We start from the raw sequence: 288,358 nt of genomic DNA, 5'->3' as shown, positions 1-288,358 counted from the left end.
TGGAACAGAGTCCCAATGTACATCAGACAGAACCCCTCGCTGACACTCTTCAATTGGAACCTTGATGAGTGGATAGGAAACAGACAGTTCATGCCAGGCATCACATCAGCAGCCCCACTAGAAAGGGGCTTAGGGTACTAACTATTAGAACTAGGCCTTGGGAGACTACCCAATGGTGTGGTGAAAGCTGCACAACTTGCGTAGGCTGATATATGCCTTCATGGAGATAGTCTACTACATACCTATGAACCTATGTGACAGGTACATGTCTACAGATAGTAGATGTGTACTTCATTGTACAGTCATGTTGTACAGCAGGCACATGGACCACATACACTGTAATGCTTACAGATACTGGTGGCTGTTATGTACAGTGGGAGAGATGTGCACCTCATGTCTTTTGTGCCATTGGGATGTGTGCTGGGTGGGACAGTCCTGGATGGCTCCCTGTCATGGTCACCCTCTTACACACATCTCTGCCCATCCATCTTTGGCTTATTATACTGTGTTCCACCTACATATATATATATATATATATATATATATATATATATATATATATATATAGGTACATAGGTAGGTAATAGGCTATCTGCCTGAAGGCATATATTAGTATGGCCAGAGTGTGCAGCTATCACCACCCATGGAGTTAGTTCCCTAGGCCTCTGTGTAGTAGAGCTGATGAAGTGATCCATGGTGTGACAGTTCAGTTTCACATACACTCATCAAGGCTCCTCTGGAAGAGTGTCAGTGAGGGACTCGGCTTAATGTCGGTTGGGAGCCTGTTCGAAAGCAAGGGAAGTCTGTGAGATAGTAATGTATCCCTCCAACATGTTCTATTTAATGTTGTGATGATGGTATCCCTAGAGCATGTGGTACAGTGAGCTTGGGTTTACTTCAGATAGCGCATGTACATCAATTCTGCATTGGACAAGGACCTGTCTGTTGGGCAGAGATCTCCTGAGTAGACAGTATGCAACAGAGTACAGATTGAGTTAAATTCAGTCTTGTTGCATGGGGCAACTGTTCGAGGTCAGTAATCCTCTTGTTGAGGTACTCCAGTGGTCTTTTCAGCTGTTGAAGGTGCCTAGTCAGATTCATCGCAAGTGTGTTGTGGTACTCTCTGATGGGTCTGATGACTGATGAGTAGAGGGAATCTCTTTTGACCTACATGCAAAGACCTTGACAGTTTGTGGGAACACATAGCATATTTTCTAACCACTTTGTGAATGTGTTTCTGGAAGTAGAGATGACTATCCACATGTGTCCATAGATCCCTTATTATCACCTCCATATTTAGGGTGTTGGCACCTATGTGGTATTTGTATGACTGTAGCTCGAGGCCATAATTTTGACACCACATCTGTCTGACTGAGACCCTTTTTAAGGATGTCTCTGTTGTCCCAAACATCGATTATGACAACTTTTTTTGCAATCATCCACAAACTTTGCTAAACATAGCCCTCGTGTGTTTGACTGTATTTCTGAAAAGTATACACCAGACAGGAGGGGTCCCAGAACTGAGCCATGGGGGACAGCAGTTGTTACTGTTAGATAATTTTGTGTACAATGTCATAAAATACATTGCATGCAATTATCCAAAGGTTAGACTGTACAGACAAAAATTGTAAAGGTAAAGAACCAAGAAAAGTTAATATGTTGACATTATATTCAAATGTTAGACAGTTATGTTCTGTCACCAGATGTAAAAGGTTTATTTCAAAGTTGCAACAACAGTCAAATCAGTTCCTGATAGAAACTCTAGTACATTTTGTTACAAAGAAATGTAATAAACTTCTAAAAGACAGACACGATGAGTTCAGGAAGCTTAGACAAGTTATACACACATCTTTTCAAAAGTGCGTAGGAGTTTCAAATTCAGCAGAACAGCTTACTAAAGAATGTCAGAAAGATCATGCAACACACAGGAAATTCAACTGCAGTTGCAGGATAAAGGAAATAAATTAGCTCAACTGACAAAGACTGGGAATTTCCTGCATACACAGTTAATCTGTGCAAAAGAAATATATTTTATAATATGTTTATGTTTTGAAAATGGTTAAGCATGCATGCTAGGATGGTAGGGACATGACATGCTTGTATAAAGATATACATATACATGACAGACATGCATGTGTGTTCTTTTCATCTAGAGTACATTTGTTTACAATGCACAAAAGCAAAAGGCAGACAACAGCAAATATAAATAAACATATGTTATAATTGTATAGTAACACCAAACAGTTAAAGTTCTGAATTTTAAAAATAAATAAAATCACAGATGGTATTAGTCAAACAGTTTTTTGTAAAATTAATGGCAGGACAGTTAAATAGATAAATAAATAAAAAATACTGAAATCCATGTAAGATAATTGTAAAATAATGTCTATTTATGTTGTATAAATGCATAGTTATTGTTACACAATCACATTAAAGGAAAAATGCCAAAAAAATTGACTATAGTTTACAGAGTATGAAATGTGAGCTCAGACTTTCCTAGAGTGAATGAATAGTTACAGGAAATGTTGAAAAGATAAGATAAACAAGACTGATTGCCAGGCAAGTAGCTTGAGTTAAAGCATCATTGTTATTAAAACATACTTGTTAAAATGTTTACAGGCAACACTATTTAGTAATTGTCATAAAATGCCACAATTGTGCATAGATGTCACTGATAATCTGTTTGCAAGTAAATGTTAAAAGAGAAGAAAAAATCTCACTTGCATCAAGTACAGCCAGCAAATGGGCTATAGTATATATACAGTTCAAATCAATTGTGCAGGAGGGTGTAAATGCCTACTAGAGGTAATATACAGTGAAAGCTTTATTTAGTAACCTAATAAAATAAATGTATAACCAAAGTGTTGGGCTGACATACATTCTATTCTCACAGCATAGGGCAGGTAAACAGTGCTGAAGTACTACAGGGGGAGGGGTACTTTCTCAGTTTTACACTGAGTGTATAAGGGGAGGGGCACTTTCTCAGTTTTACACTGACTGTATAAGCAGTACTGCACAAGGGTCTGAAATGAAGCTACAGAAAAAATAAACAACAAGGGTCTGAAATAAAGCTACAGAAAAAAATAAACAACAAAGGTCTGAAATAAAGCTACAGAAAAAATAAACAACAAGGGTCTGAAATAAAGCTACAGAAAAAATAAACAACAAGGGTCTGAAATAAAGCTACAGAAAAAATAAACAACAAGGGTCTAAAATAAAGCTACAGGAAAAAATATCTAATTCCTTCTTGACAATACTCTTTTATGGGGGGAAAAACAGGTATTAGTGTATTAGAAATACTGGTAAACTGGACTAAACCTGACAGGATAAGATATTTTACAAGTTGTTAATAGCTATCATAATGGCTATTATTGTATTGTTTAGAATTAAATTGTATTTATAACCTGTTAAATTGTAAAGCTATACAAGAGATGATTTAAAAAAAACAAGAGATGATTTAAAATTGCTTTATTAAAGCTATACAAGAGAGAATAAAGATATGCAAAATGCATAAATGTTTCTAATAGCAAGAATGGTCACTATTTTAATATGTTTTTGGCAAAACAATGTTGGTATAAAAAAGCATGAATATTTTTAATTGCTGAGTATGTAGTTTAAAATAACAGGACATATGAATTTGGTATCAATTCCACTAGATATTTCTAAAAAGACATAAACATTTTCCAAGATTTTGCTCAATATTAATGTTATTAAATTTGTAAGATTAGACTAAATGTACTTTATAGTCGTATATACAAATGCAGAGGAATTCAGTACAAATGATAGTCTTTGTATGTACAAATGCAGAAGAATTCAGTACAAATGAAATTAATGTCTAGTAATGAATATGTGTGAAAAAAACATATTTAAAGAAAACAATGGGTCCAGGATACCTACTAGATTGAAATGCATAAATAGCAAACAGTCTGTGTAAATACATACTGTACAGGATACATCGTAATAAGTTCAAAAGTAATTCGTCAAGTTGTAATATCACTGCTTTTACCCCAATTAGAGGAAAATTATATTAACTAAAATGTACATAACATTCTGTAGTGTATAAATCATGTTTTTTTTAATCCAGTATTATCTAAGCCCAGTTCAGTACTTTACCAAGATGTTAATGGGCAGTTCAAAGACATGACCACAATCTTATGGTTAAAATGACATTGAAACTGTATATTTTCAGTAGTGTATAAATGCTTGCAGTAGCACATAGTTATTGTCTCTTATAGTTAATTCAACAGTTGCAAAGAGTTAATGAAACAATTCTAAGTCATAAATTAAATTCTGTGATTGCAAAAGAATAAATTAATCAAGTAAAATTAAACAGACACAGCTCATAACTGATAAAATATTTTCACAGAATGGTCTGCAAAAGAAAAAGTTGTTAAATGCATTCAGGTTTGGTAGTAATACATGTTTTCATTGTATTAACTATGTAAAATTGCATTTTGACTTGTATCAAAAAAGACTAAAGGTTTTGTTTCTTAATGTGTTTTTTATATATAATGTTTTGAGTATGTTTAAAAACAGAGGGAATTGTTAGATATTATGAATATAAGGCTGAAATTAATTCTGTTGTAAATATGCTGAAAGAAAAAGTTTGCTTGAATATATGTATAGAGTTTACAATGTGCATTCATACTATATGTATAACAGACAGGCTTCTCTTCACAGCATCAGAAAATGCCTAACAAAGCATTACTGGAAAACAAGCATTGCATGATTTTCTCATGTTTGTAGAACAAATCTCTATTAACAGACATCCTTTTTTATAAATTCAGCAATACGTGATGTTTTTCCAGTAGGAACAGCTTATACAGATGTTTCCTTTCAGAATGGCATCCTCACATCAGCAAAAGTGCTTAAATCACAAAAGGACAATAGAAAAGTCTAAAAACAGACATTATGTGACTTCCCACATAAGGCCAGAAAGCATATCAAGAGGAAATGTGTGCGTGACTAGCTCTGTATATAGCAATTGTAGTAATTCAGTTATGTGAGAGAAGGACAGAGAGGTATTTTGTAGAAGTCATCATTCATATCTGTAATGAAGGAAAACTTTGTAAATATATGCTACAAATCTGACAGACTATGTGTGGTTTGTTATAAAATAAGTTATCTGTAACTGTGCTTATAGCTGCAAAATATATTTCTTTATCAGTGTGCAATTTGAAAGGCTTGGTGCTTTAAACAGACTACAGATGGAGTCATGATGTGTCTCTGATTCAGCAGTAAACAGCACAGCAAGACTGTGTGTCTTAAGAAGACTTCAAATCCCACAGCAAGCAAGCAGCAGTAAGCAGAGCAGCTCCATAAAATTTTTCAGTTACCAGCTTGAACAGGAGACCACAATTTTTAGGTTCATAGGTTCATAGGTTAGGGTTACTACATTTCATAAGCCTAGCCCTTAGTTTCTTAGCACATGCCTTTATATTTTAGTATGGGGAACTATTTTTGCTATTTTTCTGTTGAGCAGTGACACTGCACGATCCCTGAGAGTATACATCTCTTGATCTCCATCCATGAGTCAAGATTTCTCTTGAACAAGGCCAAGAGTGCTCTGCCTCAGCATTCCAGGGACATTTTTTATTCCACATTCCACTTCATTTTTGTCCCTTATTGACCCTTTGGGTGATGAATCTATCTTTCAATAGGGTTTGCTTTAAGTCTCCTGGTGGGTTCTTGATCTTCTCTTGCCTTTTGAGGTGAAGCATTTTCATCAAATCTGGGTTTGACATGGCCTTGTGGGTGACATGTGCTCCTCCCTCTGAGGCAAGGGTGTCTTCTTTGAAGCAGTAGAGACTTTCACAGAGGTTTGAGACCCTATCCTTGGCAGCATAGATTCTTTTTTTGTGAGGAACTTTTGTGCTTTTGGGAGCTGCTGCAGTGTGGTCCAATGCATTCGTCAATGGGGGGTCTTCATGGTGGGGCATGTCAATCATTGGATATGTGGGAGATGATGATGAGACTATGACTGACCTTGATCTGAGTAGATGAGAATCCTTCATGATAGGCTAAGGTCTTTAGCTACACTACTGTACTTTGATGACAGACTGTCATCAACCTGGGTCAGGTCCCTGTCCCTAACCCCTTGGTCCCTCTTCTTCTTCTTGCCACTCATTTGGTAGCTACCATTTTAGTTTTTTTGGAAGGGTTTGACTATGCATTTTTGGCATTTTTTTTAATTTTTGGCCATGGCTCTGGCACCAGTTATCCTCCGCTGTGAGACCCTTCTGAGATATCTGTGTGTCTGTGTGTGTTTTCTACTATGCCCAGTTGTTGCAGTCATCTGCAAAAACTTTCACTTTGTAACCCTCCCTGTGTTGCTTGTTGTTTGTAAAAAAAAGCCAAACAGAAGAAGAGTGGGCCCAGGACTGAGTGGTACACCACTTGTGACAGGCTTTGAGTCTGACGTACAGGCCAGCAACTCTGACCCTGTGGGTTCTGTCACTCAGCCAGTTTGCAACCCATCTTGTGATATATGATGGATCCTGCTCCAAAAAATTCCCTATGTTTTATTTTATGATTATGATTATGATCCTCTCCATGCCTTTGCTTATAAGATAAAGTCAAGTAATGGGCCGGTAATTTCCAGGGTCGGTGGAGGCACCCTTTGTGTGTGAGGACCACAGCAGCAGCAGTGCGCCACCCCTGCACGTATATCAGAGGTAAGACTATGATTAAACAGCTGTCCTAGCTGTGGCCTTTGGGGAGGGTGGGATCTATCTGTGCCCCAGTTGGCAATCCATCAGATGACATACATATTTATGCACAGGTTGTTGATTTTGTGGCTACGACATGTGTCTGGGATGTTGAAAAAGGGCTTTTCAAGGTCTTTGTGGGACATGTGTAGTTCATTTCATTGATGTATGTCCTCGGTGACTGCCTTGAAAACAGTCTAGCAGATTTAGGAGCCATGATCTGCCCCTGACCAAACCAAAATGGGTAGGGTTGGGTGTTTGTAAGCTCCCAATAGCTCTGTTTATAAGTTCCATCATTATGGACTCCATGGCCTTGCAGATCAGGCTTCATAGGCTTATAGGACAATAGTTCCCATGGTCTGTTGTGCACCAACACTTGTGGAGTGTGTTGTTTTCTGCCTGCCATTCACCTGCATGGCAGAATAAGCATTTTAGTGAAAATGCCCATTTTTGGCTATTTGTCAATTTTTTTCATTTTATTTAAAGCGCCGCACATTTGCGTGGCACTGCGCTATGCTTAAACATCGGAGATCGGGGAAAAATGGATTTTAAGGATTTACAACATTTTCAAATGCCAATGGCCTTATATTTGGCCATTGGCATGCTTCCTCAACTAGATGCATCCTTTATTTGGAGCTGTCATAGCTCCATTTAGCTATTTGCAGAACGGTACTCCGTTACCAACAGAGTACATTTCTGCAAATAATACTACTCTTACATGGACAGGTTAGTGTTTCCTGGATCGCAAATTTACCTCATTTGCATAGCTTTCAGCAGCAAATGAGGTAATTTACATACCATAACACTGTCCGTGCAAGAGTAGCTTTAGAAGCTCTCATGTACACCCCTGTCGGCTGTTGCTGGATTGCTCGGCAGACATATTGGTTATCTGCCGTCTTACACTAATCTTAGACTCTGTGCAAGCCTTCATAAATCCAGCCCAGTTTCTTTCCGCTCTCCGTTAGACTGTTGAACTCTTTGGAAAAACAAACCATGGTGTCTGTTACATAACTAGCCTATAAAGGGGCTTATTTTATGGATGTGCAATAACTAAGTGCAATACTAAGGTGGCTCACCTACACACTGAAAGACTGTAAAGTGCAATATACAAGCTGTGCAATAATTCAGTCTAATCATAGATATGCTGTTATTGTTTCAATTTTACTTTGACAATATTACCTTCATATTGTATAAACGAAATAAGTTTTATAACTTAAATAAAAATAAGAGACAAGCACTTGAAAATTTACAGAAATATAGTGACATTGTAATACGACCAGCCGATAAAAGCAATTCCTTTGTTGTGTTAGATAAAGAGCATTATGTTACTACTATGAATACCATGCTTAGAGATGATAATACATATACCAGCATAGAACTTTATTCTGTACAAAAGTTAATTGAAAGGTTCACTAAGTCTCTTGTTAACTGCTTTGAAGAAACTGTTATTTCTAAAGAACTGTCCCAGTATCTTATAGTTGAACACCTTGTTGTACCTACATTGAATGGTTTGCTGAAAATACATAAAAATCTTGTAACTCCAGCTTTTAGACCCATAGTAGCTAGAGGTGGATGGCTAACCAAACCTGCATCTTTATATGTAGAAAGACATTTAAGACCCATTTTAGACAAGTATGTTATTGTTTTGTGTGATACAGAACATTTCTTAAGTGATTTTTACTCTTTTCTTGAGTGTTATGCTGAAACTGGTCCAGAGATTTTGGTAACTTTAGATGTTACATCTCTGTTTATGGTTAAAGCTAACCAAACAGGTCTTTCCTATATAAAAAAAACTTTCTTAAAGAAGAAGGCTCTCTCACTGTTGAAAAAATAGAATTTATTTGCTGTCTTATAGAGCTGGTACTAGAATATAATTTTTTTCTATTTCAGAACCAATATTACTTGCAGACCTCTGGCATAGCTATGGGCACATCCTATGCCAATAGCTACACCAATATGATCATGGCATACTGGGAAAATGTAAATATCTTAAATATCAAACAATTTAATGTGCATGTAAAATTTTATCAGCGTTTTGTTGATGACGTATATATTTTTTGGAAAGGAGACCTTGAAAGTTTAAATAATTTTCTAAGTGCTATAAATTTAAGTACACCCTTCCTTAAGTTTACTATAAAACATTCTTGCACTTATATAGATTTCCTTGATGTTACCCTGTATGGGGTATAGATGAAAAGCTGCACACTAAGATATATAGAAAACCATGTTATACACATAGTTATCTTGAACGTAATAGTATGCATCGACCACATATTTTTGAAAATGTGGTAAGATGTCAACATTTAAGAGTTTCTAGGCTCCATGACCAGGAACAAGAATTTGAAACAACTATATGTTCCACTAGTATGGAATTTATAGAACGTGGTTATAAACCTTTTGAAGTTAGTAAAGCACATGAAAGGGTCAAGTTAGACAGACAAAGTAGTGGACGCCTGTTTTTTTCACATAAAGAAAACATAAGAAAGACTGCCCATAATAATAGTTAAAAATTGGCATATTTTATCTTCTTACCCTATTCTATGTGAATTTGTTAGTGCAGCCCCAAATTTTGTTTATAAAAATAAAAAATTGTTCAAAAGACAGCTTTGTTTCCCTAATACAAGTAAATTACAGCAACCTAGTATTAGAACAACTAGTTTTGGTACCTCTATCTGTGGTAAATGCACTTTTTGTAAATACATTGATGTATCCAATATAGTTATACAATCAGACAATGGTAATCATTATGTTTTTAAAGTTAAAGCTAACTGTGACACTAAAAACTTAGTTTATTTAGCACAGTGTGCGATTTGTTCAAAATTTTATACAGGAAAAACTAATAGGTGACTTAAGGAACGAATTGGAGACCATTATTATTGTGCCAATAAGAGCCATAGTTATAGTGCCTTAGCTAAACATATACTAGAGAAAGGCACTAACCGTTGGTTTAAGATTATGGCAGTAAAAGTCATTTATGAAAGTTTTAGGTTGGGTGATATAACTAATGTCACAGAAGGGAAAGAATTAAGATGGATTCTTAATCTATCAGCACATAGAGGTGCAGGTTTGAATGAATCAGTACCTCTTAAGCCAGTTCTGAAAGAAAGAACGCTTCCTAAATAAGTATACTGCTATGTGTGTTTTTATGGCAATAGCCTTTTATAGTTTTTGTCTTAAAAGAAAGCTGTGCCTTTAAATGTTTATGGCTATTGTACTTGAATGTTTTTTATTGGTCAATATTTAATTGACTACATTTTAAATATTTGAGATGCTGCTGATTTTTTGTTTGGTCTGAAGAAGCGATTTTAACATGAAAGCGCTCACCTGTGTTCAAATAAAAGTCTATTTGGATTTTACATTGCTTTTTGCCATCTGCTTTTTATTGGTTTGCTGTGGTGCTGTGTTCTACATTTTTGTTCATACTAATCATAGATATGCTGCTATTGTTTCAATTTTACTTTGACAGTATTGCCTTCATATTGTTCCTTGTCTTGCTTGTCTCCTCTGCTGGGATGAGTGTGAGTCACTGCTGTCCTACTTTACTTACAAATTTTTAAATTTCTACTGTGATATTTTATTAATTTTTCTCTATCTGTATGTGCAACTGTTTCCTGCATTGTGAATCAAGCAGTGTAATTTCTTTCAGCTACACTGCTGTATAGTTCTGAATGACAGTAAAGTTTTCTTTGACTTTGATAAATAAACTGCACACAGTACAAGAACCTTTCAAAATGGCTGTACTTTGCAAAATAACTCTGTACAGTGTAAGAAGCACTTTGAAATGGCGGCAGTCTGTGAATAAATGCACACAGCACAAGAAACTTTTCGAAATGGCTGTACTTTGACTGCACTTTGCAATATAACTGTACTTTGCACACCGCAAACTCTTTGAAATAATTGCACCGTAATAAAGCATACACTCTGCAAACACTTTACACACTCTGAGATATTTTGAACAACTCTAGTTATGCTTTGAATGGCTTCGGTCAATGCAAAATAGTAGTTTGTGCCCAAACACAGTATTTTACTAAAAAACATGCAGTCACCCTGCCTTTTAAGCCTAATTTGCCCTTTTATTGTTCTCGTAATGCCCTTTTAATCTGTTATCATGCCGTTATACATTTTTGTGCCCATTTTATTTCAAACATGCTCGATATGCAAACCAAAGATAATTCTGAGCCCCATATGGAGAGTTCTGCTAGTTTTATCAAATATCATAGTTTCAAACATTTCATTTAATTAATGCATTTTGTGCCTTTCATTTGATTACTTATACATTTTGTGCTACTTGTTTGATTAATAATGGGTTTCATTTTCTTTGCCAAATAAATAATTTGTGCAGTTTTCTTTGCCTTAAGTTTGTTTCTGGCCCTTTTTTGTTTTCCTGAGCTCCATTTCACTCATCCAGCTCAATCTGCATTCACCTTCAATTCTGCACCTTATGGCTTAAAAAAGTTGCTTTCTTAATCCCAGTTCTGACACCATGTCGCTCATCTGGTCAGGATGAAACAGATGAACATTCATAGGTTCAGTTCAAGCAGCTTTATTACACACAAACACATCAGAAATGAGGCTTTGTAACTTAAACTTAAATAAACTTATAAACAGACTGACTACCACACTCATTAATGTTAACACTGGTTGTTCTCTCAAAATGGCACTGCTGCCTGCATGTGCTCACTTTTTATATGCAAGTGCTACATCTGGAAATGGTTCTTGAAGGTACATACACATGCTCTGATCTACAATGTTCAAGCCAGTGTAATTGTTTCAGGTCAGTACAGTGGTGGATTCTATTTGTAGGCCGGCTGCAAAATGAGCGATTTTGTGGTAGCATATTTCAAGTTTTGATAGGTCAGTTTTTCTGAGATTAGAGAAGATGGGTGAGGCATATAATAGTGTGAAGAGGAGGTGTGTTCTGGCAATTGCTTGTCTAGTTGATGGGGTGAGGAATGTTCTAGACCTATACAGGCAACCAAATTTAATACCTACTTTTTTATGGTCAGAGCTATGTGTTTGTCATATTCGGGCTGCATTCTGTTGTGACGGCAAGTAACATTGTGTTATCTACTGGTTCAATTATAGTTCCATTGGATGATATATGCACTGATGAAGGGGAATTTGGGGGGGTTGTTATTTGAGAATATCATAAGCTTTGTCTTATTTGGGTTTAGTATGAGTTGTCTTTTTTTAGGAAAAGTTCTATGTCTGTGAAAGCAGACTGAGTCTTAAATGGGAGGCCTGGTAGGGAGGAGGCTGTGCAGATGATAGTGGAATCATCTGCTATATAATGTATAATTGTGGCATGGGGAGAGATGGAGCTGTGGTTGTTTATAAAGATGGAGAAGAGTAGTGGGCTGAGAATAGAGTCTTGTGGGACTCCTATAGTGATGGGTAGATGTGCAGAGATTTCATTGTTCCATATCACTGATTGCTGTCAGTTAGTTTAAATAGCTGTGGAACCAGGTAATGGAAGCTAGAGAGAGAGAGAGAGAGAGATGGAGAGATGCTAAGTCAAGTAATAGTTTTTGATGTGATACAGTGTTAAATGTGTTCAACATATCCAAGAAGATAGAAGAGATAAGTAGGTTACTATTTCTATGGTGGTTGATGGTGTTTGTGAAACTTGACAGGGCTGTGCTGGTACTGTGTTTAGATCTGAATCCATGTTTGGAGTTGGAGAGGAGGTTGTTTTGTATTAGGTAAGACAGTAGTTGAAAGTGTATGTATTTTTCTAATATTTTGCTAAGAGGGGTGAGTATGGCAATGGGTCTGTAGTTGAATAACTCAGTGGATTGACTACCTTTGTGTAGGGGTATTATATGGGAAATTTTCCTGATTTTTAGTATATACTGTTCAATGACTGAGCAATTAATTTGTATGGAGATAGGGTGGGCGATAGAGTCTGATGCTAGTAGAAGAAATTCACTTGGGAGTTGATCTACAGCTAGTCTAGGGGAGTTTAGTTGGAGGAGGAGTTTTCTAATGTAAGTAGTTGGGACAGGCTGAAATAAGAAGGCTGTGGGTTGGTGGTCAGCCATTGAGGGGAAGGTAGCAGAGTCTTTGTTGCTGTGGCTAACTAAGGCCAAAATAGAGTTGATGAAATATGTGTTGAACTGGGTTGCTGTGCTTATGTTGGGGTTTAAGTTGCTAGGGGAGGGGTAGTGGTTTGGCCAGGATTTAAGAGTTTGATGGATAGCCAAACTTTTTGTGGGTTGTTTTTATGTTTCTGTTGTATTGTGGTGTAGTATGATTATTTTGGCAAATTGAATCTGTTTTTTGGCCAGGTTGCACAATTGATGGTATTTGTGGAGGGATGCTTGGGTTTTACAGATTTGATATGAATGCAAAGCTGTATCTCTGTGTTTCATAGTGTTTATGCTGTCTCTTGTTAGCCAGGGCACTGGTGTGGATTTGCAGAATCTTCTATGGATAGGAGCGAGGGTGTCTAGGATGTTTAGGAGTTGTTAAGTATTTACTTTCTGAATTATTTACTTTCTGATGAACTGTAGTAGAATCTGTATTTCTGATGTAATGACAAATTAATACACAAATATTGTATACACACTGAGGAGAGTGAAGGAGGGGTGTTGGCTACAACTCTGAGCTGAGATATATACGTATCCTGTTTTTTTTTGGATTATTTATACTGATTATTGTTTCTAGCAATTTATATATAGCACTTTTTATTGCCTGCTGCATAGTTTTTAGTGTATTTTATTGCTATTAACTAATCTGCATGGGTAACTGATTTATTTGCAGCTAAAAGCATTCTGTAGAGTCTCTTTGCTCCTTTATCTGTTTAAAAACTTTCATTTTTGTGGCTTTCTACAGTGTTTACTGTCTGTAGGCTAATAGCTTCCCCACCCACCCTTCCTGTTCGTGTCTTGTTGTTATACTTGGTGGCTTTGCAGTTGCCCACCACTACTGTAAACCTGATCTGGGACACTCCTCCCAGTCTAGTGCCATTAGCTCATTCTACCTAATACAGAGAAAACATCTGAGAAGGCCTTCTGTTTCTCCTTTTTCCCATTCAAAAAAAAATTGCCTGAATCTCCTTGTGTTCTGACTGTGCTTCTCAAACATTTTGGAAATATACAGTATATTTTAGAGCATTTATTATAACTGTAATTGTCTTACTATTGCTACAACCCAAGTGCTCTAGTTTGCACTGCATCTGAACTGTTTGTGTGTTTTATCTGCTTTTCTGTATATAGACATCTCCGTATATGTAGACTAGCTACTTATTCTGCTGTATTACTGCCTCTTAAATCATTTTTCAGTTGTGCACTTACCTTGCTTCATTTAAAAAGTTTTAAATTGCTAATTTTGTAGAGTTTTAATGGCATTTACTGTTTAGGACTACACACCCAAGTGTGTTAGCCTTTTCTGTGTTTATTTACTGTATTATTGCATTGTTCAGCCTGTTTCAACAAAATAAAATACTATCTTGTTTGCTCATTTCCCATCTTTCCTAGCCAGTCCATATCCCAGGCTTTGCTTGTCTCACGACTTTATTTTCTGTGTTCAGAGCTATCCCAAACCTTGTTGTGGTAGAGGGAAGTCCTACTGGTTACCAGTGTGAGTGGTGAGCATTGTACTGCCTATCTAACGCTAGAGGAGTGGTTTCCAGCTCAGAAATTGTAATTTTATTAGCGTTTTTGGGCTGATTTCTATCCCTTTCAACTTTCTGGCTTAAAAACGCGTGTGTTTGCACATTTTTTACATCGTGCAGCACTGCATGGCTATAGTTAAACTATTCCAGGTGCAGAAAGTCTGCTCTTCAGATTTTCCCTTAAAACTAGCTGGTTTCTCAGTAGTAGCACTAAAATCTGAACCCCTGTGACTAGCACTTGCTCTAGAACCTGCTGGAAAGCATCAGGAAGCCTGAAATTGATACAAGCACTCAACTCTCCTTGTCAATAAGGAGAAATTAATCATAGGCACTAAACAGCCTATAATTGCAAAGTACCTTGCAAAGGTAAGGGAAAACAGCTCTTAAACTTTTCAAAAAAAGCACCTAAACAAGCATGCCCAAGGGTCAGCTTCCAGTGATTTCTCCTGTCCACCTGGTGAATCTGGGCATACTGGGGTAATGCGGCAACTGCCTCATGTACACAGACAATCCTCTCCTCCTACCACCCAACACTACAACCTGCGAGAGATGCACTTACATAGCCAAACTGGAAGCAAAGCTCTCTCTGGCCAAGATTGTGCTAGACAGTCAAGAGGAGAAGGTTAACACCTGCACTACACCTCAAGCAACTAATAGCCCTTCAAAACCCACACCATCAACACGCACACATAGCAACACTAAACCCACATATGTGGAGGCCCTTAACATTAACCTGCCCAAGCAACAAGGACCTCCAAAGCTGAAACGCAAACAAAACACCAGTCACAACCAAAGTGACACATAGCTCACAACACCAGTGTGCCACCCAACAACAGCCCCTAAGGCAAGACAATGTACCCTACATTTTAGTCAGAGGTGACTCTATAGTCAGGCACACTGATGTCCCACTTACCAGGGCTGAACAAGGAGAAAATTACAGTCAGCTGCCTGTTGGGTGCTAGGATCTGCCACATAACGCATGCACTCAAGTCACTCCACAACAACTACAAATACAACTCTGTCATTGCCCATGCTGGAGTGAATGACTTGAGATGTACCTCCCTGGACTACATGAAAAGAGACATGGAAGAGCTCTTGGATCATGTGGCCTAGGCAGGTATGACCCTACCCCTGAGTAGCATCCTGCCTTTGCCCAGAATTATACCACAGTATAAGGACAAAATGATTGACTTCAGCAATTGGCTAAGCTTCTGGTGTCATTCAAAGGGGATCCAGTATCTGTCTGCTTGGGAAGACATGATTGACAAACCACGATGCTTTGCCAGAGATGGTCTGCACCTGTCACCCCTGGGATTCAGATTTCTGGCTAAAGCTCTTGCCACCCCTATAGTGCCTTTTTTAGGCAAAGTTCAAAGGACAAAACCACCACCATAACAGGTACAAGCATGCAAAATCTGAAGGTAATGCTACTCAATGCTAGAAGTCTAAACCTCAAAATGCACTCTCTCGAGGCACTCCTAAAAATGGAGAACATCAATATCTGTGCAGTAACTGAGACCTGGTTCAAGGCTCCAGAGAGCACCCCTGCAATACCAGGCTGCAACTCTTACCACACTTTTCGGCCACAAAACCAAGACCGAAACACTAAAGGTGGAGGAGTGTCCATATTCACCATGGATATTCACACCTCCAGGCTAGTTGCCCAACACAATGCATCTGAAATTCTCCAGGTGCAACTAACACTAGGTAAGACTGCAATCCAAATTGTAGCTTGCTACAGATCCCCCACCATGCCCCAGGATTCTCATTACACCTTTCTAAACATACTGGAGAATATTAAGATACAACCAAACACCCTAATACTGGATGATTTCAACTACCCTGCCATTAACTGGGAAAACTACTCAGGTACCAACTCCTTTTCCCAACGGTTCTTGGAATTCATAAATTCCAATGCCCTGGATCAACTAATCCATTGTCCCGCCAGGGGCTCCAATATCCTAGACCTGGTCATTACCAACATGGGAGATAGATGCTCCACACCAGTGGTCACCCCCTCATTGGTCAGGTCTGCCCATAAGCAAATCACCCTTGACATCCACATCCCACCCCCACCGTCCAGTAAGGAAACCTCCTTAAAAAACTTCTCCCAAGCCAACTTCATGCTACTGAAGTCAGAAGTGACAAACTTCATGACACCCATGCAGATGGGATCTGAAAGTTCGACTGCAGAATCCTACACTAAGGCACTGTACGTGCACATCCACTTGTGCATGAATTGTACAATCCCAAATAGAACCAATATGCTCTTCTTCAAAAAAAGGAATCCAATCTGGTGGTCCCCTGCTATAAACAAACTATACAACAGAAGGAAGAAACTGTTCCAGAAAAGAGGAAAATCCCAGGATGCAAAAAACTCCCTCACCAGCCTCAGTAAGAAGTTGAGATCCCTCATAAAATCCACAAAAGCTAGTTACAAAAATAAAATTGCCAAAGATTCCAAAGACAAACACAAGGCATACTATAGTTATGTCAAGAATCTAAATGGCAATGCTCAGATCTGCTCTGAGCTACAACAGAATGGCATTAAATATACTGATCCCAAGGATATTGCCAATATCCTGGCAGATCGATTTAGTGCCAACTTTACCCCCCGCTCACCCCCTAAAGGGCCCATCTCAATACCAAAAGATTGCCAAATTCCAGTAATCACGGCCACACAGGTAGAAACCGCACTCTCCAAAGCTAAGAATGCAGCATCCACAGGACCAGATGACATCCCAGGCTGTGTACTACATGAACTACAAAATGAACTGGCACCTCACCTAAGTGTCATGTTTAATCACAGCCTCACCTCAGGCTTCGTGCCCACTGAGTGGTGCACAGCTACAGTTATCCCACTCCACAAGGGGGGATCTGCCTTGGATCCCGGGAACTACCGTCCCATCAGTCTGACAAGCCTGATCTGCAAGGGCATGGAACGCATTATCATGGAACTTATAAACAAAGACATTGGCAAGCTTCAAACACTGGACCCCACCCAGTTTGCTTTTGTGAAGGGCCAATCTTGTCTCCTGAATCTGATTGACTTCTTCAAATCAGTCTCCAGAGCTGTGGACTAGGGTAAGGTGGTCCACACAGCCTATCTGGACCTCGCCAAGACCTTCAACACCATCCCCCACTCTGGAATCATAGATAAACTTACTAAGCTGGGCATAAATCCCTATGTCACTCAATGGGTTGCCAACTGGCATACTGACAGAACCCAGACTGTAAAAGTAGCCATCTCCAAATCCAGCTCCAGACAAGTGACAAGTGGAGTACCTCAGGGTTCAGTCCTGGGACCACTCTTGTTTGGCATCTACTTCTCTGAAGTACAGGCCAACACTAAGGGACTCTGGCCAACAAAGTTCGCAGATGACTGCAAACTGGGAGCCATTATTGAATCCCCAAATGATGTGGATATTCTACAAAAGGGCCTTACAGAAACAGATGCCTGGTGCCAGAGCCATGGGCTCAAGCTTAATGCCAAGAAATGTATAGTTATCTCCTTTGGAAAAAAACATGTACCCATGAATTACCACATAGGTGGCAGGACAATAAACATTAAAACTGTGATGAGAGACTTAGGGACACAGGTGGACAGTGGTCTAATTTTTGATAACCACATTGCCACAACAGTCAGGAAATCCTTCTGTGTGGCACACCTCATCACTAAGGGCTTTTCATCCAGAAAAAAGGAGGTCATTGTCCCACTGTACTCATCCCTCATTAGACCCATTATAGAGTATAATGCTCTGTTTGGTATGTACCTCACAAGACATCTGCAACAGCTGGAAAGGCCACAGAAATACCTCACTAAAAGAATCACAGGCCTAAAACAGATGCCATATGCTGACTGTCTAAAAAAACTCCAGCTATACTCTGTTGCATATCATCTACTCAGAGGCGATCTCTGCTTAACATACAAGGCCATGTCAAACTCTGAGCTGTTGGACATGCTCCACTTAAAGAAATCCCAATCCCTCCGAGCCACACACTCCAAGGATCTAAACCTTCTCATCACAATGAACAAAACATGCTAGAGGGATAGGTTCCTGACCCAGACACTCCCTGTACTCTGGAATAGACTGCCCATACATGTCAAGCAGAACACCTCATTGGCCCTCTTCAAAAGGAACCTTGATGATTGGATGGGAGATAGGAAATTCACCCCGGGGATCATGTCAGTCACCCTGCTAGACAGGGGTCCAGAGAAGTAAATATTGTGGGAAGAAATATCCAGAGAATTGTTATGGCTAGGCTTGTATAGGCCCTAGAGCCGATAGCCTAGTACCAACCTATGAACCTATGTAACTATTAGGTTATCTGCCCTTCTTCATGTATCTTCTGTCTGTGAAGTAAACACCTTAACCATTATGCTAACTCCCAACCCCCTAGGTATTCTGCATATTGAGCAGATATCCAACATGGCATCTCCAACATATTCCTCTACAGATATACATATATTACCAGTTTTTCTGTCCAGCCATGAAACAGTGAATTGTATTTCATAGGTCATGCTATAAAGCTAAGAAATTTTCTATAATATTTCATATGGTTGCACGGATATGATCCTTTATTGTACTGCACCACCAACAGTCTTATATAACCATTTCTGTGCTGTGTTGTTTGCATTCTGTTTACAACGAAAACTGTAAATTTTGCATATGTTGTGGCAGGCAGACTCTTTAGTTATTTATTTATTTAACATTTGTCTATAAGGAAAGTCCAACTTGGAATGAGCCAATTTTCAGCGGAGACCTGGGAAGAAACTCTCAAGATGCATGTCTTTGTAACTCTATACTCTATATGTATCTGATTCATATCATATGTGTGCTTATGAAATGAGAGCCAAACAAAGTACTGTTTTATCACAACAAAGTACAGTTGTGCAAAATCTTCCAACAACAGTAGATGTCCTTCTTTTCACTGTTGCAGTATTCTTCTCTGAAGAGATCTCCTACCAAGGATAGTCTGATCAGTATACTAAAGCCTTTAGATCTCATAGATGCTGTATGTCACAAGAAGGCTTCCCACATAGGGCAGGAACACGATGTACAGACACAAGTACTCAGAACTGAGTTGCCCCATGAGGAACAAAATACCCCTCATGGATATAGGAGAACATGCACATTCAGGAGAAGGAACTGAGAACCCCCCAGGCCAGAGGGAAACAAAACACAAGGGCAAGATCTATAACAGAAGGGGAAGGAGGGTGGGATACTTAATACTACAACAATGAAGAGAAGGAGATCTACTGTTATGGCTAGATCTTACACAACTGTACAATGTCCTTCCATATCACTGTTGCACTACTCTTTATAGAAGGAAAAGAACAACAGCAAAGAAGAAGGTTAGGGGGAGGAGGAAGGCACAGAAGAGCACTCATCAAACCCATGCTGAATAGCCCTGGCAAAATCCACCCTGGCACTTAAAATAACATCCAATTTAGAATGTTTAGTAAAAGTATGAACAGTGGACCAAGTAGCAGGCTCAAGGATGGAATTGATATCCAAACCTCTAAAAAAGATACCAAATGAGGCAACTGCCCTAGTAGAATGTGCCTTTACAGACAAAAATGAGACATTTGCCATGAAAAGAATAACAAAACGAAATGGCCTTAGAAATCCAGGATTATATAGTTTGCTTGGAAACAGCCATATCTAAGGTCTTGGGATGAAAAGAAAAAAAGTTGCTCAAACTTGTGAATTGCCTTTGTTTATCTAAATAATACATGAGCTGCATATGCAGATCCAATGTGTGAAGAACCTCCTCACTGGCAGAGTATGGAGAAGGAAAAAAGGAAGGCAGGTGAGTAAACTGCAACTCATTAACAACCTTGGGCATAAAATAAGGGTTAGTTTGAAGAGAGAAACTAAAATAGGAGGAATAGCCTTAAGAGCTTGAAGTACGGGCACTCTCTTGGCTGAAGTAAGAGCCAACAGAAGAACAGTCTTCCTTTGACAATGCTGGAAGGAAGCTGAACTAGCACTTTCAAAAGGAACCTGAGTCAATTTTTCAAGTATAAAATTGAAGTCCCAAGGAAGCGGAAGACGCTTTCTGTGAGGCCTGGTATGAACCGGGAGGCCAAATGAGGATTCAAAGCCAGACAAGCAGAGATTGCTGACAGGTGAGCTTTAACTGAAGAATATACCAGCCCAGCATGGAGCAGATAACATATGCAATCCTGATGGCGATAGATGCACCAGACAGAAAATCTTTAACATTTGGACATATAAGTTTTTAAGGTAGTGGGTTTCCCTGCCTCCTGCAGAACCCAGAGCATGTCCTTAGAAAAGAGGTGCCTAAAAGGAATTAAAACCTTATCACCCTCAGTCTCATCTAAAGAGTGGGCAGGGGAGGATGGATAAGAGATCTCCTGTCTTGTGTGAGAAGATCCATCTGGTGAGATAACTTGTGATGATTGCCTCTAGCTAAGTGATAAAGAAGAGGGACCCAATGCTGTCTGGGTCAAAAGAGAGTTACCAGCAAGATTTTGGTTGAGGTCTGCCTGATTTTGTGTAGAACTCATGGCAAAAGAGGATGTGGGGGGACATACAGAAACATTCCCTTCCAAGGAAAAGATAGGATGCCCACCTTCCAAGCCAGAGGACTTGATACTGTTGAACAGAATTGAGAAAGTTGTCTGTTCAGAGGTGAGGTAAAAAGAACTACCTGAGGAATACCCTACCAATGGACTATGTCCAGAAAAACATCTCTGTGAAGTGTCCATTCATGAGTTTGTGTTCTAGACCTGCTCAGTGAGTCTCCCATTAGATTGTGATATGAAGGAATGTAAGCTGCCTCGAGTCATGTGACACCTGATAGCTAGATCCCATGCCTGAAGAGCTAATCTGCAAAGGAGTTAGGATCTCATACCCCCCTGCTTGTTGACGTACCACATCACAGTGGTGTTGCCTGTGAAGTCTTTGAGAGGGCTGGGGCGGAAAATGGAATGAGAAGCTTGTAGAGCCAGAAGTAAGTTAATATGATCTGATAACGAGGAGGCCAGGGACCCTAGACCTTTACAGGGCCAAAGGAATCTCCCAGACCCAAGTCTGGGGTGTCTGAAGCCTAAAAGAGGAGCCCTGGATTGAGAAACAGAGTTGTTGAATCCTCCGCTGAAGCTTAAGCTTGAGACAAGGAAGTAAATGAAGAGGGTAATTCCAGAGGGTGGCAGTGTTGAAGCCACAGTAATTTGAAGTACCATTTTAGCTTACTCATATGGAGCCTGGTGAGAGGAAGCATGGGAATAGTGCAGGCCATTAACCACAGAACCATGGGAAATTCTCTGGGCATGAAAGAAGAACGGAAGAGGAAGGACATACTGAAAAAAGCTTGTCAAAGATGAAACCTTGAGAACATGAAGAAAAATCAACAGGGGAATAGTTTAAAGCCTGTGTCTGAGAAAAACATGACCCTGGGAGGGTATCAGAACTGATTTCTTAAGATTTATGGTGAGCTCCAAACTTTGTAAAAGACAAGTGGTAAAGTGGAGATCCTGCAAAAGGCTGCTGGAAGAATGAGTCTGAAAGAGTAGGTCATCCATACAGGGGAAAATCTGTATCCCTTGAAGCCTGCAAAAAGCAATGACAGAAGCAAGGCTTTTGATGAAGACCCTTGGGGCAGTAGAAAGATCAAAAGGTAAGGCACAAAACTGAAAATGCAAGGAGAAAACAGAGAAACATAACATTTCCTGACCAGAAGGTGAATGGGCTGTGAAGGTATGTATCACTGAGTCTAGAGAAACCAAGAAGGCCTAGGGAAGAAGAAGAAGAGGAAACAAGGTATGAAGAGACAGCATTCAGAAGGAAAGGATCTCAAAGTAGGTGCTGAGCAGAGAAAGATCCAGACTTGGTCTCCACATACCCTCCTTTTCAGGAACCAAAAACACTTTGGAGTAAAGCCCCTTTCCCACTTGGATGGGTGGAATAGGTTAAATGATGCTGTCTTGCAAAGGGGATTGAAAAAGCTCTGGGAAAAGTGGAAGCTGTTCCTGAGGAGGTTGTAGATTCCCTGAAAAGTAGGAAGGGATTTCCAAACTATGAAATACCCCTAATGAATTATAGACAGAACCCAAGAGTCTGAGGTGATCTCATGCAAATTTGAAAAAGACAGAAAAAGTCCAACAGACAAGGGGACCTGGCTGAGGGGAAGAGGAGGCCAAATGTCAAATGGAGACAGGTTTGTCCTGAAAAGAAGGTTTCTGAGATGAAGGAGTCTGAGTGGATTAAGCAAAGTGAATATGCCTAGACCCATTCTTATCTTTGGGAAGTGGGCAAGTCTTCCTACAAACAAAAGCAGACTTAGAAGGGTAATTCCTCTGGAATTTGAGGATATGGAGGGACCAAAATATGTCTGAGTTCCTACAAAGCCTTACCTTTATCCTGGAGGGACATAAACAGGTTAGCATCAGTTGTCCTAAAAACATTTTATTATCCAGAGGAACATCCAAAAGCTTAATTTTAATATCATCAGGTAAAGCCTAAAGACACAGCCAAGAATAATGTCTCATCACAGAACCAAAAGCAGCAACCACAGAAGACACATCAGTTGCATCACAGCTGCAGTTTATGGAGTGATGGACAGACTGGGAAGTGTACCCAAGCAGGGAAAGAGCTGAAGCCTTCCCCTCCAGAATCAGGAAGGTCAGGCACTGCCTTAACTACCCGAAAAAGAAGAATCACAACATACGTGTTCGTGTGGGTTTGGTAATTAATAGCCCTAAAAGACAGGGTGGCACCAGTATATACTTTCTTAACAAACCTTTCCATAGCTTGACTGTCCTTATCTGAAGGAAGGAGGTTAGTAGATGGCAAAAGCTTAGAAGGCTTATCAGTGACATTGAAACCACTGAAGGATAAGCAAAAGGGCACTTAAACAAAAATGTGCAGTTCTCAAGGACCTTGTAGACCCTATCAGGTTTCTTAGAAGCTGAGAACCAGGAGCTACAGAGATATCATGAAAGGTGTCCAAAAGAGCTGCCAAAACAGAAGGAACAGCAGAAGGCTTAGGAGACACCATTTGTAAAAGCTCATAACTCTACTGAACGTCAAAGACCTGGGAGCAATCCCATTTAAAGTACTCCATCATAAAAGCAACAGTATCTCTAAAGGATAATTATTCCTCTGAGCCATAGTCTAGAGGAGAAGGAATTTGAGAGGAGTAAGCAAGGGATTCCTCTCCATAATCCAAGTCCTCATCTGAGGAATCCAATTCTCTAGATCTCTTAACAGGAGTGGAAGACCGGGGAGGAGCATGGACTGATGCCTCTTGAGGAAGCTTCAAGACAATCAAAGTATTCAACAAACCCTGAGTAAAATCCTGCCATTCATGTTGGGGATCTTTATCAATAGGGGTAGAATGCTTAGTTTTCTGCTTTTTCTTGAATGGGACTTTTGCCCTAAGGACTCTCTGTGGTTCAGATCCTTGGTGTTATTCAATAATTGTAGTGGAATTTCTTCCCTGAATAAACTCTGAGGTATCCTCATTGGTCTCTCAGACATAATCAGCCAAGGTTCCCCCTCAACATCCAGAACAGACACTGGAAAAGTCTCTGAGAATGTGCAAGAAATCAGATCAATGCCATCCTAAAAAGGGGTCACTGCAGAAGTTTCTGGGGTGAGCGCAAAATGGTCTTCAGGACTTTCACTAGCTTCTAGAGAGACACCTGGGGAGAGGACGAACAGCAATTGGATCAGACCTCGTCTTATTGGCCTTCCTCTTGGCATATGGCTGATGCTTGGGATGGAGGGATTCTGTCATAGCACCCTGAGTCAACAGTTTAAGTCATTAGTTCTCAAGATATATAGATAAGGAAGATAAATGACTATGTAGGATCTTAGTGACAAACACCTGACAGAGAGAGAACTGTTTATGTTTGTGGGAAACACCTAAGTAAAAAAGACACTCGTCATGACAGTTCTTATTGACAATCTGCCTCCCAGACTGACATTTTTCCTTGTTTAATGACATCAGCACAAGTACACTACAAAACTGAAAAAAGGTAGAGAAGAAACCCCAAAAGGATGCTTATTTGAAAACGGTTTGGTAACCAGCACAGCAGAAGGGTGTTCAAACCAACATTCGATAATGGCATCATACTGGAGGCAAAGAAGTACTGAGTGTTTGCATCTGTGCATCACTTTTATGCCCTACACCTTACGAGGGGAGCATATGTGTGATGTACAGTGCCTATAAGATCTAAACCGTTTAATATACTGGCCGGATGTTGGGCTATCCTTGGCAGGAGATCCCTTCTGTAAAGAATACTGCAACAGTAATATGGAATGACATCTTATATTTGCTGTTGTTTTGTTTGTCAAAGCACATCATGCATATTTAACCATTATTTCTTTGCTTTTGATAACTGCACATCACTGGTGATCACTAGATGTAGATATCTGTTGAGAAGGGGCAGTCTCTCTGGATGAATGTCAAAAACAACTGTTCTTAACAAAGGGCTTGCTTGCAGTGTGGGGACACTATATAGTGTTTTGCAGAAGCAACTGAGGTGCTTTCCTGTGGTCTTTTCATGCACAGAGTAAAATTTCATCATTTCAGGATTTTAAATTCCTTATTATACATTTCAGTATAGCACTGTTCAATAAGTTGCCATGTACCCGATCTACCCAGTTAAATTGATATGCAGTAGAAAATGTTATATAATAATACAGTTCTTCATACATATTTACTTCAATCATCACTTCAGCTGAGGTCATACATATTATTCTGACAATTTTGCTATATTTCTTAAGATTGTTATTTATCATGAATATACTTTCATAGCCATTTATTTGTGTCTGTTTGGGTAGCAGTCTGTTGACAATTACTCATCATGTAGGTGTATTTCATATGTGAGATCATGACATATTATTTTAATAATTTTGCTATGATATTTTTCATACTTTTTGAAATATGGTCCTACATTTCCATGTACAATGAAAGTCTTGTATAACTCTTTCGGTGACATGTTGTTGGCATTCAGTTCATGCAAACTTGTAAATTTCATATAATTTCAGGCAGGCCAGCTCTGTATGTATTTATGTGGGAAAGCCTATGGATGAAAGTGAAGGACAGCTGATCAAAGTACAGTAATGATCAATGCTGGGGTGGGGACAGTGTATGCTGTCTAAAAGTAACACACTGAAATTCATTACTGCATGCAAAACTGGGCAAAACATGAAAAATATGAAATATTTTCATATTCATTTAACGTAAAAAAAAGAAAGCATGATGCTGTTAAATAAGGCATAACAGGCATTGTATTCTTTTATCACTGCATCATGCTTATGAAAACTTACATTTTTTGTTGTATAATTTACATGTTTTAATATAAAATGTTTAGTCTTTTGTATTCATTTAGATTTTCACCCCATGACCCAGCAGAAAAGGTGTTATTACCAGTCAGAACTTACCAATAAACAATTGTAATAAACAAGTAAATATAAGGTAGACCCATGCATGCAATAAATGCTAAAAATATATATATATTCCACATTCGTTTTCACATCTGACAAGATGGCACACCTCCAAAAATTACTCAGGAAGCTTTAACAGCCACTGAAACATGGCTTTGTAACTCACAACTCATGCTCGGCCCTAAAAACATTAAACTACTACTTCTTCCCCCAAATCTCTCTCACATGAAAAAAACAAAATTTAAAGTCATTTCTCTTAATACTACAACCATTGAAATCATTTCTCATAGCAAATTATTAGGGATGATAGTGGATGTTAACCTTAAACTTGACCTACATATACAAAATTTCACAAGAAAAACCCATTAAAAACTAGGGAAGTTTTACAGAGCCAAAGACTTTCTCACCAATGCAACCAAAACTACACTTGCCACTATTTATCTCCTCCTCACCCTTCTTTATTGTGCTCCCATCCTTACTAACCTCCAGGTTTCACAAAAATCAAAACTTGAACAACGCTGTAACAGAGTTGCTAAAATGCAGCAAATACCACATTCAGAACCAACCACTGTATAGCACTAAAAAGCCCACCCATCAACTAACACATACACAGCTTCTTACCATCTATAAAATTATCCAGCATCCATCTGCGTGTCCAGCAATAAGCAACATTCTACACAACTATGCTTCCAGCTAGTCATTACAATCCAATGGCCAAAACTCCTGTCTGTCCCAAAAGCTTTCAAATTTGCAAGGCATTGTCTATATTAGTACCATGTTGCTAAGGCCTAGAATTCCTCACAGGTATTCATCAAGTCAGTATCCTCCCTCTCCCTCCCAACTTACAAAACCATTAAGAAATACTTACTAGACAAAAAATGCCTCTGTTCTTGCTCAACATCTCAATAAACTATATCCCTAAATGTGAACTAGTACCTATTCATACCTTACATCTTCTTACTCTCCCTTCTTTACTCACTTCCTTACTTTTATCAATTTCTCTCCCCTAACTTTCTCTCTAAAAATACCGTAAGCCACCTTTTCTCTCACTTCATATTGCAATTGTTTACATTATAATAACCTGCCTTTATTTTTTCTAGAAAATGGCTACAATTTCTGTAAATATTAAATCATTGTCATATAACTTGTATCTATTCTTAACCAATGTTTTGTTATTATGTCTAATTTGTTATAATTATTTAAACAGTAGATGATTTTTATATTATTTTTGAAGATTGTAAAGTTATTGTTCTTAAAATATTTTGTAATACTTTGGAGCTTTTTTCAGCCGGCCTCTACTGAAAATGGACTCCTACTCAGTCAGACTTTCCTAGTAATCAAATGTCAATACATAAATAAATAAATAAATAAACTAATTAATTGCATGCTCCTGAGTAAGAAAAAATAATATACTCCCACCCTCCAGGGACTTATGAATAATACTTAAAACTAAAACGTAAAACCATTCTTAGCTCCTCTCACTGCTTGATGCTTATAAAGTGCATTTTTGGGTATCTTCATTTTAATTTCAGATACATGGCTACTGATACACTTCATAAGTTTCCTGAGGTGGACGTATAATACATGGTACAGAAATGAGTGACTATCAGTGGATTTTACTTTTCAGAGCATACATTCCTTCTGGCTTGAATGGCTCCATATCTTTAAAACCCTATTTGAGAGAATTGCAGAAACAGCTTTAATTAATTGTTGTGTCATGTGATTTTAAACTATATAATAAGGACCAGTTTTACTATTGTAGTGTTATGCCTAAAGGAGCCATACTGGTGAAAGTTTTTACTTGTGTTTTTAAAGTGTTTTTGTGTTTTAAAGTGTCTCATTAAAGCTGAGTTATTGTATCCTGCACTGGTTCCAGTGTTTTGGCTATTTTACTCTTGGATTACTTGGAATTCCACCAGATTTATCATTACTGGCTACTGTTTTTACATTATTCTTTGCTGAGGCAAATGCAAAATTTAGAGGTATAACGGCAAGCAGTTCAGTGGAAAATAAAGTTTTGAATTGACTGGCAGTGAATAAGAGATAGCAGCTTCCTATGAACCCTAATATTTTAATGCATTTAATAGAACAGTGTAGAATTTACTTTTATTTAAAGACAGTGCCATTTTCTTAGGGCTAAAAGTTTATATTTTCTGAACCCATACAAACTGCTTTTCAGGGAGGGGAATATGGATATTAAAACAATAAATCCCAATCAGTGCGTAAGTGGGAGCACAGACTGTAACATGCACTTTAGCATGAATAACCTTAATTTTAGGTTAGGTAATGGCTGTGTGTGTGACTGCTGATTTTTGAGCATTTTTTCCTATTTGGAAGGATAGACTTCATTATTTTTGGAGATGTACATATTTTTGTGTGTTTGTTTTAAATTAGCAGCTTATGGTGGTGTTCTGGGATGTATTTAATTTTTGTTTGAGGGTCTTAATCAAAACAAAAAAGTCTTGAAAAATGTAACATAGGTTCAAATAGAGATGACAAGAAAGAACTGTATAAAAGATCATCTTCTCAAACATTACTGCATGCATGAAACACAAAAGTGTGAAATACACATTCAAAGAACCTGTAATGTATAATACGTGGGAACAAAAACATTGCATTATAATTCTACTCTATCCATATTATCTTGGAATGTAAATGGTCATACAGGTATAGACAAAAAGGAAAAATCAATGAATTATATTAAGACATGCAGAGTGCAAATAACAATGTTGCAGGGGACACATTTGGAAATAAATGAGCATGTGAATTTGATAAAGAGATGACTTTAGGATGGATATTCAACAGACTATCAAGGGCAAAGGAAAGGGAAGCAATTTTACTATTTGTTAGAGGAGCTCCAATAATGACAGAAGCAGGAAAAGATAATACTGCAAGATTTGTGATAGTAAAATTTTATTGGAAGGGAAGAAGATTGTGCTGGCACTTATTTATATTCCACCAAAAACTGCTGCTATGGAGCTTAAGAAAATTTGGGGAGAAATAATCAGCATTCAGTAGGGATAATGTGCAACAGTGAGGATGTATTTGGGGGGACTTGGAATGGAAATATAACAAAAGAGGGTAGATTTCTGAAGACTTTTATGAAAATACTTGGTATGGAAGATGTGACTTCAGTAGTAGACCTCAGAGAAAATTCACCTATTCTTCACAAAGGTACAATAAAAGGGATAAACTAGATATAATTTATATTTCACAGGAACATGAACATTTAATTGAAAGCTTTGCCACACATCCAATAATTATTTCTGAACATGCACTAATAAAAACTAAGATAAAAATGCAGGGTAATGAAGTAAAAATGAGACACTGGCACTTTCCCACCTACCTGTTGTAAAGATTTTATTAAAGGGATGGGTGGCGGAAATTATTCAAGAGTTATTGGGGAGGATAGAAACTTCTTTAGAAGTTATAGCTATGGAATGGGATAAAATGACAATGGAGTTTAAAAATAGGGTAGAAATAAAAGAGAAATAGAAATGGTTAAGAAGAGATATAAATTATTTAAAGGAGCTGACAAAGGTTAAAGTATTGCAGAATAAGGGGAATCTCACAGAATAAGAATAGGCACAACTGCAGCATGCTAAAGAGAAAATAAGGGAATATCTGGATAATATGCATAAGCAGCTATTTTTTTAAAGTAATGTCAGAGCACAAAAACATTTGGCACAATGACTTTGGCAACAGAAAGCGGAAAGGGTTGTCACCAATTTTAGGCAGTCTATAACAAGAAAAATAACCAGAAATCCTGTGGAGGTATTAGAGATATTTCAGATATTTTATGAACATTTGTGTAAATCAAGGAAATATGTAAATCAAGGAAAGCACAAATAGAAATATTTATGGAAGACTTAATTATGCCAAGGTACAAGTAGATGAGGCTCAAAAATTAACAGTCAAGATAGGAAGAAATTAGATAAAAACAGTGATATATAATCAATCTGAAGGAAAGTCTCTAGGAACTCATGGTATTTCTGTGGTAGTTTGGAAGTTAGGAGGGAAGAAAGTGATAAAGATCTGGAAGGTTTTGTTTAACAGTATTTTAAAAGGAGGAGAAGCACCAACATCCTGGAAGAAAGCAGTGGTAGCTGTAATACCTGAAGACAGTAAAGGCCAGTCATAGCCAGCTTCCTATAGACCCATATTAATTTTAAACCATGATTCTAAACTGTTTATGTCTAGATCAGCTAAAAAGAATGGTAAAGATGTTACCAAATCCAATAGGTATGGATAAATGTAGTTTTATGGAGGGGAGGCAAACACTTAACAACATTAGCATAACACTGATGATCCAGTGGGAAGAAGAATGTAAAAGAATACCACTGTTGTTGGTGGGTATTGATGCAGAGAAAGCATTCAATAGAGTAAGCTGGGATTTTAAGAGTAGGACAATGGAAATATTTGCATTCCGTGATACAATAATAAGGATAATTAGAAGGATATATGAAGAACTAGAGGCAGGAATTAAAGTGTGAGGGCACTTCTCTGATAATTTGTATCTGAACAAAAGAACCAGGCGGGGGGGGGGGTCCACTTTCCCCTTTGTTATTTGTTTTATATTTAGAGCCACTGGCAAAGAAAATAAGGGACTCCAAGCAGACTTCAAAGATTTTTTTCATGAGGTAGATGGCAAATGTTAAGAGGTATGATTAGGAGGAAAGAGGTAACTGAGAAGATATATTTCAGGAGTGTAATGAGTTGGCAGATTTTAAAAATTCAAACAGAGTACTTTGTCAAAAATATTCAGTGAGGAAGTAGGTGTAACTCAGAAAATGAATCTTTTGAGCTGGGTCAAAGGATTTGAATTGTCTACACATAATAAGGTCTTGTTGAGTTTAATTCTGGTGGCTGCCAAGAAAGCAATTACTAGGAAATGGAAATCTGAGTCTAAACCAAATGTATATGAAATACTGAACACTGACATTTGTAACAGACGTAAAAGAGTGGGATATGGGATCTTTAGAGAAGGGAAGTAGCAATTTATATAGAAATAAATAGAAATTGTGGAAACAATACGTACAGAATAATGTTCAGGAGGAGGATAGAAGTTTAAGGGAAGAATGGAATTCAGCAATTTATGTAATGGCCTGGTTATAGTTATGAAAAAGAATGTATGTGATGTATAATGTATGTAACTGGAAACATGTTAATATGGTTTGTTTTCTTTTACATTAATGCATGTTTACCTATGTCTTAAGTGATAATTTAATAAAAGTAATAAAAAACAATAACCTAACATTGAGGCTAGTATCTCAAGAACAGTAGGCCTTGCATTAGGAGCACAAGGTGCAATCTACATCCTGACAGAATTTACAAGGAATGCATGTTGAAAAGTCAACATGGGATACACATTCCATATTATCTTGGAGTTATGAAGGAGTATTCATAAAAATACATTAAGTAAAAACAGAGTAACATAATGTCATGTTGTAGGTGGAGATACTATGAAGTATTCATAAAACTATATTAATTAAGCAAAAATAGAGTAATGTACTGTTATGTTGTAGGTACCCGAGGTGGTGGTGCTGCGGTAGTGTTGTCACCTCACAGTAAGACGCTGTCCGGTTCGATTCTCAGCTAGAGCGTCTTCTGCTTGGAGACATGCGTGAATGTGCGTACCTTCGTTGAAGGTTGTACATCAGGCCTGGCAAGCCGGTACGTAAAAATCAACTGCCAATCATTAGCGGACCGGAGTTCTGCTGTGGTGACCCCTAACCGGGAAAAGCTGAAAGATACAAACCAACTGTTATATTGTAGGTGGCAGATGCAAGCAATGGGTATTAATAAAAGTTTGACATTAAAACCTGGCTGATATTGTGAAAACATCCAGAGATATAAATGTTTGTATGGGAAAACAGTTATGAATATTAGCAATATTTTCCTGCTTGCATTAATATTGTAAAAGTTGTGTGACCTATAAATAAATGCTATTATCTTAGATACAACACTAAGGCACACAATTCTGCCACTAATACTTGGTTTGTTTTGAAATATTGTGAAAATATACGCAAAATTTGCATTTACTATGCAGTATTACAAAAAGAAGCACGCTGCCTAATCTTGTCATATATTATGGGAAAGCTGTTGAATAGGTGATCAGTTCTCCCACTGATACCTTGATTTTGTCATACATGCCTACAGAAACATAATCTTTTGTTTGACTGTTTACTTCAAAACTGCAATCTTTCTCTGTGATCACAAACGACTTAATGACTGAACAGTTTCTATTCAAAAAAAAAAAAAAAAAAAAAATTTTTTTTTTAAATGACCCAAAGGGAGTGCAGTCTTTAAAAGAATTTATGCCTTTCTGAATACGTAGATAGCACCATATGTTTTCTATTACTTGATCTAGACTAATAAGTATGCATGGTGGCACATTGTCTATGTCACAAACATTGATTGTATATGTTCAATTTCTATAACCTTGTTTTAATCTGTGGAGCTTTTCTCCCCGGGCCTCCACTGAAAATGGAAATAATCCAGCTGGACTAGCCCAGTCAACAAATGTAAAATAAAATAAATAAATAAAATAAAAATAGTGATTTTTGGCAAATAAAATATACTTTTTCATTTATAAAATTGCAATATAAATTATGTTTTCCCAGAAACATATTTTTCACTTTTTTTCTGAATCACATAATTTATGGCATATTGCAAATTATATGAGGCATTCTATCATATGTAGAGTAAGAAGGAATATTGTAGGAAGCAAACAGTTTATTTGCATTAAAGACGCCAGAAAACAAGGAGACTAATTAACCTGATGCTGCTGCTCAGGACATAGTTAAAATAAATGGACTGTAAAAGGAAGCAGAAGAGAAGGGCACATACAACTAAATGCAGCAGGATGTAAATGGTGGAAAGGAAATGCTGGTCTGTATTATGCTGATGTCTGTAAAGGGGTCTATATTATAACATTGAAGTTTTAAAACTTCAAATGTTATAATATAGAACCCTTTAGAGCGAAAGCTGTCAATAGCAAAGCCTTGGAACATCGAAATTTTACCTAGGGTAAGATTTCGGTGGTCCATTTCGTGGCTTCACTATTTACAGCACTATGGTGCGATGGTTATGGACCAGGTTTAGGGAAGTGAGCAAACGGAGGTTACGGATTGGGTTCAGGTAAGTGTGGTGCGATGGTTACAGACCGGGTTAAGGTAAGTGAGTGAATGGGCTGGGGTAAGGTGAGTGTGTGTGGTAGCTAGGGACTTTAGGGTTAGGGCGTGGGTGAGGTGAGTGTGCGGTAGTGGCAGACTTTAGGGTTAGGGGAGGATTAAGTGAGTTAGGGTTAGGGTGCGGGTCAGGTAAATGTGCGATTGTGTGGATGTGAGGGTGGGGTAGGTGAGCTAGGGTTGGGGAGCAGGTAAGGTGAGTGTGCGATAGTTAGGGACATTAGGGTTAGGGTTGGGTTAAGGTAAGTGGGTAGCTAGTGGTGTATGTCTGGTTTAGTGTAGGGTTTCATGAAATGTATGTGTGTGGATTATTTATTTTGGTGTGTTTGAGTTGTGTGTATGTTTGTCGGAACAGCAAATTATTTCCCTGGGAAAAAATGTGCTATTCTGACTGTTCGTTTTTCTGGTGTTTCGATTGAATGGGTTCGACATTATAACATTCAAAGTTTTTAGACTTCGATGTTATTCATTCATTTATTTGTTTATTTATTTAACATTTGTTAACCGGGAAAGTCCGACTAGGTTCCACAGAGCCTGTTTTCAGTGGAGGCCCGGGGAGAAATACTCCAGATGCATGTCTTTAGAATGTGGAAGGACACCGGGGTACCCAGAGGAAACCCACGTGAACGCAGGGAGAACATGCAAACTCCACACAGAAGGCACCTCAGCCAAGAATCGAACTAGAGAACCTCTTGCTGTTAGGTGACAATGTTAACCGCTGCACCACTCCGCCGCCCGCCATTATGATATAGACCCCTGTCAAGACAGAGAAAAATGCATGCTCAGAAGCATGTGTAGACTTGTTATACATATGCTATCACTTCCCCATCAGATTCTCTTATGGTTAATTCCTGATCCCTATCTGGAATACGTTTGCATGCACAGAAGAAAAATATAACATATCTTACAGCCAATCATGTGGCGTAGTAAAATATGTGTTTGATCGGGTCCACTTTCAAATATCGAAATTCCAAAACTTCTACCCTCTAAATATCGAAGCCCAGAGGATCAAAGTTTTTAAATCTCAAAATGAAAAAAATATATATAAAAATGATAAAACTTCAGAAGTCATGTTTTTGCAGGGGGGTAAGCCCTCCTGCCCCCCACACCCCCTACTACTTAAATACACCAACTCTGAGATCACACTATGGTGAGGAGAATGGTAAAGTTCCCATTCAGCACTGTATGGCAATCTGCATTGACAAGTTTCAAGATTTCAAAACTTCGATCCTCTGGGCTTTGATATTTAGAGGCTCGAAGTTTTGGAATTTTGAAATTTGAAAGTGGGACCATTTGATCACTTGAAGGGAATTTGAAGTGTCTCAGTACCACTGATGGGTTACAACATTACAGGCCAGCTATGGTCAATAGCATGTTCTCCACCTGTGTAGTGCTAAATGATATAGTGATGCACAAGTGATATGCAACAATGCATATCATAACTCCATCACAAGCAATTTTACAAAAAGACTGTGGTACTAGTCAGGGTAATACAGTGAATGAGATTACACCACCTGGCAACATGTCACTCAGGACTTTCTTAACGGCTGGGCTCTAGCATGTAGATAATGACTGCAGAACATAATATAAACTTAGTATATTCAGGCATTTTACATGGTAGCTGAATTGATGAAATGCTATTTTAAACTGAATGTAGAATACAGTGATATACTTCAAGGAGATGCTTATAATACTCAGGGTCTATAGTGTACATGACACCATGTGTATTCTGTTTATATTCTACATCAGACATGTCAATCTCACATTACAGAGCTGTTTTCAGTCCTAATATACAGTATAGATGCATATCCAATAGTTTTGTCATTTAAGCAGGACACACACGCACACACACACACACACACACACACACACACACACACACACACACACACACACACACACACACACACACACACACACACACACACACACACACACTGGAAATGTTGGATTCATAAGAAGTTAACACTATGGAGTTCCATGTGGTTGCTGGGTCTGCACAGCTTCCACCTACAGCCTGCACAGTACAGGCCTGCACAAAACTCCTCCATGACATTCAGAATGGAACTAGTGTCAGACACAGCCTATTTCTAGGCAGCATTGTATCACAGCTGACAATATGCACATTCACAGTTTTATGGTATAACAGCTACAGTAAGGGCAGCATAAACAAATGCTTACCTCAGCAATATCTTTGGAACACATTATACATAGATGATGTGGCATAAAGGGTCTGACAGAGGCATGTACTGTCCTTTACAGACCAGTTGTCAAGGTATCCACATCTTCCATGGTGGTCAACCAGGCTGACTGTAAGACTAATGCCTCTGAGATAAGCATTCTATGCCAATATATTTAAATCACACTCTCCAAGACCGCTATGTACAGATACCACATGCAAGGCTAAAGTGACAGGTAACCCCTGCAATCTTGGCTTGATGCTCTCCCAACACCTAGCATGTACATAGATTCCAGTCAGTGAGACTTACCATGGATTGTGAAACATTTGTATATAACCCTGTCCCCACAAATGTGGTGACAGTGCACCCAAGCTTTACTGAAGGAAACATGGAAGCATCAAGGCTGGTAAAACCATATCACTCACCACCAGGCCTTGTGACATTACCATGATCTCTTTCACCACTAAAAAGCAAATCAGTGGCAGCACTAAATGTGATACTACCAGAATCCTCTTCAACCGTAACTCCTTCACAGACAGGCTGCACAATGGGTGGCTCCCCAAAATCATGTAATTACATGGTAACCATTTTCTAAGCACCCCCTTATGGTGAACTACATACAACAAAACAGATTTCCAGCTATTATCAGTGTTGTCAATGTTTTTATGTATAATGTAAATTTAGTGTGTGCAGTCCGTGGCTGCATGGATTAGCCTTGAGAGTTTTATGTGAGGGAACAAAGCCTGGGTTTTGTGCTGTATGAACAGCAGCTGCTGTTCACTTTCATTGTTTCCTGCAAAGCAATCCTGTAGACAGAGACCAAGAGCAATTTTTATTGCTGTTGGTTTCTACCTTTCCCAACCGTATGACCGTCAAGTCAGTATATTTATACAAGGGGGATTAAAATGGTGCTTCAGAAGGGTTTTTTCCCTGCAAAATAGATGCATTGTAGTAAGACAGATGGGATCATGCCAGTACCAACAAATGCCTGTGTAACCTACATGAGTATTTTTATTTGCTTGTTTTATTTATGTATCCTTTGTTGATCAGGTTAGTCCCCTAATGATGTCTAATAGAACCAGAATACCCTGTAAGAAAAATTAGAGAACATTGGGCATATAAAGTACTTAAAATACATCTCACGGGCTCTTGCTTTAACATCCTTGTCCCACCAGCTAAGAAGGTCAGGATGTCTGCCCCAAAGGTCATTGTATTGGTATCAGTGCTACTCACCAGAGCAGGTTATGCCAGTGGTATCAGACACTGCCTTGGCAAGACTGTTCCAGGCATCCACTTTATACTAGGAGCCCTCTTAGGAGTCCCTGATCAGGAATTTGAAGATCTTACTTTCCCTGCTACACTATTTGGGATCCCTGCCAACACCAATACCTTTTGAATGCCATGGGAAGCCATGATCATTCACCAGGTTGCAGTCCAGAGAACTACTCTAGCCCTCATGTGGCCAGACATGATGATGTTGGTATTGTTGGCACGTGATGCACAACATCAGGCTGACAAGTCAGCCCAACCAGTTGTGATGCCACCAATGTTTAGCAGAAAAATAAATAGCATGCTGGTATGACAGTATCAGCCAGGAAGAAATGTACAAAGCTTCATATGCCTAGCCATGATAGCACTTTTTGTCTTTAGTGTCTGTATTGTCTCATAAAGTAAAACATATTTCCTCATGTCTCCATCAGGTTCCTTGGCCTGCCTATGTAACCTCATTCCACTTTGCTGGAAGTCATGTGAGTGCAAGAAGTACTAAACACTGGTAAGAAGGATTTGTAAGTAACATGTCAAGCAGTACTAAACATTGGTATGGAGGATTTGTAAGTAATGTATCAAGCAGTACTAAACATTGGTAAGAAAGATTTGTAAGTGACTTATCGTGCAGTACTAAACACTGGTAAGAAAGATGTGTAAGTAACATGTCAAGCAGTACTAAACACTGGTAAGAAGGATGTGTAAGTAACATGTCAAGCAGTACTAAACATTGGTAAGAAGAATTTGTAAGTAACGTATAGAGCAGTACTAAACATGGGTAAGAAGGATTTGTAAGTGACATATCGAGCAGTACTAAACACTGGTAAGAAAGATGTGTAAGTAACATGTCAAGCAGTACTAAACACTGGTAAGAAGGATGTGTAAGTAACATGTCAAGCAGTGCTAAACATTGGTAAGAAGGATTTGGAGCAGTACTAAACATGGGTAAGAAGGATTTGTAAGTGACATATCGAGCAGTACTAAACACTGGTAAGAAAGATGTGTAAGTAACATGTCAAGCAGTACTAAACACTGGTAAGAAGGATGTGTAAGTAACATGTCAAGCAGTGCTAAACATTGGTAAGAAGGATTTGTAAGTAACGTATAGAGCAGTACTAAACATGGGTAAGAAGGATTTATAACTGACACATCGAACAGTACTAAACATATAAGAAGGATTTGTAAGTGACATATCGAGCAGTACTAAACACTGGTAAGAAGGATGTGTAAGTAACATGTCAAGCAGTACTAAACATTGGTAAGAAGGATTTGTAACATGTCAAGCAGTACTAAACATTGGTATGGAGGATTTGTAAGTAACATATCAAGCAGTACTGAACACTGGTAAGAAGGATTTGTAACATGTCAAGCAGTACTAAACATTGGTATGGAGGATTTGTAAGTAATGTATCAAACAGTACTGAACATTGGTATGGAGGATTTGTAAGTAACGTATCAAGCAGTACTGAACATTGGTATGGAGGATTTGTAAGTAATGTATCAAGCAGTACTAAACATCGGTAAGAAAGATTTGTAAGTGACTTATCGTGCAGTACTAAACACTGGTAAGAAAGATGTGTAAGTAACATGTCAAGCAGTACTAAACACTGGTAAGAAGGATGTGTAAGTAACATGTCAAGCAGTGCTAAACATTGGTAAGAAGGATTTGTAAGTAACGTATAGAGCAGTACTAAACATGGGTAAGAAGGATTTGTAACTGACACATCGAACAGTACTAAACATATAAGAAGGATTTGTAAGTGACATATCGAGCAGTACTAAACACTGGTAAGAAGGATGTGTAAGTAACATGTCAAGCAGTACTAAACATTGGTAAGAAGGATTTGTAACATGTCAAGCAGTACTAAACATTGGTATGGAGGATTTGTAAGTAACGTATCAAACAGTACTGAACATTGGTATGGAGGATTTGTAAGTAAGGTATAGAGCAGTACTAAACATGGGTATGGAGGATTTATAACTGACACATCGAACAGTACTAAACATATAAGAAGGATTTGTAAGTGAAATATTGAGCAGTACTAAACATTGGTAAGAAGGATTTGTAAGTAACATGTCAAGCAGTACTAAACACTGGTAAGAAGGATTTGTAACATGTCAAGCAGTACTAAACACTGGTATGGAGGATTTGTAAGTAATGTATCAAGCAATATTAGACATTGGTATGGAGGATTTGTAAGAAACATGTCAAGTAGTACTAAACATTGGTATGGAGGATTTGTAAGTAACGTATCAAGCAGTACTGAACATTGGTATGGAGGATTTGTAAGTAAGGTATAGAGCAGTACTAAACATGGGTAAGAAAACTAACATAGTGAGCAGTACTAAACATTGATAAGAAGGATGTGTAAGTGCAGTAGTTGTTTCTGAAAGGGAAGTGTGTTGGACATCTACTGCTGCCACTTGTTACTCATGTATTCATGCAGTGCTTCAAGGTTTCCTTGAAACATTACTGCTGTATTCTTTATTTATGTTGCTATTTCAATGTACAGTAACGCCACCACTCTTCAGGGGAGTGTTATCCTGACTGGCTATTGCCATGGCAGGGTGAATAGAGGGGGTTACAATGGTATGCAGGCTAACTCTCTCATCATTTATGATTGCCCTGTGTGTTTTGACATTTTGTGCATAGATGTAGACCAAGCACTGGCTCTTCAATATGTATGGCTATGGGAGTTGGCTTAGGGCTTGTACAGTGTGTTAAATGTAAACTGAAGTTGATAGGCTACTACCTTTGCTATTTTCTGTTAGTGTGTGGGGAAGAATGTGTGATATATGCATTTCACAGTAAGATACCTAACACGTTCCATGCCTTTATATCAACATGTTTGTGCAAGTCACCATGATTGCACTTTAGTGTGCGTTGTGTGTTTGCTGCTGGAAGGATGTGTGAGAAACAGCTACCCATCCCCCACCCTCCAACATCCACATGTGTGTTGTGCAATTACCTATGGTTTTACTAAGTTTGTTGGGAATTTGAGAGCCTACACATGATGTGATTGTGTGCACCTTACTGTATAGATCCACACAAGTCTTCCATGCACACACGTACCTGAGCTATTTGAAGTGACATTCTAAGGAATGTTCTCTCAATGGTTTGTGTAACAGTTATGATCCTCAGCTGTGGAATACTGTGACAGAGAATTATATGTCATGACTGTGCTACTTCAAATATGTGGGTTGGGGGATTGAAATGGTAAGACCTACAAGCTTAACTGCATACAGGAATATCTGCGGATGCTTTGGGGCTGTATATGAAGTATGACACCTATATACCTACAGATACAAGCAGCAATAGCACATAAAAGCACATATGTTCCCCATGCCACCTTCCAGGATACTTGTTGACACCCACAGAAAGGTTTAACATAATCTGAGCATGTACACTGTACACCTTGCCACGAATGCCATATTTACATGTGTGTAGCCACCCATATGAATTTGAATGCCACAAGGTTCTTGCCACCCCTTCTCACTAGAGCTTGTAACTATGTAGGGCTATGCCAGGTAAGGCTGTAAGATTTCTTACAGGTGTATTTCCTTTCAATTTCAGATAATCATGACAAAATGTGGGAAACGGAGGTAGTGCAAATTCAGTAGATGTAAGATCTGATGAGACCTTCCTCAACTGTGCCTGGCAGGATGTTACTGTCAACATAAATAATGCTGATGGCCAAAACAAAACATACGATCAGGTCAGATGATGAGCTACTGACATGATCAATGCTGCCAGAACTTTGGCAGCCTAAATGGTACAGTAGCAAAGGGCTACAGGAGCTTGTCCATCAACTGAAGCATCAGTAATAGAGACACAGGATTTCCAGCATCTCTGCATGGGTATCTGGATATTTTTGCAATACATTGTGGAATGATAGACAATGCAGGCTAGCACACATATCTGTTGATGATGCCTCATATGGTATGTCTTAGCATCAACACCTTTCTGTATATGGGTACATGGAATCTACAATAGTGGCAATATTTTTACAGGGACATCTGAGCTTCAGGATCAGAAGTTAATGGGACAAGGTATGTTACCTGATCTTGTCATGTGCCACTATATTAGACACTAGTAATTTATTCACAAGACTACAGCTATTAGAGAAGGGTTCTTATTTAGTTTGGGTGATCCCCTTTGGTGTTTTCACAGGTGCTGTGTTATCAGAGTCACTTACATGAATATAGGGCTGACTGATGTTGGGGAAACCATTTGGCTCTGATGATGATGGCAGTCAAATCCGGGACAGTCAGGGGTCATGGTGTCAATGACAGACACTGGTAATATGATGGCAATGTCCTAACCCTAGTCCATGGACACAACGTTTGAGCCCGTGCACCCTACCCCCCAGAATCACAGGATAACATACACATTGATAGGCAGATGGAGACTGATCTGCCCAAGGAAGGAAGTATTTACCTGTATCACAATCCCCATGGTTGCCATGAGCTCCACAGAGTGAGCAGCACACAAGCTCACAAACAGAATAGACAGAGCACTTAACATGATGTACACTGGCTCAGTTCAAAAGCCCATAAGACATACCTCCCCACAGCCCAATATCCTAGTCATAGATGACTTCTCACTTGTAGATCAGTATGACTCAAAAACACCAAAATACAGCAGCAAAACCAAGAAAACTCAGGGATGCCCACTAGCGATGGAAACCAAGACCAATAGTAGTAAGGAAATCCAATCTTTATTGAACGACCACAGAATACAACAAAATGAAATCCAAAATGAGATCAAGTGCTTTTGCTCGGTTAATACCGAGCTTTCTCAAGATAAAAACCAAAGTGCAATGCCATCAATAAATAGGTAGTAGTAAGTCACCTGACTCATTCATTAACATAATTAAATAATTAGTAAGAACTTAATAGGCTAAATACAAAAGTATTATTAAAGTTCATATTTAAAAAAGCCATTGTTATTAAAAAACACATAATTATATTCATAAAACTTAGTGTGGATATATATTACTAAACATATAGAAAAAACATCTTACTACTACCTATTTATTGATGGCACTGCACTTTGGTTTTTATCTTGAGAAAGCTCGTTATTAACCGAGCGAAAGCACTTGATCTCATTTTGGATTTCATTTTGTCATATTCTGTGGTCGTTCAATAAAGATTGGATTTCCTTACTACTATTGGTCTTGGTTTCCATCGCTAGTGGGCATCCCTGAGTTTTCTTGTAGATCAGTGTGCATATTTCTTTAAGAAATGTCCTGTGGGCATGTACTAAGTGTATTGATTTTTGAGCACACGTAGAGACAGAGTGCTATTTTGTAGTAAACTGCTGAGATCTAAGGATTATGTGTGAGAGCTCTATCTGCTAATCAGTCTGTTTATATTTACTGATGCAGTTATCCATACTGATGTGTTTCTGTATAATAAAGCATCTTAAATGAACTACCCCGCCTGCTTGTCTTTCATGGAATAGGGGACAAGTGACACGGTGTCAGAATTGGCATGTTTAAAGGACATGGTGTCAGAAGCAGCACATTTATTGGCCAGAAAGAACTCCAGTTTGTTTACTTTGACTTCGAGAGGCATGCAGCTACAGTTAAAGGTACTTACAGAATGGACCATCCTTTGCTGCTAGTATAATTCACAAAACAGGCCATAGATAAATTCTTCATATTAAAACTTGCTCAAATTATTTATTATTCACAAAATATGAAACAAAGCATACAGAATACTCTAAACGATATTAAAATAAGTCAAAATGTCTGATATTGCTAGAAATATTCGAATTACTAAGGAAAATGTTTGAAATAAAGTCCGAATTGCATAAAATTAATAAAACGAATAAAATAGAGAGACATTACTGCATTTTAATATGTTCTTTGCAAATCCATATTGTTTGTATTTACTGAGGCTATCCAAGTTATCAGAAGTGTATGAAGTTCTTAAATGTTTGTTCAGTGTTACAGTAAAGTTACTTCACAAAATACAGCCATTTCAGAGTATATTTCACAAAGTACAGTGTTTCAAAGAATTTATTGTGTATTTGTGTGTTACTGCAAGCTGCAGAGAGGAAGTTTGTTCATACATAATTACAAGGGCCATATTTTCTGTGTGTTTGTGCATACTTTGTAGGTATGGCAGACAGATTTCGAAAACCAGGTCTACTAGTGTTTGATAATAATATTACAGAGAACTGGAGAGTCTTTCATCAAGAGTAAGACATTTTCATACAGGCTGCATTTTCTGATAAAGATGACTTAATTTAGCTGGGCCAAAAGCCATTGAAAGGAAATGTTCATTTGTGTATGCACCTGCTGTCTTTGCTGGAGATGGGGAAAACCCTCATTTTGTTAGACAGGCTGAGTCAAGGAAGGACCCTGAGTGCTTAAAATGTAAATTTAAAGAAGTATTTAACCCCCAGACCAACATTGCAATGGAGAGCCACTTATTTTACACAAGGGATCAAAAGCCAGGTGAAACTTTTGCTGCATATATAACCTTGAGAAATAAAGCTAAAATGTGCAGACCTGGTGATTGACTGGATACTTATCAATAACCATCCCCATATGTACAAGTCAGGGACCCTCCCTGAAGACCTAAGTGACCACTTTCTTACCTACATAATTAAGTACAAGGCTGATAACTCTCACCAGCCCATCTACAAAACTGTAAGAAATAATAGGAACTTTAACCTCACCAATTTCCAAAATGAACTCAAATTATGTAATTTTCACACAAAGTAACACAGGCTGAAATCCACTGATCCAAGCACGAGATTTTGTTTAAAACATGAAATGAAGTAAGCACTTTCGTCTGGTATATATAACCAGACTTCTTCAGACAGCTAAAAACTGCATGCAAAGCAATTTTTATAAATCAGAGTCACAACTGGTCACAACCCCACTTAAACTTCATGAGCTCAAAGAAAGGAAAAACTTTTTATGCTAACCAAAATGCATGATGCAGCTAACAAAGCATCTCATATAAATCACTTTGTAGAATAAAAGAATATAAAAAAAAAAATATATATATATATATATATATATGTGTGTGTGTGTGTGTGTGTGTGTGAGTGTGTGTGTGTGTGTGTGTGTGTGTGTTCTAAAATAAAAAAATGTATTGTACAATAAATAGCCTAAACCTGCGTGGTATGAAACATTATTTAAAAAATGCATACATATATAAATAATTACACTAGCATTATTGTGCAAAAAATTATTAAAACATATAGTTCTAAAAAGACAGTTGACCTAGTCTATATCACATTAAAGTCAAGGACACCCTCACTAACTAGAACTAGAACAATTACCTATCAAATACCTTTAATTTTAACTTGATTGATATGGAAACTGTGTCATTTAAACCTGGGGGGATTATGCATGAAGGAAAACCTGCCACCACATTTCTTTCTCTTCAAGGAATATCTTCCATGCCCCCCCCATCCCCACATTTTACTTGTTGTAATATTACAAATTTAAATGTATGATCGGGGAAACGTTGTATGTGCCTGTATAGTGCATTATTTTCAGAGGTGAAGATGAAAGGGAAGAGGTCCCTTTAGGTACCCCAGAGCCGAGATCCTTGGAAAGGATAAGGAACCACAGACAGCAACAATGGAATCCTTATCCACAAGGGAACAGTTGCAGACAATATGGGCAGAGGAATGGCCTCTATGCCAACATGAACAGGCAACAGAGGTGACTGTTTTTAAACCTCCCACTATTATTATGAATAATAAAAAGGATTTTAAAATTTGCAACTATACTTATGTTGTTTTATCTGTTTCTCATGCTGATTTAATGTGAAAAGGGTACAATTTTGTACTGAGTAGATCTATAATCTAGCTGAACTTATTTGTAATTTAAAGTTGTATACACGCAATTTAAACTTGAAATTTTTACACAGGAATGGCACTGATGCATTTAATGGGGTAAATACAGGAATTAGAGTACCTAGTACTTGGGCGGCCATGGTGGTGCAGTGGTTAGCATTGCCCCCTCACAGCAAGAGGATCTCTGGTTCGATTCTCAGCTGGGGTTCTTTCTGTATGGAGTCTGCATGTCCTCCCTGTGGTCGTGTGGGTGTGCTCCGGTTTCATCCCAAAGACATGCAGAAGGTGGATTGGACACTCTAAATTGGCCCTAGGTGTGAGTGCATGTGTGGGTGTGCTCTCTGTGGAAGGTTGGGTGCTGGGCTGGCAACTTGACACTGTAAAAACTCCACTGCCAATCATGAGTAGACAGATGATCTGCTGTGGCGACCCCTAACTGGGATAAAGCCAGAAGAAGGGTACCTAGTACTTATAACCCTTACCCACATAATATTTTGAAGTCTTTTGAAAGGGTTTGTGAGATGGATTTCCGGTATTATCTAGGTGCAAATGACCAAGCTTGTAACCTTACGGAGGCTGAATCCAACCTAATAACAGAATTCAGAGCTAGGAGGGATCTCAGAGTTATGCAACCTGATAAAGATGGGGATTGGTGGTTATGCATAAAGATGTCTATGTGCAAAGTATGTTTAAACTCTTGTATAGTGATTTTTATTGCGAAGCTTCCCTCAACGAAGTCAACATTGCTCATCAGAAAATAGATTGTGATCTGTTAGATATGTTTTACACAAGATCAGATCAACATAGACGAGTATAACTACATGACAACTGACTCCCCTAAAACCCCAGTTATTTTTGGGGTTCCTAAGATCCACAAGGTCTTAGTTAATCCACCATTATGTCCTATTGTGGACTCGGGATGGTCTAAAACCAGTTACATAGCCAAATACCTGGATGGGCATCTAAAAGACAATGTGCTGAGAATCTCTCACATATGCCACGATTCCTGGCATTTTTTGGAAAAACGGAATGTAATTGCAACAATGGGGGAAAGTGTTTCATTTATAACTATTGATTTCAAGGAATTGTTTAGTTGTATCCCGCAAAATATTGGATTGGAATGGTTTTCGGAATTCTTATTTGAAGAACTGTGGTTGGAGCCAGACAAGATTAACTTATATGTACAACTTATGGATATTGTGTTGAAAAATAATTATATTTATTATGAAGGGGACTATTTTAAACAACTGTTAGGGATTGCCAAGGGGTCAGCATGTGGTCCTTTATTTGTGAATATTGTCATGTTATGGTTGGAAAGGTGTTTTTTATTCCCTACCCCATACCTTTTGCATTGTTCCTTATATTTACGGTACCTGGATGATTTATTTATAGCATGGAAGGGACCTAAGTAGGATATTGCCCCCTTTATTGATTATATTAATTATAGCACGGAATTTTTAAAATTCACACATACCTGGGATGAAAAGGAAATTTCCTATTTGGATGTTATGATAAATAAATTACAGGATGGTGGATTAAAATCTATTATATTTAGAAAAATCACTTATTCTAACAGTATCCTGCATTATTCCAGCAATTATCCAATACACGTTAAATGTGGTATAGTTAAGGGCCAACTAGTAAGAGCGGCCCGCATGGTTTCTAAGTTTGAAGATTATTTGCAAGAATGTGACACTATGGGGCAGATGTTTTTAGATAGAGGATACCCTGATAATCTTGTATATAATATCAAACAAGAGGTTATAAGAAAACGACATAGTGGGTTTTATACCCCCATTTTGGGGTGTGAAGGGAATATTCCCTGCCCCCCTACTTCAAGGGATGGTACCCGCTTATTTGGAGACAATTATGAGTGTGATGGGGGTACACTGAGTTGGATAATTCTCAGGTAACTGATACCCAGCAGAATTTCAGCCCTTCATGCCCATTTGTATCCACTTTTTCCAGTGAGAGTCATATTGTACAGGACATTCTTAATAAGAATTGGCCTATATTATTGAATGAACCCAGTCTGGCTGGGATTTGTGGTAGGAAACCCAACTTTGTTTTTAGAAAGGGCAGGAATATCAAAGGCCTCCTGGAACAAACTACAGGTGGGGGAACAGAAGGAAATATGTATCCATGTGGTATGTGCCACCAGTGTAACTTTATTCTGCCAACTGCTAGTATTACTATATGTGATAAAAGGATTAAGATTAAAGGTAAATATAGTTGTTATACTCAAGCAGTCATGTATGCCGCTATGTGTACCAAGTGCCCAGCCTTTTATATAGGCAAAACTCAACGTAAATTGTCTCAAAGGATATACGAGCATAGATCAGGGTTGGGAGGGTGGCCTAATGGTTAAGGTGTTTGCCTTACAAACACAAGGTGTGGGGTTCGAGTCTCACAAGGGATAATTGGCTAGGCTTAAAATGGCTCGCAAGGGCAGTTAGCTTAATATGAAATGTGGCAACATGATGAAAATAATGCACTATACAGGCACATAAAACTTTTCCCCAATCATACATTTATATTTGTAATATTACAACAAGTAAAATGTGGGGATGGGGGGCCCATGGAAGATATCCCTTAAAGGGAAAGAAATGCAGCGGCAGGTTTTCCTTCATGCATATTCCCTCCCAGGTTTAAATGAAACAGTTTCCATATCAAGCAAGTTAAAATTAAAGATATTTGATAGGTAATTTTTCTAGTTCTAGTTAGTGAGGGTGTCCTTGACTTTAATGTGATATAGACTAGGTCAACTGTCTTTTTAGAACTATATGTTTTAATCATTTTTTGCACGATAATGCTAGTATAATTATTTATATATGTATGCATTTTTAAAATAATGTTTCATACCATGCAGGTTTAGGCTATTTATTGTATGATATTTTTTTTATTTTAGAATATATATATATATATATATATATATATATATATATATATATATATATATATATATATATATATTTTTTTTTTATATATTCTTTTATTCTACAAAGTGATTTATATGAGATGCTTTGTTAGCTGCATCATGCATTTTGGTTAGCACAAAGTTTTTCCTTTCTTTGAGCTCATTAAGTTTAAATGGGGGTGTGACCAATTGTGACTCTGATGTATATAAATTGCTTTGATGCAGTTTTTAGCTGTCTGAAAAAGTCTGATTATATATACCAGACAAAAGCGCTTACTTCGTTTCATGTTTTAAATAAAATCTCATGCTTGTATCAGTGGATTTCAGCCTGTGTTACTTCGTGTGAAGGTTGGTTTTCATTTGTGTTTGGCTTTCCAAATTATGTAATTGGTCAGTCCTAAAACAATTACCAGTGGATGAAGCTATAGTATACTTTAATTCCAATTTCCTTGCCATCCTGGACTCTCACGCTTCTGGTCGCTCTATTAGAACCAAAGCAAAACTTGCACTGTGGTTTTCTAAAGATACCAAATTAAAAATTGTACTTAGAAACAAGGCATGGGCCACTTGGTGTGCCACAAACACCCCACTAGATCGACTAAGATATTGGCAATTAAGGAATGACACAAAGAAATCTGTTAAGTTAGACAAAAAAATAATTACTAACATCTTCAACAGAAACATCAAAACAAACCTCAAAAATTCTGGGCAGGAATAAACAAACTTCTTCATCCAGGTCAAACCACCACTCCAATCCCTTCATCTTCCAACCATAAAACCCCGGAGGATGTTACCAACACATTTACTAGTTTCTTCACAGAGATTATCCAGTCTCTAGCTAGTCAGCTAACTCCCAGTTGCTCTAACTCAACTGCCGCTATACCCAATACCCAACTCTCCTTTAGCTTTCAACCAGCACCTACATCACTTATCCATGCCCTAATTAAGAAATTAAAGCCAACCACTCTATCTGCTGATCTCCTCCCTGCAAGAGTATCTACAAAAAGCTGCAGATGTCATAGCATACCTCATCTCCATCTTAATCAATAGAACCGTATCTGAAGCTACTATCCCCTCCATATGGAAACTATCCCATGTTATACCATTCCATAAAGGAATCATAAAGTTCCATTGAACTGTCAAACTTCAGACCCATAGCTATTCTGTCACCACTGGCTAAAATTATGGAGAAGTGCATCCATAAACAACTCCTGCACTATCTTATCCAGAACAATCTGCTGGCTAGCTCTCAGCATGGCTTTAGCCCATTCCATAGTACTACCTCAGCTCTCCTCTCCTTCTCTGATGTCATAAACCATAACCATAAATAATAACAAACTAACCTCAGCCCTCTTTCTTGACCTCTCCAAGGCCTTTGATATGGTTAACCACCAAAAACTCATCCATACTTTGAAGGCCTTCTCCTTAGATAACCACGCTCTCCAGTGGTTTTAATCCTACCTCTGTGGTAGACAACAGGCCATCCAATGGCAGGGAAAACTATCCTTCCTTCTACCCATCACCCCAGGAGTCCCCCAGGGCTCTATACTAGGACCCCTTCTTTACTCTATCATTATTAATGTCCTCCACTCTGTCATCCCAGATGCAACCTGCATTCTGTATGCAGATGACTCCACTTTAATCTGCTCAGCCACCTCCCAGACAAAACAAATTACATTGTCCCAGAATACATTTAACACTGTTGAAAATTGACTGTCTACTCATCATCTGATCTTAAACCCTAACAAAACAAAGCTGCTACTTTCCCCCCACTCGTAGGTCCTCATCGCTATTCTTTATCATTAAATCTAATAATGGCACCATTATCTCCCCAGAAGCCCAAACTAAACTCCTAGGTGTTATAGTAGATAATAACCTTCAATTTGATATGCATGTCAACCAAACTATCAAAACCATTAATAAAAAACCTGGCTCCCTTTATAAGATTAAACCTTTTCTTACTCCACTTGGCAGAACTGCTATTGTCCATCCCATCTACTCTCTACCCTTCTCTATGCCTCCCCTTTATTCACCAATCTGAACAAATCCGACCTTAGCAAGCTCTCTAGCTGTTATAACCAAATTGCTAGATTTGCCACAGGCATGGCATTTAGGGCACACCACTGTCATACCCTAAATCTTCTAGGGTGGTTTGAATTTACCTAGTTTACTTCAATACAACCAGCTTATAGTGCCATATAAAGTACTCAACCAAGCTGAAAATACGCCTGCCCTTAAAAACATCATTAGCCCCTACAGTAACCTCAGGCCACTTCGCTCATCCAACAGACTGCTGGTTCAAACATTCAAAACCAATAACTTAGCTGGGGACTCCATTTGCCAACTCTGTTGGCAAAACTTGGAACTCCCTTCCTGCTGACCTTACTCTAGTATCCCCACTAACTCAATTCAAAAAAAGTCTCAGACAACATTTTAAGGCACACTGGTTATGACCTTGTTCTAATCCTGACTAGCTCCTTTCTATAATTGTGTGCCAAACAGTACTTTATACTACATACAAGCTGTGACATAATTGTTAGTTAAGATACTTATATAAGTTTAATAATGATCAAATGTATAACTTGTTTGTCTGAACAGAGTCTGTAAACTGTTTGCAACATGTATTGATATTATGATTTTTCCTGTATTATTTTTTCTGTATGTTGTGTTTCAAGCTTTTCTCCCCGGGCCTCCGCTGAAAATGGACATGTATCCAGTCAGACTATCTCGGTCAACAAATGTAAAATAAAATAAAATAAATACATTTAAGGGATGAGTTGATAAAGGACAAATGTGTGTGGTATTAAAGATGATGCTGTGAGAGAGATTTTGCTTTGTGACAGTGATTTAACTTTGAATAGGCCATTGAGATTTGTCAGATATATGAGCACACAGAAAAGAACACGAATATGCTTACAAATGAGAAGTGCATGTTTCCAGTAACTTCTAAGCCTCACATTGATAGTATGCAGCACCTGGTTAAAAGAAACAGGTCCAAGCACATGGCAGCTATGGGGTTTACCGGGGATTGCTGCAGGTCTCCCCAGAGCTTTCTAGCAAGTTCCAGAGTTCCCACAGTCTCAGTGAAGCATAACAGTCGGCAAACAAAAAGCATGGGCCCCACCCTAGTGCCATTGTTAACTGTCATAATTGTGGTAATACTCATGAATCTAAAAGAGAGAAATGCTTAGTTTTTGGTCAACAATGCAAATGTAATAAATGGAATCATTTCAAAAGATTTTATAAATCAAAAGCCACATATTCTTTCACTAAAAGGGAACATTTAAAAAAAAACGAGTTGATCATAGGATCATAGGAGGTTACTAGGCTACTGGCCCTGAGGCCCTTATAAGCCTAGCCAAGAGTTTAGCCCATGTTTAGACAAGTCAGCACCCAAAGCCCCTGTCCAGCAGGGACACAGGTGGAATCCCAGGGGTGTATTTTCTGTTTCCCATCCAGTTATCCAGGTTGCACTTAAAAAGGGATAATGAGGTACTCTGCTTGACATGGGGAGGGAGTCTATTCCACAGATGGGGGAGTCTCTGGGGCACAAATATGTCCTGCCAAGAAGTCCTATTGATATCACTGACCAGGTTGAGGTCACGCATATGGGTTACTCGAGTGGAGCTTGACTTGCAGATAGGCAGCAGTCTCACCAAAGCGGGGTCTGAGATTGCTTCATATGCCCAACAGAGGTCACCTCTGAGGAGTGTGTATGAAACTGAGAAGAGGGACAGGGCTTTTAGCCTGTCTGTGTAGGGTAGATGTTTGAGGCCTTGGATTCTCCTGGTGAGGAACCTCTGTATTCTCTCCAGCTGCTGCATGTGCTTTGCGAGGTACATGCCGAAGGGGGTGTTGTACTCAATAGTTGGTCATATAAGGGAAGAATACAGGGATGTTATGACCTCTTTATCCCTGGATGAGATACCTTTCCTTATGAGGTGGGCCATGTAGAAAGCTTTCTGTACAATGGAAGCAACATGGTGGTTAGCCAGAAAGGTTCTAATAGCCATGCAGACTAGAGTCAAAGCTGAACTAGACAAAATTGTACAACAAGGTGTAATTTGTCCAGTTAGTGAACCGATAGAGTGGGTATCTTCCATGGTGGTAGCTCATAAGAAAAGTTCAGACGACATCAGAATATGTATTGATCCACAGGATTTGAACAAGGTACTTATCATCCAATGCGCACAGTTGAAGAAGTTGGAGCTCTAGTGCCTAATGCCACTATTTTTTCTGTCATAGATGCAAAGAGTTCATTTTGGCAAATTTTGCTTGACAAGAAATCTTCATTGCTCACTACTTTCGGTACTCCATTTGGAAGGTACATATTTCTGAGAATGCCTTTTGGGTTAAATTCTGCAAGTGAAGTCTTTCAACGTGCAATGCTGCAAATTTTTTCTGGATATCTCTGTGCTATTATAGTACATGACATACTAGTAGGAGGTAACGGTGAAGCATGACAGAAACCTCAGAGCAGTTCTGGAAAGGGCACTCCAAGTGAATCTTAAGCTCAATCCACAGAAATGCAAATTCAAGCTACAAGAAGTCACATCAGTCATTTATTTACCAGTTCAAGCCTATAACCAGACCGTTGTAAGCAAACAACCATTCTCAAGATGCCAGCTCCAGACAATGTTCAAGCCCTGCAATGTTTTCTTGGTATGGTTAACTACTTAGGCAAGTTCATTCCAGACTTGAGTCAAATATCAGCACCACTCAGAGACCTAACACATAAGGATGCATCTTGGTTTTGGTTAGAAGAGCACCAGATAGCATTTGATGTCCTGAAACAGAGAATTGCCAGTCCACCTACTCTCAGATACTATGACATCCACAAGCCAGTTACTCTTTCATGTGATGCTTCGAAATTTAGTCTTGGTGCAGTCATTCTACAAGAGGGTCAACCTGTTAGTTATGCATCTGGAACTCTTACCCAAGCTGAAATGCAATATGCTTAGATAGAGAAAGAGCATTTGGCAATTGTGTTTGCATGTTCCAAGTTCCATGATTATGTTTATGGTAGTCCTATCCAGATTGAAACAATTCACCAACCTCTAGTCACTATTTTGAGAAAGCCTATGCATACAGCTCCAGCCAAATTTCAACGTATGATGCTGAGATTTCAAAAGTGCCACTTCAGTCTTGTCTACAAGAAAGGCAAATTTTTTATCATGCTGATACATTATCCAGATCCAGATCACCCAGAAACACCACTGACCAACTTGAAAATCAAGCTGATCATTCGATTGATGATTTTGAAGTCATGGAGGTGACAATTTTTTTATTCCACACGTCTTGATGAGCTCAGAGATCATACAGCCACAGATCCAGTTTTACAGAAGCTCAACCACTTTATCAAAGGATGGCCGTCAAAGAAATCTCTCCAGAAGTGCAACCTCATTTTCCATATAGAGATCAGATTTTGTCTGACAATGGTATTGTCATGAAAGCCCCTAAAGTAATTGTTCCAAAGTATTTGCAACAAGAGTACATCACTATCTTACATCAATGTTTCTATATAATAAAGCATCTTAAACAAATTACCCTGCCTGTTTGTCTTCCATGGATTATGAGATGAGTGACAACACCGATACACCACTCACCAAGCTGTGCAAGGAAACAGTCAAGACCAGTTGTCTATCAGGTGCCAGAATTTACCACATCACACATGCACTCAAGTCCCTGCATCACAAGTACACTTATGACACAGTCATAGGGCACATGGGTGTAAATGACTTGAGATGTATTGCCCTGGACCATATAAAGAGGGACATGATGGAGTTCTCAAAATATGCTTCAGAGGCAGGTATGACCCTAGCCCTGGGTAGCATTCTACCATCACCAAGAAAGATGCTACAATATCAGCGAAAGATAAGTGACTTCAACAATTGACTTAGCTTCTGGTGTCATTCAAATGGGGTAAAAATCATATCTGTTTGGGAGGAGATGGCAGACAGTCCTAACTGCTTTGCTAGTGATGGCCTGCATCTATTCCCTCAAGGTTTTTGTACACTGGCTAAAATCTTGTCTTCCTCCATAGGGCTATTTTAAGGGAAAGTCAGTCCACCAAAGCTTCCAACATAACAAAGCAGAATCATAAAAATATTGATTTTCAATGCTAGGAGTATAAACAAAAAAATCCACTCCCTACTGGCACTTCTTTCCCTGGAAAACAAAAGTTATGCACTCACCACAGAAACAGACACCAGAGATCTATTGTTATGGTGAGTGCATAACTTTTGTATCTGATGTTGTCTTTTCTGAGTTCAACCTGTGGGGCAGAGTCTCCAGCCATGCAACACCAGAGGGTGGCCTCACAGAAGGATATTGTGTAATACAGTGGAAGCAAAATGAAACTCTAGACCTCAACTGGATATCCAAGTTTTAGTGGGATACGAATATATGATGGTCCACCCAAGTATGGGCTGCACAAATGTCATCCAAATCAGCTTTGCAGAAAAAACTATAGAAATAGCCATAGCTCTGATAGAATGACCTTTGGGTTTGTGACACAAAGATTTCCCTTCATGGTAGGAAATATAATCACATAGCCATATAGACAGAGTAACCTTAGATACAAGCACACCTAGTCAAGTCTTAGAAAAGGAAATAAATTACTGATTAGGTTTTCTAAAAGACTTTATACAAATAAAACCTCAATTACCTATGGACATCAAGACAATGCAGCAGATATTCACCCCTACTAGAGAAATTAGGAAAAAATATTGGCAGATGAATGAACTGGTTCACATTATTGTCTGACACCACCTTAGGCAGAAAAGAAGGATCTGGTCTAAGGGACACCCTGTCTTAATGAAAAAAACAAATAAGAAAGGACAGAAGAAAACGTCTGCAGCTCTGATATGTTTTGCAGAAGTAATGGCCGCAAAGAAGAGTCTTCCAAAACAACAATTTCAAATCAACAATAGCTGGAGGCTCAAAAGGAGACACTGCCAGCACCTGGAGCATGAAAGGCAAGTCCCAACATGGGACAGGGTCTCAGACAGGATGACAAAGTAAAAATGTTCTGTTGAAAAAAGCTTTTGAGATCTTAAGGGCAGCCAATGGCACACTATTCCTACCAATGTGAAACTTGGATATAGCTACCATTTGCATTTTAATAGTCGAATAACCGGAAACAGATTCCCGAAAAAGTATAGCATGGCCTCCAATGGCACTGAAAAAGGATCTAAGCTCTGAGAGTTAGCCCAGAAGGCAAAGTACTTCCACTTACTAGTATACAATTTACGAGTACACATCTTCTCAAAAGAAGTTAAGATATATACAGCTCTGTCTGATGGCTTGGGATTCCTGGTTATCAAGAGAATTGAAGAAACTAAACATTTAACCTGCTCGTCTGAGGGTTGGGCAGATCTAGGCCTGCTGGATGAGAAATCAGATCCAGAATGTGATCCACAACCAAATCTGCTGATCTTGGTGTTAGACATAGATGTGAACAGATCACAACACGGGGTACCCCAGCACTGAAAAATCCAAGCAGCATCCTCAGATTCCGAGACCACTCATGAAGGAGAATGTCTTTGTTTAAACTGTCTGCCAAGATGTTGGATTTCCCATGGATTTGCACCTCTATACAAAAAATTCTGTGAGAAAAATAACCCATTACTATACCCTTATGGCCTCCTGACAAAGAGGGTAAGAATGGGTTACCATTACCAAGAATGGGTTATCATTGACATACTATCTGTTGGGACAGAAATCACACCCTCGGGGAAACCCTGCAATGCAAGGAGGAACTCTCTCACCTCCAAGACATTGATGTGCAGGTTGGTGTCAGTATTAGACCAGGTCCCCCATTGAAGTGCTCCCCACACCAGAAGAGAGGTGTTCGTCATGACAGTAGCCTGAGGACTGGGAACAACAAATGATTTCCCAGTGTACACCAAGGGAGACTCCAACTGCCACTTCATCTGATCTCAACAAACATTTGTCAGAAAAACAAGAAAGTTCATCAGAGGCATTAAGTATGACCATTGTACCACCAGAGTCCACTGCAGTGCCCTCATGTGATACCTGGCCAAGGGAACTAAACAGATGGTGGCCGCCAATGGCCCAACAGCCTGTTAGTTTGTTTTTGCTGTCTTGTATTTTGTATTGCTTCATTGCCTTCTTCTATTTTCCATATATTGTGGTGTATTTTCTTTACACTGTATTCCACCTGTATTTTGCTCTCAAATGTATCTTTAAACCAGGAAAGAGACCACAGCTGTGTCTCTTGTAAGTCACACAGAAATTAAAATTTTCCCACCCTTCTACCCTGGAGCTGTTGGGTTTTTAAACTCAGCTGTCTTTCTCGGTGCGTGCCCCTTGTGTTAATTTCATCACATATTTCCTTCCCCTTCTTTTTCATTGGCTATTCTCTGTACGCACAAAATTAACATTTTGTAAAGTCACACCCCTTCAGTTTAAATTTATTGGTCATACAACTGTACTCCATAGAGCCAGAATATTAAGTGCTCATCCCACTCCAATCTATCCTGTTCTTTTAAAATGATTGGCTCCTCCCTTAGATTCAAGCGCAAATGGAAAATGTAACTCAATAAACAGGGAGTAAAACCAAATTGTAGTTTATTAACGTAAGCGCTTTCGAAGGGGTCCCTGCCCCAACTTCTTCAGACAAATAACTTTCAAAAAAACTCACTTTTTGTACAGAACCAATAAAATAATTATTCAATTATCCCAACCAATTAAACATTCCTTAAAAAGATATTGTTAAATATACACAGCCAAATGTAAAAATGCCGTACATTGCTCGGCTGGTAAACAATCCCTTAAAATACTGAGACTTTGTTATTAAATACTAAATACTGCTCGACTGACATAAATCAGCTAGCAGCTTATGTACATTTAAAAAGGCACCCTTCCAAAACCTAACAATATACCTTGAAAGCTAAATAATAATAATCCAAACAATATATATCACCTCCAACAAAAAGATGATGATCCTGACGAAAATGTAAAAAATAAATATCATAAAAAGCTAAAAGGTTCCGTCCAGGATCAAACCAAGCGGTCAGTCACACCTATACAAGTTGTATATCTGTTCAAAACTTCTTTTCAGACCCAGCGACTGAATACCAAAATGCAAGCAAGATGTAATAAACACCAAATACGAGTCTATTCAGACCAAGGAATCCATCCAAAATATAAACACTTCGAGACAAAATAAATGTCATAAAAACTTTTCACAGGTAGCATTTATTCTAAAGGTAAACATCTGTGAAGTATTAGGATGCACAAACATATTTGTATCTGTAATATATGTACAAAAGTTACAATTCTTGCAAGGTACAGTGCTATATTTATTTGGCATATTTATCTGTGTATGCTTAGGGAAACATAATAATCTATGTAGATTTTTCTTATTTCTAAAAGTATATCTTGGCTGCTCTCCCACTATATTTTTAATTTCAGGACTCACAGTCAAAACATCCCAATGTTTAAAAATAATATTCTTAACTAACTGGACATCTTGGGTATAATACAAATTAATTCTTTGCTGTTCTTTAGAAATATTATTTATGTCTTTTTCAACTCTCTTATATACGTCTAAGCCATTGTCTGAAAAGATGGGACAGGCCTTATCCATTCGAACTTGACGTGTGTATATGAAACCTTCATCTATTTCCGAAGTTCTATAACCTCTAAATAATAATCTCTCTTTCAAATCACCCAATTCATCCTCAAAGTCATCCTGCAATGGATTTAACCTTGAGGCTCTTATAGCTTGTCCTTTCACAATATTGGAAAAAATATGTCTTGGGTGCATGCTATTCCAATGAAGTAAGTTATTTTTATAACAAGATTTCCTATGAACACCTGTGTTTAATTTACCACTATCTAAACGTTGAATGGATAAATCTAAGAAAGCCATATTATCAATGGACTCAGACACAATGAATTTTAAAAAAGATGTGAGATTGTTAACCTCTATTTTGAATGTGTCTAATTCTTCTCTAGTACCAGTCCAAAGAAAAAATAAATCATCTACGAAACGCCTATAAAAACAAACATACTTTTTATATGAATCCAAAATAAATAGTTTTTCTTCCTCCCACAGGGCCATTACAAGGTTGGCGTAGCTCTTGGCACACGATGTGCCCATAGCCACGCCTTCCTTTTGTAAGTATAACTGCCCATTGAACAAGAAAATGTTATTCTCCAGTATCATCTTCAAAAAAATGCATTTGAGTTCTACCTTGCTAATCAACATATCAGAATGTTTAATTAAGTATTTTTAAATACTTTCTACCCCTACATCATTGGGAATATTAGTAAAAAGTGACTGAACATCCATAGTAACCATAATAAATTGAGAATTATCAGACACGAACTTGGTCCCCCCATAAAGATCTATCAAAAATAGTTTAGAGTCTCTCAAAATGTGTTCATTTAAATCAACTATAGGTCTCAAAGTTTTTTCAACCAGAATAGATAGAGGTTCTGTAACCCAACCACAACCTGAAACAATAGGTCTCATGGGTGGTTTAATAGGGTCCTGTAAATGCGCCCTTGAAATTTCACCAATACTAAGTTGCACACAGGGCAAGTGAATTGCAGTGACAAGCAAAGCATTCCCCCAAGAGTTGCAAACCAGAAATTCTGACATTACTTCATATTTTCACTCCAACTGTCTAATCAATAAAAAGGGTATGTTGCCGTGGAAACAAACTTTCCCTTTATCTCCATTACCAGCTTGGTGATATGGGAATCCTGAGGCAATGCAGAAATTGCCTCATGCTCACTGACAACCAGATAATTCTCAAAACAAACTCATATGGTGTATGAGAGATGTATTTACACATGTCACTGAAGGCAAAGTTCTCACATAAAAGCACTCCTGATGTTAACCAGTTTGTCAGTTGTACACACACTGCACCCATCACACATAGTTCAAACCAGATACATAGACCCATATAATGCTGAAGTATTTAAATGTAACCTTCCTAAATTCCAAAGATCTCTTACACCAGGTACACATACCCTCAGCAGCCCTGAATGCCCACTTTCAAAACCACACCTACATCAACCCATGCAGCTGCATCTCATGGAGCCTCTACTTCTAAGACTATAAGGCAAGTCACCACACAATCCAACAGTCTGGTCACTGGAGACGACATTGTGAGAAACATTGACATCCATTTCACCAGGCTGAGTAAGACAAAAGTCACAGTCAGTTTCTTACCCGGGACCAGGGTCCTCCACATTATGAATGTACTCAGGTTATTGGAACATAATTACCAGTATGACAGTCATAGTACATGTGGGTGTAAATGATCTGAGACACATCTCCTAGACTCTGTAAAGACAGACATTATGGGGCTGTCGGAATCTGTCCCAGGCTGGTATAAGCCTGGCATTTAGCAAAATTTTACCTTCTCCAAGGATGATGCCACAATACGAGCAAAAGATGACCGACTTTAATAATTGGCTTAATTTCAGGTGTCAGTCTAAGGGGGTAAATACTTTTCAGCATGGAAAGAGATGGTCAACAGACCCCTCTGCTTTGCCAGGGATGGTCTGCACCTCTCCCCTCTAGGATTTTGAATATTTGCTGACACATTGTCCTCCCCTATAGAGCCTTTTTAGACAACATCAAACTGAAAGTACTTCCAACATAGCTAATCAAAACCAAGAAAATCTGAAGGTGTTAGTGCTCAACGCTAGAAGTCTAAACAAGAAACTCCACTCCCTAGAAGCTCTCCTCAACTAAGAGAATGCTGGCATTTGTGCAGCCATTGAAACATGGTTTAAAGCCGTGAAGAACACACTGGCAGTGCAAGCCTATAATGCCTTCCACATATTTAGACGAGCTACTACACAGACAGGGAATAAAGATATAGATGTTTTAGTTTGCATCAAAAATAAATATACCTCAAGACTGCTCAAACATGGCAATGCACTTGAGCTTCTCCATGTTCAAATCACAGTAGGCAAAATCCCATATCACTTCCTTGTAAGATATAGGTCCACTTCAATGACCCAGGAAAACCATAACATGTATTTAAGCTTATTGGCAACACTCACTATCCAACCCAATACCATAATCATGGGCAATTTTACTTTCTCGACTATTAACTGGGAATCATATGACACTAAATGAGCAGCCACAGTGATTCCTGGATTTTGTAAACACAAACTGCCTGGACCAGATTATTATATGATGATCAGGGGTGCAAATATACTGGATTTGGCCCTGTCTAATATGGGAGATTGCTGCACTCCCCCAGTGTAATGTCTTCTTTGGTAGGGTTAAACCACAAAATGGTCTCCATTGAAGTAAAAATAAAAAGCAGAACCATAGCTAACCCTCGAAAGTTCATAAACTACTTCAAGGCTACCGTCCTCCTATTAAGTGATAACCTGGCAGAATTCCAAGCTCCCATAAACCCTGAGAACACTGCTGTCTAAGTGGAACTGTTCACAGAAACCCTGTACAAGCATGTTAAGAGCTGCATAGAGACAGCTGTAACCGCCAGGAAGAAGAGTAGAACTAACTCAAAAAAAAAAAAACAAAACAAACAAAAAAAAAGACACGGAATCACAATATCAATGGGCTGTATGAGGAAGAAAATCATGGCAAAGACTGGAGGTATAGCACCCAGCAGGATAAAAACACTCTCATCAAACTAAACAAATGCCATAGAGAACAAAGTCTACCAAAGCCAAATTTGAGGTAAATTTGGCATCCCAGGCCAAGGATATCCAGAAGGAATTCATTAGCTATGTGCGCAACTTCATAGGCAATACATAATTGTGTGCAGAGCATATTGTTAATGAAGCCACCTATTCTGAGCCAGAAGATATAGCAAACCTACTGGCAGACAAATTCAGCTCCAGCTTTACCCCTCTTTGCCTCTCAACCTACCTTCAGGAAATACAATCAGATATAACTAACCCTACTATCACTAGGGTACAGGTCCTCAATGCTCTCCCAGCATCAGTTGGCCCAGACGATACCTTCTAAAAAAACATGAAGCATGTCCTATCAGGCCCTCTGCAACTGCTATTTAACTATAGCCTGTAAACAGGCTTCATGCTTCACAAATGGAGAAAACCAACATTCATTTCTCTGCACAAAGGTGAGCCATCTGCAGACCCTGGAAACTAAAGACACTTAAGTCTCACCAGTCTCATGTGCAAAGCCATTGAAAGAATTATAACAGAAATGATCAGTAATGGCATAGGAACCTTCAAACACTGGGACCAAAGCAATTTGGATTCTTCAAGGGCAGGTCATGCCTACTCAGCCTGTTGGACTTCTTTGAGTAGGTCACCAAAGCAATGGATGAGGGAAAGAGGTTCACACTGCTGACCTTGACCTGGCCAAAGCATTTGACATAATACCCCACTTCTGCATTGTTGGTAAACTCAAGAGGTTAGGTATAAACCCTTATGTCACTTGGTGGATAGCCAGCTGGCTCACAAGCAGGACCCAGGAAGTTAGAATTGGGGGGTCCACCTCTACAAAGAGCCCAGTCACAAGCAACGTCCCTCAGGAATCAGTTTTGGGACCGCTCCTTTTTGGCATTTACTTCTCTGAAGTCAAGGCCAATGTCAAGGGCCTCTGGCTTACCAAATTTTCAGATGATTGCAAATTAAGGGCAGTCATAGAATACCACACCAACACAAATGTTCTCCAGGAAGGGCTGACACAGACAAATAGCTGGTGTCAGAGCCTTGGGCTAAAACTAAATGCCAAGAAATGCATAATAGCATCCTTCAGACAGTCTTCCATCCCTGGTAACTAACACATTGACAACTAACTAACACACTCCTAAGATTGTACCCAGTAGTCAGGGATTTGGGGACACATACATACGGTAATCTAGCCTTTGACAATCATGTGTCTACAGTAGTGAGGAAATCATTCTATGTTGTGCAACTTATAAACAAAGGTATTACCATCTAGGTCCAGGGTGTTCATTGTCCCACTGTATTTAGCATTCATCAGACCTATCACTGAGTACAATGTCCCCTTTTATATGTACCTATTCAGGCACATCCAACAACTGTAACTTCCACAGACATGCCTCGCTAAAAGAATACAGGGCATAAATAACATGTCCTATGCAGACTGCTTTAAAGCCCATCCCTGTATTCTGTCTCCTACAGGCTGTTGAGGGAAGATCTATGCCTGACATACAAGGCATTGTCACACCCCACCCTGATGGACCTCCTGCATATTCACAAAAAATGGCAAAATTACTTGTTATAAAGACTTAAACCTTGTGATATAAATAGGACCTGCTGGAGAGACAGGTATATATTCCAGAGATTACCCATCTCTGGAACAGGCTCCCCAGCCATGTGAAGCAGACTTCCTCCCTAACCCAATTCAAGTGTAAATTGGAAAATTGGATGGGAACAGGAAATTCATCCCTGGTTTGGCACCTATGTTTCTAATGGGCCACAGGCAGCCTGTAAATGGCTCATCTCCCAGGCCTCTGCTTGTAAATGTTTCATCTTCCATACCCCTGCTTACACTTATCAAGGGTAGCAGAACTTTTCAGTGATTTGGGATGCATTGCAAGTTTTAGAAAGGCCTTTATGGTCATTAAGTTCATAGGTGTGTACTAAGCTATGAACCTAAGAAGATAAGCTAGATGGTGGCTTCCTGTAAAAAGCAAGGATCCTGCCAGACACTGAAGGTTCAATACTCTGGGCTCTGGAAGTGCTGCAATCTGGGAGATTGTGTCCAAATAGCATCCTATAAACTCTAGGGTCTGAATGTGATGGAGACTGGACTTTTGATAGTTGATTGTGATCCCTAAAGAACTGCACAGCTGGGGTAAGCTGTCCCTGGCCCTCACTATGGGTGATCTCATAGGGCAGTTAGGAGCCAATCATCCAGGTAAGGAAAGACCTGTAACCCCCTGCAATCTAAGGCAGGCTGCTACTACTATTACACACTTGGTGAACATCCAGGGGGCAGTGTCAAGACCAAAGACTCAACTGGTAATGATTGTCCCCCAGCTGGAAGTGCAGAACTCTCCTTGACCACTATGCAATCTTTATAAGATGGTAAGTATCCTTAAGATTGGTCGAGCACATCCAGTCTTCCTTAGTCAAAAGAGGCAGAATGGATTGCACAGTGACCATATGGAACTTGGTCTTCTTCACAAACTGACTCAGTTTGTTCAAATCCAGGACTGGTCTGATCCTTGTTTTTGTTTGAAAGCAAAAGGAACCCTGAGTAGACCCCAGATCCTTGTTGGTCTGTTGGGACATCTTGGAAGACTTGATGTGCTAGCAGCTTCTGAATTTCAATGGCTGCCTCTCTTCTCTGACAGGGTTGAATGTCTGGATGCCATTTTGGAGTTATACAAGGAATTTGTAAAAATGGAATTGAATAGTTTCTGGATATGACTCAACACCCATGTTTCCAAGGTGATAGGCTCCCAGGCTTGCAGGTGTACAGCCAGTTGGCTCCCAACTGCCTGCAGAACAGGACAGTCAGGCAACCCTTCAGCCCCAATGGAAGCCCTGTTTCTGCAGACCACCCCTGCTGCAAGGGCAGCATCCATTGTGGTTGACCCCCATTGGAGGGGAACCCTCAGAAGGGGTCTCTTGAAAAGACTGCTGTGACTTCCTGTAAAACAAATGTTTCCCCCCTTTTTGTGCTGAGAAAAAAGGTCCATTGAGGGGTAGCAAAATGAACTTCAGCAGCAGACCGCATCTTTCTGTCTTGCTCACTCTGGGTTAAAGTGTCCTGGACTTTCATCCCAAAAAGGCACAACTGTCAAATGCAGCATTGATAAAGAATGCCTTAAAGAGGTCTGCAAAGTATGGCAATGTATAGTGATGCTGTGCCTGTCCCCTGGGACATGTCATTGGCTGCATTGGAAAACAAATGCATGGACATGTTAACGATGGAGTTTAGGGTGATCAGCTGAGTCTTCAATATCTTCTGAGAGTCTGGAGTCTGCTGTGTCTGAACTTCTCTTGACACTTTTGACACTGTCTTGGCAAAGCCTGGTAAAGTGAGTTAGATAATTTAATGCCCTCATTGTGATCATGGCTGAGGAGTCAGCATGCTTTCCTAATCAATCCAATGCCTGAGACTCAGTTTGAGAGCTGGACCAAGGAACTCTCCTTCCAAATATCCTTTTATGTGGCCACCACAACCACAACTGCATCCATGGCAGGAGCCTTACTTCAGTGTTATTGATCCTTAGGAGGGAGCGAGGTTCTTGTTAGGCTTTTTGGGGATTGATTCCCCCACACTGGGCTCCTTCCATGCCCTACGGGACACCATATCAATAAGTGCATCCAGAAGGGGAACCACCCAGGACATTAATAGACCCACCCCAAAGGCCTCCAAAAACACTAACTCCTCCAGAGAAGGGGCTTAAGCAGTCCACCTCCTCCATGCAGGTGAAGGAGCTCCAAAATATCACAGGAACTGGTGTCTTTGTGAGGGATTTGGGGGACCCCTCTCCCTCCTTGAGGTTGGTGTCCTCAGTGAGGACCTCTTCAGGTGAGTCTTGTACCACTTCTTAACAGACCCTTCCCACCCCACATATGTCAGTTGGAAATGACAGAGGTTGGGGAACTCACAGGGAGGGCAGATTGGTGACCACCTGGGATGAGCTGTTCTGGAACAACATGAATAGTGGCCACAGGCACAGACATTGCAGAAGGGGGACACTGGTTGTACTAGACCATTCCCTCTTCTGATGAAAAAAAGAATAGTTGTGTAAAATCTTACCATAACCATAGATGTCCTTCTCTTCCATGTTGCAGTATTCTTGGTGTCACCTCAGGTGACCCGTACGTTGGCTTCTATACAAAACCTTCAGCTTAGCTGCTGTAGTTGTGTGGGATGTCACATGCAGGGCAAGAAACCAGGGGCTTTAAATGTGACGTATGCATGCACAGGCCTCAGAACCTAAAAGGCTAGCAGGACAGCTCTAAATAGAGTAGCAAGTGATGTCAACCATAGGATCAAAGTGCCATTTGGTGGCTAAATTGGTCATAGGGTAGGGTATAACCACCAGGAGACCTCAGACAGGTCTATAGTGGGTAAGAAAAGGTTTAAACAGTGGGTTAGGTGGGTGGGAAGGAATACTGCAACATGGAAGAGAAGGACATCTATAGTTATGGTAAGATTTTACACTATTCTATGTCCTTCTATTCCTATGTTGGAGTATTCTTGGTGTGGGAGATACCACAGCTTAGATGGAAGTAAGAGAGGAGGCAGAAGTAGCTGATTCCACAAAGCCCTGCAGAATTGCTCTGGCAAAACCTGCACATGCTCTGGAAACATTGTCTGTCTTGTAGTATTTGGTGAAGGTGTGAATGGTGGGCCATGTAGCTCTTCCAGGATGGATGGAGTGTCCAGGCCTTTTAGGAAGGCTTTGGAGGCTGCCACTGCCCTGGTAGAGTGAGCCTTTACTCCCTGTGGAAGATTTTTGCCACGGTGTGAGTAACATAGGCAAATAGTTTTCCTTATCCAACATGAGATGGTTTGTTTGGAGACTGCCTTGCCCAGGGGCCTGGGGTGGAAGGAAGCAAAAAGCTGATTGGATTTTCATATGGAATTGGTTTTGTCTAGGTAAACCCTTAGCTGTCTATATACATCCAGGAAGTCGATATCCTCTCACTTTCATTGGTGGAAGAGGGGAAGAAGGTGGGTAAATGAACAGATTAGTTTAAGGACAGATCATTGACCACTTTAAGCATAAAGGAAGGGTTAGTCCATAGGGTTACTCTACACTTGTGGAAGGTAGTGTATGGAGGGCAGGCCATTAGGACCTGCAACTCTGACACCCTCCTGGCTGAAGTAATAGTCACTAGCAGTACGTCTTCCATGTGCACATTTGCAGAGTAACAGTACTAACTGGTTCAAATGGGGACTGAGTTTTTCCAGGATAAAGTTCAGGTCCCAGGGAGGAGGGATGGATTTTCTTGGTGGTCTGATGTGCAAGACCCCTTTTAAGAATAGTTTGGCATCAAGCCTGGCTAGTAGGGGAATGTCTAGTAGCAGGCTGAAATAGCTGAAAGATGGACTTTCACTGAAGTGTATGAAAGTCCCAGCTTAACTAGTTGACACACATAGGCAAGAACTAGGGGTGGATCTGTGATGCATAGATCCCTGCCCTTGCCAAGACACCATTTGGAAAATCTCTCACATTTAGCTAAGTAAGACTTCCTTATATTAGTTTTCTTGGCCTCCCTCGGGACCGAAAGCATGTCCTCTGAGTAGTGGTGCCTGAAGAGAATTAAAAGTTTATCACCCACAGTGTTAGGGCCAAAATCTGTAAGTGTGGATGAATGAGGGTTCCCTTTTGTTGTGTCAGAAGGTCCACCTTGTGAGGTGTGATTGCCCTTGGTTATATTGAGATGTAAGGGGAACCAGTGCTGCTTTGGCCAACAGGGAGTCATCAGCAAGATTTTTGGTTTGTCTCTCCTGATTTTCAGGAGGATTTTTTGAATTAGTGGGAAGGGTGGAAAGGCATATAGAAACTGCCCCTTCCATGAAATGCTGAATGTGTCTATCCTACATGCTAGTGGAGAGTGGGTCTTGGAGCAGAAGGTCTGCAGTTGTCTGTTCTGGGGGGAGGAAAACAGATCTACTTGAGATGTGCCCCACTGGTGGATCATGTCTAGAAAGACACTCCTGTCCAGTATCCATTCATGATTCGGAGAGGATGTCCTGCTGAGAAGGTCTACTTGTTTATTGTCCTGCGAGGGGATGTAGGATGCCTGCAGGGACAAGTTGTGCTGTGAGGCTAGGTCACAGATTAGTAAGGTTAGTCTTCAGAGTAGGTAGGCTTTTGCCCCTCCCTGCTTGTTTAGGTACCACAAAACTGTGATGTTGTCTGTTAGGATCTGGAGAACACCTGGTTGTAAAAGGGGGAGGAAGGCTTTCAATGCCAGAAGTACTGCTGTCATTTCCCTCACATTGATATGTTTGTTCTTTATGGAAGGGCACCACTTTGATTGTACCCTGTAGTTTGACATTGTAGCTCCCCATCCAAGGTCTGATGCATCTGTATGCATGAACTGGTTTGGGAAGGGTAACTGCAGTGGAAGGCCCGGATTCAGTTGAATTTGTTGAATCCACCATTGTTAGGGTTACCATACGTCTGGATTTCCCTGGACACGTCATCTTTTTGGGCTCCTGTCCAGGCGTTTTTTAAAAATTCTGCGATTTGTCTGGAATTTTCAAACACCCGAACAAATCACAAAATTTTCAAAAACCAGACAACCCTATTTCCTCTTTCCTCCGCTTTGTTTTTTTTTTTTTTTTTTTGGCCCGTATATCGGTATACCAGCCAATCAAAAAAGTGCAAAATGGAGCTCTGTTCAATGCAGAACTGCTTGATGTTCCGCATTGAACAGAAGAGGGTCCACTGTGCAAGTTTTTGATTGGCTCGTATACTGGTATACGAGTCAATCAAAAAAATCGAAAAACGGAGCTCTGCTCAATGTGGAACTGCTTGATGCTCCGCATTGAACAGAAGAGGTCTGCTGTGCAAGTTGTTGATTGACTCGTATACCAGCATAAGGGCCAATCAAAAATCGCCAAACATGGATCTACTTGTCTTTAATGCAGAACTGCGATTTTTTTGTTTTTGGTCTTCACCTAGTGTGAAAGACCTTTTGTCCCGACCTGGCCAGTCAAGAATCTGGCAACCCCAGGATGAAAAAGTATGTGCTAGTATAATGCCAGCGCATATTTTTTCGTCCTCTTTTTTTGTATAACCAAATATGGTAACCCTAACCATTGTAGTTTTGATTTTAGACAGGCAAGAGGGTAATTTCTTGTTGTAAGGTTGCTGGTGTTGGGACCAAACATTTTTTAGGTACCACTGAATCTTTCGCATGTGCATTTTGGCTAGTGGTAGCATGGGAATGATGGCTGACATTAAACCCAAGATTCATAGGACTTGCCTTGCAGACATCTGTTGGGTCTGCATAAGGGTCTTGAAGTGGGTGGACAAGAAACTGACTTTGCCCTGGGGAAGAAAAGCTTTCATTATGTCTGTCCTGATCCTGCAACCCAGAAATGTTTTGTCTTGTTCTGGGGTCAAGGAGGATTTTGGGAAGTTGAGGGTGAACCCCAGTCTTTGAAGCAGACAAATGGTGAACTGTAAAAGGTTTTGCAGGGTTTCCCTACATTCTGCTAGAATAAGGATGTTGTCCAGGTAAAGGTAAATCTGAATCCCTTGCATTCTGCAAAAGGCTATGGCAGGTGCCAGGCATTTTGTGAACACTCTGGGAGCAGTGGACAAACCAAAGGGCAATGCTGTAAACTGAAACTGAGAGAAGGTTCCAGAAGAACGTAAAAGTTTTCTGTGAGAAGGTTGTATGGGGATGTGCAGATGTGCTTCTTTTACATTGAGAGTGGCCATGAAGGCCTGGGCTTTTATAAGTGGGAGTAAAGTTTGTAGTGACAACATTCTGAAGGTGGGAACCTTTAAGAATAGGTTTAGAAAGGAAAGGTCTAGAATGGGCCTCCATGGTCCATCATTTTTGGGGACCAGACACAGTCTTGCATAGAAGCCTTTTCCTTCCTGTCTTGTGGGGACAGGCTCTATAGTTCCCAGGTTCAGAAAGTCTTGTAAAATCTGAATGAAGGGGTGTCTCTGTTTTCTTGGGGGGAAGGGTATGCCCCTTAAAGGGAGCCTTTCTCTCCAAGAAAGGAAGTATCCTTTTTGAACTATAGCCAGAACCCATTTGACTGTAGTGATTGTTTTTCAAATGTGGAGGCAGTGGGAGAGGTGGGCAGACAGGGGAAGGTGGGCAAGGCAGTCACACATTGTTGGGTCATCCTCTGTCTTGAAAGGGTTGTCTAGTTAAGGGCTGTGAGACAGCTGACCTGGAAGAAGTTTGTCTTCTGCCCCCCCCCCCTTCTGTGCCTGAAAGTGGAAGGTCCAGCAGAGGAGGGGTTTCTTCTGATAAAGGTAGTTTTTGCAGGGTAATTTCTGTAATATTTAGGAATAGGACATACAAGAAGGTGCTTGATGTCTTGCAATTCCTTACTCTTTTCTTGTAGGTTTTTAAAAAGGTCAGCTGACTGTTTACCAAACAATAAGTTAGGGTCCAGAGGGGCATCTAAGATTTTAGACTTGAAGTCCTCCGGTAAGTGTTGTAGGCTTAGCCATGAATATCTCCAAAGTCGAGAGACAGAGGCTGCAGACCATGCAGAGGCCTCTGCAGCATTATAACTACATCTAATGAAATGTCAGGCTACGTGGGCACCCAGAGACAGTTTAGATGCTATGTCAGATATAGTGGGGCAGTCTGGAGTAGCAGCCAGCAGAGTAGAGGCTTGAGGGACAAGGTCCAGAGCATATTTGGTCATATGGGTTTGATAGCTGATGGCTCTGAAGGCCAGCATGGAAGATGTGTAAACCTTGTTCCCAATTCTGTCCATAGTTTTACTGTCTTTGTCAGTAGGTAGGAGAGATGCAGATGGAATCAGTCTGGATTGTTTGGTGGTACTGCAATCACAGCAGGGTCTGCCAGGGGTGGTTTGACTAGGAATTTCCGGTCATCAGGCACTTTGTAGAAGTGATCTGGCCTCTCAGGGGCAGGAGCTTGAGAGTCAGGGGTCTTGGATGTTGACGTAAAGGCATCTAAATAAGCAGGGATGACAGGAGGTATGGCAGAAGGGGAGGGAGATTCCACCTGTAGTACTTCAAAATATCTTTTTTTAGTTTCAGACATTTGTGAGATGTCCCATTTGAAATATTCCTTCATTTTTGTAATGGTCTCTCCAAAGGTGATATCCTCTGGAGGGGAGTCCCCTTTGATGGATTCTTTATCCGAGGAGTAATATTCCTGAGGGGAGACTATCTGGGAGGCATATGAGATGGATTCATCTGAAGATGAATAATAAGCCTCTCACTCTTCTTCCCTGTCTTGAGTAATGGGGGGAGGGAGAGAGGAGACAGAGGCAGGCCTAGGGCTAAGGAGAGGCAGGGTGGATGGAGAAGAGGCTGTGGGCCTAAGGGTCATGAAGGCCTACATCAAAGATGAGGTAAAAGACTGCCAGTCATGTAGGCCTTTACCTCAGGATTAAGGGCCATGAAGGCCTGCATCAAAGATGAGGTAAAGGAGTGCCAATCAGGTAAGCCTTCAGAGGGTGTAACCATATGTTTTGTTTTCTGTTTCTTTTTTAATGGAGTAGCCTTTGGTGAAGGTCTGGACTCTAGTCATGGCTAAGGGTAGCAGAGTTAATAGGAGGGATCCCGGTCAGAGGCCTGGCTGTGTCTGGTTCCCCCTTGACATCGGTTGTAGCTGATGTCTGAGTAAGCTCCGTGGACGTGCCAGTCGTCAACTGAGAAGCAGCTTCCTCAAAGGTCGCCATCAAAGTAGATGGATCTGACAGATGTCCCTTAACTCCTAAATTGGCAGCTGGCAGGGGGTCTGAAAGTGGAGAGGCAGTGGAAGTGGGCCTAGGAATCTTGGCCTTCTTCCACGGAGGTTCAGTCAGAGCTTCCAAAATGGGATCCATCCTTAGAGCTAATTTTTTAAGATGCTGATTTTCTTGGTATAGATTGAGGGCAGCCAGGCAGCTACGTACGGTCTTAGGTATGAAAAATTGGCAGATTGAGCAAGCAGTATGGTCGTGCTCTCAACACAGGCAAAAAACTGCAGTGGTCGTGAGTATCTTTATGTGGTATCGGGCACCAATATTGGCATTTACCCTTTTTAGCTGACATTGGCTAAAGGTTAATACAGCAAACCAAGCTTTAGCTAGAAGTCAAGAAGAAAAAAAAACAATGGGGTACTTAGCTTTTAGACATCTTACAGTGAAGGAGCAAAGCACATGATGAGACAGTCATCTGTGACAGAAAAGTTCTGTGGTCTGTCCATGCAGACATCACATTTAAGGTCCCTGGTTTATGGCCCTGCATGTAACATCCCACGCAACTACAGCAGCTAAGCTGAAGCTTTTGTATAGGCGCCGATGTACGCGATGCCTGAGGTGGGAACCCACAACAAGAATACTGCAACATAGGAATAGAAGGACTTCATCCTTGCTTCAATATCAAAAGCAGAGGCAGAAGCAGGATAACCAGAATTATCAGACCAAGGCCCGCAGACTACCATTTCAACCTGTCAGATCCAAAGATTGCCCAGATGCAATACTGTTGGAGTCGAGGAAACCAAGGTAGAGATCAGAATCAAGATTGGCCAAGCCATCAGAACTGATCCTACGGAATGGAAAACATCTGGCTCCAAAGACCTCAGATTCTTAGGGCCCAAGGGAGGAAACCAGGGTACATGAGTCACATCTTCAGAGCAAATGCCAGGAACCAAAGGAAAGATGCCTAACTCCATCTGTGCCTGTAAAAAGGACTGAATCAACGACTCCATTTCCAATGTCTTCAAGCTTCCAATGGACCAAGATGACTGAGCTGAGGAAGCCACTGAGGGAGGCTTGGAAGATCAACTCCAGGTGATGGGTCCATCTTATGGATCTGTGCCAGAGAAGCTCGGATCCAAGACAGAGATGGGTAGGATACTGGGGAAAACTCCAACAGAGTAGAAGGGGGAAAGAGAAAAAAGGTCCACTCTGAAGGAGCCCCTCCTGCCAGGAAAAGGGCTCGGCATGTTAATGGCAGGGGAACGGGCCTTGCCAGAAACCGGAGCCAAAACAGACCAGCTGCAAGGAAATGGAGCCAACAGAGATCAACTCAGAGGCAGGCGAGCCAAAGGAGATTGACTCCAAGATACAGGCCTGAAGATGATCAGCTCCAAGGTGTTGAAGCCAATGGCACAGGAGAGGCTGCCATCGACTCCAAGGGTCTTGGGACCTTCAGGTCTGATGGGCCAGAATCGGCCATAGCAGAATAGGAGGCCAACCATTTACGGTCTTCCTTACAGACTGTAGAGTTATTAGTGCACTGTTTTTGACTCAACATGTCCCCTTTTCAAGAGGAGGTCAAAGAAGAGTCACCAGAAGGAAGGAGTCCCTTCTGTATCGTCTTAGCCCTCCTCTCATTAATGGCGTGAAAGCCAAAGCCCTCACAAACAGCACAATAGGACTCAAGATGAGTGACTCCGAGGTAACAGACGCACTACTCATGGATGTCCTAAGATGGGAGCTTATGCCAATACGTAATGCAGTTTTTAAAATCCTTATCCATAATATCTACCTAACCTACATCTACCTAAACTAATCCTAACATGCAAAAAAAAGCACAAAAACATCCCTAATTTGAAAAAAACAACCTACTAAGAAAACCACTAAACCTATCACTAACATGACACACACACACACACACACACACACACACACACACACACACACACACACACACATACATACACACATGCACACACACACTAACTCTGACAAACTACCTAACTCACACAACTAGCATAAAATGAAGGTAGAGGAGGAGCTGACATGCTCAAAAAAACTTTTAAAAAAGGATTCACTCAATGGAGCACATGACTCAGATGCTGTAGATGGGTAGAGGAGGCTGAGTCCGGTGGGCTGAAGCTTTTGGAAGCTGTCTGGATGGGATCAAAGTTGGATCCAACAAACCACATGATGAACCTAGATGGAAAAGAATACATTGGATGCATTGATATATGCATTGTCACAAAGATATAGTTCAAGACCAATCAGACCATTTCATCTTTGCACAATGCCTTTCACATGTTCAGGCACACCACTTTTGAAGAAGGCACTAAAGATAGCATTGTATTCATATTCTTAAAAAAAAGTTGATTTCCAAACTCATTTAACAAAATAATAACCCAGAACTCATCCACATCTAACTTACTTTTAACAAAATCCTTTATCATATCATATTTAACTATAGGAGCTTCCTGTTTAATCCCATCAGTCCATACCTCCTAACTAGTATGGAATTCCCTATGCATTAAGCCAACCATTCTGCTAGGAGACTTCAACTACCTTTTCATCATTTGGGAGAAGTGGACATTCTCAAGCATGTACGCCCAGATGTTTCTGGATTCCATCGATATAATCTCTCAGGACCAGTTAGTCCACACTCTAACAAGGGTACTTAACAACATGGGACAGCTTTGCTACCCACTGTCACTTCCTCCCTGGTCAAATCGGACCAAAAATCTGTCACATTCACCATAAGACTGAAGCAGGAATTATCTTCCAATACCTCAGCATTCAGAGTTTATGCTAAGGTTATTCTACTAAAACTGAGTGATGACCTAAAAAAAATCAAAATTCTCCTCAAACCAGATGACTCCTCTGCAAATTCAGAAACATTTTCCTCCAAATTCTATGCACATGTAAATAGCTGCACAGGTGCATTCTTCTCCCTCTAAAGTAAATTCAATATAAAATTTCTGAACAATCCCCTACTGTGGAAACCAAATACAGACTCTATAATAAATGATAAAACTAATTGCATGCAAAAATAAATTTAACTCTCAAAATGCTAAAAACTATGTAACTAAACTAAACAGGGAACTCTTGACCATGATCAAATTAACCACGCCCAGAGATGAGGTAAAAATAGCCATTCAGGTGAAGGACAACCACAAAGCCTTCTTTAACTGTGTTAGAGACTCCAGAAACAATGCCCAGCAGTGTGCACGACTAATAGAAAATGGTATCCCATACTTAGACCCAGAGGACACAGCCAATATATTTGCGGACAAATTTAGCACTAGCTTCACCCCTTTCTCCTGTCCTATATTCCCAGATGATATACCTACAGCTACAACCCCCTCAAATTCCCCACAAACAAGTCCCAAGGCACTATCCAAGGCCAAGAACATTATTTACATGGGGCTGAATAACATACTGGGCTACCTACTTGTCAGCATGAAACAGGACTTGTCAGACCCCCTACAGATATTACTTAATATCAGCTTCCAAAGAGGTTACAGCAACAGTCATCCTCTTGCACAAAGCTGAAGCATCAACAGACTGGGTAATTACAGACCCATAACTGTGACCAACCTCATCTGTAAGACTATAAAATGGACCATTATGGAATTAATAAATAATGACACAGCTTGTAAACTCTTCACCCAAACCAGTTTGAGTTCAACAAAGGCAGATCCTGCCTACATAATCTGGTTGATTTCCTTGATAAGGTTACAGAGATAATGGATGAGGGCAAATCATTGCACACTGCACGTCTAGACCTTGCTAAGACGTTCAAGATCATTTACACTCAGGTAACTGCCAGATAAATGTAAATCCTTATGTAACTCAATGGATAGCAAATTGTTTGCAAATCAAATCCAGGAAATTTGGACAGGTGACTCTACCTTGTCCAAAAGACCTGACACTAGCAGTGTACCCCAGGGTTCAGTCCTTGGGCACTAGCAGTGTACCCCCAGGGTTCAGTCCTTGGGCATTAGTAGTGTACCTTATGGTTCAGTCTTTGGGCTACTCCTCTTTGGCATTTATTTCTCAAAGGTCAAAGCAAATGTTAAAGGTTTATGGCTGACCATGTGACTGTAAACTTGGTGCTATCATAAATTCCCCAAACGGCACCAACATCCTCCAAGAAGGCCCTTCCCAAACAAATGGCTGGAGTCAAACCATGGACTGAAACTAAATGCCAATTAATGTATAAAAGTATCCTTTGGTAAGCATGACCTCCCTTGTAACTATTGCATTGACAACACCCCTTCCCCTGAAAACTAATCACACAGTCAGAGATCTGTGAACCTGTGCCAACAATGAACTGCCCTTTGATCACCATACATCCATTATTATAAGGAAGTCTTTCTTCATTGCACAATTTATATTCAAAGATATGGCATCCAGGTCCAGAGATGCAATTGTTCTGCTGCACACAGCTCTTTTTAAACCAATAATCGAATAATGCCTCTTTTTGTATGTACCTTTTCAAACACTTGCCACAAGAAGAATGACTGCAATGCTTTCTTACTAAAAAAAAAAAAATCAAAGGCCTAAATCATAAAAACTATGCATACTATCTCAAAGCCTTGCCCCTCTTCTGGGTATCATGCAGAATACTACAAGGTGACCTCTGCCTTATGGACAGAGCCTTATCTGACCCCATCATGTCATATCTATTAAACATTCGTAAGTCGAATAGCAGTGTGAACACCTGCACAAGGGATCTCAATCTCATTTGCAACATTAATAGGACATGCTAGAGGAGTATGTATATTTCACAGACATACCTCTTCTGTGGAACTGTCTTCCACTCCACATAAAGTGAAATACTTCTCTTGCTCTATTCAGTCATAATTTGGGTGATTGGAAACTGTAAAGTCACCTTCAGTTTGACATCCATGTCCCTCATGGATATGGGAAATAATAAATGTCTCCAACTCTCCAGGTTAGTCATACACAAAATGTAAAGTCTAGAAAAATGGTAACATAAGGCTACACATTTTAAAACCCTCACAAATCAATAGCCTAGTAAGTACCGATGAATCTAAAAGACATGTCTGCTAGTTTTGCTATCACAATAGAAGCAACAAAAAAAATGTACAAGATTTCCATGGAAGACAGAGTGCAGTGACTAATAACAGCATTCAGCAACAAAGATGTACAAGACATATGTCCAAAAGTAATGAAGGAAACAGTGGCCTGCTGACAGAGAGACAAGGTGTCAACACGTGCTAAATATAAGCCAGGATCAGAATAATCCTAATGTACCAAATGGGTAGGGAGGCTAACAGGATATAAAGAAGCAGTTGTTGAACAGCTTTCATGTCCAAGACAAGAGTGCAAGACTCATCTCTGCCTTTGTGACTTTTGATGGAGACCAGGTACTTCAGGGGCTGCAACATGCAGGAAGTAGTAATGATAGATGTCCAATCATGTGCCCTGCAGGAAGTAGGAATGATAGCTGTCCAAACATGTGCCCTGCATCTGTCACCTCCGGGTTTCTGGATACTGGCCAAGGCTCTTGCCACCCCTATACTGCCTTTTTTAGGTGGTGTTCCAAAGACCAAATTACCACCATAACAGCTACAAACAAATGCAATATGAGGGTCATGCTGCTCAATGGTAGAAGTCTAACTCTCAAAATGCACTCACTCGAAGCACTCCTTAAAATGGAGAACATCGACATTTGTGCCGTAACAGAGACCTGGTTCAAGGCAGCAGAAAGTATCCCTGCACTACCAGGCTATAACTCATTCTTCACCTTTTGGCCCCAGAGCTTGGACCGAAGCTTCAAAGGCAGTGGTGTTTCCATATTCATAAAGGATGTGCACACCTCCAGACTGGTAGCCCAACATAATAATGTGAGATACTTCAGATGCAACTTACATTGGGTAAGACAGCGATTCAGGTCATAGCCTTCTATAGGTCCCCAACCATGCCCCAAGACTCACACTATATATTATGAAACACTCTGGAGAATATTAGGGTCCAGCCTAACACTATCATACTGGGCAACCTCAACTACCCCTTCATTAACTGGGAAAACTACTCATGTACCAGTACACTTGCCCAACGTTTCCTGGAATTCATTAATTCCAATACCCTGGACCAGCTCATTCTTATCCCCACTAGAGGAAGCAACATCCTTGACCTGGTCATTACTAACATGGGCGACTGTTGCTCTACATCAATAGTCACCTCCTCCCTGGTTAGATCTGACCACAAAATAATCACCTTGGAAATCCACATCCCTCCCACCCCACCCCCACCCCCGCAAAGGTAACCACCATGAAAAACTTCACCAAAGCTAACTTTGGGCTCCTAAAAACAGAGGTGGCTAACTTCACGGCACCCATGCAAATGGAGATCAGTTACATGACCGCTGAATCATACACTAATGCACTGTACGAACACGTACACAAATGCATGGATATCGCCATACTCAATAGAACCAAGACAGTCTCCTACAAAAAAAGGAAGCCAATCTGGTGGTCCCCTGCTGTAAACAAACTCTACAACAGAAGAAGGAAACTGATGCAGAATAAGGTGAAGTCCCAAAAACTCCCTTATCAGCCTCAACAAAAAGTTGAGATCCTTTATCAAATCCTCTAAAGCTATCTATGAAAACAGAATTGCAGCGGACAGTAAAGACAACCACAAGGCCTTCTATAGTTATGTAAAGAATCTCCACGGCAATACTCAGATTTGCTCTGAGCTACTGCACAATGGTACCTCCTATACTGAACCAACAGATATTGCCAATATACTGGCCGACAGATTCAGTGTTAACTTTACCCCTTCAAGGGACCAGTCACAATACCAGTAGATTACCAGTCACCCAGTATTACTGCTGCAAAGGTTAAAACAGCACTGTCCAAGGCCAAGAATACAGCTTCTATGGGACCTGACAATATCCCCGGCTGTGTTCTACATGAACTACAGAGTCAACTGGCACCTCACCTGTGTGGCTTGTTCAATCACAGCCTCAACTCAGGCTTTGTCCCTACTGAATGGTGCACTGCTACAATCATCCCTCTCCACAAAGGAGGAGCGACTACAGACTCTGGGAACTATCGTCCATTAGCCTGACGAGTCTGATATCCAAAGCTATGAAATGCATCATCATGGACCTAATAAACAAGGATATAGGGAATTTCCAAGCTCTGGATCCCACACAGTTTGGTTTTGTGAAGGGTAGATCATGTCTACCCAACTTGGTCAACTTCTTTGAGTCAGTCACCAGTGTTGTGGATGAAAGCAAGGTGGTTCATACAGCCTACCTTGATCTGGCCATGGCCTTTGATACCATTCCCCACTCAGGAATCATAGAAAAACTCATTAAGCTAGGCATCCACCCCTATATCACTAGGTGGGTTGCAAACTGGCAAACAGGTAGAACCCACAGTGTTAAAGTAGCTGACTCCAAGTCAGACTGCTGACCAGTCACAAGTGGAGTCCCACAGGGTTTGGTCCTTGGTCCTCTCCTGTTTGGCATCTACTTCTCTGAAGTCCAGGCCAACATGAAGGGACTCTGGCTGACAAAGTTCGCAGATAATTGCAAGTTGGGAGCTATTATTAACTCCCCGAGTAATGTTGACATCCTACAGAAAGGCCTCACTGAGACCGACTGTTGTCAGAACCATGGCCTTAAGCACAATGCTAAAAAATGTGTCATCATCCCCTTTGGGGAAAAACCCGGTTCCCATGAATTACCACATCAATGGTAGTCCACTGAACACAGAAGGCATTATAAGAGATCTGGGAACACATGTTGACAGCAACCTCTCTTTTGACCACCACATTGCCACTGTGGTCAGAAAGTCCTTCTATGTGGCACATCTCATTACTAAGGGTTTTGCATCCAGGAAGACATAGGTCATTGTCTCCCGCTACTCTTCCCTCATTAGGCCAATCATTGAGTACAATGCCCCATTTGGCATGTACCTCACTAAACACCTGCAACAACTGGAGACGCCACAATAGTATCTCACAAAGAGGATCCTATGCCTTAAACATTTGTCCTATATGAGCAGACTAAAAAAAAACTCCAACTATTCTCTGTCTCATATCACTTACTTAGAGGTGATCTCTGCTTGACTTACAAAGCCATAACTGACCCAGCTCTGTTAGAAAGGCTACATCTAAAGAAATCCCAATCCCTCTGCACCACAAACACACTAGAGACCTCAACCTCATTCCACAATCAACAGAACATGCTGGAGGGGCAGGTTCATAACTCAGAGACTGCCCATGCTATGGAATAGACTTCCCATACATGTCAAGCAGAGCACCTCACTGGCCCTCTTCAAGAGAAATCTTGATGAGTGGATGGGAAATAGAAAATTCACCTCAAGTATCACTCCAGTGGCTTTGCGCAACAGAGGCACTGGGAACTAAGGTCAGCTGGCATGAAGCCAGGATAATCCTATGGGCTAGGCTTGTAAAGGCTCCAGGGCCATTTGCCTAGTACACACCTATGAACCTATGTGATATGCAGGTGTTCACATGTTGTGCACCAGCAGCATAGTATTTCACACTCTCTCTTGGTTAAGTATCAGAGCACATCACCATAGAATAGTGGCTTCTAATGCCTATCCACCTCTCCATATAGGAACACTTTGTCACCAGCCATAGGATTCAGTAGCCAAGGCTGTGTCCTTAGAGAAGAAAGGAGCACCACTCAGTAAAGAGAATGTCCAGGAATGCCCATAAGGGAGTAACCTACCTAAATGTGGAAGTCATTAGGTGCCACAAATAAGCAGGAGGCTAATGGTGGTCAAATGTAAGATGAAGGTCTGATAAATAAATAAATAGTAGACAAGAAAGCTAATGTGGTACCTGGTGAAATGCTGAAGTCAATAACTGACATCCTAAGAGTATGGAGAAATCTATACAAAACTTATAGTTACTACACCTTGGAGTACCCCTGCAACTGTGAGATACTGTGGTTTCAGAGTTAGTGGCCAGGTTCCTTCTTTGGTATGAACAGTAAGTACTAATTTGCCTTTCAACTCTTTCAGTATTTTCTTCTGAAAATGTTCTTATTATTACAAGTACTTACTATGCATTGCGTTTTACCCAAAACACGTTTTTTTCTTGCTTACCTTCACAAAAGCAGCAATGTGTGGTTTCAAAAAATTTATGAAACATGTATTACCTGGCTGTGACCCAAAATTTGGGCCTGAATGACTGAAAATTAAGCTAGGATTAAAAAATATATATATATTGAAACTCAATTTACACTAGTAACACATTTCTGCAGGGGGATAGCAACTTTGCATCCCACACAAAGGGTGCTTCACTCTACATCTTCTAATTTATTTATTTATGTATTTATTGACCGGGAAAGTCTACTGAGTCAGAAACCCATTTTCAGTGGAGGCCCAGGAAGAAAACTCCACAAAGTATTACAGAGCATACAAACTTAACAAAAATGATAATCGAGTTACACATATAAAATCAGATACAGTACAGTCTAAGTATACATTATTCAGGTTTGGCATTGCAATATGCAAGGCAGAAAGTTACACATATAAAAAAGCAAAGATATGTGTGATGCCCGTGCCCTGGCCCAGCAATCAAGGAGCCTCATTCCTCACCACCAACACCAGAGAGGGTGTCTCATATATGAGGAAAGAATAACAAATACACACAGTAACGTGCAATTTCCCTTAAGAGCACATAGAAATCACAGTCAGTCGAGGGCTTTTCGCTCCCTTGCTCTCCGGATCCCCAATAAGACTCCCCACTGGCACAGCTATAGGGTCCAGATCTCAGCCTAGCTGGGCAAGCTAAAACCTCCAGCATCCTCTCTGTCCAACCAGTGCTTCGTGTCCCTGCCCAAGTAGCTGACACACACTCCATTTGGGATGAGTTTAGACAACCACACAGGCACTCCTGGGAAAGGCTGGCACAGGTTCTCCAGCTGTGCCCCTATTACCCAGACTATACTGTAGTACCGCCTGCCACCACCCAGCTAATATCTATCATCTACTCAAAGGCCCTTAAAAGGGTGTCCAATTATTACTGTGCAATATTATTATCCAATTGGTAGCATAACTAAACAGTCAAGGCTTATTAGAGTGACTTGGTACAGTAATCACTATAAATATGTAATGTACTCTAGAGCTTAAATTATCTCTACACAAAACAGACACAGTTGAAAGGTTTTAAAATATTTAATAATAAATAATAAAAACACAAGACAATGCTTCTTACTACACAGTGCTAGTCAAGAGTTCAGAGATCACAGTGAAATGCTTAAAAGAATTTAGTAGTACAGTTCTGACATCACAGAAAAACACTTAGTCTAATCTTTCTAGTTCCTAGCTATTTCTAAAAGAAAACACAAGTCTAAGATAAACTTACATAAAAAAACAGGCAGAGTGCTGATGAGTTGGATGGTCAAGACAAAAAATGTTTAATAATCTCTGGTTCTCTCTGTTTAAATTGAAATTGCAGTTCTGATTTACATTACATCATTCTTCACACTTTCCTGGGGTTCCCAGGCTACATATTACATCATTCTTCACACTTCTCTGGGTTCTCAGGCTAACAGAAACTGCATTTACATTCTTAACATTTCCTTTTGTTATCTTCCTGCTGGTCAGGAGCAGAGCAATAAAAATACATTTGCATTTTTAAATCTAGCAATTTAACTCTTGGTTAAAACAATAGAAATAATTTCTTCATCTAGACTTTTCGGAACCATTGTCTACATCAAAAGGTCACCACATGCTTTACTTTGGTCAGTAGAGTGCACTGTTGTCACATTTTCTCCCAATTCCACATGTAACACTATTTCTTTACATTTAAGACAACTAGCCTGTAGTTTACATTCATATTTACAAATGACAGAATTATCTGCAAAATTCTGCCTGGCTAGGCTAGCCTTCATCTAGCTTCACCCACTCCACAATATGCAACAGTACCATTCATAGTGTGCTTTAGAGAAAATTGCACAACTGTATACAAGACAGATGTTTTAAAACATGCTATATGATGTTTGACATACAGAATTAATTAGGGACAGTTTTAAGGTGACTTGTTTGTTTTTCAGGGGCAAGAGGGGTTATTTAGGTAATGAGTTCTGAGTGCTGATTTAAAGGTTTTTATACAGTCAAATTGAGTTATGTGGAAGGGTAAGAAATTCCAAAGTTTAGCTATGTTATGGGAGTACAGACATTGTCCAACTCTTTTGTTGGGTTTAGTTACTGTTAACTGCTGTTTGCATGAGGATCTAAGTGTTCACTTAGGAGTATAAGTTTGTAAGATTGAGCAGAGTGATGGGCAGGTGTTGGGTTTAAAAATTATTGGGCTACAGTTAATTGGGTATAACAGAGATAGTTGCAGAACTCGAGCCATTTCAATTCTGAAATTGCTTGGCAATGGTGTGAGTGGTTAGGCTTTGATGAGGCAATTTTAGTTATTTTATAATAGCAGGATTGTAGTTTACTGCTAAGAGATGAGGGAAGATTAGTAAAGATGGCACTACTGTATAGAAGGGAAGGGATGAGTAAGGTACTGGCCAGTTTTGTTTCGGTGTGGCTGTCTAGGTAGAGTTTATGATGATAAAGTTTGCCTAATTTAATTCTTTATTACATTGAGAATATGTGGCTCAAAAGTGAGTTTGTCATCTACTGTCATGCCTAGCAATTTAGCTGTTTTCACTACTTCAATGTCTGTACTATCTTTAGAAAAAAATTGAAGTCTAGTGTTTTGCAGAGAACAGTAAAAGTTTAGTTTTTCGGGCTTTAACAGCAGTTGTGCATTATTTAGCCAGGATTCTATCGATGTGAATGCATTTTGTGTAGCTGTAAGGAGGTCTGAGAAATTGTTGGAGGTAGATATTATTGTAGAATCATCCATGTTTTGGATGAGATTACCTAGCTGGGAACCTTGTGAAGATCATTGATGAAGGTATTAAAGAGTAATGGCCCTAGAATGGATCCTTCTGGGACTCCTATGCTGTTTGCCTGACAATCAGACTGTACATTATGCCATCTTGCTGACTGTTCCCTATTGTTTAGGTAGGAAGTAAACCAGTTGAGAGATTTGGGGGAGCATCCTAGTTTTGATAGTTTAGCAGTTTATTATGTGATACTGTGTTGAAAGCCTTGGATGGATCAAGTAAGATTACTGACGTAGGTATATGCACTAACTTCAAGTCTGTACAATGTGAAGGAAAGAGAAAACAGAATAACCGACAAACAAAAACCCACACTGTGCTAGCAGTGTTTTTTTATAGTAGAAACAATTACAGAGTTTGAAAATGAACTTGACAAGTTTAAACCTCCTCCAGTTTATACTTGATAAATAATAGAATAATAAAGTACTCAGTTATTACCTCTACTTTTTCCCAGTATTTCATAATCCCCTTACCATATGTGATCACATTACTGTACTGTAAACAAACATTGTAAATGGCTTGTTGATCAAAATTTGACAAATAAATAGTTAAGAAAATTTAAACGTAAGCTGGAAATTGAAAGGCTGATAACAGCAACTCAAGACAAGGGGCTACATACAAAATTGTTCCTAAAATATGCAGTAAAATTGTGAGACAGAGACAAACAGGTGTTCTGTAAGGAAGAGCAACAAAAGTACAGTTGTGTACACTTACCATAAATGTAGATGTTCGAGTGTCTTCACTGTTGGAGTCATCACTGTAGGGTTCTTCCTGCCGGCAGGCAGCTCTCGGTCAGTCAGAATCCCAAAGTCTGGCTCCGGTGTCGGCTGTTCAGTCATGCTCCCTAATGTCAGAGCGCTAGGAGTACAAAGCTGCCAGCTGACGTCATGTTCTCCAGTTTTTCTTGCCCCAGATGTCAGGTGCCCAAAAGTGAAGGCTAATAGTAAAACAAAAATGTAACAAACAACAAACCCCATACCCTGAAGCAGGAAACCACACTAATGAAAGTATAACAGGGGACAGGAGGGAGGGTAACCCAGACTGCAACAGTGAAGACACTCTAACATCTACATTTATGGTAAGTGTACACAACTGTACCATGTTCGTATTTCACTGTTGCAGTCACCACTGTAGGGTTGAATCCCAAAGCTGAGATAAAGGGTGGTGGTTATAGTGTAGAAGGGGCGGCTAGAAGGCCCAGCAAGTCTGCAGAAGCAAAGCCTGCCCTAGACTTAGAGTAAAGAGGGAGATTGTAGTGCTTAGAGAAAGTATGCACTGAACTCCAAGTTGCAGCTTCCAAAATATTCTTGGTAGGTACTCCTCTGAGAAAGGCAGCTGAAGTAGCAGCAGCTCTGGTGGAGTGAGTCCTAATTTTTCCTGGGATTTGCTTTCAATGATGAGAGTAACAAAATCTGATTCCATGAGCAATCCATTTTGAAATGGTCTGTTTTGAAATAGCTTTGCCTTGGGAATTTGTTGCAAAAGAAATAAACAGTTGCTCTATTTTCCTGATATCCTTGGTTCTGTCCAGGTAAAAACAAAGTTGTCTGTGCACATCCAAGGAATGCAAGATCCTTTCCCCCTTATTTTGTGGATTATTGAAAAAAGTTGGCAGGTGAATAATTTGATTTAAAGCCACTTTGGAAGCCATTTTAGGCATAAAAGTAGGATTGGTCCTTAAAGACACCCTATCTTGGTGAAAAATAATATAAGGTTCCACAGCCATGAGTGCTTGTAAGTCCGAGACTCTCCTGGCTGAAGTCAAAGCCAGTAGGATAGCTGTTTTCCATGATAAATACTTAATATCAGTTGTGGCAGCAGGCTCAAAAGGAGGCAGAGTGAGTTTTTCCAGAACATGGTTGAGGTCCCAGGCAGGTATGGGTGGTGTCCTAGGAGGCCTTAAATTCTTTGCTCCTCTGAGATATTGTTTCAGAAGTGGATGCAAAAAGATAGGAGGATCTGTATTGTAATATGCAGAGATAGCTGAAGCATGAATAGATAAACCCTTATGTAGCATGTCTGTCAGGTAATGTAAAATCAATGGGATATTAGGAATGAGAGGATCTGAATCCTGAGCATGCATCCAGGTGCAAAATCTCTTCCATTTACCTGCATAAGATTTTCTAGTGCTAGACCGTCTGGCTTCTAAGATGACATCCATGACCTGTTTGGGAAGGAAAGGATTAATCATAGACCCTGAATTCGCCAGGCTGCCAGGCTGAGAGTTTTGACATGAGAGTGCAGAACCTGGCCCTGGTGTTGGGACAAAAGATTTGGAATCTGAGATAGAATCCAAGGAGGCTCCTGGGATAGATTCATCAGTGTTGAGTACCAAAATTGACAAGGCCAATTTGGGGCCAGTAAAATCATCATCTTGGGCTTGTCCTGCTTGATCTTTAGTAACACCCGTGGAAGAAGAGGTAGTGGCAGAAAGGCATACCCCAAGAGGTTTCTCCAACTGAATGATAGTGCATCCACTTTCCATGCTAGCTTGTGAAATGTTCTTGTGCTAAAAATGTGTAACTGGTGGTTGAAGAGGGATGCAAAAAAGATCTATGTCCGGGCAGCCCCAGGTTTCTGTAATCATCTTGAATATTTGGTTGTCGAGCATCCACTCGTGTGGGTCTGACAGGTTCCTGCTCAGGCTGTCTGCCAGAATATTTTGTTTTCCTGGCAGGAACTGAGCTTGTAGATCCACTTTGCAAGCTAGAGCTGTGTTCCATAGAGTCATGGCTAGTCTGCAAAGGGGGTAGTAGTGTGAACCCCCTTGCTTGTTTATGTACCACATAACTGTAGTGTTGTCTGTCCATATCAGTAGCTGTCCTGGTTGTAGGAGATCCCTGAAAGCCAAGAGGGCATTCTGTGCAGATAACATCTCTTTTAAATTGATATGTAGGTGCTTCTGATCCTCTGTCCAAAAACCTTGCAGACCTATTCCCTGCAAGTGGGCTCCCCATGCATAATCTGAGGCATCCGTGGTTAACACTTGGCTGGCTGGAGGCACCCTGAAGGCTTTCCCTTTGTTGTGAAGACATGCCATGGTCCACCAATGGAATTCCTTTTGTAAGCAAGGCAAGACAGCAATCTGTGTGTCTAGACTGTGGCAATGCTGGGACCATACACTTTTTAGGTACCATTGTATTTTTCTCATATGTAGTCTTGCATTTGGTATGAGAAGGATGCAGGAGGCCATGTAACCCAAAGCCCGCAGGAATTTCCTTGCAGATAGCTGAGTTATTGATGCCAAGGTTTTGAAAGTTGGAGCCAGCTTCTGTTGTTTTTTGGATGTCAGGAATGCCATCTGGGTTGTTGTGTCTAGAAGAGCACCCAGAAAAGTTATCTGTTGTGAGGGTGTCAAATCTGACTTTTTTATGTTCACAGTGAATCCCAGGTACTTGAGTAGATTTTGAACAAATTCCAGGTGCTGGAGTAAGACATCCTTTCTGTCTGCTTGAATAAGGCAGTCGTCCAGATAAGGGTAAATTTGAATTCCCTTGAGTCTGCAATAAGCTACTACTGGTGCCAGGCACTTGGTGAAGACCCTGGATGCTGTAGACAAGCCAAAGGGCAGCGCAGAGAATTGGTAATGTTTCGAGCCGGCCTTGAACCTGAGGTATTTTCTGCACTCCTGTCTGATAGGGATGTGTAGGTAAGCCTCCTTTAAATCCAATGTCACCATCCATGCATTTTTGCTCAACATTGGCAGGAGCTGTTGCAGAGTAAGCATCTTGAACTTTGGTATCTCTAGGAAAGTGTTTAAGACTGAGAGATCCAGGATGGGTCTCCATGAATTTTGCTTTCTGGGAACTAGGAAGAGCCTGGAGTAAAAGCCTTGGCCTGTCTCTGATTGTGGAACCAGTTCTATGGCCCTCATAGCCATGAGGGATCCCACCTGGTTTAATGACTCTGCCCATTGGTGTTTTGGTAGGTCTGGCCATCTGTTTGGTCTTGGCAAGGTATGAAAGTGGAATTTGTAACCTCTTGAAACTACATCCAGAACGCACTTGTCTTGGGCTATGTAAGTCCAATTTTGTTGAAAAAGAGAGATTTTTCCTCCTAGAGGGGCTTCCAGGAGAGAAGTTCCTGGAGCCATGCAGGGGGAATTATTGAGCCTGTTTTCTATAAAATTGAGGTCTGTCCTCTCCACTCCTGGTGGTGGAAGCACTCCACTGTCTAGGTCTGAAAGAGGTCTGTGCTTGGGCCCTCCTTCTGGAGCGCCTATGTCTACCCCTCTGAGGCCTGTCCGAGCTGGGAAAGGACCAATTTTTAGTTGGCCAATTTCTGCTAAATCTTGAGGGCTGAACTTGTAAGAAATCCTTAACCATTTGCATGGATTTTGCCTTATCCTCCATTTTCTTTATCACCTCTTCAGCCTTAGCCCCAAACAAAACATTATGCTGAACAGGAGCATCCAGTAACTTAGCTTTCACTTGATCAGGTAAGTTTTGTTGTTTTAACCAAGCATGCCTTCTAATGATTGTGCCAGAGGCAGCCGCCCTGCAAGAAGCCTCCAAGACATCAAAACCACAGTGTAAACCATGCTTCCCTACTTGTTCAGTGGCATGCATCAAATCGTGTAATTCCTTATTATCTGCACATGCAGTAATGGTACCCAGTTTTTGTTTCAAAACAGACAGTAGAAATTGCTGATATTTTAGCATATAAAATTGACAATTTAAAGCCCTAATAGATAAAGTAGCAGAAGTGTACACTTTTTTGCCCCATCTCTCCAAAGCTCTAGAATCCTTATCTGTCAGAATAGGGTTTTTAGCTGAGGTGGCCTTAACCTCCTTAGGACCCTGAGAAATGGTTTCTGGATCAGCAGTAGGATTTTTGTAAAGGAACTGGTGGGAGTCAGAGACCCTGTAATATCTGTCGGGCTTAGCAGGGGATGGAGGAAAGGAGTCAGGAGTTAAATTAGCCTCAGAAAAGGCACCATTCACAATATCCAAAATAGGAGGAATAGCTAGGGGTCTATGTTGGGGAAGAAGAAGGAAATCCCTAAGCCTTCTCTTAGATTCTGAGTACTCCTGTCCTTCCCAGTGAAAATGTTCCCTCATGTCATGTAATGTTTCCCCAAAAGAGAAATCCTCAGGGGAAAAAGCTGATGGAATGGATTCCTCAGCATCAGAATCCTCATAAGGAGGGAAAGTATATTCCTGTTCAGAGGAAGACACTGAAGAAACAGATGCCTGATCAGAAGATTCATAATCGTATTCTTGCCTTGGCCTTTTGTTTGGAGGGGGATGTGAACCCCTAATCATAGTTAGTAAGTCCTCCGCCATTTAAGTAGCTGTTTCTGAGATTTGGGTCCCAGATCAGAAGAGGCCTGGGCTGGTGTCTTAGATTTAGAAGGAGTCTTTGCCTTTGTCTTTGGCTTTGCCTTTATCAGAAGTTGTGTAGGCCTGAAACCCCCCCTCGGAAGCCAGTACCTGCACAGTGGCTCCGGACCCATCCGAGTGAGCATTGTCCGAAGGTCCTGCAGCTGGAGTGCTCAAAGGCCTAGTTGGCTCCTCGGCAATCGGTTCTGAAATGGCCGACGACAGGGGCTGCGAAAGCGCCTCACTGACGACGGCCGAACCTGTAGCTGGCTCTGTTTGTAAAACTTCATCTGATTTGGACCTCGGAGACCTGTCCTTATCCTTGCATCATTTGTGAACTCCGGTAGTCGGAAGCGTGTCCGACGACATTTTATAATTAAATCGCCTGCCAAAGTAGTGAAAAGCAAAATCGTACCTGCGCTTAATCGTACGTTGGTTACATCTAGCACAACACCCACAACTAGCTACGTCGTGGTCAGGGCCTAAACAAGGAATACTGTAAGAATGGAAATCCTTATGAGGTATTTGCTTCCCACAAGAAATGCAATTATTAACTTTTTCTGACATCGGACTGGAGCAAGAAAAAAGTTTCCCCAACGGGGTACTTAGCTTTGAGAAGAAGAAGTAAGTCTTCGGACTGAAACACGAAAAAAAATATCAGGAGTCAGCCGACCGGCACTTGCGAACTGCTTTCACCGCACGGCAAGAAAGACTGGAGAACATGGCGTTGGCTGGCAGCTTTGTACTCCTAGTGCTCTGATGTCAGGGAGCATGACTGAACAGCCGATGCCGGACCCAGACTTTGGGATTCTGGCCGACCGAGGGCATCCTGTCGGCAGGAAGAACCCTACAGTGATGACTGCAACAGTGAAACACGATGAACATCAGTTGCACACTCTGTGACAGGTTAAGATACACTTATGGCATCTGGTATATATACTGAAAGTAACAATGTGACAAGGCTGTTATACTGTAAACTGTAACATTACCACCCTTGTCAGTGGTATAGCAGCTACACCACATGTGCATGTGTCTTAGGGATCTATCTCGAGCCTAATATTTTTCTTTATTTACTAGTGATCTCACTTCCATCAATGCATTTAAATCTATTAACAGATGACTTAATTATTATCATTAATTAATTATCTTAAATTAAGCCAAAGCTTTCTTTGTTCCACAAGATGTGATACAGCAAGACTGAAGTCTCTATTTGACTCCCCAAAAACTAGTACTTATGCTTTTGGTACCCCCAGAAACTTTCACGTTAGAAGAGTACTCAGGAAATAATACTGCACAGGTGACATCGTTCAATTATTCTGGCATACTGCTTTTTATCTGACCATTAAATGTCAGCCAAAAATCAATGCCTAATATTCACCAGAAGTAAGCAAAGTTATCACTTTAAACATATTTATATCAATACAGGAACACTTAACTCCCACTGTTGACTTTTGAGCATGTAAGCAACACTCACCTTCATAAAGGCATTTTAACCAAAATATGTTTTATCACCTTTTCCATCACCGAGAGCATCATTACCTTACCCTTCAGTGCATACACTGGTTAACAATCTGTGGCAAAGCATCCTTTCTGCTTAATAGGCTCATGTTCAGACTATTACATCTAAACTACTGTTTTCCACTGGCACATAAACTTTCTACAGCATTATAGCACTACTCATTATGTTCTCATAATTGGGGTGCTCTCACTCTGAACTGTACAATATTTATTAATTATTTACATGAAAACATCATTTCTAAGACTGTTTCACTTTTCTGGGCATGCTCTTGCATTATCATGTTGAAAATAAACAAGACCTACACAACTTCAAAACAAAGATTAAAACAGAATATTTCTGAATATAAACTCCTTCTGTCCTGTTTAAGAATATCTCCCCTTCTTTGCCTAAAGCTCAGTGCTATATATTGATTATTGTGTGTCAAATTTCAGTGCATTTTTCTTTCTTCTCTTAAATTCTACATTTCATTACTCTGTAGGCATGCTTATTTATATGCGTTGTTTGCAGAACTATGCTGCTGTACTACAGGTATTTTATTTTGTTCCTCCAACACAAGTTGAGTCTGAAAAGGGTCTTCAAACCACTTCACAAACCTTTTCAGCAAATACAAATAAACATTCAAGTACCTGACATGCAGGGTAAACAAACCACAAAGAATTACTGAAATTTTAGAAGTAATGGTCATGTGGGATCATACACAACAATTTGTAGATGCCTTTTTATTGAAAGTATTTATAAAACCAGACATATATTTTTATATGCAATTACCATAATGAGTAAAAAAAAAAAAAAATATATATATATATATATATATATATATATATATATATATATATGAAGTAAAAATTATGACCACATACTGATGCTACAAGAGAAAAATATGACAACAGAAAATGAAAGTGCAAAAAGCTGTTTATAAGTATTCTTATGATTTAAAATAACTTGGCTTTATAATTGAAAAAAAATGCTGATGGAATTTACACAATCTACAATATAACAGCCTCAGCTTATGCATTTTATTATCATCATATAAGCATATCTTATAACAACGTAAGAAACTATATCATCTTAAGTGATGTTATGGAATCTGAATTTAAAAGCAAGTAATCCATCATATCTGATATTTTAATGTTAACATCTAGAAAATTCCTCTCTAGCATTCTTTAAGACTTGATGAATTGTGATTTAAACTTACTAATAATTTACAATGTTTTATATGTTTGTGAGTCATATTCCTAATTCCTTCCCAGGACTTAGATTTTAGGTCTGTCAATTTATAGTAATATAGCATTTTAATAAAATGAAAATGATTATACTTACCCTTAGGTGTTTTCTTTCTGAATTATTTGGAGAGATAAGCTACATTGTATATTTCCAAGTAAAATATAAACAAAAATGCCCAAATATCACATTTTATTTTGCAACTGTTTCCAAATTACTTTTGCATTTGGCCATTCCCTCCAAAAATTAAAAATGTCTGCATTATGTAAATAACAACACTAACAACTTCTAATTGGAAAGTATGTAGCCTTTTTGGCCAGCTTAAGAAATGCATTTTGCAAAATCATCGGGTGAAATAAAGTTTCTTAAGCAGGATATATTTTTATTGATTTGCCAATTTTTTCACCATAATGAAGTAAATTCTCTCTGAATTATATGCTGTCCATACTGACTAATAATAGACATTGTTACATTTATACTTTTTATTACATTGTAGGAGTTTGAGACTGTTTTATCGATATACATGCTTAATATAGATACCGGAAAAAATTACTTTAGGTTTTCCAACGATGGTATGATGAAGTTTAGAGTGGCACAGTAGTGTAATGCTTTGCACTGCTGCCTCATAACAAAAGTTCTGTGGTTCATTTCTTGGCTGGAGTTCATTCGGTGTGGAGTCTGCCAGTGTTCCCTGTGTTTTCATGACTTTCTCTGGATACTCTGGTTACCTCCCACCTGCCAAACATATGTGTAGGCTGATTAGAAGCTCTAAATACTACTAATTATTTGTGTAATGTGTAAGTCATACAGACAAAAAAATCTGTTAATCAAATTCCACTTCCTTCTTAAATAGTTTACTCTGTGGATAATGTTGGCTGTTCAAAGGGTAATGTTAGGAGTCAGCTGGGACTCATTAACATGAATAGATAATGAAATTTAGATTTTAAGTCTCATATTATTTTTAACATTGGAAGCTATCCTTTAGGTAGTTCCACATCTAACCTTAATTCATTTGCAGATTTTACATTTTTAGAAATGAAATACCAAATATTTTTTCTTTAATGTAATGGGATCTGTGATAAGTTAATCATTTTCCACTGGTAAAATATTCAGATTTTTTTGTGAATGGGTTGAAATAAGGTATACATATTAATTATATTGTTTTGTTCCATTAATTTTCAGAAGGATTGCATCATAATAAAAAAGCTATGATTTTTATATTTGTTATGATTATCAGTTTTAAGAAGGGGATGACTATAGGATTATACAATAGAAGGAGGAAACTAGTACAGAAAAGAGTAAAATCCCAGGAAGGGATGACATCCCTGATCAGTATCAGCAAGAAACTACGTTCCCTCATAAAACCATCCAAGGCTAGCTTCGAAAGTAAAATTGCCATGGACTTCAAAGATAACCACAAGGCATTCTTTAGCTATGTCAAGAAGCTATGTGATAATTCTCAGATCTGCTCGGAGTTAGTGCAGAATGGCACACAATACACTGAACCGACCGATATAGCCAACATCCTGGCACACAGGTTCAGTGCAAACCTCACCCCCCCCTCACTCCCAAAAGGGGCCATAACTACAACAGAAGAATGTAGTGCCCTTGAAATCACAGACACTCAGGTTTACAAGTGTTGTTCCCCAGGGCTCAGTCCTATGACCCCTCCTGTTTGGCATATACTTCTCAGAAATACAGCAAACACAGGAGGATTATAGCTGACCAAGTTCACAGACGACTGCAAACTAGGGGCAGATACCTGGTGTCAAAACCATGGCCTCAAGATAAATGCCAAAAAGTGCATAGTTATCCCCTTTGGAAAAAACAAAATACCTGCAAATTGCCACATAGGTGGTAGCCCCTAAATACAGAAGACGTAATAAGGGATCTGGGGACACAAGTAGATAGTAATCTCTCCTTTGATAATCACATTGCCAAAGTGGTTAGAAAATCCTTCTATGTGGCCCACCTAATCACAAAAGGGTTTGCATCCAGATCGAAAGAGGTCATTGTGCCCCTCTACGCATCACTCATCAGAACCATCATAGAGTACAATGCCCCATTTGGGATGTACCTTACAAGACACCTGCAACAACTGGAAAGACCACAGAAGTACCTCACCAAGAGGATCACTGGCCTCAAGCAGATGCCCTATGCAGCTCGACTGAAGAAACCCCAGTTGTACTCAGTTGCATACCGCCTACTCAGAGGTGATCTCTGCCTGACATATAAGGCCATGTCCAACCCAGAACTGATGGACATGCTCCACCTAAAGAAAACCATATCCCGTCGAGCCACATGCACTAGGGATCTAAACCTCACCACAACAATAAATAGGATGTGCTGGAGGGATAGATTCCTGTCCCAAAGACTTCCCTGTCTGGAACAAGATTCCAATCTACATTAGGCAGAGCTCCTCATTAACCCTCTTCAAGAGAAACTCTGATGAGTGGATGGGAAACAGAAAGTTTACTCCAGGGATCACATCAATGGCTCTGCTGGACAGAGTCACAGGGAACTAATCTAAGGGGGGCGGCGAAAGCCAACACATTCCAGCTAGGCTTATAAATGGCTTTGGGAAGATAGCCTAGTACCTACCTATGAACCTATGAAATTGTATGTGTTAATGGCTTTGGATCATATCTTCATCCTGGCAGACTTCTTTATATAATTTTTTTTATTTTGTTAATTGAAATATATTTGAGAAGTCTGATTAACCTAATTATTAAATAATAGTTAAAAATGTCCGGTAAGCTTACACCTCTAAATTTTTTTGGAGAACTTGACTTACAATAAGACATTGCTATAGATTTGGGAAACAAAACAAATTAAACAAATGTTGATTTTATAATTTTAGACAGTTTGTTTGGAATTTCATGACAAATAATCATGATGTAAACAGAATTTTTGGAAATATTCATTTTAGTTATCATTACTTCTGATAGCTTTCCAGCCAACCAAATGCAACAGGCAGGATAGCTATCAACTTCCATTACACTCAACTAATTTATCCACACCCATATATGTATATTTATAGTATGTTTGGTCAAACATAGTTTTAGATGACATTTTTTAGGTGGTGGAAATGGTCACATCTGAGGCTTGTGAAGTAGTGGAATAGTTTCATTTTATTTCACTTAATTTAAGGTGCGTCATATTGGGGAGTAATGAAAGTTTTGGTATTGGGGTTAAGTGTGTGTGCGTGTGTGTGTGTGTGTGCGTGCATGTGTGCACGTGTGTGCGTGTGTGTGTGTGTGTGTGTGTGTGTGTGTGTGTGTGTGTGTGTGTGTGTGCGTGTGTGCGTGTGTGCGTGTGTGTGTGTGTGCGTGTGTGTGTGTGTGTGTGTGTGTGTGTGTGTGTGTGTGTGTGTGTGCATGTATGTTTGTGCATGTATGTGTGCGCTTGTGCTTGCAGGTCAGAGTTAGTGTAAGAGCTAGGGAAAGGGATAGATGTGTTGCTTTAAGTGAGTTTTAAAGCTGTAAAGATAATATCTCTGGATCAAACTGCTATACTCAGTGCTCCTATCAATATCACCAACAGACTCACCGTTACAAACATAACTGCTGAAGTGTCAACCTGATCACTCTCTACATAAATCTCTTTTATAGGACTAGGAGAAAGGAAAACAAGTAGACAGCATCACTATCAATTTGCATGTACCAATATTGACTGCCAGACTAAACAAAATAGGCAGAGATGGTCTCTAATTTATAAAGGAAGTCCATAAAAGAATTACTGAAAGTAATATAATATAATGCTATAAATGTGTCAAAGTGTTTCAAATATAATGCAGTACACCATTGCACAGAGGCAAATAACAGCAAAAAGCTATTAGTTAGGAATGTACAGGCTTAAAATATGTGCTGCATAAACTGGGACATTAGCAAGGGGTGCAAAGTGACTTTAACTTTTGTTGTGAACATTCCATCCATCTATCATACCTCTGAACCTCTTACAGCAAGACATCTGGACAAAGCCAAAAATAACGGGGGTGGGGGGGGGGGCAAAGGCTCGAAAACAGGAACAATTTTTAACTATTGCTCTTATAAACTTACAGTTAATAGAATAACAGGTTTTGCAATAGCATGATTTTTCTGACGGGTATAAAGTCTGAAACTCAAACATCTGTCATTATTTTCTGACTTAAATCTTCAATGATTTGCCAGTGATTTACTGGAAAACCATTTTATTCTATGCAAAACAGACCAAAAATATGAGGAAAACATCTGGACAGTCTGTGAAAATCTATACAGTTGAGAGGTACGCCATCCACGCTTACGAGATGAAGCTGACTCATACAAGAACTCAGTGTACTGACACCAGCTAGGCAAAGAGTGAAAAAACAGAAGTAGATTATCATGACTTTCTTCCTTATCACACATGCACACATTCACACCTGCAGGCAATTTAGGTATCATTAATTGACCTACTGCATGTGTTTTGAATGGTGGAGGAAAGCACAGCATCCAGCAAAACCCCACTCAAACAGAGAGAGGACATGCAGACTCCACCCTAGCAGAGAACTGTACCTTGCTGTGAGGTGACAATGCTGTCCAATCCACCACTATGCCTCCACAGAATACTTAAGAAACTATAAAAATCCGTGATACCCAGTGCTTCTAGAAATGTTTGAAATAGGAGTTCAGGAATAAAGCTACTGTACATTTTCCTTACAAATTTACTTGTGAAAAAAAAAATAACCACTAAATAATTTTGTAATCTAGATGAAGTCTAGTTTAACTTTTCAACATGTAGGAAACTTGACTATGTGGACATTTGCTGAAGAAGCATTGCAACAGCACATTCCTGCAAGCCAATGGGTTTGCTTTGATAGCAGGCCCATTTGTTCCTAATGGCAAAGTGACTGAGGGTGCTGCTTACTTTCCACATTGAACAAGAAGATAAGAAATCTGGATTAGTCCAGGAAAAGTGCTGTATGACAACCAGCAAGATGCTCAAAATAAAAAAACTTAGTGTTCAAAAGATTTATTTTTTAATAAATACTTTTCTATAAATAAATAGATTTCAAAATGTATTATACAACACTGGATGCAAATTTTGGCTGACACATTACAAGATATTCACTGTTAATCATAAATGAAATTTTATAACATTAGTAACTGAAGCAATGATGTTTAACTAGTTGAAAAGAATTCAAATCTATATAGAGCTTCACAGAGGAAATAAATTGTTCTGGGCATTTCTTCAGTATTGCACAAATTCTAAAGTGATAGTCGTGCTCCGTAAGATGAAGGCAAAAAAAAAATGTTTCTTAGCTTCTCGTAACCAGGACAAGTATTCAAGTGCACCATTTCACCTTTGCAACTGCAAAAAAATACGTCCTTGCAACTTTAGTGCAGTACAGTGGAGTCCATTGTCTTCAAAGTGCAGTGCAACTTTAAAAGAAATAAAAATGAAGAACGGTTTTAAAAAAAAAAATCACAAAATTGTGATACCTAATAAAAAAAAAAGTCCTTGTTAAATGAAATGTTCCTTGTAGCGCAGAAACTGTGCAGCACTTAACCCTCTGTGACTGCTTACTGTAAATGCTTTGGCCATGCATTTCACACAGTACAAACAAGGACAGTGCCCTTACGGTGGCAGAGATTGCGCTGACTACCAACTAAAAGCATTTAGTCCTCATCCATACGTCTGCAGGATGCTTTGTTTAGATATATACAATGCTTGCAATGATGATGTGCTAGAAGTCTGATGAAATTCTATACATGTTCAAGCACAAAGTTTGGTTAATAACCCAAAGTTCTTCATATTGGAAAATATAACAAGTACTTTCACTCCCATCTAGTAGTACTTTGTCTGCAGTGCCATTAGAACTGAATGAGCTCTGGCCTGGTATGCGGACCATAACATATGAATCCAAGAATTTCCATACATTGTTCTCCAGTTCTGCTACTTAGCAGTCCACAGTATATTGTCACAAGGTTTTAGAATAAATGCAAGCGGACTGAAGGGTTGTTTTGAAAATAATATATTATGACAGGTTTCCTGCACTGGAAAAACTGCAGTTCTGCTATAAAACGGTATGGAACACAATAGCCACTGTTTCAGTTTATCACTACCTGTAGGAAGAGAGAACGGAAATTACTAACAATATCACAACAACAATGTCATTTTACTTTTCAGTTTTTATTAATGTTTGTATTTTTAATGGCTCCTGTTTTAAACAGTTCTTCGGGCTCTCATGTGTACCATTCCTGCACATATTGAGAGTTAAAGATAAGCCATCATTTATCCAGAAACAACTTATTGCCTAGGATCTCTCAGTGAGATGCAACTAACTGCAAAGCTCCTAGTCTTTTTCTGACATACCTTGATTTCCTTTTACACTTTGTGGGTGTAGTGTGGGACACATCAATGCATACACAACACATTTCTAAGGCATAAGATATAACAGAACATATATCAAACATACTGCAGGTATGACCACATTTAGGTAAACAGTTAATCATGAACCTTACCCAAATGGAAAGTATTTTCAAACCTTACTTGTGCATGGGTGCATATTTTAAACACACTTTATTGAATTTATCACACTTATAAAACTGGACCAGCATTCTCCAAACGTACTGTTTTTTTTTTGTTTCCATAGCAGTTTCAGCTGTAGATTGCTACCCCTGCTCAGTCTCTGAGTCCCCCCCCAGTCTTCAGTTTTCACCCATGACCAGATAAGCAGTGTAACTCTTGCCACATTCCCCAATTCCTCCTCTAAGAGAACAGCAAGCAGGCATAGCCTTATCACTGCTGACTCTCTTCGGCCATCTCAACAAATCATTTGGCTTCACCCATCTGTGCAAATGGAACCATTGGTTTCAAATTTAAAAGATGAGGCAAAAGTAATTTATCATTTGTTACACAATTATTTTCTTAAATTAATTTATGATAAAACGTCACTTTATTTAAAATGGCATTGCGAAGACAAATAAATATATTAGTGCATTATATATTAAATTCTAGACTTCATTTGTAGGTACCCACATAAAAATTAAAATTTAGATAATTTGCATAATCAAAAATAAATCCTGTTGTGTGATTTGTCCCTATATGTATAATTTCCAAATGTTTACTCTGCTTTCATGTAGTCAAGTACAATCTTTTAAATCTCCTTTTCCCACTCAATTTACCTCAGTTTCAAGATGTGTAATATTTTTCCATGGGATCCATGAATTTTAAACTTTGTTAAAACCATTTAAAAAATTAATTTTATCACCACACGACAAGTACATAAAATGAAGGCCTGTTCAACATCCAGGAATGAGCACTCTTCATAATGCTACAAAAGTTATTGTACTATGCCTGCTTTTCTAGTTTCAAGCATAATACAAGTAATTGCAAGCTAGCGTTAGTCTATTAGCATGCTACTGTGCTCCAATTTCCTGTCTGTTTTGCCTACTACACTATTAATAAGGATGGTAGCACTACTTAGGATCATTTAAGGGGATTGTGGAAGTGTTATACTTTTAAATGCTAGGTAACAAAATTGTGGAAGTGTTGCCAGTTTTATTTGTTGGGCTATAAAAATTGTATAAGGTTATCTCAGAAATCATACTTTATACTACTAATGTCATTTTAGCACAGGACTGGCAGATGTTATTAGCCATCACAAAAACAGTCTCTGGGAAGCTTCAACGTGAGCAATGCAAAGTTTATTAAAATAGAATAGACAACAGCAACGCAGTGTGGAGGTGTTTTTATTCTCGAGTAGATCCTATGTGCCTGATGCTTCTGCCCAACCAAATACCACCCCCCACCGTGGTGCTTAATTAAATTTAGCATTCTTTACAAAGGCCACTTCTCTCAGGTGCTTTCATGCCTCCCATATTGTCCACTCCTTGAGATTTCACTATGTTGTGCCACCACCCCCCTGCCACATCGCATACATACCTCTCAACCTCTTAAAGCAAGAAATCTAGACAAAGCCATTAATAATGGGGGGATAAAGGCACAAAAATAAGGACACTTTTTAAAGTATTGCTCCTACAAACTTAGAAAATTGATAGAATAACAGATTTTCCATTATCATGAATTTTCTGAATGGCATGAAGTCTGAAACTCAAATGTTTTTCATTATTTTCTGACTTTAAGCCTCAATGATTTGCCAGAAAAACACAATTTTTATGAGAAACAGACTAAAATTATGAGGCAAAAATCTGGACATTCTGCAAACATCTGTACACTTGAGAGGTATGATTCACAGACCTGCCCTTACACTCACCTTTGAACTGTCCTTAAATGAAATGTTCCTCTTCATGTTCTCCTCGATACTCAGACCACCTCTGATGTATGCCATTTCTTCACTATCAGTTTCTACCTGCTGTCTCTCCTCTGCTGCTAACTCCTCACCAACTTCACTTCTAGCTTTCTTGCTCTCCACAATAATCCACCACTTAATGTCTTCTCTAGTCATTCTACTCAGCTTTTTAGATACTATATCAGTCACTTCTGTCATACCATAAGCCTTCTTGACTCCACGGCTTCAGACTGTATGACAGCCATAACCACATAGTTCCTCCAAGACAGTCCACAGCTCCCAGCTGTCATGTAGTCGGAAAAAAACACAGTATCTCAGTGAAACAGAATTGCAAAATATACAAAAATTCTGACAGGTTCAGGCTGCTAGGCAGTGGCACTTTTCCCTCTGGTGCATTTGGTTAGGGACACATGGCTGAAGTGACACTGCAGAGACATATGGCTGTCACAAGTTCACTGCAGGCAAAGACAGGCATATAGAACAATGCTCATAGCTTCAATAACCAAGTGTATGGGGGAAAACAATGCCCATGGCCCCTTGGCCCCTATGGCACCTAGACAGCAGGCAGTACAGCAGCAGGATGTCCAGTGGGCATGGCAGTGGCAGTTAAAATCCTCTGTACAATGGGCAATGCCTTTTATTAATGGTGTGTGTGTGGACTGTTAGCCCATCACAGCCTATAGGGAACAAATACTAGGGATTAATGTGTCTACAGCAGCATGCAGGATTACTTCCAACTGTAGCACACTTGTACGTTTTGGAGTTACCTAACTACAGTCTGTACAACAAGAACAACAAACCTTATTTTCCCTGCCCATGCACTTTTTACTGAATAAGTGGGCATGGTGCTGCATGCCTCTCCTTGCCTGCAGTAAATCTGTGACAGCCTTATGTGGAATAATTTTACAATTTCAGTTAAGAAGCATATGCTAATATATATCACATAATGCTTATTTTGTGAGTGTGAAAGACTCCTCTTTACATTTGTTCTCTGGACACATTTAGCAGACCTATTACTGTGGCCCTAAACAACAGATTGACATATCTTTATTTTATCTGGATATTCTCCCCAGGCCTTACAAAGGCTCCCTGTTCTATTTTTCTCATTAGATGGCAAATTTACCAGCCATGTTTACCTCCCCCATTTCTGCTGCTCTCTAGGATCACTCTATATATATTTCTAATATTCATCTTCCCCACCCTTCACTATTAATCACATTGTCATGTAGAGAAAGCCAATGCCAGTGTGCAACACTGGTTATCATGATGCATCCTGGTTTGGCATCCAATCAAACTTGGTTCCTTCCTGCCACTCCCCTTAAATGCAATCATTTTCTGAGCATAACATGCTGGATACACAGTACCTTCAAGCCTTTCTTTCTTACTCCTTGCTTCTTAAGCTTACACCTTCCATAAGCTATACAGAAAATTTGGCATACAAGTGATGTAAGCTTACTTCCAGCTCCCCTGTGCTCAACAGGTGTGGATAAATGCATCCTAACTCTGCCCGCAACTCTGATGACTGTTTCTTCTTGCCTGCTTCCAACACATCTACTCAGAATTTTTCCCTCTCCTTTAGACTTCCTGTGCCTAATATTGTTACTGCATTGCCTTCTTGCTATCTATGTTACTGTAACTATATGGCTGTGTTTTTTACGCATTGTCTTCTAACTATCTATGTAACTGTAACTTTCTATGTTTTATTGTAATTTGCAGCATGTTTCATTTTATGTGGAGCTTTTTTTTCCCTGGGTCTCCACTGAAAATGGGCTCACCTAGCCCCAGTGGACCTTCAGTAAACAAATGCAATAAATAAATAAATATGCAACACAGTCAATCAGTTTCAGGCATTCATTTCACTCTACAACACAGATACTGTATAACTCTGAAAGCAAGCTAAAATCCCACATTGTGAGTACTAAAGTTTATATCCCAGGATTTAAATTGTTTAGACAAGACAGAATGTAGAAAAGGATGATGTAGGTTTGCTTATCTTAACTATTTCCCTAGATCCTCATAAATAATTCAAACGCTTCAAAATTGACATTCCTCCTAACAAATCTTACTTCTTTCCAGAGGACATATTAGCCTGGGTTAGGAAACATACAAATATAGGAGATGTCATCGTTGGTCATTTTAATTTTGGTCTGTCCAGTCCTTTTACAGAATACCAGCAGTTTTGGGGTGCTATCCAATTAATCACTTTATTTACCACCCTGATAAGAGATGGGCAATGAAAGCCTTGTTTATTGGGTCTGTATCTCTCATACCATGAATAGTATCCACTGGTCATTTTGCAGTCTTTGTTAGTAACCACCATACTATTTTTACCATGTACACACTAAGGTGATGTGCATTCATAATTATATGAGAGCATGGTGCTATTAAAGAACAAAACCAAGAACATGTGAACCAGATTTATCAAGCTGTAAAATTGTCAGTCATTGAAATCCCTTTGCCTGATGATGCTATACTAAATTACTTTGCAATTCTCTTTCTCAACTTTCTCAACATATGAGCCCCTATTACATCTTTCAGGATAAAGAACATATGTCAAACAGAGATGGCAGAGTCCCTCAAAGTTTAATGATTTCAACAGACAAAAGATGAACATATGACAAAAAGGCGAAAACATCTATTTTTTCATTAACATAGTACCATGAAAAACCAATGCAAGAACCTCAATGACAGAAGTGAATCAACTTTTTCCCCCAAAGAGTAGCCACATAATTCCCATATTTCTTCTGATAATAAATCAATAGCATTCTATATACAGGGAAATACTCCACTTTTTCACTTCTTCCTAGCAAGCCAGACTTGACAGTACAGGAGGTCTTCAGCAACTAGTCTAAAACAGCTGTTTTTTATGCATCAACTGCTATTCATACAAATTCACCTTATCCAATACCTTTCAGGGAGTTTCAATTCAGTCTCAAGGAGATAAGCCTTTGCCTCATTAAGAAACTCCTGAACAGAACAAGAGCGAATGCTTTTGAAGTCCTGACTTCAGTGCCTAAAATGTATAAAACTGATATCCTACTCTGCATTCTACCTCTAACTTTTCATTAACAGCGTATCTTAAACGTCTTAGTAAAGAGGGGATGTCAATGCAGACCAGTAACTACAGTCCAACTTCTAGCCTCACCTGCTTAGAAAACAGCAATAATCATAGCAGTCCATAACATGGAGTTTGCAAATGTTTCTCTGTTAACACGCCCTACTTTTGTCAGAAAGATCATGAAGGCCAAAACCACGGACAGATAGTATAAGCACTATTCCTTGATCTCTACAAAATGGTTGACACAGTAATGACTCAATCACGTTAAGCTGATTCCATAACTATAACTACAAAATACAAAGCAAGATAGCGACTGACCTGTACACCGAGTACACCAAGGACAGAGAGTGCCCCCTAGGGTTCTATGCTAGCTTCCCCAATTCCTAATCTGTATGTCAGACCCAGACCATTATAATGTTCTGAACTCTTAAGGCCACCAATTTGCAGGTAATACAACTGCACTATTTAATACAGGGCATTGTTTTCTACCCACATGATAATGCAGTGTGATTTACCTGACACAGAACAAGGACTAAAGAGCTCCCATTTCTCCTAAATGCAAACAAGAACAAAACAGCCCCTTTTGCAGCAAGTACCATTTTAACAACCATTTCCTAGGACAATGTCATTAACATTAATAATGGAGATTTTACTGAGCATGTCTTTTAACATTAAATATCTTGGTATTACAAATGTCTGTTCCTTATCCTTTGGCTATCACCGCAACAATAACATTGAAAATTGCAACCATTTACTATGCTGTTTCCACAAAATCACATAATCTCTTACTCCATGTCCTGACGTAATAGTTAAGGCCTGCACCTCAAAAATACAAGGTATCGTGTTTGATTCTGACCTCAAGTTTTTGGGATGCATGACTAGGCTTAAAAAGGCCCTTGTGGTCATTAGTCTAGTAAATGCCTATGAACCTATAAATAACCATTACTATTATCAAGCTATTCTATGAAAATGTTTGCACACTGAAAAACTAGAACAGGTGTAAAACAAATATGTGTGAAAGTTGGTCTTTTTGGCCCCTCAGGATCTCATTACTGTAGTTATGCAGAGAATTACATTGAGTATGTTTCTGTCTCAGAGTGAAGTACTTCTCCCACCAATCCAAAGCCACTGCTCCCATACTCTTTCTTCCCTCCCAACCTAAAAATCTTCATACCACAAATTCCCTGCTCATAAAACAAATTAAAGACACAACAGTCACAACTGGTCTGGAGATACTCTCTTCCCCAATTACTCTGGTAACATTTGAAACAAATTATGGAGGGATTTGAAGCACTAAGCACCTCTCTGAAAATCTGCTGTCATACGATCTTTCTTGCTGTAACTGTTATAAAAGAAGTACCTAGCTACTTCCTTCTCCATTTTACAGGCTGTATAAACACATATGACATGTTAAATACCATGAGTCACTGTTAATGGTTTGCCTTAACTCTGTAACCTTCTCCTCTTGAGTACTCTTACAACTTCTCCATTTGCATGTTTTTGTGCTTCATCTACAATGTACTGTCCTACCCTGGTACAACTTCCTTTCAATGTATCTATATATTTTAGTAAATTCACTAAACACAGATATAAAAATGATTGAATAACATTTTTGTGTTCTGACCAATGCTTCTTTAATTCCCCAGGGGCATTCAATAATCTAAAAAGCACTGAATTATACTTTTAATTACTGTTCTGACCAATGTTTCATGTACTCATCAGAACATATACTGATTCAAAACAAGGGTTGAATTATGCTTTTGCATTATAACCAGTATTTCATGTAATCATCAGGGCATACACACTAATCAAAAAACCCATAAATAGATAAATAAATTACACTTTTGTATTCTGAGCAGGGTTTCTTGAAGTCCTACAGTCATATGCTTATTTATGTTTGTACCACAGCCAGCAGCTTTGTATGCAAATGTTAGGGTTCCAGTGGTGGCCCATTTTAACATTTGTCTCCATTGCACATATTTCATTTTTTGTAACTACTCTGTATTTATTTGTTCCTGAGGCAATGGCATATTACCTTAATGGTTGTAGTTACTGTTAATATTTACTTTTATACCTTTTTGTGACAGTGTAATTGTTCCCAGAACTCTTCCCCCTGGAGCTCCATTGAAAAATGGTCAACACCCAGATCGACAACCCAATAAACAATATGCAAACAAACAAACAAACAAACAAGCACTTACCTATTAGTAACAGCAGATAATAAATATTAAGCTGAAGACTTGAAAGAAAATACTAACAGGATTTTCCAATCCTCTTTTAGTAAACAGCTTTAATAAAAACTCTCTATCAAAACGTTAGCTACTTTTTTATCTCTCTATAGAGGAAGGATATGATCAGTATTGAAAAGTGCAGAAGTCATCTTCATTACCCCAAAAGCCTATGATTTACAGCAGCCAGGTCTGTAACGCAAAGTGGTTTCAGCACCAATTTTAATTCTCCTTCTAGACATTTAAAAATGAAGTGCAAAACTTAGTTACCACTAAGAATCTGGCAATCTGGCAGATATAGCAAATATAGAAATGCAAAAACTTTGTGGAAAGTCAATAAGAAATAATAAGGGAAGGGAGGTAAAGTTCCTATGACTTACCAAACCTTGTCATCATCAAATTAAAAAGTAGTATTTGCAGTGAAGAGAGATTCTCATCCAGCTAACTGCTACACTAGTACATACAATCCATAGCAACTCCACTAAGATGTCAGTAAAAATGGACAACAACCGAAAGCAAAATAGAAGAAAAATGGTTCTACCTATGAGATGTACATACCTTTTTATGTTGTTAGAGTCTACGATAAGCAGAATATAACATTCCTTCATGTCATGGCTCTATGAACACAGAAACATTACACCAGGTTATTTAGCAAAGTGTATTAAATGTTAAGTAAAAGTTGTCTGCTAAAAGAAAAACAGACATTATTTCATCTTCCTCACAAACGGTAAACTTCATCCAATAACAAATGCAGAACTGTATCTAAACTTTCAAGCATCCACTGGAATAGCCAGGATAGCTGGAATAGTAATAAGGTAATAACAAGGATAATAATGTTTTTCTTTGAATTCTCTGATTGGTTGATAGTCACATGACTTTCTAAGTGTACATAAACTAATGTATGTTGAATGACTGTTTTTTCTGATGAAGTCCCGTTAATGAAGGATGAAAGCGCTTAAAATTTTTTATTAATACTTTGGCTCTGTACCATTCATTTGCGTTTTGGATTTTTAAGGTGCACTTTCACAAGTTGTGAAAATATTTGGAATAGTACACTAACTTCAAGAATATACCTCCCCATACCTCTCAATCTCTTAGAGCAAGAAATCTGGACAAAGCAATAAATAAAAGTGGGCCAAAGGCCCAAAAATGGGGGCAATTTTTAAATATTGCTCTTACAAACTTAGAGAGTTGATAAAATAATGGACTTTACATTAGCATGAATTTTCTGAAGGGTATGAAGTCTAAAACTCAAATTTCTGTCATTGTTTTCTAATTTTACTCTTTAATGATCTGTCACTAATTTGCCAGAAAACACACACAATTTTATGAAAAACAGACCAAAAATATGAGGCAAAAATCTGGACATTCTGCAAAAATTTGTACAGTTGAGAGGTATGAGTCCCCTCCCCCCCACACACACACACACACGCACACAAAAACACACATATAAATATAACAATTCAGCAAAGGAAAAACCCATTTAGTTAACCATGGACTCTGAAAAAAAAATAAAAGGTCATTTAATGAAATACATAATCATAAACCATGAAAAATACACCAAATTAAAAAAAATGTAACACATCTCACTGCACAAAATAAGAATTGTTTTAAACAGAGTAAGCTGTGGTGTGCATGCTGCATGCCTGGCTAGATCTCTGCAGTCACACAAACAACACTAACTCACTTATCTGACCTCATTCAATGAGGCTGGATAATTGTCAGGTTTGGCTAAACAATTCTGACAAAGCTTGGTGCAACTTTTGTCTTTTTGTCTATTTTTTAATTAATTTATTCATTTATTTCCATTTTTTGTGATTCATTTTTTGAGTTTGTTGTTTGGAACTGCTTGTTATAACTGTGAGATTCATAATTGTGAGAGGTCAACTCGAAATATATATTGTATACTGCAATTATTTAGTAAATGTTGAAGGTCACTAAATGTAACTAATAATGCATTAATGTGCTTTAGTAGGGGGTAGCATTCCTGATGTTTGGGGGATGACCTCCAGAACTATGCAATTTACATGCATTGAGATTGTTCTACACTGTAGTTTGGGGACATATTCTAAGATTTTGCTATCTTGGGCTTAGTATGTACTCATGGGTTTGAAGTTTCAGTCTTGATACTGCAGGTCTGCCAGAGTGTTCTGAGGTGGACCGGTTTTAACTGAGATGCCAAACTGAGGCAAATCACTCATCAAACCACACTTACTTGGGCAGCAGCAATTAGGTTAGTGTTAGCAGTGAAGGATCACATTTTTCTGACAATGGCAATATTAATACTATCCATGTGGAAGAAATGCCTAGCAATCTAATTGCATATCTTGCCACAACATTAAAATAAATGATGACAGTGTCAACAGATGAGCTCTTCAGTTAAGTAGGTACTAGTGGGTTTTGAGTAAACAGCTAGTTAAACTTCAGAGTAACACTGGTGTATATGATGCAGCTTTTAGTATGATGCAGCTTTTAGTAAGTCTTAACTGCTGATGTCACTCTGCATGAAGTAAGGATTACAAGCGGAAAATATGTCTTACATATTGGGACATGGAGCACACAACATATGAACCACAGATGGTAGATGTAGTCAAGAATGAAATGGAACAGGCACAACTCTGTCTGTTGGGTGTCAGTGAGCATGTACTGGAACTGGACACTTGGAATCTGATGACTGCATAGTATATTTTGATGAAAATGAAAGACAAAGTAGGAATGTTGTCACGTTTATAATTAAGAAGAAGCTTACAAGAACTGTAATGAAATGCAATGCAGCGAGCAAGCCCCTAGCATGTATTCCTGTATGAGGTGCACTCATTAACATGACTATTGTCCAGATATATGCAACAATAACAGATGCAGATGAGGGAAAAGTTGATCAGTTCTATAAACAAATACAAGCTGAAAATGATAAAGATCTAGTGATAGCCACAGTTGACTGAATGTGAAAACTGGAAATAAAGATAAAAGGGCAAATACTTGGAAAATATAGGCTTGATAAAAAATATGCAAGAAAACATCTGATTGCATTCTGTAGGGCAACTGGTTCATTTCAAACACCTTTTTCAGCAGTGGTGTTTCTAAGAGATGCAGAATGAGTGAGAAAGAGTGAAAGTGTGTGTGCAAGAAACATAGCACATACTGTTCAATGACTGAGCATGAACTGAATTCATGATTTTTTTTTCAATGGCATTCAATCCCAAATTCCTCACCTTACAACTTGATAGATTTTTGTGTACATTATACATGTTAGAGCCCTTAAAAATTCACATTTATGTTATATACAAATACTACAATGTCTCACAACGATGGCTGTGTTTTGACATGATTATCTTTCAAATTGAGTTTTAGATATATTTTTATACCTTCTTTGCCTGGCATTTCTGTACTTCACTGGAGTATATGTATACTGCTTATTTTTATATTGAAATATGAACTGTATAACAAAATAATTACCTTTTTCACAATGTACAGAAACCGTTGTCCGGCTGCTTTGTACTGGGACTCGTGTCTGACTGTCTTCCTCCAACAGTTTATTTAACTGTGCTGTAAAGAAATTGACAGATGGATACACGTTGCTTCTAAACAGCCAGTGATACAAATAATCAAAAATACTGAAATCGTTAAGTAATATTTTTATAAATTCTTTGACAAAAGCAAACCAAAAATGGAAAGGAGTACCTAATTTCTAGTGTGATCGTCCTCCTGTCATTCCCACCACCCTTCTTTCCTTCCCTCTCTCTTCCTCCTTCAATCTCATTGTCTCCTTCTTCCTCACTGGCCCCCTCCTTTCTTTTTTTCCTTTTATTTTAAATGCTATACATTTGTTAACCAGGTACACTCATGCATCTATATTCCATAACTGAACTTTCAAAAGTTCGCAAATGTAATAAAAAATAAATAAACCAAAGAAAAAAACTACCTGAACAGTTTAAGCAGGGGGGCAAGCACCCCTGCACCTCCCACCCCACCCCCTGGTCTTTAAATATACCAATTCCGAGATTGCACTACAGTGTAGAAAAGGGAAATCTTCCCATTCCACACTGTACAGAGATCTCCGTTGAAACATTTGAACTTTTAAAAGTTCGACCATATGGTGTCGACCATATGACGTTCGAACTTTTAAGTGTTTGACAACATGATACAGACCCACACCCACTGGGCACGAAGGCCCCCTTTTTACGGGCAACCTGGGAGCATGGTCTGGTTAAGTGGCTTGTTCAATGTCACACAGTAACCATATGGAGGTGGAAGAAATCAAGTCTACTGTAAGTTACTCATAAATGGAGTTTTTGTATACAACTCTACCCTGTAAAGGGTGCAAACAGTCTAGGTACATTAACGGTGAGCATAATGTTTTTTTTTTTTTTTTATCATTATAATATAACTGTTACTACCAAGTTCAGATTTACATGCAACTCTGAACATGTTTATCTGGCATTTTGCAATTCCTACAAGAGCTTCTATGTTGGTAAAACCACTAGAATGCTCTCACAGAGAATATACGAACACATGTTGGCTACTAAAAACAAAGATTCAACTAATGCTTTGGCCAAGCATGTTTCTCAATACATTGGTTCTAAAAGTTTAGCTTTTTTGTTCTGGACTGTGTTCAAGACAGATTATTTGGTGGCGATTTTAACAACTTGCTCGAGTATATGGAATTGTACTGGCAGTAACTTTTATGTTCTGAGAGAGCACCTGGTTTAAATGGTATGATTAATATTAAATGTATTTTGAAATCTATTAATATTTAATATGTTTGTATTTTTATTTTATGGTACAGTAATATACATATATATTCTTACATTTATAATACATGTTATTGTTTGGACGTTTACTCCTTTAAGGAGACAAACTGTTAGTCATATGACTGATTATATTTAAATTACATGATGATGTCACATCATCATTTGTTCTACGCATTCTGTAGTATACTTTTGGATTTATTAGTAAGCCTTTAAGTGTTATTAATATCTTGAGCTGATTTATCAAAAGTAATCTCAGCATGTGAAGGTTCAACTTGTTGACTACTGTTGTTATATTCCAGCCTTTGAGATCTTCTGATAAGGGGTGCAAACTCAACTTCAGATGAAATGTGGTAACCATGAAAGGTTAACTGCATTAGAAATGCCATTACTGTTTAAAGAAATGCCATTACCATGTTTTCTGTCCCTTATTCAGTAAATAAGCTGACTGCATCTCACATGTCAGTATCTCTGTTAAGTTTCTTGTGTGTCTTGTTTATAATAGTCACAATGTGCCTTTGATTTGCATTGATCAAAAACTGGATCTCCATTCATCTTGGTGTTTAGACTCTTAATTCAATTTTGTAGTGAGTCAATTCTTTCACTATTGTGTGGAATTAGCAACTTAAGTAATTTAAGTCCAGTGTTGCTAAATAAAGTGACAAGATCCTTATATGTTTTCTCACTTTGACTAATGCAGTTTGGAAACTTATAAATTCTTAGACCTAATGGGAACATCAAAGCAAAACAAGGCTATATATAGTAACTTGAGTGTCTTAAATTTCAATAATTTATTAATTAATTTAGTTTCTAATACAAAAAAAGGTTGGACTTTGAGCTGACCAAGATTGCATCAGAATGAGTCTTGCTGCTTCGGTGTGACTTTATTTGACATTACTAATAAACAGGTTAGTACACTGGCACAAAAAATGTCCTATGTTGCCATCAGTAAGTACTGTAGCTTCAGAAGTGTTAGCCACAATGGTCATGTCCCCTTCATCACCAGAAATGCACTCAAAAGACAATGTTAGCATTAAGAAATTATACTGGCAGTTGTTTTTAGGCCCTGACAGACCACCTGGTTTTAATGGTGTGATTAATATCATATGCATTTTAAAATCTATTAGTACTTGTTATTTTTATTTTACAGTATAGCAACCTATTTATATTCTTATATTTACTACTATTATTGCTTAGACATTTACTCCTTTAAGGAGATGAATTGTTAGTCATATTCTTTTTGAATACAGTAGAGAATCGATTATCCGTACTAACTGGATCAAAGAGTAGTTTGGATAATCAAACATACATTGAACTGGATAGAAAACTTCTAAAATCTAGTTTTCTCTACACTCAGGGAATGTACTTTTCAACCATTCAGCAAGTCCAGTGGACAATAAAAAATTTTATACGTACAAGCAGGCTACAAGTTAAAAAAACATGCACAAGCTAATATGTATAACGTTTACATATTCAGACTTTATGATTTTTTCCTACCCAAAAACTTTAGAAGACAGGTTTGGATAATTGAAATTTCAGATAATCGACTTTCTACTGTATATTTAAATAGTGTGGTCATATCAAATCATTTGTTTAGATGAAGTTCTAAGTGGTAATAAAGAATGAAGAAACATAGCATAAATCAATCTGTGGCCCCTTTGCCTTCACAAATGTTTTTATACTGCATTTGTTGGCAGACTTTCTGAACAGGCCACTTCACCTGACTGTCTAGTATTCCAGGCCTTTCAGCTTCCTTTTCAGTTTCAGTACTTATCATGCCCTTCAAGTGTTGAATTTGTTTCTGCTGAATGGATGAAGGGGGAACTCACAGAGGCATTCAGCAGTAGACAGGAAAAGTGGAGAAAGAGTGTGGGAGAAGGTGTGGGTGGAATGGAGTTAGAACATTAACTGCAGTTAAAAGACATTAGATAGGCTTACAGTCTCCTTGTCTTTAAGCAAACACAATGTAATGCAATATAATGCAAGCCCAGAGTGGAGATGCTGCTCTACTGAGTTGAGAGGAGGCAGATGAGGTGGCTTTGGTACCTCATTAAGATGCCCAGCTGCACTATCCATGGCAGATGTAACAGGCTTGACCTAGCAGAAGAAGGTTTTGGGCAGATCCATAAGACATTGAAGAGACTGTATCTCTCAGCTTGCTCTGAAATGCTAAGGAATCCTGAAAGAAGACCTAGGTATTGTTGCTAAGGAGTGGAAAGGCTGGTCTGTCCAGTTTAGTTTTCTCTCCAGGACAATTTTAATATTGGCATCTTTTTCTTTCCCCATCAGAGTAAAAACATTAAACTGTATAATGCCCATTAAAGAGCCCTACCTGACACCACCTATCACAGCATTAGATTTAGAAACACTCTCACAACAAGCACTTTTTGGCTGCTGCCCATAACAGCATCTTCAGCTCCTTACAGTTTTCTAGTCACTTAAATTCTACAATTTTTCTTAACTGAACCAAAAGGCCTTAGGGAAATTCATGTGACTGCCCTCTTTCTACACTTCTTACAAAATAATCATTCAGAGCCAGCAAAAATATCTCACATGAGCTTTTATAACACAATAACTCTAATAATAATAATAACAACACCACTAGTAGTGGTAGTAATAATAGCTGGCAACTTGCCATTTATTTTCTTTGAGAAAAGCCCAAGATATTTCATTAAGAACTATTTCCAAGTAACTTATATGATAACTAGATAATCACTCCCCTTTTAATTTGGGCACCGCTGCCAGCACTCCTCATGTCATAACAAGGGCAGAAAAAGGCTGCTTTTATACTGATGTATGTATATAGCATCACAGGACTTTTTTTCACACTTGTGATGTAGCTAAATACATCTGGTGTAATGTGCATACCTCCAAACCCCTTGGCACAAGAAATCTGGAAAAAGCCAATAATGAGGGGACAAAGGCCCCAACTTATCAATAGAGTTTAATTATTGCTTTTATAAACTTACAGAGTTGCACGAATAGTAGTTTTGCATTAGCATGCATTTTCTGAAGGATATGAAGTCTGAAATTCAAATGTCTGTCAATATTTAATTGCTTCAGTCCTCAGTCATTTATTAGAAAATGACAAATTGTATGAGGAAATGACCAAAAATATGAAACAAATATAGGGACATTCTATGAAAATTTGTACAGTTGAGAGGTATGCAACATTCTCCAATTTATGATGCACCCAAACTATATGATTTATATGATTAACAGGAATATATGATGCATATTAATAAATGACTTAGTCTATTAAGTACAAAAATGTAGCATTTGACATACAGGAAGAGTGTATTGATAAGTTGTGGCCATAAACAACAATAAAGAGTATGTAATAAACTAAATGAATAAAAAATGATTAGATACTAATCAGAAGACTACGAAATGCTTTTGTACTTCATTTACGTAGAAACATCAATGAGGGCATAAAACATCTGCACCATTCTTCATAGTACATTTTAGAATAATCACTGACACTAAAAGCACTAACATCTGGTTGGTCTTAAAGAAGAAACAGGCAGTGCAGTAAAGGTCTAAGATCAGAGTAGTTAGCATTTAATTGGTTTATTTTGCAACTATGAATATTCATGGTCTGAGGAAGCGGTTTGTACACCACAAAAGCGCTTACCTGCCAATGTTTTTTTGTTTTTGTTTTTTACTGTTTTGTGTAGTTTTTGATTGTGTTTGTGCAAGCTTTTAAAGTTTTTTCCATTAAATACACTGGAAAACTACCATAGTGGTTGGAACATTTTTATTCTATACTTTTTGGTCTATAATCAGATTCAGAACATTTACATTTACATTTACATTATATCACTGTGTCAGTAACTGCAAAGCTTGCTTTTCTTGCAGTAGCTCCCCCGTTCACACCAACAACAAAGTCTCTTGCAATCAGAAATACTTGGACCACTAAACAAGGTATGGCATATGCCTCTACAAACAAAAGACTGACAGCTATATAGTTCAGCCACAAGGTCTCTCATTGCATGTTGTATTCATTTGCCTTCTCCACAAAACACTTCATTTTGCTGTTTAGTCTTCAATCCTTGCCTATGCTTGGCATTCTTCCTTCCCACCTCTGGGCATCAGACCTTGCTGCACTCACTCTATGCTTCTGTGTGTTTAGAGGTAGAGGTTATTTCATTAGGTAGGGTGAGGCCTCAGGTTCAAAACTCTCTTGTAACACTCTCCAGGGGTGCTTTGTTGTGATTTTCAGAGAGTGGCTGAAGGCACCAGGGCTTTTCTTGCATCAACCCATATCATACTCTCTATATGTCCTGTAAGTCATGGCACATTAAATTCAGCAAAGCAGAATTTCGACACAGAAGTTTTCTTCATCAAAAATTGCAAACATTTATCTGGCAGTGCGTTTCATTATATAAGTCTGAGGCTATGCTATCTATGAGAATTCCCCTTACTAGAAGAGTAGTTCTGGGGAAAGCAGAACATCTCATGACTGAGTAGTTCACTTAGATAAAGTCACTGACAAAAACAATTAAACGTTTGTCACTGTCAGTGTTCCCTATTTTTGTGACAGATTAAATAATTGTGTTTGCTTTCAGTGTTGGACATCAGTGTGTCAAATCTCTGTCATGCCACCCTGAACTTCCTCCACTATTAAAGACCAATGAATTCAAGATACTAGTTCTTCAAAAAGGAGATATACGTAGTCCAGCTTCTCATTCCAAGTGGGGACATATACCAAATCCTGGTTCTCTACCACATGTCCTCATACTCTCCGATGCACTGCCGTACGTCCTCAAACTCTCCGATGCACTGGATGACCACTGAAATATGCCCACACTATAGAACTAGCCACACTACAGAACTAGCTACACATGCTCACACTCTAGAACTAGCTAAACATCCCCCTCTATAGAACTATCCAACCATTCCCACACTACAGAACTAGCTAAACATGCTCACACTATAGAACTAGCTAAGCATTCCCACACTACAGAACTAGCTAAACATGCTCACACTATAGAACTAGCTAAACATCCCCACACTACAGAACTAGCTAAACATTCCCACACTACAGAACTAGCTAAACATGCTCACACTATGCAACTAGCTAAAGATTCCCAAACTACAGAACTAGCTAAATATGCTCACTCAATAGAACTAGCTAAAGATTCCCACACTACAGAACTAGCTAAACATGCTTATACCAGAGAACTAGCTAAACATTCCCACACTACAGAACTAGATAAACATGCTCACACTATATAACTAGCTAAACATCCCCACACTATAGAACTAGCTAAACATGCTCGCACTATAGAACTAGCTAAAGATTCCCACACTACAGAACTAGCTAAACATGCTCGCACTATAGATCTAGCTAAACATTCTCACACTACAGAACTAGCTAAACATGCTCACACTATAGAACTAGCTAAGCCTTCACACACTACAGAACTAGCTAAACATGCTCACACTATAGAACTAGCTAAACATCCCCACACTACAGAACTAGCTAAACATGCTCACTCAATAGAACTAGCTAAAGATTCCCACACTACAGAACTAGCTAAACATGCCCACACTACAGAAATAGCTAAACATGCTCACACTATAGAACTAGCTAAACATCCCCACACTACAGAACTAGCTAAGTATGCTCACTTAGAACTAGCTCATTTTAATCTCAGCAGGATTTGTAACAAACCATCTTCTCCGAAAAGCTGAATCCTCTGCTACAACCTTGATATCTTAGCTATCATAGATGACGTTTTTAACAGTAAAATCAACATGTTTCAAAAAGATAAACAGCAAGAGGATGCAGTAATCAGTACATAGTAATACATCAAAAAGAAGTGGCTTAGTTTGCTTTTACGTTCCATCAAACTCATTAAATTGAAGACTCGTTACACTGGCTGATATACATTAAAATTAATAACTGGTAATTAAAGTAGGTTACAGATGTGTTTGATTGGTATCCTGGACCCTTTTTCATAATCTAATCCATGAAAATACACAGCACAACAAGTTACATGAAAAAAAAAAGCTTTAATAATAAAAAGTGAAAAGCAATAATTACAAAACAGTTTCACAATATGGGCTTCTTCACTGTATAAACCCAAAGCCACATGTCTTAAACACACAACACCTCAACAGAAGATAGCAACAAATAAACCACTTCTATTTAAACAAAATGTACACACGCGCACGCGTACACACATGCACGCACACACACACGTGTGCACGTGCACAGAAACACACGCACACAAACACAAACATGCACGCTCGCACACGCACACACATACACATGCACACATATGCATGCGCACACACACACACACACACACACACACACACACACACACACACACGCACAGACACATGCACACAGACACACACACATGCACACTCACGCACACAGGCATGACATGTGCACATTGACAAGGGTAAGGTAGACAGGAATATCTGGAAACAGGTATGGCAGTAGTGTAGGCCATCAGTGCTGTGACAGGCCATAATAAGACAGTAGAGGACAGTAGCACAGATATGTTGCAGGTTCACCAATATGAGTGTGAATGCAAAGATCAAGGCATAGGATATTGTCAGAAACAGTTCCACCAGCAAATATGCAATACCAACACCAAAGCTTCTCACAGAGGTGGAGGAGTTCCTGGTAACCCTGTTCGGAGCAGGTGAGAAAAACTTTCATACCTGACATTGGCATGGCTGTGGGAGCTAGGACGATAATGACTACTCAAGTGTCTGTAGATGATGAGCAATGATTTTGAGGGATTATTCAGAGGAAAAAACATTCATACCTGCTCTCCAGGTACAACAGGCTTGCAACTGCAACAACCCACACCACAAGGTATGTATTTCCCCAAAGGCTACAGAAATAATCAGCATGCAGAAGTATGTATGATACATACTGGTGGGAATGACACATTTGTCCTACATTGCAAAGGTATGTTGCCTTTATGCCTTCACAGGGTCTGCTGTTAAAGGGTCCAGTACAACAAGGAGCCATGTACCTGATATCAGCAGGTCACCTATGACTGTTGGAAGATGGTTTTCCAAACCCCCAGAACAAAGGAGAAAGACTCCTGCACTCTTTGGACATTCACAGGCAATTACGTTACTACTTGGATAAAACTAAGGCTTTCAGAAAATCTGACCAGCTCTTTGTATCCTATGCTTCAGGATCACAAGAAAAGCTATCTCAAAACAGACCATTTCAAAATGGATAGGACATAAGACATTGTATACATTTCTGTTACACACATCATGGGAAACCAGTACCTACTAGCATTAGGTCCCACTCCACCAGGGCTACAGCTACATCAACAGCCTTTCTCAGGGGGGTACCATCCAAGGATATTTTGGAAGCTGCAACTTGGAGTTCAGTGCACACCTTCACCAAGCACTATCACTTACCTCTATACTCTAAGACTAGAGCTGGCTTTGCCACTGCAGTTCTGCAGGGCCTACTAGCTTCTCCAAACCCTGTTTAACTCCACCACCCATCCTTAGCTTTGTGATTCAACCCAAGTGTGATGACTGCAGCAGTGTAACACAAACATAGTACAGTTTTGTACCTACCATAAATGTAGATGTTCGAGTGTTCACACTGCTGCAGTCCAGGTTACCCTCCCTCCATCCCCTCTGAACTAGCTGAACCTTTCTATACCTTTCTATCTGATACAACCTTTGTGGTGTATTTGCTTGTAACTGAAGGTATTCTTTGTATTTTCTCTACATGTTTCATTGGCAATATGTATTGCCCTCCTACTAGAGGGCACCTGACATCTGGGGCAAGAAGAACTGAAGAAAATGGTGTTGGATGCCTCTTATATACCCCTGGCACACTGACATCAGGGAAGAAGTGACAGCAACCAATGCCGGACCAAGACTTTGGAACTGTGGCCGACTGCGGGACCACCTGACAGCAGGATAACCCAAGTGTGATGACTGCAGCAGTGTAACATGATGAACATCAAGACCTATATATACAAGGAGAAATAGTTACACATGGTTAATAACATAATAAGTATACAAATTCAATTAGCATTAGGAGAAGACCTAGACTGTAATATATATTACAGTAGGTATATTACGAAATGACGTATATAAGTGTAATAATTTGAGGACTTATGTAATACATGGGCTTAGCCACTTATTTTTTAAGTGTGTTCTAAGTGAGTTTTTAAAGTGAGAAGAGGTAGGGGCAGAAATCAAAGCAAGATGGAGATTATTGCAGGTTCTAGCTATGGAGTGGGAGAACAGTGCTTTTCTTGCAGTATTATTAGCCCTAGAGATACAGAGGAGGGGCTTTTCGGAAGATCAGAGAGGATGGTTTGTATTATAGTGGGTGAGAAGTTGGCCTAGTGCAGGGGGGGGTTCTGGATGTGTTACCACATTGTAGGCAATGACTAAGTGGTGACAGGTTAGTAGCTGGAGAAGTTCCAGCCATTGCAGTTCCCTTAGAGCCTGGCAATGGTGGGTTCTAAAGGTGGAGTTATTTGCAACTTTGTGATTTTATTATAACATGATTAGAGTTTGTCAAGGTCAAGTTTTCTAAGCTGGGTAAGAATTGGAGCAGCATACATTAGGGTAGACAAGAGGTGAGTTTGGGCTAGGGTAATCCGTGCTTGTTTTGAGAGGGATTTCCTGTGCCTATATGTGTTCCCATTTTTTATGGACTTTTTTGATAGTTTGTGAAACGTGGACATCAAAGTGTAGATTTTTATCAATTTCAATGCCTAGGAGTTTGGTATGGTCAGAGGGAGAGATAATAGTGTCATTTATGGAGGAGATAGTGAAAGATAGAGGGGTGGGAATGGTTTTGTTGGGGGTGAAAAGTAGTAATTTGGTTTTATTAGGTTTTAGAAGTTGGATCTTAGTGATACAACTTTCCACAGAGCTAAAGGATTCCTGGGTGAGTTGTAGGGTGGGAAGTGATGGAGCTGAACAGATAAGAGTTGAATCGTCAGCGTATTTTAAAAGTGAAGCATGCTGTGTGGTGATATGGAGATTATTGGTAAATATGGAGAAAAGAAGTGGGCCTAATATGGAGTCTTGTGGTACACCTTTGGTAGTTGGGAGTAAGGGGGATAGTACACTTTGCCACTGGACAGATTGTTGCCTATTTGACAGATAGCTTTTAAACCAGGCTATAGCAGAAGTGGCAAAGGATAGGGATGTCAGAGTGTCTAGTAGTAAGGAATGTGAAACCATGTCAAATGCTTTGGAGAGGTCTAGAAATATTGCAGATACAAAGTTATTATTATTTCTATGTTGGTTGATCAGATTGGTGAAAGAGAGCAGAGCGGTGGTTGTGCTATGGTGTTGTCGGAAGCCATGCTGTGTGGGGGAGAGGAGACGGTGTGAGTTTAGGAATTGTGTTACCTGAGAATGTATACATTTCTCTAGTATTTTAGATAAGGGGGATAGAATGGAAATGGGGTGATAATTTGAGTATTCGTAAGAGTTTCCACCTTTATGTAGTGGAATAATGGATGATACCTTCCATAGCTGTGGGACATATTCTTCTTGTATGGAGTGATTGATAAGAATAGAAATAGGGTAAGATAAAGATTCAGCAGATATTTTTAGGAAGTTGGCAGGTAGATTGTCAGCAGCAAGGCTGGTAGTTTCAGTTTTAGGAGGTGTTTTTTAATTGTTGAGGTGGGAACGGGCGAGAGCGTAAAGGATGGGATGTTGTCAGGGCATTTGGTTGGGTTATATGTAGGGCTGTTTTTAGATAGTTGGGAGGATAGTGTTAAGATGGATTCTCTGAAGTGGTGATTGAATTGGGAGGCAATGTCCTTGTTGTCATTCATGGAGTTAAGAGTGGGAGTGGCAGTTTTGCCTGGTTTTAAGAGAGGGTTAATAGCATGCCAAAACTTTTGGGGATCTTTTGAATGTTTGTTTTGGATACTGAGGAAGTAATTTTGTCTGTCGAGTTTAGTTTGTCTCTTGGCTTGATTTCTAAGTTGTAGATAACTTTGTTTGACTAAGCTAGTATTGTCTTTCTTCCAAATTCTCCAAACCTTATCCCTTGACTTTAGAAAGGGTCTAGTTTCCCTAGTTAGCCATGGTGCATAGTTTGACTTGGCTCTTATTTTCCTAATTGGTGTGAGTCTATCAAGGATATTGATGAGAATATTGCTGAAGTAGTCAACGGCTTGGTCTAGATTTAGGGTTTGTAGTGGTTTCCAGTTACTATGTTTTAGAATACTGTTTAGTTCTTGTATATTTAGTTTACGATCGTCTCTGACTTGTCTAAAAACAATGGGTTTAGCTATGTTGGTACATTTCAGCAGGAGGAAGGTGGGGAGATGGTCACTAAGACCATCATGAAGGTATCCAGTCTGATAGTTTTGTCTGGGGCAGTTGACTAGTGTCCAATCTGGAATAGATTGCTTGTGGGTTTTTTTGTCAATTCTAGTGGGTTCTTGGATATGTTGGCTAAAACTGTAAAGATTAATATAGTTAGTGGGGTTGTTAGTAGTACTGGCTGACCAATCAGTGTTCAGGTCACCTAGTAAGATGGTTTCTTGGGGGAGATTATCTGTGGCCCATTATAATATTTCTTCAATGATGGGAGAGTTATTTATTACCTGGGGGAATATACCAGCAGAGAATGATAATAGTTTTTGTGTCATTTATGCTTTGGAGTGAACCTAAGGTTTCAGCATTTTGAAATTTAGGTATGGGGTTTTGTAGAGGTTTGATGTTGATTGTATTTTTATAGAGGACAGCAACACCACCTCCCTTTTTGCCCACTCTATCCAGTCTTAGGATATTATATCCTGGTGGGAGAATTTCTACATTTTGGGTACTAGGTTTTAGCCACGTCTTGGTAATGGTTAGTATGTCAGGGGAGTAGTGAGCTATAAATATGTGTACATCAGAAGGTTTGTTAGAGATGTTGACATTCAGAATCAATAGGTCAGAGATTTGCCTAGCAGAGAGTAGAGAGTTTTGTGGTCTAGGGTTTGGGTGTATGTCTCCAGATACAAGTAGATTTTTAGTGATAAACAGTATGTGTTTAACAGTGTGCACATGGTGTTATGTGAGACTTATGAATGTGTAGGATTAAGCTGTCTTTAAATAATGTAGAGGAGATAGGAAAGAAAATGTGTAGGTGTATATTTGTTTGAGAAAGTGTTATGTGGAATGATGTATTTTCTAGTGATGTGTTTGTATATAATGATGTGATGTTTGTTAGGTATGTGAGGGTTAGGAAGAGAAATCCTTGGATTAATTGTATTTTAAGAGGGAGTAGTGGTTAGGTTTTAGTGGTTTTGGCATTCAAGTATGGGTGTGAATGTGAATGCATGGCAAGTAGATACTATGTACCTTTTTAAGGCAGAAATTTGGCCAGCTGCTAAAAAGAAAACAGGAAAACCAAACAGTCAATTCCAGGTCAGTGTTGTGCAGTATCTTCCTAATAACTACAAATCTTATACTACTAATCTAGTACAGTGTGGTGAAAAGGACCACCACTTCTACAGGGAAAAACAACTGAAGTATGGGCTGTATGTACAATAGGTAAACTTTTTCCAAGAGAAAGTAGTTTTAAGTAATTTACCTAGGAGTACAATAGGAAGAGAAAAGTGGGGGGGGGGACCAGTGGTGTGCACGTGTACAGTGAAAGGGGAAAGAGTCTTCAGTTTAGAGGACAGATTAAATACAACTCTAACATACACTAGTGTAGCTGAAAGCACTTTAGTGTTCCATTGACACAGGGTCTTACAGTGCAGGGCAAAGAGACAGCGTTGGGTTGACTGAGGCTGGCCAAGACACAGGATGAAACTTTTGCTGAGGGGAACCAGTGCAGTTGAAAGCACTTTAGTGTTCCACCGACGCAGGATCTCGCAGTGCAGGGCAATGAGACAGCCTTGGCACATGCTACATAAACATGTGAGTAACAGGAACCTCAAACATCCCCCAGATTCCATGTGTGGGTGGCACATCTACTAACTCCTGTATGGTGTCCCTGATCACACATTTCCAGTTGACTATGTTTTGTTCATAGCAATGATGTCGTGTTTAGCTGCTGGCAGACCCATCTGCAGGGTGAGACAAATCACATCATCATGAGTACTGGCTCCAAAAGGAGCCCCTAACCCATGTTGTCCTATTAATGATAACACTATTCCTGCCATGAGTGAAAATCCTGAATATCGACAAATCCTGGTGTTTAGAATAGCTTCGTGCCACGGAATTCCACATGAAGTTTATATGTTTTTAAATCATTTAACCATGTTTCTTTTCATCGTTTGGATACACAATGCCTCTCATTAGCAATTTGACACTAATCAGTTTGCTACTACCCAGTCACTGACATAATCTGCATGCTGTGCTATTTTCTTCAATAGTGCAGTCATGTTATTTTTCTCTGAATCACTCCCTCCTTACATGTCATCACTCACTGCATTATTTTTTATAGCACTGTATGCTCTTCACTTCTGAATACCCACCACATTTTTAGTTTCAGTAAAGTTTAACAAATGTTAACATTATATATATTGAGCATTGCATTAAGGGTAATTATTTATTTACTGTTTGCTTGTTTGTTCACCATGTTAGCCTTACTAAGATCAAACCCACTTTACAATACAAAAAATAAGAAGACAAAGAGGAAAAGTAGGCAAGGAGATTAGTAATGGAGAAGTTAAAGAAACAGAAACTGAGGTCATGGAGTACCTGCAAAGTGAAGGATTCATTGTAGAAAATGTAATTCAGAAAGCACAACAGGATAGAGTAATGGATATCCAGATTAAGGGGAAATCAGTGGAACAGTAAGCAATTGGTCAGGTGCCATGTTAAGATAATTTGGAGCCTTCCACAGGAAACTAGTTTAAACATTCACTTGAAGCTAGACAGCAAGGGAAGGAACAGGAAACTGTGGAAACTTTGAATCAGTCAATGTTGAGGAGTGATAGGCCAATGAGCTACCATATGACAGAGCAACGGATGGCACAGGATGAAGTTAGAGAATGTGCCACAAGAAGATGCTACAGAATCTTCTATAGAATGCCCGCAGGAATTAGAAAACAAGGGATGTGCCCTTAGTTTGGAAGAAAATGAGCTAAGAGAAGAGTTGCTGGATTTAATAGACATATATATATCAGGATCAATAAAAGAAACACTCTGCAGAAGGTTAATAAAACCCAGAAAGTCAAAAGATTGATAAAACAAATGAACACACTAATTAAGACTGTTCATAGAGACCCATGTGAATTTCAGCATAGGTGGAAACACTTAGAAGATACAAAAATAAATATAAAGGAAAAGTACGAAATAAGCAATTTATTGATGATCCAAAAATGTTTTATAGAGAACTGGGAAACAAGGTAAAAGGAATTGAAAGACTGCCAAAAAAAGAAAAAATAGATACATTTTGGAGAAGTATCTATGAAGATCCTGTGGAACATAACAAAGGTGCTAAATTGATAGAAGTTAAAGAAAGAATAAGAGGTTCAGACATAAAGGATATGAAATGGGATGAGGTAACAGCCACAGTGACTGAAACAAAGTTAAGAAAAGCCTCTAACTGGAAAACCCCAGGCCCAGATACAGTACCTAATTTTTGGCTGAAAGTATTAACATTTTTTCATGAAGATTTAGCCATGAGTAAGAAGTATTTATATGCACACCCGAACAGACACCATCCTGGTTAACAACAGGAAAAACAACACTCTTACTTAAGTGTGAACCTGCAAGCCACCCTAAAAATGAATTATAGACCAATAATTTGCCTTCCGACAATGTACAAACTATACACAGGAATTGATGCTGACACAGGTTATAGTCATTTAGATGAAAACTCAATTATGGCAGTAGAACAAAACGGCAATAAAAGAAAGTCACGTGGAACAAAGGATCATTTGTTGTTAAATAAAGTCATAGTGGAGAACTATAAAAAGGGGAAGAATCTAACTATGGCATGGACTGACTACAAAAAAACATTTGATAGTATCCCACATTCATGGATAAAAGAGTACTTAAAATGTATAAGATACACCATACACTGATCGATTACATTACAGTGACCATGAAACAGTGGCAGACCACTTTGCAATTAAGCCATGATAAAGGACAAATTATTATCCCAGGGATAAAAATTCAAATGGGGATATTCCAGGGTCACTCTGTCACCACTGCTATTCTGCCTGGCCCTTAACCCTTTAAGCTGTCTACTTAACAGCTTAGGCCATGGCTATAATTTGGCTCCTAGAAAACAACAAAGTGTAAAGACTTCTCATATTCTCTTTGTCATTGATTTAAAACTGTATAGCTCATCAGATGAGTAACTGAAAGCACAACAGCAAGTTGTCAAAACTTTTTCTGATGATATAAGAAGGTCATTTGGTCTTGATAAATGTGCAAAAGCAACCTTAAAAGCAGGAATGCTGCAATGTCAGGAAAACATAAGTTTGGGACAAGAATGTGATATAAAATAACTTGAGCAAGAGGGAGTATATAAATACTTAGGAAACAATGAAGGATCAATAATAAAACAAGAACAAATGTGAATAAAACTTAGTAAGGAATATTTCAGAAGATTTAAATTAATCCTGAAAACAGCACTGACATCTAGGAATAAAATTCAAGCTATAAACCAATTTGATCTAAACTTACAGTTTTGGTGTGATTAACTGGCCCCAAAACATGTTGGATAGATTAGATAGGAAAACAAGAAGGATGCTTCATGCTCATCAAATGATTTATAAAAATCAGTGCATACCAAGATTATATATTCCCCATTCTGAAGGAGGGATGGGCCTCCTTCAAAAGTGATTATATGTATAGATCTGCAATTGTGAGACTCCACACATATCTGCTGACCTCACAAGACCCAAACGTAGTGAAAGTTTTGAAACATGAGGAGAAAAAAATCTAAGATGACTTCTCTGTTTAATTAAGCAGAAGCATATTGGCATCAAGCAGGAATGGAAATAAAACTAGAAGTGGAAAAAAAATCAGGCAGCAACTGAATGTGCCAAAAAAACAAAATAAAGAATATAAGTTGAAGGACCAGATGGGAAGGCAAGAAATGTGGAAAAAGCATAAATATAGTTGCAAGCATAGAAAACTTCTGGAAGAACCTCATGTTGATCAGGAACGAACACAGGAATGGTTAAGGAGAGGCGAAAGCAAACCAAGAGATGAAAGGTTAACATTGGCAGCCCAAGACAGTGGGCTACGTACATGTTAGATTACAAAGTCCATTGAACATGTGGGAGAAATAGACAAATGTAGGTTTTGTAAAACCGAATTGGAAACAATTGCACACCTTGTTGCAGGATGCGACATACTAATAGCAGAAGAACTGTATACTGAAAGGCATAATAATGTGGCAAGATTGTTGCACTGGGGACTGTGCAAACATTATGGTATTGAAGTGGCTGAAAAACACTGGAAACATGAGCCACAAAGCATCATAGAAAATGATGAAGTTTACATCACATGGGGACCACCCATTACCAACAGTTCAAAAGATAGATGCTAGAAAACCAGATATAGTGGCTCAAGAAAAGAAGACAAGAGTAGCATTGATCATTTAAATCGCCACACCCAGTGACTACAGTGTCTTGCATACAGAGAGACACAAAGTCATAAAATATCAGGATCTGCAGGCAGAAACAAGAGCAATGTGGAAGAAAGATACCCAGACAGTTCCAATAGTAGTACGAGCAATGGGTCTTATAAAAAAAGAATTTACATATTTAGATATGCTACCAATCCATTTAACTCCATATGAATTGTACAAGGAGTCATTACTGGGCACATTGCGGGTGCTCCGAAGAGCACTTTTGGCTGACATCAAAGACTGAAACAATACTAATTTCATGAACTTTAATCGTACTTTGACTTAGGAATGGGGTCTGTTCCCATCATGGTATTAGAAACCCAATAAACTTGGAGAAATTAAAAGGGATCAAACCCATTTTCAGAGCGGAGCTGGGAAGGCAAAGAACTTCAAGAATGAAAAGGAGTACGGCAAGTTACAGAATTCCAAGCAGACAACAACATATATAAAAATATGTAACAACATATTATAGTTCGAATACTTACATGCTTCCAGTTGTTTTCCTTGATTATGATGATGGCATGCGGTATCTGATTTTTCTTTATCTATAAAAATGAACATCTATTGTTACATAAACTCATACAGCTTGGGACTCTCATTCTCTGAAAAAACAATATTTAAATATGCTGTTCTTTGACAACATATAGCCACTTACTTAATACAGTATGACTGGCTATATGGGTGGTACTTCGAAACAAGTGTCGCAAAGTTGTCCAGCATTCAGTGCAATTTGATTTGCAACGATATTCACAAGGAAGTTTCTTTTTTCCCTGAAATATTCCAGTGTGCAGCAGGGACCAATCTAATATCAAAATACAAATAAATACATGACATATACAAGACATGCCAAGCTCCTGTTCCTTCAGTTTAACTAGCTGCCATGACTGATTTGCCCCACCCCTGTTCTGCAGAAAGTATGTTTTCCATGTAACAGCTTTTTTCCTCACACAGGTAACCTCCACTCATTAGCTTTTTATGTAACAGCATTTCATCTCCTTACACAGATAACCTCCCACATTATTTTTTCTAAATAACAGCATTTTATCTCCTCACAAAGTTAACCTCCCACATTAGTTTTTTCTAAGTAACAGCATTTTATCTCCTCACAAAGTTAACTTCGCATATTAGTTTTTTCTGTCTAACAGCATTTTATCTCCTCACACAGTTAACCTTCCCTCCATTAGGTTCATAGGTATATAACAGGCTAATGACCACAAGGGTATTCCAAATGTATCCAACAAGTTTGGTGCTCTAAAGTTTATTAATTCTGGGGGTATGTTTGAGCTACGGCATGCATGGTAAAACATTTAGACATTGCATCTATCTGTTGGAAACAGAGATGCCAGGCCAGTGGGTTAAATTTCCAATTTTCCATCCACTGGCCCAGGTTATGCTTGAAAAGGGTCAGGGAAGGAGTCTGCTTCACATAGATGGGAAGTCTGTTCCAAATACCAGGTAGGGCTTTAAGGCGATCCACATAGGACATGTTGTTAACTCCCTCAATTCTTTATGAGAGAAGCCTCTGTGGATGTTCCATTTGTTGCATGTTCCAGAACAGATACTCACTGAAGGAGGCATTCTACTCACTGATGGGTCTGATGAGGACAGAGTGCAGTGGATCGAAGACTTCCTTACACCTAAATGCCATACCCTTCCTATTAAGTTGAGCAACATAGAATGTTTTCCTTAATACCTCAGACAGATGTTTGTCAAAAGCCAGGTTGCTGTCTGCATTTGACCCCCATTCCCTGACTACTGGCTCTACTCTTAGTCATATGTTATCAATGAAGTAGTTTCCTGGATTAGCTGACTTCCCTAAGGGTGTTATTATACATTTTTGGCATTGAGTTTTAAACCATGTATACGGCACCAGTTATTTGTCTGTATTAGCCCTTCCTGGAGAATATTTGTGTCTGCAGGGATTCTATAACTGCTACTACTTTGCAATAATCTGCAAATTCTGTCAGCCAAAGGTGGCTGATGTTGGCCTTGACTTCCAAGAAGTGGATGCCAAATAGGAGCAGACCCAGCATACAGCCCTGAGGGACTGTGCTAGTGGATGGTCGCTTTGTGGAGGCGGACTTCTCTACCCTAACTTCCTGGGTCCTATTTGAGAGCCAGGTAACAATCCAGCATGTAACATAAGGGTTTATGTCTAATTTCATGAGTTTGTTTACAAAGTCCAAGTGGGGAATTGTATCAAATGCCTTGGCCAGGTCAAGGTAGGCAAGTATGCATCATTTTGCCCTTGTCCATTGTCTTAATAACCTTTTTGTAGTAGTTTACTACACTTAATAGGCATGCTCTTCTCTCGACAAAACAAAATGAGTTGAATCCAGTGTCTAGAGATTACCAGTATCATTATTAATCATTTCCATAATAATTTTTCCATGGATTTGCATATGAGACTAGTCAAACTAATCAGTCTGTAGTTTCTGGGGTCTGTAGAAGGCCTGTCCTTATGCAGAGGGATGACTGTTGCAGTTCTCCATTAATGAAGCATGAAGCCTGACTGGAGCCTATGGTTAAATAGTGACTTCAGTGGTCCTGATATGTCATGTTTTGTCCTATTATGGAGGCACTCTGGGATATTATCAGGGTCTGTTGATGCAGTGTTCTTTGCTTTAGAAACTAGCTTTACAACCTATTCCCTAGTGATGACTGGGGGGAAGGTTATGTTCAATGTTATTTCTTGAGGATTGACTGGGGGGTTAAAATTGGAGCTGGATTTGTTGGCCAGTAGATTTGCTATATCTTATAGTTTCATAGTTTCATAGTACAGTACTAGGCTATCTGCCCTACGGCATTTATAAGCCTAGCCAAAGTGTATGTGGCTTTCGCCACCCCATGTAATGAAACAAAAGTGTACAATTTAAATTAAATTTAGTTTACTGTGCCTCTACCTAGCAATGACACAGAGATGACACCCGGGGTAAACCTACGATCACCCATCCATTTGTCCAGATTTCTCTTGAAGAGAGTCAGTGAGGGGCTCTGCCTAACATGGACAGGTATCCTGTTCCAGAGTGTGGGAAGCCTCTGGGTTATGAATCTGTCCCTCCAGCATGTCCTATTCATATTTGTGCTGAGGTTTAGATCTTTAGCTCTTGTGGCTCTGATGGATTTGGATTTTTTGAGGTGGAGCATGTCCATTAATTCTGAATTGGACATGGCCTTGTACGTAAGGCACAGATCACCTCTGAGCAGGCGGTATGCTACTGAATAGAGCTGGAGCTTTTTAAGTCTGGCAGCATATGACATATGCTGGAGACCCTTGATCCTCTTGGTAAGGTACTTTTGGGGTCTCTCCAGCTGCTGCAGGTGCCGGGTGAGGTACATACCAAATGGGGCATTGTACTCAATCATGGGCCTGATAAGGGAGGAATATAAGGGTACAATGACATCCTTTGATCTGGATGTGAATCCCTTCATGATAAGGTGGGCAAGGTAGAAGGTCTTTCTAACCACTTTGGCGACGTGGGTGTCAAATGAGAGGTCACTGTCAACTTGGGTCCCCAGGTCTCTGATTACTTTTTCCATACTTAATGGATTACCACCAATGTGGTAATTTGTGGGTACTTTGTTTTTTCCAAAGGGGATGACTATACATTTTTTAGCATTTAGTTTAAGGCCATGATTCTGGCACCAGTCGTCTGTTTCTGTGAGGCCCTTCTGGAGGATGCATGTGTCAGCTGGTGTGTCAACTATGGCGCCTAGTTTGCAGTCGTCTGCGAACTTTGTCAGCCACAACCCCCCTATGTTTGCCTGCACATCTGAGAAATAAATGCCGAACAAGAGGGGTCCCAAGACAGAGCCCTGTGGGACTCCACTTGTGACTGGCTTAGAGTCTGACATAGCTCCAGCTATTATGACTTTGTGGGTTCTGTCCTTTAGCCAGTTTGCAACCTATCTTGTGACAAACGGGTTTACATTTAAGCTGTTGAGCTTGTCTATGATGCCTGAGTGGGGTATTGTGTCGAAGGCTTTTGCCAGATCCAGGTAGGCTGTATGAACTGCTTTGCCTTCATCGATGGCTCTAGTGACTGTTTCAAAAAAGTCCACCAGGTTTAAAAGACAGGATCTGCCTTTTACAAAGCCGAACTGGGTAGGGTCAATTGTCTGTAGGTCCCCGATGTCTTTGTTTATGAGTTCCATAATGATCCTTTCCATAGCTTTGCAGACCAGGCTTGTCAAGCTTATGGGGCGGTAGTTTCCAGGGTCTGTAGAGGTGCCACCTTTGTGGAGTGGGACCACTGTAGCTGTACGCCAGTGTTCAGGGACGTATCCTGTAGCAAGGCTAAGATTAAACAGCGTTCTTATGTGTGGGTTTAGCTCCTCTAGGAGTTCACGTAGCACGCAACCCGGGACACCGTCAGGTCCCATGGATGCTGTATTTTTAGCTTTGCTGAGGGCAGCTCTCACCTGGACATCTGAGATTTCAGGGAGTTTGCATTCAGCTGAGATATTTATTTCGTCTTTTGGGGGAGAGGGAGGGGAGAAATTTGCACTGAACCTGTCTGCCAGTATGTTGGCAATATCTGTGGGTTCAGTGTATTTTTTGCCATTATGAACTAACTCTGCGCATATCTAAGAGTTTCCGCCCAGGTTTCTAACATAACTGAAGAAGGCCTTGTGATTATCTTTAGTGTCCTTAGCGATTTTTCTCTCGAAGTCGGCTTTTGATGATTTTATTAGCGAACGTAGTTTTTTGCTAGTGCTGATCAGTGATGCCTTCCCTTTATGGGATTTTGCTCTGTCTTGCAGTAGCTTCCTTCTCTTGTTATAAAGATTGTTTATGGCTGGGGTCCACCAGATAGGATGCCTGCCTTTGGTGGAAAGGGTCTTGGTTTTATTTGGGATTGCATGATCCATGCATTCTTGGAGATGCCCATAGAAAGCATTTGTGAAGGATTCAGCAGTGTGGGATGTGGTTTCCACTGGCCCAGGGGGCTTGAAGGATACCATTTCAGTCCTAAGGATTGTAAAGTCGACTTTTGAGAAGTTTCTCACTGTGGTCTTTTGTGCTGGGGGTGGAGGTGGGATATGAATATCTAGGGTTATTAGTTTATGGTCTGATCTCACTATTGAGGGGTATACTTCCAGTGTTGAGCATTTTGTCCCCATGTTTGTGATGATCAGGTCAAGTATATTATTTCCCCTTGTGGGGGAGGTGACTAGTTGTTCCTTCGCATTTGAGATGATGAATTCCTGGAACCTTTGGGCTAGGGTGTTGGGGCTTGAGTAATGCACCCAGTCTATGTTTGGGTAGTTGAAGTCTCCCAATATGATGGTATTTGGTGAGACATTCATATCCTCCAGTGTCTTCAGGAAGGCTGAATGGAGTTCCTGAGATTGCGAGGGTGGTCTGTAGCATGCTACAAGTTGTATAGCAGTTTTGTCTACGGTTAGTTGCACATGGATGGTCTCCGATGTTTCATGCGTTGCCACTAACCTGGAGGTGTGGGTGTCTTTAATGAATATGGACACTCCCCCTCCTTTTGTGGTTTGGCCCAGGTTTTGGGGCCGAAATGCATGATACGAGGTATAACCTGGTAGGGCTGGGGTGCTCTCAGGAGCCTTGAACCAGGTTTCAGTTACTGCACAGACATCGATGCTCTCCATACTGAGGAGTGCTTCGAGAGCCTGCATCTTGAGATTTAGACTTCTGGCGTTGAGCAGCATTACCCTTAGTTTTTTTCCTTTATTGTTTTCTAAGGTGGTGGGTTTGTCTTTTGAGCCTTGCCTAAAAAAGGCACTATGGGGGTGGCAAGAGCCTTAGCCAATATCCGGAAGCCCAGTGGTGACAGGTGCAAGCCGTCCCTTGCGAAGCAGCATGGCTTGTCCAGCATGTCATCCCAAGCAGACAGACATTGGAGCCCCCTAGAATGACACCAGTAATTAAGCCAATTATTAAAGCTGATCATCTTGTCTTTGTATTGTGGCATCATTCTTGGTGAGGGCAAGATGCTGCTCAGGGTCAGGGTCATACCGGCCTGGGCTACATAATCAGAGAGCTCCTCTATGTCTCTTTTCATGTAGTCCAAGGAGGTACGTCTCAGGTCATTCACACTGGTATGGACAATGACGGAGTCATATTTGTACTTGCTTTGGAGTGACCTGAGTGCTTGTGTTATGTGGCGGATCCTAGCTCCTGACAGGCAGCTCACCATTACCCTCTCTTTGTTCAGCCTGGTAAGCGGGACGTCAGTGTGTCTGACTATAGAGTCACCTATTACTAGTGTATCAGGCATGGTGTTTCGCCTTAAGGGCTGTGATTGTTTGGCACACTGACTTTGTGTACTATGTGTTGCTTGTGCAGAGTTTTGAGGTGGTGTTTTCTTGGATGTCTGCTGTGGGAGCCTCTGTTGTTTTGGTAAGTTTTTTTATTAGAGCCTCCGATTCTGTCTTTGTGTTACTATGTGTTTGGTTTGCAGTTGTGGTTGGTTTATGTGAGACTGGGTTTGTTGTGTGTGTGGTTACCTTCTCCTCCTGTCTGGTCTTGCTAGTCCTGTGTTGAGAGAGTTCAGCCTCCAGTTTGGCTATATAGTTGCATCTCTCACATGTGTTTGTGTTTGTTGGGAGGAGGAAAGGGTTGTCTGTGTACATGAGACAATTGTAACATTGTCTCAGGATTCCCAGATTAACCAGCTGAACTGGAGAGGACATCAGTAATATACCACTCGACATGCCTGAATAGTATAAGGGGGTGATGTGTAACTGGATCAGAGAGAGGACTTTGAAGGGAAGTGGGTATTAGCATGGGTTGTAGGTGGATGCAGTGCTTATATTAGTTTAAGGGTGCTTCACTTAAAAGAAAGGTTTTAGGAGCAAGTGCTAGGCTTATGATAAAGCGAATAGACTGATTTTGTTGACAGTAGAGCTTTCTTAAGGGAAAAATTGAAGTGCAGACTTGGCAGAGCCAGGAATAGTTTAAGCCTGTTTAACCAGTGCTGCGCTATGCGCACAATCGTGCAAAGTCACGCAAACGCGGATTTTAAACAGGGAACTTTAAAAGAGCTGGAAATGGTCCAAAACGACCAATTACTACAAGCTCTTGTGCTGAGGTCACTCCTTCAGGGACAGATAGGCTGCTCAAGGCTCCCCACTCCCACTGGTGAGCAAAGAAACTTCCTTCTATCCAAGTAAGGCAATGGACAACACAGGAACTACACCACAGTCCAGAATACAGCAAAGCTTGTATACTGGTCTAAACTAGTCGAGAAAGGCGGGAAAACAAGGATATATATATATATTTTTTTGTTTGTTTTTTAGGTTAAAAAGTACACAGAAATGCAGGAAAAACAGTAATAAATCACTTACACAGGCTAGCTCACTTTAGTGGGCAGCCTCAACAGTTAAATTTAACAACAAACTATCTACTGGCTTTGTGGAGGTGGATCCATTCACAATTAGCTCTGGACATTGTTGTATAGCCATTGAGGTTACTGATATAGCTAAGAAAAGCCTTGTAGTTTTTCTTGGCCTGGAAGTCTATTTTTACATCAAAATTGGCTTTAGTAGACCTCATTTGTAATCTGAGTTGTTTGTGTAGTCTGATGATAGAGTTTGTATCCTGGTGGACATTGTACTTCCTGACTTTTACTATGACTCTCTTCCTTCTGTAGTACAGCCAATAACTGATTATTCTATTCCACCAGGGTGGCTTATTTTTTGAGTTTGCTCTGAGCTTAGTTATGGTAGGCACAGCTGTCTCTATGTACTTATTAACACGATTGTACAGAGCATCTGTGAACAATTTTGCATAGTCAACTGTGTCCTCAGGATTTGGGCAGGGCGGGGGGCTTGAAATTCTGTCAGGTTGTCATTTTACAATAGAAAGTTTGCCTTAGCATAGTTTCTAAATGCTACAGGGTTAGCTGGGGTCACAGGATTTATTTTTATTTCAGAGATGACATTACACTAAGGGTGATGCAGTGTTTGTACCATGTTAGTGAGGACCAGGTTCAGTATGTTTCCTACCCTTGTGGGCATGTAGACTATCTGGTCCAAGATGTTAGTGTTTACAAAATCTAGAAATTTCTGGGTCTGAAGGTGACTTCCTGTTTATAGTGGGGTAGTTAGTGTAGTCTTTGAATATGGTATTGGGCTGAATGATGAGTGTCTCTAGTAAGTTTGGGTTCCCTGGCAAGGATTTGGTATGGAACTTTGTCTGTAGTAATTTCGATGTGGAGAAGCTCAAGCTTATCATCCTGTTTGGCCAACCTTGAGGTGACCTTGTTATTGACAGTGAATGCGACACCTCTATCTTTGGTACCTGCCTGTCCAGTGCCTGGCCTAAATGTGTGGAAGATATTGTAGCCATGCATTGCTGGTGTGCTCTCCATGGCTTTAAATCATGTCTTGGTAACAGCAGAGATGTATGCATTCTCCTTTGTGAGGAGAGCTTAGAGGGAGTGGATTTTTTTTTTTTACTCCTGGCATTGAGCAGTAACACCTCTAGATTGTCTTAGGCTGTGTTTGCTATATCAAAGGACAATATGGGGGAGGATAAGGTTTTAACCAATATTTGAAAGCCCAAAGGGGACAGAGGCAAGCCTTCTTTGGCAAAGCAATTTAGTCTGTTGGCCATATCCTCCTGTGCTGAAAAACACTGCACTCCCCTTGGAATGACACTAAGCTAAGCCAGTCATTAAAGTTAATCATCTTCTGTTAATGTTGTGGCATCATCCTTGGTGAAGGTAGAATACGCCTCAGTGCTAGGTCCATACCAGCCTGGGAAACATAGTCTAAAAGCTCCATAATGTCTCTCTTCATATATTCCAGTGAGGTATAGAATCATATCGGTACCTGTGGTTCAGTGAATTGAGTGAGAGAATGATCCGGGAAACACTGAGTCCTGATCACCAAGTGACCATGACTTTCTCCTTATTCAGCCTGGTGAGTGGGGCAACTTTGTGTGTCTCACAATAGAGTCTACTATGACTAAAATATTGGACTGTGCGGTGCCTTCCCTCATGCGCTTTGAAGTTGAGCCTCAATGCGGTGTGGCTGTATGTGATGCAGTGAGTGTTGTTTTGGAGGCTTTCTTTTGGGGCTGCTGAGGATATCTATTGCAGGTTAAATGTCTTGGTGTTCTTTGGTGTTTAGGAAGATTATTTTTAAGAGCGTCAGCATATGTGGGTCTGTGTGTGGTGGGTACAGTGTGTGCATTTCTGACAACCTGGTTAGTATTATGTGTGCTTGTACATGACAGTCTTGCTTCCAACGACATGAATACATCTGTCACATACCTAATCAGTTTGTTTGAGAATAATTTGATTGTCAGTAAACATAAGGCAATTGCTACATTGCCTCAGGATGCCCACTTCCACCAAGTTGACTGCAGAGATAGCAGGAAAGCTCATGTCCATGGTTTCTGGCCTTGTTTGCATCATCAGTAAATTGTTGCAGAAGTGAAGAGCACTAATGAGAGCACCTCCTCCCAAGGATGTGGGGTAATGTTTCTCTTTGTGTAACCGAGTAAAAGGGTAGGCCAAAAATGCAGGAATGCAACAATTAAGTACCAGCAACAAATGCACCTAAATAGTAACACTGCCCAGAAGGCTTCTCAAAAGAGCAGATCTCAGCAATCGGCAAACAGTACAATATTAGGGAGATTTAAATTTATTTAAAATGCAAAATCAGCAAATGAAGGAAAATAAAAGCAGTTAACTGAAGTGCAAAACAGTAAAATAAATCTCTTATCTGCTACGGATGGAGTAGGATTAATTCAGAGCACTCACATTGTAGATTGAAATTCAACAATTTTGAAGTTGTGGGCAAATCGGCAGGAGACAATCTGTAGTAAGAGAGATTACAGTAATACTGGTTTACTGGGTGTGCACTCAGTATTATGGATCTATGGAAAAACAATGGGTGGGAAAATACTTAAAAGCTTAAATAACTGATAAAAGTGGGGAGACAGGGACTTTGAAAGTTAGGTTACTTACCATAAGGGGTGAAAGCCAGAGACAAAGGCTTTTTAAACCACAACAGGAAAAAGGTGGGAGAGTTGGGGAAGCAATCAAATTAAATAAAGCCAATATTGGAGCTATGTGCAGGGTTGCCACCTTTCTTTGTGGTTGAATGTGGACCAAAGCCACACCCCTTGCACCTCTTCTAATTTTGCCCACCTCCTTCCATCTCCCTGCATACTTCTAACCCATTTTGTCACATCTTAGGCATGCCAGGGGGACTGGTTTGCCATGCAATTTATGTTTTTTAATAAAAAGCATGGTGAGTCTGTCAATTTTAAAACTCTGATAGTCTGTGTTTTGAAACAGAATACCAGAGATTGTACAGTGTTTTCCGGACTACCGAACAATCATTTGGATTTCTGGATAGTCTAGAAAAAAATGGATAGGTTGCAAACCTAGTTCTGTGTCTTCATAAGCTATGGTAAGTCAGAGCTCTCTTAGTCCTCCTGACTCGCAACTACAGGCCAATGATCACTGGTAGGTTAGAATTTTAGAAGCTTTAGCATTAAGGAGTCGGGGGCTACAAAAAGAACTGTAACTAATCGGTAGGGAGCAGTACTTAATGTATCATCTGGGGCTGGGGCAGACACAAAAAATATAGCAAAGTAAAGAGAAAGGTAAGCATGTAAATGATAAGTAGAACATAAGATTTTAACAGCCGAATTGGAATGTAAACAGCTGTGTAAACACTGAATCACAAATCCTGCAGATCAGTTTGCAATACTGCACTGCTCCAATCCTAGTGCAGTCTAAAGCACCAATCTATGCAGGAAAAACAGTAATAAATGACTCAATGAGGCTCACATCTGGCAATAGTTCACAGTTCTGCCACAAATCAGAATGAAACTACAAGACTAAGGCCCCAGGCAAAATAAAAAATACAAACATCTTTTACAAGTAATTCAACTTATGGAGATAGAAGTGCAGTATAATATATAAACTATGCTAAGATCTTGCAGCAATTCACAAGTTCCCACAACTATAAATTAAGCTACTCAACTAATGTCCCAGAACAAACCGAAAAAATGTCAAACAGATAACTTTTTTGGCTAAAACACAGAAAGCAGAAAAGTGCAAAACAGTATCACTACACAAGTCACTATAAGTGCATCTGAAAATATTTAAGCACTCTCCGTGTAATAAGATTCACAACCGTATGACTAGCTAAAGGATAAGATGTAGCCAAGAAACACTTCATGTGCACCTCACTGTCTGGCAGTGCTGCTCACTTCTCTAGTTAGGCCACACCAAACAGCTGTTTGCATTAAAAGTTCATTTCTGAACTAGAATAATCAGTGTCAGATGAAAGAGGAGCTACCATGTAGATATAAGACCACTAGAGTGAGAGCTACAGCACTCAAGGAGAGTGCACACTCCAGTAAAGTATCTGCCGGTATGAATCTCTGCAACTCCCCAGCAATTGATCACTGGCTGTAAATCAGATAACTAAAGTGTGATTTACAGTGTCCACATTTTGCCAAAAATACTGGTTATGCATACAGTAGCAAAAAGCTCAGATGAAGACTATTAGAATAAAGCAAGAAGGATGTAATGGGTGGTAATGGAATAGTTTATATAAAGAAAAAAAGGAAGTGAAACACGCTGCTGTACGTTTTAGGTAATGTATTTTGCTTCCCCTTGTATTTGCTGTAGTGTAGTACTTTAATGGCTCACAAATCACGAGAAACACAGTTTAACTGTATGCAGTAGTATGCTGTGCTACAGGTGAGAGGGGGCAAAAAACAAGTTTCCGTTTTGATTTAAGGAAGCTTTATTAAAAAGAAGGGGTAGGGAATCATACGGAATGATTTGTCTGAATGGGTGGAAAGGTGTGGTTCAACCTGATATGAGTGTGGGGCAAGTGTAAAGGGGAAGGGCATCAAAAGGAGAAATTGCAGAGGAATAATCTACACACAGGCAGCCTAGTAGCAGAAGTACCTACACTTGTAAGTAAGGAACAGCAGGAAGATTGGGTAATACAACAGTACTAGATACACAATTAAAATGCAAAAGGACACATGCAAGCAAATGTGATGCCTTTTCATTGTACATGCCGCAAAGCCACACCAGAAATACAGGCACAATACAAGACATGGCACATAACACAGAGCTGCAGAAATATTCTTTCAAAAGAAAGGCTAAATAAATGCAGTAAATCCAGAAAAATTCTTACATCAAGTCAGCCCGCAACTAATACTGCAACATGAGCAGGAATGTGACTAAAGTAAAGAGATATGCATTCTGTTTTTCATAATGTGGTAGTTATACACAGTAGTTGTGACCCCATAATGACAACCATGCATTGTGTTACACTACTGACAGTCTGTGACCTCCTAAAAGCAAGGTTTAAGTGCCTAGGTCATTGGGGCAGGTGCTCAGTATGATCTGGTCAAGCAAATCCAGATCTTAATTGATGTGCATTTGAGCACGTTGATAAGCTGATCACTTCAAACAAGCTGAGCCAGGTAGCATACCACTTGGGATCAGTGGTCAGGGACAGGACAGCGATAATCATGAAGAAGACACGTACTAGGATGCACCACAGTCAGAATACGTTGTACAGTGGGCATTACATGCTGCAAGAATGGAAAACATACAGTTTCTAGTAAAACTGGATGTAGTTAGATATACAATGGACATACAGGTTTTGTCTGACTTATGGGCAATACTAAATGAATGCAAAACGTGATGTACGAAATCCACTGGAAGACTATACTGATATGTGCAGATTTTGTATAATACCTTTTACCGAGTCCAACAACAAAGAAAATGTTACAAAACAGAGACATACTGTCAGTGGACATTATGGGAACAGCACATTGTATACACATGTACACAGTATATCTGTAGACACAGTGAAATGCAAGGATTACAAATCACTATGTGCATCAGTTTATGGGACAATCACGTCTGATGATGCATGTCTCCCCATGAATGCTTCTAGTTACAGGTAGAACCTCTTCCACGGGCTTCCATCTGACACAGCCAGCAGGGCAGGAGGCATATTTTTGTGTTCGTACACAGGATCAGGCTGTAATTGTAAGAACTCTTGACATGAGCATCTCCTATACCTTGACATGTTTTGTTGCCATAAGCTCAAATGCTGTTGGTCAAACAGGATATGCTGCTGCAGTTGCTGAAGATGCACATCTGTAGATTCTACTTAACAGATCAGCAGAACCTATTAACTCTTGTAAAACAGATACATGCTGCACACATATGCTGCAGTCTACCCACTTGCATGGTATGTGCAACTGCTATTATATACCTCTTATGATCACTTACTGGGTTGGCATGTGGGCTTTACAGAATAATGGCATGTTCTGCCTCATAAGCTAGAAAAGCATCATCATTTCACTTTACAGCATTATGAGTGAGCACCATATAATCAAAGTCTGTAAGCACAAAGCTCAGGCAAACTTACGAATCTGAATTCTACCACCTGGACAACGTACCAAGTAGAATGTGGTACTGTCCTATTACAGCCCCCTGTACTATCTGCCTTGTGTACATTGTCATGGGCTGGATAATGTTCCAGCCACAGTATATGTGTGTAAGCAAGGGAGACATTGCTGTCCAAACCACTATCGCCTTCTGACATCATAGGCACGTAGCACATTGGGTTGGTCTAATGTCCGTACTACCAATGTGCATCTTCTGCAGCCACAGCCCATAAGGAGGAAATGTTAACATGAATGTGAAGTGGTACATGTGTCTCTGACATGTGCAGTAGTTTTATCTCTCATGGTAACCTGGCTGTCATACAGCAGATACTACAAGTACAATGGAAATATTTATTCTTCCACATAAATTTTGTACTTTGTCAATTTGCCTTCAATGGATCTAGCAGACTAAATCATCCCTATTAAAGGGCTTACAAACTCAAATAAGGAAGTAATGCATTTAATTATTCAATAAGCATTTCTTGATAAACATTTTAAATCCACACATAATTGTTTGCATTATAAACACAAAGTGTATATCTTAACTGCTGCTACATTAATTTAGTGATTTAACCCCACAGGAGCTAAAGTAGTACATTCCAAAATCACTTTAGTTTCTAAGGTTAACAATTCTGCTTTGAGGGTTTACAAGTATTACCCAAGCTAGCAACTTTTTCATCCCCTCAGTCAAACTTAGTACTGTGGAGAAACGATTATATCCTTTGGAAGGGAATTCAGCTTTGTGATTCCTGAACAGAAAATGGTCTAGACAACACAGCATAGAGGGTCGATCAGTTGTCAATCATAACCAATTTGTTAATGTGCTTGGAAAATGGATTCAAGAAATTTGCTCTTGAGTTAAATCTTTTGAATCCATTGTGAAAATATAATAGCAAACAGTTAATGATTGACAGCCCAATTGTAATTTTGTATAATACATGGGGAGTTTTAATTGCCATGATGTGCTATAAGTTTAAAACAGTAGGAGTGTGCTATATCTTAACAGCTTAAAAAGCTGTCACACATTTCAAGCTGTCATGCAAATAGTGACCAGAAGGAAAGTGGACTTATACCTACAGGTTTAAAAATTAACTCACTGCTTTGCTACACTTTTGTTGCTCACATACCAGTGTAAATAATGTCCTCCAACTTTGAAATCTGTTTAGTAAGTGTCAGATGAAGTTGTGTGATTGCTGATGTTGCTGTGGCAGTGTGAGCTTCGCTAATACAAAGGTACACACATACAAACCTCACTATAACAAGCTTCCTACAGCTCAGCTCTTAGGTTTTTTAAATATTGCTACAACAAGGCTATTTTTCCCTCTGGCTCATACATATAGCCCAAACTATAACAAGGCTGTTTATTTTATTTTTTGTATTTTTACTTCAGACCATAGTCAGCACTGTATTTTACTTCAGCAGTCCCTGGTATGATCTGTACTTTTCTTTGATGTTCAGTTTATGGAAACAAGTACAAATCTGAAGAATGAATTCTAGCCAATCCGAAAGATGATACAGTGGTACTCATTTTTGGGACACCAGTGAAAAATGTACATTTTATTTTTGGTTCTCTAAAGTTTGTTTATCAGTCAGGCAGATGTAATTGATTTTGCTGGCAGGCCATGTTGAAAAATGGCAATAATTTCTCCACTGGCCAGTGCCTGTCTAGCCTCTTTAATTAACAGTTGAAGATTCTGTGGTAAAGTAAACTGATTGCAGTGAGCTTTGTTCACAGGTTAATACATGAATACTACATTAACTGCCTTAAAAGGCCATTTAAAGCCTAGACATTAACTCAAGTCCAGAATCAAACCCTGTAGCTTGTGTCTATGAGGGGAAGACCTTAACCATTATGTCAAACCCCTTTTAGAGAAAGTGAAAGTAGGGACTACCCACAAGTTTACATCACTTCTTAATTCACACCTTCTGGTTCCACTTAATTTACATTGTCAAACGGTACTAAAGCACACAGTCAATACTTTGTTGTTATGACTGTCTTAGAACCTGCACTGTAGCACTGTCAGCAATTATTTCACAGTGTCTATGTCTCCTACAGAAAACATGACTGTAGAACAGAAAATGGGTGGGAAATCAGGCAATGCCCTTTAAAAATCAATGGCTTGACTACAAAACACATTTGTTTTTATTTTCATTAACATATGTATAATATACTGCACATAATTAGATGGAAATTAACTGGGTCAAAAATACATACCTTTTCTCTTTCTCCATATTAAAATTATGGTTACTACTATCATTACTACAATAATGATAGCAATTGCTGCTCCTACATAAATCAGTCTGTAACCATCCACTGAATCAGGAATCTGCCAGTCTGTGAAAAAAAAATATATATATGTGTGTAGTGTCTGAAGACTGATGGACCAACTGTTGTATTAACATTTTATGGTACTTCTAAAACACTGGTAAAGATTAAGAGGAAAAACTGTATCACAGATACATTAAAGGCATATACTGAGATAACATGACAATAAGATCCCTGTAACAAAAAATTCCTGATAACCACTTCTGGTGTAAATGTGAATGCTTGAGCACTTCTATGTAAAACAAATATGTTTTCAAATTGTCACCAAATACATAATATTGTTTGCTGTGCATGAACTAACTGCATTTATACCTGATTAAAATAAAAAAAAACAGAACTCCAAAAGAAGATGTGCATTTGTGAAAGCTTACTCACCATAACCACAGATGTAAGACCATTGCTGTAGTATAATTTATCACATACAGAATTACATCACCACACCTCCAGAGATTTTAGACATCACATGTAGGGCTGTCTTTCCCATGTCACAGATGTCAGTAGAACACACAATGCACCACATATGTCAGTAGGATGCACAGTGTGAGGAGGATACAGTGTGCACCACAGATGTGAGGACGACACACTGTGCTCCACAGATATGAGGAGGATGCACTGCGCTCCACAGATATGAAGAGGATGCACTGCACTGCACTCCACAGATGTGGCGAGGATGCACTGTGCTCCATAGATATGAGGAATGAGCACTGTGTTTCACAGACGTGAGGGAGGCACACTGTGCACCACAGATGGGAGGAGGAAGTACTGTTTGCCACAGATGTCAGCCGGATGCACAGGGTACCACTTGTTAACAGGATGCATGATTTGCCACATATCAGTAGGATACACAGTGCACCATACGTCAGTAGGATGCACTGTGCATCACACGTCAGTAGAATGCACTGTGCTCCAAAAACGTGAGGAGTGCACACTGTGTGCTAGAGATGTGAGATGGATACACTGTGTGCCACAGATGTGATTAGGATGCACTGTGTACCACAGACATGAGTAGGATGCACTGTGTGCCAAGGATGTCAGCAGGATGCACAGTGTACCACACATTAACAGGATGCATAGTTTGTCACACCTCAGTAGGATGCACAGTACACCACAAACGTCAGCAGGATGCAGAGTTTGCCACAAAAGTCAACAGAAAGCATGGAGTGTCACATGGCAGTATTATGAATGGTATGAATTGGCACACCATCAGCTGTTTTATGTCTCTTTTTTTACTGGAAAGGTTATCAACTAGCATGCTTTTGAGGCCTAGGGACTGATAAATTGGACTGGAAATCTGTTCTGTCTCAAAATAGATCTGGGATTCAGCAGGAAAGTGTGCTTCCCAGAAGTGTAAAAGGAAATTCTCCTCTCTAAACAATAAGCCTGAAGTAGGGAGTGGACTTACACTGCAGAATTAATCTTGCCTGAACACCCATGCTTATGATGAGTAAACTTTTACATCTATAATATGTTCATCATAAGAATACCTGCTACAATATGTTAAATCACAAGAAAGCATTAGGGTAAAGAAACACATATTCTCTGCAAGACATCAGTGATGAACACTGCAGAGATTCCAGATGGATGTACTGTCAACAAAAGATATGAATGGAGGTGCATGTAATGGCCTCACAGACATTAAATGATGATATGTGTAGTACTAGATTTCTAGACTGTTTTCTAATTTGGTCTTGGAACAATAGCAAAAGACAAAAAGCTTGCCAGTCATCTGTCTAAGCTTTTGTGACAAATAGGTATTCCTCATTTTCCTGGCAAGAAGGGCACAAAGAGTAGGCCAACCTGCATAAAAATTTTAATCCTGTCTAGAATAAACTTGAGCTGTTTGTGCACATCCAAAAGGTGCAAGATTTTTTTCATATTGTTCATGCATTTAGAAAGAGAACTGGCAGCTGGATGGCTTGAATAAGTGCCATATCTGGGAAAACTTTAGGCATAAATGAAAGATTGGTCTTATGGGCCACCCTATCCATGGGGTGGACAATATATAAGGCATGCTGCACACAAGGATCTACAATTTTGAAATTCTTATTACTGATGTAATGGCTAGCAACAACAACATTTTCCAGGTAAAACATTACTGCAGACACTGAGGGCTCATGTGGGCCAGAATAATTTTTTTCTATGATGAAAAGTAGTTCACATGGAGACGTTTCAGTTTCTTTGTTGACCTCAGATGTAAGAGAGTTTGAAAACTGCTTCACAGAAGATGCATCAGCCAAAGGTGGCTGTAATAGCAATCAAGATAGAATAGCAGGCAGATACACCTTAACAAATACATGCACACTTCCTCCCCAGACAGACTAGAAACGTAAGGGATTCTTGGACTGTAGCTTCCTTAGGGAAAATATGCTTCAAGTCACAACACACTGAAAGTATACTCCATTTAGAATAGTAATATTTTCTTGTAGCATGTTTTCTGGCTTCAGTTAAGATCTGAAAGACCTCCACGGAAAGGCTTTCTAGTGTGGGATTAGGGTTTTGTTTTCCAGGTGTTTTAGGTTTGGGTGTACCAGAGTCCCCAGGTGCAAGATCAAAAGATTGCACTGGAAGGGCCACTGGACTTCTGAAGCTCAATTCTTTGAGAAAGGTGAACCAGACCTCTGTTGGTTACAGTAAGGCAACCAGGATCAGGCTAATTTTGCCTTGTACTCCCCTTCTTCAGCACTCAGGGAATTGAAGGTAGAGTGGAGAAGAGTACACAAAAGGCCATTTCTTCAGGAAATAGATAATTCTCTACTTCTAGGTCTACCTTGTAGAGATACCTTCATCAAAAGTTTAGAACTGAGTGAGTTATCAGGAACACAAAGAGATCTATCGCTGGAGTGTTCCAGATTATTGTCACTATACAGAAGACTTCTGGATACCACTACCATTCAATGGGTCTAGGAGTGGACCTGCTCAGATGGTCTGGCAACACATTCCAAGCTACATGATACAAATGATACAAAACTGGATGCTTTGTCTTGACTCCAGGTCCCAGATCACTATTACTGATAATCTGCACATTGAGTAAGAGAGGGTGAACAGTCAAGCTTTACCATTTTTTCAGGATTGAGAAGTGTAGCAAAATAGATTTCTTTCCAGAGGAGTAAATTGAACTGAAGTGCTTTTCTTGTGTAATTATTTAAAAAGTTCCTGTGATGGAGACACCATTGCTTTCACAGAAGCAAATTTAGTAGATGTTCCTTTGATGTTCTCAGACAACGGGTTATATACTTAGCCATCGCCAGCGTGCCCGGGGACGGTCCCCACCCCTCCATGCATGCCAACTGATTATCATGCCTGAGTTCAATAGCCTACTGCTGTCATAAGTAAAATCATGGCTATGTTTAATCACACGCTTGCTGATCATGAGGACCATCAGCTGAATCTTTGGGAAATGCTGTTAATGGGTAGCATCTGGGAACATATCCTGGCCTAGTCAACAATATCTCATTGATGCTGGAATATGTGGATGTGGCAGTTTATTAAGCAATAGTGATGCCTCCAAATGTTTCCCTAGCATCATCTTGGTGATGCCTCTAACTGTCAAATATTGCCTGTTCATATTTACATTAATAATTCCAAAACTTAGCTACCTGCAAGCTACTGAAAGATGTCATCTTAAAGCTCACATAATAGGGAACACAGCTGCATTAATGTGAGACATCTAGCAAGTGCAGCTAAAGAGATATTGACTATTGGTCATTTACTGTATTCATATTGTAATAATTTTCTCATTTCTCTAAATATCTCAAAAGTCAAGCAACACAGATAGAACTACTTAGCCTCATGTGAAAGGTCACAGCTGAATTAACAAAATGCTGCGGACAGTCTGTGTGTAGCTTGATCATTTATTGAGACATTGTTAAGTTGTTTACAAAACCTTACAAAAGTAATATTTACTGGATTTACCATGACTTATTAAATCTAATGAATATGACCACTGTAAAGATTAACTGTGCTGAACGGTTTGCCATTTACACGTCAGAAATACAGATGGTTCTAAAGATATAAATATTTGTTTGAGCTGTGAGGGTACAGCTTTCTTAATGCAACCATTGGATATTGGAGTTCAACTGGAATACCCAGGTAGGCAGAGGTACTGACCTTCAATCCATACCCTTCCACGAAAGGACTATCTTTGTCATTAGGAAGAGTATATTTGCAAATGCTACTTAAGATTCTGTAGCAACATCAAGAGAAATGACAACAGATCTGCAACTGTTTTTTTGTACATTTACTTAAATTTTACTTCAGCTTGGAAAAAACTGTCAGGTTTCCTGGCTGCCAGTGGTTGAGAGTCAGGCTCAAGTGAGGAACTCTGAAAAGCATTCCTGAAGTCCTGAATAAAAGGATGTTTAGCAGTGAGGATGGAGGCTTATAGTCTTAACAAATCAAGGTAGAATCCAGGTAGTATTAATGACAGACAGGTCTCTGACTCCCCCATTTGAAAGGTTTCTGCTTTAAAGTTCCCCTGGAAGATACATCCTCCCAAGGTAAACCAGAGATGAAGACTCATCATCACCAGTCTCAAAACTACGCTGTTAGTGGATGTGGGCAACTTCAGCTGTGTTCTTATCTTTGGTCACACCCTAATCAGAGAAGAGCTCCATGGATGGTTCTCTCATTCTGTTTCATGGGAAATGTCTGCCATAGAAGCAGATGGATTACAAGGCAGCAGTGTGGAGAATTAATTCTCTGCCATACCACATTATAATTTTTAGCAATATATTTCTTTGTAGTCAAAACCTGAAGGGACAGATGCAGGCACTGTTGGTATTAATGCTGCAGGTTTCTGATTCTTCGAATCAGTCTCCAGAGCTGTGGATGAGGATAAAGCAGTCCACACAGCCTATCTGGACCTCGCCAAGCCTTTGACACCATCCCCCACTCTGGAATCATAGATAAACGTACTAAGCTGGGCATAAATCCCTACGTCACTGTATGGGTTGCCAACTGGCTTACTGACAGAACCCAGACTGTAAAAATGGCCGACTCCAAATCCAGCTCCAGACAAGTGACAAGTGGAGTACCTCAGGGTTCAGTCCTGGGACCACTCTTGTTTGGCATCTACTTCTCTGAAGTACAGGCCAACACTAAGGGAGTCTGGCTAACAAAGTTCGCAGATGATTGCAAACTGGAAGCCATTACTGAATCCCCAAATGATGTGGATATTCTACAAAAAGGCCTTACAGAAACAGATGTCTGGTGCCAGAGCCATGGGCTCAAGCTTAATGCCAAGAAATGTATAGTTATCTCCTTTGGAAAAAAATATGTACCCATGAATTACCACATAGGTGGCAGGACACTAAACATTGAAAGTGTGATGACAGACTTAGGGACACAGGTGGACAGTGGTCTCACTTTCGATAACCACATCACCACAACAGTCAGGAAATCCTTCTATGTGGCACACCTCATCACTAAGGGCTTTTCATCTAGAAAAAAGGAGGTCATTGTCCCACTGTACTCATCCCTCATTAGACCCATTACAGAGTATAATGCCTCGTTTGGTATGTACCTCACAAGACATCTACAACAGCTGGAAAGCCCACAGAAATACCCCACTAAAAGAATCACAGGCCTAAAGCAGATGCCATATGCTGACCGTCTAAAAAAACTCCAGCTATATTCTGTGGCATATCGTCTACTCATAGGCGATCTCTGCCTAACATACAAGACCATGTCAAACCCTGAGCTGTTGGACATGCTCCACTTAAAGAAATCCCAATCCCTCAAAGTCATACACTCCAGGGATCTAAACCTTGTCATCATAATGAACAAAACATGCTGGAGGGATAGGCTCCTGACCCAGAGACTCCCCATACTCTGGAATAGACTGCCCATACATGTCAAGTAGAGCGCCTCATTGGCCCTCTTCAAAAGGAACCTTGATGATTGGATGGGAGTAGGAAAATCACCCCGGGGATCATGTCAGTCACCCTGCTAGACAGGGGTCCAGAGAAGTAAATATTGTGGGAAAAAATATCCAGGGAATTGTTATGGCTAGGCTTGCATAGGCCCTAGGGCCGATAGCCTAGTACCAACCTATGAACCTATGAACCTATGTTTGGGAAGCTTGATTTGTTCACACTTTCTGTCCACAAAAAAGAAATGAGTCTCTTCCACAGAACTTGTACGCTCAAGTACAAAAATATCTTGAATATCAGAATGGGTATACAATCTTCTCAATGGGTGAGGGACTCACCATACAGATGCCGACATATGGAAGCCAGTGGATAGTTGTAATACAGCATTACGAGGCCTGAAAAGACTCCAGTGTCCTTGTTTTTTTTCCTTTGAAGAGGCAGCAGCAGTACATAGGCTATACAGATGTCCCAGCTGATCGCTTATAGATATGTGCCTCTGTAGAACTGACAACCTCAAATATTTGTATAACTGACAAAATTACAATGATCTCATGCTCTCCACAAATACAAGTTTCACAATGTCCTACCCATCTATTTAACTTGCTTAGATTTCTGATCTTCATCTGCTTGAAATGCCTCATCCTAACATTAAGTGATGGCTGCCATTTTTTTTCTCTCAAAGCTAAGAGTTTTTTTTGTTTTAACTATAAAAATGTGTTTGGGGGTTGTGCTCTTTGCAAGGCAGGTTTTGAATGCACACAGCTTGCAGTCAGACACTTTGCTGCCTAGCCTGAGGAATTCTGGTTTATTTATTTATTTTTTTTTTTGAGAAGATGCCTTGAAATACTTTTTTAATGGGTCTTAACTTTGAGAGGGGCACTTTTTAATGATTAATTTGCTTTTTTTGTCCTCTATTTCGAACAGGAGGGGTACCAAGTGAGGGCATTACCAAGGGTACCAACTGACCTCGATACAGCTCTGCAAAGACACAAAGCAGAAAAGCCACAGAAGGTGAAAGTGCTTCTGTGGAATCTGCCAGGTACAAGCACATTTTTGACAGTCTAACCCAATTATGAAATCAGCCTTGGAAAGTTCTCTAGGTCACAGACCTATTGAATCATTTGTGATATAATGTTGTTGTTGCTGTGTCTTTCGGCTTTTCCCGGTTAGGGGTCGCCACAGCGGAACTCCGGTCCGCTAATGACTGGCAGTAAATTTTTACATGCCGACTTGCTGGGCCTGACGAACAACCTTCAACGAAGGAACGCCCATTCACGCATGTCGCCACACAGAAGACACTCTGAGAATCGAATGGAGCAATGTCTTAATGCAAACCAGAAAAAGTAAAAGTACAAATGTAAAATCCCATACATGGTACTTTTCACACCTTTGGAGGTAATCAAGGACAGTACTGCTGGACAGCCTTCTGAATGCTCTATGTAACCAAAAAAAAACAATATAAAGCGGATGTTTCTCATCTTTTAATCTAACAGCTTACTGATGCAAAGAAATGTCCAGCCCTATATATAAATGAATGATACTGCAACATTGGTCTGCACAGTGAATATCTTACGATTCTGATTTACTTACTACTTGAATGTCAGACAAGGAGCAACCATCTGGATGTGCATACACATATAAGGTCATGTGTGGCAGTAGTCATGTTTGTTAAATTTTCTCCATTTTAGTTATAAAGCCTGAGAACCAATGTATGCACTACATGCCAGTACTAACTAATGGTTACGGCAAAACTAAGTGTTCATATGCAGACATATATACAAGTTATAACACTTGGCTGTGAGTAACAATTCTGAGATTGCATTTCTACTATGGCAGAATATTAAAATAGTAGTAATAATGTGTACTGTGGCTGCAGTGATAATGTTAAGTTATTCAATAGCATTTAACCTGAAAAACACACATTTCTTCAGGTAACCTACTGTCAATGCACAAATAAACAAATCTTAGAAAATCACGACTAGAACTAGCTTGCTAGGTTTAATAATTGATAATTGATAATAGGCTCAGGGAAAAGTACACAGGGGAATTACAAACTAAATTTGGGAGGGGGTGTTCAGGTGACAGAATATTTTTGTGTTTTATGACCTTGAAAGTGTTGTTCTTTTGAATTGCGACTTCCCATAGTTTTAAATGTTCCAAGCATGAGTAATCCTACATTAGTAAAATCTGCAAACAATTTATGTATACAAACATAATTTTTATCTTATTATTTATTTGACATTTGAATACAAATTACATGTGACACGTATGTGTGTATGTGTATCTATATATACAAATGTACAATCATATATAGACACATACACGCACACACACACACACACACACACACACACACACACACACACACACACACACACACACACACACACACGTCTCTGTTGAAATATCAAACTGCCATAACACTGAACAGCAAAATATTGAAACACAGAATATGGAACTGGCCTTTCACCAAAGTGCTACTAGTTCTTGGGACAAGGTGTTTGCCTTTTTTGTTTAATAAAAGGTAAATCTGTCGTGGAACTCTGTAACCTCTTTATTTTACATACGTGTTTGCCTTTTACCAAGTGTGGAGGGGTTTCAGAGTTGATATGTACAATAAGCTGATGGTATGCGAGACACAGACACCCATGTTAGGGGTGCGGGGGGGGGTCTTGCTGTTTTCTGTTTTACTGGTATTTTGGTGAAAAGCCAGTTCAATATTTTGTGTTTTGATATCCCACTGTCCAATGTTATATCAGTGAAATATTTCAATACAGACCTGATATACAATAATGTATATGATAGATACAATTTCAAATCATTGCCAAAGCATAATGCCCTAAGGAAAATGTTGGTTACTTTGAGAGAGTGTGTGTACGCATACATTTCATGCATTTAGGGGGATCATAAGTCTGCTCCTCTACATTCCAGCATATTTTTTTTAATAAGAGGCAACCCAAAGTACTTTTTTGACATCTAGGGGAGTATCGAGGTTTTTTTTCCCTGAGGTCTGAAGGGAAGCTACTGCCAGTGAGTTTGAGAACTTCTGATCTATTACACAATCTCAGTCATCTATATGGTAGATATAACCTCACTCATCTCTCTTTCTTGGTGTAAGCCACATTAGCCCACCACTTTTGGATTACAGCAGATATCTTTCAAAATTTTATTGCAATGCAGTAGGTTTTAGGACTTCATGTTGTCATCCACTTCAAAACTGGTCTGCATGTCTTCTCTATATGCTATCTATAACATCAACTATAAATATAAGAAGCATTGATCTGGAATTTTTTTGTCAAGGAAACATTGTTTAATCACATACTAGCTCATGCTAGCCAGTCATAACTCATCTAGCTGGTTTACTATTCATTTTTTGAAATTTCTTATTTTGGGATTTGTTCATAATATCCAGCTTATTGAAAACATTGGTGCCATTGTATTAGCAATTTCATATGCTGCATTTTAATATGCAAAATAAAGTTTTCTAACTTGTACTGGTTTATAATTAATATCACTAATGGCTTTCTTTCATGTTAGTACAAACCATTCTGCTAATCCACATGTGACTGGAAGTTGGAGAGCAGATATAAAATGTTCATTTTGCTTTGTGAAGATTTTGAATTCTTCATAATTAAAAAGTGACCCATTATCGGTGCAAATCTCTTCAGTTAAGCCATTTTTGCTGTACTGTTTGTAACACTGCAGTAATCACCTCTGATACAGCAGAGCTATACAAATAATCTCTAGCTATGTGGAGCATTTATCAACAACAGTTAATAGCATGTGCTCATGAGTGTCTTGTAAAGTCAAAACAAATATGCTTTCCTCAAAGGGATACAAGAATGTCTTCAATTCGTGGTAATGGGCATTGTAAAATATGCAAAATAGGGTTTATTGTAACTTTAAACTCTCTAGAAAATGTGCACATCCATTCCTCTTTATTATGGACAATGGACATGGTTCACTCTCATTTCTACTTTAAATAACATTCCAGCACTTTCCATTTTTACAACTTCATCTCTGCTTCTGTCTAAGGATATATGGCACTGTACTAGGTTGACAAAATTCTGGACTTTGCATTTTGATGTAGCAAAGTATTTGACTTTATGACCTTCCGAACATGCATTTTTACTTATTAACATGTAATTCCTTGATAAGACACCAGTTTAGCTCCCCTTTCCAGCATTCCACTTAGTACCAAGCCTTCCCTACTCAGAACATGTAAGTCAATAATCTATGTTTTATTGTTATACATCACTGTAATCTTCATTTTACCTTTAATGGACACTTTCTCAATTGTACACATGTTAAATTGCACTACTGTTTCTATGAGTGGCAGATTTTGGAACATCATTTTAAATAAGTAACATAATTTTGGAACCACACTGCTGCTGCAGCTTGCTCCCTTCTTAACTTTAGCCCTGCTACCTCTGGAATGAGCATTATGGTTTTACAAAAATCTTCATAGGTTCACAGCTTCATGGGTCTACACTAAGCTAACAACTACTAGAGCCCTTATAAGCCTTGCCATGCAAATCAAATGTGACGCACAAATTTGAGTTATATAGGTGGTGATTTACTGAATGCTTCTGCCCATCAGAAACATAGGAGCCAGACCAAGGGTGAATTTTGATTAAACAACCAAAAGGAACAGGACTAGAAAACAGAGCTCAACAGTGGACTACAGCGATGCACAAAAGAAAAAAAAAGCTGGCTCTCATTCCCCAAAAATGGATTAGTCTTAAAATCACATAGAGCTTTCGGGAAAATCCTTCTTCATTGTATAAAACCAACTCACACACAGCCATCTTTCTTTTATAATCACATGAACAAGTCAACCAATCACTAAGCTAATTAAGTTTAAAGTATATACACCAAAAACAATACTGTAAATACGCATACACATAAAGAACATACTATATATGAACATGTGCCTAAAAATAAATAATTCTAAAACATTTTAATATATTCAAATATATTTGTTGATGATACTATAAGAAATACATTTAAAAAAATGTAAATAAATTTCTAGATCTTTTGGACGTGGTAATGCAACTTTTTCATTTTGGTGGTTTTTGTTTGATATGGCCAGTGACTCTTTTCCTACTTTACCCCACATTTTCCGTGAAGCGGGTTTGGAACTTTCACAGAATAATGAATCTGTTAATATTCCTGCTGGGTCAAGAACTGTGACTAGTAATGGAGAAGAGATGGGTCGTTTACATAATGTTGGTTCGAATGAACAACTTTCTAATAGACAAGTTAATGTTTTTAAAAAATGGGAAGAATCAAGGTTGCGTGCTGCCGCTATTCCCTGGAGAACATCGTTTTTTGCTGGATTATTTGAAATTTATTGCTGCTATTTTCATTGTGCTTTTCCACTATTTTACTTGCTGTGGAATTAAAAGGTTATTTATTTGGAACTGAAGTCATTGATCTTTTGGACGTGGTAATACAAATTTCTAGATTTATCTGCCTTAGCTTAATTAATACTTGCTAGTCCATTCATTCCCAGAGATTTATCAGCCTGAAGTCTCTCTTTCCATTTATATTCAGCTACCCACACCTTATTAATAATATCACCTCCTCTGTTACTCAGAGTAATCTTCTGAACCACTCTAAATTAAATTCCTGCTTTGCACCATTCTCATTAACATGTTTAGCTAGAGAATTTGTAAGAACACCCTTCCGTATATCAGAAAGATGCTCGGAAATACATTCTTTCAGTTTTATATTAGATTTACCCATATAAAATGAGGGACAGGCCATACAGAGAACTTGATAAACCACATTACTGGTGCTACATGTGGCAAAACATTTAAATTTATATTTTTCCTGAGAGACAGGGTGAATAAATTCAATACTACTCAATACATATTAAAAAAAAAACAGTTGTAACATGGTAATGTTTCTAATTTCCTACAAAAAAATTCCTTATTTTCTTGGTGCATTTCTTTACAACAAAACTTTTGCTTAAGGTTTTATAATTTCCTACAAGCAAAATGAAGTTTGTCACCTACGAACTTAGTTAATTGGGGTAGTGCTTGCAAAATCCTGTTACTTTGAATTATTTTCGTGTTACTTTGAATTATTTTAACAATCTCTTACATTCTAATATTGTATTTACTGACATAGCAAACCAGATCATTTCGATTTACTATCGTATTCATGGACGTAGATGACCTTGGCTCACAATTAACAAAATATGGTAATGTCTGCCCTTCACATTCCAAAAGAGCTATATCATACTGCCTGCTTTCAAACTCATCTTCCATTTCCTGTATCGGTTGTTTACAAGTCCCTGTATCAATTGTCAACCTACTAATCCTTAGGAACTGACTTTTAACATTCCCTCTATAGACATGTTTAGGGTGTATACTCCATCTGTGTAAAAATCTATTAGCCTGTACACCCTTTTTTAAACAAACAATTAGAGAGTTTGTGTCCTTGTTTTTTGTTTTCACTATCGAATAAACTAATACTAGTTGATGAAAATGTTAACTTAAATTTCAAAAAATCAATAGTACTCTCCAAAATTGTACATATTCCAACAAACTGGGGACATCTCCCTTCTATATCATAAAGCTGTCATCAAGAAAATGCTCTGTACATGCTTAAGGAACAAAGGAAGACAGATCTTTAGGAAAGGTCAGGAGCAAATTACATAGAAGTAAATGGAAACTGTGAGAGCAATATATGCATAATAATGTTCAGGAGGAGGAGTGAGGTTTAAGGGAAGGCAGGAATTCAATAATTGTTTGTGATGTTGGATTGATGATAGTAGCAAAGAAAATAGATGTATTTAAATAGAAAAATGTTAATTTTTTTTTGTTTTTGCTGTTAATGTATGCTTGCCTATGTCTTAAGTGATAATTTAATAAAGGTGTTTCAAAAAAGATTTTATTTTAAGCAGCTAAGACTGATAATAAGAAGCGATAGTTAATACAGCAATCTAGGGGCAAAAATAACGGTCTGGTATTAAACTATGATGGAGACTTATGTTCTCATTGTATAGCACTGAATTACAGTGCAAGCCAGTAATAATGTGTCCACACCCACATGAAAGCCAGGAACAGAGAACAGAATCAAGGTTCAGCCTTGGATGCATGGCGGGCATAATGCAACCTGCACTGACAGCAGTGTTAGTTCAACTCCAGTTACAGCTGGCTGTGGTGCAGAGGGAGAACAACACAAATTGCATTCCCTGGCTCCATATACAGAGGTCAATCTGCAATGCAAGACTTCATTAACAGCACAGTTAAGGGGATACATCTGCAATCAGATACTACCTTACATAACAATGCTTTTAAATTCAGAGACATTGTGTTGATACACAGCAGTGATGGGGGGGGGGGGTATAGTGACAGAGGCAAATCTCTGCTCCACATGAAAAACCTTACCTCCCATTGTCCTTGTGTCATTTATTTGTTCTTCCGTTAACTACCCGTTTCTGCAGGAATAGACTATCTGCAATTCCTGTAGCTGGAATGTGTTTATTGAAAGTAAAAGAACTAGACAAAGCAAATACTTTGTTGTGTAACAGTCACCACAAAGTTAGCAAACAGTGGCATTAAAGCATGGTCTACCCATATGCACAGTACAGGCACAACAATGCATATAAATATCATGTTTTTTTTAAAACTATTCGGAAATAAATCTCTGTTAATAAGCTAGTGGAATTGTTCTGCATTTGATGCAACTGTTACGTGCAAAATAGATAAAAAAGTTTCATGAGTACTGTACCTAGATATGTGAAATTGCTTATGCTTTCACGGAGGTTGTTACTCATAAATATACAAGAATATGTGTCATTATAGCTTGGGATCACCCTTATAAAACTAGTCATGAGGTACAGATCTTCTGGGTCTCTTTTAAAGGACGTCTTTGCTTGAGCACTTAGGTTTTGAGTCCCACTGTTCCACAGTACCTCAGCTTTTGGAAATCCATTGGAATGACAGAAGAGCTCCAGTTGTTGCTTCCCATTTACGGATCCAATCATTGTGACATGTTTCTCTATATTTCTGTAAGAGGCTGAAGAAAAAAAAAAATGTTACCACTAAGTTAAAAAACATGACTTTAAAATAATAATACTGATGAACAATGTAGGAAGGTATTATTATTAAGTTCTTGTGGTTAACTTACTATGTGGTAAGCAAATAAAATCATGTACAGTATAACAGGTTTTACAAAATCATAGAAATCTGCAATTCTTAGTAAGCTTCTCTGCATCCCACAGCCTGTTCTTTATGTGCACAGCACTGGGTAGCCTGGCCCCTGGCACTCCTTATGCACACAGCACTGGGAAGCGTGGCCCCTGGCACTTCTTATGTACACAGCACTGGATTGCCTGGCCCTGGCCTCTGGCACTCCTTATGTACATACACACTGGGTAGCCTGGCCCCAGGCACTCCTTATGTACACAGCACTGGTGGCCCTGGCCTCTGGCACTCCTTATGTACATACACACTAGGTAGCCTGGCCCCAGGCACTCATTATGTACACAGCACTGGGCAGGGTAGGCAAGGGCACTCCTTATGTACACAGCACTGGGTAGCCTGGCCGCTGGTATGCCTTATGTACACAGCACTGGGTAGCCTGACCCCAGGCACTCCTTATGTACACAGCACTGGGTAGCCTGGACCCTGGCATTCCTTATGTACACAGCACTGGGTAGCCTGGCCCCTGGCACTCCTTATGTACACAGCACTGGGCAGGGTAGCCAAGGGCACTCCTTATGTACACAGCACTGGGCAGGGTAGCCAAGGACACTCCTTATGTACACAGCACTGGGCAGGGTAGTGAAGGGCACTCCTTATATGCACAGCACTGGTTAGTCTGGCCCCCGGTATGCCTAATGTACACAGCACTGGGTAGCCTGGTCCCTGACACTCCTTATGTACACAACACTGGGTAGCCTGGCCCCTGGTACTCATTATGTACACATTACTGGGTAGCCTGGCCCCTAGTACTCCTTATGTACACAGCACTGGGCAGGGTAGCCAAGGCCACTCCTTATGTACACAGCTCTGGGCAGGGTACCCAAGGACACTTCTTATGTACACAGCACTGGGCAGGGTAGCCAAGGACATTCATTATGTACACAACACTGGATACCTTGGCCCCTAGCACTCCTTATGTTCACAGCACAGGGTAGCCTGGCCCCAGGCACTCCTTAGTACACAGCACTGGGTAGCCTGGCATCTGGTACTTTTTATGTATACAGCAGTAGGTACCCGGCCCCTGGAATGACTTATGTACCCAGCACTGGGTAAGCTAGGCTCTGGTACTCCTTATGTACACAGGACTGGGTAGCCTGGCCCCTGGCACTCCTTATGTATACAGTACTGGGTAGCCTGGTCCCTGGTACTCCTTATGTATACACCACTGGGCAGGCTAACCCCTGGTACTCCTTATGTATACAGCACTGGGCAGGGTAGCCAAGGGCACTCCTTATGTACACAGCACTGGACAGGGTAGCCAAGGGCACTGCTTATGTACACAGCACTGGGCAGGGTAGCCAAGGGCATTTCTTATGTACACAGCACTGGATAGCCTGGCCCCTGGTACGCCTTATGTACACAGCACTGGGTAGCCTGGTCCCTGACACTCCTTATGTACACAGCACTGGGTAGCCTGGCCCCTAGTACTCCTTATGTACACAGCACTGGGCAGGGTAGCCAAGAGCACTCCTTATGTACACAGCTCTAGGCAGGGTACCCGAGGGCACTCCTTATGTACACAGCACTGGGCAGGGTAGCCAAGGGCACTCATTATGCACACAGCACTGGGTAGCCTGACCCCTGGCACTCCTTAGTACACAGCACTAGATAGCCTGGAATCTGATACTTCTTATGTATACAGCAGTAGGTACCCGGCCCCTGGAATGACTTATGTACCCAGCACTGGGTAAGCTAGGCACTGGTACTCCTTATGTACACAGGACTGGGTAGCCTGGCCCCTGGCACTCCTTATGTATACAGTACTGGGTAGCCTGGCCCCTGGTACTCCTTATGTATACACCACTGGGCAGGCTAGCCCCTGGTACTCCTTGGGTACATAGCACTGTGTAGCCTGGCCCCTGGCACTTCTTATGTACACAGCAATGCACTGGGTAGCCTGGCCCCTGGTATTCCTTTTGTATAATAGCACTGAGTACCTGGCCCCTGGCACTCCTTGTGTACACAGCACTGGGTAGCCTGGCCCCTGACACTCTTTATGTACACAGAACTGGGTAGGCTAGGCCCTGGTACTCCTTATGTACACAGCACTGTGTAGCCTGGCCCCTGGCACTCCTTATGTACACAGTACTGGAAAGTCTGGCCCTGGTACTTCTTAAGTACACACCACTGGGCAGGCTAGCCCCTGGTACTCCTTATGTACACAGCACTGGGTAGCCTGTCCCCTGGCACTCCTTATGTACACAGTACTGGAAAATCTGGTACCTGGTACTCCTTAAGTACACACCACTGGGCAGGCTAGGCCCTGGTACTAATTATTTACACAGCAATGGGTAGCCTGGCCCCTGGCAATCCTTATGTACACAGTAGTGGGTAGCCTGGCTGCTGGTACTCCTTATGTACACACCAGTGGGCAGGCTAGCCCCTGGCATTCCTTATGTACACAGCACTGGGTAGCATGGCCCCTGATACTCCTTATGTACACACCAGTGGGCAGGTTAGCCCTTGGCACTCCTTATGTACACAGCACTGGGTAGCATGGCCCCTGACACCCCTTATGTACACACGACTGGGTAGACTAGCCCCAGGCACTCCTTATGTACACAGAACTGGGTAGCCTAGACCCTGACACTCCTTATGTACACAGCAATGGGTAGGCTAGGCCCTGGTACTCCTTATGTACACAGCACTGGGTAGCCTTGCCCCTGGCACTCCTTATGTACACAGTAGTGAGTAGCCTGGCCCCTAGTACTCCTTATGTACACACCACTGGGCACGCTAGCCCCTGGCACTCCTTTGGCCCTGCCACAACTTTGAAAGAGAAGAGGTGTGTTGTTCAGTTACCTGTGCTCATGCCTGTGGTGTGAAAGGTATGTACCTTAGGTTACACCAGCAAAACACCCACTGAGGCTTCCTAACCAGTAACAGTAAGAAGAGGAACAATGCATCTAAGGATTTTTAAGTGGGAGACAAGCGAAGTCTACATGGCAAAGTCTACCATACTGTACAAAAGGGGTTATTATTTAATAGGTGAGAGGCCACAACTGACAGGAAAGACTTACACTACGGAAAAACTATGAATTACTAATTGCTCTGTGATTTGATACCAAATGGAAATAAAACAACATAAACATATTAATTTAATGAGAGAATCATGAACTGAAGAAGCAGATAGAGAAACTGGGTGTTTGAAGGTAATGGACTCAAGGTTCAGTCTGTTATCTGCCACACAATGTAAACAAAGCTATAACAGACATGCAGCTAAAACTTTGCTATCACAGTTAACAAAATGTAATCTGCGGGTTTGCCTTACTGAAAATTTACTAAAATCAGTGGTACACTGCTTACACAGCCCATTGCTTGACTTAAAAACAGAGGGCTGCTAGTAATGATATTTTTGAAATTAGCACAGTAGAATGGGTTCTTCATTCTTAAGTAGTGGACATGCTACCACATATAAAAACATCCGTTAAGACTTTTATGTATGTCTTTTCCACTATGTAAATCAGCATTCAAACACTCATTTATTCATTCAATATACACAGATTGATTGCTACAAAATACACTATTTTGAGATGATTCTGGTCATATGATACAGCAATATGTAAATGCAGTTCATGAGTGGCAATCAGATATCCTAATCCCTGGGGCCACACCAGAGAAATCTGCTGAATTTAGAGAACACATAAGAAGACTGAAAGATGTAACTCTGCATCTTAACAATGATTTTTTTATGAAAAAAATAGGCACATGAAGTAGTTGCACATGGTTTATTTCTTGTAAAAATGAAACGTAAAAAACGATACATTATGAATCTCTTTAATTTACCTTATGAAATGGGAGATGAAGAGATGAGTACAGTTAAAATCAATGCCTTTTGGAGGATTTACTCCCTAATCACACAGATGTGGTACTCTCCCCTCACTCTCCCAAATTTATTATAAGCTATCTCTGTGACCACACCGCAGTGGGACAAAAGGCTAAATAGTGACAAGATGAGATCAAATGAGACCATGGCTATGATTAGTTGAGGGGGTTTGTAAGATATGACATGGGGGGGGGGGGTTTCTCCTACATACACTTACAAAAACATATTTAGGATTAATTAATTATTTTAATAAGTTCTTGCCAAATCTACAACCATTTCTCCTTTTTGTGATTTGCTATAAAAAGATATATACACTGACATTACAAAAAAAAAAAGAAACACAGAATGTAAAATCCAACCATTGAAAACTTTGCTCCATTACGGTGACGTGCTTGTCCATTTTTCAGGTGATGGGGAATTGATTCTCTCCTATGCAAAGCCATAGCTACCTGACCCAGCACTTTGCCATTTCCCCCTAAATGGTGCCCACTCAACCCAAAGAAGATGAGGACTGAGGACCAATAAAAGAAAAGATACAATCTCTGGGCCTGAGGACAAAAAAAGTTCCTCTGCTCCTTTGAACTATAACAATCAACATTAGCTACCTCCTTGCTAGAGTTACAGAGCCAGGAGCCAGGCAACCACTAAAACAAACACACACACACACACACACACACACACGCACACACACACACACACACACACACACACACACACACACACACACACACACACACACACTACAATAACTATGACATTTTATGTGGTTCTAGTGCAGACATATCCCATTTTGTCAAAACACTGCATGATACCACACATGATAATTACAACAGAATCAGACAACAAATGGAAGAATGTCTTAAACAAAGGTTTTGATTCTAAGATTCTAGTGAAGAACAGAATAAAACATATGCTACCTTCATGAAGGGAATGCAGGGAAGGGTTACTTGTTCACATATCTCTGGGCATTCAAGGGTTCAAAAAGATCAAAACATTCAACTTTGTGACAACATCTACTTGTTATTCGGTACAGAATGCCATGAAATGACCAGGCATATTCTTTTGACAGATATGTTATTAGGCACCTATTACCTAGTTGCAACACAGTTTCATTTTGAGGACACAGAATATAGTAGATTTTATTAATTCTCCTCATTAGATCACAAAGGTTACTTTTTGTGTAATAGGTACTGCGTTTGCCCCAATGTTTTTCCAGATTTACAACACAGTATTAACCATGAGAGGCATGGATTTGTGCTGTACACCTGCAATGCAACAAATGTGGTTTATGGCACTTTTGTGACTGCTCTAATCTCAGGTGGTACACAAGTCAAACTAGTTAATCTTTTGAATTCAGGATACAAGAGAATTTTTGCTATGTTGACAAAGGAATGTCTTCAATGCTCTAGCTATATACGATGATCAGTATCATTATGGGTTCTTTAATGCGTGTGAGATTCCAGTATTTTGTACAAAAAGGAGTAAAGAGTTGTTGAAATAATTCTAAAAGTTACAAAAGCCAGGTTAATTTTGAAATGTAATAAATTATCTCCACATCAACTTTACCAGGATCTTTCATGGAAATAGTTGATCTGAAATGTATAATTAATTTCCTAGTTTTATCTGGTTTTACTTATGTATACTATTTTATTTACTTTTAAGAGGCAATTTTTTGTCTTTTATTTTGTGGCTTTCTTTAATTGCTAATGAAATCTTGGTGTGGCAATAACTGCAATGAGGTTTATACTTTTAAATGCTGTACGCGCTTCAGGTTATTTTAATACCTGTATAAAGAAGTTACCGCTGAGATGCCAAGGACTTAACGTTTGTATTTTCCACCAATGCCATTGAGATGCTTTATATTTTGCTGTCACATTCTGAAAGGATGATTTGTAGTGACTCGGCCAATATTTAAGCAACGCTACTCCAGAAAGTGCAGTTGTGTAAGTAAACTTACCATAACAGTAGACGCTCAAATGATCATTGCTGCAGTCACCATAGCTAGGTGGGTTATATCCTACATAGGATATAACAGTCAGCCAACTTCCACAGTTTCATGGCACTTTCCATGTAGTCAAACCATCCGTTTTAGCTGAGTTGTCTAAAAAGACAGGTTTGGGCACCAAGCTCTTCAGCGCTTTCATGCCAACAGACAGAGGGAGGTCGAGCCCTGAACTACAACAAACAAAAAAAAATAAGTGTTCACACCTTGGCATAAACAACACATCAAAAAACAAGGAAGGATGGAGGAGGAGAGCAGTTACTGCAGCAGTGATCATTCAAACATCTACTTTTATGTTACGTTTCCTTACACAACTGTACCATGTTCGATACATTGATCACTGCTGCCATAGACTTAGCTGTATGGGTAGATTACACTAGCTTACCACATTTGGGAGGTGGAAGCAGAAGGGTCCTGTGAACGATGGTCCCAGCAAAGCTTAATCTAGACTTATAGAATAAATCATGTGCATTGTAAAAGTATGTAGAGAGGACCAAGTAACAGCTTATAGAATACTTCTATAATCCAACTCTTTCTAAAAAGCCATAGATGAAGCTAATACCCGGGTAGAGTGGGCCTTGACCCTGCCTGGAACAGGTTCATTGGGATGAGTAGAACAAAAGGTAATAGCCTTATAAAATCATTTGAAAATAGTCTGCTTTGACACAGGTTATATCTGAAAGATTTAGTTATGTCAAGATACTACCCAAGTTGTCTGTGGACATCAAAGGTATGGAATATCTTTCTTCCTCATTTTTAGGTTAAGAAAATAAAACAGGGAGATTGATATTTTGGCTTAAAGTAAACTCAGGTACCACTTTAGAAATAAAAGAAGGATTAGTTTTCAAAACCCTGCCTCTGTGAAAAATGAGATAGGGTTGATTCACCATAACAACTTGCAACTCAGATGCCCTTTATGCCCAGGTCAGAGCAATCAGACAAACTGTTTTCCATGTTAAGAACCTCAAGTCAACCGGATTAGCTGGTTCAAACAGATCAAGTGTTACCTTCTTTAACACAAAATTAAGATCCCAAGGAGGGGCACTGTTTTTGTTTTGGAGGACTCTTATGCAAAACCCCTTTCAAAAACATTTTGACATGATAATACATTGAAAGAGGGGTATCCATGAACAGTCATAGGTTCATAGGTTCAGAGGCTGGTACTAGGCTATCGGCCCTAGGGCCTATACAAGCCTAGCCATAACAATTCCCCCGGCTATTTCTTCCCCACACTATTTAATTTCCTGGACCCCTGTCTAGCAGGGCGACTGATGTGATCCCCGGGGTTAATTTCCTTTCTCCCATCCAATTATCAAGGTTTCTTTTGAAGAGGGCCAAAGAGGCGCTCTGCTTGACATGTATGGGCAGTCTATTCCAGAATCTGGGGAGTCTCTGGGTCAGGAACCTATCCCTCCAGCATGTTTTGTTTATTGTGATGACAAGGTTTAGATCCCTGGAGTGTGTGGCTCTGAGGGATTGGGATTTCTTTAAGTGTAGCATGTCCAACAGCTCTGGGTTTGACATGGCCTTGTATGTTAAGCAGAGATCGCCTCTGAGTAGACGATATGTGACAGAGTATAGATGGAGGTTTTTAAGGCAGTCAGCATATGGCATCTGCTTTAGGCCTGTGATTCTTTTAGTGAGGTATTTCTGTGGCCTTTCTAGTTGTTGCAGATGTCTTGAGAGGTACATACCAAATGGGGTGTTGTAGTCTATAATGGGTCTAATGAGGGATGAGTACAGTGGGACAATGACCTCCTTTTTTCTTGATGAAAAACCCTTAGTGATGAGGTGTGCCACATAGAAGGATTTCCTGACTGTTGTGGTGATGTGGTTATTGAAGGTGAGACCACTGTCTATCTGTGTCCCTAAGTCTTTTATCACACTTTCAGTGTTTAGTGTACTGCCACCTATGTGGTAATTCATGGGTACATGTTTTTTCCCAAAGGGGATAACTATACATTTCTTGGCATTGAGCTTGAGCCCATGGCTCTGACACCAAGTATCTGTTTCTGTAAGGCCCTTTTGTAGAGTATCCACATCATTTGGAGATTCAATAATGGCTCCCAGTCTGCAGTCATCTGTGAACTTTGTTAGCCAGAGTCCATTAGTGTTGGCCTGTACTTCAGAGAAGTAGATGCCAAACAAGAGAGGTCCCAGGACTGAACCCTGAGGTACTCCACTTGTCACTTGCCTGGAGATGGATTTGGAGTCAGCTACTTTTACAGTGTGGGTTCTGTCAGTAAGCCAGTTGGCAACTCATCGAGTGACATATGGATTAATGCCCAGCTTAGTAAGTTTATCTATGATTCCAGAGTGGGGGATGGTGTCAAAGGCCTTGGCGAGGTCCAGATATGCTGTGTGGACTGCCTTACCCTCATCCACGGCTCTGGAGATTGATTCAAAGACGTCAATCAGGTTCAGGAGACAAGATCGGCCCTTCAAAAACCCAAACCGGGTGGGGTCCAGTATTTTAAGGTTGCCAATGTCTTTGTTTATAATTTCTATGATAATACGTACCATGGCCTTGCAGATCAGGCTCATCAGACTGATGGGGCTGTAGTTCCAGGGATCCAAGGTGGATCCCCCCTTGTAGAGTGGGATAACTGTAGCTGTGCACCATTCAGTGGGCACAAAGCCTGAGGTGATGGTATGATTAAACATGACACTTAGGTGAGGTGCCAGTTCATGTAGTACACAGCCGGGATGTCATCTGGTCCCATGGATGCTGTATTCTTAGCTTTGGAGAGTGCGTTTTTTACCTGTGTGGCCATTATTACTGGAATTTGGCAATCTTCTGGTATTGAAATGGGCCATTTAGGGGGTGAGAGGGGGGTGAAGCAGGCACTGAATCGATCTGCCAGGATATTGGCAATATCCTTGGGATCAGTATATTTAATGCCATTCTGTTGTAGCTCAGAGCAGATCTGAGCATTGCAATTTAGATTCTTGACATAGTTATAGAATGCCTTGTGGTTGTCTTTGGAATCTTTGGCAATTTTATTTTCATAACTAGCTTTGGAGGATTTTATGAGGGATCTCAGCTTCTTACTGAGGCTGGTAAGGGAGTTTTTTGCATCCTGGGATTTTCCTCTTTTCTGCAACAGTTTCTTCCTTTTGTTGTAAAGTTTGTTTATGGCAGGGGACCACCAGATTGGCTTCCTTTTTTTGGAGGAGAGCATATTGGTTCTATTTGGGATGGCACAATTCATGCATGAGTGGATGTGTTCGTATAGTGCCTTAGTGTAGGACTCAGCAGTCAAACTTTCAGTTCCCATCTGCATGGGTGTCATGAAGTTTGTAACGTCTGACTTCAGTAGCATGAAGTTGGCTTTGGAGAGGTTTTTTATGGAGGTTTCCTTACTGGGGGGTGGGGTGGGAATGTGGATGTTAAGGTTGATTAGCTTATGGTCTGACCTGACCAACGAGGGGGTGACCATATGTGTAGAGCATCGATTTCTCATGCTGGTAATGACCAGGTCTAGGATATTGAAGCCCCTGGTGGGACTATGGATTAGCTGATCCAGTGCATTGGAATTTATGAATTCCAAGAACCGCTGGGCAAAGGTGTTGGTACACGAGTAGTTTTCCCAGTTAATGGCAGGGTAGTTGAAATCACCCAGTATTAGGGTGTTTGGCTGTATATTAATATTTTCCAGTATGTTTAAAAAGGTGTAGTGAGAATCTTGGGGCAAGGTGGGAGATCTGTAGCAAGCTACAATTTGGATTGCAGTCTTACCTAGTGTTAGTTGCACCTGGAGAATTTCAGATGCATTGTGTTGAGCAACTAACTTGGTGGTGTGAATATCCTTGGTGAATATGGACACTCCTCCACCTTTAGTGTTTCGATCCTGGTTTGGTGGCCGAAAAGTGTGGTAAGAGTTGTAGCCTGGTATTGCAGGGGTGCTCTCTGGAGCCTTGAACCAGGTCTCAGTTACTGCACAAATATCAATGTTCTCCATTTTTAGGAGTGCCTCAAGAGAGTGCATTTTGAGGTTTAGACTTCTAGCATTGAGTAGCATTACCTTCATATTTTGCATGCTTGTACCTTGTCAGATGAATAAAAAAGGTGATAGGATAGTCACTCACACAAATTTTGTAAAACCAGAGAACAACTACCTCTGAATGGGTGCTAGTTATGTTGGTGGTACCAACTAGAAAACTTTTTTCCTTTTGCTAACACAGTATTTCCTACCAGCAGGCTTTCCTGTCTCCATTAGTACCTGTAACATGTCATCAGTAAACTGGTGCCTAAAAGGAGTTAAGATCCTACTGTCCAGGCAGTCAAATGAAGTTGATTGGTGTCCAGGTGTATCAAACACCCCTGAGCTTGTGTGAGTAGATCCAGTCTAGGAGGAAGATTGTAGTAAATGCCCCTGGCCAGAAGGTAGTCACCACAATGATCTTGGAGGATGCCTTCTGAATCTTCAGAAGTACCCTGGATATCAGTGGAAAGGGTGGAAAATCATACAGGAACATTCCTGCCCAAGGAAAAGAAAAGGCATATGTCCTCCAAGACTGTTTGCATGGAGTTCTGGAAAAGAATCTTGCAAGCTGACTGTTCAGAAGGAAGGCAAATAGGTTTACTTGAAGGACTCCCCACAGATGGATCAAATCTTGGAAAAAACCCTGATCTAGTTTCAATTCATGAGGGTCTGCCCTCATCCTGCTCAACTTGTCGGCCACACAGTTTTGCTCTGACAGAATGTAGGATGTCTGTACAGTGTGAATGTACTGTGAAGCTATATCCAAAGCTAACATGGCTAGTCTTCAAAGGGGTAAGACCTAGTTCTCCCTTGCATGTTGATGTAACATGATTGCGGTATTGTCCGTGACAACTTGAAGAGGTCCAAGGACCAAAGATGATTTAGAGTTGTGTGGCTTGATCTGTGCAAGCATCTCTTTTATATTTATGTGCTTGTGTCTGTCTTTAATGTCCTACACCCCCTGTATTTTTCTCCCTGCAGAGACTGTTCCCCAAGCAAAGTCTGAGGTGTCTGTGGTGACTGACTACTTTGGAACAAGGAGGAAGAAGGGGAAACACAGATTTTAGGATACTTGCTGTCTCCACCAAGTGATTCCTCTTCTGACAAACCACAGCACTGGGACCAAGGAAATTTCAAATACCACTGTATCTTTCTCACCCACACCCCTTGCAAAGGTAACCACCATGAAAAACCTCTCCAAAGCTGACTTTGTGCTCCTAAAAACAGAGGTGGCTAACTTCACGGCACCCATGTCAATGGAAAATAGATGCATGACTGCCAAATCATACACCAATGCACTGTACAAACATGTACATAAATGCAGGAAATTAGACATACCCAACAGAACCATGATGCTCTCCTCCAAAAAAAGGAAACCAATCTGGTGGTCCCCTGCCATTAAAAAACTCTACAACAGAAGGAAGAAAAAGTTGAGATCCCTCATCAAAACTTCTAAAGCCAGCTGTGAAGGCAGAATTGTGTCAGACACTAAAAACAATCACAAAGCCTTCTATAGTTATATCAAAAATCTTCATGGCAACACCCGGTTAGCTCTGAGCTACTGCACAATGGTAGCTCCTATACTGAGCCAACAGATACTGCTGACATATTGCCCAACAGATTCAGTGCCAACTTTACCCCTCTCCCCCCAAAGGACCAATCACTATACCAGAGGAATGCCAGCCACCCAGCATTACTGCAGTACAGGTTAAAGCTGCATTGTCCAAGGCCAAGAATACAACCTCCATGGGACCCGACAATATCCCTGCATATGTTCTACATGAACTGGCACCACATCTGTGTGCTCTGTTCAATCACAGCCTCACCTCAGGCTTTGTCCCTACTGAATGGCGCACTGCTACAGTCATCCCTCTCCATAAAGGGGGAGCGACTACAGACCCTGAGAATTATCGTCCCATTAGCCTAATGAGTCTGATATGTAAGGCTATGGAGCACATCATCCTGGACCTAATTAACAAGGATATAGGGAATCTCCAAATTCTAGATCTCATGCAATTTGGTTTTGTGAAAGGTAGATCATGTCTGCTCAACCTGGTTGACTTCTTTGAGTCAGTCACCAGAGATGAGGATGAGGCCAAGGCAGGTCATACAGCCTACCTCGATCTGGCCAAGGCCTTTAATATCATTCCCAATTCAGGAATTAAAGATAAACTCACCAAACTAGGCATCAACCCCTATATCACTAGGTGGGTTGCAAACTGGCTCACAGATAGAACCCATAGTGTGAAAGTAGCGGACTCCAAGTCAGACTGCTGACCAGTCACGAGTGGAGTCCCACAGGGATCAGTCCTGGGTCCTCTCCTATTTGGCATGTACTTCTCAGAAATCCAGGGACTCTGGCTGACCAAGTTTGCAGACGACTGCAAGATGGGAGCCATTATCAACTCCCCAAGTGATGTAGAAATCCTACAGAAAGGCCTCACCAATGACTGGTGTCGAAACCATGGCCTTAAGCTTAATGCCATAAAATGCTTTGTCATCATCAAAATGCTTAAGTTCCCACAATTACCACATTGATGGGAGCCCACTGAACACTGAAGGCATTATAAGAGATCTGGGGACATAGGCTGACAGCAACCACTCCTTTGACCACCACAATGCCACTGTGATCATAAAGTCCTTCATGTGGCACATCTCATTACCAAGGGTTTTGCATCCAGGAAGAAAGAAGTCATCATCTTTTTCTACTCTTCCCTCGTTAGGCCAATCAACGAGTATAATACCCCATTTAGCATGTACCTCACTAGACACATGCAACAGCTGGAAAGGCCACAAAAGTACCTAACGAAGAGGATCCTAGGCCTTACACACATGTCGTACATAGACAGACTCAAAAAACTCCAGCTATTCCCTGTCTCATATCGTCTACTAAGAGGGATCTCTGCTTGACTTACAAAGCCATGTCTGACCCAGCTCTATTAGAAATATTATATCTAAAGAAATCCCAATCCCTCAGCACCACATGCTCCAGAGACCTCAACCTCATTACCACAATCAACAGAACATGCTGAAGGGACAGGTTCATAACCCAGAGACTGTCCATGCTCTGGAATCGACTTCCCATACATGTCAAGCAGAGCACCTTACTGGCCCTCTTCAAGAGAAATCTTGATGAGTGAATGGGAAATAGAAAGTTCGCCCCGGCAATCACTCCAGTGGCTCTACTTGATAGAGGCACTGGGAACTAATGTTGGGCGGCACAATGCCAAGGCACTTCTATGAGATAGGCTTGTAAAGGCTCCAGGACCATTAGCCTAGTACACACCTATGAACCTATAAACCTGTGTGGAGTCTTGCTAAGGGTATCTTGAGAAACATAGATGCCATGAGACCTAAAATCCTGAGGTATTCACTCGCAGTGACTGAAGTCTGAGAGGGAAACCTTAAAAGCAGGTATAGATAGGTTATAGGTTCATAGGTTCATGCCTGAGGCATTCACAAGCCTATAGCATTTTTTTCCAGGTTTCGCCCCCTCCTTTTACCACCTTATACCCATTATTTATTAGTATTATTCTGTGCACTGAGGTGGAGCTGCGAGTCCATGGTAATTCCCATCCATTGGTGAAGATTTCCATCCGGTGATTTTCAATCTTTCTCTGCCTCACATACAGGCCTGTGAACTGCTCACATATACCGTGGCCATTTTATTGCATAGGGAGTCTTCAATGATCTATAATGCTCCAGTGATGAATATTTTTGCCGTGTTGCCCTTTAAGTCTCCCGTTTTTTTGATAAGTCTATTGCCAGCATTTTTTGAGGTGAGATGGCTTCTTCAAATCTGGGCAAATAGGTAAAGTAAGGTCACCAAGGAGCACACTGAGCATAACAAAGCCGAGTTATAGAGCGAGAGTTCTTAGGCAGCATAGGACAGATGTTTGAGACCTTTTATCCTTTTTTGGTGAACTTTTGTGGCCTCTCCAGTGCAGCTGCATGTCGGGTCAGATCATATGGGTCAGATGGGCTCAACTCAATCATTGGTCTGATGATGATGGTATGAGGAGGAGATGACCTTGATCTAGATGAGACTCCCTCCTCTCATGAGATAAGGGACAATGTTAGAAAGTCTTCCCTAACTACTTTAGCTTACATGTGTGTATGACAGACTACCTATCAACCTGGTCCCCCCCCCCCCCGATAACTCTTCTTCTGTGTGTGTGGGGATCTACATTTATACCTAGGTGGTAAGGGGTTTGTTTTTTTTGGTATGACTGCATTTTTTTTTTTGATTTAACTTTAGGCCCATGGGGTCTGGCACCAGTTATCCGCTTCTGTGAGACCTTCTGAGGTTAACATTTAAGATGAGTTTTTTTCAATGATACCAGAGTGGGGTATTGTATCAAAGGCCTTCGCCAGATCGAGGTAGGCTGTATGGACTAAGATCTATTTTCCTGTGGAAGAAAATCTCTTTGAATTGAGGTGTCTAACTGACACCCAGAAACACAATCCAGTGTAATGATGTCAAAAAAGATTTTTGAATATTCTCTTGGAACCCCAGATTGTGTAAGAGATCTCTCACTGAAGTGAGACGTCCCTAACACTTTGAAAAGGCCTCTGCAAAAACAAGCTAGTCATCCAAATATGGAAAATGTGGATACCCTATAACCTGCAATGAGCTAAAACTGGAGGCAAACACTTTGTGAACACTCTTGGTGCACTGGATAGTATAAAGGGTAAGGCACAGAAGTAATAATGTGATCCAGACACACACAACCATACGAAACATCTGAAGTCTGGCTGAATAGGGATGTGATTATAAACATCTTTTAAATTTAGTGTTACCAGGAAACTTGAATGAAGAATAACAGGTGACAGCTTGTGAATGGACATCATTTTGAATTTGGGCACTATCATAAACATGTTTAGGAAAGAAAGAACCAGAACTGGTCTCCAAGTGCTTTCTTTCTTTGGCACTAAAAACATCCTTGAAAAAAAATTCCCCATCTGGGAAAGGAGGTACTTGATCTGTTATTTCCTAGGACAGAATGTGATGAAAGACCGGGGGAAATAAAAGTGTCTGGTCTGGTGGTTGAGGAATTGCCCACTGGAAAGAGGAATTTCCTCCTATTTACATCCATAAACTTGATGAATAATCATCAGAACTTATTTGTCTAAAACTATTTATTGCCAAAGAGAAAAGTGGAGATTCTGACTTTCTGGAATGGAAACCAGGCCACCAGGCGGGGGGTCAAAAGGTCCTTTAAATTGTAATTCTGACTTGTTGGGATGTCCTTTGTTTTGGAAGGTTTCAGAATTCTTCTTGGAACCCCCTTGCCATTTTTTCTTAAACATCTGTTTTTTTGTATTTTGTAGAGAATGTCTATTTTGTTTTTTTTTTTTTTTGTTTTTTTTTTTTTTTGCTAAAATTGGATGAGGGGTTAGAGAATCATTTAAAATTTTGGTAAAGGGGGGCTGAAAATTTTTCGAGATTCCCTGAATCAGCTTACTTCCTTCATCACTCTTTTTGAAAACCTCTGCAGCAGAGGGGCCAAAAACTAAATCTCTATCCAAAGGAGAATTTAAAATCTCATTTTTAACACCTTTTGGGAGGTTCTGAGAATGCAGCCAGGCAAATCTCCTCAAAACAGTACCAATGGCCACAGCCCTGGAAGAAGTATCAACTGAGTCATAAGCTCACTGCAAACAATGAGTAGCGACTTGAACAACTAAAGAAACTAAATTCATTAAAGCAGATGTATCCTGACAAGAATGAACCACAGTTAAAACATTCCTCATTCTTTTACAATTACTCATAAAATGAGATCTCCTCTAAGCCTGAATCAGAAATATAACAGGAAAACCCTGCATTTGTCCCTCCATCTTCTGTCCAGATTCAGGATCATGAATCTGTTCAAGAAAGGAAGTATCTCTCTTTCTTTTATCAGAAACTACTTAATAAGAATAATCAATAGCCTGAATTAAACCCTGAGGCAGACACAGTAAACTACTCCTGCCTAAGGAAATTTGAGGAAGAGTCGCTACATGCTTAGTTTTCAGTTTCTTTTTGAGATGAAGAATGGAACCAACTGTATTAATGGCTGCAGCAGCTTCCTCAGGCATGGCCACAACATTCTGATAAGGACTGACAACAGAGTTTCTCGCTTGCACACTGAGGTGACCCAAACAGCTACAGATGTGGTAACCCCTGGTCTACAGTGGCTGTAGACGGATCAGGGTAAAATATGAGTGGTTTAAGAAACAACAAATGGCCACAGCACAGTCACCCACCTGCAGTTGAGACAAATTTTTAGCCTGCTGTAGTCATAAAGGTTGTTTGCTTAACTTTTTCTTTCTGTGACTGGGAAGAAAGACTCCTGAGTAAGCTGTCATTGAGATGAGTCATTAAATTGAGACCTCACTTACCCAAGTTGGTGGCAACTCAGGTGAATGTAAAATATTCCACAGCTCTTATAAGAAAGAGTAGGGATTGTTTATGTAACATATTTTTCTTTCATATAAACCAAATACTTTTCCAGAACATTTTCTGAATCATTATTAAATCACATTACACAAATTATTTCAAATAAATACATATGAATACATATAAAGACAAATAAAATAAAAATTAAAATATAAATTTCCATTTCCTTTCTAACATGTTCTCCCCATTCCTTTTGCCATAACCAAAACGTTTGCTTTAGAATGTATCCAAATTCCACAACTTATTATATAATACTTCTTCAGTCCTCACTTGCCATATATTATAAATTGTACCTATACACACTTCATCTTTCTTATCCCATCCTAGTCCATCCCTTCATATCATATAAACAAACTATTGTTTTCATATTCATATTTTCAAGTTCCTCTGTTTCTTTAACTTTTTTTATTTTACTCATAACTTTATTACTCGTGTCCATTTCAAAATTTACTTGATGTTCATTATAAAGTATTTAATCAAATACTTTGTAAATTAACCCTTTTAATGATACTTTTTTAATATTGGCCTCCATATAAAATATTACCCTTCATGACACATCTTACTACTGAAGTGTCCACAAGTTATAATTTCATCACACCATACTTCCCTTTTTTGTTTATCATAATAAATATCTATCTTCCACCACTTAATTGTGTTTTTCCACTGTTCACCTTCCTTGTACCTTATATTTATCTTCCTTTTTAATATTTCTATTTTCCCAGAAATATTTATGCTTCAGAGTCAACATTTAGCAATTACGTATTCCTTTTCAAAATCCAAAATATATTCAAAGATGCCCAAAAACAACTGGATTTGTTAAATTCAGTCCTCTTTTTATTTTATTTTACCATAAATTACCCCTTGCTTATGGGGTTCAATACAGAGCCTCCAAAATACTAAAAATCATTGCAATAATTTTTTTTCTAACTCAGATGGAAAAGCTATAATGCATCCTAAATAATTTAATTTCCCCAGCACTACTGTGCTTATCAAAAGTCAACTTAAATGCACTCTGCAGTTTACTGTCTACTTGAAACTCCTATAACTACTTTAACTGTAGATCTTTCATTCTTCCGTACCATGAAAAAACAATACATAACAGCGCAAACTGACCCTCATTAAAATATATCCCTACTTTTTTAGTGAGTTTACCAAAACAAGACAGCCAAAACGTAGCTGCATTTTTAATTTTTAACCCTCTCTATCAACCAATTTATGTTTCTTGCAATTATCACTGTGTCAAAGACCTTATTAATGGTAAAGCAACTTTACATTATTAAGCCTTTGTTTATATTTTGTAAAACTGCATTCATTACATTATTATTTAATTACTAAAACTATTTGCATCTACAGCTGATAACATTTATTCTTTGTTGACCTTACTGTTGTATTGAACAATTTCATCTGTCACATCACCGTTTCCACATAATCACATAATTACCAATAAAAATATATATCTACATTACAAATGCGCTCTCCTCTTCAAAGGCACAGAACTTACAGCAGCACTGCAACAAAGAGTTACCCACCACTAGGATATGCACACAAACACAATGAGAATGGAAAGCACCAGGTGTTATGCTCAAATTTTCCCTGATTTGCTTTAAATCTCTCTCTGGCCTCCCCCATAAAAACAACCTGTAAGCCTTGTGGGATTAACATAATCAAAAATAGGTTCATAGGTTAGTACTAGGCTAACTCCCATTGGGGGTCATTTTAAGCCTAGCCAATTATCCCATGCAAGAATCAATCCCTACACTTTGTGTCTGTAATGTAAATACCTTAACCATTATGCCAACCTCCCATGTAAATAGATAATACAAAGAACAGCATGTGGGGTGGTTGGGCAAACCAGGTACACTGCCTTAGAAAAACAGCAGGTGATGCAATAAAGGGTAGTTGTTATCGCAGTGATTTTTCCATTGGGAAATAGAACAGATTTGTTAATAAAAAAATTGATAAAAAATTGATCAGCTGTGAGCTCTTTTATGCTAGGGAAGAGTTCATAGGTTCTTACTAGGCTATTGACTCTAGAGGATTTTTAGAAGCCTAGCCATGTACTCTCTTAAAATTTTTGCCCTTGTAATTTAAATACAAAATAGCACACAGCAGCTGAGCATTTACATGTCACCCCTTTCAATAAGGGACAAGGGTGATAAATTGCCATATCTTTAGCCATATCCTGGAAAATGGATCTGATGAAGCTAATGTAGTGAAAGCGCTCATCTGTTTACAATTGAATAAACTTTTGTGGATTTTACTAATATTGATTGGACTCTACTTGTGGATTTTACTATCTGGATATTTTTGAATTTTTGTATACTGGCTTGAGTCCTTACTTCTGCTCCTGTTCCGCTTGTACATTTGTACACATTTCTTACAAATTATTAATCTAGGTAAGATTCCAGCGACATAGGGCTAGCTACATAAATATCAAAACCTAGTACTTAACTCCTGGCATGTTAGTAATAAAACATTGGACTTAAATCCTGACACCAGAGGTAGCCACTGTAGTTCCTGCTGCAGAGGTGTCATAAAGGGTAATGGGGATATCTATCTACCCGAATAAAAATGTCTGCACAATCTGAAGGTTATATGAGGTCCATATTGGTAAGCCACAGGTAAGGTCATTACATTAGAATATATAAAGGGAGACATATGCATGAACCACCACTGAAATGTCCTCATGCCACAAGAGATTTTATCTTGGTGACACTTCTCCGAAGAAAACATTACAATTTAATAACTGCTCCTAAGTGATACCTAATCACTGAAGACTGGGTCAACAATTTGCACCTTTTACATAAACTGGTTTATACCCTGAGTAATATTTCTGGATACAAGACAAGGAGCAGACTGGGCCTGAAGGCCATATGTTTGGCCAAAGCTTCTGTTCTGATAGGGTAGTGCTTAATTCAGCTATACCCCATCCAGCTAAGGATGGCATCCCGACAGTCCATAAATGTATTAAGACTCCTGATATGCTGCTGAAGCAAGCAAAGACAGAGATTTGTATCATCTATGAATTGTGACATACATGCCTTTCCATAACACTGCTTTGTAGCAGCAACTACACAGTGATCAATAAAGACTCCAACAAGCAACATGCACAATCTCATCATGCAGAGGGTGTATTTTAAGGATTGTCCTGGCCAAGACAAGAAGCACCAAAGTAGCGTTTTAAGGGCAAAAACTTGACTGCCACTTAGTAGCTAGCCTAACAGAGTGAGACATGTAACTTTTCCCTTACTAATTTATTTATTTATTTATTTTTATTTATTTTACATTTGTTGACCGAGCTAGTCTAACTGGATACATGTCCATTTTCAGTAGAGGCCCGGGGAGAAGAGCTCCAGGAATCATACAGAGTTAGTCTAGGTTGAGACAGAGCCATTATAAAAAACAACAAATTGTTACATAGATGTATTATAAAAACACTGATAGACGGTAATACAGAAACAATATAAAAAACATCAATTGTTAAGAATGACATTATAAAAACAAAAATATATATATATATATATATATATATATATATATATATATATATATATATTTTTTTTTTTTTTACTGAGTATATTTCTCAGTGTAGATAAAAATAACTAGGGGTTTGTGTACAAATCAAATTATGTAGAAACAGAGAGAGTGAGGAAAAGTATAGGATGTAGGATGAAATGTTAAAGTAGGGGAGAGAAGTTAGTCAGGGTTGGTGCAGGAGCATAACTAGTGTTGATTAAGAAATAGCCTTAGATTCTTTTTAAAAAGCAAGAGAGAGGTCTGAGATGTGAGATTGGGAGGTAGTAGATTCCATACTTTTCCGACAGCGTTAGAAAACAAGGAGTCGCCTGCTGAGGTTTTAGTTTTGGTGGTATTAATCAACATTTTGTGTGAGGAGCGCAGATTATTGAGATTTCTATAAGGTATAATAAGGCTTGAGAGTATTGGCATGTTAGAGGGTTGATACAGGGTCTTATGGGCTATTGTAAGTTGGTGGAATTGAAGCTGGTTAAGAAATTCTAGCCAGCCTAGTTGCTTTAGGTTCAGACAGTGATGAGTTCTGAATGGAGAGCCGGTAGCAAATCTAGCAATATTGTGATAAGATGTCGCAAGTTTGTTGAGGTTATTCTTAGAGATGTTAGTGTATATAGGAGAGACGTATAGTAGGGTTGAGATTAGGTGTGTTCTAGCTATAGTTGTCCTTACTAGTGGTGCAAGAAAGGGCTTAATTTTATATAGGGATCCTAGTTTTCTGTTAACTAATTTTATAGTGGAATTTATGTGAGTGTTAAAGTTGAGGTTGTTGTCAACTGTGATACCTAAGAGTTTGGTGGTTAGGTCAGGAGAGATAAGAGTACCATTATTGGATGTGAGGGTAAAATGTAAAGGAGAAGACTTATGGGTTGGTGTAAAGAGTAGCAGTTTAGTTTTTTTGGGGGTTTAGGAGGAGGCAGCGGTTTGAGAACCAATGCTCAACAACATTGAAAGTTTTTTGGGTAAGAGACTGGAGTTTGGCTTGGGAGGTGGCTGAGCAGATTATTGTAGAGTCATCTGCATATTGGATGCAGGTGGAGTGTGAAATAGCTAAATGAAGGTCACTGATACAGATGGAAAATAGGAGTTGACCTAATATGGAGCCCTGTGGTACACCTAGGGAGATAGGAAGATGATTAGATAGTTTATTTTGCCACAGTACAGCTTGATGTCAGTTTTCAAGGTAAGATGTGAACCAACTCATGGATAGTGTCAAGTGAAAGAGATTTCAGTATGTGTAGAAGAAGTTGTTGATTAACCATGTCAAAAGCTTTAGATAAATCCACAAAAACTGCAGAGGAAAGAAAATTTGTATTGCAGTTTTTGTTGATACAGTTTGTGAAGGATAGCAGGGCAGCGGTGGTACTGTGGTAAGGTCTGAATCCATGCTGACAGTTGGCTAATAGGTTGTGATGGAGAAGGTGGTTAAGAAGTTGTTTGTGAATGCATTTTTCCATTATCTTTGCAAGGGGGATAGTAGAGCTATAGGGCAAAAGTTAGAGAAGTCACTGGAGTTATCTCCTTTATGTAGTGGAATGATGTGAGAAATTTAGAAATTTTCCAGATAGATGGGATAGTACCTTCATTTATAATTCTATTTATGAGAATAGAGATGGGGTAAGCAATGGCATTGGCCCCTTTTTGCAGAAATTCTGCTGGGAGTTTGTCGGCTGAAGGGGTGGTTGGTTTTAGTTTATGTAGAAGGGAGCAGATAAAGGATGTGGACACTAGTTGTAAATGAAATGCAGGGGGTGGATAGCTAGTGGGAGTGGGCAGGTTAGCGGTATTGGGAGACAGATGGCTTGCAAGGGTTTGGATAGTGTCAGTAAAGAAAGAATTAAAGGCATTGGCTGTTTGTATTGGATTTTCAGGGTTCTAGCCTAGTGGGTTGGGGGTGATAGATTGTCCTGGGTTAAGCAGTTTGTTAATGCTAGTCCAAAATTTTTGTGGATACTTGAGGGAGGATTGTTGTAACTGGTGGTAATAGTTCTTTTTGTCTAGTAAAATGGCTTTTTTTGTATTGTTTCTGAGTTGTCTGAAGGTTTGGTGATCTACATGATTCTTAGTAGTATGCCATTTTGCCCAGGATTTGTTTCTTTGATGGATTAAATGCCTGGTTTTATTAGAGAGCCAAGGGGCAGGATTAGTTTTATTTCTAGTAGATCGTAATGTTGCGTGATGGTCCAGGATTTTTAAGAATGTAGAGTTAAAGTATTTAACTGCTTTATTTATAGGGAGAGATTTCAGTAGACTCCAATTACATTGCTTTAGTTCTGTTTGGAATAGCTTGGAATTAAAGTGCTTTTTGGTACGTACAGTTCTAAAAGTATTAGGGAGAGTTAGGTTGGTTTTATGTCTGATAATGTATATTAGCGAATGGTCACTTAGGTCATCTGGAAGAGTTCCTATGGTATAAGTTTGGTGAGGATTACTGGTGAGTATCCAATACAAGGTACTGTCTTAATTGTTGAGTTACATTTAATTACAGTTCAGAAGCAGTGGTAGAATACAGCTAGCTAAGCTGACAAGGGAGGCTTCTTTTGGAAACAAACTGCAACTCTGATGGAGATATATGCTAAATAACTCTGTCAGGTGCTTTAGGACTTCTGACTGTATGGATCTCATGAGAAGAAAGACCCTTAGGTCATGCTGCAGGAAGAACTTCTTCCAGCTGCCCAGATATGATTTCTTAGTGTTAGGCTTCCTTGCTTCTTGCAGGAAGTGTAGTATCTCCTGTGAGAAACTGGCCTTACAAGAGATCAGGATGGAGTGATCCAAGCTACTAAAGTCAGGTTCATAAGGTTTGAATGCACAGTGCACGATCTTCTTTGAATAGCAGGGTGAAGATATACATGCAGGGGAGGGGTGCTCGTCATGTATGATAACAGGCAAATTACAGTTGCGAACATACTTACTACAACCATAGATGTTCAGTTTACATGCACATGCAGAAATTACAGCTCAGGGGCTGTCTCTCCTCCAGTCCAGACAGTCTGACTTCCAGAACTTTTGGACATCCTCCCAGGGGGTCACCCTCTTCCATGCAACAGACACCATTAGCATACATGACATTTATGTAATTGCCAGTTTTCTTTTTTTTGGGGAGGGGACTAGAAAGATCATTAACAAGTGTACTTCTTGAATCCACTGAGGGGATGGAAGTCTTTCCTCCCCTTATAGGAAAGTTGAGATATAGAATAAAAAAGGTATATCACTGAAAGGGAAACAACTGTCCTCCCAAAACAGTAATGTGCCAGATGCACATAGAGGGGTGGAAAGAGGGCAGGCATACAGATGTAGTGACATTACTTGAAAATCCATAGTTAGGGTAAGTATGATCACACAATTGTACTGTGTTCATCATAAGGACTATTGCTGCATTATGAAACTAAACATGTGGGAAAAACAATAAAACAATGCCAAAGCTGGTCACAGGCTTGTGGTTGGGTAGCAAAAAAAGTTCTGCAAAACTTCGCAGGCAAATTCTACTCTGTTCCTGCAGGAAATGTCCAGCTTGTGGTCCCCATAGAATGTGTTTAAGATGCTCATGAGAAAGGCTACTGTAGTAAAAGCTGGCTTTGTATAGTGTGCTGTATCTACCCTTGTAAAGTTATACTGTGGTGGCATAAGAAAATGTGATGCAACCTGCTGACTGTGGTTTACTTAGAAATCAGTTTTCCTTGTTTGCCTGGCATGAAACATATAAAGAACTGGTCAGTCTGCCCACAATCCTTTGCTCTACCAAACTAAACAGTTAGATGTCTATGCATATCAAAGATGTGCATGATATTTTGTCCTTAGCTTATTTGATTTTGGAAAATAATTGAAAGCTGAATCACTGTGATTTCCAAGACCACTTTTGTCATAAGTGGGGGACTGGTTCTATGAGCTGCCCTGTTTTTGTAGAAGATAATGCAAGGCACTCTACACATAAGGGCTTGTAACTTCAAGATCTTCCTAGCTGAAGTAGTGTTCTCAAGGAAAATTACACCATAGGGGCTCTGTCTGCATGTTCAAAGGGAGCAAAAGTCAGCTTTTACAAAATGAAATTCATGTCCCAAACAGTAGGCATCAGTGGTCTGTGTGGTCTTAAGTGCAGTATCCCATTTAAAGACAGAGCTGTTAATAGTGTCTGTAATAGCAAGCACGCAGAAATGGCCAAGTGGTGCACTTTAACAATGCACAATAAAGACCCTTCACAAAAATGAAAGCAGGAGGGTTTGCTTAAATGTAGCCATCATGGGATGAATGCCATTAGTTCTCTATTAAATAAAGGGTCAGAGTTACCTTCTGAACTGCAAGCCATAACTGTTTTAAACTTGGATGTACCAAGGCCCCTTGTTGGTGGGAAAAAGGCTGTATCAGATGGGAAAGGACTTTGGATATCTTATGTTCAAACCTTTGAATAGGGATAATCTGTTTTTTGTTGGCTACAGGTTTGCAATCAGGATGAAGTGTCTCTTTTCTTGGATCACCTTCCTCAGCATCTTGGGTATTCAGATATGGAAGAAAGGAATGACAAAGGCCTTTGCGGAAGGAAGTGGTGGAAGGGATTACCCCCTTCCAAGGAGTGTAGAAATTGGCATAAAGACTTCCAAGATATTAATAGCATTTCCATATGTGTAATCTGACAAGAAAGACTATTAGTATGAAAGAAGAAACGTAACTTACAGCCTTCATGATGGCCACTGCAGTTATGCATAACAGTATGACAGCCTGGGTAAAATGAAGAACTGAGCATTCTGTCTTTTCTATGACCTCATGGGAGCACTTGGTTTGTGAAGGAGTGAGGCTGATCTTCTGAAGAAGTATAGACATCCATATCCTGGTGAAGCACCAGGCAGTGTAGCTCAGTATTTTGGTCATCTCCTTCTGGGATTTATCTGAAATTAAGCAGCCAGTCACATAAAGAAAGATGTGGTGGTTCTGAGACTGGTAAAGACTGAACTAAGTCTTTTATAAAATTGCTAGAAGTCTCACAGAAGGTGAACTGAAAGTGCTTTGATCCTGGCACACATTAAAGGAATTTCTTGTGTTCTTTGAAAATGGGATCTACAGGCATGCATCCTTCATATCTACTGTGAATATAAGTGCCCCTGAAAGCAGAAGACAGAGAAGGATCTGGAAGGCTAGATATCTTTTCATACCACCAGACGCTTACTGAACCTGAAGAAGTCCAACATGAATCTCAATGGTCAGTGTTTGTGGGGACTCAAAACAGATTTCATTAGAACCCTGGCTCTTCTTCAACAGAAAGACGCTTTCTAGAGCTAGTGATGAAAGTTTCTCTAGTTTCCAGGAACAGGATACACTTCCATAAAGGCAAAAATGGCCCTCATCTTGATGTTTTATCTCATGCTTATGAATTCCCTCAACCAATAATCAGTGGTCAGGCTGAACTAATATGATCTTAATAGGTACTGTTTGAGTTCTAATTAGCAAGTGGAGGGAAAAAGGCCTGGGTGAAGGAGGTGTAGGAGATGTATCCTTTTGCCTTGGCAAGGGAGTATTGCCCATGCCCCTGCCTAAACACCTGATCAAGCCTCTATAGCCTTGCCACTAGCCTTTCTTGAATACCTTATTTTATATGAATAGTTAAAAATGAGACGTCTTAGAATGGAAAGTCTGCTTTGACAGGAACATTCCTGCTTTTTAGAACTAAAGAATGAAAGAATTATAATCTATATAGATGCAAATTTTACTCTAGTTATTTTAAGTACTATCTAACATGAAGGTCAAAAAAGCAAGTACTTGCCTAACAGCATGTTTAGTAGCTGGTCTCCTAATGTTCTTATGTGCATGCCATCTCATAACTGAGTCAACTGCCTCACAGAAGTGTCAATTGTGCCACAGCCACATTTAACAGCATTCTTACGGACTCTCATGGAGATCTGCAACAGTTTGGGGAGGCATTGTTAAAGGGGTGCAACAGAGGTCTACTCATGCATATATTCCATCCATTGTTCCATAATCTCCTTTTTCACATTTCTGCACAAGGGATTGGGGTGACAATCAATGTTCAAACTGATACGTGGCCAGCCCTGCCTTATTCATTTTTCTATAAAATGCATGCGCACTCACACCTACTGCATGTCTTTAGAATGTGAGATGAAACTGCAGCACTCAGAGGAAACCCACACAAACACAGTGAGGATATTCAAGCACTACACAGAAGGTACCCAAGCCAAGAACTAAACAGAGAAGCTCTTGCTGTGAGGCCTGAATGCTACCAGTTGTGCCACTGTCCCACTTATCATAATTTTGCATGTCATTTCAAATAATCTCTGCCTCCTGACGCATATATTCCACTTAATTAATGATGTCTCTCTGATCCTGCTTCATGTGGGTTTGGTAATGATTCCTACACTTCTGCACAACATCAGTATACATTTAAAACGCAAAGGGAAATGCAGAACATGCAACAATACATAATGTTTAGTTGTTCAGAAAATGGCATTGCTGCTGTTGAAAAATGGTCTGTCTCTGAAATGTTATCACTGATAATTGTCACATGAAAAGTAAGTACGGAGGTATCAGCGAACTAATCCAGAAAAGCGGCACTTAACAGACTCATGACTACTTATCTACTGCAATCAGAGTAACAACAGTTGAGGTCTGCTGTTTGTAATATCAGATGATTTGCATATCTGCCCACTACTGGATGAATGTTATCACGCTTGACTAAGCCATCCATTGTTTCACAGGTTCAGAGGAAGAATTTAATCTGGCACTATCCATACCTTCTTTTAATTCTTTCACTGGATCAGATTTTGAGGAGCGTCACCATATACTGAGGTGCTCGACTTCAGCTACTTTTCAGCACCACAGGACATGCCGAACGGCACAAACGCACATGAGGTCAGGCCTGTACTGTTATGACCCTCATGGAGAAACATATAATTTAGAAGTGTTTCCCTTGTGCTAATCAGCAGAGTGTAGATAAAGCAACCATTTTTGTCACATGCTTCAGTCAGCAATCTAATGCAAATACATTTCCTGCCTTTACTTTATTTATTTATTTTGTTTGTGGCTTTCCCTCCTGTTACTGATATGTGTGTGTGTGTGTGTGTGTGGGGGGGGGGGGGTTAACCAACCAGGTCAGCAGTCTTGTCTGGTGTAGAAAGAGGTGTTCTGTCTCACTTGATTAGCTCCAATGAGGCTTGAAAATGTAGTTGATCCTAGCAGGCATATCTCTAGCTTTCCTTACAAGGAACAACATTTTGATTATTTTCTGAAAAAAACTGGTGAATAATCAGAGAGATAGTTACAAGTAAATTACTGATGGAATCTGCCCTCTTTATTAGTCAATGCAGAATTTTTCAAGAAGTGATCATCACTGCAGAAATACTGGCATGCGAAGATTAAATGTCGCGGAGACACATCACTGAGCTTCATGCAGAACCCTGCTCTGCCTGAAAATGGTGAACACATTCTATGACAATACCAATGGCTGTATTTTCAAGATGCCTTTTCTCAGATAAACACCAAGCAAGCTTTGCACTCTGTAAGTACTGTATTCATCTTGCAAGCCCCATCCAAGCTTGTCTGCATCTAAACATTAGCTTTTTTATGTCTTGTTATCAACAAGCTAGTGTTAAAAACATTTTTTAACTTAGTACTCCATGGTGGATGGTATTACTGTTTTACAGAAGAATTTTTAATTTTCACCAAACATTTGTCTTAAAGAGAAGTTTTCAATTTTTTTCTACCAGAAGACCGCTTTAACAATAGACTTAAGACCAGCAGTTATACTTTGATTACAAAAGGAAATTCAAGTGCATCTTGACATAAATGAAGGACCAAAAAGTTCTTAAATCATAATATGTACTCCCACCCAGAGTGAGAGAATTTAATGATTAGCATGCATCCATCCATCTTTGTGACTTGTAAGAACCAATTCCCCTCGTCTGAGCTCACTTTAAGTATTTCAAAATCACTGGACATTCCTAACGTCTGTGAAACAGATTTCTAATGCATGCTGGCATTTATGATGTAAGAACTAGTCTTCAACCAGTCATTTGTCTTTTTTTTATCATGCTTTTTACTGTACAGTTTATTTAATTAATCTGAAGATTAATTCCAGAATTGAAATTCTAAGTTGCTTCTTATTGTAATAAAAGGAGGGGTAGGAAATTTAAATCCCTAATGGATATGGACAGATAGCTATACTTATTCTGGAATGTAAAGTGAAAGCACATGCTAAAGATCTGATAAACCACAAGAAATAACATGGAACCAGTGACAGAATAAAGTGTCCGGAAAACACCATGCCAACTTAAAAATAAATGATGTAATACTAACAAAGAGCTATCTTAGTATTTTAAAAGTGTATTTGCCTGTCAAACAGAGGAAAAAGACAAAGAAGAGGTGCAACACAAGGCAGATGGAGAACAAAGAATGGCCCAAGAGGAACAGTTATAAGGACTGCTTAGTTTCATTTTACAGTTAAGTTAACCTCTTAGCTGGTTCTGTGACTATCGCATCTCAAGAACAAGAAAGAACTCTGCCACGACAAGCTGCCAAAGTCTAAAAATCACAAAAGTTTTATTTAGTTTAGATTTAAGCTCTTTTTGTTTGCTAAGCAAGCAAACTTCTTCAGAAACAATGAGTTATAATTCAAATCTCGTATATAAGGAATCAGGTGGTCATAGTAACCAATCTTGTTACAACGTAACACATACCCTGAACTTCTTTAAAGGCAAACTCGTTCATAAAGAAGTGCTCGTTCATAAAAAAATAAAACCAACTTCACACATAAAACTGAAACAATTAATGTCATGTTACTAAAAAGTTCATATAAGTAATAGTCTATCCAACCTTCTCAGTACAACATAAATATTTAGAGGTGAAAATATACCAACAACGGATATTGCATTGATTAAATAAGGCACAAAACCGATCGTACGTCGTGGTCAGGGCCTAGGCAAGGAATACAGTACGAATGAAAATCATTGTGAGGTATCTGCTTTCCACAAAAAATGCAATTACTAACTTTTACTGACATCAGTAAGGAGCAAGAAAAAGTTTCCCCAATGGGGTACTTAGCTTTAGTTGAAGACTTCAGTTCTGAAACCCGAAAACCGGCACTTGCGAATTGCTTCTGATTCGGGTACCGCACGGCAAGAAAGACTGATGTAATGGTGTCGGCTACATGTTTTATACCCCTGACGACATGACGTCATGGAAGAAGGGACAGCAACTGACACAGGACCCAAGACTTTGTTAATCAGGCCAACTGAGAGCTACTACCAGCAGATAACCCAAATATAATGACTGCAACAGTGAAACACGAAGAACATCATTAGCTAGGTCATCTGATGCCCTAAGGAGGTCCCCAAGACTGGTGTTCCCCCAGCTCAAAATTGAAAATTGAGGATAAAAAAAAAAAAGGTGAACACCAGAAGAAAATAAAAAGGTAGCACTGTTGACAACTGTAACTGCAGCAAGCTCCTTGCTACAAGAGCTTGGTACAGTTACTTACACAAACAACCACAAATGCATGCAGTATTGCCACTCAGTTAAGAAGCAAAGATATCATCCAGCTTCTAAAATAATGCCAGCACTGCAACTGCATCCTATCAGCAACTGCTGATTGTGTCCTCTAACAGAGTGTGCCTGGGGCATCCATTCCATTCACTCCACCCTAGCTGTGGCCCTGGCATTTATGCATCTCTCAAGAGCAGCAAATATGGAGCATACAAGTTCTGTTTGAAGGGGGTTAGACATGACGTTTCACAGGATTAGTGAACTGGTCGACTCTCTATCACCCGATTATTGCTTACACCAGTGAAGGAATGTATTAGAGAGCTCTCACCCAATGCAGGAATGATTGGGTCAACTGAGTGCAGGAAGAAAGAGCCACTGGGCAGATCCTGTTGGACCACAAAACAGTTAAACAACTCACACACCTCCGCTTCTCTCATCAATACCCAAGACAGACTAAAACCAGAGTCAAGGTGTTTCCTACTAGTACTCAGATATGTACAGAACATCATCACTTACTACTCATAAATAAAGGAGTCATAGAACAGCCCAAACACACATTTCATGAAATGTGTTAAATTGCCATACTAACCTTTTACTTCCAGTGTGCCCTGTTTGTAATCTGCTCCATGCAGCTCTATCAGGCAGCGATAAACACCTGTATCAGTGACCTTAACTGGGTTGATCTCAAGTACTGCCCGCCCATTGCCCAATAAAGCCTGCCGTAAGCGGGCTCTTCCTTTGTAAATCACATCCTGCATCAGGAAATCTTCTGATCCATTAAAAAACTTGAAAACTTCTAACTCCAGGCTACTGTTTACAATCTTGTGCCAAAATATTTTTAAGTCCTGGATCCCATATTTTTTATCAATAGGAAATTTACATTCCAACGTAGCCACAGTGTTATGCTCTGCAACATAAGATGACCTGGTCATTTCCACAGTGAATAAAGCTGAAAAACAGAAAGCAGAAAACATGACAGTCAGGACAACTTGTTAGCTCAAGCTATGATTCCATAGTGCATATAGATAATATAATACTCCAGGTTTTTCATTACTACTCTAGCCATGTCCTAAAGGTACGGGATAGTACTTCAGGAAAGATAAACTACTTCAAAGTCACACAATAAGTGGAACAAAAATTCATACAAATCTCTCAAAGCATTTTCTTGTAACTAGTAAACTATCAGAAAACAAGGGTGCATATAACTCTTAAGATATTCTATAGTTATAACCATTACGGTAGCAAGTCATTTTAAAACAGGAAATGATAAAGTAATAGAATAAATGTATTAAATACTAAAAATATTAAATAAAATAATCATATTATTTTTATTTAATATTCTTAGATTAGATACATTAATAGTACAAATATTAAATAAAAATAGTCAGATCGCCCCACAAGGCTAAAGGAACGATGTAAAAATGGTACAGTCATGAGATGATACAGCAGTAACAGCAAGATGTTAAAATGGAGTCAAGTCAGTTCAGCCAAACAAAAGCCAACAGTCCATTCACAAGCCAAGTAGTCCCAGCTCCAAAATCAACCATTTCCTAAATCACAACAAGCTAAATCCGATAATTATGAAACAAAAGCTATTATCAATCAATAACAAGTAGATTTTTTCACTGTACCACATAAAGAAGCAAATTTTGTTAACTGTGTCAATATTATTGACAGACAAATATGACTTCAATTTGGCAGCTGATTGCAATGGACATTAAACAATCTCTACTGACTGAAAATTAAAACAAAGTAACAAATGAACTACAATCATGCTACATGTGCTTTATACTAAAATGAACAGCAAATCACATAGCTTCATAGGTCCATAGGTTGGTACTAGGCTATCGGCCCTAGGGCCTATACAAGTCTAGCCATAACAATTCCCTGGCTATTTCTTCCCACAATATTTACTTCCTTGGACCCCTGTCTAGCAGGGCAACTGACGTGATCCCTGGGGTGAATTTCCTAGCTCCCATCCAATCGTCAAAGTTCCTTTTGAAGAGTGCCAAAGAGACGCTCTGCTTGACATGTATGGGCAGTCTATTCCAGAGTCTGGGGAGTCTCTGGGTGAGGAACCTATCCCTCCAGCATGTTTTGTTCATTGTGATGACAAGGTTTAGATCCCTGGAGCATGTGGCTCTGAAGGATTGGGATTTCTTTAAGTGTAACATGTCCAAAAGCTCTGGGCTTGACATGGCCTTGTATGTTAAGCAGAGATCATCTCTGAGTAGACGATATGCGACAGATTATAGCTGGAGTTTTTTTTTAGACGATCAGCATAGGGCATCTGCTTTAGGCCTGTGATTCTTTTAGTGAGGTATTTCTGCAGCCTTTCCAGTTGTTGCAGATGTCTTGAGAGGTATATTGGAGCATTTCTCCCCGGGCCTCCGCTGAAAACAGGCGTACATACCAAATGGGGCGTTGTACTCTATAATGGATCTAATGAGGGATGAGTACAGTGGGACAATGACCTCCTTTTTTCCTGGATGAAAACCCTTAGTGATGAGGTGTGCCACATAGAAGGATTTCCTGACTGTTGTGGCAATGTATTTATTAAAGGTGAGACCACTGTCCACCTGTGTCCCTAAGTCTCTTATCACACTTTCAGTGTTTAGTGTGCTGCCACCTTTGTGGTAATTCATGAGTACATGTTTATTCCCACAGGGGATAACTATACATTTCTTGGCATTGAGCTTGAGCCCATGGCTCTGGCACAAAGCATCTGTTTCTGTAAGGCCCTTTTGTAGAATATCCACATCATTTGGGGATTCAATAATGGCTCCCAGTTTGCAGTCATCTGCGAACATGTCAATTTGAAAGCCTTCCCTGGCACTGCTGATATCAGTTACCAGCTGCCTGGCATGGTTACTGCCTACAATGCATTCAATGGACTTCTCCATGAATCACAAAAAATAAATATGGCAGCAGCTTTGCATTGGACTTTTAACAATCTGGTTCTAATCCCAACAGACCACTTCCTCTGCCTCCATGTAGTCAGTGCAAGCCATGAGGAAAAGACGAAATCGTCAGTATCAATCAACATCAGACAGACAGGTCGCCAATACCTTATAGATGACCTGAAAGAAAGAAAGCAAAGCACAAAGGGCATAATGACTGTATAAAATACATAAAATGTAAGCAACAAGCCAAAATAAACACAACAGGGCAGATGAAATATATAAAGAGACAAAAAGACAATGCCAGCAATTTACGTTAAGGAATTTGAATAACACGCAAACAATATTTTGTTTTTTTGTACAATGATGACTTTCTCTTCCAGCCAATGACATACAATGAGGTGTTCTTTTAATTTATTTTGTTAAAACCCAGACATTTTAAATGTACTGTTAGATACTACACAGGTTTACAAAGCATGCATTATTACCTCAGACCTGAATTGGCCTTACGTGGTTTACATTAGTGGCATGAAAATAAGAAGCAACATTCATAACAATTAATTCAAACAGGAAACATCATATGTATGATGATATGCAACACATGGCGTAGCACTAATTAGTGTGTGCAGCAGTCATACACAAGGCGTGGGCAATCCTAATGCAATGTTAACATGTCAGAGTAGCTTCAAGCTATCTGAATCAGCAAACACTGTAAATACTCCTGCTGTACAGATGCACGATACTCAGTTATGAATTCCAACCTAAAACTGTTATTTACTGATGTCAATGAACCAATTCCTTATAAACATTTTAACAATGCAGATGTACTTTAACAATGCACCTTTTAGAGCAAGCCATACATTTTAAACACTACAAAGGTACTACTGACATCAGTAATACGTACGATATAATAAAAAATGTGCCTTTCAGAGGTTAGTAAGTCAAGAGCTGAAGGCATATACCACATATGTACGATGAATCAAATTGCAAATAAAATAAATAAATAACAGTCACCTCGCAAGAGTAAAGCTTATGTGTATTTTTAAAAATCAACTCACACTAAGAAAGTAAGCATAATCCATTTTACACAGTCTAGAAAACAAATATGCACTGTGCAGCAGTGAAATGGTCTAGGAACAATGCAATGAAAAACTACAAGTAGTAAAGAAATGATGTCATATAAAAGAAATTTTAGCAAAACTAGAGAGCTATAGGTGTTGATTCAGTAGGTAATGTGACGACTGACCCGGATGAAAGGAAAACTGGTCATACAGGAATATGGAGAACAGGAAACCTGCACATTTATGAATTAACTGAAAAATGAGCTTAGGGAAAAAATAGAAAACATTCTACACCACCAGGGTGGTTCTCTGTTCCTCACTTTGTTAAAAAATTGTTGTCATTCTAAGGAGATCCAATATATGCCACCCTAGGATGTGAAGGCAGATAAGACTTCCAAGAATGGTTTACACCTCATAATGCCCCCTTTAGGTATAGTTCCTCTAATGTAAATTAAAATTTGGACACCATGGTGGCACTACTCAGTGCTCAGAATCTAAATAGAAAGATGACAGAATTAGAGGCCTCCCTGCACCTTAAACATGTTTGCAGTTGTGTGGTTACTGAGAACTGGTTTCAATGCAACAAAAGGACTTCTCCTACACTAGGAGTTATCACTTAACAGGTCATCAGGGACTTAGTAATCTGGGAGGTGAGTATCTGCATTTGTGAGAAACACCATCACCTCACTGCAGACTCCCCAACACCCTAACTTGGAACTCCTTCAGCTCCATGTAACCCTTAATAAAGCCAGCTATTACTTCATTCATAGCTATAGGTCCTCATTCATGCCACACAACAGATCACGGAAATTATTTTACCACCACTGAGGGATTAAATATAAAACCAAATCCCTTCTTGATAGGGGACTTCTATTACCCGATAATTGACTGCCACACAACACCCTGAATAATGGATATGTTAAAATTTCTTAGACATTATTAATGTCAATGCGCTGGAGTAAATACTAAATAGAGGCTCTAATATCCTTCACTTGTTCCATTCTAACCTAGCTCCCAACTGTATCCTCCCCCAGCTTTCATCGTCCCCAAGTAAATTGATTCCAAATCAGTCATATTCTCTGTCAAGCCTAACGATCCCCCTTAAACTACCAAATGAGACCATCTTTAGTGACTGGGCCATGCAAACTTACTTCAGTTTAGAGAAGATATAGGCAAATGTCACAGCAACCTGCTGCAAATGGATCCATCTGAGAGGAATGCTCCATATACATCTGATTTTTTCAGCACTAAAATAGCTGAATGAAAATTCACTACCTGTCTGCCTAACTATAAGGGTTGTTCTTTGTCTTTTTGGCTTTTCCCAGTTAGGGGGTCGCCACAGCGGAATTCTGGTCTGCTAATGATTGGCAGTCAATTTTTTTAAGGTGCCGAGTTGCCAGCCCAATGCCCAACCTTCAGCAAAGGCACACCCATTCACGCATGTCTTTCGGAGGCCACTCAGGAAACAAATCCTGTACTTTAACTTTTATGTATCCATAACAGTTTCCTGGATAAAGGATACACACACACACACACACACACACACACACACACACACACACACACACACACACACACACACAAAAACCTTTTGTTACTTTTGTCAGAAAATTTAGGTATAATAACCTAACAATGCACTTCATTCATCATAGTATTCATAATAGTGTCAAACATTCTAATTGCAAGGCTATAACTAATATCTTAGCAAATTTAGTTTTAACTTTATCCCGCATACCAACATTACTGGACACACTATCCCATAAATTTAGTTTCTTTTAAAATTACTTTGAAACAACTGTCAGAATCTCTGTTAAAGGCTAAGAAAAATACTTCCATGTATCAAGACAACATACCAGTGTATCAGACTGCAGTCTCATCAGTGCCAAGTAAGCACTATCTGAATTGCTACTTAAACTGCTCAACTTCAGCCTATCTAGGATTTGTGCTTGATGACTGGAAAATAGCCACTGTTACACCTCCACACAAGGGTGGTTCCTCTATGGATCTCAGCAATTATAGGTCTATCAGCCTCACCAGCTTTATATGCAAATGGAATGTGCCATAGCATAACTAATTACTGTAGGCATTGGCGATCTAACTGATCTAGACCCAAATCAGTTTGGCTTTGTGATACACAGTCCTGTCTTCTGAACTTAGCAAGCTTTTTTTAGAAAGGTTACAAAGGCTGTGGACAGTGGTCACTCAGTGCATGCTGTTTATCTTGGTCTGGTCAAAGCTATTGACACTATCCCCAATTTTGTTACTATTGAAAAATTAAAAAAAGTTAACATACAGCCTTTACATTGTCCACTTGGTTGCAAACTGGCTCTTCTACTGACCCAAAGTTGTGAAAGTTACTGACACAATCTCTGAATGTAAAACTGTAGCTGGTAAGGTAGCACACAGTTTGGTTCTGGGCCCTCTCTTCTTTAGCACTTATTTTGCAGACATCGAAGTCAGTAACCTAAAAGTGCAGTTGACCAAGTCTGCTGATGACTGCAGGCCGGGCACTACTATCTGGTTTTCACAGATCATTATCAGCTCAGTTCAGAAATAAATGCATTACAGCAGCATGTGACAAAAAGCTGTTTTCACATCATGCATTGTAAATGGTACTCCTTTTCAGGCAGACATGACTGTAAAAACCTGGACATCAATGTGGACAACACTCTCTAGGACATTCAGTCATGTATCCTTTATAATAAAGAAATCCTCTATCTATCCCAGCTGATTTCCAAGGGAATATCCTCAAGCTCCAAGAAGCCATAGCAAGCATTCTTCCAGAAATAATATGAATGTAAGTGTTTGCTGGATAAACGATGACCCTATAGTCCTATATGCTAACATAAATTATTGTTTAAATTACTTTCACACTCCTAATGATTCACCTCCTTGTTACAATCACCCCTTATAAACTTTTCTAATATGTTTGCATTGTGTATATTATGTGCTGTCTATGCAGGTCATTTTCAATTTTCTTCCTTTCACTCTCATGTTACTCCAGTCATTTTTCCTTATAAATTCCCCATAACTCATATTATTTTTTTTTTTTTTTTCCCATGGTATCTGCAAAGACTGTATTTGACTGCACCTTGTAAAGCTTATGCTCCTTACACAATAACTACTCTGTATCATTATGCAATATTACTTTTCACAGCCTAAAACACCTCAAATTTTCATCACTTGACTGTATTGTTCTGAAATGTTTCCTGAGTTTTTGAAATGAAATGCTTGTATCTTTTTATATTTGTATAATTATCATTAGTAATCTATTGTATGTACCTAGTTTGTTTGTTTAGGACTCCATTGAAAATGGGCTCATTTTGGCCCAATGGACTATCCTGGTAAACCAACTGCAAATAAATAATAAATGCAAATAAAATGTGTATATAAACACTGTTTGCTCATTACCTTTTAAAGTGCTCACAGAAGATCTGTTGCTAAATGTGTCCATGCTTGTCCTTTTATTTATTTTTTATACTGTATTCTGCTGTATTTCCCTTTGGCAGGGAAGTGTCTGAATAAGGTCCTCTGAGCATTTCACCCCCCCCCCCCATTTAAAAAAATTAAATAAGTAAATAAATAAGCCATCACACTGCTTACTCTTCCCTTCTCAGGCCCATCACTGAATACAACGCCCCTGTTATGCACAAATACTGAATACAATGCCCCCGTTATGCACAAATCCATGCATTGTTCTCAGCTGGGAAGTCATTAAAGATTCTTATGCAAGAAGATTAAGGGCCTTTAAAGCATTCACATTCTATGATAGAGTAGCATGACTCTCTTTATACAGGGTAGCCTGTGGCTGCTCTGATGTGACTTATGTTCCTCTTTTAAAGTCATGAAAGGCCCACTCCTATTTGACCTGCTATCTGTTCCACAAAACCCAGTGGCTCCAACAAACATCCACACTAGAAATCTGCACCCACAAAAGTACAGAAGCACAAATCCTACTTACATGTAACAGTAAATGTTCATAGAACATATTACTTTAATGGCATTCAGGTCCTCTGGCAGTCTAGTAAACTTTAGAGTCCCTAACACCACCTGTCTGAGGTTGTGATGGATCAATTACCTGTCTGTGCAAGGACTGCCCTACAAACTCACAGACAGGAACCTTTCAGTTTTCTAGGGTCCAGTAGGAAGAGAAGATGGAAATACAAGCTTTGTGAACACTTCCTGTTCCAGTACAAAACCACACACAAATGCGTGCATGCACACACACACACACACACACACACACACACACACACACACACACACACACACACACACACACACACACACACACACACACACACACACACACACACACTCACACAATAAAGGCAGCTGAGCAAAGCTCCGTGGTAACCCAAACACCAAACTATCTACATCCAAAAGGGGGTGGTGATGGGTGGGTACTGCCAGTAAGAACTGTTCTATGAATATCCACTGTTACAGGTATGTAGGACTTATGCAACTGCACTATGTTCAACAAACACTCTGCCTTACTGGTATTTGGATAGATTCCCAAAGCTTATCCAACCTGGGAGAAGGAAAGATAAGGGTCCAGAAGCTCCTACAGAATGATGCTGGTGAAGCCTGACCTGAATCTAGAAAAAGTATTCAGCTTACAGTGCTTTGTAAATGTATGGACAGAGTCCACTCCTTTTCAATACACCAGTAAAGAGGCAAAGGCCCCAGTGGAATGCATGTTTCCCTTCCTGGATTCACCTTGCCATGGTGGTTGTAATAAAACACAATTCCAGAGGACAACCAATGTGCAATGGTTTACTCAGAGACAAGTTGACCCTTCTTTTCCCCTATGTAGGAAATAAAAATATTTCAGCCATCCTGAAGAGTTTTATTTAGTCAAGGAAGTACCTCAGCTGCCAGTGTACATCCAAGTTATGACATATCCTCCCTCCCTCCCTCCCTCCCTCGCTCCCTCCCTCATACTTAGGTTTTGGGACGGACACAGGGAGGTTGATAGACAGATTGAGAGTGAATTCCAAGACCACTGTCGGATTGAAAGACAGATTAGTGTATCACACAACTGTATCACCATGGAAAATCAAGTTGCCCCCCATAAGAACTTCCAACTCAGTGACTCACCTTGCAGATATCAGAGCAATAAGCAAAACAGTGGTAGATTCAAAACTTGGTAAGGTAAATTTTTCCAGAACAGAGTTGAGATCCCACAAAAGAGAAATTTGCTTGAGGGGGTATCATACACAATACTCCTTTTATGAACTGTTTTATCATAAGAGAAAAGGAAAGAGGGGGATCCACTGACAGACAAGCAGAGATGGCCACTAAATGCATCTTAATGGACATGTATGATGAGCCATTCTGAAGAAGCTCACACAAATATTTCAAGATGAGAGAGAGATGTTAACCTTAAGGGACCCTCTGTTCCCACTTAGGCACCACTTGGGAAAAACTCATCCATTTGTAAATATAAAATTTTCTAGTAGCAGGTTTTCTGGCCTCCTTTAACACCTGCTGAACATCCTCATAAAACAAGTACCTAAACTGAGTCCAGACTGAATCACCCAGGCTGTCAGTTGTTGTTGCTCCAAATGGGGTGCACCAGTTGCCCCTGAGACTGTATGAGCAAACCCAGAGTATGAGAAATTCTGTAGTAACTGCCCTTGGGCAATACCATTATAAGGAAGAACAAAGACTGCCTCGGCCAATAGGATGTCACCACAATGATCTCTTGTATTTCTCTCTGAATCATCAGAAGCAGCACCTTGTGAATCAATGGAAAGGCTGGAAACATAAAGAAAGAATATTCCCGACCAAGGAGTGAAATTGTTTTGTCTTCCAAATATGGCTGCAAGGTTGTCCGGAACAGAATTTCTCTAGCTGTATGTTTTAAAAGGAGGTGAACATATCTACTTGAGGTGTTCCCCACACCTGGACTAGATCCTGGAACACCACTACTTTGAGTTTCCACTCACATGGGTCTTGCCCAGGATCTGTTTAGTCTCTTTGTCATGACATTTTGCTCTGATGGAATTTATGATGTCTGAAGAGTTGTAAAGCCAGTTCCCAGGTCATCATTGCCAACTTGCATAGAGGATATACCCTAGTTTGTTGAGATACCACATCACTGTGGTGTTGTCTGTAACCACAAGAAGAGGAACCAGAATCCATAGGTGGTGAAGGATTTTCAAGATGTAGATCATCGCCAATATTTACTTGAAATTGATGTGCTTCCATGCATCCATGGGACAGGCATAGCTCCCCAAGTGAAGTTGGATGAATCTGTCTGGACAGATTGTGGTGGAACAGGTGGGAAGAAGAGAAGCCCTGGACTAATACTCAACCATGTTCTCCGCCACTGTAACTCTTGTCTAATAAAGGACAGCACTGGCAACTGGGATTTCAGAAAATGTAGGTACTTGGTCCAGCAATTTTGTACATACCACTGAAATTTCCTTGTATGGAGATGGGCCAGTAGTATCATGAGAATTATGGATGCCATCAGTCCTAAAATTTATAGGAATTCTCTAGTCAAGGCGGTGCTCCTCCTGGAGAATTAATGAAATATTGTCTGGTAGGATAGGACCTTGTCTTCAGGAAGAAAGGCTATTCCTTTGTTGGTGTGGACTGGATAACTCAAAGGACAATGCAGAGAACTGATAGTGTGAACCAGACACAACAAATCTCAAATATCTCCTAAAGTGATACGCAATAGGGATATGATGACACGCCTCCTTCAAGTCCAGATTCACCACAAACCAGTGGTCCGGAAGAAGAGGAAGCACTCTCTGCAGGGTGAGGAACTTGAACTTGGGGACCTTAACAAATGTATTGAAAAAGGACAGGTCCAACACTAGTCTCTGTGACAGCTGTTTTTTTGGGAACAGGAAAATTCTGTGTAGAACCCATTCTCATGGAAGGAGGACCTGCGTTATGATCCCCTGAATCCAGCATGTGCTGGAGTACAGGGAGGAAATAAAGTCTGGTCCAGTGGATGAGGAGGAATCCTCCTGAATGGAGGTGGATGTTCCTTCTACTGCTACCTGTAACCTCCAACAATGTTGAGCAGCTATTTGTCGGAAGTGACTGATGGCCAAGCCACCTTGTTGAGAGCTAGCTTTCATGACAAGGAACCTGGAAGGGAACTTGGGAATGATGTGTGCTGAGTCTCCGCATAGTCATAGGTTGGGAGGGGAGTTATCCTTTTTGGGAAAGGAACTCCTCCTTGTTATGTTTGGAGAAGTTCTCTTCCTGCAGTTTCCTTTTGGTGACTTCAGTTTTGTTTGGCTGGGACTTTTACATGTTGGGCTCAGAAAATTATCTTGCTTATTGGAAGAAAACTTGGAAACATAAAACATTTTAGATACCTCTTGCATCAGTTTACCTCTGTCATTCCAGTGTTTATGGATCTGATTAGCTACTGTACCAAACACACAATCAGCAGCAAGCAGAATATTCACAATCTCAAAGGAGATTAAAGTGATCTCTCTTATTGATTTGTATTTGAAGAATTCTGTTTCTAATGACTAAAACTGATAATGAAAAATGGGAACATTTTGGGCTTTACTTTCAATACTCTGTTTTCAGGCCTTTGTAAATATTGTACAAAACTTCATTATGTTTTGTTTTTCTTAAGAATTTATTATATTATTTATAATTAAATTTTTCTACAATTGATTATATGTTACTTATTTATTGAAAAATTAAAGATTTTGGAGAAAAAAAAAAGAATCTCCAAGGAACTTTCAAAATCTCATTTTTTTAACACATCCAAAAAGATTTGATTGTTCAACCAAGCATACCGCCTTACCACAACAGACATCGCTGAATTTCTAGAAACAGTATCTGCCCCCAGCAAGGCATGCTTCAAAGCATGTTTAGACACTTGAGAAACACCGGAAAAAATCTCTTCCAGATAGTCTTTTTGCGTTGCAGGTAACAATGCAGCAAACTCATCTAAACTATACATACACCTTAATGCAAACGCCCACATAAAACACTAGTAATTAAACACCTTGAAAGCTACCATTCTAGATTGCGCCAGCATTTCTCTCAGAGATTCTAGCCACTAGCATAGTTTATCTTGAAGGACTGGCTTTGATGAAGATGCAGTCATTTTATTGGAGAAGGTCACTGGAGGCACAGAAGCAGGGCCCATAAATAAGTCTGAACATAGCTCTTAATTTTTGAAACACTTTGTTACAGAGAGACTCATTCAGCAGAAGAAAACCTGAAGGCTTTCTTAAAACTATTTTCCAGTCTACTGGGACCAATGGAGGGAAGGTCATCACATCTAGGCCTCATTCTCCAAAGATCATATATCCTGCTAATCTCGGGAACAGCCTAAGATTGCTGCCAAATGAATACATCCATAAATATTGCTAGCATTTGGGAAAAAGAAAATATTTACTTGGGTTTCTGAACCTTTTCATCCTCAGAGGAAACGACATGTTCAGACTCTGACACTTCCGAAACCTCAGATTTTTGATCCTTTCCAAAATCAGGATCCTTGGGTGGTTGAATGGGGATGGGAGTGCCAGTGTTAATAATAATCCAGGTTTGCACCCCCATAATCAATGATCCAAATAATGTCTCTAGCCATAGCCACCATCTCAGGTGAAAACACAGTCAGAGACTGTTGCCTTGTAATGTGGTAGGTTTTCTGTCTCTTTTTTACATGCACTACACTACTGGGAGAATTCCAGGAGGAGATGTATCAGCACTGGCAAAATATTCTTCTATACCCTGTCTTACACTGCACCTAAAGAGTTTGTTTCTCCCATACCTGAATTAGGCAATGGTACTGCCCCAGAGAATGTGTCTGACACTCGTGTCAAGCACATTTGTGGTACTAACTCCAAGTGGTTTCTTAGGTCATGGTTGATTAGTTCCATGATAAATCTTTCCATGACTTTGCATACGAGGTTGGAACTATGAGGTATAACACGATCTATTAGGTGTGTCTACTTAAAGATGTTTATGGATATTGGATAGGCATCTTATTTTTTCATGATCACTTGCCTAGTGCTGGTATTATGTTTCTAGGTTTTATTGAAGTGTTACAAACAGATTTACAAGCCATGTGCATAAGCCTGTTGTGTTCCTGATAGAAGACTTCATGATGTTGGAGGCCTAAAAACAGTGAAATAAATAATTTGCAAACTTCTGCATTACCACAGACATACTTTGTTTATCCATGACTGATGTGGATTTTACAATGTATAAACTCATCTTCAAGTACCAATAGAATGTACTGTGCAGTATACAGTATGGAGAAAGTTCTCAGAATTGTTAACTGTGCTTTCCATATTCTCTAATGCCATTATTCAGAGATACAAACAGAAGCAGTTTGCAAGTGACACTGTTCAGTCCCTGCTCAAGGCCTTTAAGGGAGAAAGTACAGTTGTGTCCCTCTTACAATAATTGCAGATGTTCTAGTAGATCAGTGTTGCAGTACTAATCCTTGGGACTTCCTGCCATGCAGAAGTCCACGAAAAGCCAAATTTCCAGACTCTTAGCAACATCCCAAGCAGAGAGGTGCTCAATGACCAATGTCTGGATGTCACAGTATAAGAAGGACGTCCACTGGCACCATCTTCAGGTCTCTCTAAGCCAAGAAAAGCAGTTTGATGCCTGAGGACAGTATGATCCCCCACACTACACCACACACACTGAAAAAACAAAAAAATATGAAGACACCAACCAACTGTTTTAACTGTGATTACTTTACTGGAGCTTCAAGATACCTCAGCTTACGCCTTCAAGGGAATAAATTGTACACTCCATACACAGTTATTTACACCAGTGTGCTTACCAATTGACACATTTAGCACATTTAATACATTAAATTAATTAATTATTAGTCATTTCAGGCTAAGAACAATAGTACCAACCAAAAAATTCAATAAAAATTCTCTTCGATATCACTGGCTTAAGGTGTTTGTGAAAAGGAATGTAAGACTTCATGACAAAATACAAAATGAGATTCTGCAGATGCAGGATTTCTTATGTAAAGCAGTTCCTGAAAATGCATTTAATGAGAGACTGAAGACATTTGTGTTCAGTTCAACAAGATGGAAGGGGATGTCATTGATTGTAAAAAAGTAAACTGGATTGTGATCTTAAGGATTACAGAAATAATTTGATTTTTTCGTGGCAACGTAAACCCAGGAGGGGTAAGATCAGCAGCAACCAATCAGAGGGAAAGTCACGTTTCTCGTGAGATTCTTCAGTGTCGTCCATTGAGAATGCATCTAGTGGAAAGAAGAGCATCTCGTTTGAAAGTTTAAACGAGGATATGGAAGCCCCAACAGAGCAGAGATCTAGATCTAGAGCTCCAGTAAAGTAATCACAGTTAAGACAGCATGCCCTCCCCAGCTGTCTGGTCTTGGTTGTGAATGAAGAGAAAAGGAAACATAAGTATAGATGGGATGAGCAAAAGGAATTATAATTAGAGGCAGAAAAAGAGGTAGTCCGTACATAGTTGAGGGGCAGGAGGGTGTGAATATGTACTGCAACACTGATCTACTCGAACATCTACAACTGCGGTAAGTGGGACACTGCTGTACTATGTTCATGGCAGTCGATGCTGCAGTACTAATCCTTGGGAAGATTCCCAAAGCTACTGTGAAGGTGGAGGAGATAATTAAAGGATTAGAAAATACTACTTTGTAGGATGATAGAGGTGAACCCTGCCCTGGCTCAAGAAGCCCGCTTTAAGTTATAGTGTCAGTAAAGGTGTGAACAGAATTCCAAGTGGCTACCTTTCGTATGGTTTGAGTGGGAACTCCTTTGAGGAAAGCAGTGGTACTTGCCCATACCTGGTGGAATGGGCTCTAATGCGGACAAGAAGTAGCTTTCCATTGTGTGTAACAGAACCTGATGCAATTTGCAATCCATTTACAAACAGTTTGATTAATGATGTGTTTGCCCTGGTTTCCTCTGTGAATTATTTCAGAACTGGTGTACCCTGTCTGTAGTTTTTGTTCTTTTCGGGTAGTGCCTGATTTGTCTGTGGATATCCACTGCATGGGAGATTATTAACATTTTGTTCTGTAGATATGGAAAGAAGGCTGGCTAAGGCTAAGTTCTGAAACCACCCTAGGCATGAAAGATGGGCTTGTTCTGAGGGCTACCCTTTCCATGTGGAAGACAGTGAAGGGCTCTATACACATAAGTGCTTGCACTTCAAATACTCTTCTAGCTGAAGTGACAGCTAAAAGGAAGGTGGTCTTCCAGGTGAGCATCTTGAGAGGTGTAGTAGCAGCCTGCTTAAAGGGCAGCAAGGTTAGTTTTCCAAAACATAGTTTAGGTCCTATGCTGGAATGGGATCCCTTCTGGGAGGTCTCAAGTGAATCATTACTTTTAGAAACAGTTTCATGTGCGGGTGAGGGAAGAGAGGTGGAGTAATCTGCAAGCAAGCATGCTGAAATAGCAGAAACATGAACCGTTATGCTGGAATAAGAAAGGCACTGATCAAACAGATGTGAAAGGTAAAGCAGTACTGAACTGATGTCTGCTTGAGCTGGGATACTGTGTCATGCATGACACCAGGTGGAAAGTCTTTTCCATTTTGCCATATATGATTTTCTGATGTTAAACTTTCTTGCCTCCTTTAGAATAGACAGTACCTCTTTTGGGTAGGGCACTGAGGTGAATGTCAGGACCCAATGCTCCAGGCAGCTAGAATGAGATGCCAGGTTGGAATGAAAGACCAATCCCCTGATTTGGCTGAGAAGGTCGATGTCTTTTGGGAACATGTGAAACCTCCCCTCGCTGAGAATGAGGAGGAGAGAGAACCAGTGTTGTCTGGACGAGAATGGGGCTACCAGTATCATGCTGGGCCTGTAGGTCTGCTCTTTGTAATACTCCCAGAATCAAGAGTAATGGGAGAAAGGAGTAAAGGAGCCATTGGGTCCATATGAAGTAGAAGGCATCTATTTTCCAAGCTCCCTCCTGTTGTGTTCTGGAGAAGAATCTCAAGAATGCATTTGTTGTGATGAGAGGCAAAAAAGTCTATAGAGGGTTTTCCTGCAGTGTGGTGAGATCCAGATGTTGGTCATTGAGCATCTGTCAGCTTGGGATGATGCTAAAATTATGGAAATCAGGCCAGTCATGGTCTTCTGCATGGCAGGAAATACCAAGGATTGGTACAGCAGTACTGGCAACAAAGAACACCTGCAAACATTACTGGGGCTTCATATGTAATCTTTAATCATCTTAAACTGATCAAATCACACTTATTCTTCAGTTTATTACACTGACCTACTCACACTTCTGATGTAGTGTTACATTTTAAATAGATAAGACTTATGCTGCTGCATTTAAGAGGGTAAATGGAAGACTAAATTACTGAAATAAAATAGTTACAAAAAAAAAGAGGGAGGAGAGAGAGAGAGAGAGAGAGACAGAGAGACAGAGAGAGGGAGGGAGAATGATCACATCATCAAGACGGAAAACTGCTTGGAGAGCCAACAGGTTCTACTGAAGGAGTGCTGTACATTTTCCCTCTTTTTTCAAAAAGTAACCAACTGTTTGTCTATGCTATGTCATCTATTGCCTTGTCTTCTAAAAAAAGTGTGGGTATATGTGTGAGCACAAGTGTCTAGCAGGGCCAGCCTTTGGTCAACTGGTACTCTAGGCAAAAGGTCTCCACAATGCCCCCCAACACCATCCAGTGCCCCCATCCTGGTCTACCTATACCATCCAGATTACTGGAAAATCATCCCTTCTAGAGAGGCACCCTAGGAGGCTACCTAGTTGGCCTATGCCTAAGGCCAGCTATGATGCCTGGGTTTGTATAAGGATGTGTGTATGCAAACATATGTGTGAGCATGTGTGTGTGAGTGTGTGACAGTGTGCAGGTGTGTCTGTGTGCGTGTCAGTGTCTACACAAGTACACATGACTGTGGAACCATCTCAGTTTAGAGCCAGTTGTAAACTAGGTGTGTCATATAAGGAAGTGTGATATAAATACTGTTTACTGGGTTACAAAGACAAGTAATTAGAAGTAAAAGAGACATAAGAACTAGTGTTAGTTTACTTATTAAAATATTTTGTGCATTCATATGAACTTAAGTTTTTTCATTAATGTAGTTTAAAAATGAAATATACTTTTAAGAAGAAAGGGCTATAAGGCCCCCCTAAAAAGAAAGATTTCCCTTCTGAAGCTGCAGTTTCAAGAATGCTTATTTTAAAATGATTTGCAACCTTTGCATATAAACTGCAGATTGTAATGATATGTTAAATATGTGGTAAGACTTTTTTCCCACAAGTACAAAACACACAAAATAAACTAAAAAAAATCTGTTATCTATAAGGCACGTAAAAGCCAAATGTCATGACTGACGATATGGCATCATTACAGCTTTCAGATTCTTACCTGTTACTGAGCACCAGTACAAGGCAAAAGTGAGGGAAAATCGAAGTCCATTCATCTTGCTGTTCTGTCCTACAATAAATAAATAATTGAACAGTTGTAAGGTGTTAGGTATTACTTAGTCTGTAACAAAGTGTTTTGAAATCAAAGGGCATAACTGATACAAGCATTTGAAACTGTACAGTTCAGAAAATATGAAAGCAAAATATAAAAATAATAACTTAATGTACCCTTTACTCATTATAGACAGCAGCCAAGAATAAAACAGCACAGAAATACCTTATCAGGATTACTGTAAAGCATTAAACAGCAGATTATAAAAAAACTGTTTCTGTTGATACACGCATGTACAGCAAATACCTAAATGATAACTGACTATATATGGATATGCAGAAACTAGCCTTACCTTAGCATGCAAACACTTAACACAGTTTTTTCAGTTGTAAAAAGGTTCTTTCCTGTAGACTGCAATATGTCAGTGGTGAAATTTGTCCTTGGTTTACAACTGGGATAAAATAGCTTATAAAAGCTAGAGACAGTCTGGCATTCCTGGAAAGGTTCCAATATGGTTTACTGGGAGCTTTCTGTAATCCTTCATAGTGTATGCAGACTTACTGTTAATCTAGTCAAACTAGCTTACAAAGCAGTTACTTGCAGTCAGGCAGTTGTAGCTCTTCTGTACAACTATCAAATAAATATTTTAACTCACATACAAAACAATCTAGGCCATATGCTTTCACAGCAAACTTACCAAAGAGCTACATCATAAATATACCCCTGAAACGAGAAATCCATTGCCATTCCCCAGCCCTCAACCATCTGCTTCGAGCGCAGAATTCACCTGCTCCATACCCAACCTTCAGGACCCCACCACCATTTACTTTTCCTATATTTTCAATAAAATCTTTAGCAATTATTCTAAGTCACTCAAAGTTTTCTAACAGTAACACTGATGCATATTTGCCATCTTTCCTTTATATGGTACTGCCCTTTGTGTCAAAGCCACCCTTTCAGGTTTTCAGTCTCCTCTGACTTTTCAGCATTATTCCCCCTATTTTAAAATTTCCATCATTATCTTACTAATACTTCCTCTTCAGAAGAGAACTACAGGCCCATATGTAACTTCTGCCACTGAATGAAGATATTTAATACAATAATTTATCAGCAACTTCTAGACTACATTAAAAAATTTGGTATTTTCCACTACGCTCAACACAGGCTCTTTTCAGGCCATAACACTCACTACAGTCTGTTCTCTGTCACTGCCACCACATACTGAAACATGCAAAAGGGTCTGCGGTCAGTCAGCAAAGCAATAGCCAAATCATCTGACACCTAATGCAGTACCCCAGACTGGTGCCTCTCTCAACCCAAACTTCAGCAAAATTGCTACAATTGCAACAAGCACTTTGCTATAAATTACTGCCACACACTGTGCTTCTAAATGCGATCACCTAACAGCCTACATCTGGGGTAACTGCTGTCCCACTCCTGTTATAACTCCACCACTAGATCTTTTATTCTACTAACCACAGCATTTGAAACACCTGACCATTTTCTCCTTATCTCAAAACATCAGCAAACCGCTTTCAGTGCAAGATTCCTTTTATTTTTGACTGTCTAATAACATAACACTTAATGTAACATAAACTAGTAGTGAATTTGACACAGGCTTATTAAAAAGGGGTACAGAAAGGGTCAACACTTGGCACCATTCTATTTTTATTACATTTATAAATATGGCTTTTCACCTGTCATATCCACCGTTGCTGTAACAATGTATGCCGTTGCTGATCGTTTAATGCTCACAGCTGGTTTCTCTCTCAGATCCAATGTGAATCCCCTACAGGCTGACTTTTCTAAATTATGGTACTGAGTAGAATTAAAAAGCCTAACAATTAGCATATCGAAAATAGCATTATTCTCTTTGGTATCTCAGAGAAGTTAAAACCACTAATCCTCTTAACATCAATGCATCCTTAAAATCTGTCTACCAAATATGCTTATCATCATAAATAACTTGGCCTATGGAATGATTTATTTTTTTTACTTATTTACATTTGTTTACTGGGAAATTCCAACTGGACACAGGTCCTTTTTCAGTGGAGGCCCAGGGAGAAAAGCTCCACAGAACATTAAATGAGTAGCAGAGTACATGAAGAACAATTGAATATACATACAATAAACAAATAATACACACTGCAGCATACATTAGCTATACATACAATATGAAACATAGTAATGAACAGATATACCGATATGTAGCTAGAGGCTAGGAATAAAGGTAGGATGTATATACAGATAGTTGTAGTTGTTGTTGTGTCTTTCGGCTTTTCCCAGTTAGGGGTGGCCACAGCAGAACTCTGGTCCGCTAATGATTGGTAGTTGATTTTTACATGCCGAGTTACCAGCCCTGATGCACAATCTTCAACAAAGGTACACCCATTCATGCATGTCTCCACGCAGAAGACACTCTAGCTGAGAATCGAACTGGACAGCATCTTACTGTGAGGCGACAACGCTACCGCAGCACCACCACCGTGGTTAAGCTCAAACCGATGCTGTTCTAAGCTCATAAACCTAAATCTTATATACAAATATTGCACTAAACTCAAGCAGATATAAAGCAGAAGCTCCACACAAAGGTGGAACAAGCTAGAAGGGCTAATGGGATGGAAGGGGAAGATAGAGGAGTAAGACAGGAGACCGAGTGAATAGAATATGTGGTAGCGACAGGAAGCTAGGTGTAAGTCAGTTGGATATGTATTTGGAGTTGAGATGAAGTGAGGTAGTTAAGCATAACAGGTCTGAGAGATTAAGTGAGGAGAGAAGGGGAGGGTAAAGGGTGAGCCAGAGCCTGCGGAGGAAGGAATGCAATGATCAGATGGTGTGAGGCAGGGTGGCTAGGGGAGGGAGAGGAAGGTGAAGTAAAAGGAGGGTTACTAGTCGGGACTGGTGCATGGACATCACAAGAGACTTTTTAACTGAGTTTTTAGTGCAGTCTTGAAGTAACTGCAAGAAGGTAGTGTGGTTATAGAGGGGTGGGATTGTTCCATAATCTGGATATGACACAGGAAAATAGTGCTTCTCCCGCTGAGTTCTTGGGTTTGGTCACTAGAAGTAGATTTTTGCTGCTGGAGCATAGTGGTCTAGTGGAGCAGTAGGGCTGGAGAAGGTTTTGAAGGGATGGGACTTTAAGAGGATGATTTACTAAATTGTGGGCAAGACAGAATTGATTCAGGTGAAGAAGTTGAGAGAGTTCAAGCCAGTAGAGTTCTCTAAGTGAGATACAGTGCTGGCTGCGATAAGATGCACCAGTGGCAGACTTAGCAATTTTGTTGTAGCAGGCCTTGAGCTTGTTTAAGTCTGTTTGTGTAAGGTAGGTAAGTATAGGAGAGGTGCAGAGTAAAGTGCAAATTAGGTGGGAATTGGCAGCAGAAATTCTGGCTGTCGTGGTGAGGAATTCTTTGTTTCTGTACAATGCACCTATTTTTTGTGAACCTTTTTTATGGTAAGAGAGATGTGAGTGTCATATCTGAGATTGTTATCAATCCAACACCAAGTAGTTTGGTGCATTCAGTTGGGGAGATGACGGTATTGTCTTTGGATAGAATATTAAAGTGGGGGATAATTGGGTTAGATTTAGTGGGTTGGAAGATAAGGAGTTTCGTCTTGCTTGGGTTGAGTAATAACTGGGCATTAGATAGCCAGCTTTCTACAGATAAAAAGGCTTCCTGTGTGATCTTGTGAAGTTCATGTATAGTTGGGGCTGAGCAGATGAGGGTGGAGTCATCTGCATACTGTAGAAGAGAAGCATGCTTGGTGGCTGTGAATAGATCATTGGAGAAGAGTGAGAATAGTAGGGGACCAAGGATGGAGCCTTGGAGAACACAGAGTGTTACAGGAAGTCAAGGAGATAGGTCATTATGCCAGACAACTGACTGTAGGCGGCCAGTTAGATAGCTGTGAAACCAATCAGTAGCTGATTGGGTAAAGGATAGGTTAGTGAGAACAGAGATTAGTAGTTTGTGTTAGACCATGTCAAAAGCCTTGGATAGATCCAGAAATATAGCAGTGGAGAACAGGCTATTATTTTTATGATGAAGGATAGCATCAGTGAAAGAGAGCAAGGTGGTAGTAGTACTGTGGTATGGTCTGAAGCCATGCTGGGTGCTAGACAAGAGGCTATTAGCTAAGAGGTTGCCTAAGATGTGAGAATGGATGCATTTCTCAAGTATCTTGGAAAGTGAAGAAAGGATGGCTATGGGGCAGTAATTGGAAAGTTCAGTGGAGGAGCCACCTTTATGGGAATGATGTGGGATATTTTCCACAGTGTGGGGACATAGCTTTCTGATAAGGACCGATTAATTAAGATAGAGACTGGATAAGCTAGGGCTTCTGGTGCTACTTTTAGGTATTCAGAGGGGAGATTGTCAACAGCTTGTTTTGTAGGCTTCACTTTCACTAGAAGGGTGATCATACTGATCATTCAATGATCATTCTCTATCAATTAAATCCCATCTAAAAGAAACAGTAGACATAGTCCTAGCATAATTAAAGGCATGTTATGGCATTTCTGATCTACTGACACCTACGTTTAGGAGGACTCTTGCCATTAACATTCTTATACCCAAGCTGGAATATTTTATTTTATTTTATTTTTATTTTATTTTATTTTACATTTGTTGACCGGGCTAGTCTAACTGGATACATGTCCATTTTCAGTAGAGGCCCAGGGAGATTAGCTCCTAGGTAGGACAATGAAATTAACACAATAACAACTAACGAAACATGAGACAAATAAAACCTATTAACAGTACCTATTACAGGTTATCACAGTAATATTTACAGTGCAGAATACAGGCATAACAAAGGAATGCTAATGCAATCAAGGTATGCTAGAGACAGTTAGTAAAATAGTTTAATAAGGAGGAGTTGCTGTAAGTGAGTAGATGGGGTAGGAAGAGAATAGTATTTAGAGACACATATAGACTAGTCAGGTTTGGAGCATGGGCATAACCAGTGAAAAAATATGCCCTGCCAGTTATCACACTCGACTCTAGGGTGTCCCCTTCTTGTTGATGTACCTGTTGGCCAACTGCAAAACCATCAGGGACTTTTGAATAACAAACAGATACATTGATTAGTTGCACGATATTTGAAAGGCATTACATAACTGTAGGGAAATAAAAGTTTCTCCTTTTCCCAGATATTTGTCCAAACCTGGACTTAGTAGGTGTAAAGACGTGGGGAACAGCCCACATGTAGGAGTTCATAAATTATTCTTTGTCCTTAATAGATTTCAAATGCTCACTGCCTCCATGGTGTAGAAAGATAAATCACAGACAATGTTCTGGATAAACCAAGTTGGACCAGCAAACCTAAGCACAGCAGAAGTGGTCAAAGGAGGGATGGAAGTAGGAAGATGGCTTCTTCATCCAAGCAGGAAGGTTATGGGAAGACCACATTGCCTCAGCGCCTTCATCAGATCATCCCAAGCAGTAGAGGATGATGGCCCCCTACATCTCTGACTCTCATCTCCAGGCTCACCTCAGTAGATAGGATGAAGTAACAGGTTGATTGGTGGACTAAGCAGTATTTGGTGATGTAATTTGAGAGGCCAGAAAAGATTTTAAAATAATTTGAAATGGTGAGAATGTCCATTTTAGATTCAACCTATTGTTTCAGACAACCATTCCTGTGCCACAGTAAAATTTCCACATCTAATACAATGTGCAACTACCTCCTGCCACTCTATTATATTCCAACCTCTGCAGACTCAACCCTTAAGTTAATGACCCAACAAAAGTTTTGTGTATCTACTATAACAGTACATCTGGGACTACAGATCCAGCTACACAACAAGCTGCAGGCATTAGGATCATTTAGTCCATTAGAACTTTCCCAAGCTGCATCTTCCTCCCCCATCATGCAATGCCTGGCTTTCTTCTGCTTCTCCAGTTCTGAATGGTGAAAAACAGCATAAAATAAACTAAGGCGGGGCAGGTGGCCATTGAAGGAGAAGGAAGATCACCTCTTGCAGCCAAAACTTTATTCCCTGATCAAACATTGCGGTAATGTGTACTTTTGTATCTGACATCATGGAACTTAAAAAATGAATAAGCACAGGAATCTGTCTAGTTCCAACCTCCACACCACGAGTGTTGAGGTAAAAATAAAAAACAGAAGAACTAGTGAACTTAAAATTTTGCTGATGAGCTCAGTCATAATTATTTCCAAAAACCATGAAACCCAGGTAGTGTTCCAAAGCAAAAAGCCTTTAATCGTCACAGACAAGCGATCCTCAGTAACAAAAATTCAGAAATATTTTAACAATGTTAAACATAACAGCTTTTATATAGGTAAAAGTAGGTGTGGAAATTGTTTGATTTTAAACCAGCCTACTCATGGCAAACAATATAAACAGGGCCGTAAAAGTGCATTTTAGAACAGGAAGTACCTACCCTCACACACTACTATTGATTAAATCAAACTAAATTATAGTTATGGAAAACACTACCTATCTATTTGCAACTCCCATTCCAATATTAGGTATTAAGAACACCATAACATATACATAAAAAGATATATAATAAAAGACTAAATCACTTTTGGCTAACTAATGCAAAAAAGCCTTCATCAGGTCTGTGACAGGAACTAAAATCAAGAAAAACACATAGCTATCTAACCATAAACATAATCAAACTAGAACACTATAAATATAAAATACATCTAATAATATCTAGTAAATATCCATCCATGTGTATTAATGTACATAAAACACTAAGCTATTAACAGCTCAGAAAAAAATGTCAGTGCTTTGAAAAGTTTTCATGTTTACAGCCCCAAAAAATGTTTATACAATGAAAACTAGTATAAAAACATACAATACATACAGAAAACAGTGGATGAAATAAACTAGTAATGTATAAAAGTGTGCAGGTATGTCCATGAGTCTGCATGAGCTTCCATCCGTATGGTAAATGGGGGAACTATACCAATACTATATGGTAATAGAGGCATGAAAAAATGTGTTTTGAATTTACCATTTAAATCTCTAGTGTGATACAGTAAATCTAATCAAAGCAAAATTGAGATTAAAGCAATTAACCATATATATGTGTGTGTGTGTGTGTGTGTGTGTGTGTGTGTGTGTGTGTGTGTGTGTGTATGTGTGTATATATATAAATATATATATATATATATATATATATATATATATATATATATGTATATATATATATATATATATATATATATATATATATATATATATATATATATATATATACATATATATATATATATATATATATATGTGTGTGTGTGTGTGTGTCTACTTTGTAAAAACGAAAGACCACAACACCGAAACCCCTAACACCGAGACCAGAATCACGAAACCCCAGAACACTGAAAACCGCGTAACTGCAAAACACACACAAACACACACACAACTGCCCGAAACTACAAAACACACAACCCTACACTAGAGATAGGCAGGGGGGAAGCCCCCCTGTACCCCCCACACCCCCCCACTTTAATATTCTAACTCCGAGATTGCACAAACAGAGACACAAGGCAAACTCACACCCACACATTACAGTCCCTCACACACACACACACACACACACACACACACACACACACCACAGTCATAACACACACTTACACACAGCAATACCCCTGTTCTGGGGTTTAATCCTTCTGGTCTCGGTGATGTAGGATTCAGTGTTGTGGTGTTTCATTCTAATGAAGTAGACCCATATATATATATATATATATATATATATATATATATATATATATATATATATATATATATATATATATATACACACATTCTACACATCATTTTTATTATTTAGTATATTTTTTGTACATAAAAATATTTGTCAAAAAAATTCCCTAATAAACCTTTACAGATTGTGTGGCAGCTTACACAAATTCAACACAATCTTAATAGAACAATAGTAGTTGTCCTGGTTTTCTGAATGCATTTAATTTCAACTTCCAGCATTGTTATTTTTGCTCCAACACACCACTGACATCCCTTTCAAGCTCAACCATCCCCATAGTCCAGAATGATAAATTTAAAACCAGAATGTCTACGGTGTTCTAATAAGTGTTTGGATAAGGCATTCCTCTAGCATTTATGCCTGACATCAGAAAAATGAACTGAAGGGGTGTGGCCAAGGATGAACACAGGACAGCAGCAGATTTCTTCAGCTCCACCAATTTCATTACACTGACAGGAATTAATTACTTAAAAAATTAATTTATGAAGTAATTTTCTTTCTAAATATGTTTGTTTTATATAGTTCTTGAACTATATCTAAAAAAGAAAGGAAATTTTAACAATATTCCTGTCAGAAATCACTTTGGAAATTTTCCTGTCAGTTTATCAGTTTGAAATGAGTTCCAGTAAGACAAATTCTCAAGACTCCAGCATCAAGAAAGAACTTCAGTCTCTGATAACTATAATCCAGCAACTTACTGCTAAGATGGATAAAATGGATACTAAAATTGATACCTTCATAGAAAAAACTACAAAACAAATAGACTTGTTACATATAGACCTGCAACAACAGAAGATCCAGTTGACAGGCATAGAAGAAGCTGTGAATGACATGGAAAATAGAATCCAAGAAGAGGAAATCAACATTGAGTTTCTGCTGAAACAAAATACACATTTACAAACAAAGCAGGATGACATGGAAAATAGATCTAGGCGCAATAACATTAGGATTTTTGGACTGCCAGAAAATATTGAAGGTAACAATATTACTTCTTTTTTAACAACATGGCTCCCTAAAACTTTAGACTTACCAGAAACATTCTCTTTTGGTATCGAAAGAGCACATAGATCTATAGCTAATACTAACTCTAACAAAAACTATCCTAGATCAGTTATAGTTAGATTTCTATCATCTTTTGATAAAGAGATGGTTCTTAAATCTGCTTGGGCTAAAGCTCCTGTTAAGATTAATGAGACAACTGTGCATTTTGACAATGACTATTCTTCCTTGGTAATAGCTAAAAGAAGAGCTTTTCTGCCACTAATAAGGGAGCTTAAAAAAGCACAGTTTAAAACATACCTTCTGTTTCCTGCCAAGCTAAAAATCTTCCTTCCTGATGGTCCTAAAATTTTTGATGACTTAGACTCTGCTTTACTGTTTATCAAAAAAAATAAGATTTTGGATAAAATAGAGGAAATGGAATGGGCTAGTCCTTCATTAAAGAGACTGGCAACTGAAACTTCGTGGAAGACTTCAGAGAAGAAGAAGAGACTAAAAAATAAATGATTTGTTCTGTTTTTTTTTTTCTTTTTTTTCTCTCATCATTTTACTTCATTATTAATCTTTTTAAATATAGTTCCTGCATTTCCAGAAAGCCACAAATATTCTGAATAAGATTTAATCAAAGTTATTCTCTGTGTGCAAAGAAATGTTTTGTTTCATAACCAGTCAAAATATCTGAGGAACTAATAACAAGCTATTATTCAATTTGTTTCTCTTACTGAAAAAGAGAAGTAAGGTTAGTAATTTGATACATTTTTTTTTTTTCTCCTTTTCTTCTTTTCTTTGTTTATACAATGACATTTTATTTAGATTATGTAGTGGGTAAAGGGTGGGGGAGGGCAGGGAGAGAAGAGTAATGAAAATATGATAAATGGTATAATAACATATTTATTCCTTGTAAAAAGTTTATATGTTCTTCAAATGCTATTCCTAATTATACTTTCTTGATTATACTGCTTATGCTTGTTTGCAAATAATCTGTCATGCTTTAATTAATAATAATTATAACTAAATAATAGTAAATAATATGTTTTATTTTTAACTCTATTAATATAAACAGTAAGTAATATTCCATTGTATATACTTTTTATAGCTTTCTCTTACATTTTTTCTATTTTTGCTTTACACTCTTTTATTTTCTACTCTCTTTTTCTTTTCTTTATTCTTTCTCTTTATTTTTTTTTCATATTAATATATAGAAATGCTTTTGATCATACAGACACAGTAAATAATAAGATTTGCATAAAAATTGAGTTGGGGCAAAAATATTGAGTTTTATTACTTATTAATAACTTTCGGCTTAATTTCACTTACATAGAGGCTGTAATAACCTGTAAAATACATTGCGATGTTTTTTTTATGTTTAGATGCATTTACACTGCTAAATGAATGTTTGTCACTAGTTTTTAACAAGTTTCCCGCCAAAATGTTAAGGGAGACAATCAGGGATGTGGGCTACCTCGTGAACAGTGTCCTCGAGTTGTTTTAAAAGCTTCAACTCTCAGAATTCACGCAGAGAAGGTGAAAGCAGTCGATTTGACCTTTGACCCAGAAATCACACTGACACATCGCAGATTCAGGAAGAACACTCTACCAGGAAGTAGAACTGATGCAAAAGCGACTATGTGAAGGAAAATGAACTCTTTAACATTTAAATGTGAGTTATTTTATATAATTACTTAAGTATTTATGTTATAATTTATAAAATATGTCAGTTATAATGATTTTAAATGATGCAGTTTCTTGTAGTAAGTAAATGTCTTATTTTAGAAGGCATAGAAAATGAAACATTTATACAAGTGTTTTTGAAAGTCTACTTGACTGCAGCATACTAATTTATGTTAAAAACGTATGATCTAAACATATACATTACTATAACTCATTTAATTCATCTGATTGACAAGCATAAATAACTTTATAACTCTATTCTGGAAGAAGTTGTCATGTGATATATTTTAAAGCAGCAGTATAGATATACAAAATACAGATGGCTTTCTTTACAATAATGCAAGTGTTTCTGAGAATTTGCATAACTATGCAGTATGATTTATAACAATTTCTATAAATATAATATTTTACTCTATTGATAATAATGAGTATGAGTAAAATGCTCATATACAAGCAATTCAAGGTTTTTTTTTTGGAAACTGTTGACTGCATTTACATGACAGAAAATAGATGCATCTTAATATATGTAATGTCTGAACCATATTAGCCAAAGTTTTTGATTTAAATGAATGTTAGAACTTATTTTTACATACTTTGAATAAATTAATATGTAAATATGCCTTTTTTTTTTTTCTCTTTCTTTCACTCTCTCTCCCTCTTTCACGTCTTTTATTTCTCTCTCTCCTCTTGGTTCCTAATATCAAGTTTATTTGAACGCTATTTGAATACAAGTGTATTATATTAAATAGATGTATATAGTAGTATGAATAGTTTTTAAAAAAAGTTTATTTTAGTTTATATGATGCTGTTTTATCAAATGTGTAGTCTTGTCTTGCTAGATAATTGAATTGAAAGCTGTTAATTTAAGTTAAATATAACCAGTATTAAATTGATAAGGTGGTAGCTGAGGTACTGCTGCTTAGGGTAGGGGGTTAACTTGAGTGGTAAATACTACTCTAAATTGGAGTTTTTAACTCCAGGCTGGATGCAAGGTTTAATCCTTACATTATTTTCACTTGTTCATTGTTGTATGTATATAGTTTTGACATCCACAATACATTTTGTAAACTCATTGTCACTACAAACAAAATTGAATCTTATACAAAATCCCATAAGAGATTCAATAAATACAGCTATATTTAAAGGTACACCTAAAGGAGGAGATGTAACATTACTTATTTTGTTAATTGTTATTTTGATCATAAGATTCTTAAGTTTTAAAAATGCCAAATGACATCTTTAAAAGGAATTTCTTTAAACATTAATGGATTGAATAATCCGTGTAAAAGGGCAAGCCTAATAAGATACATTAATTTACATAAGGCCAACTTAGTCTTCCTGCAAGAAACCCATCTCTTGAAAAAAGATATTGATCAACTAGCCACTAATAAATATACACTATTGGTTAGTTCAGAGCACACTCAGAAAAAAAGAGGAGTGGCTATTTTATGGAATAAAAGTATGCCCATTCCTAAAACCATTAAGTCTTATCAGGATGACAAAGGAATGTTTTGTATGGTTACAATACAAATTAATGGGAAGACTTACACATTAATTAATGTATATTGGATACCTGGAATTGGTATTAATACAGTGAAACACCATCTTGATAAGATCATATCATTCTCTATAGGAGATATTATTTTAGCTGGTGACTTTAATTGTATATTACATGAAAGCGATACTACCACTATAGGAAAAAGAAGAATTACATCTAATGCAAATCATTTAAATGATTTTGCTAATTCTTATCATTTGAATGATATTAATAATCAGATAGATTCAAAATCATTACCATACATTTTTTTTTTCTAACAGATACAAAACTTATTCAAAAATAGATAGGGTCTTTATTTCTATCCAGATGGTAACAGATTTAATTAATTCCAAAATCATTTCATGTCCTATATCTGATCATAATTCAATTGTTTTTGAGTTCATGATAACAAATACTCACAATGTCCAGATCAAAAGGATACCAGCGTACTTAACTCAACTAAAAGACTATAAAGAATATATACTTTCAGAAGTTCAACATTTTCTAGACATAAATAATACCCCTGAAGTCTCCATTGTCTATGTTTGGGATGCCTTAAAATCATATCTATATGGACAAAGTATCAGATGGTATAATAATAAAAGGAAATCTTGGGATAAGGAATTGTTAGATATTCAAAGTAAATTAGACTCTTATAAACATAATAATAAAGAAAATATTATGGACAAGAAAGTTATTGAAGAAATAAACAAACTAAATGAGAAATACAAAGAAATTTTAACTCATAAAGTTAAAATAACTTTAGAGAAATACAAGTTTTTGTCTTACTCAATAAGTCCCAAATACTTACATAGACTTAAAAATAAAACAAAAAGGTTGAATAAACAAAATCATATCAAAGAAATCTTTTCTCTAAGGAAAAAGAAGAATGTTTCTAGTCTACCAGAAATACTAGATGAATTTAGAAATCACTTTCACAAAATTAACCATAATAACATTAACATGGAACCTAAAGATAAAATAAAGGAGTTTATAACCACAAACATGAATAAAAAGCTTAATAAACAACAGATTAAACTATTGGACAAAAGTATTTCATATACAGAGGTCATTACACAAATAAATAAGCTTAAATCAAACAAAGCACCGAGTAATGATGGTATTATACCAGAGATATATAAAATCCTTTCTAAAGGTACATACTCATTAATACATAATGTTTTTACTTTGGTCCAAAATGAGCTAATAACTCCCCCATCTTGGCAATACACATTTATTTCGCCAATTTTAAAACCCAATAAAGATCCAACTAGATGCACTTCATATCGACCCATTTCATTACTTAATGTTGATTATAAAATGTTTATGAGTATTTTTGCTGATAGATTGAAGACAATCATCCCAGGCATTATAGATATAGATCAGACAGGCTTCATTGTAAATAGAAATACTTTTGATAATATAAGAACTTTAACATTAATTGATTTTGCAAATAGGAAAAAGAAAGATTTAACACTTATTAGTCTTGATATAAGTTCAGCATTTGATTCAGTAAGTTGGGACTATCTGTTTACCTTACTGAAGTGCACAAACTTCTCAGATGCATTTGTAAATCTAATTGAACATCTATACAAAGGAGCATTGGCTTACATTAAGATAGGAACATATGTCTCACAAAAAATACCCATTTTAAAAGGTACAAAACAAGGGTGTCCACTCTCCACTATTATTTACTTTAATAATGGAGCCTTGGGCTAATCTGATCAGAAACAGTACTGATATAGAGGGATTTGAAATAGATGAAAATACAACATCTAAAATTCAACTTTTTGCAGATGATGTTCTAATTACATCAGCAGGATCTAATTCTTCTATGCAGTCCCTATTTGATAAAATGATGAATTTTAAAAATATTTCTGGTTTAATATTCAATGAAGAAAAAACTAAAATACTACCTATATATACATGAAAAAATGTTCTTATTAGTGATTTTAGTAAATATATACCCAATTCAGGTCAGATAACTTATCTAGGTATAATATTAACTAAAGATATCAAATCTATTATACATAATAATTATAATACCTGTCTTCTTAATATACAAAATATTTTCAATACCTGGAATAATATGTTTTTTTACTATGGAAGAGAGACTTACAATTATTAAAATGATAATATTCCCCAAGATATTATACTTAATACAATCAATAATACTCCCACCTACAAAAATAATTATCAAGAAATTGAATACACTAATGTTAAATTTCCTATGGGCACCTAATAGACCTAGGATTGCATTAAAGAAACATACTAATAGCTGGTCTCAAGGGGGCATTTCTTTTCCAGACTTTAACTTATATACTATCTCTTCTATTATAAAAGTTATTACTTTGTTAATAGATCAGTCATATGTTGCAAAATGGAAAGATTACTGGGAACTAATTAGTGTTCACTTCATGAAAATCTCTTTAACACATAAAAATATGATTGTAAATAACTCCATGCTATGGTTACTAAAAGAATTTTGTACTTCACCTATTACACCAAAATATATAGTTAGTTATCCATTAAACATTATTATTAGTTATCGTAATTTTATATTCATGCATCCTAAGTATAAGGAATGGAATTTCATTATATTCCCTATAATGTATACACGAGGTATGCTTTTGTCATCCACTTCTGAAAGAACTCATTTAGTCACAGACAATGATCTAAAGTACTGGTACCAGTTGCTATCTGATAATAAAGTTAAAAATTTAGACTTCTTAAAACAAGAATTTGATCTGAGAGAAACTTGTTGGTTAGAAGTTCAGACCTTTAGACAACATCTCATTAATAAAATTGATTTAATGTCTATAACAGTTAAAGAATCTATTCCAACACTGATTGATTACTTGATATTAAATTTACAACATAAAGTTTCTGATAAAGGTAAGCTTTCATACATACATAAAATTATTAGAGAAGAAACTTATTACAATGTAGATACCTATTGGAATTATTTCACTTCCATTAATGGTGAATTACCTAATCAACAAGATAAACAATATATATTGGAATCTGCCTATAAAACTACTTCTTCCATTATCTGGAGACTTTTACTTGGAAATTTTTACATAGATCCTTTTATACACCTTTGATGATGAATAAAATAAATAATAAAGACAATCTATGTAAAAGATGTAATGTAGAAATTAATGCTGATTGGGCACATATGTTTTATGACTGTATAAAATTGAAAGAATATTGGAAGTCAATCAATGATTTTTTGCAGGCTCTTTTTTCAGATAATTTTATTATTTCTAAATCTCTTATATTATTCAACACTCCTGTACCTCAAAGTGTTAAAAAGGTTAAGCTTCCCTTGTTATGGTCTATTCTAGCAGTGGCTAGAAAAATAATAACCAGAAATTGGATTTCAGATACACCTCCTTCGTTTAATGAATTTAAAAATGTTATGACTGTAGTGTGCCATATGGAATTGATGACAATAAAATCAAGAACTACTAGAAAAACATCTTATTATATTATATGGGATACTTTACAAAACTTGTTAAAAAAATCTTAACTTCAATAACATGGTATTTTAGTTTAATTAATTGATTTGATTGTAGTGGATGTCTTTGTAAATACTTTGGTTATTTTATTGAATGTTATAATCATTTCTATTTCAATTACTTGTATAAAATTGTTATGATATTTATTTTGTATGTTAAAAACAATAAACTTGTTTAAAAAAAAAGAAAAATGAACTGAAATACTCCTTTTCAATTTATTCATAGTCTTACCCACATAAAATGCAGGACAGTCATTACACATAGCCCTATATACAACTTTTTCAGTGTTACAGTTACCACCTGCTGAAGTATTCACCAACTTTTTAAGATAGGGGCACTCAAATGAGTCGCATTCCATCAAGTACTCACAGAAAGTGCAGTTAGGTGGCCTACAGATTTTAGTGCTCGTGTCATCCTGGTGTTACTTTTTTTTCTTTTCCATATAGCTACGTATACTTCTGATCTTTTTATATACAAAAGCAGGATGATCTCCTAAAACCATTACAAGCTGCTGATTGTCAGTGAGGATGGCCCATTTCTCCTTAATAATGACTTTACTTGTACTGAAATCCCAGTTATAAGTTAGAATCCATCTGTTCTCATTGCATAATTCTGCCAAAAGGCCTATTCCACATAGGGTCATTGTTAGTTTTAAAATCTCTAATGGGATCCAGGATCATATGTAACATGTTGATTAGTATCATATTATTATTACTTTTATTTCTTTTTGTTTAGCCACATCTGAACATAACAGGTATCCATAGAATACAGCAATGATGATGAGTAGGGACTGAGGCAGTCCTTCGATGAAACTGTCTGATCCTAGTTACTGTGTGACGACAGGTAAACAGCCATTGTCCTGATATAACACAGCCCCACCACGTTCTAGCGAGGCCTACTCATTCACTTCCTTCCTGCAACCTCATTTTGTGGTGAAGTCTCCTGCTGCCATTGTTACCTCACAAGTTCAAATGATCCACATCTTTAAATTCACTAACTTGCTTTGGAGCTGCTGCAGAATTTGGCTACTCTTATTTCCTGCAATTACTGGATCTCTTGCGGTATCCTTCTTCCACATTGCCCTTGTTTCTGCCTGCAAATCCTGCTATTTTATGACCTGGTGTCTCTCTGTAGACTGTAAACACTGGGTGTAGCAATTTCAATGATAAATGCCACTTTGTCTTCTTTTCATGGACTACTATATCTGACTTTCGTGTATTTATTTTATGAACTGTTGATAATGGGTAATCCCATGTGATATAATCATTCTCTATAATGCTTTGTGGCTCATGTTTCCAAAGCTTCTCAGCTAGTTCAATATTGTAATGTTTGCACAATCCCCAATGTAACAGTTTTGCCACATTGGTATGCCTTTCAGTATACAGGCTCACTGCCATTAGTGTGTCACACCCAGCAACAAGAAATGCCACTATTTCCAGTTCTTTTTTAAAGAACCTGCATTTGTCCATTTCTCCCACATGCTCAATGAACTATGTAGACAAACGCCTGGACTGGCAATATTAACCTTTCATCTTTTGGTTTAAATTCACCTCTCCTTAACCAGTCCTGCATTGGATCCTGATTAACATGAGGTTGTTCCAGGAGTTTTCTGTACTTGTAACTATATTTATACCTTTTGCATATTTATTGCCTTCTCATCTGATCCTTCTCCTTATATTCTTTCTGTTTTTTTTTTTTTTTACTTATTCAGTTGCTGCCTGATTTTTGTCTACTTCTAGTCTGATTTCTATTGCTTGACACCAATATGCTTCTGCTAATCTAAGCAGGGAAGCCATCTTAGACTTGTTCTCCTCATGTTTTAAAACTTTCACTGTTTGGATCTGGTGAGGTCAGCAGATATATATGTAGTCCTAAGATTGCATACCTATACATATAATCAGTTTCGAGAAGGCCAGTACCTCTTTCTGAATGAAGAATATATAATCTTAGTACTGATTTTTATATATAATTTGATAAGCATGAAGCATTTTTCTTGTTTTCCTGTCCATCCAATCCAATACCTTTTGGAGCCAATCAATCACACCAAACCTGTAACTTAGAACAGGAAGAGAAAATAGCTTTATAGCTTGGACTTGGTTCCAGAATGACAGGGCTGTTTTCAATATTAATTTTAGTCTTCTGAAATATTCCTTACTGAGCTTTGTTCACATTTCCTCATGTTTTATTGTTGATCCTTCATCAATTCCCTAATATTTATACAGTCCATCCTGCTCAAGTTCCTTTATATCACATTCATGTCCTACACTGACATTTTCTTGGTGCTGTGGCTTTCTTGCTTTAAATGTTGCTTTTGCACATTTACCAAGACTAAATGACATTCTTATATAATTTGAGAAAATTTTGGCCACTTGCAGTTGTGCTTTCAGCTCATCTAATGAACTATTCAGTTTTAAATCATCTACAAAAAGATAAGAAGTCTTTACACATTGTTGATTTGTGGGAGGCAATTGCAATCATGACCTAATCTGTTACGTAGACAACTTAATGGGTTGAGAGCAAGACAAAACAGCAGCAGTGACAGAGAGAGAGATTCACCCTGGAATATGCCCCTTTAAATTTTTATCCCTGGGATAATCATTTGTCTTTTTAAATGGCTTAGCTGCAAAGTGATTTGCCACAGTTTCATAGTCACTGTGACATAATTGATCAATGCAGGGTGTATCTTAACCATTTGTAAGCAGTCCTTTATCCATGAATGTGGAAGCTGTCAAATGCTTTTTTGTTACCTATCCGTGCCATACTTAAATTCTCCCCCTTTTTACAATTCTCCATTATGACTTTATTTAAAAACAAGTGATGCCTTGTTCCATGTGACTTTCTTCTGTCACCCTTCCAGGATTGCCTGTATAATCTTAAATATGTACAGGATGACCCTCAATTTTGGACTACTGCAGTCACTATGTTTATGTGCATTTGCAGCATCTTGATTAGCCAGGATAAGCATTCCTTAGCAAATGCAATAAAAATATGTGCAAATATGTTCTACAGCTCACAACTAGAAATGTAGATTAGTCTTTCAACAACAAAGGATACTTTTGCATTTCTTGGGCAGCATACTGAAAGCATCAGGAATCTACGGTGCGTTGTGTTAAGTCATATCACATGGTCTCAAAAGCTTCATCCAAATTCAAAGTTCAATAAATAACGAAGAAAATATATCATGTCACATGGTTGCAAACTGTTTCATATAGATTCAAAGCTCCTTAAATAAGGATTTAATTGAAAGTGAAATCTGCTCAGTGAAGATATTTCTGTACAATAGATAAAAAAAATAAAAGATAACATGGATATCTGACAACTTAACAGAGCCACACATCTTATAGAAATGTATAACGCACTGGGTATTTACAGACCAGTCTCTTTACTTGCAGTCTATACATTCCATTAATTTCTATGGACTATAGAGGCATGTTTTGAGTTCTTTTGCTTGTATTGCAAGACAGGTGCATTTTTCTCACATTTTTCAGGATGTGTGTATCCTTTTCCCTAGGATTCAGCCTTGTTCTCACTTTGTGTTTACTTTACATTATTCTTTTTATGACTTTGAATATTTCTGTCATACCATTTCATACTGTATTTGTGGATCACACCCATAAAAGGAAAATGGGTTTAGTTGGAGTTATTAAACAAACTATGAGGTAAATTAATGTGCATTCCAAAGTATAAAATATATCACTTAGCTCTGTATGTTTCTCTAAGCCTCTATAACAGCAAATCTCCCTTTCCCCCTCAGCAGAAACATGTATGAACCACATTAGCAAGAGGCTTAACTGTCACATTATTTACCATAACAACTACTTTGATAAAACCTTTTAGCTTTCTGTTTTTACAGCTTCCCTTTGTCCTGTTAAACTGCAAAGTTGAAGATGTGGAGTGTTAGCTCTATTCTTAGCTCTGCCTTAGCACCTAGGGATATCCTCCATCTGCCCTAGTTTGTTTCCCAAGCTGGGACTGAGGGAACAGACCCAGTTGTCTTTTTTTAGTCACAGTTAACTAGATGAACAAACTCAGTGAGATATGGAGAGGTACCCCAACCACCCCAAGCATGTCAGGTTTGCCATTTTCCACATTTTGTCTCTTTAGGAAGAGACACATGTGCAGTTAAATTAACAGACACATACACTTTCAGTTTACTGCAGCCATGATGTTTACCACATATAATAGGATGCAACGTAGCCATCTGATTGTCTGTCATCTTTCCAGCCTCCAGTAAGGTGAGCTAAGGCAACAAGGCGTATATGCCACCCATTCTATCAAAGAAAGGCATTACATCCTACTCCCTCAGTATAGTCTGAGTTAGTGAAGGATGTTTTTGTAAACCCTAGGTCACCAATTGTGCAAACTGATAGGACACCTCTTCTTCAACTGGCTAGACTTCAATATGCTATTTATCATATTTAACTCATCTCCAAACATAAACCAGACTAAAACATTTAAATTGCCTTCTTCAAAAGGCATTTTTTTACTAATCTTAATAAGGCCATGATCTTTTTTAACCTGATTTTTAACTGCAGGTTTTCAGTACTTTTTTGTTGTGTGTTTTTATCCAAATGTCCTGCCTTCCATCAGACCTTCCATAACCCAAATGGTCAACATGTTCTTCTCTGAATTACAGCCAGTCACAAGAGGCCACCATCCATTCAGCCATTAATGTTTTGGTATTTTAACCCTAACTCATGGTACCTCACAGCACCTGACAGCTTTCACCACTATACTGGCCTCCTGAGCAGGAGTGCTACCATGCATGCCTGACTCCTGCTACACTATGCCCTGCCTACTGTGCACATCCAGGTCATGGTGCTACTTCTCAGGCATGCATGGTGCTACTTGCAACCAGCAGAGACTAATGCAAGTAGCATCATGTATGCCTGACTCCTGCTACACTATGCCCTGCCTACTGTGCACATCCAGGTCATGGTGCTACTTGTCAGGCATGCATGGTGCTACTTGCAACCAGCAGAGACTAATGCAAGTAGCATCATGCATGCCTGACTCCTGCTACACTATGCCCTGCCTACTGTGCACATCCAGGTCATGGTTCTACTTGCATTAGTCTCTGCTGGTTGCCAGTACAGCAGTGAGCCTTGCTCTGCCCCCTCCCAGAATAAGTGAGATGCCATTGGCTGCTAATTCCCACTTGCCACACAGCTGCCTATTCCGGTACACAGTTCACTAATCAAGCCTAAATCATCTAGGTATCAGGCAGGGCTTCATCCCCTTGTACTATGGAGATGACTATTCTCCATTCTGCTTTGGTAGTCCCTAAAATATGTTTTTCTTATTCTGCTTCAGAATTATCAAACCGTTCATGAACTGACCTTTTTTTCTGCCCATAGGCTTAAACAGCAAAAAAATAAATAAATAAATAAAAAAAAAAAAAAAAAAAAAAAAAAAATAGATACATTAAAACTAAACATCAACTGAGAAAAGTTTATCCAAAACTCAAAGTACTCTATTAAAAAGGCAATAGATTCATGGTTATCTAAATGAAAATTAAAACTTCCTCTGAGTTTTGCAATTCTGGCATTCCCCAGCCTCACAACATCCCTATTTTGAACTTTTGCTTACATGAATGCCGTGTGGTTTTCTTGAGAAGTCGGACTGGTTTCTCATCATCACTTTCTTTTAGCTCCGTCCTTCACTCATAGTTAGCCGTGGGTAGTGTAAACATGAGTGCATGCACATTCAGGGAACTTGTCTATTTTTGCCTTACACGACTACATGCACACACACTAAATGTAAATATATACTTTTGAGCAATTTGTTCTCACGTATATTATCTACCTCTGTGCAAGCAATATATGGCAAGCCGCACACTATGCAGAAATGCAAAATTAATATATGCAACAACCTTTTTCAGGGTACAAGATGCAATTGTTTAATGCACTTGGAAATATAACTATTTCTCTACAATAGCATCATGGAGTGTCTAGCTAATTTCAAAAAGCTTAAGTATGTGGTTTACAACTAGAAACAAATGTGTTTAAAATAGGATTAGATTTTACACTAATGCTACAGAATTAAGTATTCTGTCTGCTTATTACCTCTCTCAACCAACTATTGTTCGGCCCCCTTTTCTCAGCCAGCCTGTGTTCCCATTTCACCCTATACCGCATCTTACCCCTGCAACCATTTCACTATCCATTATCATGTTAACTCACCTTTGTACCAGTTCTCCTTTGGCATCCATCCTCCTTCTCCTCTAATATATTTTTCTCAATTTTCCACCATGGTCCCCAGCTTTTCATCTTCATAAAACTACTCTAATTCTCCCCAACCATGTAGAATATCCTACAACAGAGTTTGCTTAGTTTATGTGTTTCTTCTAAACACCCAGCAATAAATGTCATATTAATTCCTTTTTTCCCAATATTTTGCAATATTTATTTATCCAGCACTCCATAACAATAATCTCAGTTTATCTTCCCACTCTCAACTACCTTCAGATGAATTTACACCCCAACTATCAACCTCCCGGCTGTTTCTTTCTTTCTACAGACATACCACAAACATTCTGAAAGACCTTTCCCATGCTCAACCACATAGGTTCATAGGTAGGTACTAGGCTATCGGCCCAAGGGCCTATGTAAGCCTAGCCAGCAAGATTCCATGGCTTACGCCACCCAAGAAAGTTATTTTTCTGTGCTACTGTCGAGCAGAGACACAGACGTGATCCCCGGGGTGTATTTCCTATTTCCCATCCACTCATCAAAATTTTTCTTGAAGAGTGCTAATGAAGAACTTTGCTTGACATAGATGGGTAGCTTGTTCCAGAGTATAGGAAGTCTCTGGGACAGGAATCTATCCCTCCAGCGTGTCCTGTTTATTGTGGTGACAAGGTTTAGGTCCCTAGAGTGTGTAGCTCTGAGGGATTGGGATTTCTTTAGGTGTAGCATGTCCAACAGCTCTGGGTTTGACATAGCTTTATATGTTAGGCAGAGATCACCTCGGAGTCGACAATATGCTATGGAGTAAAGCTGGAGTTTTCTGAGGTGGCCAGTGTAGGGCATTTGTTTGAGGCCAGTAATCCTCTTTGTGAGATACTTCTGTGGCCTTTCCAGCTGCTGCAGATGTCTTGTGAGGTACATTCCAAAAGAGGCGTTGCACTCTATAATGGGTCTAATGTGTGACGAGTAGAGGGGAACAATGACCTTATTTTTCTGTATTTTTTCATGCACTCAGCACATATAGTACCATATAGTATTCTTCCATACTGTCCTGCCCACATCTTCAACACCTAGCATCTCCCACCATCCTATGCTGAATAACACTGATGGAGTCAGAAACCAATAGTACAGTATATTTAGGTCAGAACCAATGGTACAGTATATTCAGCTGCATGTCATATGCAGGGCCTCAGATCTCAGTTCTCTGCCTAACTGACATGCTTCCTTCTAAACTTTCTCCCTTCTAGTCTTTTGCCCCCATTGTCTCAATGGCTGAAGATCTACCCTATTTATCCCCCCCAAAAAGGTTTCGGTATGAAAGAACCTCTCATCCCTTTCTGTACTCTAGTATAGTGCACAATATTAATTCCCTTCCCCATGAGTGTAGTGTGGGATGAAGGAGGCAGCCATCTTGGGCACAAGGCATTGGGAGAGCATAATTACCAGTAGTGCAGCACCAGCATTTACTTCCATACCAGCATGGCTGAATGTCAATATGGAAATTAATTTGTTGTTAAGACTGAAGCACTTGCTTCCGCTCTTCATGCATGTGCTGGATTACTTGTAAGAAGCCCCTTTGCTACAGTATTTAAAAGAGAAAAATGTCCTTTTTTGCTAGAAATGAGGGGTGCAGAAATGGACCCTGGCATATTCAGGGGCACCAGTCAGGGGCAGCAGGTGCTAGATGAGCCAGCTTCAATTCTGCACTCCCTGCTGTCATCCTCACCTTCATTTTCCTTCCTCCTTTTTTGCCTTCAGTGTCCCCCTTTCCAAGCTCTCACACTGAAAGCATATGATATGTTCTGCTTCACACTCAATGTCTCATGGTGCTAGATGAAATCAGATGTCTCCCCAATCACTTCAAGTTACGACGTTAATTAAAGTTACACTTTCAGTGAATAAAAAAGAAATAACTTCAATGCAAGAAATAGTAATTCAGTATAGGAAGGCTACAGCTTTGAAACGATGCCTGAAAAATGGAAACTTTAGCTAAAATACTGAATGTGAACAAAGAAACATGGTGATAATGAAGGGAAAGGTTGGCCACCACAGTAGTAATCTACTGATGAAAAAATTATGATACAATTGAATATCAAGGAAATAATGAGAAGCTTGGAAGAAGTGAACTTTAGTTTGTGAGACAGTTCTAGAACTGCTAGAAGGATACATATAAAAACTGGAATCGCTTGAAGTCATAATAGTGGGCTCTTGGATGCGAAACATACCACCATGGTGCTGATAAAGCATTAGGGAGCTGAACTGTGAAACAGTGTGGAGAATTTGGGTGATGAAGTTGTATACGTCTAGTGCAACTACAGCAGTGGTCAAACTTTCCCTTGTCCTTCGGACGAGATGTTAAATCAAGGCCTCATCTGCTGGAACTGATGGTAGCTCAGTCGAATATAAAAGATCCCACAGCACTTACTGAAAAGAGGTGAATACCAGCCTGGGTCTACCCTGAAAGGAGGCCATTGGCCTAGAGGGACTAATAACAAAAAGATACCTGTGGTAGTGCTCAAAAACAAAAAACTTGTAATGGGACTAACTCAGTCAACAAACTGTAACACACACATAAATAAACGTGCAGCAACAGCTAGTCATAATGGAGGACTAGAATTAAGGGAAAATACTGAAACTCACTGGAGTACTAAAGGCTGAAAAGTACTACATTAATGGATTTCATGAAAGCTAATCTTGTATAATGGACATATTTAATGAAATCATCAGAGATAATTGAAAATAAATTGCCGTCGTCCATATCAGAACTGCTACATGGTAAACCCAGGGTGATTTTAGTGCAGCTTGTATCTACATATGAAAAGAAACAGTTATTATAGCAATTATGGCAGGGAGGAAGGAAATGCTTAGTAGAGTTTTGAATGCTACAGGTGAGGTGTAATTATTCAGGTACAACATTTCCAACAGAGGCCACAGTTTATAGTTGCTATTAAAGAATGTAAATAACACAAACTGCTGTATAGGTTGACTTTCTCCACTGTGTCAAAGTTTTTTTGTTTTTTCAACAGAGGGAGTGCTACTATTTACAAATGAAGCGATGGCTGTGTTAAGGGAATTGCCGTGTTAATCATTCTGGGATTTAATGGCTACACAATGCGTGTATCTGCACATCAGGAGTGCTCTTGCATCTCATCAGTCGCAATGAGCGTGGTAGAAAAGGAGAAAGGTTTACTGCAACATAGCAGGGTGGACATTGTCATTCATCCAGGGTCTTTCAGTATCAGAAATATGTTTAAAATGGAACTTTTGAGAGTGAATATTCTATAAAGAAGGTTCATCTTGGAAGGATTAAATCTAGAGGTGCTTATATAAGTAAGCAACAGTCAGTTCACTAGAATTATTAGAAACTGACAAGTACATAATTTAAACAAAGCCCCATGTTTCATATTTCTTATTTAAATTTTTGAGGGAAAGTTCAGTATTTCATATTTGACAATTGCTGTAACAGCCTATACACTACAAAATATTTTTTAAATAGTTTTATGTAGGAGCAGTCTAACTGATGGGCTTGTATAGGAAGGAAAAGGTGACTTTAGAATTACTTTATGTTCAGGCCATGTATGTAACCATGAGGACTAAAGGTGCAGATTACTGGGTCCCATCATGTTACATGTTCATCATATTGATCACTCCTGTATATGGGTTATATCCTGCAAAGGATAACAGCCAGCTGTTTACAAAGCTTCAGTGCACCACGCACACACCCAAACCATTAGTCAGCTTGAGCTAAGCTCACTAAAAAGACAGGTTTGTGTGCGCCAAGCGATTCAGAGCTTTCCTGCACTGAAAAGAGAGCGCCTCTCCAGGGTTCAGAGGATTGACAGAGTGCTTGTGCTGTTCCATCTCTGGACAGATAAATTCCCTTAGGGAAACAACCCTCTACATATCTTATTTTAATCTTTAAATTTATTTTCCTATGTGGGAAAGTACTTTGCAAGCTAGGAGTATGTGGTTTTATTGACTGCCATGCAGCTTTACTGTACTTTTAAACAGGAGTGCACTTTTGTGTTTGACAGTTTAAAAGCTGATTTAAATATTTTGAAGCCTTTTTTGTTGTTGTTTGAGAAAAAAACTGTTTGAATTATTTCTCAGGGCTAGTAAAGTACATTAGAGTGCCTTTTACTGGGAAGAGTAATGCTGGTTGGTGCTTTGGAATAAAAGCACATAATATAATTATAAGCAAACACAAAGTATATATATATATATATATATATATATATATATATATATATATACATATGTATGGATCTAGGACTATTGAACGAAAGTTCAATAATCCGAATCCACAATACCCGAACGCACTTTAACGAAAGCGCTTTCATCAAAAAAGCGCTTTCATTAAAGTCAGTTAAAAAAAAAAAAAACACTAAATCTTCTATTATGCACCCCCCCCTACTTTTATATTCTCACTCCGAGGTCGCACTACAGTGGGGAAAAGGGAATTCTCCCTTAACCGCACCGTAGTGTGACTGGCACAACCAGCATACATAACTGAAAGTGCTGCTTTGGTGAACACTTTCGGTTACGTATGTTCAGTGATTTCTGCTTTGGCAGAAAGTGCCATCGGGGATCTGTACGGATCCCATATATATATATATATATATATATATATATATATATATATATATATATATATATATATATATATAGTTTATTATCACATAACCGACATATGTGCGAACCTATATCTGCATAACTATAAATGCCAGTGTCACAATGTCGAAGCTTACAATAGTGAGCATTCGCTGTTGTAAGGTTCGACATTGTGGTGCAGACTGCACTATAGTGGGGATCGGGAAATGTACCCTTCCCCTCACTGTAGTGGGATCTCGGAGTTTGTATATATAAGTATGGGGGTTGGGGGTGCAGCCCCCCACATGGGGGGGTGCAGGGGGGTTTGCCCCTGCAAAAAGTGTTTTTCAATGTTGAATGGATGTGAGCATTTCAGCAAAGTCGGCATTTTCAACATTTGACTTTACTGAATTGCTCAGTTCGACATGTACTGTGTTCGATGTTCTGATTTCCGAACATTTTGTTTAGACATCTTAACACTCGTACACAGTGCATTCGGGTATGTGATAGTAAACATATACATACATACATATTTATATATATATATATATATATATATATATATATGTATGCATATATAGATATATATATATAGATATATATATATATAGATATATAGATATAAATATATATATATATATATATATATATATATATATATATATATATATATATTATGTATAGATATTAATGTCTTGTACATCAACAATATGTTGCATAATGCTAAACCATTTAAGGTAGACATTTAAAATCTTCATGGACCGTACAGCAATATTTAACATGCTTAATCATTTCCTTACAGCATCAAGCTAGCTTGTATTTTAATGGCAGTGGTATAAAACTGGCAATGGAAAGCTGGACAGTAGGGACTGAGGGGAGGTAACAATCAGAGTGCGCTGATGTAAAAGTCTGTAGTTTATTCTGAGTCCTGTTTACATTTTCTAACATCAGTGAGAAACTTTTTCAGTTGGCATTTAAAGCTATTAAAATCAGACAGTAGTCTAATGCTTTCTGGGAGTGAATTTGAGCATGCTATTGTGATTTTACAAACTGCACTTTCGGTGGTGGAAGGTTTAAGTGAGGTTCTTACTAACTGTAGACTATCACTTGTTTTGAATGAATGAATGGGTGAATTCTCTGATGTGTAACATTTTAGTACAGAACAGCAGCATAAGCATTGCTGGCAGGAAAGTGGAAAGGGAGGAGACTGGCAGACATCTTCCTTTTGTAGGGTGGTACCGTGGTACACCAGTGCTCATTAGGGCTACCAAGGTGTATGATCCTCGGTATTTCATTTTCAACTGCTTGGATCAAGGAAATATTCTGAGCAGAGTGAAATCGTATGATAGGAAAAACAGGGGTCTAGTGCTGTTAAGTAGCAGAAAAAGTGAAGTCGAAATTAATTATCTAGAAATGAATGAATTTTTTATCAATTGGTGACAATAACAGTTAGAAAAGATATCATAAGACTGGAAGTATCTAGGATTTGGTGGCACTAATACAGGTAAATAAAACAAGTGCCACACATTCAGTTTTCTCTATAAATAATCAGATATCTAATTTCTTATTTGTGGTATTGAGCCTGATAATGTCTCTGAAAGCAGTGACAAAGACAGTTGTTACATTTTTCTGCTGTCTTCCACACTTTTCAGCAGCACTGGTTTTATTTTATCATTATTTAGGACTGCATCAGGTTACATTTACACTGTTGTTAGCTATGCCTTGGGCCTTGATGAGCAACAAGGGCTGACTTGTATGTGAGAAGATGTGAAAAGGAAGATGAGTGACTTGGTGAAAGTCCAGGGGCCCTGTGGTGCAGAAGGATAAAGCCCTTAATGTGCTTCAGCCAACCCGTGTTTGATTAGCGGCATGGGTGCTGTGGGGGCTGCAGGGGGAGGGTGGGAGTGAGTGGCAGATGTTAGCCTACCCATCCTGAGGGGCAGGGAAGTTGACCAGCCTCACTTCAATAAACAGCACTAAGAGGCTACCAATCTCCATGCTGCACGAGTTGTGATCCTCTCAGATGGGAGGCTGTGCATGCATGGAAGTGTTCCTGCACCTCCTGAAGACAGGGATTGTGGGGCTCACAAACCCACCATTGGGTGGATGTAATTAGAGCACTACATGTAGAGGTTTACAGGTAGATAAGCACTGTGTCATCAGCTAGTTACAGAATTCTTTTAAAGTATTAACTGTTATATCATATGGTATATCTAAGTAAAGGGTGCAAGGAGGTACAGACATTTGGAGAGTACAGCTAGAATTTAGAGTGCAGTAGAGGAGGTAAGAAGTCAGAAAAGATTAAAGTGAAGTGAGAAAAGGGAAAAGAGAAGCAGGTGCATATGACTGGAAAGGGAGTAGCTTAAGATGCGGAAGAAAGATGGGGGAAATGCTGGGATACCACAGAGTCAGCCTGGTGCTGAGCAAAAGTATGACCAGGATTTATTCACATGTTGTTTAAGCAAAGTCTGGAAAAAGCTCTTTCTTCCGATGATGTTTGAAGCATGGATGAAGAAGACTGAAATAGGAATCATCTGATTTTCTGAGAACACAGGTGTTACCTTGTATTGACAGTTTTATTTTCAGTGGGGGGGGGGGGGGGCAGTAGCCTTGTTTCAGGACATTGAAAACAAGAGCAGTAAGTAACAGCGTACTCCTGCTGGAAAAATACAAAACACAGCATGGTTTCAGACCCCATCACAGTACAACACTGCAGTACTGCATTTTATTAATGCTATAAACCAAATTAAAATAAAGGCAAACTTGTGTCAACAATGTTTGTAGACGTGTCTGACATCAGCATTTCCTCTCTGAAGTTGCTTTCGTCAGACTTTCTCAGTACTCCTGTACAAAGTTCCTTAGCTGTCTGTCTAAAAAGTCGAATGGCACTAGGGTTATTCCCCATTTCAATCAGTCACCATAAAAGTCCTACCTTCTTACATCAGAGTCGGAAACATTATACTTTAAAGACTCCAAGGATATCTTATTGCTGAATCCATCTGCAAATGCTATAAAGACCATATATGACTCCTATGTTTCAAGTGCAATTTCTCTTTAACAAAATTGTGTTAGCTTTTCACTGTTCTGAATGCACCCATATGCTATTCTTTGTAACAGAGTATGTACATTAATTTTAATGTCTGTAAATATACATGTACTCACTGTGCCTTGTGTTTGGGTCATGACTGAAAAGGGTCAACAGACCAGCTTAGAGTTATCAAACAGCAAAAATAAATAAAATAAATAAAACACATTAGAAGTAAGAACCATAATATGGGAAGTGTGTTGAAAGGAGAAGAGCAACATTAAAACATTCTGGGTAATAAGCAAAAAGCATTGAATAGGATTATGAGTATTATGTAACAAATGGGAAAGAATGAAGTTATGGATAGAGAATAACAGAAGTATGTTTATTATCTTTGATAAGATACATCTATTTATTGTAAAATTATGGGTTAGATAAGTAAGTGGTACAAACAAAATGAATATATGACCTTATACTTCACAAGTAAATGCCCTAGTGTGAAAAAGCTAATATGGCATAACGCTGTGTAGTGTAATAGCACTAGATGAAGAAGGATGTGTCATCAAAAAAAATGGTGACAATTTTTGTTGATAAGAGTTGCATATTTGCTGATTTGTTAGATGGCTACTGCTTCAAATGTTGAGAAATATTTTTAAAGATTGTATGCATATTCCTTGTGTTTATTATGACGTTTAAAACTGCCTCTGATCTTCACTTGCTCTCTTCTCCCCATCTATCAGTCACTTGCTCTCTTCTCCCCATCTATCAGTCTTCTCCCCCCCTCCCCCCCAAAAGGAGAGATATCTATTCCAGAGGACTGTAGCCCCCCAAACATCTCCAACGCCCAGCTGAGAACTGCCCTCACTAAGGCAAGAAACAGAGCATCCATGGGACCGGATGGTGTCCCCGGCTGTGTGCTTCATGAACTCAACGAGGAATTAAACCCACAGTTAGGACAGCTGTTTAATCTTAGCCTCACCTCAGGATACGTACCCAAGGAGTGGCGCACGGCGACTGTGGTCCCACTTCATAAGGGCGGTGCCTCCACCGACCCTGGAAATTACCGCCCCATTAGCTTGACAAGCCTTATCTGCAAAGCCATGAAGAGGATCATAATGGAACTCATAAATAAAGACATAGGGAACTTGCAGACTTTGGATCCAACCCAGTTTGGCTTTGTCAAAGGCAGATCCTGCCTCTTAAACTTGGTTGACTTTTTCGAGACAGTCACCAAGGCCATTGATGAGGGAAAGGCAGTCCATACAGCCTACCTCGACCTGGCGAAGGTCTTCGACACAATACCCCACTCAGGTATCATCGAAAAACTCATCAGCTTGAATGTAAACCCATACATCACAAGATGGGTTGCAAACTGGCTAAGTGACAGAACCCACAGGGTCAGAGTTGCTGGAGCCATGTCAGACTCAAAGTCTGTCACAAGTGGTGTCCCACAGGGCTCAGTCCTGGGTCCACTCTTGTTCGGCATCTACTTTTCTGAAGTACAAGCAAACACAGGAGGGTTATGGCTGACAAAGTTTGCAGATGACTGCAAACTGGGCGCCATAGTCGAAAACACATCTGACACAGATATCCTCCAGAAGGGCCTCACAGAAACGGATAACTGGTGCCAGAGCCATGGCCTGAAGTTAAACGCCAAAAAATGCATAGTCATACCCTTCGGGAAAAACAAGGTTACCCCTAGCTACCATATAGGTGGCAATCCACTGAGCACAGAAAAAGTCATCAGGGATCTGGGGACCCAGGTTGACAGTAGCCTTTCGTCTGACACTCATGTTACTAAAGTAGTTAGGAAAACCTTCTATATCGCCCACCTGATCATGAAGGGATTCACATCTAGATCAAGGGAGGTCATCGTCCCCCTGTGCTCATCACTCATTAGACCTATGATTGAGTACAATGCCCCGTTGGGAATGTATCTGACCAGACACCTGCTGCAGCTTGAAAGGCCCCAAAAGTTCCTCACCAAAAGGATAAAGGGTCTCAAAAATATGTCTTATGCTGCCCGACTGAAAGAACTCCAGCTCTATTCAGTCTCATACCGCTTGCTCAGAGGTGACCTGTGCCTGACATATAAGGCCATGTCAAACCCAGATTTGATGAATATGCTTCACCTCAAAAATCTAGATCCCTCAGAACCACAAGGGCGGGAGACTTAAACCTTGACACGGTTATAAATAGAACGTGCTGGAGGGACAGATTCATCACCCAGAGACTCCCTATGCTGTGGAACAAAATCCCGGTACATGTGAGGCAGAGCACCTCGCTGGCCTTGTTCAAGAGGAATCTTGACCAATGGATGGGAGATCGCAGATATACCCCAGGGATTACTTCAGTGTCACTGCTTGACAGAGGCACAGCAAAATAATAGGCATAGTTTTTATTCAAACTAAAGGGGTGGCGAAAGCCACATAACTATGGGCTAGGCTTATAAATGCCCTTGGGCAGATAGCCTAGTATGAACCTATGAACCTATGAACCTATGAACAACTATACCCCATTTTCTTCACCCTTGTTTTGTATCTGCTTCCCTATCTTTACCTTCATTAACTATCTCCTTAAATCCTGTCTCCCTTCAGAATCCCCACATCTAACAACTGCTCCACCATATGACTCACCACTCTTCTGATCTCCCCTTCCCTAGAACCTGGAGTGGATAGAATTTAATTATTATGGAATATTTTAAACATACATAATTTTGTAAATGTCAGGACTGAAGCTATGTGGTGTGGGTCTAAGAATCTGCATGTATGCTTAAAACACTTTCCAATGTATTAAGTATTACTGCCTACTTTCTCATCCATTTTTTTTTAATTTTCCTTTACAAAAGATTAAGCTCATACCAGTCCAATAGTCAGCCTTACTCTGAGTGAAAGTCATCACATGGTAAAATCTGTAGAATAATACAGAACTGCTTATTTTTACTAAGGTGTATCCAGAAAAATGAGTATTAAACATGAAGATCAATAAATACAACACAAATTATGCAGTTTTGCATCTCTTAAATGAGACAGCAAAAAGTCTAACTTCTTTCTGCATGTGCAAACGGCTTTCATTTTTATTCATATATATTTTCACCAAATAGGAGCTAGTTAACTCTGAAAGTAAGCCTGACAAAAACTCAAGAGCCAAGAATTGGAATGTAGTAACTCCAGCCTCCACCTTTGTTTAGCTAGACACAGCAGAACACCAATGTAAACGATACAATACAGCACTTATCTTATTGTTTACATTGGTGTTCTGCTGCATCTGGCTAAATAAGGGTGGATTGTTGCCTTGTCTGGAGTTACTACATTCTAACTCTTGGTTCTTCAGAAGCTACTTAGCTGTTTGTGTTACAAATAATAAAAGGAAGCATACATATCTTCATCCATGGATAATTTTACCCTTAACTTCTCTTCTGTGATATAGCCAAAACAAATTTTGTCTACATCAGAAAATATGTGGACTTGTGAGGGCTGACTGTTCAGCTTTATCTGTACAACACACAGGGTTAACGCTATGAGTTGTTAACATGTTTTAACCTACAGTCCTGGGTTTGAATTAGTCAATACCAAGGTTGTGATATATTTTATAAAAAAAATAAGTTTCGACATTTAACCCCACTACCCCAAGAAAGTTGTTTACATTTTGTACCTTCCATTAATCACACTGGTTGCAAGGTTTGTGTGCTATAATGTTTTCACACTTTCATTATTTGTAAATCTTTAACGTGATCAATCTTCCTCAGTGGAAAACTCAATTACTACTGCCTGTTTTGTAGAAAAATGACAACTCTGTTGCAGGAGTGTTACCAGCAGACAATACATTTATAGTAACATTTCCTTATAAAACCTATTAAATGCAAATAAAATTGCACATGTAACAAACTACAAAAATTTGACAAAGGCAAAATCACCTTAAAAAGTCATTAAGTAAAAGGGTTGATAGACTTACCAAACATGACTCATGTTTTACACAGACAAGCAATCTAATATTCTCAAGCTACTTTCAGCTTTTCCCGATTAGGGGTCTACACAGCGGAACTCCAGCCCGCTCATGATTGGCAGTAGATTTTTATGGTGCCAAGTTGCTAGCCCCAACGCCCAACCTTCAAAGAAGGCATGCCCATTCACACTCGCATCTACCTGCAAGTCTTTAACATCACTCGACCGTGGGGAGGACATGCAGACACCACACAGAAGGCGCTCCAGCCAAGAATCAAATGGGAGAACCTCTTGCTGTGAGGCGACAATGCTAATCACTGCACCCACCATGGCTCTAATCTAATATTCTCAAGCACTAAATTAAAATTCCCAAATTTCTAATTCATTTAAAATAAAATATTTTCAAGTTTAATAATTTACAGTATGGAAAGTCAACTAGTTATACAGAACAAAACTTTGTGGCCATAGCCTCATAAACTTGTCTTTGGACATTTCCATTGCTTCTCACATGGAGTAGTTAATTTGCTGAGTCATTGAAAGGTTCTCTGGTTTACGTCAGTACACTTGACTAAAAACTCTAGCACAAAACCAAGCACAATAAAAGGAAGCCTAGAATAAATAACTTACAAGTTGTTAATTTTCTTTTTATTACCATAGATTTTAATATTTTGTTGAATCACTGCATTCTTGCAGTTGGTTTACTTGACTATTATGCATTTAAAGTCATGTATTACAAAAATGTGGACTTTTATAGGAAATGATGAAAACTGCAGAAATTGCAGAAAACATACAGGTGCAATTTTCCAGTGGCTCTTGTCCCTGTTCTACATCATGTGCTGCTGCTGCTGCTCTAAACACGTCACTGAGAAAATCCGATTCATATATGAATAAAATAAATACAAGTAGTGCTGCTGGGACAATGGTCAGTGAGGGAATTTCATTTCTAGTAACTTGGAATAAATCCCTATGTCACCTGCTGGATTGTCAAATGGCTCACTGATACTATGCAGGAAATCAAAATAGGGGACGTTACCTCCACAAAGAGATCAGTCACTAAGGAGTCCTCCAAAGTCCTCTCCTATTTGGCATTTGCTGCTCAGAAGTAAAAGCCAATACCAACAGACTCTAGCTGCCTAAGTTTGCAGACTTCAAGCTAGGAGCTCCAAATCACTTAGCCATCTTGCAGCAAGGTTTGTCCCAATTAAATAGCTGGTATCAAAATGGACTGAAACAAAACGCATTATTGCATCCTTTACAAAGTCATTTACCTTGGCAACTACCACACTGACAATATGATCCTAAAAGCACACCCATTTGTTTAGGATTTGGGAAGTTATATGGACTGTGACCTAACTTTCGACCAACAAATGTCCATTGTTGTAAGAAAGTCTTTCTGTATTGCACAGCTTATAAATAAAAGGATTGTGTCTAGATCTGGCCTCCCTTTTCTCAGCCCTCATTAGGCTATTCATTGAATATAATGCCCTCTTTGGCATGTATCTGTCCAGACACATGCAGCAACTGAAATGCCCAGAGACACACTTTACTAAATGCATACAAGGCCCAAACAATATATCTTCTGTGAACAGACTCAAAGCCCTGTCAGTATACTTAGTGTCCTGCAAACTACTAAGAGGTAACCTGTATCTGGCACATAAGGCATCCTCCAACCCATTACTGATGGAATTACAGCACATCAGCAAGTCAAATGTCATTACAAATACCTAGTCTTGATCTGCACCTTTGCTGCAACGTCAACAGAATGGCTTTGAGGGACAGGTTTATCAGACAGAGGATACCGCTGCTCTGGAACAGGCTCCCCACCCACATAAAATGAAGCTCATCTCTGTCCATATTCAAATGCATTTTGTATCTATGGATGGGAAACAGAATATTTACCCCAGTACTGTCCTGTACAGTACTAATGGACAGAGGCAGCTCCTAATGCTTCATCTCATGCAAGGGATGGCTATGCTTAAAATGGCCATCACGAGCAGCTAGCCTAGTACTTACCTATGAACTTGTGAGCAAACCCTGGTACTGTAAAGTGTGTGATTGTCATTTGTCTAGGCAGCACTGGCCATTGCATGCCACCAGGTTGTTATCCCCAGTACTTAGCACAGCAGGTTGAGCGGCATTCTACACTGGTTTTCAGCTATTGTACCTGCCATACCTCACACATTGCAGCACTAATCCATGTTTAGTGACAATGGAACTTGCTCTTGGTGCTGGGACACGCACACACGTCAGTTTTGCTTCTACCACTTGAAGCAGCCTGATGAGCTCTAGTACTGGGAAGTGTCTGTACTGAGAGAGAGAGAGAGAGAGAGAGAGGGAGGGAGGGAAAGAGAGGGGGAGGGGGAGAGAGAGATACAGTGGGAAAGAGAGCAATAGATGGGGAGGGAATGAAAGAGAGTATTAATGCAGAAATGTATGTCAAGTACTAAAATATATAATCTAGTTCAAAACAGTGAGAGAGTGGTGAAAACTAGCAGATGTCTGATGAGATTAAGCAAAGCAAAGAAAATGAGTCACAGGTAAGAACGAGTAGAGAAAGAGAGAGACGAGGTGAACAGAATTTGAGGATGGATGGAGGTGGACTCTGGGAAAAGGCATTAGAAGAAAGCAGAAAGGATGCAAATGGACCAGGTACATCCATCACAGATGAGGAAGAGTGACAGAAGTAGAAGGAAGTCGATTGATATGGAAGGTTTATGGGACATAAGTCAGTAGGGTGGTTAAAGGGACCATGGGTTGAGGAAATGTGCAGGAAGAGTATGGAATGCAGTATAAATGGAAAGGAAGGTCAGAGTACTAAGGGATATTTATTTTATTTTTATTTTATTTATTTATTTTACATTTGTTTGCCGGGATAGTCCGACTGGACACATGTCCATTTACAGTGGAGGCCCGGGGAGAAAAGCTCCACATTCAATACAGAAAATCAAATAGCTGAATAATATGATCATCTATAGAGAAACAAAAAAAAATTAACAATAGATAAAAATACAACTTTTGATACAAAAAAAAATTTGATACTAGATAAAAAAAATACAACTTTCAATACAGAAACAGAAAATGACACTAGATAAGCATTATAACTGACTATAGAGAAAGAGACTACTAACAATTAATTAGTGTAAGATTAGTATGAGCTAATATAAATATTAGAAACTTGAGCAGAAAATAAAAATTCCTGATACTGTAAAAAATTACAGTAGGTATAATTGGATATAAAGCTAACTGGGGTGGTAGAGACAGTGAAGGTTAGGTAATGCATGGACATAGCCAGGAATTCATTGTGTAATTTAAGTGAAATTTTGAACAGCGTAATAGAGGAGGCAGAAGATAAAGCAGGGGGAAGGTTATTCCAGGATTTAGCTACATTATGGGAGAGTAGTGGTTTACCTGCAGTGTTGTTAGCCTTAGAGATACAAAGAAGTGATTTAACAGTGGAGCGAAGGGGACGATTTGATTTGTAGGGTGTGAGTAGGTGACATAGTGCTGGGATTCTATCGGGATGTCTCACAATATTGTAGACAATGATTAGTTGATGGTAATTGAGTAGTTGAGGAAATTCTAGCCATTGTAGTTCCTTTAGAGCCTGACAGTGATGGGTTCTGAAGGTGCAGTTATTAGCGAACTTGGCAATTTTGTTGTAACATGTAACAAGTCTAGCAAGATCGTGTTTTCTGATAGACAATATATGGGTTTAGGCTAGGGAGATTCTCACTTGTTTTGAAAGAAAGTTTTTGTGTCTCTATAGTGTTCCCATTTTTTTATGGACTATTTTGATGGTTTGTGAAATGTGGACATCAAACTGTAGTTTTTTGTCAATTTCTACACCCAGGAGTTTGGTGTGATTAGAGGGGGTGATGATAGTACAATTTTTGGATGTGATTGAGATGGACAGAGAGGTAGAAATAGATTTGTTGGGGGTGAAAAGAACCAATTTAGTCTTTTGGGATTTAGGATAAGTTGGATCTTAGTAATCCAACTTTTCACTAAGTTAAAGGAATCCTGAGTAAGTTGTTGTAACGTGGTAAGTGAGGGTGCAGAGCAGATAAGAGTCAAATTGTCTGCATACTATATGAGTGTAGCAGGATGGGTGGAGGTATGAAGATTGTTAATGAAAATCGAGAAAATAAGAGGACCTAATATAGAGGCTTGTGATACACCTATGGTTGTTGGGAGTAGAGGAAATAGTATACCTTGCCATTGGACAGACTGCTGCCTATCTGACAGATCATTTTTAAACCAGGCAATAGTTGGAGGGGCAAAGGCTAGAGAGGCAAGGGTGTCTAGAAGTAGGGAGTGTGAGAACATGTCAAATGCTTTTGAGATGTCTAAAACTATAGCAGATACAACATTGTTGTTGTTTTTGTGTTGGTTTACCAGGTTAGTAAAAGAGAGAAGAGCAGTTGTTGTGCTATGGTGTTGCCAAAAGCCAAATTGTGTGGAGGAGAGAAGACTGCATGAATTTAGAAAATTCATTACTTGAAAGTAAATACATTTTTGAGCAGTTTAGATAAAGGGGATAAAATTGCAATTGGATGATAATTAGAGAAATCATAGGAATTACCACCTTTGTGAAGTGGAATAATATATGAAACTTCCCATAGTTGAGGGATGTAGGCTTCCTGCAATGAGCGATTGATAAAGATGGATACAGGGTAAGATGTGAACTCAGAAGCTACTTTTAGGAAGTTAGCAGGAAGATTGTCTGCAGCAAGGGTGGTATGCTTCAGTTTTAGGAGGAGTTTTTGAATAGTAGAGGTAGGAACAGATGAGAGAGTAGAGGAGGGGATGTTATCAGGGTATTTTGTTGACATATCTGAAAGTTTGTTTTTGGATAGTTGGGAGGATAAAGTCAAGATATATTCTGTAAAGTGTTGATTAAATTGGGTGGCTATGTCTTTAGTATTGTTGGTGGAGGTGGGAGTTGGAGTGGTAGTTTTACCTGGTTTTAACAGTGAGGTGATAGTATGCCAAAACCTTTGAGGGTCTTTTGAGTAATTATTTTGGGCAGTAAGGAAATAATTCTGTTTATCCAGTTTGGTTTGTTTCTTGGCTTGATTTCTGAGTTGTTGGTAGTTTTGTTTGGATAGGCTAGTGTTTTCTCTTTTCAACATTTTCCAAGCCTTGTCTCTTGACCTCAGTAGGGCTCTTGTGTCCCTACTTAGCCATGGTGTGTAGTTTGTCTTAACTCTAACTTTCCTAATGGGTGCAACTAAATTTAGGACATTAATGAAAGTGCTATTAAAGTAATCGACGGCCTGGTCTAAACTTAGGGTTTTAAGTGGTTCCCAGTTACATTGTTTTAGAATGGAGTTACGATCCTGGGTATTTAGTTTGCGGTCATCTTTGACTTGTCTAAAAGCTATGGGCTTAGCTAAGTTGGTGCGTTTACGAAGGAGGACTGTGGGGGAGATGGTCACTAAGAGTGTCTGGTAGGCATCCTGTTTGGTAGTTTTGTGACTAGTGTCCAGTCTAGTATAGATTGTTTTTTGTTTTTTTTATCTATTCTAGTGGGTTCTTGGATGAGTTGGGAAAAAGCAAAGAGATTGATGCAGTTAGTGGGGTTGTTAGAGTTACATGCTAACCAGTCAGTACTTAGGTCACCTAGCAGGATGGTTTTCTGTGGAAGATTATCTGTAGTCCAGTGTAGGATTTCTTCAATGGTGGGGGAGTTATTTCCTGGGGGAATGTAACAGCAGAGTGCATTGATTTATTTGGTGTAGTTTATGAATAGGACTGAGCCTAAGATTTCAGCATTTTGAAATTTAGGTAAAGGGGTTTGTAGGGGGTTTATGTTGAGGATATGCTGAGAAAGGGAACGTAGAGATGAGACAGAGGAAAAGAAAGACAAAAATGTGACTGCCAGTCAAGCTCATGGATGAAAGGGCAAATCAAGCTACAATGTGGGTGAAGGCAGGGAGGAAAGAGCAAAGGTGGTAGTATGGGTAGATGGAAGGCTAACAGGGAAGATAAGAACACTTATTAACTGAGGAATGTGATGGGGACACTAAAAAAGGAGGCACAAAGGTAGAGAACATGGGAAGTTAAGATTTAGAACATGATACACCCTAGGGGACTGAAGAGAGAGAGAGATAGAAGCAGTAGAAGAGATAAGGAAATACATTAAAGAAGGAGCACAAGAGGGCATGGATAAGGCATTGGGGAGGAAGGAGGTAAGTGAGGAATAGGAAACTAGTCTGAGTGAATGAGAAAGTCAAAGCAAGAAATATGAAAGAGAAAAATGGCATGCAAAAGATGAAAGGAGGTGTGTTGATGCAGAGAAGTACAAGTAGATGACAGTAAAGAAGAAAAAGCTAAGCCTACGAGAGAGAAAAGGCAGATCTGGGCTCTGACAACTAACCATGTGATAATTACAAATCTACATTTAGATGGTTTAATAAATAAGAGCGGTACTTTAACATGATACACTAATGGAAAATAAGTGCAACAAAAAAGAGAAAAGAAAAGGAACTGCCCATTACTAGGAATACTCCAAAACATATCACAATAAATATTTCATTATCAATTCATTTTTCATGCTTCAGGGTTGTAGGCTACTAAATTTAAAGTTATATTCTGCCTGTTTTTTACAGAGGGCATGAGTAACATCTGCGACAAGGTAACCATGACTCATCCTAAATAAAACAAAGAAATTTAACAAACGCACATCACCACTGTGATTCAAACTGAAATGTTTGGATACAAAGCTCACAGATAAGCCATAACTAATGTCACAAAGGTGTTCAGCAATACAGACCCTCACTTTCCTGATTGCTTGTCTTGTGTAATACATATTACAGAGCCAGTGAGCTAGTGCTGTGCGTTCATTACCTGGGATGGGTAGGCATCCCTCTCAACCTCTAAGTGCAAGAAATCAGGACAAAACCAAAAATAACGAGGGGTGGGAGCAACAGCCAGTAATCAGAGGCAATTTTTAAATATTGCTCAAATAAACTTAGAAAGTTGTTGGAATAATGAGTTTTACATCAGCATGCATTTTCTGAAAGATATGAAGTCAGAAACTCAAATGTATGTCATTATTTAGTGACTTTAATCCCCAGTGATTTGCTACAAAATCAGGAACAGACAAAAAATATGACTCAAAAATCTGGACAGTTGACAGATATGAGAGTAGGAGATAAAAGTTCTCTGCTCACATAGCTTTCGTCATAAATACAATGGACCTGTGGGTTACCTCCATAAATGGATACCATGCATCCAGGACACTGCCCTAAATCAAAGGCTGTTTTTTTTTTTTTCATATTGGAGCAAAAGCGCACAAGCCTATCTGTAAGGCTTTAGAATTCCATATAACTGCTGGTAGGTACAGTTTTAAGGATTTTGGATAAAACCTTACCACCTGGAAGTATACACCACTATCACAGAGAGCCACACCATAAATGGGGTACATCTTGTAATAAAATATACCTCCTGACCTTCATCCTATCTCCTTTGAGGATAATGATACATTTGCACATTTACTATTGCTATTCCCTCCTAATGAGGTATGGATGGGTAACAGTAGCTGAGGCTGAGATGGTTAGCAGTAGTTGAGGTGAAAATTAAAAACAAAAATGATCAACACCAAGATTTTGCGGGGGGGGGGGTGAAGCCTCACCCCCTGCATCTCCATGTTAAGGGCTTTGGTCCCCGACTCCCCATAATCCCTTGCTTTAATATTCTATTTTTTCAGGTCACTGCAACTCACAATAGAAAATAATATAAATCAAATACAAAGCTTTTTTGGGGGTTATGGAGGTCTTGGACACACAAAACTTCTGAAAGCTTTGGGAAAAGGAGACAGAATTTTTTTTATCATAAATGGGCTATGTTAATGAAATTCTTTCCTTTACTATGGGAAGTGTTTCTTTTCAGTCTTTTTCAAAGTTATTATAATTTTATGTTAAGCTGATCTGCTCTTACAATGAATTTTTATTTTAATTTGTTAGCTTTTTTGTGTGTTTTTGGTATTAATTCACTAAGATGGGTTTGTTTTCTTTATTTCTTTAACATATACTGCATTTTATTTATTATTCTGTATTCCCTTTTCTTGGGTTTGGTGGAAGGCCATAAAAATTTTTTTAACTGAAGAACATGTGATACGTAAGCAAATCAATCAACTTGCTTTTTAAAATCGTCTTTTTCTTGAGGGCGACTCTCATAAAAACAAATGCCGGGAATTTCTCCTTCTCAATAACAAATTTAAAATCACCCCCATTGTTGATCTAATTTAAGGCAAGGAAAAAACCCAGACTGCATCAACGTCATTCAATGAATAGTAATTTCAGCTAAGTGTTGTCTAACTGTTTGACTGTTGAGCTACTGGATATATATCAGTGAGTGAGTATTGTGTGTGTGTGTGTGTGTGTGTGTGTGTGTGTGTGTGTGTGTGTGTGTCTGTGTGTCTGTGTGTGTGTGTGTGTGTGTGTGTGTGTGTGTGTGTGTGTGTGTGTGTGTGTGTGTGTGTGTGTGTGTGTGTGTGTGTGTGTGCTGCATGTGACTTGATTTACTTATTTGCTTTTGTTTTAACGAACCTAACTGATCGCTTGAAGGGCTCATGATAATGTAATGGTCATTCTACGTAATGTGGTTGTTTCTAGGTTTCAGTTGCTTTTATTAAGAACCTGGTAGTTTATTTTATAGGCTAAGATACAGTTTGCAATATAGCACAATTTACTGTGATGCAAGCAGGATAGTCACACATTTCTCTGATGATGGCAAAATGGTGAAGCATTTCATTTATTCTTCTTCTTTTGGCTTTTCCCGGTTAGGGGTCACCACAGCGGATCATCTGTCTACTCATGATTGGCAGTGGAGTTTTACAGTGTCGAGTTGCCAGCCCAGCACCCAACCTTCCAAAGAAGGCACACACATGCACACACTCACACCTAGGGCCAATTTAGAGTGTCCAATCCACCTACTGCATGTCTTTGGGATGTGGGAGGAAACCGGACCACCCGGACGAAACCCACGCGACCACAGGGAGGACATGCAGACTCTGCACAGAAAGCACCCCAGCCAAGAATCAAACCGGAGAGCCTCTTGCTGTGAGGCGGCAACGTTTGTACTTATTTATATTTTGATAATGAGGCTACAAAGCTGCAAGACATTTCAGACGTTACCATACTCAATGCTTCTGAAAAAGGCTGCAGTACTTTTACAATTGTAAATGCTGTGCTCCTACATAAGCTATTACCATGGTCATTTTATGATTTCTCATACAGTCTCTGGACTTTGCAGACTACAGTCCATAATATAATTGGGATATGTGATCTAATGCACAATAGAAGGAAGGCTGGTATAATGGTTAAGGCCTTACCCTCAGGGATATAAGGTTCAGGGTTTGACTCTGACATCTGCTTATTAACTAGGCTTGTAATAGTCAGCAAACTGAAAGCCTTGCATTTAACCTGTGGAATACAAAACGCTAACGTTAAACCCTTTATCCATTTTATCATTTTTTTCTGTCTATCTGATGAACTTTGGATCAAGCAGAAATTAATATAAAACAGTCAAACAAGTTGCCACATGTCTGACATTTTGCAACTGTTATATAATTAAACTCTGCAGTGCACCCAAGAGTATAACATTAAAAATGGTGCAGTGAGTTTCCTAAAAGGGCAGTAAATTTTCTTCAGCTGCAAGAAGTTTAAATGGAGTTTGCTGATTTGCCCATCTTCTGGTAACTTAACAAAGTGTACTATGCAAGACATGTGCTAGGGAATTAATATTAAAATAACCAAAAGTTTAATGGAGTTTGGTGACAGACTTCATGTATAACAAATTCACTACCACAAGTCCGTTATGGAACTGTGGCCATGATACTTAGATATCGGAGTTTCATGTTCAATGTCCTTCACATTTTGTTTTTCTTCTCTTGCATTCACATTTTCATGCTTGTTACTTTAAAATGAACAGTCATAACCCCATTGACAGCTGTCATCACCTTAATCACAGCACATGCAGACACAACAGATTATCATTTTTAGATTAAGAATTCACCACAGATCCCATCATAAAACTATCTCAATTTCGCTGTCAAAATCCTTGAGAAAAATGCAATACTTGCACAGATGGTAAAGATTCTGCTCAGAGACACAAACCGTTAGCCTCAGGTTACTTGCATTCAGAATCTGGAATTTAAGTCTTCTGGATCGTTGCTAGTTACTAGGCATGCAGTTCAGGAGACCACGAAGGAGTTTAGCCACAATTTCCAATTGTCCCAAAGCACAGTCTGGTTAAGTGACTTGCTCAAGGTCACACAGTAGGCAAATGAAGGTTGAGGGAAGCAAACTTTGTACCACAGGAAGCAACTCATTAACAGCCCACCGCTTTAGTCATCTGCACTAACTGCCAGACAAGTGGAAGTTTTGTTATTTTTATGTTGCAGTGTTCAGAAGTGTGTATTGCTAGAAATGTATGTCATTCTCTGTGCAGTAATCAACAAGGATGTGTGTCATTTTTAGAAGCTTTTTTGCAACGTTGTTGGGAAGGATTATTTTCACTGCTGGTGGAAGAATGCAAGGTGGTATTTTTAACATTTACTAAAGCATGCCATCGTGTGCATTTTCAATTTGCTTTGATTCAATTTTGTTTCTCTGTGGAATTTCAGTAAGGTGGGTTTTAGCAATTCTTATTTTGCTGACCTGGATTTTCATTGCTTTGACTTTGGTTTAGTTGCTTTCATTTTTGTACTTTTATATGGGATATTTTCAATCCCTTACATTCATCGTTTTTTTTTTTTTCTTTTTTGTATTTCTTGCCAAAATATGAGACTCTAGCTTCTTGCAACACACTGGAATGCAATGACTTTGTAGGACTTGCTGAATGTACAAAACTACCTCTGGGAATTTCAGTTCTTTACAAAGCCTGTCATAGAAGAAGTCAAGTAAACAGCTGTAGTTATGAAACAGCCTACAGTAATGCGAGTGCAATGGCCTTTTCTGCAGCAACTTCTCAAATGAGTGGCCTGGAGAAAATTCATTCTAATCTTACATACACATACCATAAAGGAAAATCTCTTGTGCATATGCCTTACAGTAAATGGTCCAGTTAAGAAAAGGCAAATGAAAAGTACAATTAGCTTTTGATATGAAGTTGTGTAATTTTCTGCAGTTGGATTTTACTCCAGATAGTAATAATGAAGCTAGCTGTAGTCCCTACTTTAAACTGTAGCAGTCAGTTACTGTAAACCGATTCATATTTATGTTTCAAATGTACTACATGAAATATCCTCCTGTGTGATGCCAAAGTCTATAACCACCAGTAAGATATACACGCATATGCCATAAAATCTGATTTTTACTAGAATGCCATAAAATGCTCCACCATTTGCACAAAGTGCTTCAGAACTATTTCATGTCACAAAACATTTTGGCATTCCTATTATATGCAGCAGTTTGACTCACAATTAATATTACATATCAGAATGTGCTTCTCACAGAATGCATCAACACTGACATAAGAAAGTTGAAAACATATTGATTTTGGGATAAGCAATCTCATTGAAGTGTCAACAGTTCATAAAGCCATTTTCTATTCTCTTAATAACAGATTATTAATAATGTGCTATATTTATTCCAAAGGTTAATTCCTATAATGCCTCCCCCATACATACGCGCACACACACACACACACACACACACACACACACACACACACACACACACACACACACACACACACACACACACACACATCTATCAGATGTTCAAAGGAGTACTGCAGAATGAAAAAAAAAAACAGTTCATTCTGGACACATCACTAAGGTGTGTGTGTGTGTGTGTGTGTGTGTGTGTGTGTGTGTGTGTGTGTGTGTGTGTGTGTGTGTGTGTTGTGTGTGTGTGTGTGCGCGCATTTGTTTTCAAGTTTGAATTAAGTTTCTTAATCCCTCTTTTCCTGTCTTTACCTACCATCACCTTCTCCCCTCCCCTAAATTTAAGTGTTTAAAGATATCAACAAAGGTCAAAGAAAAAAAGAAAAAAACAGTCAGTAATGAGAGTTATAAATAACCAAAAACAACATTAGAACAGGTACTTAAACTTAAACAGTAACGACTCCAAAACCAAACAAAATAAGTAGCTGCAAACAATAAATAATTAATTATTCAAGTAACCCAGAAATGAGACTACAGTCCATTGTCTCAATAAAGCATGTCACTGAGCTTTTTCCTTTCTTCTCTTTTCTACTTTGTCTCATTTATTTCTCTCTCTCCCTGTGCACAGCTAATGGATTACATAATGAGATGGTTCATTTACTGTTTGCATCTGATGAAATCTTAGCAACTTTGATGAAAACGCTGTGTGTGGAACTGCGTTTATATGTTTGAATTGAGTATTAAACCAGCTTGGAATTCTATCATTGAGCCGACTATTTTCCTTCATCTGTGGTACTTATTTTGTTTGGTTTTGGAATGATAGAGTTATGTTACATATAGCGCTCTTGAATCCTGTAGCTTTTTTCTACAGTGGAATGCTTTTGTTTTTTTCCACTGTGATATATATTTTTGTCAGTGGAAAGAACCCAATGGACTCAGGATTTGTTTTAAAAGACGTCATCACAGGAGCTAGTGTGCAAATGGGAAATGTATAATTCTATTCCTGGTCTTCACAATGGAATTCATGTAGAACAGACTACCTGCTCTCACTACAAAAGACTGCTCATGTATGTTCTGACTTTTGAAAAAGTATAAACCCAGGAGATACTGAACACAACAGTAGTACATTCTTTGGTTATGCAGCCCATTATGTACAATCTCAGGTTCCACAGATTTGTTTTTTTTCCTTTGGGCCTCTGAATGCAAAACAGAGTTTCTGTCGAGATTCTTTCCTTAGCCCATTCTGAGGGTTTCCAAGTGTTTGCTAACTAGAGCAAAGTCCATTTCACACAATATTAAATAAACAAACTGCACAACAGGTGCTCACTACTTTCAGAGTATTAAGTTATTACTCAAGGTTCTTCCTAGTCCCAAAGATGAACAACAGGACTGGAAAACCCATTTCAGACTTTTACTCATCTGAACAAACCCTTGAAAGTCACATAGTGCCTCACTTAGTTCTTTTCCTTTTGTTTTACACAGCCCAGATAACCATTCCTGACTAAAATTATGCCCATAATGTGTTGCTGTCTTTCCATCTCACTGAAGATTTCTCATGTTCCAAGTGGAGAAGCAGCACTTTCAATCTGAAATTCTGCCATGTAGTCAGAAGCAGCCCCCAAATTGGTCAAAAAGTGCCTGATGGCTGCCACTGTGGCATTCAGGGGGAAAAACTGTGCACTTATCCTTATCTAGGTAACTATCTGTTTTGGGCTGAAAGTGCTCAACAGTTAACAAACAACCTTAGTTAGAGGATATTATTTCCAGATTTTCTGGGATTATCAATCCATACAAATAAATCTTATGTGGTTCCACTACTGAAATAAACATTCCTTGAAACAGCTTAGAATGTTCATGAGGGAAAGCTTGTCTTTCTGACTCAGAAAATGATGTACAACATGGTCTCTTTTATCAGCAGGAAGAGTTCCAAACCAACCTGCTAAACAGAACTCTTCTTTTCTTTTCAGGTAAGTATGCTGCACATGTACATGCTACCTTGCATGTATACACACCATGTTACAATGCTGCACATGTACATGCTACCTTGCATGTATACACACCATGTTACAATGCTGCACATGTACATGCTACCTTGCATGTATACACACCATGTTACAATGCTGCACATGTACATGCTACCTTGCATGTATACACACCATGTTACAATGCTGCACATGTACATGCTACCTTGCATGTATACACACCATGTTACAATGCTGCACATGTACATGCTACCTTGCATGTATACACACCATGTTACAATGCTGCACATGTACATGCTACCTTGCATGTATACACACCACGTTACAATGTTGCATATGTACATAGTACCTTGCATGTACACACACCATGTTACAATGTTGCATATGTACCTTGCATGTACACACACCATGTTACAATGTTGCATATGTACATACTACCTTGCATGTATGCACACCACGTTACAATGTTGCATATGTACATACTACCTTGCATGTATACACACCATGTTACAATGTTGCATATGTACATAGTACCTTGCATGTACACACACCATGTTACAATGCTGCACATGTACATGCTACCTTGCATGTACACACACCATGTTACAATGTTGCATATGTACATGCTACCTTGCATGTATACACACCATGTTACAATGTTGCATATGTACATAGTACCTTGCATGTATACACACCACGTTACAATGTTGCATATGTACATACTACCTTGCATGTATACACACCACGTTACAATGTTGCATATGTACATAGTACCTTGCATGTACACACACCATGTTACAATGCTGCACATGTACATGCTACCTTGCATGTACACACACCATGTTACAATGTTGCATATGTGCATAGTACCTTGCATGTATACACACCACGTTACAATGTTGCATATGTACATACTACCTTGCATGTATACACACCACGTTACAATGTTGCATATGTACATACTACCTTGCATGTATACACACCACGTTACAATGTTGCATATGTACATACTACCTTGCATGTATACACACCACGTTACAATGTTGCATATGTACATACTACCTTGCATGTATACACACCACGTTACCATAGTACCTTGCATGTACACACACCATGTTACAATGCTGCACATGTACATGCTACCTTGCATGTATACACACCATGTTACAATGTTGCATATGTACATAGTACCTTGCATGTATACACACCATGTTACAATGTTGCATATGTACATACTACCTTGCATGTATACACACCACGTTACAATGTTGCATATGTACATAGTACCTTGCATGTACACACACCATGTTACAATGATGCACATGTACATGCTACCTTGCATGTATACACACCACGTTACAATGTTGCATATGTACATAGTACCTTGCATGTATACACACCACATTACAATGTTGCATATGTACATACTACCTTGCATGTATACACACCACGTTACAATGTTGCATAAGTACATACTACCTTGCATGTATGCACACCACGTTACAATGTTGCATATCTACATACTACATTGCATGTATACACACCACATTATAATGTTATATACATACATCCTACCTTGCATGTAAATACACCACATTACAATGTTGCATATGTACATACTACCTTGCATGTATACACACCACATTACAATGTTGTATATGTACATACTACCTTGCATGTATATACAATGTTGTATATGTACATACTGCCTTGCATGTACACACACCATGTTAAATGTTGCATAAGTACATACTACCTTGCATGTATACACACCACATTACAATGCTGTATATGTACATACTACCTTGAATGTATACACACCACGTTACAATGTTGTATATGTACATATTACCTTGCATGTATACACACCACGTTACAATGTTGCATATGTTCATACTACCTTGCATGTACATACACCATGTTACAATACTGCATATGTACTTATTACCTTGCATGTATACATACCATGTTATAATGTTGTATATATACATGCTATCTTTCATGTAAACACACCACGTTATAATGTTGCATATGTACATACTACCTTGCATGTATACACACCACATTACAATGTTGTATATGTACATACTACCTTGCATGTATACACACCATGTTATAATATTGCATATGTACGTACTACCTTACATATCTACACACCACATTACAATGTTGCATAAATACATAATACCCTGTATGTATACAAGTACAGTAGCATAAGGTCATATCATCTCTACAGGATACTGTTATGAAACCTGCAGTTATCTAGTCTTCAGTAGCAATTAACACATCTTTCTGGCACTAGACTTCTTCTGGAAGACAATTTCATTCAAGTGATTTGTCTGCATTATGAATGGCAACTGATTACTGCTTGGGATCAGCTGCAAAGCAAAGTGTGCTTACTGAAAACTCTCATGTGTTCATGGTGTTGCCCAGCACTTGCAATGTTTTGCCAGAAATATGGGGATGTTGTGGTTTATGCATTTTCTTAATTTTCTCTGTTTCTAAACTTTCTGCTAAAAAGTCTCAGAAGAAAATATACCCATCTAAACCTCCTCTCAACCATTTTGGCCAAGACAACCATGGTTCTCTCCCCTCAAAGAAATGATAGGGCAGTTCCTTTAACCTCCTTTAAGGGGAATTCCACTTATCCAGCCGTTGAAAATTAGTTCTTCATACATTGGTAAGATTAGTTTATCATCCTCTGTGGTGGTTTCCTTCTAGTTCTGAATCCTAATAAATAACTGTTCTCTTCACATATCATAGTACCAAAACAGTTCAGGAAAGGCCTTCTACCATGAAATCCTATTCCATTAATTCAACTTTTGCTTAAATAGTACCAAATAGTTCAGGAACAGGCTTCTGCCAAGAAATCCTATTCCAGTAATTAAACTTTATCTTAAATAGGTGCGTATGCACTGGTTTGTGGACCCTTTTCACACATAAGCCATGCAGATTGACAATATAAAGGAGTTTACATCTCAAACATTGCAGTTAAACAGCTGCATAGCAAATGTATAAGTTAAGAGACAAATATTTCATGACATATGCAGGTTAAAATATAATGATACATAAATGTAAATTTGCATTTTTAGGTGACAGACACATAGTTAAACAATGTGTACAGACAAACAAATTAAGTCCTAGTATCAGTTAGAAATGGAATTATAATCACCATATACTTTTTCTTACATGACACTTGACATTTGGAACTTCAGGCTACACTTTGTCAGGAACAATGTATAATATTTTGCTAATGCAAGCTGTCTGTTAAATAAGAAGACGCATTTGCTGGTAATGAGTATAGCTGAATTCAGAGCAAGCTGCTACTATGACAGAGTCATGGTAAAGAGAAACTGTACAGATATCTGTAATTAACATAAGTCGTTAAACATTTCATTAGTGCTGCACAATACATGCAAATTACTTATATAGTTACAATAAACTTAAGTCACCAGAGGTTAGGTGTATAACTAAGGTGTGACATTCTTCACGGCAGGCTCGGTTATTATTAACCCGCACCTCTAAAACATTGGCATCTACAGGCTTTATCAAGTGGCCTATTTATTCCTAAAAGAAGGATGATTAGCTTCTTGTTTTATTTGTATTTAAAATTGATTCTAGTTGGTTGGTACTATTCTGTAGAAGATTTCTGCTGAACTGTTTTTTCAAATTGTGGTCTCATCAGTGTTATAAAGTTGCTTTTTGTTTCACTGGGATTGTATTTACTTATTTGACATTTGTTAACTGGGTTAGTGAAACTGGGCAACTGCCCTTTTCAGTGGAGGCCCAAGGAGAAAAGCTCCAGGTAGTACATGTAACAAAAGTAATCAAATGACAGATTGTTTGATTTGTTAACGCTAAATGTTTTTGTTTAAAAACATTTAGAGTTAACAAATATAACAAAATAGTCAGAGAAAAAAAATGCTAGAACATGTACAGTGACTTAAACATATTAGAGTTCAAAAGTTACATACAGTACTAAGAAAAAAACTACAAATGGTCACATGCATGCAAAATAAAGTCAGCAAATAAATTATAAATGTACACTATATACAGGAAATAATCCGAAGGCACAGATCACTATACAAGTCTACAGTGCTGTAGGCTGTGAGAAAAACTGACTATTAGTGGATTTGTAAGAGACAGGGCAGAGATGATTGCTGCAGGAGTATTTGGGGAGTATAAGAGGAGGGAAAGATATGATTAAGTTGGATGATTGCATAAGTAAGACAATGATTTACGAAGGTTATCCATTAGAGCTGTTTTAAAAGAGTTAGGGTTTGAGATTGATCTAACACTAAGTGGTAGTTTATTGCAGGCGTCTGCCACTAAGTAGCTGTAGAAGAGTTTGCCAATATTTCTGTTGGGCACATATAGAACACATACTTGCAGAAGATGCTGTTGAGAGCTATGTAGGGATGGATAATAGAAGAGAGAGAGAGGGGCAGGAAGAGGTTTCATGTAAGACAAAATGAGTGATCATGAGAAGCTGGAAGAGTAGGACTTGATTCTGAAGTTCCAGCCACTGCAGGTTTTTCAAGGCTAGGCAGTGGTGAGACTAGTAGGGGTGGTTGAAGGCAAATCTTGCAATTTTATTATAGGTGAGTTCCAATTTAGACAGAAGTTTGGATTGAAGGTGTGTAAGAATAGGGGCTGCACAGAGTAGGGTGGGGAGTAGGAAAGCTTGTGCAAAGGAGAGACTAGAAGCATTTGTGAGAAATGTTTTATGCCTGTATAGCAGGCCTAACTTTTGATTCATCTTTTTAATGCACTGCTGAGTATGGAACTCAAACTTTAGCTGATCATTGATAACTCCTAGAAGCTTTGTGTGAAGTTCAACAGACATAATAGTGTTATATAGGGAGGAGACAGTAAAGGTAGCTTTATAATGTTGGAAAGATTTAGGGAGGAATAGGAGAAGTTTAGTTGTCTTAGGGTTAAATAGAAGTTGGTTGGAAGTTGTCCATTTTTCGATTGAGTGTAGAGACTCTTGGGTGAGGGTGTGAAGATGGGAGATGTTGTTGGAGCAGGAGATGGCTGTGGAATCATCAGCAAATTGTATAACTGAAGAGAGTGGAGAAGAAGAGTGGAGATCATTAATAAAATTATTAAATAACAGGGGTCGAAGGATGGAGCCTTGGGGTACCCCTGTTTGTACAGGTAAGAAGGGAGAAAAGTTAGATTGCCATTTGACTGCTTGGAATCTATTGGAGAGGTAGCTGAAGAACCAAGAAAGTGCAGAGATGGAGACATTAAAGGTAGTTAGTTTGGATAGAAGTAGTCCATGGGAAACAGTGTTGAAGGCTTTGGAGAAATCCAGAAACAGATAGGAGACTAATTTATTGTTGGCATGAAAGTCTGTGATAGAGTTTGTGAAGGATGTCAAAACAGTAGCTGTACTGTGTTTTGGCCGTAAACCATGTTGTGTAGGGTTAAGGAGATTTTTTAGGAGGAGGTGATCAAGATGCTGTTTATGAATATATTTTTCTAGAATTTTTGACAGGAGACACAGAATGGCAACAGACCTGAAATTTGAGGGGTCAGTTGAGATACTACCTTTGCGTGAGGGTAAGACATAGAATTTCTTCCAGATATCAGGTACAATGTTTTCCTTGATAGAGCTATTTACTAATGTGCAGAAGGGATAAGCGATAGAACTGGCAGCAATCTTTAGGAATTGAGGAGGAAGGCTGTCGACTGATGGAAAACATGTTTTAAGTTTGCTAAGCAGTGATTTGATATAGGTTGTAGGGACGGGTTTAAAGGAAAAAGGGCTTGTTTGAGTAGATGGAGGAGAAGTGGTGTAGGTAACAGTGTAATTTTTGGTTAGATTATGAATAGAGTCAATGAAGAAGGAATTCAAAAATGTAGCAGTATCTCTGGAAGAGCTATTAGGGCATTGGTTGGGCAAAGAGGGGCTTCCAGGATGTAGCAGCTTATTAACAAATTGCCAGAATTTTTGTAGGTGGAGTTTTTAAGCTTAATGTATTATTTACTGTGGGACAGTAATTGATGTGGTGAAATTTAAAAGTTTATGAGAATAGCAGTATTGTTTCCCTAGCTGTAACACCAAGCTGGTCTACCTTTTCTAGAATGCTGCAGTGATGCCTCTTTCAGGTTGAGAGGGTAATACAGTGACACACTTTGTTTAGAATGTTCTTTAAGGTTTGTGGTGTTTGTAGACTAGTTTAATAGTTCATCTTCTGTTCTTGGAATTAATATGTTTTTCTGCTAGGGCTATCCTGGATTAGGGATATCCTGGACTCTTTAGTGGGATGGTTTCAGATGGACTAGCAAGCTTTTAGTTGTTTCTTTACTTTGTAATTATATCTGTGTGATGAGAAAATGCTATGTAGCCTTTCACGCATACTTGTTTTTGGTGTTTTGTTCCTTCTAGATCTCTTATGTTAAGAATATTTGTACACAGTTTTTAAAGAAGAGCACATATTCTGTTTTATTTACATTGCTTACTAAAATGTAATTATATGCTTATTTGAAGAATTACTTAAGTTAAATTTTGACTTTTCTGTCAAAGGGTCAGATCTATATAGAAGGATATTATCTGCAATAAAGAACAATTTTATTTGGATATATGGTAGTGACTATGTCATTTATGAAGAGACAGAAGAGCAGTGTACCCCATTACTGATCCTTAGGGGACACCTGCTATAAAGGTTCCATTGCAGGAGAGTTAATTTCCACTTTGAATGTTAAAGGGCCAGTTTTCCAGGTAAAATGAAACAGTAATTTCACTTCTTCATTGCTAAGCCCTACTTTTGTTAATTTAACTAGCAGAAGAGGATGACCCACACATTCAAAGGCCACTTTTACATTTAGAAAGACATCTCTTCTTAAATTGTCAGATTCCATGCTAAACAAATCACACCAGTGACTGAATTAACAGCTGCTATGATTTACGATTTATTCTGAGTTCATGTTAGGTGTCCGTAAGCAATCCATATTTGTTTATATACTCCATTATATGTTTCAGTATTACTTTGTTAAATATTTATTCACCAATGGACACCAAACTGGGATAGACCTAAATTGTTGGGAGCCTTTCAGGGAAGGGACTTTGGGTATAGGTATCATTAGGTCATATTTATTTATTTACTTATGTATTACATTTGATAACCAGGTAGACTGGCTAGCCCTCAGACCCTTTTCAGCCATTATGGAGAGGTTAAGAATGGGGATGAGTGGTTTTGCTAAATGAGGAATGGACATTCAGAAAAAGGTGAAGTGAAGAGTATTTGAGTTGGGTGATGGTATTTTTACTTGATTTATTTACTTTTAACACCCTTTTCTGTAATAAAAGGAGAAAACTGTATATCTGATAAAATGAAAGAGATATTAACGCCTGTTTAATGAAACTGGTTTGGTATCATTACTGAGTCATCTCCCACAAGTTCTGTTTTGTTTATTTGCCAAGGGCCTGGATTACCTATGTGTTAAGGGTCATTGGTCAGCATTCTTAGCATGCCTTCCTTTCAGTTGCTGACATATACTTAAGAAATCCCTCACAGGAATACTATATCTGAAGCCTTTGCAGAAATCTTTAATTTCTACATGAGACCCAACTTCTGATTTAAAAATTGTAATGAAACTTCTTTTTGAATCAACAAATTTGATTCCATTAACATTTACATTGTGGAAGACAATGCTTCTTGTTGTGCCTAGTTTGACTAGACAGATGCCAGAATTTCAAACCTTTATGATTCATAACCTTATTTTTTAATAGGCAGGACAATCTGACTACTTACCCTTCATTTACATTTAAAGTCATTATCTGACTTTGCCATGAACTAAAATAATCAATTATCCTCTTTTTATCCTCATCCTCAGGATGCAGGGGATTGTACCTTTCAGAGGATGTTTCCTAGAAGACAGTGATTTCATATTACTGGATAAAAGAAGTTGGGATGTCAGGTCAGATACTGTGTCCTTTGAACCAATCAGGTTGGGAGCCTCAGGGGTTAACAAAATGTTTCCAATGAGATCATTGGTTGTACAGAGTTTTACCATAACTTTGTTTGCAAACCTGTATAAGGATCCATCAGGGTCATTTTATATGGATGGTGGTAGTATATTTTTGTACTTGGTAAACACTTCTACTGCTGTTTGTGAAGCAGCATTAAGACTGCTGCAAACAAAAATGTTCTAACTGTATTAAAGAAGAGCTATGGCAAGAATTTCAAAGGCAACACTCGGATCTGCTCTGAGCTACAGCACAATGGCACTAAATATACAGAACCAACCGATATTGCTAATATCCTGGCAGATAGGTTCAGTGCTAACTTTACCCCCCACTTACCCTCCAAAGGGTCCACTTTAATACCGGAGGAATGCAAAGCCCCTGTAATCACGGATGAACAAGTAAAGACCGCACTCTCCAAAGCCAAGAACACAGCATCCATGGGACCAGACAACATCCTAGGCTGCATACTGCACAAACTACATGACGAACTGGCACCCCACCTAAGTACCATGTTTAATCATAGCCTCACCTCAGGCTATGTGCCTACTGAATGGCATACAGTGACTGTTATCCCACTCCACAAAGGGGGTGTCACCATGGACTCCGGAAACTACCGCCCCATTAGCCTGACGAGCCTGGTCTGCAAGACCATGGAACGTATCATCTTAGAGCTTATAACAAAGACATAGGTAACCTCCAAACCCTGGACCCCACTCAGTTTAGGTTTGTAAAGGGTAGATCATGTCTACTAAACCTGATTGACTTCTTTGAAGCAGTCACTAGAGCCATAGATGAGGGCAAGGTAGTGCACAGAGCCTATCTTGACCTTGCCAAGGCTTTCAATACCAACCCCCACTCTGGAATTATAGATAAGCTCACTAAACTGGGCATAAATCCCTATGTCACAAGATGAGTAGCCAACTGGCTCTCTGACAGAACCCACACAGTAAAAGTAGCCGACTCCAAGTCCAACTTCAGACCAGTGATGACTGGAGTACCACAGGGTTCGGTCCTGGTTCCTCTCTTGTTCGGCATCTACTTCTCTGAAGTGCAGCCCAACACAGAAGGTCTTTGGCTAACAAAGTTCGCAGATGACTGCAAACTGGGAGCCATAATAGAATCACCTACTGATGTAGATATTCTACAAAAGGGCCTCACAGACACAGATGCTTGGTGTCAAAAGTCATGGCCTCAAGCTCAATGCCAAGAAGTGCATTGTCATCGTCTTTGGGTAAAACTTGGTACTCATGAACTACCACATAGGTGGTAGCTAACTAAACACTGAAAGTGTGATAAGAGACCTCGGGACACAGGTGGACAGTAGTCTCTACTTTGATAACCACATTGCCACAGTAGTCAGGAAATCCTTCTACATGGCACACCTCATCACAAAAGGGCTCTCCTCTAGAAAAAAGGAGGTCATTGTTCCTCTCTACTCATCCCTCATCAGACCCATTATAGAGTACAATGCCCCATTTGACATGTATCTCACAAGATACCTACAACAATTGGAAAGGCCACAGAAATACCTCACTAAGAGGATTACCAATTTCAAACAGATGCCATAAGCAGAACATCTCAAAAAACTCCCGCTCTACTCCATCGCATATCACCTACTCAAGGCGATATCTGTCTAACATACAAAGCTAGGTCAAACCCAGAGCTGTTGAACATGCCACACTTAAAGAAATCCCAATCTCTCCGAACTACATGCTCCAGGGACCTAAACCTTGTCACCACAATAAACAGAACATGCTGGAGGGATAGATTCCTGTCCCAGAGATTTCCCATACTCTGGAGCAAACTACCCATTCATGTCAAGCAAAGCTCCTCATTGGTCCTCTTTAAGAAAAATCTTGATGACTGGATGGGAAATAGAAAAATCAACCAGGGGATCACTTCTACAGCACTGCTTGACAGGGACACAGGAAAATAATTTTCTTGGGTGGCAAAAGCCAGGGAATCTTTTTGGCTAGGCTTATATAGTCCCCAGGGCCGATAGCCTAGTACCTACCTATGAACCTACAAGAGTGAGGAGCTGTGTCATTTAAAGGGAAAGTGAATCTTTTAGAACTTAGTTTAGCCTGTGATCAGCCATCATGACAATATGGTAAGAAAGTCTTTTTCCTCATAGTGGTGTAATGGCAGGAAAACACAGTGTGATGGTTGTAGACTTCTGTCACTTCTATCCCTATATATCACTATATATCTTGACTGGTAACTACTGAAACAATGCAGATAAATTTATTCATGGAGTCTGGTGTTGTTTAGCATAAGAGTATAGAACTTTTACCTACACAAGCAGACAGAGACATAGTGCATTTATAGCAAAGTAGAGTATGCTGGTGAGGTGCTATTTATTCATTTTCTTTATTTATATTCATTACCCCATAAGTGAACAAGACTGAACCCCTTTTCAACAATAACACATGCCAAATGCATACACAAAAAGTTATTAAGGCAAATTGTGTTGGGTTACAAATTTGGAAATGGCCCTAAAGATTTAACATCAACAAAAAGTAATGACAAACAACAAAAATGGGTTAATTATGTAGACAATTATTTTTATTTATTTTATTTTATTTTACATTTGTTGACCGGGCTAGTCTGGCTGGATAACAAGTCCATTTTCAGCAGAGGCCCGAGGAGAAAAGCTCCACTATCTACTAATACATTACATACAACTAGGTCACTAAGAAATACAGCTTATAGGGAATATAACATTGCAAGAGAGATATTCAACAGTAATAAAACAATGTTCCTGAGGAAAGAAATGTACTGTTCATTAATTCCAACAAATTTTGCAGAAAAATATATAATACTTAAAGTTCTAATAGTAGTAGAATCAGAACAGGAGTTGGAGTAGAGAGGAAAGGAGTGGAGGAGTAACAGTTTAAGAAATAGGATAAGTTAGTCAGGTGTACTGCAGGAACAGAGCCAGTGGTTTTGGAAGTACAGTTTAATTTTCTGTTTGAAAAGAGGCAAAGATGTAGTCAGAGTTATATCACTAGGTAGAAGATTCCAATTTCTACCTACTGTATTTGTGAAGAGACAGTCACCAGCAGAGTTGTTAGACTTAATTGATTTGGCCATCAGTTTGTGAGAAGAGCAGAGAGTTGAGATTGTTATAAGGGATTATCAGTTGAGAGAGAATAGGGGTGTTGTCAGGTTGGTGTAGTATACTATGGGCAATAGAGAGTTGAGGGATTTGCAGGTAGTTTTGGAATTCAAGCCAGCCTAAAAGTTTTAAGTTAAGACAATGATGGGTTCTGAAGGGGTTACCAGTTGCGAAGCGAGCAATATTGTTGTAGCAGGTTGCTAATTTAGTTAGATTGCATTTCTTAGGGTTGGTATAAATAGGGGAGGCATATAGTAGAGTGGCTAAGAGATGGGATTGAGCTATCTTGTTTCTAGTTGCTGGGGTTAGAAAAGGTTTAATTCGATAAAGGGATCCTATTTTTCTGTTAACTAATTTGATGGTGTTGTTAATGTGTTGATCGAAGGAGAGATTATTGTCTATGGTTATTCCTAGCAGTTTTGTTGTTGAATCGGGAGAGATGATAGTGTTAGTGTTTGAGGAGATGGAGAAGTTTAATGGGGGGGTCCGAGTTGTGGGGGTAAAAAGGAGAAGTTTAGTTTTTTTGGCATTAAGTAGGAGGAATCGTTTAGAGAACCATGTTTCAACTGTATTAAATACATTTTGGGTGAGTGAGATCAGTTCTGTAGGGGATGGAGCAGAACAAATAAGGGTTGAATTGTCTGCATATTGAATGCAGGTTGCTTGTGGGATAGCAGAATGAAGATCATTGATGAAGAGGGAGAAGAGAAGAGGACCAAGAATGGAGCCCTGAGGAACTCCGATGGAAATTGGCAAAAGAGTAGAGATTTGGTTTTCCCATATGACTGCTTGTTGTCTGTTGTTAAGATATGATGTAAACCATTTAATAGCTAGGTTATCAAATGAAAGAGATTGAAAAATGTTAGTTAAGAGAGAGTGGTTGACCATGTCAAATGCTTTTGAGAGATCAATGAAGAGAGCAGAAGAGAGAAGATTATTGTTGCGATTTTTGTAGATAGTATCTATAAAGGAAAGAAGGGCGGTGGTGGTGCTGTGATGAGGTCTAAAGCCATGCTGACAGTATGCTATAATGTTGTGTAGAGAGATATTGTACTAGTTGCTGGTGAATACATTTCTCCATAATTTTGGCTATGGGTGAAAGGAGAGCAATTGGTCTAAAGTTGGAGTAGTCAATAGAATTACCACCTTTATGTAGTGGAATAATATGGGAGACTTTCCAGATGTTTGGGATGGAACCCTCCTGGATAGTTCTGTTTATGAGTATGCATATTGGGTATGCAATTTCTTTGGCTGCTTTTTGGAGGAAAAGCGAAGGGAGCCTATCAGCTGAAGGTGTACATGGTTTCAGTTTGTGAATGAGTCTGTAGATGTAAGAAGTAGATATAGGTTTTAGAGAGAAATTGTGAGAAGAGTTAGGTGGGTTGTATGGGGGGGTGATAGTTGTTGGTGTTCATTTGTCTAGCTAGGGATTGAATAGTTTCGGAAAAAAAAGAATTAAAAGTATTTGCAGTTTGGAGAGGGGTGTCAGGGTTGGCATTTAGTGGGGAGGGAGTTTTGGCTGTACCTGGTGAGAGGAGTCTATTTACTGATAACCAAAATTGTCTGGAATTGTTAAGATGAGTTTGCTGAAGTTCACAGTAGAATTTCTTTTTGTCAGAGATTATTGATTTCTTAGTCTGATTTCTAAGCTGGCGGTAGTGAAGAAAATCTGGGTTATTTCTGTGGCTTCTCCATTTGGTCCAAACTTTATTTCTAGTGAGGATGAGTTTCTTAGTGTCTTTAGAAAGCCATGGGGCTGTTTTTGACTTCATTCTAATGGAACGCTCTGGAGCATGTCTATTAAGAATGGATAAGAAAGTAGTATTAAAGAATAAAGCTGCATCCTCAAGAGGCAGGGGTTTGAGGGAATTCCAGTTACAAGCGCTAAGTTCAGCTAGAAAAAGGTCTTTGTTAAAATGCTTGGTACAGCGAATTTGTCTAATATTTGGGGTGTTTACACAATCTGACTTTTCTCTAGAAATATAAGTTAGGAAGTGATCACTGACTTCATCTGGCATGGTACCTACTTTATATATTTTGTTAACATTGTTTGTGAGTATCCAGTCTAATATGCTTTCTCTTTACTGTGCTTATTGAATCTAGTAGTTGAGGTGATTGTTTGGGAGAAGCTGTGGAGGTTAATATGGGAGGAGGGATTTTCAGCATTAATATTGTTCCAGTCTATGTTAAAGTCGCCTAGGATTATAGTTTCCTGTGGGTAGATGGTCGAAACCCAACTAAGAAAGTCTTCTAATATTGGAATATTGTTGCCTGGAGGTAGGTACATGCATATGATATAAAGGGCTTTTTTAGCATTTAGTTGGAGTTTAGTTGTGATGGCTTCTATTTTGCTATCCTGGTTTGGACAAGTTGGTAGAGTAGTGATGTTAAGATGATTTTTAAAAAGGATTGCTACCCCACCACCTTTACGTTTTGTTCTGTCTTGTCTAAGTATGTTATAGCCTTGGGGTATTATTTCAGAGTCCTTAGTGCCTGATTTTAGCCAGGTTTCAGAGAGGCATAGAATGTCAAAAGAATAGGTGTCAAGGAGGGCATGAAGGTGGGGTATTTTATTGTTTAAACTTTGAATGTTAAGGTGCCCTATGAGGAATTTATTAGTGAGATTAGAAGAGTGTAGTTGAGGTGAGGGGTCAGTTGGGCCTGGGTTGGGGTGTATGTCACCATCTAGTAAGGTGGGATTTCCTAGTTTGGTTGTGATGTTACTATTTAAAAAGGTTAGAAGTTTAGGTTTTTTATCTGAGGGTAGGATATAGGTGAGGTGAGATAGTCTGTGAAATTTAGGAAGAAGATAGTTAGGGGTGGTTGTAGCATTGGAGTAGGGTGTGAAGGTGTATATGGTTGAGGTCTCTTTTTTTGTGAAATTAGGCAGGATTGTAAGTGAGTTTTCAAAGAAGGTAAGTTGGTAAGTAGAGAATAGGGAGGTTAAGAGTAGGACTGATAGAGTAAGAAGTGTTGGATAGCAGGAAGTCATTATGTATAGAGATAAAGAAAAGGAGAAATCAGAGAGAAAGATATAGGAGGTAAGATATAGGTGGAAGTATGTCAGCTAGACAAGAGTCCACTGAAGGTACAAAACAAAATTATAACATGCATGCCAACCTTACGGCTAGACTGCAGTATAACAGCACATAGACCATTACTGTAATGCAACAACTAAGAAAAAGTAGAAATTGGTGGGGTAGTACAGAATAACATACCATATTTCTAAACAACAGGACCTTCATTAATGGTCATTATGCTACCTTTGCCTTTTAGCAAAATGATAATAATAACTGTATAGTAGCATAGCCGATATCCAAATTTGCCCTTAGCCTAAGCAGCTAGGTTATTTGTATGTGCAATACTCAAGCATCTAATCATTGCCCCTATGCTGTATCTCAGTAACACTCAGGGAACAGAGAAACACAGCTAGCAGGGTGTCCATATTATGAGTTTGTATATCCCAACCACATACGACAAAAACAAAAACAATTGCATACTTTCTAGTACTTTAAGAAAAATGTTTTTTCTCCTTTTCTTATTGTTTCTCATGGTTCTCAAATTTTCACAAATTATACATTAGAAGTTTGAGAGGGTGGCCTAATGGTTAAGGTGTTTGCCTTACAAACACAAGGTGCAGGGTTCTCACAAGGGATAATTGGCTAGGCTTGAAATGGCTCGTAAGGGCAGTTAGCTTAGTACTAATCTATGAACCTAAGAAGTCATACTAGACTGTTCCTCAAACACACCACCCCCAAGGAATCCTTCTATGCATCCTTAAAACAGAAAATGTAAAGACAAATGACTCCAACATTTTTGCTGAGAATAGTGCACCCACCACAAAGACAAGCTGTGCTAAACGCTGATACAGCATACAGCCCCTCTAGCTTTGACCACCTCATTCAGACTTCCCTTTTACTCATCCACCCCCTCCCAGATACTTAAAGCTGTTAACCTGTCCCACTATTTTTCCTTCTTTCTCAGTTTTCAGCGTCGTCTGATTCCCCCCATTTGCTGCCATTACAACTGTCCTATCTATAATCAGTTTCATCCTGTGTACCTTCAGCTTTGCATTCCATTCCCATTTCCTTTGCTGACGTTCTTGCTCAGAGTCTGTCAGTAATGCCACATTGTCTGCATAGAGCAAGTTTGTTGACCTGTCCCCTCTGACGTGTTTGCTAATGTAGTCCATCACCAGTATAAACAGCAGTGGGCTCGGAGATGAACCCTGGTACATCCCCACTCCCACTGGAAACTCCTCTAGGAGACCAAATGTTGTTCATACTTGAGTCACTAGGTCCTTGTACATAGCCTGCACTAATTATACTCATGTTTCTTAGACTTCGAAGCACTGTAGGACTGCCCATGTCAGCTTTCTTGGGACCTGGTCATATGCTTTCTCCATGTCTAGGAATGACCAGATGGACTCTTTCTTTATCTCTAGCTTCTTTTTTTCAGGAATTTGCCTTGCTGAAAACATCGGGACAGTTGGGCTGCATCTTGGTTTAAATCTGAACTGCTCATTTCCCATCTTACTTTCTACAACTCTGAGATTTGTTTATCAATCACCGTCTCCAGAACTTTCATGCAGTGTGACAGGAGTTTGATATCTATATACTGCCCACAATTGTGAATATCTCCTTTGTTCTTGAACACTGGCACTAATATGTTAATTTTCCAGTCATTGGGGATACGCTTTTCTCTCCTCACTGTTATCAGTACTCTCAGGAGCCATTTCTCCCCTATTTCACCCAACATCTTTATCATATCTGCTGTGAGCTGTGACCTCATCAGTGCCTGCTGCTTTCCCTGGCTTCATTTTCTTCAGTGCTGTTCTTACTTCATCTATGTGGGGCTTCTGCTCTTCTTTATCATAGATTGTGCCTGGGGCACCATAACTTCTGTCTGGTTTTCTTCATTCAGATGCTGCTGGAAGTACTTCTTCAACCTGCCTTTCATGTCCTGTGAACTGGTGAGCAGGTTGTTGCTGGCAACCATTATGAAGGGTCTCTGACTATCTTCCTTATCTTTCTGTCTTTCCCTTCCAACCTGACACAGTTTCTTTGTGCCATCTACTGAATCACTTTCCAAAAGAGTACCACTGATGCCATGTTCTTTCCTATTGCACCACCTATCTTTGTCATTTTCTTAACCAACCAATATTTCTTCCTAGCCTGGTCCATCTTTTCTATCTCCGACTTTTTCCTGAACTCCTTCTTTCTTTTGATGACATCCTGGACTTCTGCATTCCACCAACAGCTTTTCTTATGTACCTTATTTCCACACCTGTAATGAATATAAAAAGTGTACACACCCCTGTTAAAATGCCAGGTTTTTGTGATATCGAAAAATGAGACCACAATAAATCATTTCAAAACTTTTCCCACCTTCAATGTGACCTATAACCTGTACAATTCAATTGAAAAACAAACAAATCTGTTAGTGGAAAAAATATAAAAATTAAAAAATGTACAATAAGCTGGTTGCTAAGTGTGCACACCCTTAATCTAATACTTTGTTGAAGCACCTTCTGATTTAATTACAGCATTCGGTCTTATTGGGTACACACCTGCCATCAATTCAAGAGACTCTGATTAACCCCAAATAAAGTTCAGCTGTCCTAGTAGGATTTTCCTGACATTTACTCAGTTGTCTGCTACAGCAAAAGCCATGGTTCGCAGACAGCTTACAAAGCATCAAAGGGATCTCATTGTTGAAAGGTAACAGTCAGGAGAAGGGTACAAAAAAATTTCCACAGCATTGGATATACCATGGAACACAGTGAAGACAGTCATCAAAAAGTGGAGAAAATATGGGACAACAGTGATGTTGCAAAGAACTGGACATCCCTCCAAAATTGATGAAAATACAAGACAAAAACTGGTCAAGGAGGCTGCCAAGAGACCTACAGCAACACTGAAGGAGATGCAAGAATTTCTGGCAAGCACTGGTTGTGTACTACATGTGACAACAATCTCCCACACTCTCCATATGTCTGGGCTATGGGGTAGGGTTGCACAACAGAAGCCTTTTCTTACACAGAAAAACATCCAGGCCTGTCTAAAATTTGCAAAACAATACATCAAGTCTCCCAAAAGCACGTGGAAAAATGTGTTATGGTCTGATCATAGCCGGCCTTAGGCATAAGCCAACTAGGCGGCTGCCTAGAGCGCCGCTCTAGTATGGGCACTTTTCCAGTATTTACTTGGTGTAGGTAGACGAGGATGGGGGCACCAGGTGGTGTGATGGGGGGGGGGCACTGTGGAGCCCTTTTGCCTAGGGCACCAGTTGACCTAAAGCCGCGCGTGGGTCTGATGAGACCAAGGTTGAACTTTTTGGCCATGATACCAAAAGGTACGTTTGGCACAAAAACAACACTTTGTATCACCAAAAGAACACCATTTACCACAGTGAAGCATGGTGGTGGCAGTATCATGCTTTGGGGTTGCTTTCCTTCAGCTGGAACTGGAGCTTTAGTCAAGGTGGAGGGAATTATATACAGCTCCAAATACCAGTCACTTTTAGCCCAAAACCTTCAGACATCTGCTAGAAAGTTGAAGATGAAGAGGAATTTCACCTTTCAACACGACAATGACCCCAGCATACATCCAAATCAACAAAAGATTGGCTTCAGTAAAAGAAAATTAAAGTTTTGGAATGGCCCAACCAGAGCCCAGATCTAAATCCAATAGAAAATCTGTGGAGTGACCTGAAGAGGGCTGTGCACAAGAGATGCCCTCGCAATCTGACAGATTTGGAGTGCTTTTGCAAGGAAGAGTGGGCAAATGCTGCTAAACCAAGATGTGCCATGCTGATAGACTCCTACCCAAGAAGACTGAATGCTATAATTAAATCAAAAGGTGCTTCAACAAAGTTTTAGTTTAAGGGTGTGCACACTTATGCAACCAGCTTATTGCACTTTTTATTTTTCCCCTAACAGATTTGTTTGTTTTTCAGTTGAATTATACAGGTTATTGGTCACATTTAAGGTGGAAAAAGTTTTGAAATTATTTATTGTGGTCTCATTTTTTATATCACAAAAAATCTGGCATTTTAACAGGGGTATGTACACTTTTTATATCCACTGTAACTTGGACGCATATCTGTTGTGTAGCCTTCTCACATGCTGTTTCGCAGCACTGTCATTCTTCTTCAACTGCACCTATTTCCTCTTCTTCTGGGTGCTACAGCTCTGAGTAATTCCTTAAACTTTTGTACTTTCTGACCAGTCAACATCCAGGTCTTCAGCCTAGCCTCTGTTGACCGTAGAGAGCCTTCTCTGACCACTGCTTTCAACTGATTATGGCAACCAGTGGTTCATGCTACGGGCCAACTGTTTCACTACGTATGACTTTACAATTGCTGGTTCTACCCTATTGCCCTTTCTTTACCAGGAGGAAGTCCACCCGAGTTGCATGTTGGCCACTTTTGTATGTGATTGTCTCTTTTGCTGAATCATGTATTAATCGCTATCAAGCCATTTGCCAGACAGAAGTCTAGAATAGCCTCTCCTTCTTTATTTATGTTGCCCCATCCATGTGGACCCAGGCAGTCCACAAATCCTGTTTTGTCTGTATCAATATGTGCATTCAGGCCACCCATTATCAACGCCAATTCATGTTGTCCTGTTTTATCTAGTAGGTCCTGCAATTGCTGTCTGGATGCACTAATTTCCTCACTACCACAACCCTGCTGTGGTGCATAAGCTGAGAATATGAATACTGCCCTGTCATTACACAGGAGTCTGATTCCCATGAGTCTGTCACTAATTCTGAGGACATCCCTTCACTGTCTTCTGAAGTCCCTCTCTCACCACAGTTCCCACACCATTTCTAGTTTGGCCTCCTCCTGAGTAGTAGGATTCCAAGCCAAATGGCTTTCCTGAACTACTCTTCTATCTTGTCTCCTGGATACATAAGATGCCCAGCCTCCTCCTTACGTCATGACATCCACTTCCAAGCTCTGTCCTGACATTGAACCCATATTCAGTGTAGCAACCCTTATCTCATGTTTGACAGGTTGATTGGTTGTACATCCAACTTTTGCTCGATAGTCCTATCCCAGGTAACTCGTGGTGGGAAATTGGACACCAGCCAGCCACTGGCTTACTGACCCTGGCTGCTGGGCTTTATGGTGGGCACACACTAGCCAATATGGATGCATACACCTCTCCACAGATAGCATGGGACCACATCATAAGTCACTGTAGGCCAGGTCCTTAACTTGCTTATTACCGACAAGTACCCATGCCCATTTGGCAACATTAATCAACAGGACTGAATCACCTGGAGCCACATTTTGCACAGTCAAGTGGCCAGCCCTGCCACTGTGCACAGTATGTGATCTATGGTCTCTTATCTTGAGGTTACTGGACACCAAAGTTTTGGTCTATATGACTCTTTTCCCTATAAGACACCATCTAGACTCTGTGGTGCTGCCTACAAATCCATTCTTGGGTGAGTTTGAGATAGAACCACTTAACATGTTTTTGGGAGATGGGAGGAAATCCACAGAGACACAGGGAGCACATGCAAATGCCACAGGGGTATTGGCCAGAGGTCAGGATCAAACCTTGTACCTTGTGCATACGAGGTGAAAGCCTTTAAGCATTATGTCAAACAGTCTCCACCACATCCACAAAAATGGTGTAGCTAGTCCCTGTATAGTAATGTCGCCATTAACCTTGCTCCTGCCTTTCCTTGCCAACTCCCAAGTGGCTCTGTAACTTGCTATTGACTTACATTGAACCACTACCTGAAACAATACATGCCAGGTACTGCGAATATCTCTGTTGTGTGTGCATGTAAGTATGTATGTATGTATTTATTTACTGCATTTGTTAAGGCCTTGGTGAGCCCATTTTCAGTACATTCCCAGGGAGGAAAGCGCCACAAACAATAATGGCACATACAAGAAATAATACAATATACAGTGTATATACAGTCCCAGTACAAGAAAATAGAATAAAATAAATATAACAGTACAAGTTGTTCACAAACATTACACACCATCATTATGTACAACTGGATCTTTGAAGATGGTAGGAATAGTTAGAATGTGAAATGTTGGAGTTTTGTAGGCATAGGCAGTAGAATTGAGCAGGTCAGAGAAAACTCAGATGACAGTGATATTGTAGAGGATTATAGAAGTGAATCAGGTTTTAGGAGATGCTGTTTTGGTACAAGTACATTGCCAGAAAAAAGAGAGGTGTTCTCTGAGAGACTTCTTAAAGAGGGGAGGATTATTGATTGTTCTAATACAAGGCGGAAGGGCATTCCATAGTCTTGAGACTGTAAAAGAGTACAGTATATGGCCAGCTGCAAGGTTTGGTTTTTCAACTTTCAGCATCATTGTATTTCTGGATCTTAGTGGCCTGTTAGGGTGGTGTATTTCCTCAAGTGTAACTTGAAACCTCTTTCATATTTTGTTTTTCTTCAACTCCACTCCTCAAATTTGTTCAATCTAGACATCTACAAAGTCTCAAATATAGTGTCATTATTAAAAAAATTATAGACCAGTGATATGGCTACTGAACTGCAGCTTGTTGTTTCATTTGATCTATCTTGCACACAACCATGTACAACTTTTATCTTCCAGAGCTCCAACAGATACAATGCATGACACCCAGATAATTGTTCTCGTGACAAGAATTATCATTCTATTGAGTTACACATTTATGTAATTTTGTCAGCATACATGCATCCTATTCTAAATACTAAGACTTATTACATTAACATTGTGCCTCAACATGGTTTATCTTCTGTTGTTCTTGATGTGATTCACTTAGTTTCTGAACTTGGTGTTTCCATCTCTTGCCTCCAGCCATTACTGCTATGTCAAAGTAGCTGACCCACTCCACTTCTGTCCTGTATTACACATTTTTTGAAGTCTTTGCTACCATTTTTTCCTATCTCCAGCTTTCATGTGCTGCTATCACTGCACATCAACCACATTCAGTGTTTGTATGCCACTGACTTCTGACCTAACCTTTGTCAGCCTTCCCCAGCAGACTTCAGTTTTTATTATGTTACTTCAGCTCAGCAGTTTGCTTAGCCTCTTACTGTGAAATTATCTTTCCTTTCTGAACCCACCTACTGAACAGGTTTGCTTCCATTATGTACCGTCCAAGTTTACAAGCAAACTTCAACCTCCTCTGTTGCATTATTTTCACAAAATCAAGGATCTAGTAAACTGAGATATACATTCCCAACAGCAGATCTGATAAATGCATGGCAATGGTACCAGAATAATAAACATAAGCCCTTTCAGACTGTGAAATTTAAGTACATTCCCAATGACTCATATCATACCTCTCAACTGTACAGATTTTTACAGAATGTCCAGATTTTTTGCCTCATACTTTAGTCCATTTTTCATGAATATTTGGTTTTCTGACAAATTAGTAACAAATCAATAAAGATTAAACTTACAAAAATATGATAGGCATTTGAGTTTCAGGCTTCATAACCTTCAGAAAATGCATGCTAATGCAAAACCTGTTATTCTATCAACTTTCTAAGTCTGGAAGAGCAATATTTAAAAATGGTCCCTACTTTTGGACCTTTGTCCCAGTTTTGTTTATGGCTTTGTCCAGATTTCTTGCTCAAGAGGATGATAGTTATGATTCCTCCTCCTAACAATGCAACTTTTGTTTTAGTTAAAAACTTAATATACCCATCTTTGAGAACCGAGGCAGCCAAGGGTACACCTGGATGTAAAACAGATTATTTGACGTGGTGATGTGGTCCATATCTTCTTTCCTTCATCCCTTGGCCCACCTCGACTCCAATTTTGAAAAGGACTTAAAAGGATGTTGCTCAAATGATAACGTTTATAAAATCCTAATTTCTTGATCTTCGTAAGCGTAAAAACCGATCCACTTTTTACACACAAAAAATGCACGCGACGCAACTGTTTTGCAAAAGTGTTACTATATTCTGTCCTCGTTAAAAATAAATCCGCCATCACCGCATAGTGCTGCACCGAGATCATACAGTCCGGATCCCTAAAATGATGTAAAAACTTCAAATACACATTTGATGATGAGCAACTGGGCATCGAGAACTCGCAAGATCTGACTTTTGTACAGAAAAGCTGCAGGAAAAAAAACTCTATCTGAGCTAATCCATCCACAACCCTTTTCCCCATGTTTGCCCATGGGATCTGTGCCAGCCTATGAGCCGGTAACCAAATGCATTTTGAACAGGACAGTATTCAATATGTGAGCAATGCAGGACATCTGTCAAATGCCATGCCAATGCAATAATGTATTCACAAACAAATTTAACTTTGAGTAATACTTACAAAACTAAAGAATAACTACGGACAATATTGTGCGTCTGTCAAATCCCATGTCAAGTCAACACAGTCAATAATGCAACCACAGAAATGTTTAATTTTGATTATTTACAAATAAAGAATAATTATAGATAATGTACTGCATCTATCAAATTGCTCGTCAGCACAGCAATGCAATCACGGGCACATTTAACTTTGATTTAAATATGCGAAGAATGCTGATGCGGCAGGACGAAAAAAATCACAAAGCAGTAGAAGTGCCTAATAATAACATTTGCCTTACCTTTGAGGTGCGGTGTAGTCGTAGACCAGTGACTGACTGTTACTGTTATGAACAGTCACTGCGAAGTGCTTCTTATTCAAGCATTTCAGTTTCAGTTTCTGTTTCCTTGTGTTTCAGTGTGAATCATAAATAACAACAAAAAAAAATGTTTAGATATAGAGTTGAAATACTAGAGGGGTGGTTGCAGGGGAAACTCCTCTCGTTTCTTGATGGGAAGAGACGCCAGCTAAACAGTACTGTACAGCACATTCGTGGGTACACCCTGACCCCGCAAGTCATGCAACTTGATGACAAGCCACGGAAGTCACAAGATGTACAGACACTCCGGGGAAACTACCTTATTAAGTCTCAGGTAAAAAAAATTCAGAAAGGGTGTACTGCATGTGTAACCATGCAGGTAACTCGTTTCTGTTGCCAGAATGCATACCGTGAAAAGGCAGTATCCAAGTCTGCCAGTGAACTTTTACCAGGGTCTGCAGTTCACATTGTAACTCCAGTGTCTCCTTAATTTCAGGTGTTAGCCGCTTTGATCGTGATTTTTGCTGCAGAAAACTAAATCGGTAACCCTTAGGAGAAAATCTGGGCAATTACACTTAAATGTAATATGACAACAATTAGAGATATAGGCTTCTTTTACTTTAGACCTGTATCAATTCACATTTGACTTATTTTGTCAACGCCTCGGGTTATTGCTACGAATATTTTAAAAATGTCCCTGATTACTTTCGGATTTAGCCTGGATTTTGTTGAGATTTGTCCCTGAATGGCTGAGAGCTATTGCAGACAAATAATTACTAACAACCCCGTGCAGGTCACGCTGTTTGGCTTTTCGCTGACTAATCTTTTCCTCGTACTCCATCAGCGTCACAGTCTTCATGCATTCCCAAAACAGTATTGCTGCCTACTTCACGCACAGCTATCTCGCCGATTTCGCAGAATCTCCCATCTTTTGTCTCCAGTGATCGGTATTTACCTCGTAAAATCTGTGATTTTCTGACAAAATGTTAAGCGTTACAGGCATGCATACCTCTCAACTGTCCCTGAGTTTGACTCAAATTTTAGCCCTGTCCCTCTTAACCCCCCCCCCTAAAACTGCTGACTTTTGGAGGAAAGGTAGTGAATTATATAGAAATAACCCACGCCTGGGTGTGGGTAATGCTAAATTTACCCACGGTTGGCGTGGTTTGGTCCCGAGGGCGAAGCCCGAGCGACCAAACAAAGCCAACCGTGGGTAAATTTAGCATTACCCACACCCAGAAGTGGGTTATTGCTATTATACCATGACATTATTTAAGAAAAGAAACTATTAATTTTCTTAAATAATGGCATAGTATAATGCCTGTTTACTGCCCTTCCGCAGATGTCTGGCATCCACGGCAGTTCTGATGTACTGCGTGCCTGCGCAGTACATCAGAGCTGTGGGCAAAAGCAACGGAGAAAGAAGATCTCCGTTGCTTTTTTTTAGTGTCTCGCTATGTTAAATGAGTTTAACATAGCGAGACAGTTTTAAAATAAGCAACGGACATCTCCGTTGCTTATTTTAAAACTGTCTCGCTATGTTAAACTCATTTAACATAGCGAGACACTAAAAAATAGCAACGGAGATCTTGCTTTCTCCTTTGCTTTAAACGCTGTCTCGCTATGTTAAATGGCTTTAACATAGCGAGACAGCTTTAAAATAAGCAACGGAGATCTCCGTTGCTTATTTTAAAGCTGTCTCGCTATGTTAAACCCATTTAACATAACGAGACAGTGTTTTAAAAAAACGAGTTATACTAATGGAAAAAAGTCCGGGCGATCGGACCTTTTTCCATTAGTATAACTCGATTTACAACGGGCACGCTGGCCAATCAGCGTGCACGTTTTGGGGGGGGGGGTCATGGTATAATCCTCCATAAATAACGGCAAGAATTAAGAGTTATCGATTTCCTTTACTTCACAAAATGTATACTAATTAACATTCTTTTATTCTGCCAATGTCTCAAGTTAATAGTAGTAATATTTAAAAAAAATGTCCCTGATTGTCCTTGATTTTTTTCTGGGCTTGCCCCCAGTTCTGTTGAAAATTTTCCCTGATTGGTTGAGAGCTATGGTTACAGTCACTGAATAATTCAGACGTTTGAGTTTCAGACGTCACATACATTAGCCAACACATTCTAATACAAAATCCTGTTAATGGGTTCATAGGTGTTTTGGTGGTGCTGCGATAGCGTTGTCGCCTCACAGTAAGACACTGTCCAGTTCGATTCTCAGCTAGAGCATCTTCTGCGTGGAGACATGCGTGAATGGGCATACCTTCGTTGAAGGTTGTGCCTTGTGTGTCAGGCCTGACAAGCCGGTATGTAAAATTCAACTGCCAATCATTAGCGGACCGGAGTTCCGCTGTGGCGACCCCTAACCGGGAAAAGCCGAAAGACACACACACACAGGTGTTTACTAGACTAACGACCACAAGGGCCTTTTTAAGCATAGCCATACATTTTCGCACTGCTGACAAGTTATGCTACCCCTCATAAGTATAAGCAGGGGGGCCTTGGTAGCATATATCTCAACTGTCCCTGATTTTGACTCAATTTTTAGTTCTGTCCTTCTTAATCCCTCTGAAAAATGGTGACTTTTGGAGAAAAAGGGATGAATTACACTTAATAAATTATGACAATGATTAGAGATGTAGACTTATTTACTTCAGAAAATGCATAATAATTCACATTATCTTAATCTGTCAATACCTCAAGTTAATAGCACCGATATTTTAAAAGTGTCCCTGATTGTCCCTGATTATTTCTCGGTTTGAAATTTGTCCCTGATTGGTTGTGAGCAATGCTTGGGAGATGAAAACTTTACAAGCGGGGACCTGGAAGGTGAACCATTTATGTAGGCCACCTGTATCGCATACCTGTCAACTGTCCACATTTTTGTGTCATATTTTTTGTCTGTTTCTCATAAAATTGTGGTTTACTGGCAATCATTGAGGACTGAAGTCAAAAAATAATGGCAGACATGAGTTTCAGATTTCATATCCTTCAGAAAATGAATGCTAATGCAAAATATGTTATTCTATCAACTTTATAAGCTTGTAAAAACAGTATTTAAAAAGTGCCCCTATTTTTAGTCCTTTGTCCCCCCATTATTTGTGGCTTTGTCCAGATTTCTTGCTTTAAGAGGTTGAGAGATATGTCCATTAGAGACCTAGGTGCCAAACCAGAGATGAATTTCCTGTTCCCCATCCAATTGTCCAAGTTACACTTGAAATTAGTTAGGGAGGAACTCTGCTTCACACGGATGGGTAGCCTGTTCCACAGGTGGGGTAGTCTCTGGGATACATACCTGTCTGTCCAGTTGGTCCTGTTTATATCACAGGCAAGGTTTAAGTCTTTTGACCTGGTAACTCTGGTGCTGTCAGTTTTGCAGGTATGCAGGACATACATCAGAGTGGGGTCTGACAATGCAGATCTCCTCTCAAAAGCCTGAAGGAGACAATATACAAGAATAGGGCCTTGAGGTGATCTGCATAAGACATGTGGATATTCCGATTGTTTTATGTGCCTAGTTAGGTACATACCAAAGGGGATAGGTCTGATGAATGCCGAATACAGTGAAACAATGACTTCCTTGGACCTAGATGCCATACCTTGGCTTATAAGTTGCGCAACATAGAATGATTTCCTCACTACTATAAACGCGTTATGGTCAAAGGCTAGATTACTGTCTATGTGTGTCTCTAAGTCACTTTCTGCTAGATCAGCTCTATTGGGGGGTGTTGTCAATATGGTAGTTAACAGGGGTGGATGACTTCCCAAAGGATACTATTATAGCAATAACCCATGGCTGGGTATGGGTAATGCTGGCGAAGCCCAAGTGACCAAACAAAGCCAACCGTAGGTAAATCCAGCATTACCCACACCCAGCCATGTGTTATTGCTATTATACAATGACATTATTTAAGGAAAAAAGTTACTTTTCTTAAATAATGTCTTTATATAAGGGCGGCGTGCTACTCTTCCGTGTTTTTCCCTGGTATCCTGAGGCTTCTTTGATGTACTGCTCATGCTTATGGGACTTTCGTTCCCACACTTACACAGTATATCACTGCTGGGTAAAGGAAGCAATCGGGAAATGAAGATCTCCATTGCTTTTTTTTTTTTTTTTTTAATTAAAAAAAAAAGAAATCTGGAGACTTTTAATGTACAGGAGAGACAGGACAGAGAAAATATAAGGATAATCATGTACTTCTTTCTAGTTTTGTATACCGTACCTGATTATCCTTGTATATGTCTCTGTCCTGACTCTCTTGTTTGTTTTAAGTCTCAAACAAACCCTTGACAGCAGCTGCACCATCAGGATATCCTGATCCAACACTGAGATTGTAAACCCTTTCGTCGATGGGGACTCTTAGGAAGGATTGCACTGCTATCCCTGGAGTAACTTGGTTCATTCATCACTTGTCTTGGTCAGTTGTGCCAGATGTTCTAGTTTAAGAAGAGTTTTTCTATAAATAGGAGGGTCCTTTCATTATGGAGGATTTTTTATTCTCTGTGGTCACCCCAATTAAAAATATTTAATGACAGGTTACTTGAAGTATTAGTCCACATTGGTGCTTAACATTAGAGTTTAAAGCTCCCCTGGGGCTTCTCATCTTATGGATAAATGCCTGCTTTTGAGCAGGCAGATCAATTTCACTGATTAGATAGAGGAGGCAGAGGAACCTTCATGTTTCCATTCATACAAGTCGCTAATTAAAGGACAAGTGATTATGCTACCTTTGCATGGTCAAAATACCACGACTGTTAAACAGATGTCACAGGGCAGGCAGTACCTCTTATTTTCTTTTGACAAGAGGCAAGGTTTTTTGGTAAGCAGGCGACGTTCATCTTTGCTGAGTTCCTTTTTTGTTGTTTTAATCTTTCTCAGCAAACATCAGTATTGGGTTTATGGTCAAGAGTGTTGTGTTTTCTTGCTTATGCTTGGTTATTACACTTATTTCTATATCAGTAATTATCAGCAGAATGTCTGCACTGATTAACACATGTGGTGAGAAAATTATTTTTTCTTGTTTCTCATTCTAGCATTTTTACACTTATAGCAGTATAAGTTAGCTTGATAAATTAGATGGATTATAATGAATATTAATAGCATATATTAATGTTTTTTTCCATTGGTATATGCTTGATTTACAACAGACATGCTGGTTGGGCTGACCAATCAACATGCTCATTTTGGAATGTTAATGGCCAGTCATTGTATAATATGCATTTCTTGACATCTAGTTTTAGTCCATGGCTTTGACACCAGTTGTTTGCCTGTGTCAGCCTTTCCTGGAAAACATTTGTGTCAGTGCGGGATTCAATGACAGATGCTAATTTGCAATCATCGGCAAATGTAGTCAGCCAGAGGCCATTGAAATTGGCTTTGATTTCAGAGAAGCAAATACCAAAAAGGAGCGGTCCCAGGATGATCACTGAGGGACTCCACTTGAGACTGGCCTCTTTGTAGAGGTGGACAGGACTCCCCAATTCTAACTTTCTAGGTCCTGTCTGTGAGCCATTTGGCTATCTATTAGGTGACATATGGGTTTGTACCTAACCTTTTGAGTTTATCAACAATGCTTGAGTGGGGTATTGTGTCATATATCTTGGCCAGGTCAAGGTAGGCAGTGTGAGACATTTTGCCCTCATCCGTTGCTTTGGTGACCTCAAAGAAGTCCACCAGGTTGAGTAGGCATGACCTCCCCTCAATTAAATCAAATTGGGTTGGGTCCAGTGTCCAGAGGGTTACTATATCATTGTTGATCATTTCCATGATAATTCTTTCTATGGCTTTGCATATGAGACCAGTGAGACTTATGGGTCTGTAGTTTCCAGGGTCTGTAGATGGTCCTGCTTTGTGCAGAGGGATGAGTGTTGCTGTTCTCCATTCATGAGGCATGAAGCCTGTCTGGAGGCTACAGTTAAATAGCAATTCCAGGGGGCCTGATAGATCATGTTTTATGCTATCTAGAAGGCATCTTGGGATATTGTCTGGGTCCCTTGATGCAACATTCTTGGCCTTAGAGAGAGCATTAAGGACCTGCTCCCTAGTGATAGCAGGAGGAGTTTTATTTGATGTTATTTCCTGAGGGAATGTTAAGAGGGAGAGAGGAGTAAAGATAGAGCTGAATTTTTTTGGTCAGTAGGTTTGCTATATCTTCTGGCTCAGTAAAGGTGGCTGCATTAACAATGAATATGCACAGCACTGTGTATTCCTTCGAGGTTGTGGACATAGTTAAATAATGCCTTGAGGTTGTCCTTGGCCTGGGGGGGGGTCAAATTTACCTCAAATTCTGCTTTGGTAGACTTTATTTTTCTTCTGAGTTGTTTGTTTAGTTTGACAAGAGTGTTTTTATCCTGATGGCTGCTGCACCCCCTAATTTTGGCCTTGATTTTCTTCCTTCTGTTATACAGCCTGTTGATGTTATGATTTCCTGCATTAGTGTGGGTTTTCTCTGGGTACTCCGGTTTCCTCCCACATTACAAAGACATGCATCTGGAGCATTTCTCCCTGGGCCACCGCAGAAAATTGGCTTTGTTCCAAGTCGGACTTTCCCAGTAAACAAATGTTAAATAAATAATAATAAAAAATCCACCAAGGTAGCTTGTTTCTTGAGTTGGTTTTGTACTTCTTCCTGGCAGGTACAGCTACCTCTTTGCAGCTATTAACATGCTTGTATAGGGTTTCTGTGAATAGTAAGCCTTAGAGTAGTTCCTGAATATTCCAGGGTTAGCTGGGGTTACAGGTTTTACTTTTACTTTATTTTATGGTCTGACCTTACCAGAGAAGACATTACACTAGGGGATGTGTAGCACTCTCCCATATTAGTGAGGACCAGATCCAGTATGTTTGCACCCCTGGTTGGTATATTGATAATCTGAACCAGGCAGTTTGTGTTTACAAAATACTGGAATTTCTGTGCCTATACATTTGGTGTTGTAAATAATTCTAAGTTAGTTGTGGGGTAATTAAAGTTGCCCTTAAATATGGCATTAAGTTGGATTGTGAGTGTTTCCAGTAAGCTTAAATACATGTTATTCATTAACTGGGTCATAGAGGGGGACTTATAGCTTGCAAGGAAGTGGTATAGGATTTTGCCTATGTTGATCTGAATGTGGAGAAACTCAAGCGTATTGTTCTGTTTGACCAGCCTTGAGGTATATTTATTTCTGATGTAAATCGAGATGCCTCCATCTTTAGTCCCTGTCTGTGTAGTAGCTGGTCTAAATGTGTGGAAGGCACTATAGCTTTGCACTGCCAGTGTGCTGTCCATGGCTTTAAACCATGTCTCAGTGACCACACAGACATCAGCATTCTCTAGGATTAGGGTGAGCTTTTAGGGAGTGGGCATTTTTGTTTAGACTCCTAGCACAGGGCAGTAATGCCTTTAGATTTTCCTTGTTTTGATTTGCTATGTCAGAAGTATTTTCAGTTTGGAATTGCCTAACAAAGGAACTAGGTAGGATGACAATGTTTTAGCTAATATTTGAAAGCCTAGAGGGAAGAGGTACAGACCATCCCTGGCAAAGCAGCATGGTCTGTTATCCATCTCCTTCTATGCTGACAAATATCACACCCCCTTAGAATGACATCAGAAACTAAGACAATCATTAAAGTCAGTCTTCTTCTGTTATTATTGTGGCATCATCCTTGGAAAAGGTAAAATGATGTTCAATGCTAGGCTCATACCAGCCTGGAACACATATTCTAAGTGTTCCATGATATCTCTTTTCATATAGTCTAGGGAGGTACATCTCATGTCATTACATCCACATGGACTTTGAATGACTTTTACTGGTACTTGTGGTCCAGTGAGTTTGTGTGTAATGTGGTGGATCCTGGCCCCTGATAAGCAACTGACCCTACTCAGCCTGGTGAGAGGGATATAATTGTGCCTCACAATGGAGTCTCCAATGACTGGAATGTTGGATTGTGTGGTAGCTTGCCTTATGGGCTTAGAAGTAGAGGCTCCATGAGATGTGGCTGTATGTGTTGATATGGGTGTTGTTTTTTAAAGATTGCAATCTGAGCTATTGAGGGTAATTATTATGTGTACTTCATCCAGGAGGTCTTTAGGGTTTAGGAAGGTTTCATTTAAGTGCGTCAGCATATGTGGGTCTATGTGTTTGCTTTGAATTGCATGTGATGTTCACAGTGTGTGTGCTACTGACAACCTGATTGACATTAGGAGTGCTTTTATGTGAGAGCTTTGCCTCCAGTGACATGTGTAAATACATCTCTCACATACCATGTCAGTTTGTTTGAGAGTTAACTGCTTGTCAGTACACATGAGGCAATTTGTACATTGTCTCAGGATGCCCATATTCACCAAGTTGGTAGAAGTGATACTGAGAAAGTTCATATCCGTGGCAACAAACCCTTTTTTATTGAATAGACAGTTGGAGTAAGAATATAAAGTAATGTCAGGAGTATATGGTTTGTAACTCTGGAGCAGTGCTTGTCACTGCAAATTAGTTGTCCTGTGTGCAGCTATGTATTGGTGAAAATACTGGTACTGTTTTAATATAAAACTGTGTACAGAGGACCATGTTGCTGCCTCTAGAATATATCTAAAGTCTACCCCTTTCCGGAATGCTACCAAAGAAGCCAAAACCTTTATGGAATGAGCTGTAATACTGCCTAGAAGTGGATTGTTATGGTGAGTATAACAAAAAGCAATAGCATGAGGCAACCACCTGGAAATGGCCTGTTTTTGAAACTGACTCCTTTCTTCTTACTTTCCTAGGAGACAAACAGCTGATTAGCTTTTCTCAAGGTTCAGGTTTTGTCTAGGTAGAGTTTGAGTTGCCTGTGGACATCGAGAATGTGAAGGAACTTTTCTCCCTTGTTCTTGAGTTGAGGAAAGAAAACTAGGAGATTAATAATCTGATTTAAAGTAAACTCTAAGGCCACATTAATCATAAAGGTAGGATTTTTTCTCAAAGAAACCCTTTCCCTGTGGAAAACAAGTTAGGGTTGACTCACCAAAAGAGCTTGTAACACAAATACTCTAATAGAAGATGTCAAATTTATGAGTAAAGCAGTCTTCCAAGTTAAGAACCTCAATTTAGCCTCATGACCTGGTTGAAATGGAGACAAAGTAAGCTTCTCAAGCACAAAGTTCAGATCTCAAGGAATAGCTACTTGTTTCCTTGGTAGATAACTATGTAACACCCCTTTCAAAATTGCTTAACTCGGGCATTATTAGAACGCGGTATCTAATGGCAGACAAGCAGAAATGAAAAATGTACCTTGACAGAGGAAAACTTAAGGCCATTGGACAGAAGTTCATGCAAACAATAAAGAATCAAAGGCATAAAGAGGATCCTGGTTCTTTAGCTGGCTCCAACTAGATAAACTTTTCCACTTACCCATATATGTTTTATTTGTAGCACCTCCTTTAGCACTGAAATTTTATCATCTAAGCAGTTAGTTAAAGAGTTTCAAGACTGAGGTGCATCAAACTCCCCCTGTCTTGTTCAAGTAAATCCAGTCTGTGAAGAAGCTTGTAGCAATTGCCCTTGGCTAAATTGGAAAGTAAGGAGAACCACTGTTGTCTCGGCCAAAAGACAATACCACAATTTTGATAGTCCCTCTGGACCTTTAGAACCTTGGATATCAGTGGGAAGAATGGAAATGCATATAGGAGCATTCTGTTCCGTGAGAATGAGAAAACATTTGTTTTATAGACCTGTTTGCAAGAAGTCTTGGAGCAGAGTTTCTTTAGTTGTCTGTTCTGAAGAGAAACAAACAGATCTGTTTGATCTGTTCCCCACATTTGAATCAGTTGTTGGATGACCTCAGAATGGAGTTTCCTTTAATTGTGTTTGTCCTGGTCTTGCTGAAGTTATCTGCAGCCAACTTTTGCTCAGACGGAATGTATGAAGCCTGAGGAGTCAAATTGAGGTGAGTTGCTATATCCCAAGCTATCACAAGTATGCAAAGGGGGATAAGATCTGGACCCCCCCCATTTGTTTATATACCAAATGACTGTATTGTTGTCTGTGTACACCTGCAGAAGTCCTGGGGTCCAGAGATAATTCAAGGCCTTCAGAGCACTGATAACTGCCAACATCTGTCTGATATTCATATGCATCTATCTTTCTGTAGGATCCTACAGAGCTTGTACTTTTACCGCTTTTAAAACCACTCCCCATGCCATGTCATAAGTATCTGTGGTGACTGACTAGAATGGAGTCAGAAGGGAGAATAGAAGTCATGAAATGCAAGCTATATGGTCCACACACCATCCAATGTTCCTGTTTACAAATCCCAGAACTGGAACCTGAGAGGAAGATGCTGAGGCCAGATAGATCTGAGATACCACCGTATTTTCCTCTTATGTAGTCTTGCCAGAGGAAGTATGGGAATCATTGATGTGCCTCAGAATCCTGATAAACCCCCTGCACATGCATGGTTTTGAATGGAGAAGTGCAGGAAGAATTGTTGAAAACATGTCTACTTCTTCTGGAGGAAGAAAGGCTCTTACTAAGGCAGAGTCCAGCAAACATAAGAAAATCATTCTGTGAGAAGGGATGTCAAAAGACTACTGAAAGTTGATCTGAAAACCCAGATTGAGTAGAAGTTCCTGGACAGTTGTTAAAGACTCTTGATAGCTGATAAAAGAGTATGCAAAGATAAGACAATCATCCAAATACAGAAAAAATGTGAATGCATTGAAGTCTGCAGTAAGCTATGACTGTAGCTAGACATTTTGTGAATTCTCTTGGTACTGCGGACAATCCAAAGGGTAAAACAGAGAACTGATAATATAAGCCAGGTATAGCAAATCTTAAGAAGCACCTGAAATGATGTGCAATAGGGATAGGTGTCCTTTAGATCTAGCTTTACCATGAAAGATTGAGGGAAAATCAGAGGTACAAGAGACTGAAGAGATAATAAATTGAACTTCAGAATCTTGGCAAAAAGGTTTAAAAGAGAAGGAAATTATATAGGCACCTAGGATTTATCTGTTTAGGAAAATGGAAAAAAATATTGAATAAAAACCTTTGTCTAGGAGACTAGGGGATGCAGGGTCTATGACTCCACAAGACATAATGTGATGCAGGATGGGAGAAAATAGATTTAATTCTCAAGACAAGAGAGAATTCCTTGGAAAGGAGTGTGTGATTCCTTTGCCAAGTGTACCCCCAATGGATTACCTTCAGCACCCACCTGTCTGAGACAGCCTGATGCCACAAAGGGAAGTGAAGCCTAAGAGACATGGAAGGGTTTTGAGAATGGGCTGGGGTGGAGGACTGCAGCCTGAACAGTGGATAATTATGCTGACAGTGAAGACTGCCCTCAATCATTAGAGTCTTTTCTTACTTTTTAGACACTACTTTCCATTGTTTTTCAAACCCTGTTTGCAGGCTCCTTGCTGCTTAAATTGCTTATTGGTGAAGGGAGCTGAGAAGAAAAGGAAAATATTCTTTGTTCTGAAAAATGAGGGTTGAAAAATTTGACATGCTTCCTGAATCAGGTGTCTCCATTTTAGCATACCTTTATAGCACCTCAGATGCAGAAGGGTCAAGAAGAGAACCTGCTTATCCAAAGGATAATTCAAAATCTCAAATTTAACGTCATCTGGATGATTTTGAGAATGAGGCTAAAGAAATTTCCGTAAATATCACCCAGAAGTAGCAGCTCTGAAGGAAGAATCAGCAGTATCAAAGGCACGCTTCAAAATATGTTTAGTTACGTGAGAAACAGATATCACAGAAGCATTTAGTGAGTTCTTTATCTCATAAGAAGAAAGGCTGGCTATTATTTTTTGCATGTTCTTAAAAGGAAAAAAAAAACGTTACATATGAGCTTGACAGTTTAAAATTTTGAACCTTAAAGTACTAAAAGTCTGCATCTTCTTCCAGATCTTACCAATTGCTTTCCCATCTTGGGAATGGGGTTATCACTAGTAACATCTTTGGTAGAAGCAGCTTGGGATAAATAAATACCTGCTGGATCTGCTTTAGGATTAGAAAATAGGTACTTGTGCATCTGCGGTACCCTCTATAACTTGTCAGACTTCCTGGGACAGGAGGCTGACTATCAGGTAAGGTAAAAGCAGTGAAAAAAAAAAAAACATTCTGTAAGGCTAGTAAGACAGGAGGAATAACCACAGCATTTGACATCTCTAACTGTAATGATTCTTAATATATATTTGTATGCCTCAAGACCTTCATTCTGGTCACACTGAAAAAACTCTTTCTTTTTAGACAAAGTGTCAGAAAAAGAAATTTCTTCATCAGGGGCATCTAATGAAATACTTTCCCCAGAATTAGAGAACTCGGACTAAGAAGAATTTCTTGAAGTACAACCATCAGCCTGTAATTTCTGCTCTTCTGACTGAAATTCTCCATAAAATGGGAATTAACTCTTCTTCTTTTGACTGAAGAATAAGAGGCAAAGAAAAACAACATTAAGGAAGTTCCTTAGTAAATCCCAGTAAGTCTGCCCTGTTCATAGAAACAGAAACAGGAGACTGATAGTTTTTCTCACTAAGCTTACTCTTCTTGACATCAGAGTCACTCGTGTTAGACACACTGGTCGCAGCTTCCACCCACCCCTCTTGGCGAAGTGAAGACCCTTCACCTGCCAATTTCTCTAACCCCTACAAAGGTGGCTGTCCCCCTTAGGTCTAGGGAATAGCACGAGGCCACAGCAGAGTCACCCATGAGTGGCTGATGCAGAATAGGAACTGATGTGGCACCTGAAAACTCTTGACATTTTTTTCTTTTTCCATGCAGGGGAAGGTACTACCACAGAGACCAGATGTTGCTGTATAGATAAGCCAAGGAAGAGATATCAAAAGTGTGAATGGAGCCTAGACAAGTCCGAAAAGGCCAATCTGTCATCTGAACATTAAGTCAGCAGTCCTAATCATAGCATTCAAACTCTTCACAAAGGCTGAGATGCTCTGTAAAACCAAGAAATAACTAGTAATCCCAGCAGGTTCCATGCCTATGCAGTACAGTGTACAAGGATCTACTTCATGTTCAGGGCTGCAAGCTGGTGGGGAGGCCACATCCTGTGAACAGGAGGACCAAGCTGGCCTAGACAGACCATGCCATCCCACCATCATGCCAACCAATCAAACTTAAGCATCACAAGTTAGCCCTTCTGCTCGTATACATGACACATAATCTACTCTGTTTAGCCCTTGCTGGGGTATACAACATTAAGAAAAACCCTGTTTTGGAAAACAGGAAAGTCCTTCCTGACTCCTAATACAATCACCTGATGGACCAGCAAGACCAAATTTCCCCAAGCCACCACATTTTTCTTTCATAAAGATGGGTGGGTGGGTTTCTTCTTGCTTTTCTTGCACATTGCACTCACGTATTTCCTTCCTGGCCTCCCTATTTAACTGCTTTACCTATTCCAGGTAGCTGTTTGCTCTTCACTGTCCTCATGACTTTACTCCTCCCCACTTGCCTGGAGTATTATTTCCACCAAGGTAAACCTGCTGGACTTATGAGTTCTTGACCCTCTTTCATTGCCTTTGGATGGAAATAAACATGCTTATACTTACCAAATAAACACAGATATATGAGCTGGCATGAAATGGTCATAACCATGCATTTATGTCTGTATTTAATTTTTGGTTTCCTCGGACCTATTTATACTGGACCAATCCTCAGTGTGCTATGTCCCTTACAGGTCTACCAACATTCCCATATCCCATTGAACTTTCTGGGGCTGGTCATGGATCTTAAGGCCATCTTTGAGGGGTTCAGCCATCTGTGTTTCTGTCTGGTGGGAAGGTTTATTTTATATGCCCTACCCACTTTCCCTTTCCCTGCCTCCCCATGCTCAGTAGTTGCATCTGAGGGCAACTCCCCTCTTTGGATCATGTCTCCCCTTAGGGAGTGTACCCTATTGAGCACCCTACCCCCAGGATGGGCATGACCATCCCTCCATGCAGTTCCATCAGTCACCTAAGCTGCAAAGTGAACCTTGTTGGCTGGGCAGTAATTAGGAAATTATCTCCGTTCGATACTACTGCGGTGGTGGTGCTGTGGTAGCGTTGTCGCCTCACAGTTAGATGTTGCCCATTCGATTCTCAGTTAGAGCGTCTTCTGTGTGGCGACATGCATGAACGGGCATTCCTTTGTTGAAGGTTGTGTGTTAGGCCCAGCAAGCCAGCACGTAAAACTCTACTGCCAATCATTAGCGGACCGGAGTTCCACTGTGGTGACCCCTAACCAGGAAAAGCCGAAAGACACAAACAAATCCCCGTTCGATACTGGAGTGCTACAACCATGCCTTTATGAAGCAAATTAATGAAATTAAAGCAATTATCAAATAAAAACCAATTTAAAGCTCAGTCAGTGCAAGCAATATTATCATCTGCTCAATGCCTATTTAATGCTAGTTGACAGCCCACTCACTGGCATCATTAGTGTAACCCCACAACAACACAAAATAATCTCCAGATGTGCACATAAGGCATTGTTTGGAAGGATGTCAATTAAGCCAATACAGACACAAAGGCTGAGGGGATCTAAAAGTATCAAGCAATCACCAGTAGGTCGCAGACCTTGGCCCTAGCCTGCCTGCTATGCAGCAAAGTGTGTTAGGATATGCCACACGTTCAGGGCCCCAAGCCACCAGAGGTGGCCCCAGCCTGCCAGCAGGACTTCCAAGCTCTCCCAGCCCATGCTATCTCACCACTGGTTCCCTATCTAAATTATCCTTCCCAGCCTGCCCTTTCGCTATTGAAGGGTAATCACTCACCCTTCTCCTTAAGTGCATTTGTTAGGAGCACATAATGACCATTTTTAGGCATGTAGAAATACTGCCATGACTTGCTCTGACAAGTTGACCCCATCTTGTGTGTATAGCTCCCTTGCTTTCATGTTAATCCTTGGGTGGTGCACCCTTCCCCACAATGATTTTAGTTTCAGTGGTGCAACAAGTAGCACATTTGCCTTTGGTACTGAAAGACCAGAAGGCTGTGGGAATTCCATCCTCATTTCAAGTAGATGGGTTGCTGGCACTGCAGTGTAACATAAAGGGTGCCCCAATCCTGAATGTGTCGTCCTTTGGATAAGGTATTAAACAAAGGACCTGTCTGTTTCAGATGGTGGTAGCTTATTTGACTGTAAAAGATACCATGGTACCTACTGAAAAGAGTAGGTACTTTTTTTATATACACACATTTTGCAAATCTTCATCAACATACATTTTATTCTTCATTAACAATAACCTCATAAAGTTTGATTAGTGGCTCAGATTACTGACGGAGTGGTAGGGAGGAATGGGTTGCCTGCCCTGGGTGGGAGGGTGCTCATTGATGATGCTCCCTTACAGGAAGTGCGGTCCATAGCATTGAGTTGCCTTTGGATATGGTCTACACACAATGGATGTTATGAAAGGGAAAGTAAGTAGGGAATATAAAAGAAAACAAATGGAAGCACAGACAGACAAGTCTCCAGGGCATCCTTAGGATCTGTAACTGGCCTCAGCAAATCCAGAGTAAGCCCAGTGCAGATGTGGGACGCGAGGGCTGGACCAGTAAGAAAGAAGTGCAAGGAGGGACAAAAAAATAAATAAAAACAATAGCATCATAAATAGCATCAAAATATTTTAACACAATATCCCTTTCTTTAAATAACTATTTCAAGTTTATCTGCCCCAAACTTTATTCCACACAGATTTTTATCTTGTTAATTGACTCCCTGTACCCCATATTGTATAATGTAATAGTTATTGACATCTCATATTCCATAAAATCCATAAAATACTAGCAATCAACTTATGTTCCATAGTTTCATGAACCCCACATAATACACTGCTGTATTTCTATATTTCTAATATTTTATATTTAATGCAGTTTTGACAGGTAATGTATTTATTATTTATTTATATTATTTTTTTATTTTACATTTGTTGACCAGGGGATTTCTGGTTGGGCACAAATGCCCTGTTTCAGTGAAGGCTCAAGGAGAAATGTTCCAATACATGCAGTACAAACAAAATCTTTTTAAGTTATATAATATCAACAATGTCAGGCAGAATACAATTAAAATAAAATTTACAATTTTCAGAAATTTACAGTAATTTTTGAATAGACCATCTCCACAAAATATTTCCTCTCTTACTCATCTTTGCATCTTTTTCTGTCTTTTTTACCACTCTACATAAGCCTACATTTTTATTTTCAACACTTTTACGTAATAAAAATGTTCCATCATCTCCTCATATTATGCTTTTCTTATATCATTCCACTTTAACTTCCATCTTTTAATTAATCCCTTTTATTCTTTTATTCTTTTTTTCCAAATCCCATAACTTTTTATATTTTATTGACATCATTTCACTAACACAATCCTCCAACACAACAAGTATCTTAAACATAATCCAATATATGTGCAAAGATGCTAAAAAGATGCTTAAAAGCAAAAAGATTTGTGATTCCCAAACCACCTTCTATCCACTGAATCACAATATGCAAACTGGATTTAACACAGATTCACACACAAAAAAAAGAAAATGCCAGTTCTAACAACCCTTTCTCCATATGTAGAGGAAAATTAAAAACATTTTCAAATATCACAACTTTTCTAATATATAACCGTGAGTACAATAAAACTTCTGAGAAAAAGACAGTTTAAATGTTTTGACATGAATATTATCTATTTGATATTTTTCAGTGTATTAATCCGCTGCTGCATCTCCATATTTCCATTATCTAACAAATTACTTCCTGACAGGGTGAAATAAATTCCCCCTGCACTTTACTTTTCTCTTTGTTGTTTATTTTCAAGTCTGTAACACCCATTCAATATTCTGCTTCTATAATTGCTTCTTTTATCCATTCTTTTCCATTAGCTACTATCACCAAATTATCAGGATGTGAAAAATACACTGACATTTTCATCACATCTTTAAATAAGGCTGACCCATCACTCACTATTCATAACATTAATAATAATTGACTAAAGAAAATAAGGCTTCATTTATGGATCCATACTTCACTCCTCTTCTTATTTTAATCTCTTCATTAGACCATCCATTTGCAATTACCTTAATAACTATATTATTATAAATAGACTTAAAATTTTCAAACCTCTTTCTTCAAATACATATGGTTTCAAAATGCAAACATAATTTTACGTTTTACATTATCATAAGCTTTTTTGACATCATGTGTAGCCATCTTTATATTATCCACTATTAGTTTCTTTGATAACCTATTTTTCTATGATCAATAAATCCTTTGTACATCTCTATTCTATTCTATCAATGTTTTCTTCAATCGCTGCCTTCAAAATGCTACTTTTACTTTTCTTTGACTTATCCATTTGTTTGCAAAATTCATATCCTAGTCCACCAAGACCAGGGTTGGCTGAATTCATAAAAGTTACCACAAAGTGTACAGTATACTGTAACCTTTCTGAGTGAATAGACAGCACAAACATTGTGGTAGGTCTGTTCTTGAATCCAGAAAGTATACACAAAGTGCACAAGTACTGTACACATTGTGGTAACTTTTATGAATCCAGCCAATTGTCTAATTCTTCAGTCATTATATCTTTTATTCTATGTTCATTGCATTATGCTCATATTTTGTTAATTTATACATGACTTTCTTCTTATTCACATTATCTTCATTAATTTGTAACGTTCTTCAACAGTTTCCATTGTATCACCTGTTGTTTATCTTTTATAACCATTTAACAGTACTTCCATTCTTCCCCTCATCCTTTTTAACTGTATACAAAATGTGAGAAACCTCCTTTACTCTGTAATACATATTTCTCTTTATATAGTAACTAATTATTTGTTCATGTTTTCACTATAATTTTCTTGATTTCTTTTTATTTCTCATTCATCCCTTCCAATACATTCCTCATATTTCTCAATTAAATCAGTCTACATTTTTTCTTTTCTTTTCTCCTGTACCATATTCCCAATCTTACATATTCATTCTTATATATTTCTTTACTTACAGTCCACCATACTTATGTTTCATAAAATGGCACCATTGTCATGTGATTGTCCCACAACTTATTTATCTGATGTTTAACATATAATTCACCTGTTACTAGTAACACTGTATTGCTATTTGCTTCTTTAATATAATTGGCATCATTTGATATATCAGTTTTTATAGTACAATGATCAGAAAAAGAAATGTAATAAGTCATTATTTTTTCTTCTGAAGCTATGGAATATATTATTTACTCAATTTCTGTTCTAAACTTTCCATGTTCATATATAAACTCTCTTTTTTCCTACCTGTAAATTCTTAATTTGTCAACATACTTGTATGTCTGTACTTATTTTCCCCCATATTCTTCTTAAATTACAATTAAAATACCCATTAAAACAATGTCTGTATTTTGAATTATATTTTTTCAATTCTTCAGAAAACAATTTTCTCTTTTTCATTATTTTTGGTGCATATGTGGAAATAATTCTCCTGGAACTGCAATTATGACATTAAGTATTTTTATTGACTTTTTTAAGGGCTACACCTGAACACATATCTTCTCCAAAATTCCAACATATTTCATCTACCCATATAACTTCCAGTTCATCATTCAGAGCTTGTAGTGCCTATCCTAGTGACAGGAGCTTTAGTTGTTTTTCATTGGTTCATTATTTTTTGCTGTTCATTTTATATTGCTTGGAGCATGTTAGAGCAGCAAAGTTGAAACATGCACTCCACAGAAATAGGCACTTTCAGTTATAACTTTTCCTAATACATCCAGCTTACCCAAATCCTATCAGTAAATAGGGTCTTGCTTAAGCTGCACCTAGCTGTATAATGAGCAGATCCAAGTACCCTGCACCCCAAAAGAAGCTTGTAACAGCCCCTAGTGGCATTAATTCTACAATGTAGCCCACAGCTGCTAGAAATAAGCTCAACACTGCTGTTATGCAAAGTTCCTGAGCTGTGCTTATCACAGTTACATATAAACCCATGTTATGTATTTTACTTAAGTTGATATTCACATGTAACTGCATTATCCAACCCTTGACTGATAACTGTCTCAACAGACCACAAACCACTATTTTATTTAACCTTTGAAACTC

The 288,358-nt window shown here is 39.1% G+C and overlaps 1 protein-coding gene across 2 annotated transcripts; it reads right to left on the bottom strand.

The window, feature by feature from the left end:
• Positions 1–93,553: 93,553 nt before the first annotated feature.
• LOC122793267 (programmed cell death 1 ligand 1-like) lies at positions 93,554–270,108 on the bottom strand. 2 transcript variants are annotated; one of them, XM_044061129.1, is made up of 10 exons: positions 269,288–270,108; positions 199,747–199,815; positions 183,018–183,377; positions 152,683–152,970; positions 138,959–139,078; positions 123,979–124,125; positions 123,809–123,868; positions 106,461–106,550; positions 103,563–103,621; positions 93,554–95,529 (listed from the first exon to the last, which is right to left on the bottom strand). In XM_044061129.1, exons 2-9 carry the CDS (start codon positions 199,799–199,801, stop codon positions 103,614–103,616), a joined length of 1,128 nt encoding a protein of 375 aa, XP_043917064.1. In that variant the 5' UTR covers positions 199,802–199,815; positions 269,288–270,108; the 3' UTR covers positions 93,554–95,529; positions 103,563–103,613. The 2 variants fall into 2 exon arrangements, with proteins under 2 accessions (XP_043917064.1, XP_043917065.1); XM_044061130.1 differs by lacking the exon at positions 152,683–152,970.
• Positions 270,109–288,358: the final 18,250 nt, after the last annotated feature.

The sequence above is a fragment of the Protopterus annectens genome, chromosome 2.part0 (assembly GCF_019279795.1).
Source record: "Protopterus annectens isolate FY-2018-M chromosome 2.part0, PAN1.0, whole genome shotgun sequence".
NCBI classification, from domain to species: domain Eukaryota; kingdom Metazoa; phylum Chordata; order Ceratodontiformes; family Protopteridae; genus Protopterus; species Protopterus annectens.
Note: the sequence above shows the minus strand (reverse complement) of the source record. Positions and strands in the feature narration are given on the sequence as shown.

Coding starts and splice junctions, on each gene's coding strand:
- LOC122793267 (XM_044061129.1), bottom strand. CDS start 199,801: ATGAATGGACTTCGATTTTCCCTCACTTTTGCCTTGTACTGGTGCTCA. Junction 139,079..152,682: donor AAGCAATTTCACATATCTAG/GTACAGTACTCA, acceptor TTTTTTTCACAG/ACTGGCAGATTCCTGATTCA. Junction 124,126..138,958: donor AATATGGAGAAAGAGAAAAG/GTATGTATTTTT, acceptor TTTTGATATTAG/ATTGGTCCCTGCTGCACACT.